The sequence below is a fragment of the Callorhinchus milii genome, unplaced genomic scaffold, assembly GCF_018977255.1.
Source record: "Callorhinchus milii isolate IMCB2004 unplaced genomic scaffold, IMCB_Cmil_1.0 Scaffold11, whole genome shotgun sequence".
NCBI lineage: Eukaryota > Metazoa > Chordata > Chondrichthyes > Chimaeriformes > Callorhinchidae > Callorhinchus > Callorhinchus milii.
This window is the reverse complement of record NW_024704752.1, coordinates 2,625,510-2,861,803: the sequence shown is the minus strand read 5'-3', so window position 1 is coordinate 2,861,803 and position 236,294 is coordinate 2,625,510. Positions and strand designations below refer to the sequence as shown.

General features: G+C 44.7%; 6 protein-coding genes, 1 long non-coding RNA gene and 2 other non-coding genes across 13 annotated transcripts; 3 read left to right on the top strand and 6 right to left on the bottom strand.

The window, feature by feature from the left end:
* Positions 1 to 9,528: 9,528 nt before the first annotated feature.
* zgc:153039 (uncharacterized protein LOC767698 homolog) lies at positions 9,529 to 55,596 on the bottom strand. The gene is made up of 13 exons (XM_042338973.1): positions 55,260 to 55,596; positions 49,687 to 49,821; positions 47,079 to 47,216; positions 43,454 to 43,747; positions 42,891 to 42,998; positions 41,191 to 41,302; positions 28,967 to 29,124; positions 23,782 to 23,864; positions 15,461 to 15,585; positions 13,558 to 13,750; positions 12,197 to 12,371; positions 11,265 to 11,411; positions 9,529 to 10,432 (listed from the first exon to the last, which is right to left on the bottom strand). The coding sequence occupies exons 1-13, from the start codon at positions 55,462 to 55,464 to the stop codon at positions 9,576 to 9,578; spliced, it is 2,730 nt and encodes a 909-aa protein (XP_042194907.1). The 5' UTR covers positions 55,465 to 55,596; the 3' UTR covers positions 9,529 to 9,575.
* A 4,626-nt stretch (positions 55,597 to 60,222) lies between these two features.
* LOC103184419 lies at positions 60,223 to 62,065 on the bottom strand. Its single transcript, XR_488515.2, has 2 exons — positions 61,877 to 62,065; positions 60,223 to 60,597 (listed from the first exon to the last, which is right to left on the bottom strand). It is a non-coding gene; the product is annotated as an uncharacterized LOC103184419 (long non-coding RNA).
* A 739-nt stretch (positions 62,066 to 62,804) lies between these two features.
* Positions 62,805 to 97,584, top strand: LOC103184418 (lisH domain-containing protein ARMC9). Its single transcript, XM_042338974.1, has 26 exons — positions 62,805 to 62,902; positions 64,053 to 64,129; positions 65,114 to 65,239; positions 66,646 to 66,816; positions 69,002 to 69,157; positions 70,109 to 70,201; positions 70,934 to 70,958; positions 72,315 to 72,472; positions 73,080 to 73,178; positions 76,837 to 76,875; positions 77,709 to 77,743; positions 77,860 to 77,971; positions 78,464 to 78,556; positions 81,074 to 81,164; positions 82,780 to 82,903; positions 83,841 to 83,980; positions 84,593 to 84,669; positions 84,957 to 85,031; positions 85,781 to 85,871; positions 86,313 to 86,371; positions 86,908 to 87,012; positions 88,305 to 88,420; positions 90,796 to 90,932; positions 92,964 to 93,096; positions 93,569 to 93,744; positions 97,145 to 97,584. The coding sequence occupies exons 2-26, from the start codon at positions 64,079 to 64,081 to the stop codon at positions 97,165 to 97,167; spliced, it is 2,505 nt and encodes an 834-aa protein (XP_042194908.1). The 5' UTR covers positions 62,805 to 62,902; positions 64,053 to 64,078; the 3' UTR covers positions 97,168 to 97,584.
* A 4,184-nt stretch (positions 97,585 to 101,768) lies between these two features.
* Positions 101,769 to 109,976, top strand: b3gnt7 (UDP-GlcNAc:betaGal beta-1,3-N-acetylglucosaminyltransferase 7). Of its 2 annotated transcripts, none has more exons than XM_007902385.2 (2): positions 101,769 to 102,124; positions 108,619 to 109,976. In XM_007902385.2, the coding sequence occupies exon 2, from the start codon at positions 108,636 to 108,638 to the stop codon at positions 109,863 to 109,865; it is 1,230 nt and encodes a 409-aa protein (XP_007900576.1). In that variant the 5' UTR covers positions 101,769 to 102,124; positions 108,619 to 108,635; the 3' UTR covers positions 109,866 to 109,976. The 2 variants fall into 2 exon arrangements, with proteins under 2 accessions (XP_007900576.1, XP_007900575.1); XM_007902384.2 differs by having other exon boundaries at positions 101,769 to 102,128.
* A 13,771-nt stretch (positions 109,977 to 123,747) lies between these two features.
* Positions 123,748 to 135,812, bottom strand: ncl (nucleolin). Of its 2 annotated transcripts, none has more exons than XM_007902383.2 (15): positions 135,445 to 135,812; positions 133,481 to 133,576; positions 133,053 to 133,203; positions 130,987 to 131,103; positions 130,310 to 130,474; positions 130,078 to 130,161; positions 129,452 to 129,575; positions 128,810 to 128,946; positions 127,993 to 128,122; positions 127,383 to 127,540; positions 127,075 to 127,192; positions 126,561 to 126,700; positions 126,332 to 126,458; positions 125,801 to 126,054; positions 123,748 to 125,348 (listed from the first exon to the last, which is right to left on the bottom strand). In XM_007902383.2, exons 1-15 carry the CDS (start codon positions 135,460 to 135,462, stop codon positions 125,275 to 125,277), a joined length of 1,893 nt encoding a protein of 630 aa, XP_007900574.2. In that variant the 5' UTR covers positions 135,463 to 135,812; the 3' UTR covers positions 123,748 to 125,274. The 2 variants fall into 2 exon arrangements, with proteins under 2 accessions (XP_007900574.2, XP_042194972.1); XM_042339038.1 differs by having other exon boundaries at positions 130,987 to 131,100.
* LOC121849913 lies at positions 127,276 to 127,352 on the bottom strand. The gene has a single exon (XR_006085400.1). It is a non-coding gene; the product is annotated as a small nucleolar RNA SNORD20 (small nucleolar RNA).
* On the bottom strand, positions 129,658 to 129,724 carry LOC121849931. The gene has a single exon (XR_006085418.1). It is a non-coding gene; the product is annotated as a small nucleolar RNA SNORD82 (small nucleolar RNA).
* A 19,738-nt stretch (positions 135,813 to 155,550) lies between the features above and the next one.
* On the bottom strand, positions 155,551 to 164,778 carry LOC103184413 (erythropoietin). 3 transcript variants are annotated; one of them, XM_007902380.2, is made up of 5 exons: positions 164,568 to 164,778; positions 163,942 to 164,069; positions 161,114 to 161,194; positions 160,351 to 160,515; positions 155,551 to 156,066 (listed from the first exon to the last, which is right to left on the bottom strand). In XM_007902380.2, the coding sequence occupies exons 1-5, from the start codon at positions 164,620 to 164,622 to the stop codon at positions 155,914 to 155,916; spliced, it is 582 nt and encodes a 193-aa protein (XP_007900571.2). In that variant the 5' UTR covers positions 164,623 to 164,778; the 3' UTR covers positions 155,551 to 155,913. The 3 variants fall into 3 exon arrangements, with proteins under 3 accessions (XP_007900571.2, XP_007900573.2, XP_007900572.2); XM_007902382.2 differs by lacking the exon at positions 164,568 to 164,778 and adding an exon at positions 164,334 to 164,355; XM_007902381.2 differs by lacking the exon at positions 161,114 to 161,194.
* Positions 164,779 to 203,742: 38,964 nt separating this feature from the next.
* On the top strand, positions 203,743 to 223,266 carry chrd (chordin). The gene is made up of 23 exons (XM_042339211.1): positions 203,743 to 203,830; positions 204,848 to 204,951; positions 207,077 to 207,203; positions 207,773 to 207,922; positions 208,463 to 208,577; positions 209,103 to 209,199; positions 209,894 to 210,035; positions 210,797 to 210,937; positions 212,035 to 212,117; positions 212,712 to 212,859; positions 213,049 to 213,155; positions 214,283 to 214,399; positions 215,084 to 215,240; positions 215,724 to 215,965; positions 216,515 to 216,628; positions 217,015 to 217,221; positions 217,814 to 217,907; positions 218,591 to 218,635; positions 219,247 to 219,350; positions 219,933 to 220,035; positions 220,982 to 221,136; positions 221,679 to 221,772; positions 222,729 to 223,266. The coding sequence occupies exons 1-23, from the start codon at positions 203,743 to 203,745 to the stop codon at positions 222,791 to 222,793; spliced, it is 2,799 nt and encodes a 932-aa protein (XP_042195145.1). The 3' UTR covers positions 222,794 to 223,266.
* Positions 223,267 to 236,294: the final 13,028 nt, after the last annotated feature.

Sequence of the window (236,294 nt, the reverse complement as noted above, 5' to 3'; positions counted from 1 at the left end):
CCTTGTTTGGATGCCTTGTTTGCCTGCAAAACACACGATCACCAGACTTTACAGGAAAATCCTGTGAAGTGCTTTGAGACATTCTTTCGACAGGATAAGACGCTATATCAACTGCAAAGGATGATATATTAGAACTCTACCCAGCCTCTAGCGTACCACTGATAAATATATTGTTAAAGCCTGAAAAACATCAAACAGTGTATGTAACTTTGATACAATCTATTACTGGTATAGCACTTTATGCTTTTTCTTGATCGACTCATCCTTATATATTTCCCTGAATGTAAAGGCGATAGCTAGCGACAAATTTATTGTATTCAAAATCCCAACATAGAGTATTTCTGCAAATTCCCGAGAGATATCTTAATGGCTTCATCTTCTAATCTGAACAGCCTTGGCATATCTCAGTTCTTTTCCCATTGAGTACACAGCGGTTTGAGTGGCACTAGATTGATGGCAGAAGCATTCACAATTAATTAATTTGCAAATGGCCTTTTACAGTCACGTAGAGAGAGCAATAATACGGCATTGTTAGCGTGTTTTGATCTCTGATACGGGCGCATCGCTTTCCTCAAGAGTTGATAAAAAGTGTCAATCGCAACTTGTGTACAGAAATGCCATTTATCTCCAGAAAAATACAGTAAATTCCTGATAACTCATCACTCCGAGGGAAGAGGGGCTAAGTGGTGAGTTATCAGGAGTGGCAAGTTAAGCATATGTATAGGTAAAAATAAAAATAATAATCCTTGCATGTGATATAGCCCCGTATCACGTCTTTGAGACGTCTCAAAGTGCTTCACAGAATTTACTATAAAATGTAGTGACTGTGTATTTTGTGGGCGAAAATACGTAAACAAATCCAGCCGCGATATTGGCAGCACGATGCCTTAAGTGGTAGTGACAAGTTAATCCAGGATCAAGTTATGAGTTTGCTGTATAATCAGTCACATTCTTGTGCGTGTGACTGAGAGTGGGTGAGCTGGGCATCGGATATCTGATAAGAAATCCCGGATCAAAAGGCCAAGCTGCCTATCAATCCCAATTCTTTCACTGTCTATTGATAATCTGCTCCAGGTTTCTGTCCAACCCATTTAATGCCATGTGTCGGGTCAGAAATTCCAGGCATTCTCTCCCGAGCTCCCTTTGCAAATGAAGCAATCTCCATTCTATCCAATTCCATGTGTAACCTCCAGAATGCACTAGATTTACAAAATGAATAACAACTCACGAGAAGCCAGGGGAAATAGCTCCCAGAAACTGGTATGTGTTAATGTGGCTGAGAAAGGATCTAACACACAGATCAATTGTGTCTTTATGTGTTCAAATCCATTCACTCCCTTCAAATCCATTCACTCCCTGGCACCTCCCTCCCTCTCCGACCTCCTCAATCCCAATGCACCACTCAATGCTCATCTGGCACCGGCCTCCTGCTCGTCCCTCGCACCCTCCGCCCCACCATCAGAGGTCGCACTTTCAGCCTCTATGCCCCAAAACTCTGGAACACTCTCACTCAATCCCTCTCCCTGGCCCCCTCGATCCCCTCTTTCAAGTCCTGACTGAAAACTTTCCTCTTCGGCCGTGCTTATGGCCACCTCTCCCCTCCTCAGAGTCAGGTTCCACCACTCCACCGTGCTCTGAGATGCTAACTTGCATGGAGGGCTCTATATAAGTTGTTGTTGTTTTTGTTGTAAAGATATAACATTTCACCCACAAATTATACAGTCAACTCACAACTGTTTGTGGGGCGTTGCTGTGCACAATTGGCTGTCGCACTTCATCCACAAAATATACAGGCAATCCACTTTGCAGTATATTCTGTGAAGCGCTTTGAGACATCTCGAAGATGTGATAAAGCACTATATCAAATGCAAGGATTATTATTTATTATTATAAAGTATTCTTGTACCTCTGAATGGGCTACAACAATAACAACTTGCCCTTATATAGTGCCCCTCACGCAGGGTAGTGTTCCAGAGCGTTAAGAGGCCCTGATCTTTAAGATCAGGGAAGGAAAAACAGAGGTCCTGCTCCTGGTCCCTCTACAGCGCCCTCTACTGGCTGTGCATGTGTTTGGCAGACAGATGGACTGGCTGGTCAAGATGGGTCTGTGATGCTTCCAATGCTCACTGCCAAGACTCACACGAGCAGTCAGTCGCTCGAGCAGGGTAACCCAGGGACATGTAGAACCTCAACCCAGCAAGGAGACCAGACCAGGAGCTGAGAGGGAATCATGGCAGTGCATTAAACTTACATTTATACAGCACCTTTTTGGGGTCAGCCGGGCGGGTGTCTGACACACGCGGAAACCCCATCCCCATGCTTAAGAGTATCCAAACCAAACTGAGAATCCCAGGCACCCCACCTACACATGGAAATTCCCGAGATAGATTGTTGGAATAGAATACCCTACTTCTCCTTGGAGGCACGCATCAACAACAACTATAGCGTCCTTCATGCAGGGTAGCGTCCAGGAGCGCTTGACAGAGGTAGAGTCTGACTCTGAGCCATCCTGCTTACGTAATTCCGGAAAGTATTAGGCGCAGGTTGGCAAGAGCCAAGACTTCTGGAAGTGTCTCCTAGCGCTTGGGGAAAAAAAATTGGAAACACTAAATTTATATTTTAAAAATCTTGCAATAAATAATTCACTGTAAAAGAAAAAGTTATTGTAACATTACATCTGATAGATCTGTGACAAAAGACAGAGGCTTCAAAGGTCTTATCGAGTTTGATGTCTGCACAATTCAGTGGAGGCCTTCTGGCAATCTGTGATCCTTTCTAAAAGGTTTCATCAGCTTTTAATCAATAGTACGCACAGGTCTGTGTGTTTTCTTATCACATTAGCAGTGAAAACATTGGGTTCTTCCTTGAACTAACAAGTCTAGCAGTAATTATCGCCGTCAATGAAAACTGTTATCTAAAATCTAACCATTTCCAGTGTAAGGCAGGACCCTATCTCAGTGGGCAGAAAATACCTAATGTAATATTACAATACCACGGACATTACACTTTACAGTATATCCTGGCGAAACACTCTGAGCCATCCTCCTGCCGTGAAAGGCGCAGTATCAAATGCTTAACAATTAATATTGATGCATTAATGTAAAAATACCTACATTTTTATCATTAAAGTGAAAATAGAAGATAGGCATCAGGGACTTAGGTGACAGGAACAAGGCTGATCCAAGCCTGAGATTCTTTCTCCCCAATATCACCAAAAAGTAGGGATTTTATACAAACCCATCGGTTTTGCATCTTGACTCACCGCAATATCATCCGTTACATGGGTCATCATTGGTCTTTCAGCCCATCTGATCTCATCCACCCAGAAAACCAACACTAAAGGCTTTCCACTTACATCATCAAACTAGTTAAATGAGGCCAGTTTTGCAGTGTCAATACAGTAGTAACTCGTGCCTGTCCATTCATTAATTCCCCTGTGTTCACTTTATTCTGCTTCACACACCCCTTAACTTATATATGTTCTTGTCTTATCTGACAGTGTTAGCTGGTACCTTGCGTGAAAGCACCGAGTGGAAAGGAAGCACCTGATGAGCAAGATCATAAAATCCTCTTCTTTTGTGCAATCAGCGCAGAGAAAATGCAAGGAAAGAAATTTACAAGGAGCAGAGCAACACATAACGTAAACCCACTGAATAATAACAACGTCATTGAGACGTCTCAAAGCGCTTCACAGAATATATTGAAAAGTGGATTGACTGTATATTTTGTGGTTGAAACATGGCAGCCAATTGCACACAGGTTTATCCCACAAACAGTCGTGGATTAAGTGACCAAATTATTATTATTTTTTTGGGAGGATTACCCCCAGAAAGTGATCCGCCAATTGATTAACAACCGGGTTCCTACTTACTGCTAGGTAAACAGAGGTGTGTGGAGTAAGGGAACTTGGCTAAGGCTTTGCCCTACCTAGGAATCAAACCCAGGTCCTCTCGCTTGCGAGGTGAATGCTCTAACCACTACACTACCGGACTCCACAATCACACAGAACGCTCCAGTGCAATATTGGGGGGAGCGCTACAATTTCAGAGGTGCCGTCATTCAGGGGGGGATATTAAATCTGCCTGTTCAGGTGCACGTGTTAAAAGATCCCGTGACACTATTAAAAAAAACAGAGGAGTTTCTCCCAGTGTCCTGCCTGCCAATTCACTCGATAAATTGAGCACTCACTTCATGGCTATTTGTGGGCTCTTTGTTGTGCACAAATTGGCAGTTGTGTTTGGCCAGAAAATAAGAACCATTTGACTTGATAGCATTTACCGGTGAAGTGCTTTTCAAACATAGATAAAAGCCCACAAACATTTTGTTCATTTGCACTTGGGTTGGGTGCAAAGTGAACGCTCCAGCTGGCTTAGTATAACAGTATCCACCACTGTCAAGTGCTCTGGAACACCACCCTGTGTGAAGGACACTATAGAAATTCAAGTTGTTGTTGTTGAACATGGCTAGGTAGCCATCACTCACAACATTTGTAGCAGAAACATAAAAAACACAATTCTAATTATTCTTTGTCGGAAGAATATATTTTGCCGGATTGGCGTTTTAGCAGAGAAATACTCTTGATAAAAGTCTTTTGCTTTATGACAGTTTTTCCTCTCTCTCCAGGCAAAGACCTGGTCTATAGATATTCTGTGGCTTCTGGAAATAGGGAAGTTAAAAATTCAACGTTAATCATGCCTGTATTCAGATACTGTTCTGCCAAATCATTATTTGCATTTCCTTCTAAGTTACTGTTTAAATTCACTGGAAAAGCAATTAACCACAGATGTTTTTAGTCACATATGTTAAAATCTCTTGTATTTATGCTTTCTTCTAACCAGCGATATTAATTTAGTGTTCATAAAGGAGAATAACTGAGTTTTAATAAAAGCCTCACTATATCTAAACGTATCTAGACGTCTTCAAGACACTTCGTAGATAATTATCGTCAAGTGCAGTGAAGGTTTTTGTAGACAAATGAGGCAGCCGTTCCTGCCAGCGGATTCTGGGGTAAAATATCAAATGTCATAATAATTCTTGCGTTTGATAGTGCCTAATCACATGGTCGGCGCTTCTCCAAGCGCTTCACAGAATATGCTGTAAAGTGGATTTGACTGTGTATGTTGTGGGCGAAACACGGCAGCCAATTGTGGACAGCAGCGTCCCACAAACAGCCGGGGAGTGAGCGACCAAGTCACTCTTCCGATTTGTGCATTTGTTTGCACGGTTGACGAGGCAGAGGTTTGTCTCCATGTCACAACGTGGAACACTTTGCCAGAAGTGACAAATAAGGCAGAGACCACAACCACATCAGGAGAGGAAAAATATACAATGAGCAGGACATTGGGATGAGGGTGCTTAGCTATAATTCCTGCTATACACTACTTCTACCCAACAACTTACATTTACAGAGAGCCTTTCACGTGGGGTAGAGCGATCAACAATGCCATAGTTTGATGCCAAGCTGTGGGGATAAAGAGAAACGCGGCTGTAGGCATGGGTGAAGAGGAATGTTTTCAGCTACGATCGGAAGACAGGCAGAGGGGACAAGGTGGAGGGATTTAGTCAGGATTGAGGTATATACTAACAATAATTGAGTCATACAGCCTTACATTCATATATTAATGAATTGGCTTACACATTTTCATTTTGCTTGAAATGTAGGCATTTAAAACCCAGCGCTTTACCTCATCAAAACGTCTTGAAGCACGCCACACGGGTTAAGTTCAGATTCCTTAAAATCCATCTAAGAAAGAGGCTTTAACAGTAGCTCCTGCAGAACATCAACGGCAAACACAAAGAGTTAATGATCCAAAGAGCAAACGTGCTTTATATTCAGACCTTTGTTTTGTGTTGTTATATTCATTAAAGAAAAAAGTACCCTCTCACTCTACAATGTCTGGCTGGGTGCCGAGTTTACCAAACGAGTGAGTTATTGATGGGTACCGACCACTGTGTGACAAGTTGGAAAAGCAAAGTGAACCTGAGCCATAAATCCCTTGGACGATCGATAGCATGTAGTACGGTCACATTAACATTACTTACATATTGACTTCTGTGACAGACGGTATCAGATGAAGAGAGACAGGTACGTTTAGCGATTTATTGCAATGAGCACACAGATGGGTTCCCCCCTTAATTCGATAGGACACGGTGTAAATACACAATGAATAATACATTCTCCCTTTGACAGGAATCCTATGGTGTTCGGACAAAACGTTTGTATTGAGGGCAGCTTTATACGGATATCAATGTGCACAAGCAAATACAAAATAATTCTCTATTCTTTTTACGGTACTGGATACCTGTAGCATTTTGGATCAACTATAAAAATGTTCGCAAATTGCTCTATTAAACATAGATTTTTTTGTTAAAAAAGTACATCCCCAGAAAATTAGTTTCGAAAATAAATCCTGTTTTTGTTCTCTGTAAAAATGGGATTTGATACGATTTAATCGGATAGGAACTGATATACCCAGTGAATAATATCAGGAATATTATTCAGTGAATAATACTATCTCCTCCAGACAAGAATCCTGGTCACAATGGGCAGAATGACCTTCTTCTGCACTGAAAAATTCCAGGGCTTTTGATGGTTTTGTGACAAGAAAATAATCCTTACATTTAATATAGTGCTTTTCATGTCAGGATGTCTCAAAGTGCTTCACAGGGCATACTATAAAATGCAGTAATACTCTGTAAACACACCATTTCAGAGATCATTGAAGTGCATAAATTGCTCACAAAATATACAGTTTAATCCCCCTTGGTGGGGTTAAACCCCGTTCATTTCAAATAGAAGCAAGATATTTAAGGAAGTACATCCTTGACCAGAAATGTCTGCAAACGCATTGCACAGAAATGATCTTGATACCTTACAACATGCCTGTCTTATTTCTGTTTAAAAACACAAGATGCTGTGAAACGGCCAGTGAGCTGAGCACAGGGTGTCTGGCCGGTCACTGATCGGGCGATTGCCGTCACCAAAGCAGGAACTCTGGCTTTTCTCAGACAAATCCAATGCCCTGGGCTGTTAACCTCGTTCCAGTTATACAAATAAATACTTCCTGGTTTCCATCTTTAAGCTGCCCTTCGCATCCCTGAACCCTCACCCTCGGTGTGACTGAAAGCCTTGCCTTGGTGTTCATTTCCTCCTGTTACACTGGCTGTTGCCAATAGGAAAATCTTTATGGAGAATCCTCCCCCCCTCCCCACACACACACACAATTGAAGAGCTTCAATTTAAGCACTGATGAAGTTTGATCAGCCTGGAGTGCCTGTGAGACATTCACAGCCGTGCAATTTCACTCTCTATGGAAATCTCCGGCTTTTTCAGATACATCAGGGATTTCCGCTGTGCCGAGCAATATAAAGGCAAATAATTTCTTTCTGAAACCTCGAGTTTTAATACACAGCCATCGTCCCTTTCTTTATATAGTACATTAGAAAAAAAGGCTAAAACAATAATCGGGCATAAATGTTTTCTTTGCAAATTACGCCGACAGTATTATTTGCAGATACATTTTGCCACAGAAAAAACAAATCCATATCAAAGTAAAATCAGCAGCTAAGACAATGCAGTATATTCCTAACAAACATATATGTTCCTATTATTCAAATAATAATAATCCCTTTGTCTCGTGAGCTCGTAAGCAGTTCTACTTAAGCAATGCTCATTACATCAGTGTAAACTGGTTCCCCATCTCACCCGCTATTACTCTAGAACCAAAGCCAGTGTTTGCCAACATACAGCAGTGCAGCAAAACCATTCTCAAGCCATGCTGTCCACACAAATATCTTTCACTGAAACGTGCGAGGGCAACATAGAAACCAAGTTGCTCAGACATATAGGCCGGACGGGGAAGGTTGCAGGTTTAATCCCTGTTCTGTGCTGAATTAGATGCAAGCAGAAAGTGTTGATTCTTTCAAGAATAAATTAGATAGATTTCTGTTAAGCAATAATATCTCGGGACACAGTGTATAGTTTGGAGGACGATATGTGTCCTAAAAAATTGCTCCTAGTCTTAGCCTGCAAGGTCATAACGAAAAGGTCATTTGGTCAAAATATAAGATGGTGGTGTGGACTCAGGAAAAATTCTTCAATTCAGTCTTGGTTACATGCAGTCAGTTCACTTTACAATATATTTGGTGAAGCGCTTTGAGGTGTCTAAATGATGTTATAAGGCGCTGTATCAAATGCAAGGATTATTGTTAGTTTGGAGGCTGGTTACCTACACGTTAGTCCATGAAAGGCGCTATACATAAATGTACGTTGTTCGTTGCTGGTTTCCTTTTGATACCCGCGGAAAAACTGCCTCCAAACTAAGACCAGGTTGAAGAATTCCTCCTCAATTAAATTCTTAAGACAAAATTGTTCTCGAGGGGAAAGAGGAAGTGGAATTTCGGTTTATGGGTGTGTGGGGGGGGGGGTGGCGGTTGCTGTGATAACAGCAAATCTCGCTGTGTTGTTGGTGCATGAACCCGAATGTAAGGATCAGAATTCTAAATCCGCACCATTTGTCAACCACCAGATGTGTTCATCGTTTTCACAGAAGAGATGCATTTTTAACACTGTGATTAGTACTAAGTGTCAGGCACCTTAAAGAGTTGTAAAATTCCGTTAGATGAACTCTTTCGAGCAATTATTTCAGCCTCTGGTTCGAAGAAGTCAGCCCTGAACCAGATCTGGAACCAGATCATGATTCTCCCAGAACGCAGGCTCTGTTATGTTACTGCTTCTTCTAAAGATGTGAGGGGCAAACATGGATCACAACATTTGTGCGAGTACATACACACATACACACACGCACACTCGCACACGCACGGAAATATTTAAGTAACTGAAGAAAATGTTTCTGCTGAATTTATTTTAATCTTATTTAGGTAAGGCACTGTTTCTCACCCTCACTCTCCAACACACAAATTCTCACACGCAACCACTCACTCACTCTTACACGCACACCGCTCCTAAGTTGCTTATTTTCCAAAGAAACCCACAATTATAGTTAGTTCGAAAAACTGGTATTGTTGACGGGTGAATGGGCTGGCAGGTGGAGAGGCAAGAAGTAACACAATTCCCTATCTTCTGGCAGAGGAGGGAGGGAGGGAGGGAGGCAGTAAGGAAAAAGAGAGCAATAAGCTGGCATAAACTGAATATTGTCAAAAGAGGCGAAAAAAATCGGGAGAATTTGCTCCCGCACAGAGAGACCGGAATGTTTAACCTCAAGTGGCTGTTGAAATGCAAGATCATCACACCTTCAAAAGGGTAATTCAATACATTTGTTGGGGGAGAGATCTGGGGAATGGGATTAGATTGGAGAGTTCCAGTGGGGGAGCGAACACCAGTACAGACACAATGGTCCTTTTTTTCTGCCCTGTAAACATCTTATTACTCTGCGAGCAATGTCCCCTGGCAACAGTATAGAATGAATCCCGACGTGCGATAAGACTCGGCACGTGACCATGGGAGGGGGTGGTGGGGAGGTGGTTGGGAGGGGGTGAGGGGGGGATTTGGGAGTGGGGAGAGGGGTTGGTGATGAGGGAGAGATAGTGATGGGGAGGGGGAGTGGGGGTTTGAGCTACAGATCGGTGCTGGTGACGGCACTGACACCGTGTATTAAGAGGGTCGGCCCCAGGTTTTGGGTCATGATGTCCAGCTGCTCCAAGTATCTGAGATAGAGCGAGGTGTCTGCGGGCGGGCGGGGCAGGTACAGGAACCTGACGGCCGGGTCTGGCCCTTGTTCTAGAATCATCTGGTTCACGGCAACCAGATACTCGTCGGAGATCTTCATGGAGTTGGACGGGAAGGTGTTGGCGTAGGTGCTCGTGCCGCTCTCTTCGCTGCCGTCGTCCTTGGGCATCTGCTTGTGCCAGTGGAGCGCGGCCACAGGGTCCCAATAGACGGTGCGGATGGAGGCCTTGATGCGCAGTTGTCCCAGGAGCTGCTGGAGCTTCTTCTCGTGCTCCCCAGTGCTGTGGCCGGACTCCACGCACAGGAAGATCCGCAGTTTTGCCCCTCGCCAGGAGCGCACCATGTTCAGGATGCAGGCCATCTGCAGCAGGAAGAGGCTACACGTGTCTACGTACTTGGCGCTGTCCGGACGGAGTGGGTTCAGAGCCCAAACGTCGATGGACACCTGCCCGCTCTTACGGGACAGAAGCTCCCTCCTGTCCAGCTGGGAGAAGTGTCGCGCCAGACACACGTTCTTCAGCATCTTGATGGCGTCGGAGATGATGGCCACGTACTCCTTGGCCGTCAGCGCCTTGGGGGAGCGGGCGGCCCTGATGGGAGGGAAGAGCGGCTGCAGGCTGGACTCGTCCTCCGCTAGGCCAGACAAGCCACCGCCGTAGGAGAACCCCGGCAACTGTTGGAAAGAATCCTCGGGCACCGAGTCGTCATAGAAACCAAGGACCAGAGTGTTGGGCTTCATTCCCCCTGAGAACAGGGAGAAATAACAAAACAATGGCTTGTACTGCATTTGATTTTGTGGCTATAAACGTCAAAGCTTCACAGGCCATGACTGTCAAGTAGTTAGACTCGATTGTAACAGCAAATTTGGTCCCAATGAAACATTGAGGAGACCCGTAGCGTAGTGGTTAGAGCTCTCGCCTCGCAAGCAAGAGGATCCGGGTTTGAATCGGGAGCGAGTCAAAATCTGAGGCGGATTTCTTTACTCCGCACGCCACTGTTTACCTAGCAGTAAGGCAGGAACCCGGGTGTTAGTCGATTGGCGGATCACTTTCCAGGAGTAACGGTGATGATGCCTCCCAACAAAACAAGCTCACTCAATCCACGACTGTTTGTGGGACGCTGCTGTGCGCAACTGACTGCACGTTTCGCACCCAAAAATAGCCAGTCCATCCACTTTACCATATATCCTCTGAAGCACTTTGAGATGACTCAACTACGTGATAAGGCGCTACATCAAATGCAAGGATTATTATTATTATGAAGTGAACGACTTGTCGACCAGGAGACAGAAACTCCCTTCTCGTTTTGAATCATGCTTTTTAACGTCCACCCCAAGATGGAGATGGTACCTCGTAAGGATACAGGGCTGTGAGCTCACGTGGGAGGTTTGAACCCCTAACCTTGTGACCCAGACGTAAGAGTGCTACTCTACTGACTGGGCCAAGATAACACTCGGGTAAAATCTAAAACAATCAAAGCTACCGTGTACAGGATATTTTGAAGCATTGATTCCCTAAACACAGGCCAACTTTTTGTTTCGTATGTAATTTGGACCTTTTTTTTTCAGTCTATTTACCGAGCCCGGAGATGAACAATAGGTGCTGTACTCCGTGCCGCACTGAGTCGGACAGAGTGAGGCTGACGAACGATTTTACGTTCAATGCGTCGACCAAGCTTAGCCAGGAGTCGTACTGGGCCTGAAGAGGGTCAGAAGGCATTTCGTCTATAGAAACACAGAAAAAGAGAGAGAGAGAGAGATGGCACATATTTCAGTCAGTCAGTCAGTCGGTGATTTCCAAGTTACACAGGAACCAGGACCTATCCTTACACACGTTACAGCACTTATTAAACACACAATCATAGCGAATATTCTAAATTACAGCGCTCTCATTTTACTCATTTTAGTGTAATCAGGAGGCAGTTTTTCACCCAAACGGTAGTGGGAATCTGTAACTCTCTCCCCCAAAAGGCTGTGGGTTATGGCTGGATCCATTCACATCTTCAAGACTGAGATGGAAAGATATTTGTTAGGACAGGGTATTAAGGGATTACAGGGGGCAAGGGCGGGTAATTGGACTTGAGGTACAGATCAGCCATGGTCTTATAGAATGGCAGAACAGGCTTGAGGGGCTGAATGGCCTCCTCCTGTTTCTACGTTTACACAGTAGTTTCTCTGTCACACGTTTTAGGAACACGAGAATATGGGCAGATCAAGCAAGTTCCACTTGTTGCCATGGGATCTCTATTTTAACCTGTTATCCGAAGGACCGCACTTCCAGTAATGCAACACCCCAAACCACCCCCCACACCCACCCACCCACCCCAGCGCAACATTGGAGCGTCAGCTTAGACAATGTGATCCAAGTGCCGACGCGGGGCTTGAACCCACAATCTTCTTTGGAGAGAACACCAGATCAGATTTGATTTCTCCATTTTCCACACTGTATCAGTTCTACTGAATTGCACAAGAGCAAAACGAAGAGAGGAAAAGATGAGGTGTTATTTTACCGAGGTGCCCGATCTCCACGTGGCCCAACACGTATAGACCGCTCTTCTTCACGTCATTCACAAACCCAATGAGCTGGGTGCTGGTTCGGGGGTTAGCCACCATCAGCAGGATCTGGGGCCGCCAGAACTTCACGTGATCTTTCCTCACATCCAACATCAGGAGGTATTTCCTCACCTGGGAAAAACATCAGACCTTTACACACTTACGCACTGATGCAGCAGACTAATATATTAATAATATATATGTAAAATAATCCTTGCATTTGATGTGGCGCCTTATCACGTCTTCGAGAAGTCTCAAAGTACTTCACGGAATATACTGTAAAGTGAATTGACTATATGTTTCGCGGGAGAAAGACAGCAGCAGATTGCGCACAGCAGCGTCCCACAAACAGTTGTGGATTGAGTTACTAAATTATTGTTATTTATTTTGAAGGAATTATTACCCCTGGAAAAGCGATCCGCCAATCGACTAATAACCGGGCTCCTACTTACTGCTGAGTAAACAGAGGCGTGTGGAGTAAGTAAACTTGCCCAAGGTTTCGCCACTGCCCGGGAATCAAACCTGGGTCCTCTCGCTGCGAGACGAGTGCTCTAACCACTGAGCTATAGGACTCCACAATGAGACCACATCCGTTTGCGAAGGGCAATTTCAGTGGCAGAAACCAGGAAGCATTACTGGACCAAGCAAGACCTTGAAGCCAAGATCACAAGATTGGCTCAGGTGAAGAAAGACCTTGGGTCTATTTTGATCTCACCACCGATCACCTATCCTCCCATCAAGCATCCCTGTCTTACCACCCTTCCTAAAAAAATCATTCCAGTCATTTTGTCCAGAAAGGGCATGTGAGGCCATTCAAGCTTGACGCTGTGATGGGGCTACAATACAATAGAAGATGTGGGTCTTCTGGGCGGATGAGATCAGATGGCCTGAAGAGGCTTCTACATACTCGAACCTCTCTAGTGCCATCTAACGATTATGACGGAAAAAATTGATTTCACTATAAAATTAATGCTAACTCATTGCCAAAGAGCAAGAAATTTGGATTGTGTGACTCCAGTGCAAGAGAGCGCTCTGGAATGCTACCCTGCACGAGGTGGGGGGAGGGGGGGTAAGAGGAGCCTGTACACTATAAGATGAATAGCATCACTATCTAGAGACACAACAACAAGATTCCATTTATAGAGCGCCTTTCACGTCAGGAGGATGTCCCAAAGGGGAAATGGTCAGGGTGAGGGGAGGGAAGGGAGGGAGCGAGGAGGGGGTAGAGAGTCGAGAGGGGAGCCGAAGGCTCGGGGTCTGACCTCGAGCCGAGGTGGCTAGAATGCACAGCTGACGTGTTGGCAAGACCTCTCAGTACCTGGTGGAAGATGATAGCCTGGCTGATGTAACCCCAGCTGCTGGAGGGCGAGACGTAGTGAAGCACCACCAGGAGGATGAGCATGAAGGCGATGCTGGCTGAGGCGTAGATCGGGTTGATAAGGAACATCATGATCCCACAGCCAATGATGCCCAGCACACAGGTGTACCAGGTGAAGTAACGAAAGGTTGGCCTGAGAACAGAAAGGACACAGACTGATCCCAAGGGTCTAATCACCCACGGAGCAAGTCACGGGTCTTCACTGCAACTTCAGATACTCTTCAAGGTCGTAATCCTCGCCAGAACAACAACACAAACAACTTGCTCTTATATAGCACCCTCTATACAGGGTAGCGCCCCAGAGTGCTTGAACCTCACAGCGCGCAGCAGTGTTGTATATTTTTACTTCAAACATGGGGGAGCAGTGATCAGAATTCACCTTGTATTGTGTGTGACACCGTGTACAAATCCCTCTAGCCTCTTGGTGCACATACACACTCACACGCACAGTTTCTACTCTTAAATACTTCGAAAATTAAATGAATCACACAGGTAATATCTTAATAAATAAATCAATAGAACTTCACCAACAAACGAAAGCAGCAGCGACAACAAATTTACATTTGCAGATTCCCCTTTCGTATCGGGATTCCGAAAAAAAATATTTAGGTTCATGACATGAAATGCACCAAGAAAATTAATAATCTCATTCCAGAGACACTGCTGAAAACATCTCTAATTTAAAAAACATGAATGTGATACTTTCTTTCCTTCTTACTTTCAAAACTTTTTTGGTGACATTAATCATTTGAAATCGGGATTACATTATTCTCCAGGACAATATTCTACTGAGTGCAGAGTAGAATTCAATTTCGCTTGATGCAATTATCTTTACAATCCACTTGGTTGTAATCAAAGCATCCAGCCGAGAAAATTGCTGTTAAAAAGTAAAGCTGGTGAGAGAGAGAGAAAAAAAAGTGTTTTTGTTTCAATGTTTTATAAAGAATCTTTTGAATGACCGGTTCTTAAGGAAATTAGCCGGTTCTTTAGTGCAGCTAAACTGTGTGCAGAAAGTAAAAACACATGCAAATGGCAGATGGCGGAATATTCTTGTGAATATTCCCATTACCTGGGTCAAAAACAATTATTTAGAAAGCCACTTAAAGTGGCCGGCTTGTTTTTATGGCATGTGAATGGTGCTGAGCTAAGGTAGAACAGCCCTGGCTCTCCATCAAAGTGCCACCAAAGTGTGACATTCCCCAATGTTCTGCGTTACATCCGTATGAGAAGTGTAAAACCACTATTCGGGTTTGATTTATGTTAATGTTTAGCATTTGGTGTGCAGTTTTGCGCAGCTATTTAACCGCCGAAGAGGGTTGAAAAGGGTGCATTTAATTTGTTATTCGAGCATCATGGCCATTAAAACAGTGATAACACTTAGGGCTCTTTAACAAAGGCAAATCGGGTCGGTTGGGTCTCCAAGTAGTTTATTTTCTACTTGTTGAGGCATCATCTCAACCTGGAGTCCCGTAGCATAGTGTTTAGCGTAGCGCTCGCCTCATGAGCGAGAGCATCCCACGCTCAATTCCCTGGTGGGCCGCAACCTTAGGCAGGTTTCCTCTGCCTGTTTCCACATGCCTCTGTTAACCCAGCAGTAAGTGGAACCTGGTTGTTTTCCCGCTTTCCAAGGATAATAATCCCTCAAAAAAACATTAGTGACTCAATCCATGACTGTTTGTGGGACACTGGTGTGTGCAATTGGCTATTGCATTTCACCCAAAAGACATATAGTAGATTCTGTGAAGCGCTTTGAGACGTCTCGAAGACGTAATAAGGGGCTATGTTAAACACAAGGATTATTATTATTATTAGACTTGTTCTAATGGACAGATTATGCGCGTACCTGAAGTTTGGTGCGGAAGCCCATTCCAGCGCTAGGCAGGCGAGATCAACCGCTGCGTAGACCAGGAGGAAGAAGATGGTCACGATGCCGGCAATGGTGTTCAGTTTGCCCGAAAACAGCACAAGCTGAAAATACAAAGAGGAAATCCTATTCCAACAGTCAGTGAGTCAAGGACGCCCATTGAAACAACATGTAACAAACCATCCAAGGAAGTGTCAGAGACAAACGGTAGGTGCATTATTTCTCTGTTCACTGATTATCACAGGACTCATTTGCCTCCCGGGTCACTCACAGACACGGGAGATGTTTTGAATGGCCCAGGTTTCCCCTCGGAGCCGAATGCAGATCAACAGTGCAATGAAACAAACAGTGCATATTAAACTAAGTTACAGGTTTGTCTTGCCTGAAGCCATTAAGAGTTAATTCCAGTGCAGGCACATCACCGTAAATCAACTTTGTATTCTACTAATACATCTCTCTCTACCAATGCCATGTCAAGAGCTGTTGATTTTTACGCTCCTGTCACTGAATAACACAAGAATCTGCCTGCTGGAACTACAATTATTGAACGAGTTGACTCTCAACACAGAATACACGGGAGATTTTCCATTGACTCCAGGAAAATACACGTCACGTTCCCATCAGTGAGGGATCAAATTGTCCACATGTCAAGGACTTGATAGCGAGTCCTTTGGTTACACAAAACCAAAATATCTTTAGAAGATTTCACTGCAGGAACTATTCAGTGAAAACCATATCCAGTAAAGAGCATTAAACAACATGCAAATGGAGTTTGTTCCTTACAATGACAGTGGCTGCAATCCCCATCTCATGCCTCCGTCTCAAGAACCTCCTCTGCAACCGTGCCTTTGGTCACCCTCCTACCCCTACCCTCCCCGCCCTCCAACCCTCCTGATCCTAGCCACCAGCTCGGGTGACTTTCCAGCGCTTTGGGACGTCTTCCTGACATGAAAGGAGCTGTACAACCGCGATGTGTTGTTGTTGTTGTTGTTGACGTGTGCTTTGACACGCTTTCGCACAGCACCTCTCACGTCGGGAGGGAGGACGTCTCAAAGCGCTTCACAGTGCTGGCTGGACACTCGGCCTGGGGGGATGGGAGCCGAGCAGGGTGGGGAGGAGAAAGACAGCTAAAAGCGGGGACAACGAGGTATGTTTTGAGACGTGCCCCCACACACAGAAACACACACACACAGTCATACACACACACTGTTGACGATGATGTATTGGAGGAAAAAGCCCTTCAGCTGTTCAGCAAAGGGTGCAGCAGCTGAGGGAATGAAGGGCCCCTAACTCCTTGTGAGGCGGGTGACAGCAAAGGGGCAATGGAGGTTTGAAGAAACCTGCTGGGCTCAAATCTCGCTGCTAAGCGGGGAAGGAGAGGTGAGAGTGGAGGCCCCAACAAATTGGAACAAGAGGCCAGCGTGACTCAATCAGCAGGTTTGGTTTTCTTTTCCTCACATCTCACCAGATGGCTTCCACTTTTATTTATTGTCAGCTATTTAGGCCCACGGGGCTGGCTGATGGAGAGCTGGCTGTGCACAGTGAGGGACCTAGGGAAGGCAGATTGCTGCCAGGAGCCGTGTTATCGGGCTGGGGAGATGGAGGAGGAAAGGATTGGTGTCACAGGATCTCGCTCGTTCACCACGACTAGCTGATACCTAAAAAAGTGATTTCCCTAAGAAATAATAATGGTCCTTGCGGTTGATAAGGTAGCGTCTTATCAGGTCATTGAGGCGTCTCAAAGCGTTTCACTGAGTGAGGTGGAGTGACTGTGTACTTTTTGGGCGAATCGTGGCAGTCAGTTGCACAGAGCGGTGTCTCACAAACAGTCGTGGATTGACCATCTTTTTGGGGGGGTGGGGGGGGGGTGGATTATAGACCCCGGAAAGCGATCCAATTGACTGACAATCAGGTTCCTATTTACTACTAGGTAAACAGAGGCATGTGGAGAAAGGAAACTTGCCTAAGGTTTCACCCGCACGGGAATTGTATCAGGCTCCTCTCGCTCACGAGGCGCGTGCGCTAACTACTCCGCTATGGGACTCCTCGATAATAATGTGAAATGAAAAATAACGGACTCTTAATCACCTACATGTTGGTTAAAACTGTAGAGGAAGGCAATTTGAATAGCAATAATCCTTCAAAAAAATAATAATGTGATCACTCAATCCACGACTGTTTGTGGGACGCTGCTGTGCGCAATTGGCTGCCGCGTTTCACCCACAAAACACAAATCACTCCACTTTACAGTATTTTTTCTGTGAAGAGCTTTGATACATCTCGACAACATGATACGGCCCTATATCACATGCAAGGATTATTATTATTACTAACTTCAGGAGCATGGATGATCCCTTTGCAGCTTTCAAATCGCATGATGTTTATCCATCAGAAGTCACGGGCAGGAGGAAGGTGGTGGGAATGTGAATTATAATTGCAGCAAAAACTTTAAGACGATGAATCAGTCATTGCGATGTGCTTCGCAAGATACTCAGGAGAGGGTGGACAGAATCCTTACTACATAAAAGTGATTTACGAGAGGTTTATGAAGTTTAAATTCAACTTCTCTTTTCAAGTGCGTCCCAGCCCCAGGTTCTTGGTAATGTGGAACTACACAGCGTTTAGCCTTGCTCCCCTCCCCCTCCCAACCAACCCCGCATATGGAATAATCATGAAAGCAAGTTCATTGCTGAGTTTAAAATTGGAAAATGTAATTCCTCCAAAAAGAAATAATAATAAATTGGTCACGTCTGTTTGTGGGACGCTGCTGTGCTCAACTGGCTGCCGCATTTCGCCCACAAAATATACAGTCAATTCACTTTACAGTATATTCTGTGAAGTGCTTTGAGGCGTCTTGAAGACGCTATATCAAAAAAGAATAATTCTTGCATTTGATATAGTGCCTACCACATCTTTGAGATGTCTCAGAGCGCTTCACGGAATATACTGTAAAGTGAATTGACTGTGTATATTTTGTGGGCGAAACGCGGCAGCCAATTGCGCACAGATTATTGGAAGGATTTGCAAGGATTGTTATTATTGTCGTCTCTGCAGTGAAGAATTACGGGAAAGCATGGGATCCCTGAATATTAAAAAGGAATTCTTTGGCAATTCCACCGTCCCACCACCCCTTCCCTCCCCCACCGCCACCAGTTCTTTTTCGTTCACAACCAACGTTAAATCGAGGTCTCATCTGGCTATTTCTGTCTCCCGGTGTCCTGCCCAACAAACCCCTAAATAATACTGGTCACTCATTTGCTATTTGTAGGACATTACTGTGCGCAAAAACACACAGTCATTTCACTTTACAGTAAATCTGGTAAAGCCCTTTGCGACTATTTAAAGATTTTATTACTATAATAAAATTACCCCCCATATATATAAATATATGAGTTCTTTCTCTCTTATTGTTTCTTGCTGTCTAGCAATGAAGCAAATGCTAGCGGCTTGTCACTTGGGCCGGGGAGAATAAGTCCAGCCAGGATGGAGTTAACTCAGGAACCTGCAGTGGACATGTCAAAACGGAGACAAATTAATACCACCAGATGCATTCATCACAGCGGAGTATAATGAAATTACCCCTCAGTAGCTTTTGGGATTATTATCTTTAGTGGTCCAGACTGAATCATTTATTCTCCTCCGACCTCCCCCCTTCCCCCACCCCCACCTCCCGCATGTCAGCCTCCGCATTGATCATTCAATATATCTGCGAGCAGGCAGAAGGGACAAATACGTGACACAAGGCTTTTAAATCTCAGGTGGCTAAGGACTAGTTATTAGGGTTCTGGAAATGATTGCCAATTCGTTTCAGCAAAGAGCAATTCCTTATAGTGCTTTTTTGTTCCATCTGTTCAAGCAAGAGGGAATGTCAGTTCATTTTAATCTTCCCACCCCCACCCGCTCCTCTCCCCTCCCACACCTGGCAGGATCGCATTAGCTCTTTCTGATTTTAAAAACTGTCAATGTGTGAATACAACTGATGTAACAATTTATACAAATTCAGATCTCATCTCACCCCTCCTCTTCGACCGTGTCTACAGTCACCCCCCTCCCCCCACCCCCTCTCTCTCTCTCTCTCTCTCCCCCTGGCTCGGCATCAGGCTCCGTCGTGGTTAAGCGCTCCGAGACACTACCCCGCACGATGGGGTAGCGTAAATGCTTTTTGTCGTTAATAGTACTTTACATTTTACGTAGCGTCTCATTTCTCAAAATGTCGCAAAGCGCTTCACAGGATTTTTACTGCAAAGTGTAGTGACTGCGGGCGAATGTGACAGCCAATAATTCACACAAAATGTCCACAAACAACCAAAGGAGTGAATGACCCAATTTTATCTGGAGGATTTTTGGCCACAACCACGAGACAACCCCCCCCCTCCCCACCTTTCGAATAGCACAAACCACGGGGTCAGACCTTTTAACATCTACTTGAACAAGCAGAACCTTGGTCTCAAGTCTCAACCTAAAGGACAGGACCTCTGACAATTCAGTGCTCCCCCAACATCACCCTGGAACGTCAGCCTTGACAATGTTCACCGCATTCTGATCATTCAAGGCACGTCTCAAGACCCTCCTCTTCAACCGCTCCTTCGGCCACCTTCCTAACTTCCCTGCCCTCTACCCCTCTCTGATCCCAACCCCTCTGCTCAGGCCCAAATCCTTAACTGTCCAGCGCCTTGGGACATCCTCCCGATGTGAAAGACGCTATACAAATGTGATTTTGTATGGTATTGTAATCAGGAAGTACTTTTTCACACAAAGGGGAGTGGGAATCTGGAACTCTCTCCCCCAAAAGGCTGTGGGTGCTGAAGCAATTGAAATTTTCAAAACTGAGGTAGATAGATGTTTGTTCAGTGAAGGTATCAAGGGATATGGAGCAAAGACAGGTAAATGGAGTTGACCTACAGATCAGCCATGATCTAATAGAATGGAAAAACAGGCTTGTGGAGATGAATGGCCTACTCCTGTTCCAAGTTCCTATGATCCAGAGACTGGAGTGCTACCCACTGAGCCTAGCTGATGCTGAGACAGTTTGATGCGATAGGTGCTACACACACACAAAAATATATATATATAAAAGAAGTGAATTCTTTCTGAAAAAGAGCGATCTGTAAAACTGGATCACTCTGCTATCTAAACCCACTGTGAGGCGTTTTAGAGAACAAAAGCTAGAAGGACACAGCAACTGTCTATCCAATGTCCATTACCTCTTTAGATTTCTGGAACAAATCTAGCTTTTTCAGCCTCAAATGATTGTTACGGTTGGGTCTATGGTTGAATGCAGGAGAAACACCCTCTTCTGACAGCCCAACAGGCAATACCCAACAAGTATTGGCTTCAGTGAAGCCTTTCAGATACAGTAGAACCAGAGCACATGACCTGCGATTGAATAATAATGCTTGCATTTAATACAGCACCTTATCTTCGAGATATCTCAAAGGGCTGCCAGGATGGACCTTGGACTTCTTTCACCTAGCAAATTCGTATGTTCTTACACTCCCAAGCAATGCTCCTGGGATCTTTCACACAGAAATGGGGAGCTATCTTCTCCTCTCCTAACTCCACTTCTCCCTCTTCCGATTCTCTTAGGCTCCAGCTGCACACGTGAATTATCCAGTGAGCCATCGCGACAAATTAAGGTGACATCCCATTTTGTTTCAGGTCCAACAAGTGAGGAGGCCAGAGAGAGCGTGAAATGTACCAATTTTATGTTATACGGATATTTCGAGGTGGTTTGCAGTATGAAGAACAGTCACTACGATTTGCCATTTATTCAGGATAACCATCACTGGGATAAAATAGGTTTGAGGGAGTCCTATTGTGAACCCTCTCCAAACACTTCCAATGTCCTTTAGAAAGTTGTTAGTCAATTGTTAGTCGGTTGTTATTTGATTGGCGGATCACTTTCTGGGGGGTAATAATCCTTTATAAAAATAATAATTTGGTCACTTAATCACCGACTGTGTGTGGGACACTGCTGTGTGCAATTGGCTGCCGCATTTCGCCCACAAAATATACAGTCAATTCACTTTACAGTATATATTTTGAAGTGCTTTGATGTGAAATGGCGCTGTATCAAATGCAAATGCAAGGAAAGGCAAGGATTAAAGTACAGGGTCCAACCTGAACATTACCAAGTCAGTACACTTAAGCGCCTTGGAACATTCCCCCGACATGGAAAGCACCACATAAATGTCAATTTGTGTTGTATTACAACAAATGTGGCCTCACTAATTTATCTAATTTATACTGGACAAACCCAGTATAAAATACTAGGCTTATCTGGCAGCTACCCAACGAGATTGCTGGGTGACTGCCAGACAGACCTCGCGTATTGTTTTATTGACCGTGACTCCTCAAGGACAGAAAACCCTCAGTGGATGATCCAAATCACAATCAAGTCCTTCCCCATCTCTGCCTGGGCTAATGGGCAATGCTTGGCACCCAAGTTTACTTACCATTGCTGCATTTGTCAACACTAAACTCCAACTGCCACTCATTGGCCCATCTACTGAACTGGTTGGGCTCTTGTGTTCTGCTTCCAGTTAAATGTACATTGCCCCGTATATTATAATAATCATAATAATAATCATTGCACTTGATACAGCACCTTATCACGGTGTTGAGACGTCTCAAAGTGCTTCACAAAATATACTGTAAAGTGAATTGACTGTATATTTTGTGGGCGAAAAGTGGCAGCCAATTTTGCACAGGAGTGTCCCACAAACAGTGGTGGATTGAGTGACCAAATTATTCTTATTCATTTATTTGAAGGGATTATTACCCCCGGAAAAGAGATCTGCCGATCGACCTGTCGTGTGTGTTATCATCCTGTCGTGCCCATGTCGTTTCTTTAGTAAAATTCAAAAATGTATTTCTTCATCGGTACTCTATTAAATTTTTCACTCGGATAAATCTTGCCGAACTCACGACTAATTCGATCCTCAAGTTTTGTGCTTAAATCATTCCGCAAGGTAGCATTTTGTCCTTTTCTCACAGATTGTATCACTGACCTCGAACACCAGGAGCACTGACCTAGTTCATCACCACCAGAACTAATCACCTTATAAAAGTGTTATTTATCACCTTCCATGTGGTTTTATTGATTTCTGACAATATTAAAGCTCCATCAACATTAAAGACCCCTTTCGCTAAAATATTTTCTTGCTCGCGGAATTGATTTAAACTGTTTATCTATGCCAATTCTTGAGTAAAGGAAGTTAAAAAAAAATAATGAACGGCAGTTCATAAATTCTTTTAACAGGGAATTGGAATAGATGCTTGAAGACGATGAGGAGAAAGTGAGCGAGCGTGCGAGCGGGAGAATAGGTTTAGACGAGTTGACTCATGTGGGGGAAAAACAGCAGAACAGGCTCAATGGGTTGAAAACTCCCATTTCCATGCTATGTTACTTGACAAATAATAATAATCCTTGCATTTAATATAGCGGCTTATCATGTCGTCGAGATACCTCAAAATGCTTCATGAAATATACCGTACATTGGATTGGCTGTGCGCAATTGGCTGCCGCGTTCACCCACAAATATACAGTCAATTCACTTTACAATATATTCTGTGAAGCGCTTTGGGACGTCTAGAAGGATGCAAGGATTATTATTATTATTATTTTGTTGGCGAAATGCGGCAGCCAACTGTTCACAGCAGTGTCCCGGGTTTAATTCTCAAGCGGAGTGAAACTTTGGGCAAGTTTCTTTACTCCACACGCCTCTGTCTACCTAGAAGGAAATAGGAACCCAGACGATTGGCGGATTGCTTTCTGGGAGTAATAATCCTTTTTAAAAAATAATTAGGTCACTTAATCCACGACTGCTTGTGGGACATTGCTGTGAACAATTGCTAGTGTGATTCACCCACAAATACACAGTCACTTCACTTTACGGTTTATTCTGTGAAACGCTTTGAAACATCTCAACGATGTTATAAGGCACTATATTGAATGCAAAGATTATTTATTATTATTATTCTGTGTGAATGAAACACAAACATGTTTCTTTGTACCTGTCGCTTTTATGAACTCACAGGTGTACATGAGTTAGTGGGACTTGATATAGTATAATCTTGGGGTAGTGCGTGTGTATGTGTATGGGGGGGAGTGGGTGGGGGGGGGTATAAGAGATCCAGGTGGCATAAAGTTAAAGGAGGGGTGGAAGAACAGAGGACCAGTCTCACCAGGGAACAGGTCAGTTGGGTTTAATCAATGCAGCAAACCCACTAGAGAGAGATTCTTCCTTGCACTAGAGTTTGCGAAGGGGGCTCGAGCTACAAGGAGACGGTGAAGGTACCTGCACGAAGAAGGAGGAGATCAGCACGGCAGCCCAGGGATTCCCGTGGCAGGAAGTCTTCTTAGCGGGAAGAAGGAGCTTTCCTAAATTGAGGAGAAACAAAGAGGGAACAACACCTGGTGAGGCCTTTATCCAAATCAGCAACGATCTGACATTCAGAGGCTTTCCTCACATTCCTTTAATAATAATAATAATCCTTGCATTTGACATCGCGCTTTATCACGTCTTTAAGACGTCTCAAAGCGCTTCAGGGAATAGACGATAAAGTGAATTGACTGTATATTTCGTGGGCCTTCTCCCCACCCCCCAATCTCCCCAACTCATGAAATGAAATGTTGCAACTAGTAACAAGTGGCAGGAGTTTTAAGGTAATTATTAGTCCAACGTTGAAAGCAGCACAGAGTCAAGTATGTGTGAGCTGCATAGAAATTACATTTTCTGTGAAGCACTCTTGGGTGTTGGTTGCTCTTCAGGCTACAAGCAGCTGAAACAAGAGGAAATTGAAAATGTACCTATTTCACTGATACATTAGACCTGCTAAATAGTAAACGCCAAAGATTGTCACGAAAGTAGCGAAATTGAGCCTTTCTTCAATAAATGCCCGAAAATAAGAGCCTTGAAGTTTGTTAGGGACACAGCCGTTTACTTTAAGTAAGGGTGGATTCAACGCTGAAGTTTTCACAAAGGTGATTGGTGTCTGGGATGAGAGGACAGAGTTGTGACAGGAGACTGTGTTCAATGGAGCTGAGAGGGTTGAGAAATGATCAAATGGATGTGTTCATAAGTTTAAATAAATCTATGTAGGTTCTTGCGTTTGATATATTTCATTTCACGTGGGGAGATTGTCTCAAAGGCTTTCACAGGAGTTACTGCAAATGGTAATCTGCATACAGCAATGTTCCATAAACATCGAGATGAGCAATCAATTTTATTTAGGGGATTGTTGGCCGGGACACTGGGAAAAATTCACCTTCTCTTTTCGAATAGCGCACAATAGTTGAAACGACTCAAACCCTTTCACAGAATATACTGTGAAGTGAATTGACTGTGTATTTTGTAGTTGAAACGCGGCAGCCAATTGTGCACAGAAGTGTCCCACAAACAGTCGTGGATTGAGTAACCAAATTATTATTTTTTTTGAAGGGATTATTACTCTTGGAAAGTGATCCTCCAATCGACTAACAACCAGGTTCCTACTTGCTGCTCGGTAAACAGAGACGTGTGAAGTGAGGAAACTTGCCGAAAGTTTCACCCTGCCTGGGAATCCGGGTCCTCTCGATTACGAGGAGAGCACTCTAACCAATTCGCTGCACGACTCCAATGAGCCAGACTAACCACTAAATAAGAAAGTTTTTACTTTGGTTCCCAAGGATCTGCGAGTTTTCTTTAATTCGATTCTCTGTATTCATTGAGTTATAGAGATGTCAGCACAGAGGGAAAACTGTCTAGCAACAAGGCAATGTAAACGCAAGCCGACTGGAAGCACAGAGGGGGGAGGTTAGCAAGATTTCTTTGCCACACGAAGCGGTGTTAGGAGGTGAAACACGTTATGCCGAGTGGCTCTTGAAACCGCGTCAATTATATCATTTGAAAGGGAAATTGAATAGACACTTGGAAGAATCGCAAAGATAAAAGGCACAGAGAAGCAGCAGAAAAATGGGATTAACAGTGGATAGCTCCAGTGGGGGGGGGATCAGCAAGACACAAGGACAATGGGCCGAATGGCTTCCTTCTGTGCTGACGTTTCTACAATGCAATAAGTATAAAGAACATTGTATTATCCATGAAATACAACCTCTCTCCCTGACAAGACACCTCTGCCCCCCACTCACCCCCCAACCCCCATTGAGTCACCAGCAATGACACGGATATCTTTAAAACCTACTTCTTTGTCCCACTTTTTCAGTCATCCTTTCCCTCCCCTTCCCCCACCCCACCCACCATTGACTCCCAACCCCGAGCTCGGGTTCCAAGCCACGACTGCTCAGCGCCTTGGGACGTCCTCCAAACATTGAAAGGCTGCTTGTGTAAATATGCAGTCAATTCACTTTGCAGTATATTCTGCAAAGCGCTTTGAGACGACTTCACGGTGTGCTAAGGCGCTACATCAAATGCAAGGATCATTATTATTATTCTAAGAAAAAAATAATCTCCCAGCTCGCAAGCACGCGCAAGGTCCTCATTTGCACCATCTTTCATTACATTCTTCCTCCCTTTCAAACCGTCACAAAGCAGTTTATTAACCTTTTATCTAATCCTTCACCGTCCGGCTGGGAGGAAGGTTGGAGGTTTGATCCCAAACTCCCTGCCTTTCTTAGCAACATAATCGGAAAAGGATAATTGAGATGATTTGAAAAGTACAGCAATTACCCACGCCTTGGGTATTGCAATTCAAAGCTGACCTCATTCACCTCAGGCAACTCGGAAGCTCCGAGCCAATTCAGAAAATACCATTTCAACTGAGGAGCTTATTTTTCAGCTTCAATGGAGAAATGGTTACAAAACCGTGAACAATTCTCCATGAACAGGATAAATGGCAGTCAGGGTGCACTGTAATTTGCTCCACGCTCCCATCCTGGCGTTAATTGCAAGCAAATCAGACATTTTCCTCCCACCACCACACCCAAATTTTTTTTATCAAAACTCGAGATGATAATCCACAGAAGTTTCAAGCTGTCGTGTGGAGCGAGAGAAACAAAAAGCTCTTTTTTTTATATATATATATATATATATATACACACACATATAAAAAAGAGGGAGTGAAACACTTTGAAATTCCGGATTGCTATACACTTTCACAGGATCAGGTGGAGGCCATTCAGCCCCTCGAGCCTCTTCTGGCACTCTATTGGATCATGGCTGATCTGTACCTCATCTCCAAATACCCGCCTTTGCCTCGTATCCCTTAATACCCTGACCTCACAAATATCTATCCATCTCAGTCTTGAAAATTTGAGTGGATCCAACATCCACAGCCTTTTTGGGGGAGAGAGTTGCAGATTCCCACAACCGTTTGGGTGAAAATTTGCTTGAAAAAAATGCTTCCTTATTTCATTCCTAAATAACCTGGCTCTAATTTTCAGATAAAAAATTAGTGAGACAGAAGTTTCTCAGTAACAGAACATAATGAGAGCAAGCAAGAGAAGTCCACAAAATATCAGTTAATTCACTTTACAATATATCCTGTGAAGCACTTTAAGACGTCTTGAAGACATGATAAGGCACTATACCAAATGCAAGGATTATTATTAATTATTATTATTATTATTTGGGGAGAGAGTCCACTTAGCTCTAGGTTTTTACTCTGAGGCAGAATTTCAGAGCATTCAGTATTTAGCAAATCGTTCTAATTCAGTGTAGAATCCCACAAAGTTGGAATCTATCTGGGTCTCAAAATCCCCATCTCAAGGGTCCTGGTCAACAATCCCCCATACCAGACAAAAAAAAACTGTCACTCATTTCATTGCTGCCTGTGGGGCATTGGAGTTCTGTATTATAGTGGTTAGCAAGTGAGGGGACCCGAGTTCGATTCCCGATCAGGACAAATCCTTAGGCAAGTTTCCTTACTCCACACGCCGCTGTTTATCTAACAGTAAATAGGAACACGGTTGTTAAGTCGATTGGTGGATCGCTTTCGTGGGACTATAATCCCCCACGCCCCCACCCCAAAAGGTTGTCATTCAATCCAGGGGTGGAAGAGAAAGCAGCTTAAATATCCATGGAGAAACCTGAACAAAAATAAAAAGGAAATATCGTCAGGAGTTGGCTCAGGGATAGTATTTCACCAGAGAGTGTCTGGCCAGGGAATGGCAGCTCGCCAAAGACATTAAGTCTGCTGATGCAGCAGTTTTCTCTCTCTCTCAGGAACCTATAGATGTTTGCGACTATGTAAAATATCTCGTCTTCAGAGGGCACTGAGGGAGTGACGTATTGGTTTCCCGTAACAGCATCATAAGTCACTAAGTACAATTTTTTTTATTCAACATCAACTATCTTCTTTCTATCCTTCCTCATGTTCTTTATTTCTTTCCGTGACATGGTTTCTCCCCCCATCCTCACCCACACACACGACACATGGACACACACACACTGCTCCCACCAATCTGCCATCACTCTGTGTTCTCGTCTGTGCTGTGGCTCTGAGCACAAACCTCACTCAGGCTCCTATCACTTTGTATTGAGTCTTCAGTGCCTCTCTTTCTTTCTTTCTCTCTCTCTCTCTCTTTCTCTCCACACACTCACACTCGCAATAAACAATGGACGAACAGGCTGGTGAAGACACAATGCATCTCTGTTTCCAGCTCTTCAGCAAGAAACAAGTGAAGCCGTGCAGTCAATGAGATTTCATTATGAATCACAACACTAGCACCACAACTCCCCAAACAGGAAGTGAAACAGGTCATAATAATAACCTGGGCCAATAGAAAATTGCGGAAATATTTAACAAAAATTCCAGAGAAATTTGATGAATTTTGCAGAAGATTACAGGGAATTGACGATTGCTATTGAGAGGTACATTTTACTGCCAAGCTACATTTTTCTACACCTACACAGAATGACATACACATATACAGACAGACAGAGGAGAGAGAGACACGCACAGATAATTCATACAGAGGCACTCAAACACACATGCAGAGGAGAGACTCACAAACACACACAGAAGAGAGAGAGAGACACAGACGATCTCAACGCCAGGGCCTCGGAGTGAAGCGAAGCCCATTTCCCGCTCATGTTGCACTGCTAAATTGACGTGCGTTATAACAGGAAGCATAGTATTATGTCCCATCGACTAGTGGTTAGTGCGCTCGCTTTGGAAACAAGAGGACCCGGGTTCGATTCCCGAGCAGGGCAAAACCTTGTGCAAGTTTATACTCCTCTGTTTATCTAAGAGTAAGTAGGAACCCGGCTATTAGTTGATTGGCGGATCGGTTTCTGAGGGTAATAATCCCACCAAAACAAAAAAATGTGGTCACTCAATCCACGACTGTTTGCTCTACGCAACTGGCTGCCATGTTTTGTCCACAGTCAATCCACTTTGCAATATATTCTGTGAAGCGCTTTGAGGTGTCTCACCTACATGATAAGGCGCTACATCAAATGTAAGGATTATTGGTATTATTGTACAAACACTCTCGGATCTAAAAACGAGAGCAAAGGGAAAGATGTTAGGAGAAAAACTTACCAAATATATCGTCCTTGGCGAGCGCATAGAGGATGCGGGAAGCTCCAATCAGATTGCTCATGGCAGCTGACAAGGTTGAAGAGTAAATCCCAATGGTGACGAACGGACCCCAGATATTAATGTCTTTCAGGAAACCATAATTATATTGAAGCAGTTTTCTTTAGGGAATTAAATGAAAAGAAGTTGAGTAAGCCTTCCATTCGCTGTAGCACTGGAATCCTACCTCAACCCCTCCACCTTGCCACACACCCCCCTCCCCCACCCACTCTCCTTGCCGGTCTTCAGATCGCACCTGAAGACATTTCTCTTCGACCGTGCCTACAGCCACATCCCCTCTCTTCCCCCTGCTCAGCATCAAGCTGCAGCACTGTTAATAGTAAACCTGTGGAACAGGCTCCCTTGGGAGATGGTTAAAGCAGGAAACGTTGATTCTTTCGAACAGAGATTAGATAGTTTTCTTTGAGGAAATAACATTATGGGATATAGTACATGGGAGTTTGGGACATATGTGCAGACGACCGCAGGGAAAGTGGAAGGTGAACTAGATGGACCTTAGTCTTTTTTTCGTCTAACATTTCTTATGTTTTTATGTTTTGTGTCTCTGTGTGAAGGGCGCTATATAAATGCAAGTTCTTGTTGTGATAATGTTGAAACCTCTCGCGTGATGTATTCTGCGCACAGCCAACTCACATCAGGAGACTCTCATCTCTTGTCAAACAGTCTCACGGAACCTTTAACATCCGCTCGACCAGGGCAGACAGGACCTTGGTTTAACCAAACAAATGGGAGTCTTCAGTCATCACATCCCTAAGCTTTGGAACTCCTTGTCTCTATCTCTCCGTCTCACCTCTCTATCCATTTCTCTTTAAGTTCCACCTGAAAACCTACCTCTCAAGACTGTGTTTATGATCACCTTCCCCCCTCCCCCTTGCTTGGCATCCAAGCTTACCAGTGTGAACCAGTTGTAAATTCTCATCCAAAGCCCAATGGAGTGGTCACCATTTGGATGCCTATAATGAGGTACGAGACGTTACAAGGCAGTGGTTTGGGTCTATAAACTCAGACTCAAACTCAATAGTGCGTCTGGTTCATCAGATCGCCGCTGATGTCACTTCCTGCACGTGCTACACGCAGGAAGCTGGCCAGTCAATGGCAGAAGATGGACAGCACATCCACTGTTATCCCACAGAGCGTTAAAAGCAGGTCAAGCGCTCCGGGACGCTACCCGCGTGAAGGGCGCTATATAAATGCAAGTTGTTGTTATTGTCACCTTTAGCAATCTTTCCTGATCTATAGAACAAAACCAAATTGCGACCTCGATGCTAAGACGCAACTTTCTGACTGCCAATCAGTTCCAGCACTGAGGTCAGGTGCAACCTGACTTACGTTAATATTAATATTCACAAACAAACATTAGAAGTCATAATGTGAGGACTGACGTATGCTTGAGAGTAAATGTACTTATGCCGCATATTTATCGCAGCCAAATTCACGGCAATTCACCAACATGGACGTACCATAAATAGGGTCTCGGAGAGCGTGAATCTTGTTGGGTTCACACTCCCGACAATTCCCTCTCCCATCTTGCCACCCAACCCCCCGCCCCACAAGCTTTGTTCAAAAAGGATTGTTATTATTATTAAGCCTCCGAGTACTTTATGTCGTCAAACAAATTACACCTCAGCAATGAAACTCTCAGTCATCACTAAATCAGACTCCCAAAGCTCACCCGAATTAGAGCCTAAGAACACAAGCATTTGCTGACGAAAGAAGACCAAGGTCCAATCAGGTCGCTGTCCACCATCCCGACAGACGCTTAACATGTCGTGTTGCAAACAATACAACAACATAAGAATTTTCTGGAAGCTTTAGTTTAACACATTATATACATGTGCAACATATTTCCCCATTTTGCTCTCACCGCACGTTTTGCTGTCCTCAAAATGACCAATAATAATAATCCTCTTTTGATACGGATGTCCAAGTAAACATAATGTGCTAAAGTGATGTTCCTTAGCCTTTGATGTTCTGTACTCATTCAAAGAAAAACACGCTGAGCTGAACTGAACTGAGAATCCCAGCTCCATGAAATAACCATTGCTGCCAATTTGCTAGTAAATACAGCTCAATTCAGTCACATGCAAACTCCATCGTAGGTAGATATCAATTTTAAGAAGAATACATCAACAGGACAAAAACCATCGGGGGAGCTTAAAATAAACCAACGGTGGAATTACATCCTCCAGCTCCTTGGTGTTGAAATGCTACAGGTCAGCGTTTTTCAGCACAACTAATAAAACTAATGGTGCACATCTCACACACGCAGACACACGCACATGTGCGCACACGCGCCACAAAGGTAGGCGTGTGTCATTCAAATTCCATTATCCTATTTGTGCCTTTAAAACTTCAGCGTACTGAGGCACCCACATGGCTTGCATACTTATTAAGAAAGGTTTTGTTTTATGTTCTCCCGTCCAGACTGTGATGATTCACAATTACTGTACAGATTTGTACTGCACGCATTCGGTAAATTGGTTTTTCCAACTGGTCGAGTGCCTTGGGCCAGCTCGTAATAAAAAATGATTAACAATGCCTCAATCTCCCACGGTTTGATTAGATAAAATATATTCCGCACATCAATTTGTAGTTTTATTTATTACACAAAGGATCAGAGACATTTCCCAGGTACAATCCTCTCCTGCAGAAAATTAACGTTCGCTGCCAGTGTCACCGAGAACGCAATGAATCCAGCTTCAACTGGCGCATTGCTCAATGCTGCTGAACACTCCCAAGAGCAACCTGTGGGCTGTGGTGAAAAAATGCTCGAAGTGTAGGTGAGCAGCGTTCAACTGTGTTGGAACTCGACTGGTTCTCATTAAATGGAAGATGAGGTGGGGGAAATGAAAAAGCAGAAAGATATCAATTTAACGCTGCAAAAGTTAACAGATTAACACCAAAGTTGGGAGTTTCGTACAATAATAATAATCCTCGCATTTGATACAGCGTCTTATCACATTTTCGAGACGTTTCAAAGCGCTTCACAGAATAAACTGTAAAGTGAATTGACTGTATACTTTGTGGGAGAAATATAATAATATAATAATAATGGATAATGATCTTTGCATTTGATATAGCACTTTTCACACCTTCTAGACGTCTCAAAGTGCTTCATGGAATATACTGTAAAGATGCAACTTTTAAGCAATAAAGCGGTCCCCCAGCATTGTACAACTATAGTATTTGAGTTCAAAGTTCCAACCTGAGACTTGAAACCAGAACTAAGGCGAGATTGCTAGTAACTGCGCCAGGCTGACCCCTAATGTTGATTGGAATTGGAAAGGGATGGGAGGGAAGAAACAAACCAGGGCACGAAACTACAAGTTAGAAGCAACTCTTAGAAGTAAGAGAATTAGAAAAGTTGGAAAAATTTATGGAATTAAATGGCACAATGTGAGCGGAATCTGAACTCCGCCGAAAACTGGAACATTTCCAAATAGGCGTCCAACACAATTCTTTCGAAATGAACCTTACAGGTGTCAAGGAATATGGGGCAAAGACTGGGAATTGAAGTTGAGGTACAGATCAGCTGTGATCTAATAGAATGGAGGAACAGGCTGAAGGGGCTGAATGGCCACCTCCTGTTCCTATGTGCGCTAGCTGCAAAAATACTCTGCACTACATTGGAGAGATTTCACCCTCTAAAAGCAGAGCATGTTTACCCAAATCTCAGTCCTTGTAAACCACCGTGAGCATTTTAACGACAGAAATCAGAGCGGGTGATGCGGACGGATCAATACGGATGCTTTTAACACCAATTTATTTTAAAAGCAAGAAAGCAAACTGTGTGAATGTCTGTCAATGGTCTTTTTAATTAACTGAGCATCAACTTTTTCACTCTTGTTACTCGCCATGTGGCTCTGCATAAAGCCCTTCAGGTGAGACCAACCTGGGGCGAGTTTTAGTGGAGACACTGTCGGTTTTTTTCTCATCCCAGTAAATTTCATGTCAATTTCGGGGAAGTTGCATAGAGGTGGAAAATCCACTGTCTGGCCCATCGCCTCTGAGTATAATGTGGATGTCATAGAAAGAAAGATAGGAAAGTAGAAAGACAGCCAGAAAGGTAGACACAGAAAGAGAGAGAGAGAGAGAGAGAGAGAGAGGGGAAAGACAGAGAGAGCGAGAGACCAACAGACAGAAAAGCACTTGAGGTTATTGAGGTTAGAAGCTCTTGTGGGAGGGGGGAAATGAGTAGTGCAGAGCTGAGCAGACTTTATGAAGGCAAACATATCTCAGCACTGAATCTAATGGAGCTGGTGGAGTTTCTGCAGGACAAATGGGGTTCCCCTGAGGTGATTCTGAATGTGCCGCAGTTAAAATCACACAGATATGGTTCAAAACACCTCGTGTCAGTCATTCGCTTGAACCCAAAGTGGAAACCTGAGCTGATTCCCGGCATTTACCCCGTTAAACAAAAGAAGATATCTTCAGCATAGAGCGACACTGACATTTACAGAAGTGTACCTATCTCCAAATTACCAGCCACATTATGCAGCAAGCCCAGTGGTTAAGAGCCGGGGCTGACACCACCTTTAATATCCGAGATTAATTGCATTCAGGAGTCAGAGTTTATGTCACCGGCGCGGGGGAAGAGATTAAAGTGGCTCATCAGTCACTAATGAAATGCAAAGCTGTAGCAATCTTCGTGCTTCCACCAACGCACAGTCCGGCTCGGCAGACCCAACGCGAAGCCCACCCAAGCCTAGGCGAGCCCACCCTAGCCTAGCCTAGCGTGCTGCCGGCCAAGAGTTTCCGGGACATCCCAAGGTGAGGCATGATCTCATTTCAGTTCCGCAACCCAAAATCAATACCCATTTGTCTGAAACGATGCTGATAGATTCCTTCTCGTCCAATTTGTTTTGACCATAAAATTGAGGGCAGGGGTTTTAGTGTGCAAAGCACGGAATCTCAGTGGCTCAAGCATGTTATTCAAAAACCCTTGAAACATAGGGGACGAATGTGGGGAGGGAGGGGGGGCAAGAGAGAGAGAGCGAGAGAGAGAGAGAGAGGGAGACACTGCATTGCATACATAATTTCTCCGGGGAACTGGAAAGCAGGCACTTGCTCAATTGAAATCAATTGCTAACTAGTTTAATTTGCAGTGCAGTCTTGCTCTGTGCACAGTAGCTTAGCTTGTTAGTGCATTATGTGGCCAAAGAATAGCCGGTCCACCAGGGAGCCCATCGTATCTGCAGTTCATCAACTGCTGGGTTTGTAGTCAGCAGCAGCATAACAATGAAGAGCCCATTGCTTTACACGCCATTGCGGGGAGCAACTTTTATCGGTTTTATTCCCCGTCGTAAAAGCACGACGACGACGAATGACATTTACACGGTGCCTTTCACGTCGGGAGAACGCCACAAGACGCTGGATGGTCAGAGATTTGGACCCGAGCTCGGGGTTGGGTTTAGGAAGGGTGGGGGGCAGAGAGGGTGGAGGGCAAAAAGGGTGGAGGGCAGAAGGGTGACTGACGGGCGGCCGAAGAGGAGGGTCTCAAGATGGGCTTTGAAGGAGGCAAAGGAGGGAGCGAGGAGAAGGGACTGTGGGATGGAATTCCGGAGGGTGCAGGCGGAAAGGCTGAAAGTTTGACCGCCAATTGTGGGTTGGGACTGTCGGGGGAACGTAGAGCAGGTCGGAGCCCGCTGAGCAGAGAAGTCTGTATGGTGTCAGCGGGTCACAGAGCAGCGAGAGAAAACCAGTGGGAAGAATTTGAGGTACACGGACCGCAAAGGAAACATTCTGGCTCGGACGCATTCCTCCGCCTTCGTGCGTTAAACCCGATTCCCATTTCAGAACGGATAATCGGAGCATCAGTCAGAGCAGAATTCCACTAAGTCATAGTCTCTAAGAACCTCCACAAAGTCCTGTTACCATCTTATCTCTCCCCCCCCCCACCGCCACCTCCCAACTGAAACATGGGGAAGAATGATAATGATTGTATTTAGAGGTATACTACTTAATTGTATCCAGTGCGGGGGGTTACAGGACTTTGTGGATACCCTGTACTTTTATCAATTCAATCCCATCACTGCCCACTCAATAACTAATACACGCATAAAGATCTGAAGATTTCCAATAATTAAAACAAGGGGAAGAGAATGATGTAATGGAATAAATAATGGATTGACAGGAGTGGGGGGGGGGAAGGATTGTTCCTTCCAGCCCATGACTATCTCACACTCCCTACTGATATTTCTTCTCTCTCAAAGCCACTCACTAATTTTTCTGGGGTCACTCAGGTGTCCTTGACAATTACGGAAACCCATCACCGTGCTCAAGAGCATCCGAACTAAACTGAGATTTCCATGCATCCCACCTACACAAAGAAATTCCAGTGACCGATTCTTGCAATGGAATGCGCACTCTCTCCCTGGAGGGACACATCCTGTTTATTAGGTGCAGGTTGGCAAGAGCCAAGGCTTGGGAACCGCAGATTGTGAGTTGGGGTAACTGCGGGAGAAATTCCCTTCTCTTTTCCAATCTCATCTGTTCAGAGCTCGTTGTAGCTTCTTATCCGAGAACATCACCTCTCACAATGCAGCACACACCCAGCATTGCACTGGAGGGTCAGCCTGGATCATGAGCCCAAAGTGGGGGCTTGAGCCCACAAACAACAACTTGGATTTATATAGCACCCTCCACGCTGGACGGAGTCTCAGAGAGCTTCACAACGGATCCCGGGGCCAAGCCAGGGGGATGGGGAAGAAGGTGACCAAAGGCGCGGTCGAAAAGGCCTTTAGCTGATACCTGAAAATAGGAAGAGAGAGAGAGAGAGAGCGAGGTGAAGGGAGTGAGAAAGGGAGTTCCAGAGCCTTGGGGCGTAGTGGCTGAAGGCATGGCCGCCAAGGGTGGAGTGGAGGATTCGGGGGACAAGGAGGAGGCCAGACCCGGTGGAGCAAAGGCAATGTTGTGAGGAGAGAGGAAGTCAGAGAGGTAGGGGGGTGCAGGGGCGTGCAGGGATTTGAAGACAAGAGTGAGGATCTTGAAGTCGATCCTCTCTGGCAGCCAGTGCAGTCTGGCAAGGACTGGGGTAATCGGGGATCGGAGTTTGTTACGGGTAAGAATGCGGGCGGCAGAGTTCTGGATGACCTGGATTTTATGAACAACCTTCTGACTCAGAGGCGAGGAGTGCTACCAACTGAGCCGAAGTTATTAAACTTATGTTACTAACCGTTAACACAGCCAAGCCATTCTACTGGTGACAAGATTACTTACCCACTGGGTTTATTGATAGCACAGGTCAAACCAATTAAAACTTATAATTGCTGGTGATTCATGGAAAGAACGTGCTTCTAAATATCCATTAGTTAGCAATTGGCAAATGCAACATCAAACATTCTCACTTCTATTATATGGAGGACAGGAAGCTAAACAAACCCATTTTTAAAGCAGGCTTTACAGCAACCAAATGTTAACGTCAATACCTGCTCAATAAGGGTACCTGCAATTCCTTCTGTTCCCAGGACGCATAATACAACAACAAGTTTACATTTGTATAGCCCCTTTCACGTCGCGAGGACGTCCCAAGGCGCTGGACAGAGTACAGCATTTCAGACCCGAGCTGGGGTTGGGGGGGGAAGTGAGGGGAGGGGAAGGAGGGTGGCCGGTGGCATGGTCGAAGAGGAGCGTCTTGAGGCGGGACTTGAAGGAGGCTAAGGAGGGGCGTGGAGGAGTGACTGGGGGATAGAATTCCAGAGGTTGGGGGCAGAGTGGCTGAAGGCTCTCTCACCAATGGTGGGGTGGGTGGGTGGGTCAGAGGACGTGGAGCAGGTCAGAGCCGACTGAGCGGAGGGAACGGGTGGATTGGTAGGGGTTTAAGAGGTCACAGAGATAGGGTGGGGCGAGGCCATGGAGGGCTTTGTAGGTGAGGACCAGGATCTTGAACTGGATCCTCTGAAGGATAGGGAGCCAATGGAGTCGGGCGAGAGTGGGGGAGATGGGGTCACAGAGTTTGGTGCGGGAGAGGACTGCAGAGTTCTGGTTTATCTGCAGTTGTGGAGGGAGGAGTTGGGAAGGCCGACAAGCAGGGCATTTGCATAGTCGAGCCTCGAGGTGATGATGGCATGAACAAGAGTTTCAGTGGCCTGAGGGGTGAAGTAGTGGCGGAGTCGGTTTGAGATTGCGGACAGTCGTGGTGAGGGAAGAGGGAGAGTATCAACCTATGGAAATGATTAACTAGAATTGGATTGAGTTTCCATATAAAGTATTTGCTGTTTTTTTTTGGGGGGGAAGGAGAGAGAGGCAAGAAAGACTGTCTTAAATGAAATCTTGAAGTAGATAAACGATAATGACAACAATATAGGCCCTTCACATTGGGGAACATCTTGCACAAACCGGGGTTAATTGGGTCCCAGTTCCCAGGATGGGCAGCAGTTAATACTAATAATAATCCTTGCAATTGAAATAGCACCTTATCACGTCTTCGAGAAGTCTTCAAAACGCTTCACTGAATATACCGTAAAGTGAATGGACTGTATGTTTTGCGGGCAAAACGCGGCAGCCAATTGCCCACAGCATTGTCCCCCAAACAGTTGTGGATTGAATGACCAAATTATTATTATTTTATTTATTTATTTATTTATTTTTGAAGGGACTATTACCCCCGGAAAAGCCACTGTTATGATCCACCAATCGACCAGAACAGGGTTCCTACATACTGCCAGGTAAAGAGAGGGGTGTGCGGTAAGGAAACACACCCAACCTTTCGCCCTGACACGCCCAGGAATCGAACCCAGGTCCTCTTGCTTGCGAGGCGAGTGCTCTAACCACTGAGTTACTCTAAGTTTAAAAAATATAGATTCCTATATTGCTGGGAAAATTACGCAGCTCTATAAAAGGGAGGGGAGGGGGAAAAATGTTTCTTATATAAAAAGAAACTAACAAAAAAATCCTACTTGGAATTTTCCCAACTAAACAAAGGTTCGACAGCAGCCAAAGGCTACCATCAACCAGCCATCAGGTGAAAGGGAACATACATTCATCTGCTGTGCCATCTGCTGGTTAGTCCACCTATTACACAAAATGTTTTTTTTTGTTCAACCAGTGCTTAAGAGTATCAGAACCAAACCGAGAATTCCATGGAAATTCCCGCAAAGTGGAGTGCATCAAAACCGCAGGTTGTGATTCCGAGCTACCAGGCTGTTCATCGGAGAATCCGAGAGGAGAGATGCGATATAATACATCATAATAATAACAATGTTCCTGGCATTTGATATAAAGCCTTATCACGTCAGACGGACGTCTCAAAGTACTTCACAGGATTCACTGTGAAATGGAGTGACTGAGTATTTGTAGGCAAACATGGCAGCAAAATCAGTGCAATTTGTTGTTGCTGTGTAAAGGAAAGAGTTTAATTCCCAGTACTTCTCTCTTACACCCAGATAATAATGATAATGTGTGTTCTGTGAAGCGCTTTGGGACGTCCTCCCGACATGAAAAGCGCTATATCAAATGCAAGGATTATTATTATTATTATAATCCCTGCTTTTGATATAGCATCTGGTCACGATGTTAAGACGCCTCAAAGTTGTTAAATGCAGAGCTTAGTTTTGAAAGAGTATTTAAAAGTTCCTTTCAGAAATGTCAGGCTGTTCGTTAAATAAGATCCTGTAAAACGTGATGCGAGTTTTTAATGTGTCGAAGCTTTTACAAAGCGCTAAAAGAAATATTACTCAGTTAAAATGAAGGATATATTTTATTTAAAATATGTTTTAGCAGGTTAATGGAAATTCATAATGGGAATCATAAAGCTCTATTATTTTTTTCCCTGAAAGCATGCTGTCTAATGCTGTAAGATGAGGCTAATTGATTTCCTCCGCTTCTGAATTTATTAGAGAACAGATGAAGGTGACCCGTACAGTCTTATAAGACATTGAGACGGTTATGTAAAATGTAGGGCGCATTCATCAATTTGGGACCTGCTATCTGCTACAGGAGGAGTCTAATTGCTCTGGAAAGTGCTGTATAAAAGCTTGGGAAGGTTAAATGCTTTCCTTTTAAAGCAGCCGTAATGATGTGACTGCATTGTAAGAAGATGACTGATGTGCGGAAAGAATAACGTCTTGGCTTTGTGTCGGACAAAAGCTTGCGACGGAGGACACACGCGAGCACAAAAAAAATGGGTTTTTGTACTCGCGGATTTGAAAGGGATTCAATTTCCTTCAGACAGTGTTTGACAATTAGCTCAGATAGGCTTTACAATTAGCAACAGGCTTTGTGAAAAACTCCTGGACCGTCACATGCATTTAATTGCATATTGGAGGCGAGTGCTCTGATCTGATCCCGGGTGGCTCAGGAGGTTGGGTACCAAGAGGCGTGTTCGACAGGCGCTGGGTTCAAATCTCACTCAGCCTTGAGCTCAACCCTGATTTAAAAATCGACACCCAGAAACGTGGACGGTAATAATAATAATAATAATCCTTGCATTTGACACAGCGCCTTATCACGTCTTCGAGACATCTCAAAGCGTTTTGCAGGATGTACTGTGAATGTATTTTATGAGTGAAACGCGGCAGCCAATTGCGTACAGCAGTGTCCCACAAACAGTCAGGTTCACCTCATGTAAACCATATTGGGAAACAGAGCTTTCTTCCTTCTTTTTGCGCTGATTTAACAAGAAGGGAAAAAAGGGGAAGCGATACATTGTTAAATTATGACATGTCTTGTTATTATAATAATGATAATCCTTGCATTTGATATAGTGTATCACGTCGTCAAAACATCTTTACAGTGCTTCCAAGAATTTACTGTGATTTATGGTGACTGTAAATTCGCAGACGAACACCGCAACCAATTCGCACGCAGCAATATCCTACAAACAGCGAATGGCCGATTTTATCTGGGGCATTATTGGGTTAATAAAAACAACCTTCTCTTTTCAAATAGCGCTGCAGGATCTTTAACATCTGCCTGAAGAGGGAGACGGGTCCTCGGTTTAACGTGTCATCTGATGGACAGCACTCCCTGACAATGTAGTGCTCGCCCAGTTTGGAGTGTCAGCCTAGATTATGAGCTCAAAGTCCTGTTATCTTGCCATAAATAGCTGTTTGTATTATTCCACGTGGCAAATAGTTTTGGTAAAGTTGTTCCACGCCTAGGATGGCACAGATCACATTGGTTGTTTTTGCATCACCTTGACTGGATGCCTTAACCTGCATCTTAAATCTCAAGCCCCCATTGCACCGATATAACATGCCCATTTCCCACTTCAATCCCATCAGCAAGACGACCAACTTACCAGAACTGACTACAGTTATGTTCCCCTTCCTTATTCCTCACTAGATGCGAAACTAGATCGGATTGCAGAAGTGGAGCGGGCGATACAGCAGATAAGTCCCATTACCACTTCTTCCTCCCTACTACCACCGGGCTCACAGATCCCGTTTTAACAACAATAATCCTTGCACTTGATATAGCGTCTCACCACAGTTGACGAGACGACTCAAAGCGCTTCACAGGATTTTATTGTAAAGTGGAGTGACTGCGAATTCCATGAGCAAACGCGACAGCCAATTCGCACACAGCGACGTCCCACAAAGAGCGACAAAGTGAATGACCACGTGGAAAATTCTTAAATCCTGTCTTAATTTGGAAACTTTTTTTTAAAAAAAGAAATGCAGAAAACAGGATTCCAAATTATACACGAATTGAAGAGTTTTCCACAATTCTTTCACCTCGTTACATTTTAAGATCAAAAAAAGTTCTTGCAGGTTAAGAGTGGGTGGAATTTGGGAGCTCTTACTCACAGGAGAAGTGGTGGGGGGGAAAGAAATGGAAATCAAATGAGCCAAATGGACCGTGCTTCAGTGATAATCACATGAAGCTTCTGCTAATTCGTTGCTGATTTGGAATAATGAAAATAATATTATTTGATATATTGTAAAGTGAATTTTTGTGGGTAAACATAGAAACAGGAGTAGGCCATTCAGCCCCTCGAGCCTGTTCCGCTATTCTATAAGATCATGGCTGATCAATACTTCAACCCCAATTACCTGCCCTTGCCCCGTATCCCTTGATACCTTGACCTAACAAATAGCTATTCACCTCAGTCTTGAAGATGTGAATGGATTCAGCATCCACAGCCTTTGGGGTGGTGGGGAGGGGGGGGGAGAGAGAGAGAGAGAGAGAGTTCCAGATCTTGAAGGGTATGAAATAAAGACACTCACTGATCACAAGTGCAGCTGACCATCAGGCATAAGATGTTGTAGATAATGTAGGTAAATATTACAGCAGTGATGGTGCCTCTGGGAATTGAGTAACTTGGATTCTTTAAATCACCTGAAAGGGGTAATAAAATAAAACAACACAAAATTTGCAAGCTTAACATATTTTCCCCCTCGCAAAGTAAACCGCTGTGCATGTTTCTTTCATGAAGGAGTCCTGCGGCGTGTGTATTGGTTAGAACACTCGCCTCGCAAGCGAGAGAACCCGGATTTGATTCCCAGGAAGGGCGAAGTTAGGCAAGTTTCCTTACCCCACACGCAGTAAGCAGCAACCCGGTTGTTAGTCGATTGCCAGATCACTTTTCCGGGGGTAATAATAAAAAAGTAAAAAAATAAATTTGGTCACTCAATCCACGACTGTTTATGGGACGCTGCTGTGCGCGATCGGCTGCTACGTTTCGCCTGCAAAACACACAGTCAATTCACTGTACAGTATATACTGTGAAGTGCTTTGAGACATCTCGAATACGTGATAAGGCGCTGTATCAAATGCAAGGATTATTATTATGAAGTCTAGTGCTCATGGCCGTCTCCTAACCCTCGCTCAGTTTCGTACGAAAAGCCAACAGAGAAAATTTTGCTCTGGATTTAGCACCGCAATAAACATTCACCGAGCCCTCTAAATTATCACCCAACAAATCTCACTAATACTCTTTTATAGGAGTAGCAAAGGCATTAGAATATCCCTTTGCGACCATCGCCGCAAATTAACAGTGTGGATGGTGAGACAGTATAAAAGTATCTAAAGACAGAAATGTCTTAATAATAATAATCCTTACATCTGATACAGCGCCTTATCACATCGGTGAGTACATCTGAAATCATTTCACAGAATATATTGTAAAGTGGATTGACTCTGTATTTCGTAGGTGAAACGCGACAGCTAATTGCGCACAGCAATGTCCCACAACCAGTCATGAACTGAATGACCAAATTTTTGCGGGGTTTGGGAGGGATTATCATCCCCGGAAAGCGATTCACTAATCGACTAACAACTGTGTTCCTCCTCACTGCTAGATAAACAAGAGGCGTGTGGAGTAAGGAAACTTGCCTAAAGTTTCGTCCCACCCGGGAAATTTTTGATTCAACGCAGATCAAAGCAACAATACAATTTGACATTTACACGAGCCCCAGTTATAATGCATACGAACAAGAATCACTCACAATCCATGCATTTGATATAGCGCCTCTCACATCAGGACATCTTCTCAAAGCGATTCCCAGGACTTATTACTGTGAAGTGTAGTGACTGTGTATTTTGAGATAATAATAATCCTTGCAATTGATATCAACAATAACAATGCTCATCCGGACCTTGATGTCTGACAGACAAGCTGATATCACACCTTATCGTGGATCGAGACGTCTCAAAAAGCTTTGTGGCAGCGAGGTGAATTTACACTCATATAGGAGAGCATCTCAAAGTGCTTTGCACAGTTGACTAAGCACTTGAGCTCGTTTGTGGGCGGGTGCGTTGGGCGAGAAAGAGAAAGGGCAGGGTGTGTGTAAGGGTGGGGGAGGGCAGGGAGTGTGTGGGGGGGTGGGGTGGGTGTAGGGTTGGAAAGCATCAAAGCAGAACCGTAATCGTCAGTTACTTCAGTCTTGCGAATGCTGCGCTCTGAACCCCGGTTAAACAAACTCACCCGACATATTCGACCCCGCCATGATACCCGTGCAGCCGTTAAACATCACCGCAAACACAGCAGCAAAGCTCATCATGTTACCGGTGGTGTAGTCCGCTGTGTATTTCGCTGCACAGAGAGAGACAGAGAGCGAGAGAGAAAAACAGTGATCAAAACATCCACATAGTGAATAGGGCAGCGGCGGAAAGACAACAACAATTAAAAAAAAGTGAAATGTTCCTTCTGGAATTATATTGTAAATGTTACAGCAGCAGCACCACCAAATGACATTTACACAGCGCCTTTCACATCGGGAGGGCGGGGAAGGTGGGGGTAGGAAGGTGACCGAAGGTGCGTTCAAAGAGGAAGGTCTTGAGATGCGCCTTAAAGGAGTTAAGGGAAGGGACTGCGGGATGGAGTTTCAGAGGGTGGGGGCAAAGAGGCTGAAGGTCTGACCACTGATGGTGTCAATGAGAGTTTGGGCTGCATTGGTGGTGAGGTAGAAACCGAGATGGCAGATGTCATGGAGGTGGAGGAAAGCGGAATTGGCCGGGTGGGAGGGGGGGATGGGGAGGCACACTTACGATTCAGATTTTCCTTCAGGGTGGACAGCTTAAATCCAGTGAAGTAGCCGTGTATTGTGCCGTTTTGCCCTGGGATGGTCATGTTGATGGGTTTCGGTGACACGGCAAAGAAACTGATGAATATGGTGCTGAGCACCACCATGACGATGAGGAAGATGACAAACGTGGCCTTGGCGTAGATACTGGCTCCGACCAGGCAGACCAGCAGGCAGATGAGGAGAACCCCGCTGCCATAAAGAAGCTCGTACCAGTAGCCCTGAGGAAGTACGTTCTCTGAGCTGCCTTGGATTTCGTCTGTAAGGAGATGGATGGCAGCCATTTCAGCCTCAGGTTAGGAGCCATTATAAGGGGAGGAAAAAATTTAACATTCAATACTTAATTATGAATAGATCAATAGATCATAATCTTAATTATGAACAGATTATGAACAGAGAGACGATTACTGGATTACCTGGCTCCCATTGTGTATAATAATAATAGTAGTAATAATCTTTGAGACGTCTCAAAGCCCTTCACAGATGTACCGAAAGTGAATTGACTGTATATGTTGTGGGCCGCAGCCAATTGCGCAGCGTTCCACACAGTCGTGGATTGAAGTGACTATTTTATAAGCGAACAGTGGCCATCACGCCAAATACCTATTAGTTCAATTGCTATCTTAAAAAACTTGTTTCATCGCAAATTATACAGTCATTGTAATACTACACCCTGCCAGCCCTTCTCTACCAATCTGTGTGCATCTCTCTCTCTTATCCATCCTTCATATTCTCTCTCTCTTTCTCTCTCTCATTCTCTTTCCCCTGCAATCACATCTCATTTCCGTGCGATTTCCTTCAGAACATCTTACTTGGGAGGATTTTATTTTGACCCAAGCCAACGCAATAGCTCTGGTTGTGATCCTGGTTCAGTTGGCAATAAACAAGGCAATGGGTGTTGAGTACATTTATTTCCGAGACTGTCCCCACCCCAAGCTGTAGGAGGTTAAACGTGAGCTTCATCGCTATTTTGTGGAAACTTAAGAGACCAATTTCTGTGGTCAGGCCTCCTAGTGTCATGTGACACAATGTGAGCTCACGCTCACAATCCACAACTTCCTAATCTTAGCCAAACCACCTGTTGGGAAAGTCACATCATCTCTGCACAGAATTGAGGAAGCATTATGAAGGGGTGAGTCACATCGCACTTGTCGTGATCTCCTCTATTTTGGTCAGCCGGGTGTCTGACACATGGGGAAACCCATCAAAATGCTTAAGAGTCTTCAAACCAGACTGAGAAGTCCAGGCATCCCACCAACACATGGAAATCCCATAGGTAGATTGTTGGAATGGAATGCGTGCTCTCTCCCCGGAGGGATGCATCTTGATTACCTAATTCTAGAAAGTATTAGGCACAGGTTGGCAAGAGCTAAGGCTTGGGATCCCAGAATGTGCATTGGGGTAACTGCTGGAGTCTAACCAGCTAAAACCACATAGCTTGCCATTGATATTGCTGTCTGACAAGCCTGTCCTCGAACCATCCTACCCGTTAAGGCTTTGGCTTACAGGGTTAACAGGAGCTGAGTGGGATGACTCCCTGCCCTCAGGCCTGCCCTTCCAGGTTCTGCCGATGAGCCATGCTGGGCTGCATGTCATCAGGAATACTGCGGAGCTCCTCCTGGAACTGGGAGTCGTGCAACAGAGACAACAGCTCAGATGGGCAAATGCAGCCTGAAACCAGCCACTCGCTGGCCTAAAGGTAATGGAAAAAGCAATTGTCTTTATTGTGAAAAATCTCTCTCATTCATCCACAAAATGCACAGTCGCTACCGAATCCTGTGAATCTCTCCTCCAGACTTGAAATGCTCTGTATCAAATGCAAGGTTTATTAAAAATAATAAAAATCCTTCCATTTGATACAGTGCCTTATCTCAAAGCGCTTCACAGGATTACACTGCAAAGTGCATTGACTGTGTATTTTGTGGGCGAAATGCGGCAGCCAGTTTTGCTCCCAGCAATGTCAATAGATATTAATCTTAGACAATATTAATGATTATTATGGAATATAACAGCACAGAAACAGGTCATTCTGTCTATCAATCCTTTTTTACTTTTCCTTCAATGAGTAACACCTAGTTTTAAATCTCCTGTTCTCTTGCACCAAAACCTCAAATAATTATTTTCTCAAGCTTCTATCCACCCAAATCCTTTTGAAATGGATTGTCAGACTCTGTTTTGTTTCTAGCAGTTCCAGATTCCAACCACCCTCTGTGTAGCAATAATAATAATTAATAATAATCCTTGCACTTGATATAGCGCCCTATCACGTCTTTGAGATGTCTCAAAAGCTCTTCACAGAATATACTGTAAAGAGAATTAATTGTATATTTTGTGGGCGAAACGCAACAGCCAATTGCGCACAGCAGAGTCCTACAAACAATCGGAATTGAGTGACCAATTTTTTTAATTTTTATCTTTTTAAGATGTTTTTTTTCCAACTTCTCTTAAAAGACACTGTGGCCTTGTCCAAGATTGAATGAATAAGGCATCAGATTTTAGGACTTGGGACTTGACAAGCTCTTGGCTTTACTGACAAAGTGACAGATTTAATACAGTAGTTCAAAACCCTGTACCTTCGTGACAGTTATATTTTCAGGCCAGCACAAAGAGGGAATTGCGATATCACTGCCTGTTTTTGATCGCGTTGAAAATGGAGAAGGAAGAGAGAGAGAGAGAGCACCAAATGAGCCCCACCCAAACATGCATAAGTGTGTCAATGACTCAACTTAACCATCAAGGTCACCTCGCAAGGCAAGTCCTCTCAAATCCTGAAAACAAGACAGTCACAGTGGCAGGCAGTCAGAGGGTCAGACTAGCTGCTTAAATAAGCTCCGATCATCACAAGTTAACCCGCGCCCCCTCCACCCCCTCACACACACTTTTAAAGCCTCCTCCCCTTTAAGATTTACCTCTTTGACTGCACTTTCAGTAATCTTTGGCCACTTCCCCTCCCCCCTGCCCAGCCAGCTATGTAAAACGCTCTGAGACAAGAGACACCCTCCTGACATGAAAGGCGCTATATAAATGCCAGTTGTATTGTATCTCGTATCATTGCTGCTGTGCAAATGTGCCTTCCAAGTAATTTCCACTGTACTGCACTGTACAATCAGATCCATTTTTTGTCTGGAGTAAATTGGATCCTTGATTCCTGCCACAGCTGGAAGCATACATTTCAAATGACCATGCACCTGGAGATCACCTCACTCCATTTCTAAACAACTTAATTTTCTTCCCCTCATTTCTTTAAATACAATTTATTTAAAGATGGCCATCCAAATCCATTTTCCTGGTCACACAGTTTATAGAGTGTGGCCACATTGTCACGTAGTGGTTGGGAGCCATAGCATTGGGCATTACATCCAAAGACACCAGTCGAACTCAAACAGCAACAAGTTATACTAATAATGATAATAATCCTTGCCTTTGATATAGCGCTTTATCACATCTTTGAGGCGTCTCAATACACTTCACAGAATATACTGTAAAGTGAATTGACTACATTTTTGGGGGCAAAATGATGACTTATCCCAAAGATTAATCTGAAAGCACACTCATTACTGGCACTCACCAGTACTCATTACTCCACTCACCTGGAAGTACTCCAAAAGTGTCCACGATAGACTCCACCAGTCCCAAAATATAGAGTGCGCTCCCACAGACATTAGCAAAAAAAAACATGACCCCGATGCTGCCTCCAAATTCTGGTCCCAATGCTCGGCTGATCATATCTGAGCACAATAATCTGTCAAGGAAAAACTTCAAAGAAAGTCCTTTCTTTTTATCATTATTATTATTATTATCATTGAAAACGGCAAAGCTCTTAAAACTCAATTGGATGGCATCCGTTGTCTCTGTCTGCAGGCAAGTAAGCTCAACTCTGAATTTCTTGTGAGCAACATAAAAACGAAATCACTTCAATAAACATATTATCCCAGTATAAAACAGGCGCTTTACCCGTCAGGCTTCGGTCAATTTCACACCCCATTTGCTTTACTATCTAACTCTATCACACATCACCGACCGCTGACAATGCAAGTTAATTGATCAAAACAGAATAACTGCAGCAATGGAACATTAACACTTTTACATTGCGCATTTGGGAAGTTATTCTGATAGTTTCACCTTGATGCATCCATGGAGCATATTTTCTCTCAGGAGTAGCTCACTCGGAAGAAGACACGATTTGCAATGCAGGTTCGACACTATCGAATTCAAGATCCTCACCCTCACCTACAAGGCCATTCACGGCCTTGCTCCCTCCTACCTCTCCGACCTACTATCCCCCTACCTACCCGCCCATACCCTCCGTTCCTCTGGCTCCGGTCTGCTCCACATCCCCCGCCCCAACCGCCCTACTATCGGTGGCCGGGCCTTCAGCCTCTCAGCCCCCAGGCTCTGGAACTCTATCCCCCAGTGCCTTCGCCGCTTCCTCCCTTTCCTCCTTCAAGGCTGGTCTCAAGACCTTTCTCTTTGACCGAACCTTCAGCTCCCCTCTCCACTCTCTACCCACTCCTCGCTCCCTCCCTTCCCTCCCCTCACCCTGACCATTTCCCCCTTGCTCGGGTCCTGACCCAACTGTACAGCGCCTTGGGACGTCCTCCCGACATGAAAGGCGCTCAATAAATGGAATCTTGTTGTTGTTGTTGTTGTTGTATCCAAAAATGTAAACCACTGGAAATGAAAAATATGAAAAAAAAAAAAAAATGCCTGACAAAAACGCATGTTCCCCCAATATCTCATTATTATAATGCAGTTACACAGCAAAATACACAGTGTTTTGGCTCGTTCTGAATTTGGCTATTAAGAACAGTACAAAAGTTCCCAGACTATTCAACCTTGTAGGCAGCACTGCTGGTTCTTAATAATAGTCATAACAACTGCCCAAGTCCCGTCCAAGAGTTTTTATTCTATGCAAGTTTGACAGAAATCATTCTTTGCGTAAGTCATATTAAATGTATGGTCCCAACTGGTAAGATTAACTGTAGTAATAATCCTTATATTTGGTATGCTTTTCATGTTGGGAGGAGGTCACAAAGCACTTTACTGTAGAGTGTTGGGGGTCAGCCTGGCTCAGCTGGAAGCACTCAAAGCTCTGAGCCAGATGACTGTGGGTTCAAGTCTGGCAATGGGACTTTCAGCTCACAGTTGAGGCTACTGCTCCAACATAGCACCAGGCAAGCCCTGAATGGCGAACAAATTGGCTGCAGCGTTCGTCTGCCAAATACAGTCTCAACAACAACAATAACTTGGATTTATATAGCGCCCTCCATGCCGGACGGCGTCTCAGAGCGCTTTACAGTAACGGATTCTGGGACCGAGTCGGGGGAGGGGGAGGAAGGTGACCAAAGGCACGGTCAAAGAGAAAGCTCTTCAGCATAGACCTGAAAATGGGAAGGGAGGCAGCGAGACGAAGGGAGTGAGGAAGGAAGTTCCAGAGCCTCGGGGCATAGTGGCTGAAGGCACAGCCGCCGAGGGTGGAGCGGAGGACTTGGGGGACGAGGAGGAGACCAGACCCAGAGGAACTAAGCCAATGGGTACTGTTTTGAGGAGAGAGGTCAGAGAGGTTGGGGGGTGCAGATGAATGGAGGGACTTGAATACAAGGGTGAGGATTTTGAAGTGCAGTCTGGCAAAGACTGGGGTAATCGGGGAGCGGAGTTTCGTGCGGGTGAGAATGCGGGCACAGAGTTTTGAATGATTTGGATTTTATGGATGGTATTGGATGGGAGACTGGCGAGGAGGGCATTAGAGTATTCTCTACACTTCACTGAAAAATCCCGCTGAGCGCTATGAGATGTCTTGACGATGGGATAAGGCATGATATCAATTTAAATTATTATTCAAAAAAAATGTGGTCGCTCAATCCACGACTGCTTGTGGGGACGCTGCTGTGTGCAATTGGCTGCCGCGTTTCGCCCACAAAATATGCAGTCAATTCACTTTACAGTACATTCTGTGAAGCGCTTTGAGATGTCTCAGAGATGTGATAAGGCGATGTATCAAATGCAAGGATTATTATTATAAGTGACGGTGCCTCCCACCCTCCCACCAGCTCGACGTAGTTCTCCACCGCTGTCAAGTGCTTTGGGACACTACCTATTGTGAGGTGCACTATATAAGTGCATGCTGTTGTCGTTGAATGCTACTCCGTTTTGTGTCCGCTTTGGGGAGGAATGTGTTTTACTTTTATAAAAAGATACAGTATGCTCCACCGGCATCCAGGGCTCCATTGGTGGAGATGGCGCACACAGAGAGAACAGTCATGTTCACGATGAGATAAGCCACAATGAACATGAGAATCGCCTGGTACAGACCCGCCTGACCCACCACAAAACCTGCAAAAAATAAAGTTATAGTCACATAAAATAACCATGAGTTCACTGAGTGTTCAGTTAGGTATATTGGGGAATGGGGGAGTGGAGGGGGAGGTTGGGGAAGAGATCTTCGCCTCACCCCCCCCCCCCCACCCCCGCCTTGCCTCCTTCAAGGCCCGTCTCAGAACCCTCCTCTTCGATCGCAGTTTTTGCCCATCCTCCTACCCTCCCTCCCCTCCAACCTCTTCTAAATCCCAACCCCCAGCTCAGGTGCGGATCCTTGACAATCCAGCGCCTTGGGATGTCCTCCCAGTGTGAAAGGCGCTTTACAAATGTTAATCCTTGCATCTGATATATTATCACCTCTTCAAGACGTCTCAAAGCGCTTCAAAGAATACACTGTAAAGTGAATTGACTGTATATTTTGGGGGCTAAACAAGTAATTTGTTGTTGTTGTTCTCAGACATATTACTGCTTAGCCCAATGTGAAGCCTCATTGATTCTCAGTTCTCTAACCCAACATGCTCAATAATTTAGAGTTCCGGAATCCAGAATTATGGAGGCAGGTCTGCATTGGGATCTCCGTTTACAAGGCCTCTATAAGTACTTGCCCAAAATGAAGGAACATACATGAATGCAAGTTATTGTTGTTTGGCTCCAGAGCACTGGGTTTTCCTTTAGCACTCGTTCCGACGTCAACAACTAGTTAATAATCCTTGCATTTGATATAGCGCCTTATCACGTCTTCAAGATATCTCCAAGCGCTTCACAGAATATACTGTAAAGTGAATTGACTGTATATTTTGTGGGCAAAACACGGCAGCCAATGGCACACAGAAGCGTCCCACAAACAGTCGTGGATTGAAGTGACCAATCTATTATTTTTTTGAAGGAATTATTATCCCCAGAAAAGCGATCCGCCAATCAACTAACAACTGGGTTCTAACTTACTGAGAGGTAAACAGCGGCGTGTGCTCTAGTTGCTATCGGAGACAAGCTTAACTGGTTATGTGGAAGCAGGTGTTTGTGCTGCAACACATTCTTGATGCTTAATATTCAATTTGAGCTAAAGTAATTGATAGATAGTGTTGTTGTTCTTGTCGTTGACGTACAAATAACCTCGTCAGTGAATATTTTGTGTTGGCTCATAAGAACATGAATTGTTAAATGAAAGAAGACCAAAGTCCATCCAGGTCGCCTTCCACCATCCTGGAAGTCACATTCACATGACACGTCCCAAACCACACACTGTGTCCTGAGATTTTATTTTCTAACAATTTATCATTTCCTAAAAGAAATCTATCTAATTATGTGAAACTATTATTCCCATCTCGTAGCAATTTAGGTGTCGGCCTGGCTCAGCTGGTGCCACTCTTACCTCTGGGTCAAAAGATTGTGGGTTCAAGCTACAAGTCGGGACTCTGAGCTCAAACTTCCAGCCGACACTCCACTCGGTGTTGGGGGAAGCGCTGTATTTTCTTTTGGGCGAAAAGTTAAACTGAAGTCTTGTCTGCCTGTTCAGGTGGACGTTAAAGATCCCATCGCACTGTTCAACTAGAGGAAATGTCTCCTCACATCCTGGCCAACAAAACGCGAGACAAAATTTGTTCTTTATTGTCATTTGACGAGAGCGTTTGATGAGCTGAGAAAGACAGTCTCAAGAGTTCCTGTTGGCGATATATTTGGTACTGATTTGGTTCGTAAAGGGTTAAGAGCATTCAGTGTTGTGAAAACTGTCATTTGAACAGTACTGTTCTGTATATAGTCCTGCAGTTCCTTCCTTACCTGATGGAAGGAAAATTCGAGTGAAGCCATAAACGAAACAGAGAATGCTCGAGCCAAATAAAGAGGCACATTCACTGAGGGTAAACTGACCCGATTGTGAGCTTTCTCATTATGCGCGTGTGGGCGGGGGATTTTGGTATCTGCTGAGCACTGCACTGTAAATTGCAATCAGTCAATAACTACAGAAGCTATTTTAGTTTGTAAGGCACGTGTCTGCTTTGTAATATCCACCACCAGCCCATCCACCTGCCAAAGAGATGGCCACAGAAAATCACGTGTGTAGCTGCATTCGAAAAAAAATGCTGCTTTAAACCAAATTTCCGCATGCTTCGGCAGCGAGAGGGTGGAAAGTTTGATTCCCGGGCGATACCTTGGGCAAGTTTTCTTACTCCACACGCACACCTCTCTTTACCTAGCAGTAAGTAGGAACCTGCTTGTTAGATGGTTGGTGGATAGCTTTCTGGGGGTAATAATCCCTTAAAAAAGTAATAATTTGGTCACTCAATCCACGACTGTTTGGCGGCACTTCAATGCGCATTTGGCTGCCGCTTTTTTGCCCACAAAACACACAGTCACTCCGCTTTACAGGGTATCCTGTGAAGCGCTTTGAGACATCTCGACGATGTAATAAGGCTTTATATCAAATGCAAGTATTATTATTTATCATTATTATAATGCCTGTTCCGATTGGACCAGTTAACATTAAAAAGCCCTGTTAAAAATAATAATCCTTGCATTTGATATTGCGCCTTATTACGTCATTGTTGAGACATCTCAAAGCGCTTCACAGCATATACTGTAAAATGAATTGACTGTACATTTTGAGGATGAAACGCAGCAGCCAATTGCTCACAGCAGTGCCCCACAAACAGTCGTGGATTGAGTGACCAAATTATTATTATTTTTTGTTGAAGGGACAACAACAAAATTACATTTATAAAGCGCCTTTCATGTTAGGAAGACATCCCAAGGCGCTGGGACTAAGGGGTTATTATAAGGGTTTATTATACTAAGGGACTATTATTCCCTGAAAAACAATCTATCGATTGACTAACAACGGGCTTCCTAGTTACTGGTCGGTAAACAGAGGCGGGTGGAGTAAGGAAACTTGCCTAATGTGTTGCCCCGCCCGCTGTTGTTGCAACAGTGTTTGGAAGGAAAGCAAGGGATTTCCCTGTGTCCCTTGACGGTACAGCATTCCTTCCAGCTCTCAACTCACTGATAGATAACTTGGTTATTCATTTGACTGCATTCATGGGACATTCTCCCCCACATCCGTGCCATGACCCGCTCAAATCCCTGACTGTCCGACGCCTTGGGACATCCTCCCGACGTGAAAGGCGCCACACAATGTTTTGGCGTGGCGAAGCACTGCATCAGATGGCTGAATCATTTTATGATCTATTCAGATCGCCTCAAGCCTCAAAGTGCAATGATAACAATCCATGCATTTGATATAGCGCCTTATCATGTCGTTGAGACGTCTCAAAGTGCTTCAAGAATATAAGAATAAGGTGCATTGACTGTATTTTGTGGGTGAAACGCGGCAACCAACTTGACCACAGGAGTGTCCTGAAATGAGTGACCACATTGTTTTTTATTATCCTCAGAACGCGATCCACCAATTGACCAACAACCTACTTAGTACAACAGTAACAAAATTACATTTGTAACGCTAGGTGAACAGAGTGATACAATACAGTGAGGAACCCAAATTTCCACTGGACGTACACAGTCACTGTGTTTGGCTTCGCAGTGACTGTGTACAAAGAGGCTGTTACATTTGCTTACAAATATGCAGTCACTGCGCTTGTATATTCGCCCACAGAATATACAATCAATTTACTTTACAGTGTATTCTGTGAAGCGCTTGAGACGTCTTGAAGGTGTGATTAGGCGCTGTATCAAATGCAAGGATTATTATTGTTACTATTGACAGTTCTTACCTGTAAATAATTTTCAAATGTATCAACGTTATAGCAGGCGCACAAAATACACTTTACAATATATACATCCTCTGTATGTATCCATAGTCCCTCCGCCTCACCCCCTCCCTTGCCTCCTTCAAGACCCATCTCAAGACCCTCCTCTTCGACCGTGCTTTCGACCACCCTCCTTCCCCCCCTTCCCTCCACCCTCCCCGATCCCAACCCTCGAAACTTTGACCATCCAGCGCCGTGGGATGTCCTCCCGACATGAAAGGTGCGATACAAATGTAAAATTGTTGTTCTTCTTCTTCGACCGTGCCTTTGGTCTCCTTCCCACCTCTCTGCCTTCCCTCACCTCTACACCACCCCCCCTCCCACATGCTTGGACCCCGACACCTGACTGTCCAGCGCTTTGGGACGTCCTCCCGACGTGAAAGGCGCTCTATAAATGTAATTTTGTTGTTGTTGTTGAAGCGCTTTGAGACGTCTCGAAGACGTGATAAGGCGCTATATCAAATGCAAGGATTATTAATATTATTATTATTATTGCCCCAGACTGGCACACTATTTCAAGGACACATGTTAAAAGGCCTTTTTTTTTAAAAAAATGAAAAATCTGATTTTGTTTTAGATGGGATTTGGGGATTCAAAGTGAAGCCGATTGTATTTTATTTTGGTGGGTAACTTCAAAAAAATTAGGTCAGAGGAGAGAGAGTGTGTGTGTGTTTGAGAGAGAGTGTTAGAGTGTCAGAGAGAGAGTGTCAGAGAAAGTGTGTGTGTCAGAGAGTGTTAGTGTTAGAGAGAGTGTTAGAGAGAGTGTGTGTGTGGTTGAGAGAGAGTGTTAGAGAGTATCAGAGAGTGTGTCAGTGAAAGTGTGTGTGTCAGAGTGTTAGAGAGTGTGTGTGTTAGAGTGTTGGAGAGTGTGTGTGTCAGAGAAAGTGTTAGAGAGAGAAAGTGTGTGTGTCAGAGTGTTAGAGAAAGTGTGTGTGTCAGAGTGTTAGAGAAAGTGTGTGTGTCAGAGTGTTGGAGAGTGTGTGTGTCAGAGAAAGTGTTAGAGAGAGAAAGTGTGTGTGTCAGAGTGTTAGAGAAAGTGTGTGTGTCAGAGTGTTAGAGAGAGTGTGTGTGTCAGAGAAAGTGTTAGAGAGAGTGTGTGTGTTAGAGAGAGGGGGGGAGGGGAAGAGGAAGGGAGGATGAAAGTCAAAATAAAGTTTCCGACTTTACAATGCAAAAATGTTTTTTTTGAGAGACAGAGAGAGTAAGAGAGACAGAGAGTAATAGAGAGACAGAGAGATACAGAGAGTAAGACACAGAGAGACAGAAGAGAAACAGAGAGAGGGAGAGAAAGAGAAACAGAGAAAGAGAAAGACAGAGAGTAAGAGAGAAACAGAGAGAGAGAGAGAGAGAGAGAGGGGAGTAAGAGGAAGATACAGAGAGTAAGAGAGAAACAGAGAGAAAGAGAGAAACACTGAGAGAGAGAGAGAGAGAGAAAGTAAGAAAGACAGAGAGTAAGAGAGAGAGAAAGACAGAGAGAGTGTGAGAGAGAGAGAGAGAGAGAAAGTAAGAAAGACAGAGAGAAAAAGAGAGAGAAAGACAGAGAGAGTGAGAGAGAGAGGGAAAGACAGAGAGAGTGTGAGAGAGAGAGAGAGAGAGAGAGAGAAAGAAACACAGAGAGAGAGTAAGAAAAAATAAGAGAGAGAGAAAGACAGACAGAGAGAGAGAGAGAGAGAGAGGGAAGGGGTCACTCACCAATCCGCAGGAAGACCACTACACTGAACATGGAGAGCAGAGTCGGGATGACAACTCCAAAGAAAGTGGAGAGTTTCTTGGGCTGCGATGGGGGGTCTGTGCCCCGGGCCCGGGCGGGGTGTCCGGGGCTGCCCTCGGGCTCGGGCTGCCCGGGGTCGGGGCCTGTGAACAGTCTGTAGTTCAGTAAAGGTGTCCTCTCTGCCATTGTCCCACTCTCTGTGGGGTCCACCGGTCACCGAACCCTCCGCACTCCCCGTCCGCGGCACTGAGCTCCGACCAACCCTCATGTGACCCGTCACATGCTCAGGCCATCAGCTGCCACCACAGCCCTGAACCCTCCCCCTCCTGTCTGTCACTCCCTCCCTCCCTCCTGTCACTCCCTCCCGTCTGTCTGTCACTCCCTCCCTCCTGTCACTCCCTCCCTCCTGTCTGTCACTCCCTCCTGTCACTCCCTCCCGTCTGTCTGTCACTCCCTCCCTCCTGTCACTCCCTCCCTCCTGTCTGTCACTCCCTCCTGTCACTCCCTCCCTCCTGTCTGTCACTCCCTCCCTCCTGTCTGTCACTCCCTCCTGTCACTCCCTCCCGTCTGTCTGTCACTCCCTCCCTCCTGTCACTCCCTCCCTCCTGTCTGTCACTCCCTCCTGTCTGTCACTCCCTCCCTCCTGTCTGTCACTCCCTCCCTCCCTCCCTTCTGTCACTCCCTCCATCCCTCCTGTCTGTCACTCCCTCCTGTCACTCCCTCCCTCTCTCCTGTCACTCCCTCCCTCCCTCCTGTCACTCCCTCCCGTCTGTCTGTCACTCCCTCCCTCCTGTCACTCCCTCCCTCCTGTCTGTCACTCCCTCCTGTCTGTCCCTCCCTCCCTCCTGTCTGTCCCTCCCTCCCTCCCTCCTGTCTGTCACTCCCTCCCTCCTGTCTGTCACTCCCTCCTGTCACTCCCTCCCTCCTGTCTGTCACTCCCTCCTGTCACTCCCTCCCTCCTGTCTGTCACTCCCTCCCTCCTGTCTGTCACTCCCTCCCTCCTGTCACTCCCTCCCTCCTGTCTGTCACTCCCTCCCTCCTGTCTGTCACTCCCTCCCTCCCTTCTGTCACTCCCTCCATCCCTCCTGTCTGTCACTCCCTCCTGTCACTCCCTCCCTCTCTCCTGTCACTCCCTCCCTCTCTCCTGACACTCCCTCCCTCTCTCCTGTCTGTCACTCCCTCCCTCCTGTCACTCCCTCCCTCCCTTCTGTCACTCCCTCCATCCCTCCTGTCTGTCACTCCCTCCCTCCCTCCTGTCACTCCCTCCTGTCACTCACTCCCTCCCTCCTGTCACTCCCTCTCTCCTGTCACTCCCTCCCTCCTGTCACTCCCTCCTGTCATTCCCTCCCTCTCTTCCTCCTGTCACTCCCTCCCTTCCCTCCCTCCTGTCACTCCCTCCACTCCCTCTCTCCCTCCTATCCCTCCCTCCCTCCTGTCACTCCCATCAGCGCAAGTTAGCAGTTCCACAGCCTCCTGTCTGGCTTCTTATTGAACCCTACAAAGTCTCCATACTGTTTAAACGCCCCCACTTTCCAACACAACCCCCCACCGCCCACATACCCCTCCGCCCCTTCCTGGGTCCCTTCCTCTCCAAGCAGGGAACATGTCATGTATTTATCCGAAATGAGGTTTGATTGAACAAAGCAGCGAAGATCAAGGAGATGGAAGTCTTTATTGTTCGTCCCCTCGCTTCCCCCTCCGCTCCACCATGGATCGGCGGCCACATTTTCAGCCACTGCGCCCCAAAGCTATGGAACGCTCCCCCTCACTCCCTCTGCCTTGCCCTCCCACTCAACCACCCCCCCCCCCCCCCCCCCCACCTGCACTCCTTCCCATCCTTTAGGTCACGACTGAAGACGTTCCTCGTTGTCCGTGCTTACAGTCACCTCCTCCCTCCGGTTTGGCATCAGGCTCCGCCACTGTTAAGCGCTCCGAGACACTGTCCCGCACGAAGAGCGCGGTGTAAATTCAAGTTGTTGTATTCTTTCAGTGAAAAAACCTTTCAACTCACAGGCTTTGGAACACGTACCTAAACTTGGGTTTTTTTGACATCCATGACAACATTTTGTTCCGTTTTACACAACCACAGAAGGGAGTTTCTCTCAACCCGTGTCTGGGCCAATAATTCCCCCAATTAATTTGGTCATTCACATCATGGCTGTTTGTGGGATTTGCTGTGTCCCAATTGGCTGTCATGTTCACATGCAAAATATACAGTCACTACACTTTAAAATAAAATCCTATGAAGCTCTTGGAGACATATTCCTGGTGTGAAAGGTGCCTTACCAAATGTAAGGATTATTTTTTATTTTAACAAGAGAACATTTGCAAATCAGAAATTGCTGCACCAGAAAGAGCCGAAGGACTTTCATCAGAACCTCTCATGATTTTGTGAAATCTGGTTTTATAATTATAATCCTTGCATTTGGTATAATAATAATAATAATCCTTGCATTTGATATAGCGCTTTTCACGTCGGGAGGACGTCCCAAAGCGCTTCACAGAACACACTGTAAAGTGAATTGACTGTATATTTGTGGGCGAACGCGGCAGCCAATTGCGCACAGCAATGTCCCACAAACAGTCGTAGATTGAAAATGACCAATTTATTATTGTTTTGGGTTTTGAAGGGATTATTATTAGGCTCTGTGTGGAGTAAGGAAACTTGCCCAAGGTTTCGCCCTCTGCCTGGAAGTAGAGGGAGGAGTAGAGGGGCCAGCCAGGGGAATTAGGACGAATGACATCTTGCATGGAGTACACAGGAGTATAGCGCCTTATCATGTCTTCAAGACATCTCAAAGCGCTTTACAGAATATACTGTAAAGTAAAATGCCTGTATATTTTGTGGGGCAAAATGCGGCAGCCAATTGCGCACAGCAGTATCCCATAAATAGTCGAGGATTGAGTAACCAAATTCTTATTTTTTTTTTAAGGGATTATTACCACGCGATTGACTAACAACCGGGTTCCTACTTGCATGACTCCATTAGGTAAACCCAGGTGTGTGGAGTAAGGAAACTTGCCAAAAGCTTTACCCCACCTGGGATCGAATCTGGGTTCTTTCACTTGGAGGCGAGCGCTCGAACCACTACGCTACAGGACTCCATGAGGTGCGTCCATTTTTGCCCCAGTGACAACTTTGACTCGGCCTTTGACTCTTGTTCCTTTTGCAAAATAGGTTTAGCAATGATCACAATAATCCCTCGAGATTAACAAATGTAAGGAAGCACATTTTTCTGCTGTTTCTATACAAACATGACTGGCAGCAAACATGGAGCTTATAAAAATAAACATCTCTCACAAGTTGCTCGGGTAACAATGACTCCCACGACATAAAGAGTTTCGGGATCAACTCATTTGCTCATATTATTTCCAAAGACTACCTCCTAATTGTTATAATTTTGCAATGCTGAATTGCATGGTAGCTGAGCTATAATTTTACAAAATGTGGATGAGGCTAGGTGACAGAGCCCATCACTGTAAAAGATACACATTTCCGTTTGTGAAGTATGTAATTACCTCGTGGTGATGGAAGACATTTATGCCTGCACAGTGTTGCAAACACTTGCTACATATTTCAGTTCAGACATCAGCACTTCTTTTTATGACATGATGTTTTTAACAACAACAACAACAACAACAACAAGATTCCATTTATAAAGCGCCTTTCACGTCAGGACGACGTCCCAAGGCACTGCACAGTTGGGTCATGACCCGAGCAGGGGGGAAATGGTCCGGGTGAGGGGAGGGAAGGGAGGGAGCGAGGAGGGGGAAGAGAGTCGAGGGGGGAGCTGAAGGCACGGTCAAAGAGAAAGGTTTTGAGATCGGCCTTGAAGGAGGAAAGGGAGGAGGCGGCGAAGGCACTGGGGGATGGAGTTCCAGAGCCTCGGGGCTGAGAGGCTGAAGGCCCGACCACCGATGGTAGGGCGGTTGGGGCGGGGGACGTGGAGCAGACCAGAGCCAGAGGAACGGAGGAACACTCATGGCAAATGGTTCACAAGTCATCAGAGTTAATGATAAAATGATAATTCTTCTGGTAAACAGCCGCATCTTGAAAATCTAGCGCTTAGATTTTCTTGAGCTGCTTTTGAATTCAGCAGTGCACCAGTTGGAATTTGTCAACTTCCTCTGCGGACAGTCACTGTATATCTGACCTAGTTTCTCACGTGAACGATATGTATCCATGTTGCACAAGCCATTTTGTGATAAACCCTGCATTTGATATTAGTGGCTCATCACATCGAAATACAGTACCTAACAATACTGAAATTATTGTTAAAGTGTTGTGACTTGCCATCGAACGCAGCAGCCAATTGGCACACAATGTCACACAAACAACCAAGCCTTGTGAAAAAATCATCATTTGCACCCAATTACTTACATATTCTTTTCTGAACCTGTCTTTTGCTGTTGCCCTATCTGTAACATTTTGTAGCCTGTGAATGCCTCCTTTCTTCCCTTGCAGTGCGCATGTAGAAAGCCTCATTTAAATAGTTCACTTGAATGTAATTTCCAATCATTATGAAACCATTCCGTTATTCTAAATTTGGCTAAAAAATCCCCAGAAATACCCTGCAGTGTCATATCTATAACATTTATTATAGAATCATAGAATATTACAGCACAGAAGAAGGCCATTCGGCCCGTCATGCCTGTGCTAGCTCTTTGCCGGCTACCCAATCAGTCCCACTCCCATGTTCTTTCCCCATATCCTTGCAAATTTTTCCTTTTCAATAGTGCCACATGTCATGATAACATCTGTAACATCCTACCCCCATAATCCCACACTGTTCAGCGATCCACGTTATTGTTATTCTACGTGAAAGGCGCTGTAATAAATGCAAATTGTTTTATCTCGTCAAACAATTCAATTATCCACTTTCAAATCTGATGCTAAACAAAGTGGTTCCTTGACAGCAGTGTTGATGGAAACTGACAAGTAAGTGCCTTTGGAGAATTTAATCAGAGCGTTCATGTGATCTGATTGCTGGTAGTGCATGATTAAAACATTGTTTATAAAAACGTGTTTCCTGAATATATCGACTTTAAGGCAATATTTACAAACAATGATTATAATGTTTTTGGAACTATATTACAAAATGTAATGAGAATTGAAATCATTGTAATGAGAAATGAAATAGTGTTGCCATTGATACTGTTAATATAGCTTTTTTTTAAGCAAATTGTATTGAAAGTGGTTCCTGAGTTACTTCATAGTCCCGTCAGCAGTACTCGTTCGTCCAGACAGGATGATTCAAATCAGTTTTAAAACAGCTGTTTTTTTTTCACATATCCAGTCAGTAGGATCACGAATATGATCTGTGAACAGAGCGTACAAGTGAAATTTAGAGAATGTGGAGAAATTTAAATATGCATCAGTAAGTTATCAAAGTTGCAGTACAAAGTAAGTATTAACATCAACATGTTTCATTAGTACGTGGCCAGAATTTAAACTGCTTGTTTCCCAACTCAAAGCAGGCTTCTGTCCGCAGTTGCCCGCCACACTCACGATGATTGTAGCCATTATATCAGCCGTGTGAATTTCAGATTTAAAAAAAATTTTGGAATCGTAGAATCTTAACAGCGGAGAAGGAGGCCATTCAGCCCACTGCCCTCTGAGACGCTGGCCTGCGTTGGAGGGCGCGATATAAGTGCAAGCTGTTGTTGTTAAGCAATGGTGATGGGTTCCTCCCCGCTGATCAAACTAAATACTCAAGAACCCAGTGGGAGTCAGTGGTGGGAGAAAGCAGTGGGTCCTCCACAGGCTAAAATGGAGGAGACAATTCAGTGTTCTCTCCTGGTACAACAACAACAAGATTCCATTCATAGAGCGCCTTTCACGTCGGGAGGACGTCCCAAGGCGCTGTACAGTTGGGTCAGGACCCGAGGAGGGGGGAAATGGTCAGGGTGAGGGGAGGGAAGGGAGGGAGCGAGGAGGGGGTAGAGAGTCGAGAGGGGAGCTGAAGGCACGGTCAAAGGGAAAGGTCTTGAGACCGGTGTTGAAGGAGGAAAGGGAGGAGGCGGCGAAGCCACTGGGGGATAGAGTTCCAGAGCCTCGGGGCTGAGAGGCTGAAGGCCCGACCACCGATGGTAGGGCGGTTGGGGCGGGGGATGTGGAGCAGACCAGAGCCAGAGGAACGGAGGGTATGGGCGGGTAGGTAGGGGGATAGTAGGTCGGAGAGGTAGGAGGGAGCGAGGCCGTGAATGGCCTTGTAGGTGAGGATGAGGATCTTGAATTCGATCCTCTGGGGGATGGGGAGCCAGTGGAGGCGAGCGAGGGTGGGAGTGATGTGGTCGCGGTGTCTGGTGCGGGACAGTACACGAGCTGCAGAGTCCTGAATGACCTGCAGTGTGGAGGGAGGTGGCGGGAAGGCCGGCGAGGAGAGAGTTCCCATAGTCCAGCCTTGAGGTGACAAAGACGTGGACCAGGGTTTTAGCAGCGTGAGGGATGAGGTAATGCCGTAGTCTGGCGATGTTCCGGCGGTGATGGAAGGCGTTGCCAGTTGTGGCGCGGATATGAGGGAGAAAGGACAGCTCAGGGTACAGTTGAAAGACCTCCTTTGTGAAGTCTCTGTTGGAAGCAAGAGAACTAACTTACCGACTGGAAGACATCACTGCATTTATACCCTGAGAACGTGGTCAGACTCAGAAATATAGAACGAGGCCGGAACATGGGTTAAAAACCGACACAGTGCCATATTATTATGCACGGACTTTCCAAAATGTATTGGTGAATTATTTTCTGCCACATACAGACGGCCTCGAACACTGGGGCAAAGGGAGAAGCTCTGGGGGGGGGGGAGGGGGCAAAGGGAGAAGCTCTGGGGTGGGGGGAAGGGAGAAGCTCTGGGGGGGGGCAACGGGAGAAGCTCTGGGGGGGGGAGGGGGCAAAGGGAGAAGCTCTGGGGTGGGGGAAGGGAGAAGCTCTGGGGGGGGGGCAACGGGAGAAGCTCTGGGGGGGGGAGGGGGCAAAGGGAGAAGCTCTGGGGTGGGGGGAAGGGAGAAGCTCGGGGGGGGGGGAAGGGAGAAGCTCGGGGGGGGGAAGGGAGAAGCTCGGGGGGGGGCAAAGGGACGAGAGAGGAGGAAGTGGGGTAGTGGGGGGTGATGAGAGGGGGAAAGGGGGTAATGCGAGGGGGAAAGGGTCAGAGAAGGGGAAAGGGAGGGGAAAAGGGGGGTAATGCGAGGGGGAAAGGGAGGGGGATGTTGGGGGGAGGGGGGGGGGCTGTGTTGGGAAGTTTAAGGAATGATTCTCTAAAACCCGGTCGGTTAAAGAACCGCCGCAAACTGAACCCCGGGATCTGGGGGCGGGGGGGGGGGGGTGGGGTGGGGGGCGGCGGCTCAACTCCCCACATGGTGGGCGATGAAACAAGCGGCGCCGCCCCCGGTGTGTAAGCCGCTGAGGTGCCTCCGGCTCCCTCCCGCCGCCAGCGCCGGGCCCGTTGCCCCTGGTGACCGCCGCCCCTGCCTCCGCGCGACACTTTGCGACGGTCTCGGCCTCACCAGCCTCCGCGGTTTACGGCAGGTCGCTCTCCGCCGCGCGGGCCGTTGCCAAGGAGTCGCGGCCCCGTGTCCCTGGTAACGGAGCCCGAGCAGCTCATCACCCGTCAAACTGCACTGACTACAGGTCAGTGTGTGATAAACTACACTGACTACAGGTCAGTGTGTGATAGACTACTAACTACAGGTCAGTGTGTGATAAACTGCACTAACTACAGGTCAGTGTGTGATAGACTGTACTGACTACAGGTCAGTGTGTGATAGACTACTGACTACAGGTCAGTGTGTGATAAACTGCACTGACTACAGGTCAGTGTGTGATAGACTACTGACTACAGGTCAGTGTGTGATAAACTGCACTGACTACAGGTCAGTGTGTGATAAACTGTACTGACTACAGGTCAGTGTGTGATAGACTACTGACTACAGGTCAGTGTGTGATAGACTACTGACTACAGGTCAGTGTGTGATAAACTACTGACTACAGGTCAGTGTGTGATAGACTACTGACTACAGGTCAGTGTGTGATAGACTACTGACTACAGGTCAGTGTGTGATAAACTACTGACTACAGGTCAGTGTGTGATAGACTACTGACTACAGGTCAGTGTGTGATAGACTACTGACTACAGGTCAGTGTGTGATAAACTGCACTGACTACAGGTCAGTGTGTGATAAACTACTGACTACAGGTCAGTGTGTGATAAACTACTGACTACAGGTCAGTGTGTGATAGACTACTGACTGCAGGTCAGTGTGGGATAAACTGTACTGACTACAGGTCAGTGTGTGATAGACTGCACTGACTGCAGGTCAGTGTGTGATAGACTGCACTGACTGCAGGTATCCGTGTGATATACTGCAGTAAGCTTTGCATAAATCTGATCTGTATAAATTATATAGTCACTTAAGTTGTACATCTACCCAAGTCCTGTTGAATTTCCAATTATTAATATGGTTCACGTAGCTCATACTTTGCATATGTCATATTAAATGTATGGTGCCAACTGATACTGCTATATCAAATGCAAGGATTATTATTATTATTATTACTTGTGTGAGGTTTACTGTATAACGGATGGAAAGAGGCGCTTGTTTTGGGAGCCCAGAAAATCTGCTCATATTCATGCTGTCACCTCCTTTAGAAACACGGGACGTTTAAGTGTTTGTGTGATGGGCAAAATGAGTGAATACGTTTCAAGATTGTTTTAAGAATTTTACAGACCTTGAGGATCGTTCTCCTCTAGTATATTTACTTTTTTTTTATGTTTTCATAGGCTGGTTATGAAACGGATATAACACCATGGGGGACAATCTTACTTATGAAGTTGAGCTAAATGATTTGGTAAAAGAGGTAGGTGTTTCATCTGCTTGATAGAAGATGGCATTGACTTTGATTGTACTGGAGGGATGAGATTTGATTGACTTAATGGTCTTTTTCATCCTTAATTCAATGTTCTGTAAAAAGGAGCATCAACTCTTCCAGTGGCTGACTGGGTAAAAGCACTATTGGTGTTCTAAGCAAAACCGAGCCAGATGGTTGCAGTTTTCACTCCTGTATCAAGTGCAAATACAATCGAAAGTTTATTATTATAATAATAATGATAATAATAATCATTTGCAGTACATTTGATATAGCGCCTTATCACATCTTCAAGACGTCTCAAAGCGCTTCACAGGATATACTGTAAAGTGAATTGACTGTATATTTTGTGGGCAAAACAGATTATAACCCGGTGGTTTGGTTGCATAAATGCAGACATTGTGCTATAATAAGGAGCACCAAAAGAAAGGATGCCACGCTTGGAGCTTCCAGGTCATCAGCTCAGGTCACCTGTGACATAACTTCCTGCACAAATTGGCAGCATCATCGGTGCTTTCCTGCCAATGGGCACCATGTGTAAAAGGCTGGTCAATCAAAAACAGAAATATACAAACATTATAAACTGTACTGAAGTGCTTTTTGATTACAGAGCTCCTAGACGCTATCCTGCATGAAAAGGGCTACATAAATGCACATTATCATTGTTGTTGTTGTATAATGGGAGTCAGCTTGTATATTCGATAACTACCAGCCTTGTATCCTCTAGTATTTAGAAAAGGGGTTCAGTGATGACAGTTTCTGTCCTGTAATACACTATAGAATTGCAATTTAAACTGCAATAAATATTGCAGCGCCTTGGGACATCCTTCTGAGGTGAAAAGCGCTATACAAGTGTAATTTATAGGGTGGTGGTGTTGTTAAGAATGAACTGGAATCTTGTAATTATTAATGTAGTATTTCAGAAAATATCCTATTCAATTATATATATACCGTACTAAAAAAAAATTCTTTCAGTATTTAATATTTGCTGACTTGGAAGAAACTGCAAACCATTTTGAGAAGGAATGCAAGAACAAAGGCAAGACAATCCCCAAATCTCCTGGGAGCAATGTTCAGGAATCAAAGATTTTGATTGTTCAGGTATGCTTTAAATATGTGCAAGCTTCACTATCGAAGTAAAATGTCCTACAGTAAGAAGCATCTGCTTTTGACGCACAGTGAAAGAGCCGGACAGTTTTCCGTTGAACTATATTTCCTGGTCCATATCATGAGATTAAAACTACACTGTGGGAAATGACATGTCATAAATCAGATTTCTAAAGGTTGAAGGAGAGCTAAACATTTTTAGATGGGGAGGGAACAACAACTGATAACAATTTTGTTCAAGGGCAATATCTATGCCAGTGCTTTGGGACATCCTGCTGATGTAAAAAGAATTTTACAAATGTGATTTGTGTTGTTGCACCTGATAAACCTTCTACCAGTAGTCAGTGGACATCATTCAGGAGCAGGAAACGTGGCTGATCCCCCACTCCCTCCCCTCTCTCTAACTCGGGTAATTGAGACCAATTACCAATTACATCCAAAATTACTGCCATGGCTCAGATCAGCTAAACTGTGCTTAAATGCTTTCCAAAATAATAAGAGTTGATATGCAATAGCAAACTGTTAACTCTCGTAGAGCTGCTTAGAATCGATACGCTCATGACTCGGAGACCAATGGTTGTTTAACAGAATTTATTAAGTTTCCGAATATACTTGAAAATATACTGATCAGTACGATGTTAGCTTAAAGGTTATACAGTTAGGAATTCCAAGTTCACCCACACCCAATTTAAAGCAGGAATGCACTTAAGAGTCGATACGGTTAACAAATATGTTCACAGACGACAATCATAATCATGATTACCCCGACTGGCTCGCAATACTAATTTATTAGGAAATCATAGCTTCCCAATCACGAATACTATCTAAGAAAAGTAACTAATAATAAAATCATATAAGATTAACACAATGGGTACAAGAAGGAAGGTGTGTCACGTGTGGATGGGTGAGTGTGAGTATCAGTATGCTACCGCTAACTAGCAGCCGCTTCGGCAGCGTCACGATAGGATATTCCAGCAACGAGTCTTGTACTAGTCTGCAGTGTGCACTCTGTCGGCCCCCAGCTCTTGTAGGCAGGATCTCTCTCTCTCTCCCTCAGATACTTGGGTCACTCAGCTACCCCTCTTGGAATGTGCACTCTGCCCTTCTCTGGTCGATCGTCTTGTCGGACGTTCTCAGTCTCTCTCCTCCTGCGCTCCCGAGTCACCCAGTGATCAGCTGGACAGACTGCCTCTTTGATCAAGTCTTCGGCTACCCTCCCTGCCCTCCACCCTCCCCGATCCCAACCCCCAGCTCGGGTCCAAATCCCTGACTGTCCAGCGCCTTGGATGTCCTCCCAACATGAAAAGTGATGTGTAAATGTAATTTCGTATTGTAATGATATCTATATTTTTAAAAAGTAGGTATTTCGCTATTGGACTTTCGTTTTATTTACTCAACAGGACAATATCCTCACAGCATTTGAAGATGGCAGTAGAAAGGTATTCTTTGAGCTCTGGGAAGAGCACATCCCTCAACAAATTCGGGACAGTCAACCACTGACTCAGAAACTGGAGTTTTATCTTCAGATTCATTTCACTATCTTCCCACTGAAGAACTCTGTTGGAAATCCTGTAAGTTTCTGTTTCTCCCAGCACTCTGGGATGCCTTTCTGACATGAAGGGCACTATATAAGTGTAATACAAATGTATACCAGTGGTTCCTTTACACAGTTAATCATTGACAATTTCAGTGCCTCTATCGTTCCTACATCTGTATTTTTTTTAAAGTTGATGCATGTAACCAACACATATTCTCCTGTAAACTTTTGTCAGTTGCTTTTTGTCCTTTTTTTTTCTGCTGCTTAATATTTCTGTCTGTGATTCATTTTATTTCCCAAATGTTTGACTCTACCCCAGGTTCATCACATTTACCCTTCCTGCATACAGGCATATGAGAGTAGAGTAGGCCAATTCTGCCTCTCTAGTAATTCCCTCCATCGTGTCTGTGCCAGCTCTGAAAGAGCTGTCCAAATCAAACCCACTCCCCCGCCCTCTCTCCATAGCCCTGCAAATTTGTCCTCCCCAAATATCTATCTACTTCTCTCTTGAAAGTTGTCATCGCATCGGCTTCCACCACTCATTCAGGCAGTACATTCCAGATCCGAGCAACTCTGTGTGAAAAGATTTCTCCTCGCCTTCAATCTGATTCTTTTGGCAACTATTTGAAATCTGTGTCGTCAGGCTACTGACCCACCCTGCACGCAGTCTCACGTACTTGACACGCCTAATAATAATCACTCCAAAAAACAAAACAATAATAAATTGGTCATTTTCAATCCACGACTGTTTGTGGGACATTGCTGTACGCAATTAGCTGCCGCGTTCGCCCACAAATATACAGTCAATTCACTTTACAGCATATTCTGTGAAGCGCTTTGTGACGTCTAGAAGATGTGAAAAACGCTATATCAAATGCAAGGATTATTATTATTATTATACGCATAATCCCAGTTTTTGCATCAAAGCTATTTGTCACCACAAGGTGGAGCTGTTTGACTAATGGACATTTTGTGAAACATTCTCTTATCATTGTAAAGTATGTAACTCCTAATATTATTTGTATCAAAAAAATTGCTAAAATTTACACACGACTCTAATGGCGTCCTTTCTTTTGCCAAAATGATAAGAGCACGCTCTCTTTTCTCTGCTCTCCTGCCCCTAGCCTCCAAGACAGAAGGAAACATAAATTATGGAGGTACTGTAGTGGATGTTCTTATAGGTTTGCATTAACTTAACTAAGACTGTCTATCTGGCGATAGATCTGTTTTTTATTTACTCGTCAGTATCCTCTGTTTATGGTATCATTACTGGTCTAGGAACACTGGCTCCTCGGGAGTTCAAAACCCCTGTTTAGCGGCCGGGGCTGCTAACATTCTCGATCAGTAATTTAATCCAAACAATGGGCCGAGTTTGTGAGACCTGCAGAAGGCTTTGTGAATAGGGGGCCACAGAAAACGTTGTGAAACTCGATTTGGGATCCCCATCTCAGTTTCCACCAACGTAAAGTTGGCATTTGAGCAGGGTTGCAGAGGGTGAGCTGCACCTCATCATAAGGACATAAGAATTCGCTGGGCGAAAGAACCCCAAGGTCCATCCAGTTCTCCTTCCACCATCCTGGCAGTCGCATGACATGTTGGGTCCCAAACTATATATTGTATCCTGAGATGTTATTTTCTAACGGAACTCTATCTAATTTGTTCTTGAAAGAATCAACACTTTCTGCTTCCACCATCTCCCATAGGGAGCCTGTTCCAAATGTTTACTGCTGGCTCACTGGAGCAGTGTTTCTGCAGATTTATTCTGAATTTACTCCCTTCAATCACAGGCCATGTCCTGTAGTTCCACTGTTCAGTAAAAGATAAAATAGCTTATCATCCAAGATTTGCTAGTTACTTTTGGCAAATCGTGCAAATCAGAATCCTCGTCATCTTGATTTTGGACAGCAGTCCTGGCCACTATACTGGGGTGTTTGAACACCTGAGGAGCCAGTGTTTCTGTACCATAAACAGAGAGTATATCTGCTTGATATTTGCATCACAGTGTTCTATATCCTCATGTATGTGAACCTTCTCAATGCACATATGACTATCATCCTATCCCCCTCCCAAGGGATGCCATATTGGAGGTCACCTCTGTTCATACTGTAAATACATCTAATCTTGATAAATGCATTTGTTGTTGTGGACAGTTCTGTGTACCTTCAGACAACTGACTTCACTCACTGTGACCTCTTGATGTGTTATTTCCACTTTAATAGGACAAAGCTGACACAGATGAAAGAATATTTCACTTTAAAAAGTACCTGGAAACGAGAGGAGCCACATTGAGCCAGACACCCGAGTTTCTGCCTTTTTATGCCTTGCCGTTTGTCCCCAATCCTACTGTGCACCCTTCTTTTAAGGAACTTTTTCAGGTATTCGCCACATACTGCCTGTTTACCAGCAAATTCTGTTGCACTAATGGATAATTTAGGTGAAACTGCCGCTAAAATTTCTTGTTGCTATATTTGGCGAGATGGGGTCCAGGTTTATGGAGAGAAAAATCCTGGTGTGTGTGTGTGTGTGTGTGTGAGAGGCTTGCTTTTAACTTGGGAGAAATCAATCCCTAACTAGGGGCAGCACAATCGTTTGCAATTTTCTTCCGCAATGAAAAGGACTTACAGTAGAACCTTGTTATAACGCGCGTCGCTATAATGCAATGCTTGTGGACACCCAACATTTACCTGCTTAAAAAATCCAAATCCCAATGTCACACGGACCAGAAATCCCATTGTTATAGCGCCTTATCATGTCGTTGAGACGTCTCAAAGCGCTTCACAGAATATACTGTAAAGTGAATTGACTGTATATTTTGTGGGCGAAACACGGCGGCCAATTTTGCACAGCAGCGTCCCACAAACAAGTCGTGGATTGTGTGACCAAATTAGTATTATTTTCGAAGGAATTATCTCCCCCGGAAAAGTGATCCACCAATTGACTAGCAACTGGGTTCCTACTTACTGCTGGGTAAACAGAGGTGTGGAGTAAGGAAAAATCCCCTGCCGGAAATCCAATCCAGATCCTCTCGCTTGCGAGACGAGGGCTCTTTCCACTCAGCTACAGGAATCTATGCAATTTTGGATATGCAGAAGCAATTAAGATTAGGAGGCGAAAATAATGGAAAACAACAATTATCTTATTCTGGACACATGATGGATATCTGAGCTGGTGTTTCCATTCGCTCTGAATGGAGCATTTTCGGTAAATGCTGGGAAAAGTGAAATAGAGACATTACATCTCTTGATAAAGACGTAGCAAAATCAGTTGGTTGAGTGGAAGAGCTTTTTCGTTCTGTCTTAAGGTCTGAATTTTTCTTCTGTATGTAGGATTCCTGGACTCCTGAATTGAAGATGAGACTGAAGAAATTCTTGTCTATGAATCTAAGAGCAAAGAACATCCCAAGGCTCCTTTCTTTATATGTATCCTTAACTTACAAAGACTTTCCAATTTACCCTTTAATGAGATCAAAGTGCTAGGATAATAGTTCAACTGCCTGGGAAACTCGACCTAGGTGCAACAGAAAACGTTATTATTAGGTTTATACATGTGTTTTGATATTCTCTCTTTGTCTTTTCTTACTCCTGAAAGCTGTAACTTACGTTGCCCTCCCCGCTCCAAGTGGCCATGTTAAATTCTGGAGCCTTGACAATGAATGAGTATGGCTGTTTGATACTGAGAGCCATTGGAACAGTCTTGTTCTCATGGGACCTAAATGCACACAGGGCACTGGGATTCAAGGTTAATCTGTTCCGATGATTTTAAAATGGATCCAGTGTAAAGCTAATCTCAAACAGCTACTCTGTCTCATGGTCATGGTCTATGTTACCGAGGATATCGTCAAAACATCCCCATAGACAGTTGTCAACATAAAAGATTGTGGCTAAAGGGAAAAACATGGCTCATAACTTACATCAGAAGACAGCAGCTTCTATATCGTCTGAATGCTGCAAAGCCTTACACATTATAATAGAGAAACCAAGTACAAAAAAGTAAGCTGTGGAATGTTGACTGAAAGTGTGGGCGAAGATTGATTTTATTTTTAAAAAGTGAGCTTTGAGAGCAAAGAGAGAGAAAGGCAGATATTTGCAGTCTGTAATTTGTAAGTTAATGTCTAACTTCAAAAATAATGCTCTTTGACACAGCCTTCACAGAAAGACATCGTACAGGGTAACCGAGGTAATGGTTCCATTTTCATATTGTGTGGCCATTGCTTCAATTATTTTCCATGAGAAAGTTAAACCGGCAACTTCCAAATGTTGCTAAAGACACCAAAGAGCAAATTGTTATTGCCTTTGAATGGTTGTTCACGGAGAATATTTGAATCGTTTCCCCAGATTTTAAAGGCAAATGGTGGTTTTGCTTCTCACACTGCATTAGGAAACTTAACAGACAAGGAGGGTATTCACTCCCAGCATCCATGAATCAGGAAATCATTGCTGAATTCTTTTCTGGCAGTTTGGGAAGCTTAAGTTGACTGCATCTGTTTACGCCTCTTGTGCAGGATTTAACTCATTATCCGATCATTTGTGGCACATGAGACTGACGGAATGAAAGACCATTCTCTCTCAGCTGTCAGGGTCCTCAGTGAAGTAAACATGGGCATTCTCAAATGAATCTTAGGGGCATGAGTCCAGAACAGTGAAAAAACATTGCACTATATTGGCAGTATTGCTCAGAGATGAAGATGAAAGAATTGTTACATTGGTGCAGGTTCTAAGGTCACACCTCTTCGACCGTGCTTATGGTCACCTCCCTCCGGCTCGGCATCGTGCTCCTCCAAGCCCTCTGGGTCACTGCGTGAGGGGTGCTATATAAATGCAAGTTGTTGTTGTCACAGGAGGGGGAATCTTCACGCTGGGTAGCGTCCCGGAGCGCTTGGAAACCTTCACTTCGGTGGGGGGGGATAATGGAAAGTTGAAAAAATTGCACTTATCTGGTTATCTCTTCAGTCAACAGAACATAATAATTTGTAGGCGAAAGAAGACCAAGGTCCATCTAGTTTTCTAGCAGAAATCGATTGAATTTGTTCTTGAAACAAATGACATTTTTTGTCTCGCTAGGGAGCCTGTTCCACACGTTTACCACTCGCTCACTGAAATGGTGTTTCCGCAGCTTTTATGAATTTACCCCCCTTTAATCGCGGGCCGTGTCCTCTGGTTCTATTGTTAGGTACAAGATAAAACAGCTTATCATGGTCTACATTATCTATTCCCTTCAGAATCTTAAAGACAGTAATCATATTGCCCTCAACCTTCTCTTCTCCAGTATGAACATGCCCAGTTTATCCAATTGCTCCTCGTAGTCCAGTCCCTCCATCCCCTCAATCATCTTGATTGCCCTCCTCGGTGTCCTTTTAATCGCTACAATATCCTTTTTATATTGCGGTGACCAGAACTGCACACAGTAATCCAAGTGCGTTAGTATTAGTCACGCGTGTTCAACTCAGAAGATGAAACTTTAAAATTGTGAATAATAAAAATACAATTGGTGGGCGCTTAAATTGAACTTTGTTTTTGTTTCCCGCTTCCCCAGAATTGCAGCACCAACTCCAGCAACAGTTAGTGGAAGCTGAAAGAAGAGCAGCAGCTTACATGAAAAAATATAATAAAATGCAGGAGGATTATCACAACCTGATTGGAGTCACTGCAGAGCTGGTGGACTCACTGGAGGCTACTGTTAATGGGAAAATGGTGAGATGCTTTTTTAACCTCTCCAGTCATGTTTTGAATCACTCGTGCTGAGGAAGTCCTGTATCGGAATTGGTTTGGTTGCAAGGTGAGTAGTTATTATTTAGTATCTAAAACAGTTATTAGGCGTTTGCAGGATTTCTGACCCTTTGTTTGATTTTTTGCGCCTGAGAAATGCCAGGAAAACAAATCGGTGGCTTCCAGGTTTGCGAATGCTGCATTAAAGGCCTAGATTAACCTGAGTGCACATCTGGAATAAGGAGCAGTCCAGTTTGCTTTAGTAAGACTTTGACTCAAGCTTCAGTACTGATAGGATCTGTTCAAGGAAAGGATGTGCACATCAAATCCCCAGACCCCGTCGCCCCTCACACACTGATTGATCCTAGTTTCAATCCTCTTACTACTGTAACTGGTTATATTGTGCGGGCGAGCACTGTATCTGCCCTCTTAACAGCAACAACTTGCATTTAAATAGTGGCCTTCACGTGTCCAGGAGCGCTACCTGCAGATTAGACAAGAGGATGAGGAAGTTGAAGATGGTGACAATCTACGGAATAGAAATGGGTCAAGTTTATCACGAACTGAACTTTATGAACTAACTGTTTACTAGATCACGCCCGAGTACCTTCAGAGTGTCTGCATACGTCTCTTCAGCAACAAAATGGGACAAAGCCTGCCTCAGACTATTGACTTCACAAGGCCAGGAACTGTGAGTGGAAATCGTTTTGTTCTTTGTTATTTGAGTCGTTAGTTTCTGCTCTGAAAGTTGGGGTGAGGTTTCACCCTCTTCCCTCACGCATTGGGCCATTATGTGTGATCTTAGAGCAAACTACTTGAATCAAGAAGCATAGAAAGTGAACCCGATCCAGTGGAGAGGGCCCTGCATCATTGAGGCCAACTGCAACGCCTTCTCCAACTGAGATCAACTCACTTGGAACAGCGAACACTCATTCGATTACAAAATGCACAGGCGCAACACTTTACAGTAAATCTCATGAGGAGCTTTTGAGACAAATGCCTTTTGGAAGTGAAAGACGCAATATCAAATGCCAGGATTATAGGATTAGAATTAACAGACGTAGAATTGGATTTGAGCTCTCCCTGGCTTGTATGACAGTAAAACAAATCACACGTCACACAAGCAAATTGTTCTCATAGATTCTTTAGACCTGTAGGCAATCAGCCCTTAACCTGTGCATGCCAGAGAAGCTGACAATGGGCTAACTGTAATTATGTGCCACACCTGCATATTCCCTCTGCATAATGGATATTACAACATCTTTGATGGACAAATGTATTAACTTTGTTTATAGCAAACCATAAATCAACAGTATTATCAGAATATTACGCTCTCTTTACCAGCAAATTCTTGCCAAATGAACAGGAATGTTCATTTGAACTTTTCCACTCCCAAATTTTGTCCTGTTTAAAGCACACCAAGTATGTTTCCTCCTCATTCTCATCGACATTCACTCTTCATCAGTTTTAGATCTCTGATCATAGATTCTCCTGCACACAGCTTCACTCCAATAGAGAAAGGCTGAGAAGCAAGATCAATAGAAAATTGTGGAACTATCTGCCAACCTATATTTTTTCACTTTATTGATAAAAACTAAACATAGCACGTTTTGGGGTGGGTGGGGTGAACATCAGCATAGGCTCAAAGGACCTGGAGATCCGCTAAAAAATAGCATTACTTGCCAGTGTCCTGACTGCGGGCCTATAGGAGGTCACCACCTCCTGCTTCTCAGGGCAGGCCATCACACACAGACCCAGAGAGAGAGAGACACACTCGCAGACGGACACACATATACACTCAAAGACACACACTCAGAGAGAGGCACATACATTCAGAGACACACACTCCGGGACACACACTCACTCAGTCCTCGCCCGCTCAGTCACTCGCCCGCTCAGTCACACATACAGCGGAGAGAGACACATAGACCATCTCAACACTGCGGCCTCAGAGTGGAGCGAAGCCCATTTCCCGCTCGCCCCACACTGCGCATACGCATCCGAAGCAGCTGTGTCCACAGTAATAATAATAATTCTTGCATTTGATATAGCACCTGATCACATCTTTGAGATGTCTCAAAGCACTTCACAGAATGCCCGCCAATCTACCAACATTACATTACTAGCATTACAGAAGCAGCAAAGTCCTGCCCACAATAGCTCAGTGACTCAGAGTGGAAGGATATTATTGACTAATATTCATGTCCCATTTTGGCACAATTTCTCGTCTGTTTATTTCAATAGACATGCTGAGAAATTTAGTGTGATCTGCAGCGTGTATCAGTCGCGTACCACCTTTGTTAGAATGCTACCTGAACTGGACTTCACTGTGATCTATCATTTCATTTCTCTTGAAGGAAATTCTTGAAATATTTAACAGAACAAAATAACAGGGTTTAGAATCACCTGGAATACTTTTCTGCTATAACGGATCATGTAACCATCTCTGCATCATAATCTCTGAATCAACTGACCGCAGCTTTCTCTATCAGTACTGTAATTGTACTGTAATTAGCACTGTAAAAGTACCCGCATGAAGCCCACCACCTGCTCCCCGCCCCTTTACTCTCAGACCTCGTCAACCTCTCCCTGTCAATTGGCACCGTTCCCACCCCCCCTAAAAACAGCTGCCATCACCCCTATCCTAAACAAAAACGTTCCCTGGACCCATCCCTGCTCACTAACTACTGCTCCATCTCCAATCTCCTTTTCCTTTCCAAGGTCCTTGAAAGAGTTGTTGCTTCCCAGCTTCACTCCCTCCGGTCCCGCCACTCCCTTTACGAACCCCTCCAATCGCATTTCCATGCTGCCCACAGCACGGAAGCAGCCCTGGTCAAGGCGACAAATGACATTCTGTCCCCCCCACCCTCTGGAACTCCATCCCACATTCCCTTCACCTCGCTCCCTCTCTTGCCTCCTTCAAGGCACGCCTCAAGACCCTCCTCTTCGACCATGTCTTCGGCCACGCTCCTACCCTCACCCTCTCCGCCCTGCCCTCCACCCTCCTGGATCCCCCCACCACTGTGGTCCTAATCCCTGACTGTTCAGCGCCTTGGGACGTCCTCCCAAAGTGAAAGGCGCTTTACAAATGTAATTTTGTATTGTGTTGTGTATTATATATTCAGTTCTTTACAATACAAGATCACATTTGTATAGCGTCTTTCACATCAGGAGGATGGCCCAAAGCGCTTTATATCAACGTTGAAATTGTCATGTTTTTCCAGTAGTTTGATGGTGATAATTATTGCATTACAATGTTACAATGTAATTGGAGTTGATTACCTTCCAAGCCAATTGTAGCTGGTGTGCCCACAAATAACATACAATTAATTTATCTGTAGTATGATTTATTTGGAGGATGTAGTGTATAATGTAGCAGAGAACAATCCTCATATTCGCTTACAAATACACAGTTACTAGCCTTTGCAGAAACTTTGTGAAGACATCCTCAACATTATGGTATATAGAATATATCAATGCTTTTCACTCCTCTCAGATACTTAAGAGGGGATCCGGATATGTTTTGAAATCCTAAATAGTGAAAGATTATTCACTCAACTTCATAAATCAGGAGCAAGAGGCATAAACAGGGGATATTACTGGAACCACTGAGGATTTTTTTTCATGTGATACTTAATAATAATAATTCTTGCATTTGATATAGCACCTTATCACGTCTTCGAGACATCTCAAAGCGCTTCACAGAATATACTGTAAAGTTTAGTGACTGTGATTGTGGGCAAAACGAATGGGCTAATTGCCCACAAACAGTTGTGGGACACATAAAACCATTTGTGGGTTCCTACTTACTGCTAGGTAAACAGGTGCCTAAGTTTTCGCCCTGCCCAAAAGTGGAATGCTGTTGAAGCTCAGCCCGCAATGTTATTTGAAGAACAATAGAAAAAGCTGCCTTAGATATTTCAGCAGAGGAGAGCCAAAGGTATGCTGGTGCTTGCTGCTCTATTGGAACTAAACACTTTAAACCCAATACCCTTCATGTTGTTTCTCTTGAAACACTCAAATAGAATGAGCAGGAAATTGGGATTGCGAAATGGCCTCCCTCTGTGCTGTTATTTCTGTTTCTTGACTTTGTATTTAGACTTTAATCCTTTTCTCTCAGCAGACTCTCGCTTTCTCCACAAAGCCATTCACTTTAACAGGACTTGTTCTCATTAGAGCAAGGAGCTAAGGCTATTATATATATATATACATTTTCCCATAAACAAGTGTTTTAATTTCTTTGCCTGCTGTTTTGTCAATCAAGTTTTTTTTTATTTATCTTTTTCCCAAGCTTGCTAACTCTGACGTAAATGTTTTCTATTTTATTGTCTGATTCTTTGTCCGAAAAGGATATTTTCTGTAAGAGCCCTTATCACAGTGAAGGAGTTGTAAGTGTCTGAAATTCTTACTCACCTTTAGAATGCCTATTTCTTTGTCCTACACTGTACCTTTCATAATTGTCTGTCCATGCTCTACTTGCCTTGCGATATCACTTATCCACATTACCTGAATGTTGCATTTTTTGTTTTGCCCACAATGTCCTTTCCAAAATTAAATGTTAAAAACGTTACACCAAATACACGAGTTCCACCCATCATTTTGTCGGTAAATTATAAATTTATTATTATAAACCTGAAATCAATTATCATCTTATAGAACTTTTAACAGTTTGCTTTGCATCGCGTTTGGAAACCGAGATGGTGATTCACTATCCGTACATTTCATTGGCCGCAAAATTTATCAGAAGAAATTCATCAGTCGAACCAAAAGGCATTTCTGACAAGTTGCCTCACACCAAATCAATCCCGTGCTAGTTTTCAACCACATCTGACAACATTTTACGTTGCAAATATGTTTCAGCATTTTAGCTGAGGTGGTTTTATTTTGTGCTGTGCAACAAGTGGCTTTGATGTTTAGAATTTATTTTCCTGAGCTTCTTGCAAATGTAGTGTTTGAGGAGGTGTGACTCAGCATGCTGCTCTGGTTATGCCACACTAAGCTTGCCATGATATGCATCGCATGTGAGCTTTCTTTGCCAGCAGCCTCAGCTCTTTTAATGAAAATGAAACCGTATCTGTACTCCATAAATATGCTGCCATATGGGGGATCTGCTGACCTAAGCTGTCGGAATGCATTCTTAAATGCTGTTGCATGTTTTATTTGACCAATTTATAATTAAAGCAATCTGTCTAAAAAAAATATTAAATCTCTTTTAAACTAGGCTTCTTCTATGCTGAGAGCATCCATCGTGCCCGTGTGAGTAAATGTTCAAGTGCTTTGGGACGCTACCCTGTAAATGCAAGTCGCTGTTTCGAATCAAGGCTTTTTTTAAAATTGGCTTCTGAATGGACTCTTTTATTCATCTGTTGCAGGAAATCCAAAGATGTGCCTTTATTGCCATCTCTTGATTATGAAAGGTTGAAAAACGACTTGGTTTACGGGAACGATCGCCTGAAGGCACTACTCTTGCAAGCCCTGCGTTGGGTATGTATGAAATGGTTATTTTAACTCTATAATAATAATCCTTGCATTTGATGCAGCGCCTTATCACATCTCAAAAGAGCTTCACAGGTTATACTGTAAAGTGAATTGCCTGAATATTTTGTGGGTCAAACTCTACTTTCGTCTTTTTTCTTGTGTTGGCTAAATGGCATTTGAAGAAATTGCAATCTAATTTCCAAGATTCCTTTCCAAGAAAGGATTTGTAACTAGCAAATCCTGGCAGATAACCAGACTTGTCATCTGGAATTCCATCAGGATGCTAACCTCCTCCTGCCTGGCCGAGATCCAGCTTCACAGAATTCAACTAAATCCAATCAGATCTAGAGAACTGGCCAGAGACGCACTACAAATCCACACGATCTATTGTTCACAAATCCTTTGAGAATCTTGCGAATTATCTTCCATTGTGGCACTGGTACAAGTCTCTAGTCTACTCATGAATGTAACATATTTTTGCCAATTCCCTTACAATAGCGGCTGACGCAGTCTCAAGCTGGAGAGCAGAGGGATACAGTGCTTCAGGCTTACATCAGCAATGACTTGCTGGAATGTCACAGAAGCAGTCAGGTTCGTAACTTGTGTTAACAATAAAATCTTTACGGACGTGATCTTGTCTCGTTCGATTCCTATTCTCTCACCGTCTCCATTTTACGGTTTCTTCTCCAGCCCCCGCACTGTCACGTCTGGCATCCCCCAGGGCTCTGTCCTCTGTCTTCAGCGCTTTGGGACGTCCTCCCTACGTGAAAGGCGCTCTATACATGTAATTTTGTTGTTTTGTGGTTGTTGGTCCTCTCTTTAATATCTACATGCTTCCCCTTGGTGACATCATCCGCAAATGGGGTCAACTTCCTCATGTATGCGGATGACACCCAACTCTATCTTTCTGCCTCCACCCTCAACTCCAAGATCACTGCTGTCCTGACAGACCGCCTGTCGGACATCAAGTCCTGGATGAGGGCAAATTTCCTACAGTTGAATGTGAACAAGACTGAGGCCCTCCTCATTGGCTCGCGCCAGCGCCTCAGCACCTCAGGCTCTGGCAGCATCAATCTCCATGGTTGCACACTACAACTCACCAGCCAGTCAGTAACCTTGGTGTCTTGTTCGACCCTCAACTGTCTTTTCTCCCACACATTCATGCCATGACCCGCTCTGCTTTCCTCACCTCCGTAACATTGCCCGACTCCGCCACTACCTCACCCCTCAGGCCACTGAAACTCTTGTTCATGCTTCATCACCTCCAGGCTCGACTATGTAAACGTCCTGCTTGTCGGCCTTCCCAACTTCTCCCTCCACAACTGCAGATAATCCAGAACTCTGCAGCCCGTGTCCTCTCCCGCACCAAACTCCGTGACCCCATCTCCCCCACTCTCGCCCGACTCCACTAGCTCCCTATCCTTCAGAGGAGCCAGTTCAAGATCCTGGTCCTCACCCACATGGCCTTGCACCACCCTACCTCTGCGACCTCCTAATCCCCTACCAACCCGCCCGCTCCCTCCGCTCAGCCGGCTCTGGCCTGCTCCACGTCCACGTCCCCCAACCCTCCCGCCCCACCATTGGCGGGAAAGCCTTCAGCCACTCTGCCCCAACCTCTGGAATTCTATCCGCCACGCTCCTCCTTAGCCTCCTTCAAGTCCCGCCTCAAGACCCTCCTCTTCGACCATGCCATCGGCCACCCTCCTTCCCCTCCCCTCACTTCACCCCCCAACCCCAGCTTGGGTCTGAAATGCTGTACAGTGTCCAGTGCCTTGGGACATCCTCCTGACGTGAAAGGCGCTATACAAATGTAATTGTGTCGTTGCTGTTGAAACATTAACTCATTTTCATCTCCATAGATGCTGCCTATGGGTGTTCCCAGTGACTTCTGTTTTTATTGTTTTTATTGTGATTTGTGTTTCTGTTTGCAATCTATCCGTGTGTTCAAAGAACTTCAGCATCTAGCTTCTACTCTTCTATGGCAGTTTAGGCAGGTTGCTAGGTTGCTATCTCACAATGGGAAAGAGAAATTGCTTTACTGTGCCCTCCCCAAAACTCAATCTGCCCCAGTGGGAATCTTGTAGCATGGTGCAAAGCAGGGGTCGAAGATAATCATAATAATAATCCTTGCATTTCATATAGAGCCTTATCACGTCTTCGAGACTTTTCAAATCGCTTCACAGAATATACGGGAAAGTAAATTGACTATTTTGTGGGTTAAACGCATTAACATCATTAAACAGCACCAAATTTATTTTAAGCTAGTATCTGCTCCAGCCACTATGCCACCCAATGCAGAGGAGCTGTGTGCACCTTTCTTGGACAGGATTCAGATTGAGCCCCGGTGTTGGTACGATCATCTCCTCATGGCTAAGTCTAAAGGTCAAACATGAAATTATTTAAGGAGGAAAATTAACCCAGTGCAGACAGTCTATAATAATAATCCTTGCATTTGATATTGTGCCTTATCAAGTCTTTGACACATCTCAAAGCCTTTCACAGAATATACTGTAAAGTGAATTGATTGTATATTTTGTGGGAGAAACGCAGCAGCAAATTGCTCACAGCAGTGTCCCACAAACAGTCGTTGATTGAAATGACCAATCTATTGTAATTTTTTTTTAACAAATTGATAAAATTATTACCCCCCAGAAAAGTTATCTGCCAATCGACTAACAGCTGGGTTCTCACTCACTGCTAGTAAACAGCTACAGGACTCCAAATTGCCTAGAATTTCGGACAAATTATCATAGAATTGACAATGGGTCATTTGGATCCAGCCCTTCTTTCATGTGAGTGATATTGCTATGAGTTTTTTAATGACTCGCTCAGGAAGTGGGCAAGTTTTCATCAGACCATTGGTGGATATTTTTCGAGGGTAAAGCCATGTTTTTGAGGTGTTATACTGCAAATGTTAAGTAACTCTGTGTGGGTACAAGAAGGCGGGCAGTCAATGGTACACTATACCAGTATAAGAGTGGTGAGGGAACCCTTTCACTTATACAATCAACGCAATGTATAAGTTAAGCTATTTTGTGTCAAAGCTGTTCTAGCAATACAAAGTGGTTCACTTTCTTTTTACCAAAGCCTTTTTTTTTCTTGTTGCAGAGAAGTTTATTTAATTTGTTTAATTCGAAGAGTGAGGTTGTCCGGCAGTACACTGCACGACTGGTCAATGCCTTTGCATCACTCTCAGACGGTGAGTTCTTTGTGGCCTGTTTCGGATCACTTTTGGATGTAAAATTCTCCTTCTCTTTGAATTGAAACTTGTTGAGTTATTGAGTTATGAGGGGGTGAGACAGAAGGATTGAGGCAGGAAGTTCAAGAGATTAAGGGCATAGTGGCTGAAGGCACGGTAACCAATGATGACATAGCATGGTCTGGGATGCACAGCAAGCCTGTGTTAGCTGAGCAAAAGGCAACAATAACTTGCACTTTTTTAGCGCCTTCCACGTAGGGAAGAGTCTCAGAGTGCTCAAAGGCAGAGGAGTAGGGAGGTACTTGGGCATGAAGGGATTTGTTTGTAAGTGTGAGGATCTTAATATCAATAAGTTCGGATTCAGGGAACCTAGAAAGAATTAGACTGATGGGTGTGGGGAGTTTGGTATAGTTGAGGATACAGGCAGTGGAGTTTAACTGGACCCTGTGGATCTGGAGAGGCTGGCCAGGAGAGTGTTTGGTGCAAGATGGAGTCAGTGGCAAGAAACATGGCGGAGGTGGAAGAAAGCAGTCATGGTCGGGGGCTGTGGGGTAGGAAGGTCAGCTGACCAGACACCGATATTACGCACTGCTTTGGTCACGAGAGCTTGACAGGTTGTGCATCCGGGATGATAATTGACAGATTAACTTCAATACAGGTAAATACAAGTTACTGCAAAATAGTAAGTAAAAGTAGGAAAAATGTGCATTTGTAGGGATGGGTATTGGTTGATAACGTGAGGCAAGAGTAAATAAAGCAACTCAGATGTTAGGTATTGTGAACTCAATTAAGTTCATATCCGCTGAAGGTTTGCTCAAACTACAGAGCTCTGATAAGTCAGGGTGCTCCAGGAGTACGCGTTCACCACTGGTCTCTGATGCCCATTGGCCTATGAGAGTGCAGAGAAGAGCGCTTTCCTAACACTGCAAATGGAGTCAGCAGTTTGAATACTCTTCAGCTGTAATAATAATAATCTTTGCATTTGTTATAGCACCTTATCACATCTCAAGACATCTCAAAACACTTCACAGAATATACTGTAAAGTGAGTGACTTTATTTTGTGGACGAAAGACGGCAGCGAATTATGCACAGACAGTTGTGGATTGGGTGACCAATTTACCATTATTATTATTTTTTTGAAGGAATTATTACATCCAGAAAAGTGATTCGCCAATCGACTAACAACCAGGTTCCTACTTACTTCTAGGCAAACAGAGGCATGTGGAGTAAGGAAACTTGCCCAATGTTTTACCCCTGGCGGGAATCAAACCCAGGTCCTCTCACTTGCAAGGCGAGTGCTCTAACCACTAAGCTACAGGAATAGGTTATCAGGAAAAAGTGGTTGAGGCCAGGACGCTGGGACTCATTTAAGAAACAGCTTGATGCTGTAATGGGAAGAAACCAAAGTGGGTATTCTAGAAAGATAAGCTAAATAATATTAATTCTTATACTTGATACAGAGCCTTATCGTGTTGTTGAGGCATCTCAGAGCGATCCAAGGAATATATTATAAAGAACCTGCATCTGAATTCCTCTTATGATCTTGTGGGACCTGATGGGGGTTTATTGATTTCATCTGCTGATTGTTTTGTCTGCTCTACTCACACATACCAGGGAGGCTGTATTTGTCACAAAACACAGTGGTATTGAGGGTACTTGAAGAAACACTGAAGGCTGAGGAGAAGGATTCTATTACAAGAGAAAACGTACTCGGAGCTCTGCAGAAGCTCAGCCTCAGGTGATGTGTGTACTTTGCTTTGCGGTTTCAGCGTTTGGTGTACATACACCAGAATAAACCACGGAGTTCATAGCAGAAAGGGCAGAACTATTGATCCTAGATGTTTGATAGTGCCTTTTGACATTTGTAGTTTGCAGGTGCAGAATGAAAGTGGCAATTTATAGGCAACACAGCTTAGGGTTTAACCACGCACCTTAATTGCTAGGTGTAGGATTGCTCCTATTATTTCTCACATACCAAGCCCTTCATCTCAGCTGCCAAACTGGTTTGTCTTTGACCGAGCCTTCAGCTCCCCTCTCGACTCTCTTCCCCCTCCTCGCTCCCTCCCTTCCCTCCCCTCACCCTGACCATTTCCCCCCTCCTCGCTCCCTCCCTTCCCTCCCCTCACCCTGACCATTTCCCCCCTGCTCGGGTCATGACCCAACTGTGCAGCGCCTTTGGACGTCCTCCTGACGTGAAAGGCGCTTTATAAATGGAATCTTGTTGTTGTTGTTGTTGTTGTCTGTCAAAAGGCCATACGGCAGAAACCTACACCCACCCCCAGTAGACAATGTCTACTGGGGGTGGGTGTCACCTACTGTGGTTTTAGTGGTGGTTCACAACCTCAAAAGAAAGGGATGTAGAATGAAACAAAACCTGTCTCGCCGTCTTACACACCCAATTCTAATTTCAACAATTCTAGAGTTATTATTCTTAAACCACGAGACCTTGTAATTTTGGTTTGGATTTCGTAGATGACCGTATCTCGCAAGCCTTTTTTTCTATCTTAAACAGAGCAAGAGCACAGAATTTTTATGAGCGCAGTTGTTTGTGTCAATGCTTTATTTGGTACCGCCACCATCAAGCGCTCCGGAAACCTACCCTGCGTGAGGGGTGCTGTATATATGCAAGGTGTTGTTGTTAGTTAGCTGAGAAAATCCCTACTCTTTACTTTCAGGCGTGTGCTGCAGTCAACCATGATCAAAGATGGCATCATGTTCTGGCTGGTGAACGTACTGGAGGACTCGGATTCCTTGTCGGACTACACCTTGGAATACTCTATTGCACTTTTCATGAATCTCTGTCTTAGGACTCGAGGTGCATATGTGAATCATGCTATCACTGGCCACACATCGAGCTTCATTTCTGGGTGTTTAGGATTTATTTTTCTTCCCTCCCCCACCCACCACCCCCTTCATTCTGCCCCGACCCTTGACTTCCAGCAGGGTTAACTGAATAGTGATCAATTGTTGGATCTTTGCTGATTCTCTCCCCCACCGTCCCACCCCCTCCTTTTTACGTTCAGGGTCACTAAATCCAATGGCAACGCTCCAGCTTATATCAGCAAACTCCACTTTGCGGATAGATCCTGGGACTTTATAGGTTTGTGAGACAGTAACTTTATCAACTGAGCCAGTGGGCTGCATTTATTCTCTCTTTGTTGTCAACCAAATGATTCATGTTGCGCTACTAGAAATGGGATTTTGGTTGCCACGTTCACCTATAAAATACAAAGTTACTACACAAAATACACAGGCAGCCTTTGGTGATGTACATTAAACCTGTGAAACAAAAGGGTTTCATCACTGAAGATTTTGTCAGAGACCTGATCTCATGTCTAGTCAGTGAGTAATTGGATTAATACGAGTAAAATCTTCTATATTGCCTCCCCACTCCAGTCTGAAGCAAATCTATTTTTCCACCTTCCAGGCAAACAGAAGTGTGCAGAGTATGCCAGCAGAGTGTTGAAAGTGTTGTCTGATCTTTTGGGTCACGAAAACCATGAGGTAATATCTGAAAGTAAATGATACATGGGTGTAAACACAAAACGTTTGCTGGACGCTTAGGTGACAGAGTGTGCAGTGCCCATCATGTTTCCCTAAAGTCGACTGCATATCTCTTGATTGAGTAATGACAAAGTATAAAAAGAGTTGTGAGAAAAAGTTTAGATGAGTAGAAAAAAAGTAGAACTGGGACCAAATGGAGTTACTTAGAGGATGAAAAGGATAACAATTGAATGAGCCATGCAATTCATTGATTTGAAAGTGGCAAACACTGTAGTTGTTTATTTCAGATAAGGCCATATGTAAATGGAGCTTTGTACAGCATTCTTGCTGTCCCTTCAATACGCGATGAGGCAAAAGCAATGGTAAGTAATAGAGATTTGTGTTCAAATCCGTTCACTCCCTGGCACCTCCCTACCTCTTTGACCTCCTCACTCCCCAATCCACCACCCGGCACCTCCTCTTGACTGGCACCAGCCTCCTGCTCGTCCCTCGCAGCCTCCACCCCACCATCGGAAGTCGCGCTTTCAGCCACTACCCCCCCAAATCTCTGGAACAGTCTCCCTCAATCCCTCTGCCTTGCCCCCTCTCTCCCCTCTTTCAAGTTCCCCCTGAAAACTTTCCCCTTCGACCGTTTTTACCACCACCCCCCCCCCCACCCGCCCCACCCCGGGTCAGAGTCAGACTCCACCACTGTTAAGCGCTCTGAGACTCTACCCTGTGTGGAGGGCGTAATATAAGTGCAAGTTGTTGTTATTGAGATCAGAATCTTTACTTGTGGCTGCTTCTTTGTTGTTGGCTTTCATTTGACCCACTACTTGTGGAGTCCCGTAGTGTATTCGTTAGCGCGCTCAGTTTGGAAGCGAGAGGACCCGGGTTCAATTCCTAGGTAAGCGAAACCTTAGGCAAGTTTTCTTTCCTCCACACACCTCTGTTTACCTAGCAATAAGTAGGAACCCGGTTGTTCGTCGATCTTTCCGGGGGTAATAATCCCTTCAAAGAAATAATGTTAACTTGGTCACTCAATCCATGACTGTTTGTGGAACACTGGTGTGCGCTTTGAGACATCAATATGATATCATGCAAAGATTATTATTATTTTCCAAACTTCTAGGGCATGGAAGAAATTCTCTGGTGCTTTATCAAAGAAGGGAGTTCTGAGATGAACAGACAGATTGAGTTTATTATAAAACAGCTCAACTCTGGTTAGTACACGACAACATTTTGTATTCAGACAGTGCCTTTCAGACAAAATAACACCTCAAAGAGGTTCACACAATGAGAATAATTTGAAATGAAGTGAATGTTGTAATGAAGGCAAAATGAGCTGCTGTAGAGACAGAAGAAAGAGGAAGATAATACCAGATTATTAATGTTTGCTCACCTATGTTGCAGATTAGCTGCTGTGATTGCTTAAATTCCTGCACTTCAAAGTAACTTGTCTTGCATGCTTTGAGCCATTTTGATGTAGCAAAGAATAGAATAACCAGTATAATGTTTGATTTAATTACAACAGACTAAACTAATCCTCAAAGTTTCTGCTCGCTGTTGCCAAAATGTATTGGTCACTTTTTTGGTTGATAAACTATTGTTGCTCTCTATTACTCAGTGTTTTTTTTAATGATAACCTTTATATAAACTTGTAGCAGAGGAGATGCCTGATGATGTGGACACTGACGAGGAGGAGGAGGAAGAGGATGATGAAGTAAGTCCAAAGTTGTTCAGTGCTTATTGTGCTTGTGTACTCAAATTTCCATAGTTAATTTTTTTTCAATTTAAAAAAATAATAATTTGGTCACTTCATCCACAACGGTTTGTGGGACCCTGCTGTGCGCAATTGGCTGCCACGTTTTGCCCACGATATACACAGTCAATATATTTTACAGTATTTTATGTGAAGCGCTTTGAGGCATCTTGAAGACATGATAAGGCGCTATATCAAATGCAAGGACTTATTATGATTATTATTAATTGTGTTCATCATTCTCGTACCACCCAAGAGAGTCAATTTGGTTTGTCCCACGTCAGTTGTTGAAAATGAGTGTTCCTTTAGACACTTGATTATAATTAGATTTCCTATTTCTAAATCCTATTGGCCCTGAGGCCTTACTTTTGCTATAAATGACTGAAACTGTTGAAGGCTGTTTGGTAACTGAAGAAACCTAGAGAAATTTAGAGAATCCAATTGATACAAAACTGTTTAATTTTAATAATGATTTAAATCTCCCCACCCCGATACAGGATGAGCATGAAGCGATGGAGGCCGACTTAGACAAGGCTGAGGTATTAAAACCTCAACCTGCTGAGTTATCAGGAGAAAAACTACTGACGACTGAGTACCTGGGGGTGAGTGTTCATTTTCAGACATTGAAAGCTTTTTAATGTCCACAAAATATACACTTTGCAGTGAAGCGCTTTGAGACATCTAGAAGACGTGATAAGGCACTCTATCAAATGCAAGGATTATTTTTATTTAAGTTTGAATGTTAGAAATACTGAAGAGCTGCCTCCTCCAGAAACCGTTACTATGAACTGTGTTTATGCATTGATTAGTAGAAGAAGAAAAAAATGGCAGAAGAAAAGAGAATAATTTGGTGGCAAACCATTGGTTTCTTTTTGTTACATTTTTGACACAAGAATGACTCGCTGCTTGTTCAATCACTATCGAATAGCCCCAAATAATAACAATCCTTGCATTTTATATAGCGCCTTATCACATCCTTGCGACGTCTCAAAGCGCTTCACAGCAACCAATTGCGCACAGCAGTGTTCCACAAACAAATGGTTTACTCTGTCCACTGGTTGTAAACATTTTGAAATGCAAACATATTCTGATCTGTTTTTGTCTTGCAAAACGCCCTTTGAGGAAGCAGCTCATATTGATCAAAATTCGCTATCTCTTAAAAATTGCGTTTACAATTTGATTTGGAATCGCATTGCATCTATGAACTGAGACAACGGTACTCTTGATAAGAATAATTATGAATTTTAGTAATAATCAAAGATAATAATCCTTCAAAAAAACAATAATAATTTGGTCACTCAATCCACGACTGTTTGTGGGACGCTGCTGTGCACAATTGGCTGCCACGTTTCACCTACAAATGTACAGTCAATACACTTTACAGTATATTCTGTGAAGCGCTTTGAGACATCTAGGAGATGTGAAAAGCGCTATCTCAAATGCAAAGATTATTATTATTATCTTGAGATATTGTCAATTGTGCCAATTTTTTTGGTGTAATGTACATAATGAATAGTAAGGGTCTAAACCATTGGTTGAATGGACCTTCATCGATCAGTGGAGAAGGCACTTAGGGATTTGTATTGGGAATTGTGAAACCAAATGTTCATTTGTGTCCAGACAAACATCCTTAATCTTGCAGGTGAGAGGGTGGTCCAACCTGAAGGCTGGAGCGCGAGAAACGTCCATAGGCCGCATAGACAATATTTTTGTGTTTCCCTTCCAGAAACATAACATACCATTTACAGGTTATGGAGGGAGCAGGTGGGTCAGATGACATGGAGGGAGGGTGGCGGGATGGAATGAAACTGTCCTGTGGGTTGCCAGCTGGACCATCCTCATGTACAGTATGGACTTTCAAACCTTTGACAATAGCTTTTGTGGCATCCGACAGATCATGACCAACACAGTGAAGGCCAGGAGAAAGCCAATGCCATCCTTACACCAAAGCTTCGATGAACCTCTACAGCGGCCAGTTACACCCAGTACACACAGAACAACATGCACATCGTGAGTATCAGGAGCAGCACCGAACTTGGCAAAGCCAGTGGACCAAATGTTGTTAATCTTTATGATTCGGATAATATACTGGCGGTCGGTTATACTGCCGCTCTAAACCTGCCATTTTATTGTACTTTAATATACACTTTATCGTAACTTGTTTTCAAGAACATAAGAATTTGCTGGCAAATAAAGCCCAAAGCCTGCCATCTTCCTGGTGGCTGCATGCACATATGTCCCGAACTACATAGATAGTTGTCAAAGGAACCAGAGGGGAGATGAGGAGAATTTTTTTCACCCAACGAGTTTTAGGATCTGGAATGCACTGCCTGAAAGGGTGATGAAAGCAGATTTGATAACAACTTTCAGGAGAGAAGTGGTTAGATATTTGGGGAGGATAAATTTGTAAGGCTATGGGGAGCGAGTGTTAATAATTCGACAGGCAGTGGTAAGAGTATATAGTTTATTGCACAAGATAAAACATAAGGTTTAACAGTCTGTAATCAAATTATACTACATATAATAACACAATAACAATACAACACATATATGTGAGCAAAACATTTACCACACAGCACGCACACAGAGGTTGCTCAGTACTCAAGAAAATAACACACCTCAAAATACACAGCAGAGATCAGCCCCTGGAAATCCCTCAGGGACAATTGATTCTGTAACACAAAACTTCGGAAGACGGACAATCCCCAGTACTGTCTTTTAACCGGGACCGGTACGGAGTTCAGCCTCTGTAATCACCTCTCAGATATAGCTGATGCTCACAGTATCTTGCAGCCCTTAGTACTGACGAGATAGGGACAACACACACAAAAACAATCCCCAGTACTGGCTTTTAAGCACTGACGATACAGGGACGACGACACATATCCAGACTAAACAGACCTGGGATCACACTTTGACGTACACTGGAGAGATCACAGAACAATCACACAGAATCACAGAGAATGGCTCCTGGAAACCCAACAGAAACAATCAGCTCTTAGCCCAGCACCTCACTCATATTGTCTAACCGGACTTCTGTGTTTCAAACAGACCAACCACTACTTATGCTATTACTTCTATGCCTAGCAGACAGAACCGAAAACATATTACTCACTACTTTTTTCACTTTTCATGGTCACTTTCGTACTGGAGGTAAATTCCCTCACCCCTGTACATATACATAGATACAGTAGAATCGATATCGATTCCACTGGGAAGTGCCCTGACACAACTCCCAACTATTTCAAAGTTACATCTTTTATGTGTTTCTAACTCCACCTACCCTGGTCACAGAGTAGCCCCCACCCTTCGCAGGTTGCTTTGCACAGAGAGAGAGATATGGACAACTTCTGGACAGCCTTCCTCAGCCTCTCAGCGTTGAGATAGGCAGGTGTCTGAGTTTGCAGCCTTTTCTTTCCGTGGTCCATTGTTCTTACATCTATGCTCAAGGACCCGATTGCTCATTATCTCAGAGGAGTGAACATCTTCCCAGGAAAATATGAAATGTAATCAGAAGCTAACATCCAGCATCCAGCATTTGCATTTGCGCATCCAGCAAAGCTACTTTTAACCATTTAACTTCAAACCCTCTGGAACATTCGGTTGCTGTTTGAAATATACCAATGTATCCCGAGGTGATAGTCAATATATTTCAACAAGACCGGGGGTGTGGGATTAATTTGGACAGATTTATCAAAGACCCAGCCTAGGCACGATGGGCTGAATGGCCTCCTTCTGTGCTGTATAATTCTATGATTCTATGTAATCACATATATAACCGTATTATTCTTTGGGAATGGCAAATCGCTTATTTAATCTAATGTAAAAGATTTATTGTAATTCTGTGCTCTAAGTATATATATATATTTACATACCATGCATTGTATTTTGTGTACTATAATGCCTATTTCACAGGGATTTTAGGATTACGCAACTTTTTTATGTTTGAGCCACCAGGTCCGAGGATTGCTAGAGAAGGCAGCTTTCCTGTTGAATATTATTCCTGTGCTAGGCCACAGTACTGATTGTCATTGCTTCCACACTCTCCCTGCCTTCTCAGCCTTCTCGGAGATTAGGGATAACAGAGACGAGTTGCAAGTTGAGAAGAAAACAGAAAGAAAGGGAAAAGCTATAAAGAAAGAAAGAAAATTAAGAGGCAGAGTAGAGGACAAAGAAGAGGACAGAAACAAAGAAAATGAAAGGAATTCAATGGAAGATAACTCCCAGCAAAAATCTGGCACCCCAACTGCTTATAGAAGGAAACTATATTTTGCATTGCACTTTTAAGTTTGCACAGTATGATTGGAAACTAATATATATGGCTGTGATTCGGTTAGCGCCTTCTGCACAGCGTTGATCCAGACTGCTTGTTACACGCTTTGTAGGTTGGGAACTGATCTGGACCATGATGAAAACAGGAGTCCCAGTGAAGAGAGCAAATTCTATTCACAGCCAAGCTCTCGGCCACCGACTCGAAGCGGGAGCCGGCCAACTACATCAGGCTTTTTTTCTTCTCCTGCTAGTAAGTTGTCTAAATAAAATTATATTTTGTTTAAAAATCTCAAGAAAACAGGAATGCGGTGAGGTGGAATCTTGACACTCAACACTAAGTGGTTGTGTTGTTCAATTGTATTTACCAGATCTTGCATGTGTCTGGTTTGCAATGTTTTGATTTCCTGATTGTTGACTAGTAAAACTGGTCAGGGTATTCATGAAGGCTTTAACAATAATAATAATCCTTGCATTTGATATATTGCCTTATCACGTCGTTGAGATGTCTGAAAGCTCTTCATAGAATATACTATAAAGTGCATTGACTGTATTTTGTGGGTGAAACGCGGCAGCCAATTGCGCATAGCAGTGTCCCACAAACTTGTGGGTCGAGTGACCAAATTATTATTAGTTTTTTTTAACAATATGTTGCACAGTGTTATTGCATGGTAACATAGATTTACACACATTGTGATAAAGAACCTTAGTGATTGTACGCTGTGACATTGAACTGAAATGGAACTCAGTTTGACTCCTTTGCTTTCTTTCAGTAACATCTCCACTAACATCAAAATTCTGATTTTGTTTAAACAAGATAAATATCTAAAACTGATTAGTAGATTTATATCTTTAAAGCGAGGAATTACTGAGGGAGTGTTGCAAAAATACTCTACAATGGACCTAATCATTGTTGACTGAATATTATGCAAAACAGTTGTTATCAGCATGAAAGTGAAATTCCTGCATCCCAATGGATGTGGTTCACTGATTGATCAAGTCATTCCCATATAAAGCAGTAGCCTTACTGTGTGAAGTTTAGCTTTGTGCAGTTTGGGGATAGAACAGTTCCATTTAGTTTCAAAGTAACATGTTTCCACCACAGGGGTAGTTGCTTTGTTATTTCTGCATCGCCTCAGCCACATGCGCATTCTTCATGTGTGATCCAAGAAGGTAGATGTTGGTCGGCTATTCAGCCGTGGAGATATTAAAGCCAAGTCCACTCGCTAAGTGCACACTACGTTTCCAGCAACGGTCACTAAGTTGCAATTGGGAGTAGAAACCCTGGTCACTTTTCCCCTCCGAGCTACCTGCAATGCCCAAGTGAGACTGGCTAACTCGCAACAGGGCAGAGATGGAGGCTGGACCTATTGGGCCTCTATGGTTTTGTCCACGCACTTAGCTGGCTTGCATTTTTGTATTTGATGCGTTTTTTTAAAAAAAAGTTTGCAATGGATGAAATTTCAAGCTTCGAAATAAAACTCCCAGCTAATTACTCGTTGATATTATACAAAATAAGTTCTACAACCGAAGCTCATTTCAATAGAAAACTGAGTCACTTGATAGGTATACTTATTCCTATGCATTCAACAACAACTTGCATTTATATAGTGCCCTATGGCGTCTCCAAGTGCTTTTTTTAAAAAATCATGTTCAAAGTAATTGGTGCATAAATCTAGCTCCTTGTACCTATTTTACAATTCAGTTGGCATTGTTGATCACTTAACTTCAGATGCTAGATAAATTGTGGTTTCTCCTTGTGTCTTACTAAAGTTGAAGAGAAACTTCACTCAATAGAACACCCAGGAATCACAAGAGAATTCCTATTCCAGAATTAGGTTTTGTATAGTGTACGTCGCCTTATTAAGAATATAACTCCAGGAGAGAGTGGGAAAAGACCTTTCACCTACCTATCCAGTCTATTCCTCTCACACATCAATGTGCACTGCCAAGAAACTCTACCCAAGCCTATGCAATCTCTATGAGTGAAGATCAGACAAGATCTTCAAGAAGATGTAGCTTTTCCAATCCCCCCACCCCACCACTAAGATATTTTAGCAAAATCTATTCATTGCTATTGTGTATCCTGGAGTATTTGGTCATTCATTATCTGTAATCATTTACTGCTCTTCTTTGAACCCACTCCAATGCATCGATATCCTCTTGAAGGCAGTGTGGACAAAATTGCCAAGAGTATTTTCTGGGACTAAAAGTCTGCATTCGGATTTGCAATGTAATCGTTGGTTGTTCTTTTTGAAATGCTCTGACGGATTTCTTTCTGCAGCTCTCGATAAAAGTACCTCCCTGTTGGGCTCCCCACTTCTTGGGATTGATCAGCAGCTTCCAACACCCACCGATTTGTTTGCAAACAGTTCGCCCGAAAGGTGTTTTGAACAAACAAACAGGCAACCTGTCAGGTAAACAGACAGGGCGAATATTATAAACACAAAAACAACACTTGTATAGCATCTTAGAGTGTTTATCAATGGCAGAGCTAGATGCCGAATCGGAGAGAGGTGTGGTTATTACTGGTTGAAGAGAAGATCTTCAGGTGTGATCTGAAGATGGACAAGGAGGGTGTCAAGGCGGAGGGCTTGAGACAAGAGTGTTCGAGAGTTTCAGGGCGTAGCGGTTGAAAGCATGGCCATTGATGTTGGAGCGGAGGGGATGAGGAACATGCAGGAGGCCCACCTTTTATTGTATGCAGAGGTTTTTGTGTATTTTTTTATCTCCTCTCCGAAGTAACTATTCTCCCATTGTATTCGGTTCTTTCATTCAGATGTTTAGGGGTACTGTTTACATGTTGTTCCACATCACAAATGTGTTGGTTTGTGAGTGAACAGTGGCTAGATATCTAATGCCATCCACTGTTTTCTGCTATATATACAGGCGACATGATTACATGACGGCGTTCAGCAGCAGACCCAGGATCCCTAGGACTCCAGAATTAATCACAAGTCCTCGAAAGATCAAGTCGTCAACCATCGCACCTCAGTTCTCTCAGTCTGGCCCCCAGCAGACCACTCGCCCCAACTCAGCTGGGTCCTCCAACAGGAGCAGACACAGTGAGTAACACAAGCCAGGAATATTAGCTTTCAAATACACACTCTCTACAGTAAATTCTGGCAAGGGCTTTGAGAAGTTCTTCTGGTGCTACATAATCTGTAAGGATTATTTTAGGGGATTCACTCCAACAGTTATAGAACTGGAACATCTTCCCCCAAGTCTCTTGTCTCATTATCAACATCTATTCCCATTGTTCGGATTGATTTTCATACATTCTGAATTCTGTGCTTTCTTAGCAATGACGTCCATTCTCTCTGTGAATTATTGACCTTCCTCCACTGTTTATTTCTGCTCTTTTCTACTGCATTGCAGTGACAGCCTAGACCAGGGTGGTCCAACCTTTGGGAGCTGTATCTGTGTGTGTGTGTGTCTGTATTTTTTTCTCTCTCTCTATCTGTATCTGTCTCACTAATGTTACTGGTTTGAAAGTGATTGATAGGATTCTGCTGCTAATGTTGCGCCGCTGTTTTTCCCGCCGAGACAGACCAAGCCTGGGCAGCTGCATTGGCAGGCCAAATTAAATCATCCCCTGGGCCGGATGCGGCTTGTGGGCCACCAGTTGGACCACCCTATCAGCTCAAAGTCTCATAGTTGACTTGAACATACAACCTGCAGAATCAGGAGTGAGAGACGTTGCTACCGACTGAGCCAGGCTATGACTGCCCTTACAGGACAGGGCACATTTTTCAGTGACATTTCCTGCTGGTTTAGCAGAGTGGAATACTACAATACCTGCCAAAAACCTCAGTATTGTTATAAAGTTTGTTGTTGTGCAAAGTTAACCTCCTTCCCCATTCTTTTATCATAATAATTGCAAAAAACAAACACTGAAACGATGAGACATTCAGAACTCTTGGTCTAACCTGTTGGCTTCAGATTATTTTATCCTCTTCAGTGGAAGTGCCTGAGATTTTTAAATGATAATAATCCTTGCATTTGTGAAGTGCTTTGAGGCGTTGTTTTGTCCGAAAGGCACTGCTTGAAGCAAGATGTTGTGTACTAATCAGAGTTAAGATGTTTTATAATAAACTCAATCTGTCTGTTCATCTCAGAACTCCGTTCTTTGATAAAGCACCAGAGAATTTCTGCCCTAGAAGTTTGGAAAAGTAATAATAATAATCTTTGCATTATAGCGCCTTATCATGTTGTTGAGATACCTCAAAGCGCACAGCAGTGTACCACAAACAGTCGTGGATTGAGTGCTACTAACTGCTAGGTAAACAGGCATGTGGAGCAAGGAAAATTTCCTAATGTTTCGCCCTGCCAGGGAATCAAAACAGAATACTCTTGCTTGCGAGGCGAGTGCTCTCACCACTAAGCTACAGGACTACTACAACAACAACAAAATTACATTTGTAAAGCGCCTTTCACATCGGGAGGACGTCCCAAGGCACTGGACAGACAGAATTATGGACCCAAGCTGGAATTGGGGTGGGGGAGGGTGGAGGGCAGGACCCTCGAAAGCACGGTCGACGAGGAGGGTCTTGAGATGGGTCTTGAAGGTGGCGAGGGAGGGGGTAAAACGGAGGGACTGCAGGTTGGAGTTCCAGAGGGTGGTTGCAGAGTGGCGGGAGGCCCACCCACCAATAGTGGGGCAAGCAAGGGGGAGGGACATGAAGCAGGCCGGAGCCCACTGAGTGGAGGGAGCGAACAGGATGATAGGGGGTTAGGAGATCGGAGAGAGCTTTGAAGATGAGGATCCTCTGTGTGATGGAAAGCCAGTGAGTTGGGCAAGGATGGGGGTGATAGGGTCATGGAGCCTAGTGCAGGAGAGGACATCGGCTGCAGAGTTGTGGTTAATCTGCAGCCTGTGGAGTGAGCAGTTGGGGAGGCCGACAAGCAGTGAGTTTCCATAGTCGAGCCTCGATGTAATGAAGGCATGCAGGAGGATTTGAGCGGCCAGCACTATTTGCTGTTACGTAAACACCTGATTACCCAAGCTTGATTTAACTTGTCACTGCCACTTAAGTCTTTATGTATTTATTTTGCCGATAAAATTATATATTCAGTTCACTTTACACTACATTCCGTCAAGCACTTTGAGATGTCTCGAAGATGTGATAAGATGCTATATCAAATGCAAGGATTATACAGAAGGCTAACTCACCGCTCAGGATAAAGCGTTACTGAGCCCTTTTCCCCTTGGAGTGATGAATTATTAAAAAATTACTGCGTTTGTCAGAATGCCTGGCAAATCCGAGTCCTGCCTGGAATCACTGCACAAAATGCACTCGCATCTTCTTGTGATGATGGAGGAGAGTTTACTGAGGTTTACGGAGGGTCAGACTCCACCACTGTCAAGCTCCGGGACGCTACCCCACGTGAAGGGTGCCATATAAATGCAAGTTGTTGTTTTGTGGTGTCTTATACACTTAGGTGTTCACCAAAGAATTTATAGCTGGGAGAAGTGAGCTATATTCCATTCATGACTAATGTTATTTCCTCCCCCCGCTTTCCCCCTGCAATTTCCTCCTCTCCTGCTCTGAAAGCACTAGATTGTGCTTGACTGGTCCGATAATCCACCTGACTTCCAGTATCTCGCCACAAAAATTCTGTTCTTCTTTGATGTTAATCCCCTGCTTGACTGGCTCTGGCCTCCTGTATGTCCGTCTCTCCATTCCACCATCGGTGGCAGCCCTTTCAGCCACTGCGCTCCGAAACTCTGGAACACTTTACCTCTGTCTCTCCACCTTGCCCCTTCCTTACCCATCTTCAGATTGCGCCTGAAAACCTTCCTATTCGACCGTCCCTAAGATCAGCCCCCACACCCTCCATCTCAGCTTTGTGCACGATATCAAATGCAAGGATTATTATTATTCTGTGAAGCGTCTTGAGACGTCTCAAAGTCGTAAAATTTGAAGACAATAGTCTTAATAATAAATAATAATCCTTGCATTTCACTTAGCGTCTTATCACATCGTCAAAGCGTCTCAAGGGGCTTCACAGAATGTACTGTAACATTTCGGTCCAAAAAATATAATCACTTTTACACTATATTCTGTGGAGTGCTTTGAGATGTCTCGAAAACCCAAAAAGCTGCTATATCAAATGCAAGGATTATTATGATGAGTATCTAAAGAGGAACAAATGCAGCATTTGTCTTTTTGGTTTCGATATTCGTATGTCTTTTTTCAGAAGAAAAAGCTTGTTCCAAAAAGTTTGCTGACATAAACCTACAGAGGGGGCTTGAAGCACAGGAAGCTATAGTTTCAATCAAATTTACAGGGCGAAAGATGTTAAAGCAAAGATAACATGTTAGTTAGTATACATTCCTCACTCTCTTCCTTCACCCAGTTTCCTCCTACACAAGCACTTTCTTTCTCTGACCAAAATCCATAGTGATCGAATGGACTTTGGACAATTCTGTGTCTAATTTCAACTTATTTGTACTCCTTGTAGGCAACCAGTCATATAGGAAGTGACAACAGACCTTTCCTCAGGAATCACCTGTTGCAACATTGAAACATTATTAGTGTCCTGTCATGCATATCTCAGAAGATTGGACATGAGACAATAAAAGGATTATCCATTCATACATAGCAAGTCCTTCTCGTTTTACAGGAACTATGACAGATTTTCCGCCCGCAATGTAAATAAGAATAATTTATACCTTTTGTTCTTTGTTGCACTGTGATGTTTTTAAACGTCAATATTCTGCTTTTTTTTGTAGGTGATATTTCTTCATAGCTGAGTTTTACTCCTCACTACTGTGTGTGAATGGTAGTAAAACGTGAAGCGGGTTTCATTTTGTTTTCTCTCTGGCGGCTGAGATCATGTATTTACTGTATGTTTGTGCAAATCATTGATGTTAACGCAAATAAAACCTGACCTGTGATTTATTTTCTTCGTAAAATATTCCTCAAAGTACACTGTTAGCCATTTGAATGGATCCGAGCTCCTGGGGCTCCACAGAGTGATTTCTTCTGACCCATCTGCAAAGTCCAGGATCGAGCAGTGAGGTGGATTTGTGGTAAACACGAGAAGAGGTTGCAGGGAGGGAGGGCTCCGGCCTACACTGTGCTATCGTTAAGCACCCTGGAGCGGAGGTGGCTTCACAGCTGGTACGTCTATTTGCCAAGGTTCCTTGCACAAGGACCCGGATTGAGCAGCTGGTGCTGAGTAAACCTGGTACCATTTGATTCAATAGCTTCACAAGATCACAGAGTGCATTGGATGTGTGTGTATATATATATATAAAAAATCCCATCCTTTCAGAATTTCCATCCTCCCGCATTCCCATTGCAGCTTTTTATGGAGTCTAAAAGCCCTTGTTCATGAACTGAATTCCTTGCGTTATTTGCAAATTTACAGGCGTTCTCTGTATCTACCGTATCAAATCCCTTTAGCATTTTACACACCACATGGAGCTCGTTGCCTAAAGTTGTGTTTGAAGCAGAAGTATAACTACATTTAAAAGGAAGTGAGATAGACATATGAGAGAGAGGAGTGGGTTGGGTTGGAATTAGAAGCGTATGGGAGGGATGGGTGGAGGTTTGCATGTACCATAAACTCTGGGTGACGAGTTGGGCCAAAAGACGTGTTTCCCTGCTGTTCGATTTATGTTGATGGGCGTTGGATCACTATTTGGTAAAGGAATCAACTGAGTGATGTAAACAGTGGAGTCGTGTTGGATTATTTTATAAACAATTATCTTGGAGAGCAGATGAAGCACAAAGGTCTCGTCTGGCCCTGTGCAATCCTATCACCTAAAATAATTTTTGGAATTGATATAGTGCCTTATCATGTTGTCGATACATCTTTTGTGTGAAGTGTAGTGACTGTGTATTTGTAGGCAGATGTGGCATCCCAATAAATTGGCACACACCAATGTGGCCATGAATTGAACAACTAAGAGGAGGGATTTCTCACTCCCGGTTTCCTGGCCAACAGTCCCCCAGGCAAGAGAATTACAAAAACCTCCCTCTTTTCGAACAGTGCGATGGAATTTTTAAAATCCACCAGCAAAGGCAAACAGGACTTTGATTTAATAAATGTCTCATCCGAAGGACGGCACCTCCAATTCAGAAAGAAGATTCATCTTTGGCCCAGCACTGGAACAATATAAGGAAACTGGTTGCTGGTGGCCATATTAATTCAAACATTGTCTGCAGCTTCCTGCTGCCCTATCCCAACACAGCTGTTGTCATTAAATTTCAGACCAGTGAAACAATTTGACACGCTAGCTATTGAGTGGTAACACTGATCTAAAGCGATAACATCTCGTGACCGGTAAATGAGAAAGTGGAATGCATTGTTGCAGAAGACCACAACTTGGTGGGTAGAGGACTTGGGAAGCAAAAGTTACGAAGGGAAACCGAGATAGGACAGAGAAATAAGATAAGAACAATTATAGAGCTTATAGCGCACAGCAGTATCCCGCAAACAGTCGTGGATTGAGTGACCAATTTTTTTAAAAGGGATCATTATCCATGGAATAGCACTCCGGAAACCCAGAACTGAAGGATATCAAAGGCTGTACCACAAAAGATCCCATCTGTTCCTTTGAACTGGGGAGAATGATTTTTTAAAAAATCTCTTGTTGGCTCTGAGAATATTGTAAAGGAAGTAAGCGAGAGGACCTGGGTTCAATTACCGGACCTTAGGCAAATTGGCTTACTCTACAAGCCTCTCTTTACCAAGCAGTAAGTAAGAATCCGGTTCTTAGTCAATTGGTGGATCGCTTTCTGGGGGTAATAATCCCTCCCAAAAAAATCTGGTTGCTCATTCCACGATGGCTTGTGGGACACTGCTATGTGCAACTGTCTGTGCATTTCACCCACAACATACACAATTCACGTTTACAAGCGCTGTGAAGCACTTTGAGACGTCTCAACGACATGATCATTCAACGACATGATCGTTATATCAAATGCAAGGATAATTATTACTTTTATTATTTCCGTTCTCAACGTAACACGGGTTAGTAACATTTGAGGACATGAATTGCTAATTGCAAACATTCAGTGGCTCCTCTGTTCAGCACGTGCAGCAGGCAGTACAAACAGGAACTTGGAGCAGTGAGATAAACAGCAGGATACAGACTGTTCTATAAAGGACAAGTGGAATGTTAAGGGAAAGGTCGATCAGAAACAAAGTGGATGGAAACAAATTTTCCCGACCCCCCCCTCACATGTGACAATTTTTTTGTTGTTGTTCTCAGCCGGGTGTCTGACACACGTGGAAACCCATCGCCATGCTTAAGAGTATCCAAACCAAACAGAGAATTCCATGTTTACGTGTACTACCACCAATGCAGTTTACTGCATTCGCTGCTCACGATGTGAGCAAATCCGCAAACCAACACAATCACCAATTGCATTCATTTATTCATTTATTTACTGATTTACTTTTTTACTTATTTATTGATGTCTTTCGTGTCGGGAGTACGTCTCGAGGACACTTCCAACTTGATCGGAGAGTAAGCCTGATGGATTTTGTGCTCTTCAACCTTCAAGTGATCTTGAGATGAGTTGCAGTTAAACAAGTTTAGCAACATCATTTCAACATGTAACCTTCCAGTCCAGTACTGCTTTTACTCAGTGCTCGGATCCAAATCCCTGACTGTCCAGCGCCTTGGGATGGTCCCAACATGAAATGCATTGTTTAAATGAAATTTTTTGTTGTTTTTGTTGCTATCTGACAGAGGATGGCATTGCTAAATACACAATATTAATCCTTGCTTTTGCTGTCCAAAACATCTCGGAGTACTTCCCATTTAATTAATTGCTGTCAAATGGAATGCCTGTATGTTATCTGAAGGCGGGCAAACCTAGCAGCTAATCTTTCCCTACGCCGAGTTCCTGCCAACAGCCACTACCAAATGTTTTGGCGGATTGCCAGCCAGGATGCCGGGAGAAACTCCTCGCTCTTTTCCAGTAGTGCAACGGGATCTTTAACATCCACCTGAACAGGAAACAACATGGGAAGAAAAAAATCGGGCATTCTTTTTGTCCAGTCTCCATCTAATTATTCAGAACACTTCAAGGGTTTGCTTTATTGGTTTTATTGCTTTGTAAAATGGTTAAGGAGAAAGGTTAAGGATTGCAACATAGCTATCAAAGCACTCTGGGGCTCTCAGTCTTCTAGCACTGCCATCTACGGAATGCAATTTGATATGGTTGAATAATGTAGTAGATTGTGAAGACTGACTGATATCCTGGAATATTTAATGAAGGGACCAGGAAACAATTTTCAATTGTTTTCTTGGATGCTTTTCTGTTTTGGAGAATCGATGTGCATTCAAAGATTGAACTGCTTTACTGGAAGTGTCAGACTTAAATGGCCTTTTCTCATTTTCAAACACAGGAAGTTTATTTCTCTCTCTCCCCCAGGGGAGGTCTTGGGAATTAGTCAATCTAAGGCAAAATTCCTTGGCCTTAAGAGTAAGTAGCCTTTTAAAATTCAGTCACACGCAGAATCTCACAGGTTCGAAATTTAAGGTGAGAGCGGCATGCATCGGTTCTTAGCAAAAACGCAACCTGAAAGCTAGAATATAGGTGCAAACTGATCAAGCTTAAGGAACATAAGGCTTTGTTTGGCACTGCTCTGGTGAGAATGGAGAGGATTCCACTTCATGGCTGTTTGCCGGACATCACCGTGACACAAGATTGGCCATTTTTTTTCACCTGCCAAATTGTGCACATTCACTACAGTCCACGGTAAATCCTGTGAAGAACTTTGAGAACGTCCTCCCGACGTGAAAGGCGCTGTATCAAAATGCCAAGGCTTATTGTTGTTATTATAAATAGTCTCTTTCCTAATTTGGAGACACTAATTCCAATTATCCTATCCTCCTGCCCCCCCACTCTCTCCCCTATTCCCCAATCATAAATCCTGCTGGGAGAAGGTAACATGGCAACACATCAGTGATGAACCTCTGGGATTTCTCTAGTCATAGTGACACTATCTGAGCCCCAAACATAACAAAGAACTTCTTCTCTTCGAAACTCCGCCTGGTTATCTGGTTTAGAAAATGTACTTCAATCGTAATGGATTACACAAAACAAATGCAACTTCTAGGAAATATAAGGGAGTGTGCGCAGAGGATGGGGTGGGGAGATAGTGTGAGTGGGTGTCTATCTGCAAGAGAACAATCAATATAGAGTATTCCCCTGAGGTGAAGGAGAGAGACACAAGGATTGCTCCTGGAGCCAGTAATTGGAGCTTCATTGACTTTGAGCCACACACACAGAGAGAGAGAGAGAGAGAGAGAGAACACACTATCACCACACACCACACACTGAGGACCTGCTTCTGCTCTGGACACTACAGCACTTTGCAAACTGCAATACTCCTGGTTCAGATCTTTTGCCTTCTCTTCACTCCGTGTGGTTTGCAAAAAAAGTTAAAAGGAAATCCTGGATTCCTCTTGTTTTATACGTAAGTAAGTGAATCACTTTTTCTCTTCCCCCTTAAGGACGTGGACAGAAATATCCACATCATCCGCACTGTATATGTATATAACGACAGAGAGATTATCTGTTTTGTGTGCAATGGATGTATCTGTGAGATCCAGAGTCACGATGCTGGTGATCTTTTTATTCCCCCAACAAAGTATTCTTTCTTTGAACGAAATGAAATCGAAGCTCCTCCAAATGTAACGTTACTCGTTCGTTTCAACCCAGAACTGTTGCCTGTGCAGAGGAGGTTTGCAGAGTTTTCTTTCTCTCAATCCGGTGAGATAAGGAAAGAAATCCAACCCCCCCCCCTCACCCCCAAAAAATGTGTAATAAAGCCACTTATTTAAGAGGTCTGAAAATAAAAAGACTTTCCATTTTAAGTCGACCCCAGTGTTTAGGCAGTGACTGATTCAACGTTCTCTCTGTAGCTCTGGGGCAAAGCAGAGAAGTTTTGCATCACTGGTCAGTAGAGAAGTTTCTGTCCCTAACTTTGTGTGCTTGTGTTGGCTTGAGGCGTTCAAAACTTGTCCCCTTGTGTGTCCCCTTGTGCAAGTTACCCCCCCCCACCCCCCCTCCAAAGGGTGGTGGTGGTGGTGGTGGTGGGAGGGGGGCATTTTAAGCACAATTTATATCCTAGAAAAATGCTGTTGCTCAAAATTTTCCAAACTCCACATTACAGGCAACAATGAAAGAACCCCCGCACATGTGAGATTTCAAATAATTTGGTATTTTGCCCCCAAAATACGCAGTCAATCCCCTTTACGGTATATTCCGTGAAGCGCTTTGAGATGTCTCAGTGAGATGGTGAGGCGCTGTATCAAATGCGAGGATTATTATTAATATATGATGTCTCAAAGGGCTTCACAGCATTTATTGTCTGCAAGATAAAGGCCTTTTTATCCCCAATAAAGTATTCTTTCTTTGCATGAAAATAAATCGAAACTACGGCAAATGCAACGTAGCTTCTTGTACGTTGAAGGTGTGTTGTGTGGGCGAAACCCAGGAACTGATTTGCGCAAAGCAATGCCCCATCGAGAGAATAACTAATATTAATCTGGGTAGATTGTCGGCCAGGACACCAGGAGAGAGAAACCCCCCCCCTTCTCTTTTTGAGGAGGGGGAAAACAATGCTCTGAGATGCTACCCCGCGTGAAGGGCACTAAATAAATGCAACTTGTTGTTGTTGTTCAGTAGCGCTGTGAGATCTTTAACCATCTGAATAGACATATAATGGTCCCACCTGAATGCAAATGGTTTTCCCACATCCTGTAAGTTTCTAATGTTCCTCCCTTGCTCTACCCCTGACTCCCTTTGCTCGGCGTCTATATTTGTGAAGCTCTCTGTTACGTTACTCTTACCTCTTTGCTACGGTGTGAATTACACATTCCTTTCAGCGCGCTCTAAGTCACAATCCTTCACTTCTCTTTCTGTCGGGGATACAAACCCGGTCAGAGAGATCTCAAGAACTATCCACAACACATTTATTTATCTTAAACCATTCTTATTGATTTGACAAGTAGAACCAGAGGGGAGACGAGGAATTGCTTACCCAGAGAATTGCTGCGGTGTCTGAAAGGCTGGTGGAAGCAGATTTGATGGTAGTTTTCAAAAGGGAATTGGATAGGTATTTGAAAATGAAGAATTTGCAGGGCTGTGGGGTAAGAGCGGGGGAGTGGGACTAGTTGGGTAGCACTTCAAAGAGATGGCACAGGTATGATGGGCTGAATGGCCTGCTTCTGCGCTGTAAGGTTCTATAATTACCCTAAGTAACCTACAAACAGAATTTCTGAAATTTGGAAAAATAAAAATACTTTAGCGCACAGACAATCTAATACTTTAATAACTGCCGAGCTTGTAAGAACTTTAACACAACATGAACCTCTTTTTAACAGAGCTTGCTTGGGAGGCACTAACTGTCAATCAGTTATCCCCAACTCAATATCTCCCCAGGTGCCCCAAACCTCTCCCACGTTCTCTATCCTTGATTCCTAACTTGTTCTTTTTTCCTCGGACTGCCCCCGTGTCATTCTGATTGGGACTTCTGTCCTTGTTTCATTTGTTTATCTCGCTATTTATCCCTTGTCAATGTTTCTTAATTGACAGGTTAGTCACAATTCCTGCAATTGTCAACGCAAATTCCTCAGTGAAAAACACCCATTCACAAATTCCTCAGTGAAAAACACCCTCCCAGCCATTATCTGCTTCATATCTGAGCAGCAACTCAGGCAGATTTAGCGCAGTGACTCCTAGTGGCTCCCCACTGGATGGAGGGCACAGAGCAGGAAGCAACCAGCAGAAAAGTTACCCTGAGAGGGATGTGTGGCTTTCCACACTTTACACACCGGTTTGCTCACATGGTCCAGCTTGCAGCAGCCTAGTTTTGCACAGCAATGTCCCACAAACAGCCATAGAGTGAGCGACCAATTTTATTTGGGGGATTGTTGGCCAGGACACTGGGAGAGAGAAACTCCCTTCTCATTTCGAATAGCTCCGCGGGATCTTTAATGTGCAGATGAGACCTTGGTTTTGACATCGCATCTGAAGGATGGCACCTCCGACAATGCAGCCCCCCCAGCGCTGCACTGGAGTGTCAGTTCAGACAATGTGATTCCAAATCCCGATGTGAGGCTTGAACCCACAATGTTCTGATTCAGAGGTGAGAGCGCTACCACAAAGCAAGGCTGGTAGTAGCGCTCTCACATCTATTTTGACATTGCCTCATACAATGTCAGAATGAAGGCAAAACAGCTCAAGACTGTTTACAGCAATTTCTATGCCTTGCAGTGGCTAATTTTAGACAAATACGCCAACCGAGTTTCAGTCTACACGTACTGATTGCCCCCAGACAGTGGTCATTGTTCGTTGCCTTTAAATAGACCTGTGTGTTGGAATTATGCTGGGTTCATTTATGCTGCGCAAGCAACATAAACTAACAGGGCGAAACCTTAGGCAAATTTCCTTACTCCACACACCTAATAGTTATCCTTCAAGAAAAAAAATAAAATAACAATTTGGTGACTCAATCCATGACTGTTTGTGGGACGCTGCTGTGTACAATTAGCTTCCACGTTTCGCCCACAAAATATGCAATCAATTCACTTTACAGTGTATTGAGTGAAGCGCTTTGAGAGCCTAGAAGACATGAAAATATTAAATGCAAAGATTATTATTATAACCATAATCACTGCTCACCTGAACAGGCAAACGGACCTTGGTTTAACATCTTTACCCCCTCCCTAATCCACCCACCCATCAGCACTGCATTGGAGTTTCAGACCAGACTACTGTGGACGAGTTTAAAATCCCACCGTGTTCTCTTGAATCCTCAACCTCGTGTTGCAAGCGAGTAGACCTGGGTTCAATTCCCTGGCCGTGCGAAACATTGTGCAAGTTTCTTTACTCTACACACCTCGGTTTACCTAGCAGTAAGTAGGAACCCGGTTGTTAGTTGATTGGCGGATCGCTTTCCCTTCAAATTTTGTTTAAAAATGTATTAAAAATTTGATCACTTAATCCACGATTGTTTGCGGGACACTGCTGTGTGCGAATGGATGCTGCGTTTCGCCCACAAAATATACCAGTCAAATCACTTTACAATATATTCTGTGAAGCGCTTTGAGACTTCACGAAGATGCGATAAGACGCTATATCAACAACAACTTCCACTTGCAGAGTTGGGCAATGTTGTGGAGGTGGGGAAAGGCAGAGCGGGTCATGGCATGGATATGGAGGAGAAACAACATTTGAGGGTTGAATAAGGCTACCAGGATCCTGACTGGCTTCGTGAATGGATTGTGCAACCATGGTGCTAATGCTGCCAGTGTCTGAGGTGCAGAGATGCTGGCGTGAACCAATCAGGAGGGCCTCGGTCTGGCTGACATACAGCTGTAGAAAGTTGTCTCTCATCCAAGACTTGATGTCAGACAGAGAATCTGTCACAAAATCAGTTGTCCTGGAATCGAAGATGGAGCCTGAGAGATAAAGTTGGGTGTCATCCGCGTACATGTGGAAGTTGACCCCATGTCTGCGAATGATGTCACCAAGAGGGAGCATGTAGAGGGTGAAGAAAAGGGAGGACCGAGGACAGCGCCCTGAGGATAAACAACTTTAACTTTTTAAGATGCACTGTTGCGGAAGTTCAAACTAACCCAACAGGATTCCATTATATTTAGATTCCAGTGACGTGAGTGCCTCGGAACACTGCAGCTTTCTCAAGGGTAAATTAACATCATAATCCCTGCATTTGATATAGCGCTTTCCACGTCTTCTAGATGTCTCAAAGCACTTCACAGAATATACTGTGAAGTGAATTGACTGTATATTGTGTGGACATTAAAAAGCTTTCAATGTCTGGTAGCCAGAGGACACAGATTTAACATAAGAACACAAAAAATGCTTGACGAAAAAAGACCAAGGTCCATCTAGTTTGCCTTCCATGGTTGTATGCACATATGTCCCGAACTATATGGGTAGTTGTCAAAAGAACCAGAGGAGAGATGAGGAGAACTTTTTTCACACAAAGAATTGTTCAGATCTAGAATGCATTGCCTGAAAGGGTGCTGAAAGCAGATTCAATAACAACTTTCAGGAGAGAAGTGGATAGATGTTTGGGGCTATGGGGAGAGCGGGGGGCTGGGATTAATTTGGACAGCTCTATCAAAGAGCCGGCATGGGCATGATGGGCTGAATGGCCTCCTTCTGTGGCTGTATAATTCTGTGATTCTATGTAGTCACATAGATAACCAGGGGCATATTATTCTTTGGGGATGGCAAATCGTTTATTTGATCTAATCTAAAAGATTCTATGCTCTAAATATATAGATTTTTACATGCATTTTGTGTACTGTGCAACAACAACTTACACTTATATAACACAGGATAGGGTTTCGGGGCGCATAATAGTGGCGGAGCCTGACTCCGAGCTGGTGGTGGGGCGTGTGTTGGGGTGGGGGAGGTGGCCATAAGCACAGTTGAAAAGGAAGGTTTGTAGGTAGGACTTGAAAAAGGAGAGGGGATTGAGGGAAAGTGCTCCAGAGTGCGAGGGACGAGCAAGAGACTGGTGCCAGTAGAGCAGAGGCGCCAGGTGGTGGATTGGGGAGTGAGGAGATTGGAGAGGTCGGGAGGTGCCAGGGAGTGAATGGATTTGAACACGAGAGTGAGGATCTTGAAGTCAATCTGTTCGGTGATGAGGAGCCAGTGGAGCCTGGGCCAGAACTGGTGAGATGTGGGTATGGAGTTTGGTCCGGGTCAGTATGTGGGCGGCAGAGTTCTGAACGAGTTGGATTTTTTGATTGGTGGAGCTGGGAAGACTGGTGAGGAGAGTTTTTGAGTAATCCAAGCGGGAGGTGACAAACACATGCACGAGGGTTTCGGCTGCATTTGGGGTAAGGTACGGTCGGAGGCGGGCAATGTGTCGGAGGTGGAAGAAGGTGGCCCTGGTCAGGGACTGGATGTGGAGGAGGAAGAACAACTGGGGGTTGAATCGGATGTCTAGGTTGCGCACTGGTTCGGTGAGTCTGAGGGAGAACCCAGAGGTTGAGGAGTTCAGATCCGCAGGAGTGAAAACATGGACGGGAGCCAAGGAGTATGGCTTCCGTCTTGTCCTCATTGAGCTGCAGGAAGTTTGCACTCATCCAGGCCCTGATGTCTGCCAGACAAGCTGATAGAACATCGGCGGACGTGGAGTCAATGCTGGAGGAGGCAAAGTAGATTTGTGTGTCACCCGCATACATGTGGAAGTTTATCCTGTGTCTGCAGATGACATCGCCAAGCAGGAGCATGTAGATAAGGAAAAAGAAAGAGCCAAGGATGGAGCACTGGGGTACCCTGCAGGTGATCGGGCATGGGGCGGGAGGAGAAGCCAGTTGCTGAGATGAAGTGGAGGCGGTTGGTTAAGTAGGACTCGAATCATGCGAGTGCGGTCCCACTGAGGTAGATGAGGGAGGAGAGGCGGTGGAGGAGGATGCGTGGTCGACTGTGTCGAAGACGGCAGAGAGATCTATGAGGAAGGAGGCTGAGGGTTGCAAATATTATTGTTGTAACTTTTGTTATTCAGGGGCAAGAGAGAGAGACAGAGAGAGAGAGAGAGAGAGAGAGAATGTAGCTCAAAGGCAAGCGAGAGACCTGGGTTTGATTCCTGGCAGGACAAAACCTTGGGCAAGTTTCCTTACTCCACACGGCTGATAATAATCCCTCAAGAAAAATACCCAATAATAAATTGGTCATTTCTGTTTGTGCACGACTGTTTGTGGGACGCTGCTGTGCACAATTGGCTGCCGCGTTTCACCCGTAAGATATACAGTCAATTCACTTTACGGTGTATTCTGTGAAGCGCTTTGAGACGTCTCGAAATGCACTATATCAAATGCAAGGATTATTATTAGTATTATTATTATTAGAATGCTAGCATCTGAGCCAGGGCTGATCCGGAAGGGTCCATTCGGGCTAAATTCTTCCCATTTTTCCTGCTTGTAGGAACCGTTCAGGAGAAGATGAACATCTGGAGGAGTAGACGACTGCTCAAATTGTACTGTGCCATCTGCTGTGCGATTGTGCTGAGCCTGACAGTGTTCCATAGAAGTTACAATGTCAGCCCGGAGCCCACCGGTGCGCCAGTGCGGTTGGACAGAGCGCCGCGAGTGCAGAATCGAGGGATCTCCCAGTTCAGAGACTATGCTTTGAAGCAGGTGGTTGGCAGGAGGTCTAAAAGCCTTGGGGTAATGGTGTCAGGGAGGGATAGAGGAGGGAAAGGAGTGGCTAAACAATGGGATGTGCTGACAAACAACTGCCACCCCAACCACAACATCACTCGGGCCAACTGGTTCAATGACTTGGACGCCAAGTTCAAAGAGTACGTGTTGTACCGGCACTGCCGATATTTCCCGATGATCCTCAACCACCCGAAGAAATGCGTTGGAGATGTCTATCTCCTGATCGTGGTCAAGTCCATCATCACCCAATACCACAGGCGGGAGGTCATCAGGCAAACCTGGGGCAAGGAGATGGAGATAGACGGTAAGCGGATCAAGACCCTGTTCCTTCTCGGGACCTCGTCCAACGTCAATGAGCGATCACACTACCAGAAGCTTCTGGAATACGAGGACCGTCTGTACGGGGACATACTGCAGTGGGACTTCACTGACTCCTTCTTCAACCTGACCTTGAAGGAGGTCAACTTCCTCAAGTGGTTCTCCACCTACTGCCACAGGGTCCAGCACATCTTCAAGGGCGACGATGATGTGTTCGTCAGCACGGAGAACATTCTAGAATACCTTAAGGGGCCTGGCATTCCTAACCTCTTTGTGGGGGACACGCTGCACAAAGCCAGGCCGATCAGGAAGAAAGACAACAAGTACTACGTGCCCCTCGCCTTGTACAACAAGACCTTTTACCCGTCGTATGTGGGCGGGGCAGGCTTCGTGACCAACCAAGCCCTGGCCAGGAAACTGTACCAAGCGTCTGAGACTCTGGAACTGTACCCCATTGACGATGTGTTTCTGGGCATGTGCCTGGAGGTGCTGGGGGTGTCGCCCATTAGTCACAGCGGCTTCAAGACCTTCGGCATCGTGAGGAACAAGAACAGCAAGATGAACTCAGACCCTTGCCTCTACAAACACATGCTGGTTGTGCACAAACTGCTGACGGCTGAACTCTTAGAAATGTGGGCGGCCATTCACAGCAACCTCACCTGTTCCCTTAAATTGCCCCGCACTTTCATATAATAATAATACGTGCATTTGATATAACAACAGCAGCAGCTTGCATTTAGATCTTGCCCCCTCACATAAGGCAGCGTCCTGGAGCGCTTGACAGTGGCAGAGCACGAAGTCGAGTCGGGGGGATGGGGAGATGACCGTAGGCACAGTCGAATAATGAGTGCGACCTGAAGATGGAGAAGGAAGGGGCAAGGTGGAGGGTTAGAGGAAGAGCGTTCCCGGAGTTTCGGGGCGCAAGGAGCTGATAGCGCGATCCCCAATGGTGGAATGGAAGGCACGAGGGTCATGTCGGAGGCCCGGAGCCAGTTAAAGCGCTTCACAGAATATCCCATAAAGTGGAGTGACTATTTTGTGGGCAAAAAGATGGCAGCCAACTGCACACAGCAGTGATCCACAAACATTTGTGTGGCCTGATTGACCAAATTATATTACTTAATTTAATTTGCGTTTGGGAGTTGATATTCTGGAACACTGCCCTGTTTGAGGGACGCTTTATAAATGCAAGTTGCTGTTATTGTTAACATGATTTTGAGTTGGGTGCAATGCAAAACGCAACAACCCATGCTTGTTCTCATTTGGTAGAAGGGTGTGGGAATATATTAACACTGTATTTAATTTATACTGTTGTCAATCGCGAAATAAACTAGCGCTGTGTGATATGTTGATTATCACCTGCAAGAATTACTGGTGATAATTTTCATATCACTGATAAATGATAAATTATGACAACCAAAGATTGTTTCCCCTTCACTCCCTCCCTCTCTCCCTCCCCTTCCTCCCTACACCCTCTCCCTCCCTCCCATACCCATCCTCCCTCTCCTCCATGGTTGTGTCTAAACCCGCTGCCATTGAGCCATGCAGTCCCCGGTGCCCAGAGGCTAATTGACTGATCTCAACTGAAGTTAAGGAAGATAGAGTTAGCCTCCCCTCCAGGCCTTCCTATATCCCACCCCTCGCTCACAACACGGGCAAGGTCACCAGAGTACTTGTGGAATCTTAGCTCCCTGTCACATCACATTGCGCTCACTGGAGAGGAGGGGAGGAAATGACAGGGAAGTCTTACTTTTACAGAAAGCTCTTGCGAAATCTGCCACTCCTCAAATTGGTTTTGCTGGCATTGTCTCAATGGCACATCCTGCCAGTCTTACCGTGAAGTGCCTATTCTATTCAAAAAGTGCCCTAGAACTTCCCTACCTCCCTACCGACCTGCTCTCACACACCACTCCTCCACTCCGCTCAGCTGGCTCTGGACTGCTACACATCTCATAACATAAATAATAATCCTTGCATTTGATAGAGTGCTTTTCACGTCTTCTAGACGTCTCAAAGCGCTTCACGGAATATACTTTAAAGTGAATTGACTGTATATTTGTGGGCGAAACTTGGCAGTCGATTGCGCACAGCAGTGTCCCACGAACAACCAAGTTATTATTGTTTTTTTTCTTGAGGCATTATTATTAGGCATGTGGAGTAAGGAAACTTGCCCAAGGTTTCATCACTTGCCCACCATCGGTGGACGTGCCTTCAGCCACTTCGCCCTGAAACTATGGAACTCTCTCCTCAATCCCTCCGCCTCATCCCTTCTTTGCCCGTATTCAGATGACACCTGGAGATCCTCTTTTAACGGATAGCTCCACCCGCTTTGGCTTCAAACTATGTCACTGTTAAGCACTCTTAAGATGCAACCCCATGTGAAGGGACCTATATAAATGCAACATGTTATTGTTGTTATTAAACATAGTGTAAACAGCAAAGGGCCACCAACTGAGCCAAACTGAACACATTGGAAGCCAATTCTATGTCACTCATTTGAGGCCTAAAATTTTTAATAGAAGCAAAAGTGCTTTAAGATGTCTTGAAGACTTGATAAGGTACTATGTCAAATGCAGGGATTATTATTAGAAGTATCTCCTGACTTCAGTTCTAGCTGCTTTACTTCTAATGTTAAGGCAATGTCTGCATTTCCCTCACCCCCCCAGTTGGAAGTTCATAACGTTAGCCTTTAGACTGTTGCCTTAATGCCTCAAAATTAAAGATTGTGCAGAACTGTGGAAAACTCTGCCTTAGTCCATCTTCTAAATCAAGACCAAATGTCAGAATTTTTCTAAAACAAATTCTGCCTGATCTTAAAATTTAAAGACAATGTCTTAATAATAAATAATAATCCTTGCATTTGATATAATGCCTTATCACATCGTCGAGACGTCTCAAGGCACTTCACATAATGTACTGTAACGTTTCGTCCCACAAAATATACAGTCAATTTACTTTTACAGTATAATCTGTGGAGCACTTTGAGAAGTCTTGAAGACATGAAAAGGCGCTATATCAAATGCAAGGATTATTATTATTAAAGTGGAACGACTGTGTATTTTGTGAGTGAAACATTTGACACTGAACCTTCAAGATACCTGCTCCAAAAATATTCCATGTGTGAATTCATGAATGATGAGCTAACCTTGTTTAAAATCTCTTAAGATGCACATTTATATATTGTATATATAGTATATGACATTTTTGGTGAATGTAATTACGCTGGCAGTAGAGTTCACCCTTGCGGCACGAAACGTTTGAAAATAATATTTCTCTTTTGGGGTTTGAAGTTTTAAAAGTTGCCCTGTGGCATGTGAACGTTAGCAATTATGTTTTTTTGTAAATTAAAAACAATTGAAATTTATTGTCATGAATTGAACGCTTTTACTTGTTTCTCACGTTTGTTATTTACTTCTGGAAGAGCTTCAGGGATCTCCTCTGAAAAGAATGAAAGAGATCAGTGTCCAATTGGATAAAACTTGCAATGGCATCCAAGGGAAGCAACTGAACACACATACACTAGTTTGTGGCTTCCTGCCAATTTGGTAAATGGGACATCGTCCCTCGAGATGTGGATGCAGTTAATAGTGACTAATAATAATATAATCCTTGCATTTGATCAATCACTCACTCCATGGCTGTTTGTGGGATACTGCTGTGCGCAAAATGGATGCTGCTTTTCGCCCACATAATACACAAAATGACCTGTGAAGGGCTTTGAGTTAATAATAATAATCATAATAATAATAAACCTTGCATTTTGATTAGTGCCTTATCACATCTTCTAGACGTCTCAAACTGCTTCACAGAATATACTGTAAAGTGAAATTACTGTATATTTCGTGGGCGAAACGTGGCAATCAATTGCGCACAGCAGCGTCCCACAAACAGTTGTGGATTCAGTGACTGGTTTATCATATTTTTTGAAGGAATTATTATACAAAAAAGCAATCCACCAATCAACCAATAGCTGGGATGTCTCAACGACGTGATAAGCTGATATAAAATGCAAGAATTATTATTTTGTTTGATTACAGTTTGTTTGATACAACACCTACAAAATCTAGACGTTTCAAAGTGCCTTATAGGTCATTGCACTCAAGTATAGTGATTGGTTGTAATTTGTCAATTTGCTCAGCTGTCCTATTAACAGAGCGGCTGTGTTGTGCCTTGGAACAGAAAACAGAAATAAATCAATACAAAGAATTCAAGCCTGACCACAAGGGCTCATTGTTTGGGGCCAGTTGGTGTTTGCGTTCCGTTTGCAGTCTTTAATTGAAACCTTATGCATACATCACCTCCTGCATTCGGAAGAGACCAGCTCTGTATTTATCCAGGCAGTTTACTGCAGGGAAAGTATATTTTGTGCAGATACACATTATTGACAAAGGGCTTAATGAAACAACACTGCCACATCACAGACCTGAATGCAACCATTCCAGCTAACTCCCCCATGTTCCAAAAATTACCCAAATAACGAATATATATCATTACATGATTTACAGGAGAATAAACATTTTCTTCAAACTTTTGTTCAAGCGCTACCTCGTGTGAAAGGCACTATTTAAATGCAAGTTGTTGTTTGATTGATGTAGAGGGTTTTTGGATGGATAAAAGCACCAATTCATGCCCGCTGTAGTTTTTTTATCCACTGGCATCCAAAATCTATCAGCGAGAGGTTGGATATCACCTTCCTCATGTTAGCTGATATTGTCCCACAATGAGTGAATCTATTGTGCGACAATGACTTTTGATTTCTTTTGCTTGTTGGATGGAGGAGGGAGTGGGGGGATGGAGGAGCGGTAACCCAGTGAGACACTGTACGTTTGTACCCACTCTGAGAGTAAGAGGTATCCTTCACAATGGGGGGGGGGGGGGGAGATGCTAACGTTTAAGGAGAGGAGAGAAGGGAAAGACACATTTTATTACAATAAAATAATTCTTGCATTTGATACGGTGCAAATGTCTCTCCCATGTGCTTCACAGAGTTTTTCTGTAGAGTGTAGTGACTGTGTTTGTTGGTGAAGAATGCAGCAGCCAATTTGTACACAAAAACATGTGCTAAACACCCATGAAGCAACTGATTTTTTTAAATCAGTTTTGTCAGGCAGAACATCGCATTTTCAATAACGCAGTCAGTATCTTTAACATCTACCTGAACAGGGACAGAGGCAAACTGGGACCTCGGTTTAACGTCTCATTCAACCGACAGCACCTCAGATAATTTCTCCCCATTTGCATCATCAAAACCACTCATTTTAATGCTTCTTTTCCCAACATTTTCAGTTCTGGGTGAAAACAGCACCTTCTAGTCTCTTATCTTAATTCACAAGCAAGCAGCACTGGAATGGGAGATAACACAATGATGTTACCAGTTCCCCTCCCATTTTTGAAATGCAATGAACTCAGCTTTTGTTTGTTATGTGTCAGGGAAATGAGCCTTTGATCAGACCCAGTGAATAGAGTCAACATTACAATGCAAGGTCTGCTCTCTCGCAATGGACATTCTCTCTGACTCTCCCAGAGAATGGGGATGAGAGGTTCAAAGTGGACTCTCGTAGCGTAGTGGTTAGTGAGCTTGCCTCGCAAGCGAGCGGACCCGGGTTTGATTCCCGGGCAGGGCGAAACCTTCGTCGAGTTTTCTTACTCCACACCCCTTCTATTTCCCAAGCAGTGAAAAGGTACCTATTTGTTAGTCGATTGGCGGATCACTTTCTAAGAGTAATAATCCGCGCCCACCCCCAAAACAAAATATGGTCACTCAATCCACGGCTATTTGTGGATACTGCTGTACGCAATTGGCAATTAGTGTTGCTATTCAGGCTTAAATAGAAAAGATGGTCTAATTTGCGAGTTGAGTAAAACAATTCATGTGGAGGTAGGGTCAGAGCGCTTTCCTGGGGTAATAATCCCTCCAAAGAAATAAAATTGGTCATTTAATCCCACGTGGGATACTGCTGTGCGCAATTGCTGTGCAAACACCTGTGTGTTAGAGTAAACTATAGGTGTACTCAATTACTTTAATTAACCAACAACACAAAGGAATGTGGACATTATCTGTGGACATTGGAATGTTCTATGTACATTGGTTGATGAATGAGACAGAGAGAGAGACAGACTGGGAGACAGACTGAGAGATGTTTGTTTGGTCAGTGTATCAAGGGATATGGGGCAAAGGCAGGTAAATGACTGTATATAACAAAACACAGTCACCACACTTCACAGTATATCCTGTGAAGCGCTTTGGGACGTTTTGAGACATGATAAGGTGCTATAACAAATGCGAGGATTATTATTAATTAAAAACACAGGCAGGTGTTAGGAAATCCCATTGTGCAAAAACTGCACAAGGGTTGTTAACTTCTAAGCAAAGAAAATAAATAAAATACCTTCTTCCAAGGCAAGCTGGCTTCCAGTCTATGATTGTAATAATAATAATATTCCTTGCATTCGAAATAGCGCCTTATTAAGTCTTCGAGACGTCTCAAAGTGCTTCACAGAACATACAGTGTATATTTTTGGACGAAAAACAGCAGCCAATTGCGCACGGCAGTGTTCCACAAACAGTGTGGATTGAGTGTCCAAATTATTATTATTTTTTAAGGGATTATTACCCCTGGAAAAGCGATCCACCGATTAACTAATAACTGAGTTTCTAATTACTGCTAGGTAAACAGAGACGTGTGGAAACTTAAGGAAATTTGCGTAACACTTCACCCTGCTTGGGAATCAAACCAAAGTCCTCTCACTTACGAGGTGAGTGCTCCAACCTCTATGGTAAAGGACTCCAGGAGTTTGTGAGCAATCATTTGGATATGCAACCTGCCAGTCTGCGCAGCAGTTTCATGCAGCGTTTAGACCAGAATAGACGTCAGCTTTCATCCTGTCTTTATCACAAATATCATTAGCTGTCAGGGAAACAATGCCAGGCACTGTGACAGGTGCCTGCTTATACATATCAGTTTCACATATTTAGGCACGAAATAGGGGTAATATTGTGCAACATAATTTCCTGAATCCTGCCATTATATTTTGTTTTCCTTGACAAAAGATGGACACAACGATAACGGCTAAATGGATGCATTGTCGGTGTATTGATTGCATCCCATAATATTTAAAAGATTGACTTTAGGGGTTGCATAAAGTTCAAGGGAACTGTGCAATTTTCTACCAGATTCTACCAGACTGCCCCATCTTGCAAATAACCTTGACAAAGGAAAGTCAACAAAATTGCAAATGACCCTCGACTGCGGTTATGGCAATTGTTTCTGCACAAACAAAATGCATAAAGTTGTCACATCTTTGAGACACCTCAAAGTGCTTCACAAAATATACTGTCAAGTGAATTGACCGCGTATTTTGTGGGCGAAACGCAGCAGTCAATTGCACACAGAGTGCTCCACAAACAGTCGTGGATTGAGTGACCATGCTTTTTGGGGGTTGAAGGTTTATTACCTCCCCCAGAAATTGACTGACAACCAGGTCCCTTCCTACTGGATAAACAAGGCAACTGAACATGAAACCCTTTGTTGCACATACCTCTTTTTCAACATTTCTTTCAATGTTTAACACAATATTAATCAATGCTCAAGTGTGTTTGCTGGGTAAAAATCCAATTATCAATCTAGTGAAGGTTGTGTTCAAGTAGTGGGGACAAATGGAAATCCTTGATGAGGTATTGCAATCAGCATTTGCAATCCACACGACAGGCTCAATCCTCCGCACTCATTAAATGTCCAAGATCCCGCAGCACTATTCGGAAGGTGAAAGGAGTTTGTCTCTCCCACTATCCTGGGAACCAGACCACTGATCTTGTCACAGAGGATTGACTCAAAAGTGACATTCCATTAGAGAGCCAGTTCTGCAGCTTACCTACCTTCCCTGGGGAGGAATTCTGTCACTCAGCTCTCAAGCATGGTGATGGGTTATCGCAGGGTCAAGAGAACCAGCCGACCCCCCAAAAACTACCTTCCCAATGAAAACAATCACCGGTTTAGCTATTTGACATTCTGACTTCACCAGCTGAACAGCAGGTAAATTAGGAACTTCCAACAACAACAACAACTTGGATTTATATAGCGCCCTCCACGCCAGACGGCATCTCAGAGCGCTTCTCGGTCAGCAATATAGCTCAGCAAGTGAAGCGTTGTCACAGAAATGTGTGAAGGGGTTGATAACAGAAATGTTGAAAAGAATGATACACTTCAATATCAGACATATGAAAAATGATACAAATGACAGGTGATTGACAGTACAATTTTCCTAATTTATGTTTGTCAATTGGCAGATCTGGGGGTAATGGTTTGTGCATCAGACTGGCGCAGTGGTAGCCCTCTCGACTCTGAGTCAGAAGGCTGTGGGTTCAAGATCCACAACAGGACTTGGAATCACATAGTCTAAGCTGACACTCCAATAAATTCCTGGGGGAGTGTTGCTTTGTCCTTTGGATGAGATGTTAAACTAAGGTCCCGTTTGCCTGTTCAGGTGGATGTTAAAGATCCCGTGGCCCTATTCGAAAAGAGAAGGGAGTTTCTCTCTCCCAGTTCCTGGCCAACTATCTCTCATTGTGGCTCAGTGGTTAGAGCACTCACCTTGCAAACGAGAGACCTGGGTTTGATTCTCAGCAGGGCAAAACCTTGGGCAAGTTTCCTTACTCCACAAGCCTGATAGTAATCCCTCAAGAAAAAAAGACAATAATAAATTGGTTGCTTCAATCCACGACTGTGGGACACTGCTGTGCGCAACTGCCTGCTGTGTTTCATCCACAAATATACAGTCAATTCAACTTACAATATATTCTGTGAAGCGCTTTGAGACATCTTGAAGATGTGAAAAGCACTATATCAAATTATATAATTATTATATATAAGTAAAATTGGTGACTCAATTCTTGGTTGTTTCTGGGACATTACTGCGTGCAATTGGCTGCCGCGTTTCAACCACAAAATACATAATCAGTGTATCCTGCGAAGCACTTTCAAACAAATTAACATGATAAGACGCTATATCAAATATCCTAATAATAATCCTTGCATTTGATATAGCACTTATCACATCTTCGAGACATCTCAAAGCGCTTTACAGAATATACTGTAAAGGGAATTGACTATATATTTTGTGGGCAAAACATGGCAGCAAATTGCACACAGCAGTGTTTCACAAACAGTTGTGAATTGAGTGACCACATTTTTTTTTGAAGGATTTATTACCCCTAGAAAAGCAATCCGCCAATTGACTAACAACCGGGTTCCTACTTATTGCCAGGTAAACAGAGGCGTGTGGAGTAAGGAAACTTGCCCAAGGATTCGTCCTGCTGAGAATCGAACTCAGTTATCTCACTTGAGAGGCGAGTGCTCTAACCGCTGAGCTCTGGAACTCTATCCAGTGCCTTCGCCTGGGTCTGGAACTCTATCCCCCAGTGCCTTCGCCGCTTCCTCCCTTTCCTCCTTCAAGGCCGGTCTCAAGACCTTTCTCTTTGACTGTGCCTTCCGCTCCCCTCTCAACTCTCTACCCCCTCCTCGCTCCCTCCCTTCCCTCCCCTCACCCTGACCATTTCCCCTCTGCTCGGGTCCTGACCCAGCTGTCCAGCGCTTTGGGACGTCCTCCCGACCTGAAAGGTGCTCTATAAATGGAATCTTGTTGTTGTTGTTGTTGTACAGGACTCCACAAATGCAAGGATTATTATTTATATATACACACACACACCTTTCACATCAGGAGAATGTAGCTCAGTGATTAGAGCACTCGCTTTGCAAGCGAGAGACCTGAGTTCAATTCCAGGCATGTCAGGGCGAAACCTTGGGCAAGTTTCCTTACTCCACACAAGGCCTAATAATAATCCCTCCAAAACCAAAAACAATAATAAATTGGTCATTTTCAATCTACGACTGTTTGTGGGACATTGCTGTGCGCAATTGGCTGCCGCGTTCGCCCACAAATATACAATCAATTCACTTTACAGTGTGTTCTGTGAAGCGCTTTGGGACGTCCTCCCGACTTGAAAAGCGCTATATCAAATGCAAGGATTATTATTATTATAATGTCTCAAAGAGCTTAACAATGCTGGATACCCATCTCAGGGTAGGAGCCTTGAAGGGTGGGAAGGGGAAAATAACCAAAAGGTATGGTCAAAGGGGTACGATTTGAGATGTGCCTTGAATCAGGGGAGGGAGTCAGAGGAATTCCAGGATGGAGTTCCAGAGAATAGGAGCAGAATGGCTGAAAGCCCACCCGGTGATGGTGGGGCAGATAGGGCGGGACATGAAGCAGGTTTGTATACACACATATATATATATACACACACACACACATATACATTACATTTATATACGCTGAGCAAAGGGAGCATCTGGGTCCCTGTGATTGAAGGAGGTCACAGAGGTAGGTTGGGGTGAGACTGTGGATGTAATTTGAGTCTCCTGAGCCAGGTGGGGCTGCAGTACTCCAGAGCAGTACTTGGAAGGAGGATTGGAAAGATTGGAGGGTTTCAAGGCAGAAGCCAACAAAATAATCACTGGCTGTGCAGTATAAAGGGATTTGTGTTGAAGTTCACCTACATTCCTTCTATTCCTGAGTTAGACAATAGTGCCCCCAGGTGACCGTTTGTTAAAGAGGAAGAAAACTGGTTAAAATACATGCAAACAGTTAATTAATTACGAACCAGGACTAAATGTTGACTGCACATTAACATTTCAGCACATGCAAAAACAGCTAACAAAATGTTATTAAATCAACCAGAATATGTCATTAAATCAACCTGCGGTCCCATCTGGCTCAGGAGTTGTTTTACAAGAACGCCACAGAGGGCTGGCTTGATTCTGACCAAACATTCTCACTTTGGAGCCAGTTCAACTGTAAGAAGAGACCCATTTACCTCCCGCTTTCGAGAAATGGTCATTTTGACATCCGATAAGAGTGGATGGCTTCAACCGGCTTTGAAATTAAGGCAGTGTTTAGCGCTCCAAGACTCTTCCCTGCTTGGAGGGCAATATATAAATACAAGTTGTTTTTCATGAATTGTCAAATTCTAGACATAAGAGTGAATCTGGACCAAGTTGGATTTTGTACACCCCCCCATCCATCTCCTTACAAACCTTAAATTTAATTCGCCCACAAAATACACACTACGCTTTACAGTAAATCCTGGGAAGTACTTTGTGACTTCCTCCTGTATGAGAATGGCACTATAGGAAATGTGGGATTATTTTAATGAGGGGGGGAAGGGGGAGGAGTGTAAAATACACAATCTGTTCAAATGTCAGAATACTTAATTTAAAAGTATTTAACACTAACTTTGAAACTCAAAGTGCCTCAAAGTTTCCAAGTACTTTAACAGCACTAAGATGTGCAGAAATGACACGCAGGCACGTTTATATCCATTTTACATCATGTTTTGAATCTCATTTCTCAAGGTGGCTGAACATCAAATAACTGGAACAACCCAGAAGTGTAAAGTGCTATCCACATAGGGGTATGAGGTGTCAGTTTCTTTTAAAAGATTTTCTCTTTCAAACCCCCAATGTCAAAATTATTCCTTTCCCTTCATTTTCATCAATATGGAAATAAATATCTTTGATGGTTCCAATGGTTTAAGTGAGTTGCAACCGCTTAAGCACTGACCGGGATTGCAACCAGCCCAAGTAGAATAGATTTCTGGTCTCGGTTAAGGTTAGTGCATTTCAGTCAGAGAGCAATATAAGGATTTCGGATCAGTGTAACCTGAGCTACGAAAGAGGAAAGTGCCCAGTCCCCACTGCTGATTGCAAACCAGTGACCACTGTTAGAACGTCATGTGTGTGTGGATGACGATTCTTTCATTTGAGACATCACCTTATCAGTGTTAAGATGTCTCAAAGCATTTTGCTTCACAAGAACTACTTTAAAGGATAAATTATCTTGTTAGATAATTGGTCCCTTGGACCCAAAGGGCTTGGAAAATGCCCAACTTGAGGTGATGTCTCCGTAGGGCAAGAATAGGTATTAAACCAAAAGTGAGAATGAAAATTAAAAGTTCCTATCCTTGATCTTACATCCTTGCAATGGTCACTCATGAAATCATTTCCCTCCCACAAACTGATGTCAAACAAAGCATTGTACATTGTCACAACTGTAGCTAACTTTATACTCACTGAGCACTCTTACACATCAATCTTCGTCATTTATACAATAAAGGACTCAGAGCCCAACACGTGAATGGCAGTATCACTTACAAAATGGTCAATACATCCACAACTTGCATTGTTATAAGCACCCTTCACATGGGGATAGCGTCCCAGAGCGCAGTGAATTCTGTGAAGCACTTTTTGAGACATCCTCCCAGCCAGATCAAACGCAAGGCTTAAAGGGAGTTTCTCTTGTCCATCAATCCCCCAGATAAAATTCACTTCATGGCGACTTGTGAGACATCGCTGGGCGCAACTTGGCTGCTGGGGATTCCCATCCAGAACACACACCATACTTTCCACAAAATCCTCTGCAAGGTTAGTGCATTGGGGAGACATCTGCCTGGCTCAAAAGGTGCTCATCAAATGCAAGGATTGTTTGTAAACACCTGGAAGATTTAATCTGTAATTGACTCACATAGTGAACACTCCTGGCCAAGCTGGTTTCTTTATACACTTACATCATGTGAATTAATTTGTCATTGCAACAGACAGAAATACAACTAGGCTTGGTGGGAGCAATTACATTGACAATAAGACAATAAGCAACTAACTTTATCTGAACTATATGCACACATACACTTAAAATAATGATAGCCAAACCGTCCAACAGAATATGGATAAACTAAATACAAAGATATTTTAGATTCTTAGAAGCCACTAGCATACATTTTATCCAAGTTCGATAATTCTATTCGCAGTTCGTTTGGTAGCACTCTCATCTTGAGTAAGGTTTTGGGCTCAACCCTCAAGTCAGTACTTGAACTTCACAATCCATGACACTTCAATGCAGCACTATATTGTCCAGATGCCATCCTTCAGGTGAGGCATTAAGCCAAAGTTCCACCTATCTATTCAGGTGGAGATCTAAGGATGCTACAAAAGAGTTTCTCCCAGATAAATAATTGGTCATTCAGTCCATGGATTGTTTGTGGGACACTGGGGGGTGCAAATCGGTTTATCACTTTCACCTGCAAAGTTATTATACATTATAAGAATGTTTTGAGATATTACATATTAAATGCAATTATAATGTAAAATTACAGTCACTACTGAGAATTCTGAGTAACGTGTCCCTGAACTGGTTTCAGACCTTGTCCAGTTCCTAGTTACTCTGGATTATTCCATTTGGAATCAGACCTCTGAATACACTGTTAATAATAATAATAATAATCCTTGCATTTGATATAGCGCTTTTCACGTCGGGAGGACGTCCCAAAGCGCTTCACAGAACACACTGTAAAGTGAATTGACTGTATATTTGTGGGCGAACGCGGCAGCCAATTGCGCACAGCAATGTCCCACAAACAGTCATAGATTGAAAATGACCAATTTTATTATTATTTTTGGAGGGATTATTATTAGGAGTGTGGAGTGAGGAAACTTGCCCAAGGTTTCGCCCTCTGCCTGGAATTGAACTCAGGTCTCTCACTTGCAAAGCGAGTGCTCTAACCACTGAGCTACAGGACTCCACAATGTTAAATGTTGTTAAGGGGCAAAAAGCAACATTCAGACTTTAGATACCATCAAGTCACTGCATTTGATAGTAATTACCGTCCGGCTCCAAAAAAAGGCTAGTTCTTTGCCCCCCAAATTTCAGATTGCCATATATAATTTCAGACTAATCAAAACCTTCTAGATACTCCCAATAATATTCCATCTGCACTGCCACTGGGAAAGCAATTTCCAGTTAATTGCATCCCTAGTAATATAATGTACAACTGAATGTTTTTAATACATGAATGTTAAAAAAATCTACAATTTCTGCAAAATATGTTTGGAGTGGGGTAAGAAAGACCTTAATTCAGAACATGGTAATCGAGTAATGCTTTAAAGATGTTGTCATATGTAGAATTATAATCAACTAAATAGGAAGAATCAAGCTCAGGAGATGCAAGGCTCTTAAAATGAACAACAAAGCGAATTAGAAATTAACATCCCAATAAAGATCACCAGGACATGTTTACCTTGGTGTGTTATGACAAGCCACCTTATCATGCAGCTAGGACACATTTGCCCTCAGCACATGTGTGTGTGTGTGAGGGGGGGGGAAGAGAGGAGGAAGACAAAGAAAAAGATTGCTCAGGACTTGTATCCAAAGATGTCATAGGGGCAAATACAAGTGTTGGAGATGTGGTAGAACACTGCTGTGAACAATTGGCTGCCGCGTCTCACCTACAAAACATAAGACAATTCACTTTGCAATATATTCTGTGAAGCGCTGTGAGACATCTAGAAGACATGGGGCAAGATCAAATGCTTATACTAATATGCAACACTCACTGTCACCCCCAAACTGGACAGTTTCCATAAAGATGGATAGCATGCAACAGTTTAGCAAACATTAGTCTGAAACTGGGCAACCCTTTCAAGGGCTTTTCTCACAGCTTACAAAATACTAATGCACATTGTCAGAAGTGTAACAGGTCTGTTTATTCCACTTTTCAGAAAAATATTTGTTTTCCAACAGTGTTGCACCCTGGATATGTAAAAATCTCAGGAACTAAAAAACCTCAAGTCTGTACATAGTTGATGCTGGCTATAGCATCCCCCAGTCTACCACCCTTAAAATGTAGAAATGACAGGATATAAGATTGTGTGGCACTTGAAATAACTGCAGGTAACAAAGACAATGCTAAATCCCAATTTGTGATTACAATGTTTCCTTACAAGTGGAACATTTAAAGTCTCAGGAAGGCTGCGCTCAAACTAACATGAAAATAGCAAGGTTCCCTTTATATATATGAGGGTCATGTGGCTCACACCAAAAACAAGCCTTTTTTCTTTACATCTAAACCCCATACCTTGCTTTTGTAGATAGCAAGTGGTAAAGAAATGAAATTTATTTTCACAAAGAAAATGGGGCTGCTCACTACAGTGGAGTGAGTTATTGGGACATGCATCAACCATGTTTAGGACTGGACTCTCCCTTGCGTCACTAAATGTATTGAGTACTATGTGGCTACAACACCTGACACCTATTTACAACAGCCTCAATAGAGGCTCTCTCTGATCACAAAGAGGTGAAGAAGTCTTAGTAGCCTCTTAATCACCTGTGCACTGACCTTTTTTTAAAAAAAAGCTTGTTCAAAAGTATTGAGCAGAACACACTTCACACAAATAGCAGAGGTGAAAGGGAAGGAAATTTATGCAGATGGCTGTGTGCTATCAGGTTTAGAGCACATCTCTACAGTACATCTTTCCTAACAAACATGCACCAGATGAGTAATCAAAGCAAGAAATATTTGACATGGAAGTTAAGCAGCTGCTGGTTTTGGAGGGACAACCAGGTGAGCTCAATGTCATGGGTCACAACAGCAACACACACACACATACAAGTGCTCAGATCTTGGAGACAAAGTTACATCATGGTGTTTATAAGACAAGGCTCAATACTGCTTACGTTTATTTTATATAGAAAAGTGGGTTGTGAATGGCTAAACAGAATCCGAATCCACTACGCGTCAAGTTTGTACCACATTGCCATAACGGCATAATCCAAAAGGACAGCTTTTTGGGTGGCTCTTCAGGTTTAAAAAAACTGTAGAAATGCGATAGTACACTGTAAACCAATTCAGTGACAATATGCACTACTGAATACCCAAAACATGAAATAAGGTCTGTTTAATCTGTCAAGAGACAGGATGCCAAGCACAACATTCTAAAAGTTCATTCTGCGTTTACATTGTAACTAAAAAAAATCATATGGAACAGCACATTTACACATTGGTAAAACAGAATTTGACAAAATCCACAAAGATGTACCAACAATTTGCCTTTACTTAATTGTAAGTCCATTCAGAAACCTATGGAGTTCCCACCACACTCCATACAACTGCATGACCAACCAGACCATACAGAACTCTGGAATGTCCAACTGTGAGAATGATCAATAGAGGCTCTCTCTGAACACAAAGAGGTAAAGAAGTCTTATTAGCCTCTTAATCATCAAAATGGATCTTCTTTCCCTGAGGTGTCATTCCTCTTCCCCCTCTGAAGCCACCTCCTCCTCTTCCTGCAAATAGAAAAAAGACATTTAAGTCCACAGCTGCAAATAGGAAAATTATCAGAAATATTTTCATTTCACTATAAACAGGGCATTGAAAATAATCCTTTGTTCTAAGCAAGAATACTCTTGGGCAATTGTGGCCAACTATTCAAATCACAAAAGGTCAATCGTATCTTTTCTGGGCAGGGCGAATCGTTGGCCAAGTTGCCTTACTCCACACACCTGTAGAGTTGATTGGCAGATTGCTTTTCCGGGGGTAATAATCTCTTGAAATAATAATTTGGTCACTCAATCCATGACTGTCTGTTGGGACACTGCTGTGCGCTATTGGCTGCCACATTTCACCCATAACATATGCTTTCAATTCACTTTACAGTATATTCTGCAAAGCACTTTGAGGCGTCTTAAAGACATGGGAAGGCACTATATCAAATGCAAGGATTGTCATTATTACACACCTCCAAATCCTCCTCGGCCACCTCTACCTCCTCCCCGACCTCGGCCGCCAAAGCCACCTCGACCTCTTCCGCCGCCACCTCTTCCAAAACCTCCACCAAACCCACCACCGAATCCACCTCTGCTGCCGCGCTGATCACTGCCTTTGGGGCGGGCAAAGTCAAGTGTGATTTTGTTCCCATCTATCTCTCCATCTTCCATTGATTCTTTAGCTAGCTTGGCATCTTCTTCAGATGGGAAGTCTACAAAACCAAACCTAAAAGAAAGCAGTCAACCATATTAAACACTACCTTCATTCAGTCAGTCTATTAATACAAAATAACACGATCTGGTTATTGAAAACTAACAGGCAGTAACATGGTCATGTCCAATGGACTTTGTGACACAACGTGGCCACACACCTTTGCAGCAAAGCATGCAGAAGGCCAAACTGTGATTTAATATTCTTCTCTTGCGAATCCTTCACAGTCACTGATTCAGACATGAAGGAGCTCAATGAGAAGGCTCAGAAAGACAATTTACGAGCCACATACCCTTTCGACATTCCGGTGTCTCGATCTGTGGCAATTCTAGCACTCTCAGCTCCTTCAAAAGCTCCTTTCAAAGTGTCTTCACTGGTATCTTCAGAAAGTCCTCGGACAAACAAGGTCTTGCTGGCACCTAATTAGGAATGTATAGCATTAGAATAGTACAATCCGTTAGCACTATCTAATAATATTAACAAAATAAAAAACCCTATCAACAATGAAATGCTGCCCTTACCGTCCCCACCACCACTAGCCCCTCGCTGTGTTTGGTAGCTGAAGTCCAACCTGATGGACCTTCCATCAATCTCTGTGTTGTTGTGGGTCTCTAGAGCTTCCTTAGCATCATCAACGGAATCAAACTTAACAAATGCATATCTGGTAAAAAAAATAGCAATTGGACAAAAGGTAAAAATGATAGCAGTTCACAAATCTTTATGTGTTCTAACACTTCTAAGTAATACATTGAAGACTATGAATTTTCATTAAATGGCTGTACACTGGGAAGTAAATAACAAACACCCTCCCAAATGATAGCTGACCTAACGGACAAAGCTACCCATTGAAGAAAATTGTCATTTTATTCAGAAAGAACTGAAAATGTAGAAAAGGTACATCTTTTACAGCATTTATCTTCATATTAACCCATTAAATTTTAACCAGCACAAGCTCCCCCCACCCACGCATCCTAATCCACCATTGTCAAGCTGTCTGGGACGCTACATAAATGCAAGATGTTGTTGTATTCTTACCCTTTTGGCTTGCCATTCTTCAGTGGTATATTAATCGACGTTGCATTCTCAAATATGCTCTGAAGAGACTCTTCGTTTGCATTATACGACAAGTTATTTACCATAAGGGTATCGCAATCTAAAAATGAAAGTATAATTGGTTAGTTTGAAATGCCTATAGTGCCTACAACTCTAATGCACTCATGCGATTTCTGTTCATAGCCAGATCAGAACTTGACAGTCTAGAGGTATTCAGAATATTTCATCACATAATTTCAGATAATGAATCATCATTTCCAGCTATCAGAAATAGATACTAAGACACCCACCTTGTGCTTGTTGTCCACCCTTTTGCTTGCCCTTTACATTTAAGCTCTTGTCTCCAGTGAAGTCAACAACAATGGCACGACCTTCAACTTCCATGCCTTGCTTCTCCTCCAATGCTTTATCTGCAGCAGCTTCACTGTCAAACTCAATATATGCAATGCTATTTGAAACAAAAACATGTTCCAGATATTACCTCAAATGCATTTTGTGGCATACAAGCAATATAGTGGAGCCCAGTTATAACTTGGGTTACAAAACTCCAACCAATGCTATAATGTGGCATAAGTGCCATCAGCTCTTACTCACAATGTCTTCAGCTAGCGCAGGAAGTCAGCGATTTGAGTTATGGATCATTACCATCACTTACTATGCACTGGGAATGGGACGGATACCAACCCGACGACTCAGAAATCAACCATTTTAGCTTTTGCCTACATCAGCAAGTTTTTCTTTTCGGCATGCTAGGGAATGGCGCTGATTTTTTTTGATAACATCCAAATCCCAACTGCACAATAAGTAAACTTGCATTCTAATGAAGCACCTTAGAACAGCATTCTACACAGTTAGACTGAAACTTAGAACAAAGCTGAAATGTTAAAGCTTCCAACATACCCCCGACTTCCTGAACCGTCTCGGGCAGCAGGGATTCTTATGTCAATGGCATCCGTAAAAACTTCTTTCAGGTCATCTAGAGTCATCCTGAATGGAAGATTCTTGACAAACAATGTTCTGGAATCCCTTGCTGCAATAAAAAAATTGAAGTTTTAGCTACAAACTATACACAAATAGAATGTTTTTACAGCCATGCAATTACTATTCCCCCCCATTCAAATTGTTTGAATATTCAAACTTTGGTGCAAAAAGAATTGGAAGTTTTAGCTATAATAAACTATATATATATATAATAAACTCAATTCACAATTGTTTGTGCTCTACACAATTGGCTGCCACGTTTGGCCCACAAATTCAGTCAATTCACTTTACAGTAAGCTCTGTGAAGCTTTTGAGATATCTAGAAGATTTGAAGAACACTATATCAAATGCAAGTTTTTTTTAACATATATGTATACACACACACAGAATTAGTTTTATAGCTAATGCAGCTACTGCGCCCCCCGTACAAATCGTTTGAATTTGTACAGGAAAGGATGGAAATGGAAGTGTTTTTTTCTTGAGGGATTATTATTTATTATTAAGATATAATAATCAAGTATCTCTTAATGTTGTGAGAAAATGACTACGTCAGCCAACCATGTGACTTGTCTGAGATTGCCAACAGAGCATCATATTATGTTAGGATTATACAAACTTAAGGCATAGTATATTCTTGCATCTAGCTGACTAGTTTTATGTTGGACACTGGCTTCAAACCTAGGTGCTGGAATCAACAGAATTTTTGCTGCCTTGATACAGGAAACAGAGCACAAACCTTTTTTGTTTTCTGCATTGCTATCTTTGCTGCGGGCTTTGTCGACTTTGATCGCCAGGCCCAAAACTTTGTTTCCGTTGAATTCCAAAGCTTTTGTCAACTGTTCTTGAGTTTCAAAGTCCACATAACCAAATTTCCTGCAAGAAACCATGAAACTTGCATTCAATAAACATAAATCTCAATTTGTTCAGTGAAACCTAAATCCTGAAAGAGACTTCAGAAAATGTTAAAATATAGATATATATTGTATTGTATATATTGTGTATACACACACTATATGGGATTGCTGAATATAATTTTAGCTAAGCAAAAAATCATTAGTATTTAAAGCTTCACTGAAATGTTACCTCGCAGAATAAAGGGAACAAATTTAAGTTCAGGCATTTGAAAAAGAGCCTAAGAGATCTAAATAGATACATTCTCTGTAAGATAGGCAGGAAATATTCAACACTCTAGCCTCAGTTGACAATAGCAACAATAACTGATAGCTGGAAATGCGATAAGCATCCTGACTGCAGTACAGGATCATGCTGTGCTCCCATAAATGACTAAACCTGCTGATTTTCACTCATGGGTACGAAATTGTTGTTGTAAACATGAATAAATACCAATACTCATGCATGATGTAAGCTAGACTCATACCTGCTGGATCCAATTCGAACATCGGTGACTGAAAGCTTCTTTTTTACAAAGAAGTCATTTAATGCCTGCTTCAGTTCTTCAAAACTCTTCTCAGAGTTCAGGTTCCCAACAAATAAAGAGAAACCTGGTTTGAAAGCAAAGAACAATGTAAAAATGAAACCATGTACTTTTGTACTGCAAGTCAAGACTCACAGAAGTTACTCTGAGCACATCAGGAACAAGAATCATCAAGAACTCAGTATTAAGTCCCTTGTAATGATCATCATCTGTGTCAGTAACATTAAAAACATTATGTAGATTAATTGGCCTGCCATATTAATACTGTGAATGCAGGAACAGATTTAGCACAGCAAAAGGAAATACAAATTAAGCAATCCGACTAACATGCTCCCAAATCTTTTTTAAAAAAAAAGAAACATCTAAAGATTTGTGTGGTGGCACAGGCTCAATAGCCTTGGATTCCTAATTTACTATGTCCTTACTCACTGTCCAAGTATCTCCCGATTTAATACGCGTAGTACTGCAAAGCAGGTTTGCATCACTTTGCTATTGGCACAAACAGTTTTCAAATGGAAACTAGTAATAAGCAAGTGGATAGGACAAGCACCAAATACTCTTACACCCACCATCAGCTTCAGTCTTCTGCTTCTTAACTGGAGGCTCTGCTTTCTGCTGCTCCTTCTTTCTCTTTCCAGCTTTCTTTGGTACTTCTGTTAACATCAAAGAAATGTATCAATCAAAGTTTAGTTTACAGCAATACACTTTATACAGAAAAGCAGATATTGGAGATGTAGAGTCAATGAAATGCCACTTGTACCTCAACAGTGTTCTTATGTTTTAAAGTAGACTTAAATTTACCTGCTACTTCCTCGTCATCATCATCATCGTCGTCATCGTCGTCGTCATCCTCCTCGTCGTCATCATCCTCCTCCTCGTCATCAGCTTCCTGAACCTTTACCATACCAGCCTTCTTTGCTTTAGGTGGTGGCGGTGCAACTTCCATGGCTTCTTCCTCATCGGAATCTGATAAAAATATTTGAGTAAAGACTGCACATAAGTTTCACCAATTCAACAGCAGGAAACCTGGGTAGTATTGAAGGAGTTACAAATAGAAAACTCCCCTAGCACCTAATATCCACCTCCATTTTGCAGAGAGGGAAGCAACTGGCACCTAAAACTGGTAGAACTATTGCTCAAATGGGAAGGGACGTGTGCTGAGCCAACCTGCGTCTCCCAATACTTTATGGAATTAGGTAAGCAGGATGGGTCCCCCCAGGGAGAGTGCACACTCCATTCCAACAATTTTCCTCTGGAATTTCCACGTGTAAGTGGGATGCATGGAATCCTCTGTTTGGTTTGGATTAAGCATGGTGATGGGATGTGTCAGGGACATCCGGCCGACTGGGGAAAAAATCCTTTGATAAATATCTCCAGTGATAGTACAAAGATGTTAACTGGAATCAAAGGAAAATAAAGAACTTGCATTGCCATAGCAAAGTTTTTACAAATCTTTTAAAAGCATTTTCATTATTTACCATCCTCATCGTCTTCATCATCATCTTCACTTTCATCCTCCTCAGATTCTTCCTTTGCTTTTTTAGCTACTGCAACCACCTTCTTGGGTATTGGCTTCTCTTCTTCAGACTCTTCTTCTGAAATGAAATGCAACAATTTTTAATTTTTTTGAACACATTTGAGAAAATGGGCATTGGACTCCTTGAAAAAGAGCTTAGGAATCAATTTGGAGACATTAAAGGCATTTAGCCGCTGAGCTCCGGAGTTAGCAGGATAAAAATCAGGACCCTTTTTATCCACATTGATTCAAACAAAGGAATTTTTCCACAGCAAAGTTGGAAGTTAACCCTGACAAAACACTAGCTCTTCCTTCTGCCAGTCTGATAAATGCCAACAAAGCATATGTTTTCACCTCTCTTTGCGACCCCCAGTCCCCTGATGTTCTGTCAGCCTGCCTGTCAGACTTCAGGGGCTGGATGAGCGGAACATTGACAAGATGAAAACCATACTCTTTGGCTCTCGTCAATGTCTAAAATCTCACGGTTCTCACCTCTTCAATCTACCCGACCTTCCCCTAAAACTCTCCGAACCCATACGCAATCTTGGCGTCAGGTACGACCCCCAATTATCCTTCCTCCCCCACACCCGGTCACTCACCAGCCTCGTTTTCTTCCTTTGACGCATCGCCCATCTCCGCCAATACCTCACTCCAAAAAACGCTGAAACCCTGGTCCATGCCTTTGTCACCTCTCGGCTGGACTATTTAAATGCCCTCCTTGCCGGTCTTCGCCTCCACTACCATCCATAAAATCTAGATTATTCAAAACTCTGCTGCCCGCATTCTCACCCGCACCAAACTCCACTCCCCGATTACCCCAGCCCACGCCAGACTGCACTGGCTCCCTGTCCCAGAGGGGATCGATTTCAAGATCCTCACCCTGGTCTTTAAATCCCTCCACTCCCCCGCACCCCCCTACCTCTCTGACCTCCTCTTTCCTCAAAATAGTGCCCGTTGCCTTCGTTCCACCAGGTCTGGCCTCCTCCTTGTGCCCAGAGTCCTCCGCTCCACCCTCGACGGCCGTGCCTTCAGCCACTACGCCCTGAGGCTCTGGAACTCCCTTCCCCTCACCCCCTCTCTTCCTACTTTCAGGTCTCTGCTGAAGATCTTTCTTTTCAACCACGCCTTCGGTCACCTTCCTCCCCCTGGCTCGGCCCCAAGATCCGTTACCGTGAAGCGCTCTGAGACACCGTCCGGCGTGGAGGGCGCTATATAAATCCACGTAGTAGTTGTTGATTTAATCATGTATACATGGCAGGCCATTATAGCACAATGCTTCAGATATGCAAATATCCAAGTGTAAAATGAGTCCACAAAAAGAAATTCAGGTCCGTAAATATCACTTCAGACCGACTGCCTATCTCATTTTACGGACTACAACCACCGCACGTAAAATAACACCTGATCATTGTAGGAGACCTAAAATACTACATTTGTAAAGCATCTTTCACATTGGGAGGGCGAGAATTTTGAACTCTATCCTGAGGGATGGGGAGCCAGGCAAGTGGGGGGTCACAGAGCCTGGTGCAGGAGAGGACACGAGCTGCAGAGTTCTGGATGATCTGCAGCTTGGACAGAGAAGAGCTGGGAGCCTGACTAGCAGGGTGTTGGCGTAGTAGAGCCAATCTATACAGGATAGGTTTCTGGTGGTCTGTGCAGTGGTAGCTAAAGTCACTGAAGGCTGTTGTAGTTTAAGTTAGTCTCACAACCTACTCCCCAGTTGCAAGTGACTCATGCTGAGTTTTGTAAAGAATCCATGCAACACCTCATGACCCAGGGAATAACCTACACAGGAACCTTCGTAAAAATAAAAAAAAACATACCCTATCTACAACATATACACCATCCAATGCTTTCTGCAAAGTTTTGGATTGACTATAAAGGTTACGTCTTAGCAGTAAATTCTGTGAAGTGCTTAAGATATTTGATCATGTTATATAAGATTGTGCACCTTATGAACCCTTCCACATTGAAGTTCAAAAAACAAAGGTTACATTACAAATATTGAGCTTTCTGAAGCTTTTTTACCTGATTCATCATCATCATCTTCATCATCTTCCTCCTCCTCACTTTCTTGTTTCACCACTTTGCCGTTCTTTTTGTTGGCTGACTGTGGTGTCTTAGCAACTGCTTTTGCAACTGGCTTTTTAGCTTTTTTAAAAGGGACCTTTGGTGCCACCTAAACAGGTAATCCGTGATTAATAGGTTATCCGACAAAACAGTAATGTACAGCATCAGACAGCCCACACAAACTGAGCAAATGTAGCTTATCCATCCCCAAGCCACCTGTTTATATCAAAAACAGTTTGAGCAGTTACTTCAGTAATACAAAATATACACATGACCTTTCCTCCTCACACAAAAAGTGTAAAATACACTCTGAAAGCCAAAATTAATTCCATCCTATGCATTAAAACAATTATGACTAAATAGGCTGTAACCACAGCTGCTCCCACCTCTTCAGTTGCTTCCTCTGAACTGGACTCCTCTTCCAAATCCTCAGGAGGTGGAGGAGCGACAGCCTTTTTAGGTTTTCCTTGCTTTTTAGCTGCCTGGCGAGAATAAGCAGACAACTGTCCTTACTTCTGTAGACTGTGTATGTGCATATCCTTACAAAATTTGTTAAGGCAGGATTCTACAAAATCGAAGCTAAATTCAAAGTGAAAACCATGAGAGATGCAACTAAAAAAAACACGTTTCGTTCTTAAACATATCTTTAATCTCTGCACTGGATTCTTGATGCAGTGTTTTTTTGAAAAAAAGGCCGCAACACCAGATCGCAGCCTCCGAACGGGTGCAGACCACGTGTGAAGTGGCCCCACTCCCAGCCCAGGCCAACACGCTGCTAAACAAACGCTGGTGGTGGAGCACGTGTGCGTGTGCGGTGTGTGTGTGTGTGTGGGGCGGGAGCGAAACAATTCAGCGTCGGCCACGTCGATACGTTATAGAAATCTTTATAAAGAAAAGTTTTGCATCGATCGAGTGAAAAACTTAAAACAATTCCCCGACACACACACACACACACAAAAAAAAAACCCCGAAAGGCGACGCTCGCTCCACATAGAAAAAACGTGGTGGTGCGGCTGCAACTCGAACAACCGACCGACAGGGTTGAACTTTATTCTCCCTCCTCCACCCCTCTCCCTCACTCCACTCTCCCCCACCCCCCTCACTCCATCTAACGTAAATGTTTCCAACGCGCACGAAAATAAAACACGAGGAAGAAAGCCCAAGGCTCGACAATGGAAGACAGTAAAACGGGAAATAACAGCAACGGACTGGAGGTGAGAATAGGGGGGGGGGGAGATATAAACTTAAGCAAAGGTGAGTGGGGGGGGGAGGAGGGGATGAGTCGAAGGCCACGCTGGTCCCTTCCTCCCACACACACACACACAGTCAGGAACATAGGCTCTTTCTCCCTCGTCTTTCTCCTTTACCCCGGGGATCAGTGACGAGAAAAAGGGGCGCTCACATCCCCTCGCGAGACTGGGGGAGGGGGGGGGGGGAGTGTGAGGGAGAGAGAGGGGGGGTAACAAAGTGAGGAGAGGCGAGAGAGGACAGTAAAAAAAGGGGACAAGAGAGTGAGAAGGGGTGAACCGAGTGAAGGGGGCGGGGGGGGGGGGAGAAAATGAGAGGGGAGAGAGAAGGGGCAAAAGTGGGTATGGGGGAGGGGGTGAGGGCGTGTGTGTGCGGGGGGCGGGGGTGTGTGTGAAGGAAATGTCGGGCGCAGCAGCAGCTTCTGCCACGAAGAAGAAGAAGAAAAAAAGACCGTTGAAAGCACGAGGCGCTCCGCTCGCGCGCGCGCGCGGGAGGGCCTCTTCCCTCGGCCATGTTTACGGCGCCGATAAGTTGAGGGGAGGAGAGCGCCGAGATTTTTTTCTCTCTCTCTCCGCCTCTCTCCCCCTCACGAACGGGCGCGAAGGAAATAAAGAGAAGAGAATAAAGAGAGAGAGAGAAAGAGAGAGAGGGGGAAAAACGTCGGGACGGATTTAGAAAGGGGGAAAATGCGGCGGGTTCTCGATGGCCAGAGGACAACACACTACAGACACACACACACACACACACACACCACGCGGAGCCTCGGGCCTCAACTCAGGCTTCCGAGGCCTCCGACGGCGCCCGAGGTCGGCGGTGGTGGTGGGCGGGTGAGAGAAACGGGAAGGAAACACACACAAGAGAGCAGAGAGAAGAGGGAGAGACGGGGAGAAAGAGAGAGAGAAAAGAAAATGGATTCTAGACGGAAAAAAAGAAAATGGATTCCAGAACACCACCACACACACACACACACACACACAAAAGGGCAAGGAAATAAAGAGAGAAAAAAGATTTTTTTTTACCGCCCGCCGCTCGGGGAGGAAAAGGAAAAAGGAGCGCGCGAGAGGGTGAGAGAAAAAAAATGTTTAAAAAGAGTCGCACTTACCTTCGCTAACTTCACCATCTTGTTTTTTTTTCTCTCTCTTTCTGTGTTCTTCACAACTCTTAACGCCTTCTTCGAAATTATTAACGTTATCGCTCTCCCCCTCTCTCTATATATATATATAATATATATAACCTATTTATTAGAGAGGACGAACGAAACACACGCGCGCGGGGTCGGTTGATGCGCGTTGGGTTTTAAAACGTTAGGGGTTTTTTTTTCTACAATTTTTTTTGTGGGGAAGGGCAAAAAAAATAGGAATTTTAAAAGAAAGTAAACGAGAAGCCGCGGCCCACGTGCACACCAGTGAGCTGCGCAGCAAAGAGACGGACGGACAGCTCGTGCGCGGCCTGCCTGGCTGCTCGGCTTCCAACACCTCCCGGCACGTGACGCCCTCGGCCAATCGCGGCCCCGTTTACAAAAAAAACTACCAATCCGATCCAATCGCACGCCGCCTTGCAAATCGCCTTTTTTTTTCCCCACCCTCCTCCCTACGCTCCCTCCCTCCCCCCCACCACCAACCTCCTCCCCCCCCCCCCGGTGTCCGCCGCTCCAATCACGTCCCGCCTTCCATTCGCCGGTTTACCCGTCCCTCCAATCGCATCCCGCCTTGCATTAGCGGCTCGCCGTCCCTCCAATCGTACGCCACGCAAAAATCCGAGCGCCCCGCCTTCTCCCCGTGTCGTCCAATCGAAAACTGCGTTGAATCCGTCATTGCCGCGCTCCTCGCGCCCCCCCCCCCATCACCGACAGCCCAATGAACGACCGCGTTGCATTCGCCCCGTCGACGACCAACGATCCTATTGGATGAGCGGCGGCGTGAAGCCCCACCTCCCACCCCCGCGCCCCCCCACGGAGGCGGGCGGTTGAAGGAGGTCGGATGGCTGCACGCGCTCTTTTAAAATGGTGGCCGTGAGCCCCTTGGAAGAAAGAGAGAAAAAGAAAAAAAAAACCCCACAGAGGACGAAAGAAGCGTGTGGTGAGGGCTGCGTTGTGGAGAGGGAGAGAGAGAGGGCTTGTGGTGGATCTGCTGAACGCAAGTTGTTTGTGACAGGGCCCCGCCCGGGGCGCCCACCCGAGAGCCCCCCCCCCCTCCAGCACGTGGTTCAAAATGGTGGCAGCAATAGTCACAGCAGCAGCAACAATAACTCGCTTTAATGGCGTTCCCAAGCACTGGAAGAGCAGGGCGCTGAGCCCATCTCTGTAACCGCTGTTTGCTCTGGCACCGCGTACCATTCCGCCACCCTTTATTTATTGTCGTTATGCAATAAGCAACAGCGGTACCTACCGCTCTCGCCTCGGAGGCAGAAGGTTAGGGTAATAATCCTTGCATTTGATACAACCCCCCTTATCGCTCCTTGGACACCTCAAAGCGCTTCACAGAATATACTGTGAGGTGAATCGACTGCACGTGTGTGGGTGAAGCGCCCCACTTGGAATCACAGTCTTAAACACAGTCACAACATCGCCCGGCTCCGCCACTATCTCACACCGCAGGCCATTCATTACATCGAGGCTTGGCTATACAAACTCCTTACTTGTCAGCCTCCCCAACACCTCCCTCCATAGGCTGCAGGTCATCCAGAACGCTGCAGTCTGTGTCCTCCTGCACCAGCCTCCGTGATCCTATCTCCCCATCCTCGCCCGACTCCACTGTGTTCCCATCACACACAGGATACAATTCAAGATCCTGGTTCTCACCTTGAAAGCCCTCCATGGTCTTGCTCCCCCCTATCTCTGCAACCTCCTAACCCCCTACCATCCTGCCCTCTCCCTCCGCTCAGTGGGTTCCAGCCTGCTTCACGGTTCCCGCCTCACCATTGATGGGTGGGCCTTCTGCCACTCTGCCACATCCTCTGGAATTCCATCCCACAGTCCCTCCACCTCACCCCCTTGTATCCTTCAAGACCCTCCTCTTCGACCGTGCTTTCGTTCACCCTGCGTCCGCCCTAATCCCCAGGTCAGGTCCGAAACGCTGACTGCCCAGCGCCTTGGGACGTCTGTATTGAAAGGCGTTATACAAATGTAACTTTGTTGTTGTAAATTGATTCCAATACAGTGCTGGGGCTGGGGTGCATTGTCGGAGGTTCCATCCTTTGAAGTCGGTGAGGATGGGGGTGATGTACTGTAAAGTGATTCGGCTGTATATTTTGTGGGCAAAACACGGCTGCCAATTGTGCACAGCAGTGTCCCACAAACAGTTGTGGATTGAAGTGACCAATTTTATTATTATTATCAATAATAAATTATTAATAATCTTTTGCTCAGACGAACGCTCGGTCACAAGCCGGCTGGGCATCTGCAACCACTTTGAAAGGGCTTCACTCGCCAGAGTAAACGGCCAGAAAGGTGAGGTCCTATACTTTGGTAACTGGTGTGACCACACGGGTCTCCCATTTGTGGTCAGCCTGGACTACATCAAAGTCCTCAGGATCTAGTTTGGGGCCATGGGAGCGTGGCGCAAAAGCTGGGAGGTGTGTCGAGATGGTGGGGAAGAAACTGGGGATGTGGCATCAGCGCTCGCTGTCCATCACCGGGAAAAACCTGGTTATCAGGTGTGAGGCACTCTCAGTGCTGCTGTACGTGATGGAAATCTGGCACGTACCACCGTCCATCTCCGCAAAGCTCATCCGAGAAATCTTACGCTTTGGGGAACGCCCGCAATGCTCAACACTCCAATCAAGGGAGGCCTTTGTGTGTGACCGACATCAGGACACGCTCACCGTGTAGAAACGTGTAAGAACGGAATGTAACAGAAGATGTGCTTTGTTTTTTTGTTGTACCAAATTTTCCAAAAAAAAAGGTACACTGGCATCGGTGGTGACCTAGCAAGCCAGAAGTGACTGCACTGTGGAACAATCTGGTAAGGTGGGGAGAATCTGATTTTATAGACTCAAACCATTGTGTAACTGCTGTGTAACTGTCTGCCACTACATGGTGTCTTTCACATACATTATACGTCTTACAATACAGTATGGTACAATTTACATTTAAAAGGCAATTTTCACATCGGGAGGATGTCCCAAAGTGTTTTCCACAGCACAAGGGGCGGGGGTTAACAAATTGGTCTGAAATAAATCTTACAGTACTTTATAAAATAAGAAGAAATGGAAATTAAATGAATGTTATATCGGCAAACGCAGCAGCAAATCTGCACCGGCAATGTCCCACGGGGTTTTTGAGCAGGCCTTTCAATGGTAAGTGACTCATAACTATACTAGGCTGAAATAAGTTCAGGGGTTTGCCCATTTTTTTCTTTGCTATCTTGTAATGATTCACATGTGATTAAATGGTTATTTCACAGACATGATCAAGAAAGGGTAGCGTTTGGCAGCATATGTTTGTTGCCTTAATGTAATCACACACCACTTACTTTCCTACTAGATCATAGGTGGGAAGTAATTTCAATTAATGTACAGTCTACTACTATCATATAGTTTAATGAGTGATGCATTGTGTCCTTGGCACATCAGATAATTCCAAAAATACGCCTTGTAATGAACGTTTGATGCATTTCTTCATACTGCAAAAGTGACTCATTGTGGCTTTGCTGACTTCTTACAAATCCGAAGATGGACGGATTGGAATCATGGTTTGAATTCTGAGATTTTCTTTGCTGATGGTTAAACCTCATTGAAAATCTTAATCTTTATAGTCATTTACTGTGTCCACGTTATTACTGCCAAATGTAGTGGCTGTTTCTGCAGGCAAACATGGCAGCTAAATTGCACTGCCAAAGTTCCACAAAGTCCCTTGAGATGAATGGCCAATTAATTTGGAGGAATGTTGGAATGCTATTTTGCAATTGTGTTTGGATAAATGGTGGATTATATATTTTTTGGCCAGCCGGGTGTCTTGACACATGCGGATGCCTATCATCATGCTTAAGAGTATCCAAACCAAACTGACAATTTCATGCATACCACCTTCACATGGAAATTCCAGATTGTTGGAATCAACAGAGTGTGCGTTGAGATACTTCTTGAGTCTGACCAGCTGAAACTACATAGCTTGCCATTGATATTGGTGGGTTATAGAGAAGGTTACAGTGGTTGTAACAATATATTGTAGTTGTTGTAATACAGCATCCTTACATGTAAAATGTTTTCCTAAATTCTGTGCGATAATGTTATTATTTGATCAGATGGGAAAGTTGTTTGGAGTTTCACTTCACTTCTGTTGCTATAGTGGTCTCGAATCTGTCCAGCATCACCATGTTTAAGAGTATCCAAACCAAGGAGAGATTTCCACGCATCCCACCTACACATGGAAATTCCAGAGATGGAATGTTGGAATGGAATGTGCACTCTCTCCCTGGAAGGATGCATCCTGCTTACCTAATATCGGAAAGTACTAAGCGCAGGTTAGCAAGAGCCAAGGCTTGGAGATCCCAGAGTGTGCGTTGATGCAACTGCTGGAGTCTAACCAACTAAAACTGCATAGTTTGCCATTGATGCTGTGTCAAGCTTTCCCGTTGCTTGTCCAGCTGGGACCACCCTACCCGTTAGGGCTTCGGCTTGCAGGGTCAACAGGATCACTCCTGTGGAATGACTCCCTGCTTCCAGTGACTGGTCTGCTCTTCCAGTTCTATTGATGTGCTGTCTTCAACAGTGCCCTGGAATGCCGCCTGGCTCAGGAACCGGACCACCGAGATTGCCACAGAGGGCTGGCTTGATTCCGACATTCCATTGCCAGGCATGTCACCTTGGAGCCAGTTGAGCTCCAAGGAGACCTCTCCGCATCCCGAGGTAGTAACTGAACAGCAAATTCACTGGAAGCAAGAAACAACACCAGTCTGCTTGTACCTGACAGTGAAGCTATAGTTTGGCAAAGCACAACTACAACAACTCACATTTATATAGAGTTGCGTCTTGGAAGCTTTTAGTACCAATGGAGGAGGCGCTGGACAGTCAGTATCATTGACATTGGCGAGAGAGCCTTCAGCCACTCCACCCCCAACCTCTGGAATTCCATACCCTGGTCACTCCGCCTTGCCCTCTCCTAAGCCTCCTTCAAGTCCTGCCTCAAGACCCTCCTCTTCGACCATGCCATCGGCCACCCCGCTTCCCCTTCCACCCCTTCCCCCCCCCCCCCCCCGACCCCAGCTTGGGTCTGAAATGCTGTACTCTGTCCAGTGCCTTGGAACGTCCTCCCGATCTGAAAAGCGCTATATAAATGTAATGTTGTTTTGGACCCGAGCTCAGTCTCTTCTGAGCCCTTTGCCCTTCATCCTCCCTCAGTTGGAAGGATGGAGGGCAAGAGGGAAAGGTGGGTGATCAAAGGCATGGTCGGAGAGGAGGGTCTTGAGAAGGGTCTTGTAGGAGGCAAGGGAGGGGGCGAGGTGGAGGTACTGCGGGATTGAGTTCCAAAGGGTGGAGGAAGAGTGGCTGAAGGCCTACCAGCCAATGGTGGAGCAGACGAGGTGGGGGATGTGAAGCAGGCTGGAGCCCGCTGAGCGGAGGGTGCAGGCAGGTTGGTAGGGGGTTAGGGGGTCACAGAGGTAGGGGGGAGCAAGATCATGGAGGGCTTTGAAGGTGAGGACCAGGATCTTGAACTGTAACCTTTGTGTGATGGGAAGCCAGTGGAGTTGGGTGAGGATGGGGGTGATAGGGTCACGGATCCTAGTGCGGACAGGACACTGGTTGCAGAGTTCTGGATGATCTGCAGCCTATGGAGGATGGAGTTGGTGAGGCTGACAAGGCAGGAGTTTGCATAGTCAAGCCTGGATGTTATGAATGCATGTATGAGGTTTTCGGCGGCCTGTGGTGTGAGGCAATGGTGGAGTGGGGCGATATTGTGGATGTGGGGAAAGACAGATGGGTCATGGCATGGATGTGGGGTAGAAAGGATAGTTGAGGGTCAAACAAGATGCCAAGGTTCAGAACTGGCTCAGTAAGGTGGAGTGTGCATCCATGGATGGTGATGCTGTCAGCACCTGAGGTGTGGAGGTGCTGACAGGAGCCAATCAAGAGGGCCTCGGTCTTGTTGTCCTCATATCTGCGGATAATATCATCATGAGGGAGCAAATAGATTTTGAAGATGAGGGGACCAAGGACAGAACCCTGAGGAACGCCGCATGAGACCGTGTGGATGCTAGAGGAGAATTTTGCGGAGATGAAGTCGAGATGGTGTGAAAGGTAGAATCTGAACCATTCAAGGACAGAACCATGGTGAGAGGTGAGGCAGTGAAGGAGGATAGAGGGCTCAACGGTATTGAAGGCAGCAAAGAGGTCAAGGAGGACGAGGAGGCAGAGGGAGCCCTGGTCACAGGTGGACAGAATTTCATTTGTCACTTTGACCAAAGCTGGTTTTGTGCTGTGGGCGGCACGGAAGCCCGATTGGAGGGATTTGTGAAGGGAGTGGCGGGATAGGAAGGAGCGAAGCAACAACTCGTAGGAGGTTGGAGATGGGGTGGTAGTTTGCGAGCAGGGAAGTCCAGGGAAGATTTTTTTAAGGATAGGAGTGATGATAGTCATTTTTAAAGGGGTGAGAATGGTACCAGTAGACAGGGAGAAGTTTATGATATCTGTGAGTAGAGGGCCAAGTAGGTGGAGCTGGGAGGTAAGCAGACGGGTAGAGATGGGGTCGAGGGAGCAGGTTGTTAGTTTCATGCTGGTTATAGTGGTGGTGAGAGAGGAGTAGGAGACAGGTTTGAAGGTGTGGAGGGAGGGATGGGTAGGGGCCGGGGTGTGAGGGGGACATGGGGAGGGGGTAGTCGACAGAAGCACAGGCAGCTGGCCAGATCCCCACGACTTTGGTTTTCAGGAAGTCCACCATCGCCTCCCCGTTGGCATTGGAGGAGAGGATGGGCGAGGCGTGAGAGGGTGGGCGGAGGAGCTGGTTGGAGAGGGAGAAGAGGAGCTTGAGTTTGTTCTTGGCCTCCAAGATTGGATCTTGTAGACTGGAGTTATTGAACATTGTAGTTACATCTCTGCTCACATGTGACGCAAACATTCTATGATTATTCAAGTTTTTTTGTCTGCAGTTACCCATCATATGTTTAATTATATAACTCTGAAACATTCATACATCATAATATGTCTAATTGTCCAATGCTTTCCACCCAGTGAGAGAGGTGAAGAGCTCCTCTACCTGAGTAACTCCATGATTCACGGAGACAAAGAAAATAGATAGGGGGAACATTTGCACTTCAGCATCTCCAACATTCTTGCCAACCTGCTCCTAATACTCAGGAATTAGGTAAACAGGGTTTACCAGTGAGAGAGTGCAATTCCATTCCAGACACGGAAATTTCCATGTGTTAGATGGCATGCATAGGACTCTGTCTGATACTCTTTAGCACTGTGGGACTCAGCTGTGTGCAAATGGTTGCCGCTTTTGCCCACAAAATACATACCCAATTCACTTTACAGCATATTCTGTGAAGCGCTTTGAGACATCTCAACGATGTGATTAAGCGTTATATCAAATGCAAGGATTATTATTATTATGATAGGTTTCCAATTGTGTCAAACACAGGTAAAATGGTCACCTGTTCATAGAAACAGTTTTACTGTCAACTTTCTCTAGTTTACTCTGTTGATATCCATTTTCAGGAGAATAGATATGGTAAATAGGTCCATATAAATGGACTACTTAATTGTGGTAAGGTATTTGAGAAACATAAGTAGTCCTAGTTTAGAATGGTGTTGGAACGCGGTCATGCGTATATTTTAGACCGCTGTTTGTAATAGTATACCCGAGGGAGAAGGGGTTAGAGGAGATGGGAGAGGAGATTAGGAGGTGGAAGCTCGTTTGGAATATAAACACCAGCATGGACTAGTTGGCCTGAATGGCTTGTTTTTATGATGACATTTTCTATGTAGATTTGTTTGGAATTATGAAGTTTGTAACCTTAAAGAGATGACCACTGTAGAGTTCTTTAGATAATCATAGAACTTTTTAGCACAGAAAAAGAGCATTCAGTGCCTGTTCATAAGTATGATGTTCTTATTTATCCATCTCCTTTCTGTGTCTTTCTTGGGGTGATCTCAACCTGTCCAGTTGGCATTGCTTTAAATGGAACATTTTATTCAAAAAAGATCAACTTGCTGTTCTATTTTTATCAAGATAAATTGTATAAATGACAGGCTTAAAATTCTTGTAGGTGGGAATCTGCAGGATGCAGCATAAGTAAAGGGAAGGAAGTAAAGACAAGTGAGGTACCACTTGTCAGACCTGTAAGACCGGAAAAGACAATTGAAATAGATGTAGTCAATCCCAAACTTTAAAAATAAATCCTACACTACATCTCTTACCTTTCTACCAATTTCTTCACCAGATAACGATTAATTCCCTCTTGAATTTTCTGAGACAGTATGATTCCCTGAGCAGCCCGTTTCACGTATTCATTACTTGTGGCATAAAGTAATTAAATCTGAACAGTCTGTGCACCTTACCTTTTCTGAGCTCGAGTTTGTTTCTTGCTTTTGCAACCGCGTCAAATAATAATAATAATAATCCTTGCATTTGATATAGCGCTTTTCACGTCTTCTAGACGTCTCAAAGCGCTTCACAGAACAGACTGTAAAGTGAATTGACTGTATATCTGTGGGCGAACGCGGCAGCCAATTGTGCACAGCAATGTCCCACAAACAGTCGTAGATTGAAAATGACCAATTTATTATTGTTTTGTTTTGAGGGATTATTATTAGGCTCTGTGTGGAGTAAGGAAACTTGCCCAAGGTTTCGCCCTCTGCTTGGAATTGAACTCAAGTCTCTCGCTTGCAAGACGAGTGCTCTAACCACTGAGCTACAGGGCTCCATAAAGATATCATTAGGCTTGAATTCATCTGTAAGATGAAATTTTAATGCAAAAAGATTTGTCAGTTCAAAGCTGCTGGTACTGGGAATGGTGTAGTAATTAGAGGAGGGAGTAAACCTAGTAGGAATCCGGGAGAGGTCAAAGCGATGACTAATGCCATTAGGAATAAGCGACCCAAGTAAGGTACAGTAAGTCCGGAAAGTATGCCAACTGTCTCTCATATCAAGTGCTTGATTGCATTACACTATCTGGATGGCTTCCATGTCCTGGGAGAACATCCTTGTTGCCTCAAACTGGTTAATCAACCTGTTAATTTTATTCCCTCATTTTGTTTTGTTGAAACAAAGGAGCGGATCAAGAATCGCACAAGATCGTGGAGTCCTGTAGCTCAGTGGTTAGAGTAAGTGAGAGGACCTGGGTACGATTCAAGGGCAGGGCAAACTTGGGCAAGTTTCCTTAATCCACACACCACTGTTTACCTAGCAGCAGCAACAACTTGTACTTATATAGCACCCTCCACCGAGGGTCGAGTCTCAGCGCACTTAACAGTCTGAAACTGTTGTTGTAAAATGTGGCCACAATGATAATGGCTCATGCACAAACACATACACAGGATGCAATGTGTGAAACTTAAAACACTCTCACAAAGCAATATTATCATTTGCATATACAGTCCAGTAAATTTCAATCTCCCATTAGCCACCAGAGAGCAGTATGGGTTCACTGCAACACTTTAGAACAAGGGTTTCCAATCACTCGATTGCCGCTAGGTGGCGCTCTCACACATCAACATAGAAATTAGGAGCAGGAGTAGGCCATCAGCCCCTCGAGCCTGCACCGCTACTCAATGAGATCATGGCTGATCTTCTAACCTAACTCCATCTGCCCGCCTTATCCCAATATCCCTTAATTCCTGTATCCTTTAGAAATCTATCAATCTCAGACTTGAATATGTTCAAGGACTGAGCATCTACAGCCTTCTGGGATAGAGAATTCCATAAATTCACTACCCTCTGAGTGAAGAAGTGTTTCCTCAACTCTGTTCGAAAAGGCTGACCCTTAATCTTAAGACTGTGACCCCTAGTTTTAGATTCTCCTACCAGGGGAAACCGTCGCAGACTGTCTACACTGTCAAGCCCAATAAGAATCTTATATGTTTCTAATAAGATCAACCCTAATTCTTCTATATTCTAGAGAATATAGGCCTAGTTTACTCAGCCTATCCTTATAGGTCAACCCATTATGCCAGGAACCAACATAGTGAATCTACGCTGCACCCCCTCTAAGGCGAGTATGTCCTTTCTTAAATAAGGAGACCGAAACTGCACACAATATTCCAGGTGTGGCCTCACCAGGGCCCTATACAGTTGCAGCAAGACTTCCCTACTCTTGTATTCTAACCCTTTGCAATAATCGCCAACATGCCATTAGCCTTCCTAGTTGCTTGTTGTACCTGCATACTAACTTTTTGTGACTTGTTTACAAGGACACCCAAATCCCTCTGAACACTCGCCTCTCCCCCTCTAGAAAATAATCTGCTTTTCTGTTCTTACTACCTTGGTGAATAACTTCACACTTCCCCACATTATATTCCATCTGCCACCTTCTTACCCACTCACCTCGCCTATCTATATCCTTTTGCAATCTTTTTGTGTCATCCTCAGAGCTTACTCTCCCACCTAGCTTAGCATCAGCTGCGAATTTAGATATTTTAAGTTCTATGTCATCGTCCAGATTGTAAATAGTTGAGGCCCAAGCACTGATCCTTGTGGCACACCACTAGTTACATCTTGCCAATCTGAGAAGGACCCATTTATCTCTACTCTCTGTTTTCTTCCCGTTAGCCACTCTTCGATTCATGCTAATAAATTGCCTCGTACTAATTCTTCACTAATGTTAATTTCCCTAAGTTGCTCACTGGCATTAGCTTCTTGGTTCCCCTCTATTTTTGGTAAGTTTTCAGTATCTTCTAACGTGAAGTCAGAAGCAAAGTATTTGTTTAATGACTCTGCATATCTTTATCCCTCATTATAATTCCTCCTGTCTCTGCTTGCAATGGACCCACATTCACTTTTGATAGTCTCTTCCTCTTTATGCATTTGTAAAAACTCTTGCAGTCTGTCTTTATGTTCTTGGCTAGTTTATCCTCATAATCCATTTTCTCCCTCCTAATCAGTTTCTTAGTTTTTCTTTGTTGGTCTCTGAAGCCCTCCCAATCCTGGGGTTTACTGCTCTTTTTTGGCAGTGTTATGGGTCTCTTCTTTTAATTCTATACTTTCCCTAACTGCTCTAGTTAGCCATGGCTGAACCACTTTTCCCGGGGTATTTTTATTCCTCAAAGGAATATGTGATCGCTGGGAATTACATACTATATCTTTAAAGGTTTGCCATTGCTGGTCTACTGTCATATCCTTTAATTCCTCAGTCTATTTTAGCTAAATCCTCTCTCAAACCTGCAAAGTTGGCTCTGTTTAAATTTAAGACCCTTGCTTCGGACTTAACTACATCACTCTCTAACTTAATGCTAAATTCCATCATGTTATGTCACTCTGCCCTAGAGGAGCCTTTACATCCAGATTGCTGATTAGCCCTATTTCATTACATAAAACAAGATCTAGGCTGTTCCTTGGTTGATTTCCCATCATACTGATCTCTAATGCATTCTATAAACTCCTCCTCTAACTTCCTTTTGCCGATTTGGTTTTCCCAAACTATATGAAGATTAAAATCACTCCCTATTTCCTTTGCTACATGCTCCTCTAATTTCCTGGTTAATACTCTGCAAAATACTGTGACTGCTGTTCAACAACAACAACAACAACAACAAGATTCCATTTATAAAGCGCCTTTCACGTCAGGAGGACGTCCCAAGGCGCTGCACAGTTGGGTCATGACCCGAGCAGGGGGGAAATGGTCAGGGTGAGGGGAGGAGGGAGCGAGGAGGGGAATGGTCAGGGTGAGGGGAGGGAAGGGGGGGAGCGAGGAGGGGGAAGAGAGTCGAGAGGGGAGCTGAAGGCTCGGTCAAAGAGAAAGGTTTTGAGACCGGCCTTGAAGGAGGAAAGGGAGGAAGCGGCGAAGGCACTGGGGGATGGAGTTCCAGAGCCTGGGGGCTGAGAGGCTGAAGGCCCGACCACCGATGGTAGGGCGGTTGGGGCGGGGGATGTGGAGCAGACCGGAGCCAGAGGAACGGAGAGTACGGGCAGGTAGGTAGGGGGATAGTAGGTTGGAGAGGTAGGAGGGAGCAAGGCCGTGAATGGCCTTGTAGGTGAGGATGAGGATCTTGAAATCAATCCTCTGGGGGATGGGGAGCCAAGTGGAGGCGAGCGAGGGTGGGAGTGATGTGGTCGCGGTGTCTGGTGCGGGACAGTACACGAGCTGCAGAGTTCTGAATGACCTGCAGTGTGGAGGGAGGTGGCGGGAAGGCCGGCGAGGAGAGAGTTCCCATAGTCCAGCCTTGAGGTGACAAAGGCGTGAACCAGGGTTTCAGCCGCGTGAGGGGTGAGGTAATGCCGTAGTCTGGCGATGTTCCGGAGGTGATGGAAGGCGGTGCCAGCTGTGGTGCGGATGTGAGGGAGAAAGGACAGCTCAGGGTTGAACAAAACGCCGAGGTTCCTGACTGGCTTTGAGAGGTGGAGAGTGCAGCCTTGGATGCTGATGGTGTCAGCGCCTGAGGTGCGGAGGCGCTGACGTGAGCCAATCAGGAGGGCCTCGGTTTTTCGCACGTTGAGCTGAAGAAAGTTGTCTCTCGTCCAGGACTCGATGTCAGACAGGCAGCTGTCAGGACATCGGTGGTCGTGGAGTTGAGAGTAGAGGAGGAAAGGTAGAGTTGGGTGTCATCCGCATACATGTGGAAGTTAACCCCATGTCTGCGGATGATGTCACCAAGGGGGAGCATATAGAGGGTGAAGAGGAGGGGACCGAGGACAGAGCCCTGAGGGACACCACATGAGACAGTGCGGGGGGTGGAGCAGAAGCCATAAGCCATGTTCGGGGGTCTATGGTGTTTTCTGCCCCTTGTTATTTCATAATTCCACCTGATTTTCTGATTTAAAATCCTTTCTCTCTACTGTTTTTATCCCATCCTTTATTAGCAAGGCTACCCCCACCTCATTTTCCACATTGCTTATCTTACCTATATGCCGACTAGCCCGGAATATTTAGTTCCCACGCTTGATCTCCCTGTAACCACATCTCAGTAATGACTACTAGATCATACCCGTTTGTTTCTATTTGTGCCATTAATTCATCTATCTTATTCCGAATGCTTCGTGCATTCAGATATAGTGCCTTTAATTTTGACTTCTTGCTATTTCTGCTAATGCCCTATTTTCTTTTCTGAGCTTCTTGTCCCTCCTTGATGCACTCTGTTTACCTCCCTCTCTAATCTGCTCTACCACCGTTCTTAGTTTTGCTGGTTTACTTCTAACTGTAACCTTCCCTCCCTCCCCCTTAGTAGTTTAAAGCTCTGCCTACCTCGGTATTTATTCTTTTTGCCAGGATATTAGTCCCAGCCCGGTTTAGGTGGAGCCCAACTCTATGGAATAACTCCTGATTTCCCCAATACTGGTGCCAGTGGTCCATAAAATGAAACCCCTGCCCTCCGCATCACTCTTTCAGCCACGCACTTAATTCTTTAATTTGTTTGTGCCTGTACCAATTTGCACATGGCTGAGGCCGCAATCAGATATTATTACCTTGGAAGTTCTATTTTATAATTTAATTCCCAATTCCTTGAACTCACTCCTTAAGTCGTCCCTACTAGTCGTTGGTACCTATGTGGATTACCACAATTGGATCCTCCCACTCCTGCCTTAAATTCTTCTCCAGCCCTGAGGAGATCTCCTTCACCCTGGACCCAGGAAGCAACTGTGTCCTGGTTGCGGCTGCAGAGAAGTGTGTCTGTCCTCCTGACTGTCTCATTCCCAATTACAACTAAATTCCGTCTATCTCCCCCCACTTGTGTGGTCTGCCGTATAGAGGTGTTGCCGATCCTCCTCCTCACAGACCTCCTTGTCTACACAGGTTGCAAGTACCTCGTATCCATTGGACAAGGTTAAAGCCTGGGGCTTCTCCGGGGTCCTCTTACCTGCCTGACTGTCAATCACACTATCCTGTCCCTGACTAGTAACGTAATCTATACGTTCCCTGAGCCTCGGGGGAGTGATTGTCTCCTGGATGAAACTATCCAGGAAGCTCTCACCTTCCCTAATGCTGCGCAATGTCTGTACCTCAGATACTAGCTCAGCTGCTCTGAGCTGGAGCTTCCTCAGTTGCAGACACTTAACGCAGATGTAGTCGCCCGGGCTCAGGCTGCCCTCCATCAACTCCCACATCCTGCAGTCATCGCATAACACCTGCCCTGCCATTCTCTCCTCTCTTTCTGGATTTTAGGCTTTTTTAAAAAAGAACTTTTTTAAAAGATTTTTTTATAAAAGTGTTTTTTTTAGTATTTTGTCAGTGTTTGTGTTCGTGTTTTGTTCGTATTTTGTTAATATTTTTGTTCGTATTTTGTGAGTGTTTGTGTTAGTGTTTTTGTTTGTTCTATGTTTTCCCTGGTTCAGTTGGTTAAGTATGACGTTACGTTGATGTCACTTGTCGTTTTTCTCCGGCTCCGTCCCAGGTCCGCTCCGCCCCGGTCTGTCCCGGCTCCGCCCTCCAAATCAAAAAGACCAGAGGAAGGAGCGATAGAATTGTACAGTCATTGAATCCAATTGAAAATGAAGTCAGATCCACAAAGTATTTCAAGCATCTCAAATAAAAATATAAACTTGGTAATGTTTAAAACTGCGGTAAATATCTCTCTCCTAATTAAAGTATTTTTCTGAGTTTTTTTAAAAAAGCCAGGCGGCTCCACAGCATTGCTGATGACAGCCCAGCCCAGCCTGGCTTCTCAACAGGCCTGGAAAGGCAGACCAGTCACTGGGGGCAGAGAATCCTCCCAATGAGCTCCTGTTAACCGCAAGCCAAAGCCCTGATGGGTAGGGTGGTCCTAGCTGGACGAGCAGTGGGAACGTTTGCTGGACAACAATATCAATGCAGCTTTCGTCCTCCCAACCTGAAAGGCGCTATACAAATGTAATTTTGTTGTTGTTGTAGCTAGTTAGCTCCAGCAATTACCCCAACGCACAGTCTGGGGTGTCCAAGCCTTGGCTCTTGCCAATCTGCGCCTAATACTTGCCAGAATTAGGTAAGCAGAATGTGTCCCTCCAGGGAGACAGAGAAAGTGTGCATTCCTCCAACAATCTATCTCTGGGATTTCCATGTATTGGTGTGATGCATGGAATTCTCCGCTTGGTTTGGAGACTCTTAAGCAACGGTGATGCGTTTCCGCATGTGTCAGGCACATGGCTGACCAAAACTTTTTTTTTCTGAGTTTCCTTTCTCAATCCCATGTAAAAGTTTGTATATCTCTATAAGGTCCATCTGAGGCATCTCCTTTCAAGACTGACATGCCCAGTCTTAACAATATTATTTATAATAACAATATTAATTATTTAACTTCATATCAGGAGAAAGTCTCAAAATGCTTCACAGGATATTACCGTAAAGGTTAGTGACTGTGTTTTCGATAGGGTGAGAGCAGCAGTCAATTTGTGCACAATAATATCCCAGAAACAGCCAAAAAAAGACTTAATTTTATCTGGAGGATTGTTTGCTAGGATCTCAGGAGAAATTCCAGTCTCTTTTCAAGTAGTGCCATGGGAGGCTGAACGTCCACTGTACAAGTAGACAGGGCCTCAGCTTAACATCTCATCCAAAGGATGGCACTTCTGACAACCTACTTTTCAATATATTTATCAATTGTAATAAAAGTGCAATAATATTTAAAATTGTTGACTGTTGAACACTGAGCTATATGGCTCAGCTCCCCGCTGCTTGAAAAATGACACTGTGACTTTCATTCTACGTCTATAATAATAATTCTTGCATTTGATACAGCACCTTATCACGTCTTTGAGATATTTCAAAGCGCTTCACAGGATATATTGTAAACTGTAATGACTTTAAGGAAGATGTTAGGGCATTGGAGAGGGTTACAAAGGAGGTTTACCAGGATGGTACCAGAAATGAAGGACCTAGTTATGAGGAGAGGTTAGCGAAACTAGGATTATTCTCCCTAGAGCAAAGAAGATTAAGAGGGGATTTAATAGAGATCATGAGAGGATTTGATAGGTTGAACTGGGAAAACTGTTTCCACTGTGCTGTGGGTCCGTAACCCAAGGACACTGATTTAAGATAGCTGTTAAAAGAAACGGGACGTTAGGAAAAACATTTTCACCCAGTATGTTCGGATCTGGAATACATTACCTGAAAGGATAGTGGAAGCCGATTCAATAACAACTCTTAAGAGAGAAGTAGATGGGTATTTGGGGAAGACAGGATTGCAGGGCTATGGAGAGAAAGCGGGCCAGTGGGATTGAGTTGGATTGCTCTTTTAGGATCCGGCGCAGACGCAATGGGCTGAATGGCCTCTTTCTGTGCTATGATTCTATGCTTCTGTGATTATATATTTTGTGGGCGAAATGCGGACAGCAGTGTCCCACAAACAGTGGTTGATTAAGTGACCAAATTCTTTTTTTTGAAGGGATTATTATCCCGGAAATCAATCCACCAATCAACTAACAGTTGGTTTCCTACTTACTGCTAGGTAAACAGAGGCGTGTGGAGTAAGGAAAGTTGCCTAAGGTTTCATCCTGCCCGGCAATCGAACCCAGGTCCTCTCGCTTGTGAGGTGACTGCTCTAACCGCTACACTACATCTGATAGTGTAGGAAAATAGTGCTTTCTTATAACAAGAGTATAAATTAATAATAAAATATTCACAGAATTTCACCTACTTGAATATTCACAGAATCAATATTTAATATTTAAACAAAGATGCATTTGGGGGTTTTAAATATTTTATGTATTTTGATATTTTAAAAAGTGCTTTAAATCTATGTGGCAGAAACATCACTAGATGGCACTGTTACTTTTTGTTAATCAGTTAGGTAGGTGTGTCTCATGTGGTTAAGTCCATCGCCATGTGTAGGAGTATCAAAACCAGACTGAGAGTTGCGCGAGTGCTATCTCCACATGAAAATGGCTCTATGTTTGGAATTAATGCACACTCTCTCTTTCTCGAGGGAGACACCCTACTAACCTAAATTCAGAGGCACAGGTTGACACGAGCAAAGGCTTTGGGACCCCTTGGCGTTCTTTAAGTTAACTGCTGGAATTTTATCAACTAAAACTGCATAGCTTGCCTTTCCTGTTCCTTGTCCATCTATGACCACCCTACCCATTAGGGCTGTGGCTGTTAACAGGCTGAGTGGGAAGAATCTCTGCTCCCAGTGAATTCCTTTCCCCACTGTTACCAAATGAAACACTTTTACTTAAACTGTAAAGCTGCTGTGCCAAGCTGATGATTGATTGATAATGAATATTTCTATCTGGAAAGTGAGAGGAAGTGTTTGGAGAGATGCTTTGAAAACAGTTACGTTTCTGGATTAGGTACTTTGCACACGAAATACACACTTTACAGTATATCGTGATGTGCTTTGAGACGTCTCAACACTGTGATATGGCGCTGTAGCAAATGCAATGATTATTATCATCCTCAGGGTATACATTTCTTTGAGCTCACGTTTCCAGTATGGCACTCCAGTGTAGGCCTGCATTGTCGGTGGTGCCGGCCTTCGGATGAGACGTTAAAAATGAGGTGAAGAAAGGATCTCATGTCACTATTAAAAAAGGGAAGGGTGTTTATCTCTCCCGGTGTCTTGGCCAACTATCCCTCAAATAAAATTGGTTGTTTACTTCATGGATGTTTGTGGGGCATTACTGTTTGCAAATTGAGGGTCACATTGACCTACAAATAACCACAGTGAATTGGATAATAAAAAATCGGGTGAATCAAAGACAATCTTTTGACATGAGCAGTGTTCTGGAATCCCTGTACATTCACCTGAGTCAAAAGGCAGACACAACCTAAATTAATGACTCACTAAACAGTTACCTGACAAATAGTAAGTGCATCGGAGAACTTAGGAACATAATAACCGTACAGGGATCTTTGAAGTCAGTTTTTACAGATTTTCATCATAAATACCTATGTCCTATTGAAAGTGAATCAAAGCAGATTTTTTCTGAAAGCCCCTGAAATTCTTTTGACTTTTTTCTGCTATTTTTGGCTTCAAGGATCCACAAGTCCATCACAGTCCCACCAATTGTAGTGTAAATCATGCCTCACTCCAGTACAACCTCGGAGCCCTGTGGCTCTGCATGTATAGCTGGTGTTTTGGGATGTATTGTTGGCGTCAAGAGTCTGTTGACCAATCTTGGCATCTTGAATATAACCTTCTCCAGGGGTCGTATGAGGTCATTTATACTTCTTCCTGACTTAGACGTGACCCCCTGCAGGACTGGGAGTGCAAAAGAACAGTCTCTTTCTCAGGAGTTACGAAAATCACAATGCTTTGGTTGCAAAAATAACAAAATTCACAACAACAACTTTCTTCTGGCAACTTAATAGGCCTATTACCATAAACACAGATGGGAACTTCAATTCTTTGTCCTGATTGGAATAACTTTTTTCACTTCAACTGACTTTATCCTCCACCCCCACATCAGCAGATTTAATGAACGTCAAAACATAAATATTTGATCCCCTAGCCCTGATCACAAGAGTGGTATAGATAAGGAAGGACCTTTGTCTCATGCACCTATTATAGCATTAAGCTATTTCTTAAGTAAGTCCAGCATCCTAGCCTCAATCAGTCTCACTGGTACCTGTTCCAGCCGTCAGTTACCCTGGGCATAAAGAAATACTTCCTGGTTTCTGGCTAGAAATTGCCCTTAACAAACCTGCTCTGCTCTTGAGACCTCAGGACCTGCAGCCTTAGAAAATGATCACATCACAGAAGGGTTAATATAACTGAAGGACACAGCGCTTGCAACAGATCAGCATTAACATTAGCATTCCAGGATGAACACCAGAAGGTTTATTTTAGTTAATCTCAAACTTTTCACCTCCACACTCTATAAGATAATGTTGGGGACTTTGAGCTCGTAGTCTAGGCTAAACTCCAACGCAATGCTGGGGGGAGAGCTGCACTGTTGGAGGAACCATCCTTCAGGTAAGATGTTATAAACCGAGGTTCTGTCTGCCTATTCAGGTGGACAGTAAAGCTGGCCAACAATTTCTAGCAGATATGATTATTCACTCACTTCACGGCTGTTTGTGGGACATTGCTGTGTGCAAATAGGGCGTGCTGAAGTGCATTGAAATATTTCAACATCAAAGGTACTATATGAAGTGCAAGGATTATTATTTTGATTAATTGCATTCGATGTGGTGCTTTATAACATCAAAACATCTAAAAACACTTATTGTGTCAAATGTAAAAAGACTTGCATTTGATATAGAGCCTTTCACATGATTGAGATGCCTCAAAAGTGCTTCATAAGATTTACTGCAAGGTGCAGTTACTGTGTATTCATAGGCAGATGTAGTACAATTTGAGCCAAGCAGTGTCCGACAAACAGCCATGAAATGAATGGCAAATTTTATTATTTGGGGACTGTTGGCCAGGACAGAAGATAAGAGTCTGTACTTCACACTGAGAGTAACGGCGGCCCATTTACCATTTAAAAATGTCATTACCACAGTCTCAAAATAGACCAGTTTTTTTAAAAAAAATCAACATCCTTTACAAAAAGAAAGACAAAAACAAATGCAAAAAAACATAATGTATTAACTGTTATCCAGACTTGGAGTTAACTCTTCTGCGCTCACCAGGAGCGCTCGAGAAAGAAGCATTGCATTTTCAACGCGTTCGATGAACTAGTGATTGCACTATAGTCCGAGGCAACAACAAAACTTGTATTTATATAGCGCCCTTCACGTGGGGAAGCGTTCCGAAGCGCTTTGTAGCACCCTTAAATTGCACTGTCGCCATCAATAGCCACACTTTAAGCAACTGACCATTAACGATACTTCACACAATATATTGCGGGTCCCTTTTTTAAACTTCCTCACCCCCACACTGCTTACTGCAAAATACAACCCTACGTTTCTGATACAGTTGAAGTAAGTCAGCTTATGTTGTTTGGGTCACACCTCAACGAATGACACTTACACAGCGTCTTTCACGTTGGAAGGATGTCCCGAAGCACTGGACAGTCAAGGATGTGCACCCGAACTGGAGGTTATGGGATTAGGAGGGGTAGAAGTCACGGAGGGTGGGGGTAGGAGGGTGACTGAAGGCGCTGTCACAGAAGAAGTTCTTGAGACGGGCCTTGAGAGAGACAAGGGAGGGAGCGAGATGAAGGTACTGTGGGATGGAGTTCGAAAGGATTGGGGCAGAGAGAGGTTGAACCCAACCGCCGATGGTGGGGCGGGCAGGCGGGGGGACCAGAATCCGACACAAATCATTAAAACAGCAAAAAATACTGTTACGTTATCACATAAAAATACGTATAAAAACTAGTGGAAGACTGCCAACTGGATCCATTTCCAGTATTTGGTAACATTTCTCTCCATAACATTTTGACTTCATTGTCCGGTACCACGTCCCTGCAGTTGAAAACGTAGTCACAGAAGTCGTCACTTGGTAATGCGTTCGAGGTTCAGGACTTGGATTTTATTCCGCATTTGCACATGATAGTTAAGGGTTTGGACACTGAGCTCCATCCACAGAGTTCACCCGCAGGCAGGGTGAACTTTGGTCACCTTTTCCGTTGTGTGCAATTTTCTTCCGCTAGTTCCCGATAAAACATGTAGACTTTCCCTTGCAGCAAACGTGTGTATGTGCGGAACAGATCCCGCACGCTTCTCCCCGTGATCGGCCTCGCTCGCTCGTACAATTGGTGCGATGTGTCCTGTGAGAGACAGCAGACGGACGTTTTTAGATCCTCGGAAATTTATCAGCTCAAATGCGTGCTTTATGGTAGTTTTCTGACAATTGCCATGTTGCACATTCTCACAGCGTTTGGACTTACATAAACGCCCTTCACACCACAATGAACGTTTTAACACGTTTCAAGGGGATTGCAAGAGGTGGGGAACTGAGTAGGGAGGGAAAAGACAATGTGAAGATGCTGATCAGACTCAAATCAAAAATGAAAGATACTGTAAAGTGGATTGACTATATTTTTGTGGGCCCAACGAGGCATCCAATTGTTCACAACACTGTCCCACAAACCATCATGGATTGAGTGACCAAATCATTATTATTATTAATACATTCTTCTTTCACCATTATTCAAATCTCATCCATCCCTCCATACTCCAATATTCCCCCGTTCCACATCACACAGCGCAGAAGTAATCCTATCCATGTTTGTGTTTGCCCATTAATGTCCGCACCTATTTATGCTTTAAAGCACTGAATTACTTAACATTATAAATATTAAACACTCTTTTCCATCTTGTAGTGGATAAGGAAACCACTGGGGCATTGAATGGAGACAGGCAGATTATCTGGACTCTCTTGGTCTATTAAATTAAATACAGATTTTCCATAGTAAAGTAAATGCTTATTCAGCAAAATCGTGGGATCTATATATTAAAAAANGGCACAGTGATATTTAGTGCACTCCCCACTCCAAAATAACACAGGGATTTTTTTGGAGGGTGTGGGGGGAGTCAAAACATAATGGGTTTTCTGAAGATATGTATCTCGATGTATTATACAGCTCTACAACCCCTATTAGCTGTGTTGACTGACGTTGCTGTTAGATAAATTTGGGGCAGACTTTGGCACAAGCCTCTCCTCTATCCTTGCGCATGCTGCCAAGTGATATAAACATGTGTACAGCCACAATGTACACACATTTCCAATTACGCCCTTTGTGCCTGGGATAATAAAGACAAGCTGATTTAAATATTCTAATCAATACCTTATGTCAGAACTTATTGCGGTTGTTGATGCAACTTATGGTTGCAATGAGCCTCTTCCCCCGCTACCCCCCCCCACCCCCGGTCCAATTGTTTGCTGACGTGGACTGTTCGGGCTCCACATGCGTGGCCATTCACATCAATTGCAGAAGAGTGACCAGTGATGGTGGAACCGAATCTTGACGGTAGCAAAAACAGGGGTCAGACATATTGAGAAGAGCAGGACACACAACTGACAGAAACAAATTGAGTGGAACCTGATTGCGTATTGCGCTTAGGGTTAAGATTCCATTCCAGACACACGGAGGGCCCCACATTGTAGGTGGCACATGTGTGGAACTTACTGTCTGGTTTGGATATTATTACATTCTTTTTGGTCAGCCGCGTGTGTTGCAATAAACCTCCTCCCCCGCTCCCCCCCCCACCACCACCAACTCCCCACCCTGTCCAATTGTCTGCTGACATGGACTGTTCAGCCCATTACTGTGCTTAAGAGTATTCAAACCAAGATGAGATTTCCATGCATCCCATCTTCGCATGGGAATTCCAGAGAGAGATTGTTGCAATGGAATGCACACTCTCTCCCTGGAGGAAAGCATCCTGCTTACCTAATTCCGGAGAGTATTAGGCGCAGGTTGGCAAGAGCGTGTGTTGGGGTAACTGCTGGAGTCTAACCAGCTAAAACCACAGCTTGCCATTGATATCGCTGTCTGGCAAGCTTTCCCGCTGCTTGTCCAGCTAAGACCACCCTACCCGTTAGGACTTTGGCTTGCATGGTTAACAGGAGTTGAGTTGGATACTATTACAGCACAGTTATAGGTTTCCACATATGTCAGACACTCGGCAGACCGAAAAATAAAACATGTAGGGATAGAAATTCCACCTTAGTCCAGGATTTAACTCTATTTTCTTAGCATTTCAAAGTGTCCAGGAAATTCTTAAATTTTGGAGCTGGTTTCCTGCAAGTTTTTTTTTAAGACTGAGTTCAACAATTTGTCAAAGAAAAACAGAGTAAATCCAGGTGGAATTTTCCCCTCAAGGAGCATTAATAACAACTTGCATTTATACAACACCTTTCACGAAGGGTGACACCTCAACCACAAAAAGTTGCACTTACATAGCGCCTTTGATGTCAGGAGGACATCCCAAGGCACTGGACAATGAGGGGTTCGCTTCTGAGCTGCAGGTTGGGATCAGAGAGGGGTGGACGGCCGGGAGGAGATGGTGAAGGAGCAAAGATGACCAAAAGCAAGGTCAAAAAGGTCTTGAGGTAGGCTTTGAAGGAGCTAAGGAAGGGAGCGAGGCGTAGGTGCTCCGGGATGGAGGTACTGAGGAGTTACAGAGGACAGGGGCAAAAGGGAGAATGGATGGAGGTGGGGGAGGTGACCAGAGTCACGGTTGAGGAGGTAAGTTTTCAGGAGACATTTAAAGATGGAGGAAACGAGGTGGAGAGATTCAGGAAGGGGGTTCCAGAGAGTAAAGGCAAAGTAGCTGAAGGCTTGACTGCCAAATGAGCAGATTCCAGGGGCTTATTGTTTTTCAGAGCGCTCGATTAGTGGAGTAGAGGGAGTAAAAGGAGAAGAGGACAGAAGTAGTCAGAAATACGATTATAATTCTAGGTTTTTATATATCGTTCAACATCATGGAGGCCATCTTCAGTTTGTCCAAGATATTGAGGTGACAGGTTGAGTATTGGATCTGATGAGTAGCAGAGAAATCTAATCGAGGCTTACAAAACCTAAAAATGAACTTTTGTTTTTTGATAGGGCAAATAGAGAAAGACTCCAGTATTTCCATGGATTATTTCAGTCAGTCCAAAAAAGAACATGAATCGAGGATTAAAGCCAGAAAGCTGTTGGAATAGAAAACATTTTACCGCAAGTTGCTGTTGAAGCCAAGTTCATAACAGTGTTGAAAAGGAATTGTATAAACACTTGAGGCAAAATGGTATTTAATGATTATGGCGAAATGAGCAATGGAATGAGGTTTGGTGGATAGCTCTTGTGATTGGTGAGGAGGGGGAGGAAGGGACGGGGGGAGGTGGGGTCGAAGGGGGGAAGGTGGGAGGGGAAGCAGCACAGACACAAAGGTCCAAATGGCCCCCTTCTGTGCTGTAAACATTGTGTGACTATGATTTTAAGGAGTTTGAATAGTAGAAATCAGATTGAACAGCTGCAGTCAGTATGCAAATAACTGCAGTAACAGTTAACAAAGATACGAGTTACAAAAGTTCAAAGAGGTTAAGGTAAACACAACAGCTTTGCCCACGTAACAAACAAACTTCACTTCCCATTCACTTCATACGCACCAGAACCAGGAACGATTTGAAAGAAACAATACTGTTCATCCTGATTAATAAAATCCCAATGCTTTATTTATATCACCGGAAGTAGATTTCAACCTGGCTCCTCTGTCGATAGCACTCTCGCCTTGGAGTCAGAAAGGTTGTGGGTTCAAGCCCTACGTCGAGGGGGGAGGAGGGGGAAAGTGCTGCGGTATCAGAGGTGTTGTCCTTTGGGTGAGATGTTAACTCAAGGACTCGTCTGCCTGTTCGGCTGGGAGTTTTTCCCAGTGTTCCTGGCTGACAATTCGGCAGGTAAAATTGGTCATTCACTTCATGGCTGTTTGTGGGACGTTGCTGTGCGCACATTGTCTGCCGTGTTTGCGTTCAAAATATAGCGTCGATAAAATTTTACAGCACTATCCTGTGAAGCACTTTGAGATGTCCTTCCAACATGAAAGGTGCCATATCAAATGCGAGGGTTATTATTTAGTGTTATTAGAATGAGATTTAACGTAACTGAATAGAACACCATAAAAAAATGACACAAGTTAGTCATAAACAGAGTATGGTGGGAAGATACTGGGTAATAGTAACAACTTGCACTTATATAGCACCTCTCAGCCAAGGGAGTCCTGTGGCTCAGTGGTTAGAGCACTCGCTTTGCAAGTGAGAGACCTGAGTTCAATTCCAGGCAGAGGGCGAAACCTTGGGCAAGTTTCCTTACTCCACACAGAGCCTAATAATAATCCCTCCCAAACCAAAAACAATAATAAATTGGTCATTTTCAATCTACGACTGTTTGTGGGACATTGCTGTGCGCAATTGGCTGCCGCGTTCGCCCACAAATATACAGTCAATTCACTTTACAGTGTGTTCTGTGAAGCGCTTTGGGACGTCCTCCCGACGTGAAAAGCGCTATATCAAATGCAAGGATTATTATTTTATTATTTAAGGGTAATATCCCAGAGCACTTAATACTCACCGGCACATTCAGCAATTGCAGTATGTGAATGAAAGTTCGAATATTCCTGTATATTTTGTCTAAGAGAGCTACTGTGGAATTATTCATGGTGAGCAGTTTTGCTGTCTGGATTGCATTCGAAAGCATGATCAAGCCTTCCTTAATCTCCGCGGCCTTTATAGATCTCTGCAAAGAAAAAGAAAACATTTTTTAAAAAAAGTTGCATTTCACTTTCAGTTTACTTGGGTTTCACTGCCCGCTCTCCCCCTCCACTCAGCAGGTTCCCTCCTGCTCCACGTTCCCCATCCGGCCCACCCCAACATTGGCTGTCGCGCCATCAGCCTCTCTGCCCCCATCCTTTGGAACTCCATCCCTTTGCCTCGCTCCCACCCTTGCCTCCTTCAAGGCACACCTCAAGACGCTCCTCTTCCACCGTATCTTCGGCCACACTCCTACCCTTTTACCCTTTTCGTTTTGAACTGCAGCAACCCAAAGGAAATCTACTCAGGATATGGTTTCTTATCACAGCGGCTCATCACATCACACTTCCTGTCCTTGGAAGGAGTCCCCATTTACGTGACGTATTAAGGAACCCACTAAGATGTACCGTAAATTAGACCCTATCTACCAACTCATCATGTTGTTAGACATATGCTTATGCCGCAGACAAATTGTCATTTCAAGAGCCTGATTATTAGAAGTCAGTTTCTGTTCATGATGTTAGTCCATTTCAGATGTTATTACAGGGCAGAAACTGCCATCACTTAAGGAGCTGGTTACTTACACTTTTGGATCTCCAGGCTCTCAGGTTAAGGCCAGTGCTCGGAAGAAGAATTGCATCAGGAAATTGACACAGCCCATAGCACTGCATCAGAAAAATAAAACACTTCAACTTCAATTGGAATATAAAAGAAAAGGGTTTTGACTAAAGAGCCAATTCCTTCCTTTCCCATTGTTAAATAAAGATTCCTTTGGGTGAAGTTATTCTGAGAAGGTCATATTTCTGCCAAATTAATTGCGTTTAATTTTACTGTTAACATGGCTGTTGCTTGAAATCAGAACAACAACTTGTATTTACACAGCAGCCCTCACGCAGAGTAGCGTTCCAGAGCATTTGACAGTGGCAGAGCAGGACACTGAGCCAGGGGGAGGTGACCGTAAGCACGGTCGAAGAGAAGGTCTTCAGGCACGACCTGAAGATGGGGAAGGAAGGGGCAAGGCGGAGGCATAGAGGACAGAGTTTTGGGGCGCAAGAGTGGCATAAGTGGCTGAAAGTGATGGTGGAACAGAATTAATGCTATGCAAAGGCTCGCAAGTTCAACAGCCAATGTTCATGCGCCTAGAATGTCTTGGCTCTAAAGCAGTTCTCTGAATCTCTGGTATAGGCTGTACTAGTCTGTAAAATAATCTGGAACAGTACTGCCACCCAGGCATTGGATGGGACTTGGTTTATTGGCAGCAATGTGTGGAAATCAGCTGACAACATCTGGATCCTATTCAGTCGTTAAAGATTTCAGTGCATTGAAAAGTGAAAACTAAAAGGGTGAAGATAACATTTAAATATAGATAGGCTTTGATGTCCTCATCCCTCAAAGCTACATTCCATACAGTCACAACATTGTGCACCTTCTCCTCTGACTCCCTCTCCCCTGAGCATTAACCTGGCTTGGATGTGAGCACTCTCACTCTGGGTCAGAAGGTTGTGGGCTCAAACCCCTCCTTGGAACCCTGCATTGTCGGAGGTGCACTCATATGGACTTGAGGTTGTGTTTGGATGTTAAAGATCCCGACACTGGAAAAGAGAAAGGTGTTTCTCTTGTCATTCTGGCCGCAATCTGCCAGGTAAAACTAGTCTCTTGCTTGCTGTGAACAAATTAGCTGCTGTGTTTCGACAAAACAATCTCTACTACATTTGACAGCAATTTACCTCTAATGTGCTTGTTTAACATTCAATTAACTGCAAGGATTTATTATGGATGGACTTTTTGTCTTTGCAACCATTATAATTTCTACATTAAGTTTTTGCAAAGGTACGCTAAATTAGATAAATAATAGTAATAATTCCTGCATTTGGTTTTGAGCCGTAACACGTCGGAGGGATGTCTCAAAGCTCTTCATGGGAAACAAACCTCTTTGCTATTGTAAAGGGGAGAAGGAATTCGCAGATGCATACCAGATGGACATCTGCCTGAGCTTTGAGTTGGGCAAGGTGAATAGGACAAGGAGACGATACAAAGGGAAGAGAAAAAAAGTGGTGAAAGCCATATAATAATAATTAATAAACCTCTTTGTTCTTCAAAAACACTATAGATCATAAACATATCTCTAGAAAGATATAAGTGCGGTGGAAATGATTGCAGCCTTAACCAGCTAATAAATATGAAGACCTGTAGCATATTGGTTAGAGCGCTCGCCTCACAAGCGAGAGGACCCTGGATTCAATTCCCGAGCGGGTCAGGGCGAAATCTTAGGCAAGTTTCCTCACTCCATACGCCTCTGTCTACCAAGCAGTAAATAGGAACCCGGTCAATAGTCGATTGGCGGATCTTTTTCTGGAGGTAATAATCCCTAAAAAAAAATTTGGTCACTTAATCCACTGTTTGTGGGACACTGCAGTGCGGAACTGACTGCCGCGTTTCGCCCACAATTATACAGTTAATTCACTTTACGGTATATTCTATGAAGTGCTTTGAGACATCTCAATGACGTGATAAGGTGCTATAGCAAATTCAAGGATTATTATGAGTATTAAAGTGGAGCCAGAGTAGCAAGCGAGCCAAATGTGACTGAGTACAGTACCTGCCCTCGGTTTGGGTTCATATTGGAAGAGAAGACATGTACCTTATATACAGTTTCATCTGCAGACGTGTCAGCCTCTGCATATTTCCCCTTTACAAGTTTCGTGTTTCAACCACCGACCCATTACCCACATCCTATGCATTCTGCAGCCTGCAGATAATTCATTTCACAGCTTACAGTGATTTTAGGGAAAGTCAGACAAGCTGTCCCTTCCACTCTCCCAGTTCCCTTCCCGAGCCTAAAACTGCATCTGGCCCCAAAAATCACAAAATCACACACCCTCAGCAATTATCTGGCTGTAAAGTTCAGAAATTCACTGCCAACTGGATGTATCTGTCACTGGTCAATATCAAAGCCTTTCTCCCTTGGGTACATCAACACATCTTGCTTTCCAGCACCTCAAAGAACATTTATTGATATATTCCGACAGTGGCTCGATGCAAATCGCTAAGAAAAACTGGTCATTCAATCCACGACTGTTTGTGGTACGTCGCTGTGCGCAATTGGGTGCTGTGTTCCGACCGCAAAAATCAACCATCGGTGCACTTTGAAACATATCCCGTGAAGCGCTTTGAGACGTCTCGAAGGCGCGATAAGGGGTTATACCAAATGCAAAGATTATTATCAATACTTATTCAGCGGAGATTCCCTTTTTTTTCCCCCGAACAGTCCTTTCACAGCAAGTCAATCTTGCCCTGGCTGTGGATGCACACAAGACTCCTTCTTGCAAAGCAAAAGGCTTGGTTCAGTGGGGATGCAACGTGAAGGGGCAGCTGTGGCAATACAACACAAACACAAACTCAAGTCTCTTACCACTGAGTTCTGCAACCCTTTCGCCTCCCTGATGTATCTGTCCAGGACTCGACTGTCGCACAGAGGGCGTGAGGGCAGCATCCTGGCCAGTTTGGTTTGCACAAGAAACGCTACCAAGAGCAAAAGTCCTGCAGAGAGTCACACAGAGAGAGAGAGAGAGAGACAGTCAAGAGAGTCAGACACACACACACACACACACACACACACAGAGAGAACCAGGCAGTACATTTCCCCAATAAAACACTCTTTAACTTTACAACTCTCTGCTCCCCCCCCCCCCCAGCAACTCTGAAGAGTTCCCCCCTAACCCCCTCACCCACACTCTCTCCCCCCCACACTCTGCCCCCCTCTCCCCTCCCTACACACCACACACACAAAGTCAACTCAACCACCTTCCCCTCATTACGCAACCTCTATGATTCCAGGTGGGGATTTAACAAAAATAGGATAAAGTCCACTGACTTGGACAATTCACAACATGAACCAAGTGCATGTTGTGTTAATCCCCTCCACCCCCTCCACCCCCACCTCTCCCCATCTGTCTCCCCCCCCCCCACCCACCCACACACACCCCCACACACACAGCAAACAACGCGAACTGATGGGATTCCTTTCAGGAAACTTACTCGAATCCATCCCCAGTTTGGCTCTATCCTTCTCTTGTCCGTTTGCACCCGACATGGCTCGAGTTTCGTTCCATTTAAACCGTGTGAGACACAGACAGAGACGAGCATTGCACGTTTGAGCTCACACCCTCCCTCCTCCTGGTCGTCTTTCCAGTTGGGAGAAAAGTGACATTAAAATTTTTTTTTTTTTTTTTTTAACCCCCACCACCACCACCACCCACCCCCACACACAGACACAACACCCTCCCACCCCCCCACCCCCCCAAAAAAAAAAGAAATGCAATTCTTATTCCCTTTAAAAAAAAAGAGAGAAGTTGCCAACTATCCTCTGATGAAATTATTCCTCCTGTCTCCTGGTGTGTGGGGATATCTGAATGCTAAGCTGATAATTTATTTGCACCCACCCTCCAAAAAAAAAATACCCAGTGAGCTCTCACTCAGATAGATTTTCGCGACGTCAGGAAAGCACAGATGAAAGACCCTGAGATTTACAAATACAACATCCGAACGCTTTTGGGAACGAGTTAATGTTTTACAGACTTTTTGCAGCAGTTTCCCTGGACGAGTGGATCATTCCTGTGGAGAGAGAGAGAGAGAGAGAGTCCCTGATGTGCCACACACAAGCCACCCAGGGATTAATAGCACCCTGGGGTGCCAGCAATCAATGGCTTAGCTTCGCAATGGACAAGGAAGGCATTTAAGCTCATTCTGATGCCAAAGGGGTTGGATGCAAAGGGTGAGGAAAGGAAGCTTTATTGCCTTCTGTCCAACACCACTGCTCCACAAAGCCTCACTCTGCCTGTGATCAATCATTTACTCCTTTTTTTTTTCAATTTCCTTCCCCCCACCGCCCTGCACCGACGCCACAGTTGAAGGCGGTTCCGTTGGTTGCAAGTTATTAGGAATACTCTTAATAACAGTCGATACGTTAATGCAACGTTGGGCAATGCAATGGCAACGCGAACACCTGCGCAAGGAGAATCCGGGGGGGGGAGTGAGCTTGAGGGAAGGAGCTGAGATGATCATCCTTGCATTTGGTGCAGAGCCTTATCACGTCGTCGAGACGTCTCAAAGCACCTCATGTGATCTACCGTACTGCATAGCGGATCCGCTGCGTATTTTATGATAATAATAATATTAATAATAATCCTTGCATTTGATATAGTGCCTAGTCACGTCATCGGAATGGCTCAAAGCGCTTCACAGGATATACTGTACTTTGAAGTGGGTTGACTGTGGATTTTATGGATGAAACACAGCAGCCGATTGCACACAGCAATATCTCACAAACAGCCGTCGAGTGAGTGACAAATTTGAGACGCAGAACTCAACTGTTGTCAGTATAACAAAAGTTACTATACTTTCTATTTACATTGCATTTGCTCACAGCCAATTGAGAGAAACCACCTTGTGTGATTTTGGTTATGTTGATTTACACCTTTCCTTTATTGATAACAATGGTAAAGCAGTAATAATCTTTGCATTTGTTACAGCTCCCTTAATGTCGGAAGGCTGTCTCAAAGCGCTTCATGGAATTTACCGAAAAGTGTAGTGACTGTGTATTTTGTACGTGATCCAATTTGCAATGTCCCACAAACAGCCATGAAGTGAATGACCAATTTATTTGGGGGTTTGTTGGCCAGGACACTGGGAGAAACTGTGTTCTCTTTTTGTATAATGCCATGGAATCTTTAACATCAAACTGAACGGCAGAAGGATGTCATCTCGAACAACACAGCACAACTCAGCACAGCATGGGAGTCCCAGCCTTGACTTGTGAGTTCAAAGTCCCAATGTCGAGCTTGAACCCACATCCTTCTGACTCATAGAATCATAGAATTATACAGCACAGAAGGAGGCCATTCGGCCCGTTGTGTCTGTCCCGGCTCTTTGAAAAGAGCTATCCAAATCAATCCCACTCCCCCGCGCTCTCCCCTTAGCCCGCAAACTTGTCCTCCCCAAATAATTATCTACTTCTCTCTTAAAAGTTGTTATCGAATCGGCTTCCACCGCCCTTTCAAACTCGAAGGTGAGAGTGCTACCAACTGAGCCACGCTGACATCTTTTGTGCAGAGTACAGCCCACACACATCCAGTGGTGAATAAAAACCTTCTTGTCTAACTATGTTGAACTAGGGTAATGTTCTATTGGAGAATCTGGTACTGTGGCTCACCTGTAACTAACAGCCTCCAATCTCAGACATGATTTTACTGACCCCATTGCTTGTGTTTTTATATCTGAGAGAGTTTATGCCCAAAGCCTCAAATGCCCTCTTGAGACATAGTTTAAAAAGGAATCTTTACATTTGATATAGCTCTTTATCACCTCATCAATATGTCTGAAAACTCTTTACTGGATTTTATTGTAAAGTGCAGAGGACAGCAGCCAATTATCACACATTAATGTCCGACAAACAGCCAAGTAGAGAATGATTGGTTTTAGGTGGAGGATTTTTTGCCAGGACGCATTCCCTTTGATTTGTGCCATGGAATCTTCACCTTTGCCCTTTGTCTACAAAATACACAGTCACTACATTTGACAGTAAATCCTGTGAGGAACTTTGGGACTTCCTCCTGACTTGAAATGCAGCATATCACATCCAAGGAATAGTATTATTATTATTATCTTTAATATCCATTGAATAGGCAAATAGGCATGGCCTCAGTTTAACATCCCATCCAAAGGAAGGCACCTCAGACAATGCTATTCTATAATGTTAAATATATTTCTCCTATTTGATAGAGCTAACATCATCACGCTCTAATTCATGGGCCAGTCTTTCGATATTAATTGGAAAAAANCTTATGAAGATTCTAAGTCCACTTTCACCCAGAAGAGGCATATCAGCACTCTGCTCTCACATGATTTCACACATCATTAAATATACTTTTATTTTAAGATAAAAGCACTGACATTCTTCAATTATTTACCTTTAACATCCACAAGATGTTTCAGAGCGCTTCACAGAATATATATTGTAAAGTGGACTGACTGTGTATTTTGTGAGTGAAATGTGGCAGCCAGTTGTGTGCAGCAGCATCCCACAAACAGCCATGGAGTGAGTGTCCAAATTTATTTGGGGGATTGTTGGCCAGGACGCTGGGAGAAAGAAACTCCTTTCTTTTTATGAATAGCGCCACAGGATCTTTAACGTTTACTGGGACCTCGGTTTAATGTCTCATCCAAAGGACGGCACCTTTGACAACTCAGCACTCCCCCAGCACTGCATTGGAGTGTGATTCCAAGTCCTTTAGGGGCTTGATTTGACAAGTTCTATAAAGTAGTCTTATTCTAAAGTAATTGAACCTATGGCAACAATTTGGATTTGGAGTGGGGCCTGAAACCAGGCTGGAGATTCCAACTGCAATCAAAGCACTCGAGCTAAAACGTTCTTGTTATCCAGTAAACATCTGGTACCCTCAAGGAGGGATTCCTGCGCTGTGATTTGTCTGCTCAACGGAGCAGGACTCGGGGTATGAGCCAGGCTAGCTGTGTAGGATTGTTGTGGTCGGATGATTTGTTGCAAAGCTTTGCTGCACAGAAGAAGCTACTATAGGGAATCAATGAAGATTGCTTCTCTCCTATGGATGGTGCCAGCCTGGTTCTGTTGATTAAAAGCTCTTGCCTCGGGGTCAGAAGGGTTTGAGCCCTACGTCAGCACTTCGAGATTACATCTGACACTCTAATACGTGCTGGTGGTGAGGGTGTGAGGAGCACTGCATTGCTTGAGGTGCCGTCCTTCGGATGAGCTGTTGCAGAGGTCGGTTCTACCTGTACAGGTGGACATTAAAGATCCACTGGCCTCTATTCAAAAACAGAAGGGAGTTTGACCCGTTAACCTGGCTGACAATCTCTCAGTTAAAATTGAGTGTTTGCTTCATGGCTGTTTAGTGCATTATTGCTGTGCACATTGGCTGCTGTGTTTGCCTACAGAATAAACAGTCAGTGCCCTTTACAGTAAATCCTGTGAATACTATGTACGCATCTCAATGATAAGGCGCTATAACAAATGCGAGGGTTACTATTATTTATTATTAAGATATTTACAAGAAATTGTGGGATTCACAGTAAAGTTAAGTGACTGTGTATTTGTAGTGAATGAGGCAGCCAATACTAAACTCAACATCATACTCACAGTATTTGGTATTTCGCTTTAAGGTGGAGTTTTGCTACATTTAGTTTCCAGATGGCTTTGGAATTTCGACAAGATGATATTGCCTGTCATTTTAATGTCAGTTTGTGAGCTGTCTTGGTTGTGTAACAGACCTATAGATGTCAGCCTGGCTCTCACGTCTGGGTCAAGAGATGGTGATTTTAAGCCATATGTCGGGACTTGAGCTCACAGTGTATGCACTGTAGCATAGTCAGAGATAATAATAATAATCCTTCCTTGCATTTGATATAGCGCCTTATTATGTCTTTGGGGTCTCCAAGTGCTTCACAGAATATACTGTAAAGCGAATTGGCTGTGTATTTTGTGGTTAAGCATCAGATGAGATGTTAAACCCAGGGTTCTGTCTACCTGTTGGCATTGAAAACCTTGTGAAACTATTGGAAAGGAGAAAGAGGTTCTCCCTCCCATGCACTGGCCAAGATGTATAGGTTATTCATCTTTCAGCTGTTTGTGGAACTTGCTGCCATGCTCGCTTGCAAAAGTCAGTTAGTCACTACACTTGACAGTAATAATCCTTGCATTTGATCTAGCGCCTATTCGTGTTGAAATATCTCAAAGCTTTTCACTGTAGTTACTTAGTTATGTTTGTAGGTAAACACAGCATCCAATTAATGCAGTGCAAAGTCCCACAAATTGCCGTGAAGTGAGTGACCAATTTTATCTGAGGATTGTTGGCCAATACACCGACCGGGAGAGAAAGAAACTCTCTTCTCTATTACGATTAGTTTTGCTAGTGAGCCCAAAGCCCCCAACATATGAGTTGAACCCACAACGATCTGAAGCAGAGCGCTCCCAGCTAAGCCAGACTGGACAGACACTGATTAACTACGGAAAATACAGCAAAAAGCACCCCAGAGACGATCTGTTAAATGCAACTTTTCCCCCCATCTTGCTTGTCCATCAGGCCAGCAGATGGCGCAGGGTGTGTATGTTAAAAACCCTCAACTTTGACTGTGAAACAGTAGGTGGCATCAGCAGCCGCTTGCTTTGCCTCCAGGGTCTCCCTCCAGGGTCTGAGTCACATCGAATGGTAGCTAGGTGCAGCCTTTTTGGCTGATGATAAACTGAGCAAAGCGCGGGGTGGAGGAGGTGGGGGTTTGCATTTGAAAGGTTGGTTAGGAGCAGAGGTAAGAAAGTGCCGTTACTGTGCGTTGGAAATGGAACCAGGCTTGGTTTGTACAGAGGTCAACATCTGGTTACGCGTTAAAGGCAAAATATTTCTGTTGTTTTTTTTTCTTTTCTTTTACAGTCAGCCCGTTTCACAGCATTGGATTGATTAAGATCCTGGCCCCTCGCCAAGCCAACTCAGCCAAGGCTTAAATTCACAGCAGAGTAGTCCGCACTTCACATACTGTAAGGAAGTGATAGGAGTTCAGAAACCGCATGGTGGGAACTTAGCAAACGAGCAAACTCCTGGGCAAAAAGAATTTATTCCCCACTTTCAAATCCAGCCTAAAGACCTTCCTTTTTGATCATTGCTTACAGTCATCTCCCCGCCTTCCCTCTCCACCCGGCTTGTTATAATAATAATAATCCTTGCATTTGATATAGCGCTTTTCACGTCAGGAGGACGTCCCAAAGCGCTTCACAGAACACACTGTAAAGTGAATTGACTGTATATTTGTGGGCGAACGCGGCAGCCAATTGCGCACAGCAATGTCCCACAAACAGTCATAGATTGAAAATGACCAATTTATTATTGTTTTTGGTTTTGGAGGGATTATTATTAGGCTCTGTGTGGAGTAAGGAAACTTGCCCAAGGTTTCGCCCTCTGCCTGGAATTGAACTCAGGTCTCTCACTTGCAAAGCGAGTGCTCTAACCACTGAGCTACAGGACTCCGTTGTCTTGTTGTCAGAGTCCGACACTGTGAAGCTCTACCCCGCCTTAAGGTCGCTATATAAATGCAAGTTGTTGCTGCTCTCATGCAAGACAAACATTCTAGCAACTGGGAGAATTTAGTACCAAATTCAAAATGCAATAAGTAGACTGTACAGTACTGAATTCTGTTGCTCGCTCTTTTATTAACATTGGGGGGTGGGGGTGTGGTGGTTTGTGGTGTGGGTTCGTTGTCGGAAGCACCGTCCTTCAGATGAAACCGTTAAACCGATGTCTCCCTATTCCCTGTTGAGGTGGAGGTTAAAGATACTGTGACACTAATTGGGAAGAGAAGAGAAGCGAAGGAGGACTGTCCAACAATCCCACCAGATAAAATTACTTTCTCACTCTGTGTGTGCAAATTATCTGCCACACTTTGTCCAAAAATGCAATCACTGCAATTGACAGTAATTGACTGTAAAGCACTTTGAGACGTTTCCATGTATTAACTCCATATATATATATATATATATATATAGACACTTACTATCTCAAATGTAATACCATATCTTCTATTGTAGGAAAAATGATACAAACTTCATGTCCTGAGGTTCTTGTAGCAATTCCAAATCAAAGTAGAATACATTTTGGGAAAGTTATTGAAGACTTGACATTTTTGGCTAGAGTTTTGCACGCTGTAAAAACACAAGCATTACATGCTGTTCATGTGAGTAGCCTGCCAGGCGATAGCAGGAATGAGACCGTTTTGTTTCAGAGCTGTTTCATATTAGAAGCCTTGCCAGACAGATCTTTCAGGTAAAGTGACATGTGAAAGAACATAAAAGATGCCCATCGATTTGCGGAATTTCTCTTTGAACGACGAGACCCTTTTCGCTCACTTTGATGCAAATGAAAGTTAGAATTAAACGTGCAGCACTTAAAATCTTTAACCTTCATCCCTGTGTGCTGTTTGACCTCAAATAGAATCACAGAGCATTGCAGGCCAGAAACAGCCCATTCAGCCCAGTCTAATCCCACTCTCTTGCTTGTTCCTCACACTCTTAATCTACCTCTACCTCTTTTTTCAAGCATTTATCCAAATAATAATAATAATAATAATCCTTGCATTTGATATAGTGCTTTTCACATGTAAAAAATCTACAAAATACACTCAATTCACTTTACGGTATACTGTATTCTGTGAAACGTTTTGAGACGTCTCAAAGGTGCGATACGGCATTATATCAAATGCAAGAATTTTTTGCTATTATTATTAATTTTGGTTAAAAAAAACTTGCGATGGACTGTGCCTCGCCAATGATTTTGTGGCAGACAATTGCATATTCTGAACTGTGTGTAAAATAATTTGTTTTCTAAGCTTCCTTTCGATTCCGTTTTGTGCTTATTTGAAATCTGGCATCTGATTATGATGCCATCTCACTGTGTATTATGGTAGTTTTACTGGATTAGATGATCAGGTGGATCACAGCTAGCTCTACTTATTGCTCCTACTTTCTAATTGTTTAATGACGTGTGCCGTAAACCCTAATGATGATTTTAAATGCATGAGGAGACTATCCCGTCCATGTGTGATATTTTATCCTGGTTCTAATTTTAACTGAATGTCTATTTGATGTGATCATGCTTACATATGGCTGGCAAATGTCTCCCATCCAGATACATTTTTCAAACTCACTCAAATCAGCTTTTTCCTTCAACATTCCTGTTCCGATATTAATTCATTTGCCCACAAAATACGCAATCAATCCACTTTACAATATATTCTGCGAAGCACTTTGAGACATCTCAATGACTGCGATAAGGCTCTATATCAAATGCAGGGATTATTACTTTTTCATTATCATCTCACATTCTGTAACATCCTCCAGAAAGCCGGGTTTGTTTGCGAGGCGGGAGTACTAACCACTACACTGTGGGACTCTGTTACAGTGCAGCACTTTATCACGCCTCAAAGTGCTTCAAAGTATTTTACTGTGGAATGCAGTCACTGTGTAATTTGTAGTGAGTCAATACTATGCACAGCAGCATCCCACAAACAGCCACGGAGTAAGTGACTAATATTATTAATTGCTGTGCGCAATTGGCTGCCGCGTTCGCCCACAAATATACAGTCAATTCACTTTGTAATGTGTTCTGTGAAGTGCTTTGGGACATCCTCCCGACGTGAAAAGCGCTATATCAAATGCAAGGATTATTATTATTATTATCTGGAGAGATTGTCGGCCAGGACATAGGGAGAGAGAATCTCCCTTCAGTTTTCAAATAGTGTCGTGGGATCTTTAACATCCACCTGATCAGGAACCTCAGTTTAACGTCCCATTCAAAAGGATGGTGCCTCTTTTCATGTGGTACAAAAAACACAGCAATTAAGATAGTACTAGGAATATGTTTAACCAATTGTACAGGTGGGATGAAGCTTATAGTTCAAAGCCACCGCACATATGCTTTCGGTTAGGAATGAAATTTTGGAGCAAATTTTTTTTTGCTAGACTCTAGTATTGTTTAGAAATTGTTCCAAGATGTCTGGAATCATTTCCTTCCAGTATTCCCTTTGCCTTTTTACTGGGCTTCATTCTTTCTGACTGATTCAGTTATCTGTATTTTTAGGACTTCACAATTTTCTGGACAATGTCCTCGAGGATTGGCATTCTATGTATGACTCCATCTCTCCAGTGTTTTGCCCAAGTGGCTATGCTTTGTGGATGAGATTAGATAGAGGGAGTGTTGCTAACTGTCTCTGACCCCGATCTTGTCCTTAATTGACTCTTGGGTTTAAGCCCTACATCAGGACTTGGAATCATACAGTCTAATCTGATGCTCCAGTGCAGGGCTGGGGGGGCGGGAGGGTGGGTGAGGTGCCGCCCTTCGGATGAGACTTACACCGAGTCCCGTCTGCCTGTTCAGGTGGATGTTAATGATAGAGTTTCTCAAATAAAATCGGTCACTCAATCCATGACTGGTTGTGGGACACTGTGTGCAAACTGGCTGCCGAGTTACGCCCACAAAATACAGTCACTACACTTTACAGCATAATGTGAAGCGCTTTGAGCAGACTCGATGATGTGATGAGGCGCTATATCAAATGCAAGGATTATTAATATTACTTATTTATTGTCATTTTATATACATCCTCTTTGTGATTGGGAGCGAGATCCTTGGGTTTCTTTTTTTCTACCTTTCCGTTACCCTCTGCCCCCCCCACCTCACACCGCACTCCTCTCTCTCGCGCTCTCTCCCCCAGCCCAGGGCTATTGAGGTTATGAGCATGCTTTCACCCCAGCTGTGCTCAGCTTAACTAAACACAGCAGGAACCTTTCCTAGCAACACAGTAACACTACTTGGGGGGTTTACCCATTGAGATTCTTAAGGGTAGCTGCTACTCGTGTGGTCTGTGTGCTATAGCAGGAGGCAAAGGAAATTTCAATTGAAATCTTAATCAGATTGATATTGAACTGCAAATCAGTCGATTTGGACAATGGTGATTACATTGTCTAATTTGTACACTTGAGAATTGTAACCGGACAACCTTGAAGACCATTAGGTTTTTGCATAATAATCCTTACATTTGATTCAGCGTTTTTTACTCATAAAGGGATGACGTCTCAAAGTGCTTTGCAGGATTTACAGCAAAGCTTGGTGACTGTGTATTTTGTAGGCAAACATGGCAGCTGATTCGCACTCAGCATTTTCCCGCAAATGAAATAAATTTTATCTGGGAGATTGTTGTTCATGACATTGGGAGAGAGAAACTCCCTTCTCTTTTCGAATAGTACCTTTATAGTTCTCGAATAGGATCTTTAACGTCCACATGAACTGACACAGATGGGACCTCTGTTTAATGTCTTATTCAAAGTATAGCACCACCGACAGCCTGGACTGTGAGAGTTCAAAGTACTGACGTGGGGGCTTGAGCCCACAACATCCTGACACAGATGTGAGAGCGCTACTAACTTAGCCAGCCTGACACCAGGCTACCGGACGTTGAGTGTGACATCTTGAAAAAATACCTCTAATAATAATAATAACGTCTTCAAGACGTCTCAAAGCGCTTCACAGAATATACTGTAAAGTGAATTGGCTGTATATTTTGTGGGTGAAACGTATCGAGTGACCGATTTATTATTATTATTATTCTTTTTGAAGGGAATATTAGTCCCGCAAAAGCGACCACTGACTGGCTTCTTACTTACTGCGAGGTAAACAGAGGAAACTTGGCCAACATTTCACCCTGCCCAGGAATTGAACCCGGGTCCTCTTGCTTGCGAGGCGAATGAGCTAACTACTCCACGAGTTCCAGCCTAGATTGATAGATATATCTTGCACAACATCCCTCCTACAAAGCCATAGCAAGTCCCTCTTATAACTAACTATACATCGCCAGGTGTTTCATTATTCCTTCTTCCCGGATGCCCATCAATTTTTCCGCTGCTAAACAGTGTAAGTCAGACTCATTGGCCCACGGTTCCGTGACTTATTTTTTTGGCCCCTTTTGGCCACAAACCCTGTTCTCCAATCCCCACATGCTATTTAAGTGGGTCCAAGTCGCCAAAATACACATTGTCTTTGCTTGCTCCAGGAACAATGCGTTGAGCCACTGGTGATAAATAATAACTTTTACACCTTTTTGGGTCTCTCTCAATAAAAAGTGTTAAACTTTGTATCACATGTTACATATTTGACATCCTTTACTTATGCCTCTACACTAGTCGTGGTTCAGAATCTATCCGGGAATCCATCTGTCACAAGTTTGTCTGGTTGCTGTCGGGGACAAAGCGAGGAGAACACTTCCCCATGGCAACCGACTTGCTGAAATCTGACCAAAAAAATGTCTGAGTATTTTATTCCCCTTCTAGTCTTGAGCTGGCTTCTGAGTTACGTTTCTGTTTTCACAAAAGGAAAGGACCTTACAGATGTAGATCAGGTTTATACAAGCTGTATTTTTTATATGCTCCCTTCAGTCCTTCAATCCCCTCATCAACTAGAATGATGCATTGGCCCTTTGAGCTCACTGTCTCTTGGCTGAGATTTTACTGCAAATCCGGGAGGGGAGGGGAGGGGAGGAGTGAGCATTTCTCACTCCTTGTCAGAGGTGCCAAGGTTCCAAAAGAGATGATCATCCCACCTAGTTGTTCTTCAGGTGCATGTTAAAATTATCGAGGGACTTTCAGAGAAGGGAGTTTCTCCTGGAGTCTTATCAGTGTCTTGGGATGTCCTCCTAACGTGAAAGGCATAAATGCAATCTGTTGTTGTTGTTTTCAAGCAAACGCCCGGAGATGATTTTTTTGTTTGTATGTTTGTTCATTCGTTCTTTCTTTTGTTGAATCGTTCATTCACCACCTGTTTGTCTGTGGGATTTTGCCGAGTGCCCAATGGTTATGTTTTGCAAAGCGCTCACTTTCTGGGTTGCTGTTGATCTCTTATTAGGCTGAGAGCTTTACCGTGAATTGTACAACGGGGTGCGTTACTTTGCTGGAATGAAACAAAAATGTGCGGTGGCCTTTGTTGCTGGGAGAACCCGTGTCATCAGGAAGCACGTATCTGTCTTCCTCATCGTTGTACTTGGTGAATCCCAGGCATGAGGGAGGAAGAGAAGAAGGAGGAGGAGGAGGAGGAGGAGGAAGAAGAGGAGAGGGATGTTTTGCTTGTGGAAGAAATTCACTGCCCCTCTTGCAAGAGGGTCTACAACATCCCTGTTTTCCTCCCGTGTTCTCACAGCGTGTGCAAGAGCTGCCTACTCCGAGCGATGGAGTCAGACCGGGTGAAAGGCTGCCCGGGGCCATCAGCGAAATCGGCCTCCCTTTGTGACGTGCGGTGTCCTGTGTGCAAACTGGCCGTGGAGCTGCCCAGCACAGACAGCACACGCGCCCTGGATTACCTGAGGGTTAATGTGGTCCTGCAAGAGCTGGTGGACGGGAGCACGGAGCGAGCTCGGCACATGCAGCGTGGCCAAAACCGGAAGTTCCTCCATGGGGAAAAGTCTGCGGGTTTCAGGAGCGGGAATTGCCGTCCGCCCTCACCATCCAACGAATTGCTGGTGACTTTAGAAGACGCTTTGGACGACGGGAAGGTAAGAAAACTCTTGAGTGTTCAATGTCTGAGACGGTCCAATCGATGGGCTTTTGCATCATAAGTTGAGTGTAGCTGCCCCGATGTCTAACTGGTGAACACATCACCACCACTGAGCGATACTACTAATAGAATAATAATAATCCTTGCATTTGATACAGTGCCTTATCACGTCGTCGAGACGTCTCAAAGCGCTTCACAGGATACACTGTAAAGTGGAGTGACTGTGTTTTTTGTGGGAGAAAATTATTATTATTATTATTTGGTTTTTGGAGGGATTATTACCCCGGAAAGCAATCCACCAATCGACTAACAACCGGGTTCCTACTTACTGCGAGGTGAACAGGGGCGTGTGGAGTAAAGGAAACTTGCCTAAGGTTTTGTCCTGCCCGGGAATTGAACCCAGCTAATTGTCAAATGCAAGTATTATCATTCTTAATAATTATTATAATTATACACTTCACTAACACCCGTTCAGGTGGAAGTTATAGATCCCAAGACATGATTCGAAAAAGGAAGGGAAGTCTCTCCTAATGTTCTGGCTGACAAACACCACCCCAGATAAAATTGGTTGCTCATGACGATGGCTGTTTGTGGGACTTCGCTGTGTGCAAATTGGCAGCCGCGTTTACATGCAATTTGCAATAATAATAATAATAATCCTTGCATTTGATATAGCGCTTTCACGTCGGGAGGACGTCCCAAAGCGCTTCACAGAACACACTGTAAAGTGAATTGACTGTATATTTGTGGGCGAACGCGGCAGCCAATTGCGCACAGCAATGTCCCACAAACAGTCGTAGATTGAAAATGACCAATTTATTATTGTTTTGTTTTGGAGGGATTATTATTAGGCTCTGTGTGGAGTGAGGAAACTTGCCCAAGGTTTCGCCCTCTGCCTGGAATTGAACTCAGGTCTCTCACTTGCAAAGCGAGTGCTCTAACCACTGAGCTACAGGACTCCACTATCAAGTCGCTTTACCTCTGCGACCTCTTAATCCCCTACCAACCTGCTCACTCCCTCCGCTCAGCGGACTCCAGCCTGCTTCGCGTCCCCCGCCTCGCCCACCCCACCATTGGCAGGTGGGCCTTCAGCCAGGCTCACCGCCTCAGACCTTTCCTTGCCTCCTTCAAGACCGTCTCAAAGGGGTCTTCGACCATGCCTTTGAATACTCACTCGCCTTCTCCCTCCACCATCCCCAAACCCGACACCCAGCTCGGGTCTGTACTCTGATTGTCCAGCGCCTTGGGATAACCTCCCGACGTGAAAGGCGCTTTACAAATGTAATTTTGGTGTTGTTGCTGTTTATATCAATTACTGGAACTGCCAAGCACTTTGAGACATGTTTAATGTTTTGTCTAATGTGATAGCAAAAATATAAAATGCAGTTATTATAGTATTATATGGGGTTTTGTAGCTTAGTGGTTAGAGCACTCGCCTTGCAAGCGAAAGTACCCAAGTTCAGTTCCGAGTCAGGGCGAAACCTTGCACAAGTTTCCTTACTCCACATGCCTCTGTTTACCGAGCAGTAAGTAGGAACACGGTTGTTAGTTGTTTCATGAATAACTTTCCAGGAGCAATAAGCCCTCCCCCGTAAAACAATTTGGTCAATCAATCCATGACTGTTTGTGGGACACTGCTGTGCACAATTGGCTGCCGTGTTTTGCCCACAAAATCCAGTTAACTACAGTATATTCCGTGAAGTGCTTTTAGACGTCCCAATGGCATGATAAGGTTCTATATCCAATGCAAGGATTATCATTATAGTATTAAAACCATATTCTCTCAGATACCCTGCGCAATCGAGACAAGAGGGTGTGACGGCAGGTTTAGGACAAACACAGGAAGCATTTCTCTACACAGGAAAATCAGCATCTGGGATGGACCCTGGTTCCCATTAAAATTCCTGCCCTTTGCGTGTAACAATTTTTTGTGTGAAGACTGGGAAGCCAAAACCTCTGGATCCCAAGGCAGGATTCTGCCAACTTTCCCTGCTATAATTCAGTAATATATAGTCTCCATTTCATAAGAATAAACCTGGAATTGATAGCTCTCACTAAATACATCACTACCTGACTTGCCAGTTCTCGATAGCAATCGATAAACATTGATACTCATAGTGGAGTCGTCTTTTTTTCCAGACTTTCCACAGTTTTTCCATAGATTAGTTGTGTCAAACGGCCAGATCATCAACTGTATCATTCTACGAGATCCCGTTGATGAACACCCGTTCATTTTTTGTTGTGTTTTCGGGAGCAAAAATGGCCCGAGTTTGGGTCGACTTCTCAGGTTTTCCTGTAAAGTGCAGTGACTGTAGGTTAACGTAGCATTTACTGTGGAGGATATTTGTAGGCGAACACGGCAATCAATTTGTGCACAGCAGTGTCATTTAAACAACCATGGACTGAGTCACCAGTTATATCTGGGGGATTGTTGGCCAGGACACTGAGAGAGAGAGAGAGAGAGAGAGAGAGAAATTCCCTTCTCTTTTCAAATAGCGCCGCGGAAACTTTAACATCCTCCTGAACAGGCATTGATGGGATCTCGCTTTGGAATGCACCTCTGACAATGCAGCGCAGGACTGCAATGAAGAGTCAAGCTAGACTGAGTTCAAAGTCCTGATGTGGGGCTTGAACCCACGAGCTTCTAACTCAGTGTTGAGAGAGCTACCAACTGAGCCAGGCTGATAATCTTGTGCGGTAATTTGAGCGGAACTCCCTCCTAGTGTGAAACCGCACTGCCTTTGCATTTTGTGACTGTGATAAATATATTATTGGGGTTCGGTTTATCAACACCACTTTAGGATCTTGGCCCCGGTAAGACAGCTTCCTTGGGGGCTTCCCTTTTCCCGCTTTGAATATTCCTGTGGCCCCGAAGCCTTTGGTTGGTCAAAATTCCCGAACACAATGAAATGCCATCCAACAATTTGAAACAACACGGCTTTGGTTGAAGAGAGCCTTGGGTTCATTTACAGTAGAAAGTCGCATAAAACTGTATCTAAGCAACTTTTGTGCCTTTGCACTGCTGAGTAATCAAGGAAAATGTGGCTCGCAGGCTGGGCGGCTGGACACAATGCATACCGTTAGCTCCACTTTGGCCACAAGCGGAGTTAATAATCTGGAAAGTCTGTCTGTTTGGTTTGGCAGTGACGAAGGGAAGCTGAAAATGGTTCAAAATGTGTTAGCTCTTTTTTTTTGGAAACTACTTTGGATATTTCTTGTGAGACAAGTCTAATGAAACGAAGAGATTAAATGACAGTAAAGTCTGAATCCCATTTTCTGGGCATTTATGTTAATGTGTAGAATATTTAAAAACTTGAAAACCCTAGGCCTTTTCTCCAAGTAATGACGGGAGTTGCTATTTTAAATAAAGATAATGTGGTCGCTCAATCCACTGTTTGTGGACAATGCCGAGAGCAATTGGCTGCCGCAATTTGCCCACAAAGTATATACGGTCAATTCACTTTACAGTATGTAAAGTGAAGCGCTTTGAGACGTATCAAAGACATGATAAGATTCTTTAACAAACGCAAGGATTATTATATCATTTTATATTGCCGCATGTGCCCTTATCACCCAATTCATCATAATAATAATAATACTTGCATTTGATATAGAGCCATTGGCAGCCAATTTTGCATACAGTAATGTCTCCCAAATAGCCATGAACGAGTCATTTTAATTAGGGAAGGTTGTTGTGGGGGGTGGGGGTATTGTTGGCCTGGACAGAAGAGAGAAAGTCCCTTCATTTTTCGAATAGCGTCGCGTGATCTTGAGCGTCTGCCTGAACAGGACGCAGACCGAAGCTCGCTTTAACATCTCCTCCGAAGGACGGCACCTCTGATGCTGCAGGGCTCCCCCAACACTGCACTGCGGCGTCAGCCTGGACTGTGAGATCGAAGTCCTGATGTGGGGAACTGAACTCTCCGCTCGGAGTATATCATGTTTGGACTCGTGGCCTCTCCCAGTTCTGGGCATGATGTACTGGAAGGAGTCCCTGTTGGCGTGAGTCGATTTCTTCTTAAGGAATTTCCCGTTAAGAAATACCGCAAAATACTGCAAAACATGTCGAAATTCTGCGAAGCCTCGTTGATTCCCCGGGAACACACGTTAACGGCGCTTGTTTGCACAGCAGCGTAGAGTTTGATTTGTAATCGATGCACCGGGATGCTGACAAGTCACTTCTCTTGATCACAAATCTTTCCCCGTTGCTGCCAACGTGAATGAGGTCTGTCTCCCCTTTCTTGCCCATCTTCTCCCGAAGGTTTGGCATTGGGGCAAAAAAAAACCTCGCGGAACTGGCACTGAATGAAACAGCCGCAAAATAGTGTCTTTTGCATCTGATTTGTTTCCAGGGCTCGTTCCCAACACAGGTGTTTTCAATGAGCTGAGATGCCGCTCGCAGACAAACCGTAACATGAGACATTAACTGGCTCCAGGAATTCAAAACCGCTGTATTTTACAGCACCATGGTGTACTAGCTTTTTTTTTAAAAAAACAAAAAAATTATAAATTCCCTCAAACTATTTGGGATAAAAATAGTCACCGGTGCATGGCATTGCGGAGTCCCTCAGAGTGGTGGTTAGCACGCTTACTCGGCAAGCGAGAGGACCCGGGTTCGATTGCCAGGTAGCGAGAAACACAAAGTTTTCTTTCTCCACAAGCCTCTGTTTACCAAGCAGTGAGTAGGGACCCGGCTGTTAGTGGATTGGCGGATGCCTTTCCGGGATAATACTGCCTCCTAACTTTTGCACAGCAGTGTTTGTGGGTGCCCTATTTCGTTCATAAAATACACAGTCAATCCACAATATATTCTGTGAAGCGCTCTGAGGCAGCTTAGCAATGTGATAAGGCTCTATATCAAATGCAAGGATTATTCTTATTATGATAATGATTCTCACATTCACTGTAGCATATGGTGCCTTTCACGGCAGGAGGACAAAGTCTCAAAGTGTAGTGACTGTGTGTTTCGTAGTCAAGAACAGCAGCCAACCTGCTCATAGCAATGTAGCACAAACAGCCAATGCATTGAATGACCAATATTATCCGGGGAACTGTCAGCCAAGTGAGAAGGGAGAAACTCTCATCTGTTTCCAAATAGGGCCACAGGATCTTTAACGTCCGCCTAAATTGGGTAGAATTACCTGGAACGTTAGAGCACGGAAACAGGCTACGAGGCCCATATAATCTGTGCCGATGTTGACACCCCTCACCCAGCCTCTGGTCCCTTCTCCCTCATGAGTTCAGAACATTGACACTTTTTTTGCTTCAGCCATGGTTCCCAACAGTGAGTTCCACATCACCTCGCCACCCTCTTTGTGAAGATGTTCCTCCTTAAACACCACCCCCCATTAGGATCTGTTGTCGGTGACCTTATATCGACATCCCCTTCTCTCGGATGCACCAACAAGTGTAAACAGCCTATTTAAAGTCCAACCTTATCATGAAATTAAGCACCTCACTTAATAAGAAAGAGAAGCTCTAACCTGTCCAGTCTTTCCCGATGGCTGTATCCAATTATCCCTGGTTACATCCCAGTAAATCCACTCTGCACTCTTGCCAACGCTACAATATTTTCCCTGCAGTATCCTGTGTCTTGGCACCCCATCCGCTGGCCATAAATAAGCTTGAAGAGCACAAAGAGAATCTTTAAAACCTTTATTGAGCGACCGAGGCTCCAAAATTCCACTTGGTCTCAGCCTGACAGACCGTGAAATTAAAATGAAAGACGGCGCAGAATTTCTGGAAAATTCTTAAATCGTATCTTAAAGCGCAAGCCATTTTGCTTAAAAAAAAACGACTTCTGAGCCAAGGCTGAAATTGAAAATTTTCCACAGTTCTGAGCGGAATTGAATTTTTAAGATAAGATGGTTTTCCAGATGGGAACAACAACAACAAGGTGTATTTACGTAGCACTATTCAAGAGTGTAGACATCTTGGAGTGCTTAACATTGCTGGAGTTTGACGCTGAGCCGGAGAGAGAGGAGAGGTGACCGAAGGCACGGTCAAAGAGGAAAGTCTTCAGATGTGATCTGGAGACAGGCAAGGAGAGGGCGAGGCAGAGGGATTGAAGCTGAGAGACGAGGTGAGATTATACTAGTACGGGGCAAGGGCAGTTCAGTGGATCTCAAGCGATTGCTTTGCAAGGAAACAGCACAGATACCTACAGCTGAATGGCCTGTACAATTCTATACTCCTTTGGCATTTCAGATCTCAGATACCCCCAAATGGCAATTGCAAATGTCTCAGGAAGTGAAATGGAAATAAGGTTGGGTTTAAAGCTTCAATACGGATTACAATATAGGAGATTGCTCTATACGAGAGTGAATAAAGCGCTCATTTAGAGTGAACAAAGCGCTCTGAGAAAACAACAACAACAAAATTATATTTATAGAGCGCCTTTCACGTCGGGAAGATGTCCCAAAGTCCTCCCATTATGAAAAGCGTTTTCTCAAATGCAAGGATATTTTAGTATAAACCTTTTAAGCATGATACCCTTTTAAAAATGTCCATTTTCTCTCTCTGACCCTCTCTCGCTGTCTCTCTTTTTCTCTCTTTAAAAATTACGAGCTTCACAATTTAACGTTCGGGCATTGTTTCATTTAAGAACAGCTGTTCAGTCTGGGCCAGGTCCAAAACGCTGGATCTGAAGATAAAAGATCTCACTTGCAGTATTAATTGTATTTACAATATAATAAAAAGGGAAACACATTTTGTTGCTTATAATCCTACGCTTTATAGTTGAGCTATTTTCTTTTCTTTGGTCAGACACACAGCCGTCCCTTAGAAAATCTCCAAACCAAACCCACAAATGTATGGTTTCTGTCTGTCTGGTACGGACCGAGAGAGAGAGAGAGAGAGGGAGAGAGAGAGACATACCCCATGCAGCTAATCTCGGAGCATTTAATAATAATCCTTTTGCGTTTGATATTGAACCTTATCACATTGTTGAAACATCGCGAAGGGCTTCGCAGAATATACTGTGAAGTGGATTCCTTTGTGGTCAAAACGCGGCGGGCAGTTTGTGCTCGACAATGTCCCACAAACAGCGATCAATTTAATTTGGGGGAGTTGTTTTCCAAGACACCAGTGAGAGAGAAACTCCCTTTGCTTTTACAATGGTGTCTAATCATTGCTCAAGATGTCTTAATCCCACATGGGATGGTAACGTTGCACACTGGGCTGTCAGGGGACGCATTATGTTTTTATATATAGAATCTCAAAGAGTTTAGCAGCACAGAATCACTACCGTTTGTGAGTGAAAGGAAAGGGGAGGAGAGGGAGGAGAAAGGGGGCATTTTCTTTTTCATGCAGTTAAGTGTATCTGTGTGTTTGGCTGGCGTGCGTTTATAATGAGAATATCACATTGTCCTCAAAGTTTCTGCGCTCTCAGAGGCGAGAGGAATTCCCACCGGTACAAAGTCCCCCGACAAGCTGCCCCCCTCTCCCCCCCCCCCCCCCACCACCACCACCCGGTGTAATTTGTTGTCAAAGTGATTCCCTGGTGATGTTATATCTTTGGGTTTTTTTAAAGTTTACCCACGAAAATAATTCAATCACTACACATTCCCCCCCAACCCACCCCTCCCCACCCCTTGTTCAAGGTCCGTCTCTTTGACCGTAGGTTCAGTCCTTATCCCACTCGGTTCCCAACGCCAGCTCGAGTGTCTGGCGAGCGCTTTGGGACCTTTCGCAAGATCTTTCTTTTCGACCGCATCTTCGGTCATCTTCCCTCCTACACCTCCCCACCCCACACCCTCCCCCACCGCGCCCGCCACCCCTCTCTGATCCCAACCCGCAGCTCGGGTGCAAACTCCTCATTGTCCAGTGCTTTGGGAAGTGAAAGGCACTGTATAAATGCAATTTGTTGTTGTTGTCCTCCTGGCGTGAAAGGCGCTGCGAGGATTGTCGTATTGATATTTGGTTTCCGATTTGATAAAGCGTCGTTCACGTCAGCTTTCAGCCGTGCAGCAAACACGGCGATGCCCTTTCACTATCCAGCTTCGTGAATCTTCCTCATAAAGAGGAAACAATCCGTAAGAGGAACCCTGGTGATCTTTACTGGCTTCTTGTCATCCAGTGGCTGTCGCTTTGCTCATATGTTAAAGTTTGTATGTTTTACACTGTGGAAGGCGGGTCGTTAAACATCTCGCTGGCAATGTACTAGCGCAGTTGGGGACAGTGCGCGAATGGCTGGTTTATTGTCCTGTCTATTGTCTGTCTCACCCAGGTTGCCAGCCAGCGGCCAGTGGAATCCCAGCTCCTGCCAGGCCAGGCTACAGCTCTGGGTAAGAGATTCCACTCCCACAAAGCTGACACCTCATCTGAGAAGGTGTTGGAGGTCAGAGAAAAAGCTCCTAGAGGGTCGAGGGAGGGGAGCAATCAACGACTTTGGAGTGATGGACGTCATATTGGTGCGTCGAGGTCCAGATCATTCTGAACTCCACTGAATCATCGCCCTGCACCCTACTGTCAATGACAGACAGGCAGACAGTCAGATAGACAGACATGCACAGACACACAAAAAGACGGACAAATAAGCAATACTCTCTGCCCACGCCACTGCTGTTAATTTCCCCCTTCTCCCTATTATTGCTGGCAACGATATTTCAGCTAAAGGCAAACAGGTGTGGTTGTGAGGAAGGGCTTTTTTATGAAGTGCAAAACGTGTCTGTAAAACCCTCCTCACTAGGCTGTTAATTACAGTTTCCCAGTGCAGCTCTTAGCTTCGCTTCAGAGCGGAGAGATTGCCAGTGATTTCCTGTTCCCCAAGCCTTTAAGACTGCAGGACCGCCGAAGCACCCCGTTCCCCCCCCCCACCCCTCCACACCCTTCTCCAGTTACCTGCCAGCACACATGTTAACGCTCCCTCACCAGCAATAAAATTCGGAATGATCTGTGAACGTGCATTGCCTCATGGTGTGTCAGCTTGGCTCAGTGCTGGCGCTCTCTTGCCTCTGAGACAGAAGGTTGTGGGTTCAAGATCCACACCGGATGATACTCCAGTGCAGTGCTGGTGGGGGGAGGGGGTGTGTTTCTTTGTCGGAGGTGCCGTCCTTCAGGTGAGACATTAACCCGAAGTCCCATTAGCCTGTCCAGATAAAAGTTAAATGTCCCGCGGTGCTATTCGAAAAGAGAAGGGAGTTTCTCTCTCTCTCTCTCCCTGGTCAACAATCCCTCCAAATAAAATTGGTCGCTCATTCTATGGCTGTTTGTGTGCAAATTGCCTGCCGTGTTTGCCTACAAATTATGCAGTTACTCCCATCTCACCGAATGTCCTGTGTGAAGCGATTTGAGATGCCCTTCCGATGTGATAAGGCACTACATCAAATGCAAGGAATATTATTATTATTGTTAATGAAGAGCAGATCCTTATTAGTAGCGGACGGTGGTTTTTCAAAAAAAAGTAATTCGATAATTGCCCGTTTCTTGTTAAGAAATAGCGAAAATGATACCCGATTTACGTTCGTTCAGCATCTCTGCCCCCATCCTTTAGAACTCCATCCCACATTCCCTTCGCCTCGCTCTCTCCCTCACCTCCTTCAAGGCACGTCTCAAGAACCTCTTCTTCGACCAAGCCTTTGGCCACCCTCCTACCCTTCCTGCCTTCACCCTCCCTTACCACAACCGCCCCCACCCCCCCACTCAGGTCCAAATCCCTGACTGTCCTATCGATGTGAAAGTGGCTACACAAATGTCATTTTGTATTGTATTGTCTTGTGTGAGTTGTGAAGAGATTATACGAGGGATTTGCCTTTTCCTGACGAATTCTCTGTTGCTACCTCTGGTTACCTCACAGTGTCAGGAGGTGGAGAGCAGGACTGGGACCTGGACATCTCTGATCAGCAACTAGAGGAGAACTTGGAGAGGTCACTCTACGGTACGTTCCTCTGACGTGTGAGAGCTGAGGTCGCTGTGTGCCACAGGTCAGCCTGGCTCAGTCGGTCACGCTCTCAGTCTACATTGATGTTCCAGCGCACTGCTGGGGGGCGTGCACCGCTTTGTTAGAGGCGCCATCCTTCAGATCAGATGTTAAACTGCGTTCCCCATCTGTATCTGTTTAGGAGGAATGTTAAAGATCCCACGGCACTGTTCAAAAAGAGAGCAGTTTCTCCTTCTGGCCAACAATCCCCCAATAAAATTGGTCGCACGTTTCATGACTGTTTGCGGGACGTTTCTGTGTGTAAACAAAATACAGTCGCTACACTTTACATTGAATCCTGTGAAGCATTTTGAGACGTTCTTCTGATGTGAAAGGCTCTGTATCAAATGCAAGGACTGTAATTAATTGCAATTATATAAATGTTACAGTGAAACCACGATCTTGTGAAACAGGGTGTGGGGGCCAAGTCAAGCTTTCACCCAAATCAATCGTATACATTATCAAAGTTATGGGTTACACAATGTGACACCAGTAACAAGGTTTGAGTTGAATTTACTGCCACTTTCCATTCAGTAACACGGTAGGACCCGGCTTCATAAAGGCATTGGATTGCCATCTGCTGGTGGAGTTCACTATAGCAGAGGCACCTTTCACGTCAGGAGGACATCTCAAAGTGCTTCACAAGATTCCCTGCAAAGTGTAGTGACTGCATTTTTGTAGCCCAATGCAGCAGCCAAAGTGTGCACAGCAACGTCCCACAAACAGCCATGGAGTGAGCAACCAATTTTATTTGGGAGATTGTCGGCCAGGACACTGGGAGAGAGAAAGAAACTCCCTTCTCTTTCTGAATAGTGCCATGGCATCTGTGACATCCACCTAAGCAGGCAAACAGGGTTTCAGTTTCACGTCAGGAGGACATCCCAAGGCCCTGGAGCAATACATTTCAAGTATAATAATACCCTGTAGCAATATATTCCAATAATATGGCAACAGCCAAAGTTGTAGCCAAGATGGAACGAACACAGCTCATGATGATGTGGAAATAGTAGAGAAAATTCAAACAAGGCATTGGCTTGGAAACCCTCTCAATGGGAAGGGACGGTGTGATGTTTCAGCTTGTTCCCGCTGTTGCCTGCAGGGGGCGCTGATGACACAACAACCAACTGAATCAGATGGTGATGATAACAATAATAATCCTTGCATTTAATACAGCGCCTCATCACGTGATTGAGACGTCTCAAAGCGCTTCACAGACTACACTGTAATGTGTAGCGACTGTGTGTTTTGTGACTCTGACATCGGTTTTACACTGGTAACAAATACGGAGGGAATCCTGGACCACACGGTGGTTTGGGGAGCGGGGAAAAATGCAGAGCTCTAGAGCCGCTGGCCGCAGGCTGTTATCAGGCCGCGCTCACTAAGCGAGCAGTGGAAGGTCGTGAGGAATTTCTGGATGAGTTGAGACTGAGTGGTCAGCGCGCTCGCCTTGCAAGCGAGAGGACCCGGGTTCGATTCCCGGGCGGGGAAAATTCTCAGGAAAGTTTCCTTACTCCGCACACCTCTGTTTATCCAGCAGCAATAATTCACTCCACTTAACTGTGAAGCGCTTTGAGACGTCTCAACGACATGATAAGTCTCTGTTATCAAATGCAAGGATTATTGTTATTATTATTATTATTGTATTGTATTGTATTGTCGTGCACGGAAATTAACCCCGCGTGCGCCTGGCTCACGTTTCAGGGCTCTCCTTCAAGCTGGACCCCAGCACAGCCGCCCGCTGCCTGAGACTTGGCTCCTCTGGGCTGACGGTGGCTTACGATGGCCCCCATGCCGCGGGGGAGGGATTTGGTCACCGTGCGGACCGGCGTGCCTCGGCTGGTCGGGCGACGATAGCAGGTGAAGAGGGCGACAGCGGCAGCTGCAGGGGTGAGGGCCACGTGAGCGGGTGGTCTTCTAACAGCCCAATGGTGTTGGGGGATGTGAGCATCGACGAGGGATTGTACTACTGGGAGGTCGATGTGTGCAACAGCAACTTCTACAAGATAGGTATGTCAGCCAGCCCCCCCCCCCCCAACACCCAGCCAGCCCCCCGCCAGCCCCCCCCCCCCCCCGCCAGTGCCCCCCCACGCCAGCCCCCCCCCCCCCCCCCAGCCAGCCCCCCCCAGCCAGCCCCCCACCAGCCAGCCCCCCCCAGCCCCCACCAGCCAGCCCCCCACCCCAGCCAGCCCCCCTCCCCACCAGTGCCCCTCCCCCGCCAGTGCCCCCCCCCGCCAGCCCCCTCAGCCAGCTCCCCCCAGCCAGCCCCACCCCCAGCCAGCCCCACCCCCAGCCAGCCCCACCCCAGCCAGCCCCCAACAGCCCCCCCCCCCCCAGCCAGCCCCCCCCCAGCCAGCCCCCCACAGCCAGCCCCGCCAGCCCCCCCCCAGCCAGCTACCCCCAACCAGCCCCCCCCAGCCAGCACCCCCCAGCCAGCCAGTCTATCCTCCTGTGGGGGTGGGGGGGAGCTAAGCAGGGTCTCTTTAGAGCTGAATTGGTCCCAAGGTGACCTGTTTGGCAACGGAATGTCAGAATCCGGCCCGCGCTCTGTGACAGTGTCTAGTCCAGTGCCTTTGGCTGACAGATATTTTCTTCTCTCTCCCAACTTTGCGGAGATTTCCCAGTCTCGACGTTAAGCGCGTTACAAACTCCAATCGCCTGGAGAAATCCACAGTCGTGTGTGCCAACCTGGCTCAGCATTATTAGAGGTCACTCTCTTACCTCTGAGTCAGAAGCTTTGAGACGTCTGATATAAGGCGCTATATCAGATGCAAGGATTCTTATTATTATTAAGCTTGAGAAATCAAGCCCCCCCCCCCACCCCCCGCTCGCCCCTGACCCCCCCATGTGGGGATGTTGAACTCACATAGTCTGGGCTGATATTCCAGTCACAGTGTTGGAGAGATGGCACTGCGTTGTTGGAGGTACTGTCCTTCAGATGAGATGTCAATGTGTGTGTGTGAGAGTGCGTGAGTGCGTGTGTGAGTGTGTGTGTACGTGTGAGTAAGTGTGAGTGTGTGAGTAAGTGTGAGTGTATGAGTGTGTGTGTGTGTATGACTGCATGTATGTGTGTGGAACACAGGAATATAGGAATTAGGAGCAGGAGTAGGCCATTCAGCCCCTCGAGCCTGCCCCGCCATTCAATAAGATCATGGTTGATCTTCTAACCTAACTCCATCTGTCCGATTTATCCCCATATCCCTTAAGCTCTCTATCCTTTAGAAATCTATCAATCTCAGACTTGAATATGTTCAAGGACTGAGCATCTACAGCCTTCTGGGGTAGAGAATTCCATAAATTCACTACCCTCTGAGTGAAGAAGTGTTTCCTCAACTCTGTTCGAAAAGGCTGACCCTTAATCTTAAGACTGTGATTCTCCTACCAGGGGAAACAGTCTCAGACTGTCTACACTGTCAAGCCCCATAAGAATCTTATATGTTTCTACAAGATCATCCCTAATTCTTCGACATTCTAGAGAACATAAGCCTAGTTTACTCAACCTATCCTTTAGGTCAACCCCTCATGCCAGGAACCAACCTAGTGAATCTACGCTGCACCCCCTCTAAGGCGAGTATGTCCTTTTTTTAAATAAGGAGAGCAAAACTGCACACAATATTCCAGGTGTGGCCTCACCAGGGCCCTATACAGTTGCAGCAAGACTTCCCTACTCTTGTATTCTAACCCTTTGCAATAATCGCCAACATGCCATTAGCCTTCCTAGTTGCTTGTTGTACCTGCATACTAACTTTTTGTGACTTGTTTACAAGGACACCCAAATCCCTCTGAACACTCGCCTCTCCCCCTCTAGAAAATAATCTGCTTTTCTGTTCTTACTACCTTGGTGAATAACTTCACACTTCCCCACATTATATTCCATCTGCCACCTTCTTACCCACTCACCTCGCCTATCTATATCCTTTTGCAATCTTTTTGTGTCATCCTCAGAGCTTACTCTCCCACCTAGCTTAGCATCAGCTGCGAATTTAGATATTTTAAGTTCTATGTCATCGTCCAGATTGTAAATAGTTGAGGCCCAAGCACTGATCCTTGTGGCACACCACTAGTTACATCTTGCCAATCTGAGAAGGACCCATTTATCTCTACTCTCTGTTTTCTTCCCGTTAGCCACTCTTCGCTTCATGCTAATAAATTGCCTCGTATTAATTCTTCACTAATGTTAATTTCCCTAAGTTGCTCACTGGCATTAGCTTCTTGGTTCCCCTCTATTTTTGGTAAGTTTTCAGTATCTTCTAACGTGAAGTCAGAAGCAAAGTATTTGTTTAATGACTCTGCATATCTTTATCCCTCATTATAATTCCTCCTGTCTCTGCTTGCAATGGACCCACATTCACTTTTGATAGTCTCTTCCTCTTTATGCATTTGTAAAAACTCTTGCAGTCTGTCTTTATGTTCTTGGCTAGTTTATCCTCATAATCCATTTTCTCCCTCCTAATCAGTTTCTTAGTTTTTCTTTGTTGGTCTCTGAAGCCCTCCCAATCCTGGGGTTTACTGTTCTTTTTTGGCAGTGTTATGGGTCTCTTCTTTTAATTTTATACTTTCCCTAACTGCTCTAGTTAGCCATGGTTGAACCACTTTTCCCGGGGTATTTTTATTCCTCAAAGGAATATGTGATCGCTGGGAATTATGTACTATTTCTTTAAAGGTTTGCCATTGCTGGTCTACTGTCATATCCTTTAATTCCCCAGTCTATTTAGCTAAATCCTCTCTCATACCTGCAAAGTTGGCTCTATTTAACTTTAAGACCCTTGCTTCAGACTTAACTACATCACTCTCTAACTTAATGCAAGATCTATGATCGCCTGTTCCCTGGTTGGTTCCTCAACCAACTGATCTAGAAAACTAGCTCTAATGTATTCTATAAACTACTCCTCTAACTTACCTTTGCCAATTTGGTTTTCCCAATCTATATGTAGATTGAAATCACCCACTATTAGTGTATTTGCTTTGCTACATGCTCCGCTAATTTCCTAGTTAATACTCTGCGAAATACTGTGTGACTGCTGTTCAGGGATCTATAAACTACTCCCACTAGTATTTTCTGCCCCTTGTTGTTTCGTAATTCCACCCATACTGACTCTACATCCTGATTTTCTGATTCAAAATCCTTCATCTCTACTTTTTTATCCCATCCTTTATTAGCAAGGCTAACCCCACCTTGTTTTCCACATTGCCTATCTTTCCTATATGCTGAATAGCCCGGAATATTTAGCTCCCACGCTTGATTTCCCTGTAACCACGTCTCAGTAATGGCTACTAGATCATACCCGTTTGTCTCTGTTTGTGACATTAATTTGTCTATATTATTATGAATGCTTTAATCTGACTTCTTGCCATTTCCTCTACTCACTAATGCCCTATTTTCTTTTCTGAGCTTCTTGTCCCTCCTTGACGCACTCTGTTTATCTCACTTTCTAATCTGCTCTACCACCTTCATCCTTCTTAGTTTTGCTGGTTTACTTCTAACTGTAGTTTAGCCTTCCTTTGTGTGTGTGTGAGTGTGTGTATGTATGTGAGTGCATGAGTGCGTGTGAGCGTGTGTATGCATGTGAGTGTGTGTATGCGTATGAATACGTGTATGTGTGTGAGCGGGTGTATGTGTGTGTATCTGTGTGTGAGTGCATGTATGTATGTATGTATGTGTGTGTGTCTGTGTGTGCATGTGCGTGCATGTGTGTGCGCGTTTGTACGTGTATGTGTGTGTGAGTGCGTGTGTGTGTGTGAGTGCGTGTATGTACGTATTTGTGAGTGCATGTATGTACGTGTGTGTGAGTGCGTGTACGTACGTGTGTGTGAGTGCGTGTATGTATGTGTGTGTGAGTGCATGTATGTATGTGTGTGTGTGATCCCCATTATTTTCATGGCAGATAATGATCCATGGCCACATTCAGTTCCGAGATCTTCTGTAACATGGACAGAGCGAGGAGGAAGTTACTGGTGTCAGACTTTGTTACACTCCACTCACCTGCAACAGGAAAAACACATTCATTGTCAGAGAGAGAAACAAACATGGATGGGGTGGTTGTGGGGGTGGTGGGGGTGGAGGGGGGAACGGGGGGTGCGGGGAAGGAGTAGCACCCTTTCCAATGACCTGCTCCAATGGAATTGTTTTGTAACTCTCTGTGTGTGCAGGGCTGTGCGTGGCTGGGATTGGGGCCGAGGTGGCCCACATTCCGGCCTGGAGCCTGGCCCGCAACGGAGCCGCCTACTCCGTCCGTTACGACGGGGAATCGGAGCGTCTGGATAACGTCCCGCCGGGCGTCAAGAAGATCGGCGTGTGTCTCAACTACACGGGAGGCGCCCTGACCTTCAGCAACGTGCTGGCCCAAGAGCACGTCTACACCATTCCCACCCGCTTCCGCCAGCCCGTCTGCCCGGCGTTCGCGGTGGGGCAGGGGACGCTGGCTGTGCACTGTGGCTTGCCTCCCCCAGAGTATCTGTTCACAATGAAGCTGTCCGGGTACAAGAGACGGAGTGAGGAACGAGGAGCGGCCTGGAGCAGGGACGTCCGTTTCCCCTCCATCCTCCCCTTCCTGCAGCGGTTTGAGGACCTGGCATTGACCCCCATGGCCTGCGGAGTCTCTTCCGCCATCAGCTCCTGCTGGTCTGGGTCCGGGGGCTTGGTGGGGGGAAGCCCGGAATGTGGGGGCGAGGGAGGGGCAGGGGGAGGGGGAGGGAGGAGGTAGAAGGCGTCTTGCCCTGTGTTCGACGCACTTTCGTGGCCAGGAATGAATGAAACGGCAAATTGTTTGATGGTCTGTGGCATTTTGTCCAGTGCTTTTTAAGACTGAATATACACCTCTCACGTACAATAATGTCGGGAGGACGTCCCAAGGTGCTGAAATATACACCACACACACGCTCACACACAAAGTCCACCCACCACTCCCCCCACACACACACACACACACTCCCTCCCCACACACACACTCCCACACAAATTCCACCACCCCACACACACACACACACCCTCCCCCCACACGCACTCCCACACACATAACCTCAGACAGACCATTTCATACACACACGACCTCACATATTCACACACACTAGTGTACACGCACGCACCCCCATGCACAAACACAGACACAAACACACACACAACATCCGAACATACTCGCATACATATACGTCCACACACGCTTTTGCACACACACACACACACACATGTGCAGACACACAAACACAGATTCCTGAAGAGTAGTTGGAATTGAGCAGTGACCTGACTGGCTGTGTCGCTGGTTACAGACGTTTGTGGGGTGGGGGGGTGGAGGGAAGCTGGGCTTGGGGGTACCGGGGAGCTGGGCTGGGGTGGGGGAGGGCTAGTCTGGGTGGGACAGGCGAAGTGGAGCTAAACTGAGTTGATTTCCGGATTGAGGTTCGGGCAGGGTGGGGCTGAGGAAGGAGGGTGGGTGAGGCAGGAAGAGAAACCCTTTGAAGGTTGCCACTGGGATTGAGATCAAAGAGGGGAGGCAGAGGACAGAAGCATCTGGAAAGGGTTTGACGCTCTGCTTTTCTTTTGTGTGTCGTAACAAACACAGCTACAGCCTGTTTCAGTCTGCGTGTGGAGCACAGGCAGCGGCTTTAACCCTCTGCTCTCAACAACATCAAATGGCATTTATATAGCGCCCTTCACGTTGGGCGGACATCCCAAAGTGCTGGACTTGCTCCTGAGCTGGGGGTTGGGATCAAGAGGTGGGGGGAGGGCAGAGATCTCAAAGGTTGGACTGGTGGATCGTTTTCTGGGGTAATAATCTCTCAGGCCCCCCACCACCCAAAATGTGGTCACTCAATCCACAACTGTTTGTGGGACACTCCTGTGTGCAATTGGCTGCTGCGTTTCACCCACAAAATTTACAGTCAGTTCATTTTACAGTCTATTCTGTGAAGCGCTTTGGGATGTCTCAATGCCGTAATAAGATTCTATATCAAATTGTTAAAATAAATAACCCTTGCATTTGATATAGCGATTTTCACACCTTCTAGACGTCTCACAGTGCTTCACAGAATGGACCTCAAAATGAATTGACTGTATATTTGTGGGCGAAAAGTGGCAGCCAATTGCCCACAGCTGTGACCTACAAAGTCGTTGATTGAAGTGACCAAATTATTATTGGGTTTTTTTGAGGGATTATTATCCCCAGAAAAGCAATCTGCCAATTGACTAATATCCGGGTTCCTACTTACTGCTAGGTAAACAGAGACGTACGGAGTAAGGAAACTTGCCCAATATTTCGCCCTGCGGGAATAGAACTCAGGTCTCTCGCTTGTGAGGCGAGTGCTCTAACCACTGAGCTACAAGACTCCACATTATTATCTCCATATTACTATTATTATAAGTCTTTCTTTACAGAGAGGGTAATTTATGGCTGGAACGGGGAAAGGTGGTTGAGGCCAATACACTGGACTGCTCTTGCGTTAACTAAACAAATGTAGACACGTCTGCATAGATTACTCTGCACACTGTGAAATATTGCTTTAATTCCTTTGCTGCTCTGGGTATTTAAGGGCCAATTGCTTCTCTCTTTGCAGCTCAGATTCCATTCTCAGCTTTCAATGAGGTTTTTTTTGTGTCAAAGTTACTTATTGAACCCCAGTGTGTTTATTTCACCTGAACTCCTGTGATTGATTGATTGCTTACACAGAGAAAGCAGCGTTAACCTAAAGCACCTTTAAACCACCCTTCAAGTATTTTGTTCCAACCTATAACTTCTCTTGGACGCCGTCAGCGAGAGTGATCATAAGTTTTTAATCCAGAACAGCCTTAAGACGACTCTTACACTTTATATTGATCTTAAGATGGTTTGAGTAAAGACTTCAAAGTCAATAGTTATGTTACTTCAAAGTTCAGAAAGTGTTAATAATCCTTGCATTTGATTGAGCGCCTTATCATGTCATTGAGAGTCTCAAAGTGCTTAATTGCATTCAGTACAAGCATCTAACTGTATTTAGATGTTGAGAGGATCGGTGCGAGTGTGTGAGTGCCATCACTTTCATGGCAGATAATGCTCCATCACCATGTTAGGTTGCGACGTCTTCCGTAACATGGATGGGGTCAGTGAGGAGGAAGTTACTGATATCAAATGGACATTATTACCCTCCACTCAACGGCAACAGAGAATAAAAAGTCACTGTAGGGAAAAAAAACAGTGAGAGGGGGGAGCCAGTGGTAGGGGGGTGGTAACAGGACTTTGTGAACACCCTGCACTCGAGCCATCAAAGGCACCCCTAGCACACTCTACTTTGTGGACTAATTGCCTCCCAACCCAATGACATGGGAAAGGGTGCAGAGCAAATACTCTGATCCCCAAAGGTAATCATTACAGAATGTCTGTTTGTCTGTCGGTCCAGCCCCAACCTCACTCTTGACCACCTCTCCATAGGCAGCCTCTCAGCCATCATGTCATGTGGAGATATTGATCAGGCCAATCTGCACCTAATCCTGTTCCCAACCAGATATTTATCCAGATCCTTTTTCTTGGCAGGGATGGAAACCTTTTTGGAGGGGACCTGGCTCAAGGCAAATTTTCTGTGTCACTTCCATTTGAAGTCCCGAGTTTAATGGCAAGGATTATTCCCAGACTTAATTCTGCTGGAATTAACAACCTTAAGTGGATCAGGGGTTGGGATGTTTGTAAATTGGACGGATGCTTCTGAAGTGTAGATTTATGGTCTGTATGTTCAGGTGTACACTGTTCAACACTGACACCCTCCCCTCTACCCCTTCCCTACCCCCCTCATCCCCTGCTCCCCCAGGCCCCAACCCCCCACCCCCACCCCAGTCCATGATCCATCCAAACACTGCGATTGATGTAATGTTGCTTTATAATAATAACAATCTTTGCATTTGATACAGCGTCTTATCATGTCGTTGAGACGTCTCAAAGTGCTTCACAGAATGTACTGTCAAATAGATTGACTGTGGACTTGTGGGCAAATCTCGGCAGCCCTTCCTTTCTTTCTCTTTTGTTCATTCGTTCCAGCTCTGCGAACGCTTTCGTTAAATGTGCTTTGCGTTTACGGTTCGCTTTAATGCTGTGTAACCCATCCCCAGCGTCTTTTAGTGTTGGTTTATTGGAACAACATTTGCGTCTCTGCCCTTTGACTCCTGTGGCTTGGCAGGTAACCATGAGCTCAATTGTCTAAACCTCTTCTCTGTGTGTTGTACGTGTTCAGATTCCACCTTCACTCCTCCTCCCCTCCCCCCGTGGAATTTAATAAAGCAAAGCATTGACTATCATATTCGCTGGAACACACTGCTTTGTGATGAGACATATGTTGTGAATCTGGCTGATTGTGCTGCATTTGCGTTGCCAGTTTGTCGCTCACTGTGCTGTACGTTATATATTATTCCATCCGGGAATGTGCTAATGACAACTTGCACTTGTATGCCTGCGCATACAAGGGCTGAAATAACTTCAGGTGTATGGAGGCTCTGGGTAGAAGAGCAAGAAGACTGGAGGAGATCTTCGGATGAGATGTTAAACCGAGGTCCTGTCTGTGCCTGTTCAGCTGGATGTTCAGCTCGGCACTACTTGAGAGAAGGGGGTTTCTCTCTCCGTGCGAAACCATCCCCCAAATAAAACTGGTCGGTCACTTCATTGCTGTTTGTGGGATTGGCTAAATTGCCAAGTTTGCCTCCAAAATACACTGTGATTGTACTTTACACTAAATTCTTGTGAAGTGCTTTGAGATACTAATAATTATTATTTTTATTATTATTCGTTGCAATCCACATTGCTATGTTAATTAATATCCTTGCATTTGTTATTGCACCTTATCACATCGGTGAGACGCCTCAAAGCGCTTCACAGAATATACTGCAAAGTGAATTGTGCGCGAAACGTGATAGCCAATTGTGCACAGCAATTCATTAATTAATAGTTCTTGCCAAACAAGCTTTAACCTTTATTCATTGATGATACGTTTCAGACAGAACCCCCAAAGTCTTTGTTTGCTACACTCCACTGTATTATGCACAGGAATTGTCCTGCTGTCTGTATATTTGCCCAGTGGTACACACACATGTTGCTGACTTTCCTCTCTGTTTCCTTGGCTGTCTCCTGGCCTCTGGGTGGTTCTGCATTGATGTTCCTCGATTTCCTTGTAATACAGGCATCAAGTGACTGCCCTCTGCTGGGACTAATCAACAAAGACTCACATCCCTCACAATAAACAGTTCAATGCTTTGGGGTGGGAGGGGGGGAAGTTTCATTGAAAAATTAATAATAATAATAATTCTTGCATTGGAGTCCTGTAGCGTAATGGTTAGCACACTTGCCTTGCAAGCGAGAGGAACTGGGTTTGATTCCTGGGTGGGGTGAAACCTTATACAAATGTAATGTTGTCGTCGTTGTGATTAGGGAAGTTTCCTTACTCCACATGCCTCTGTGTACCTAGTAGTAAGTAGGAACCCGGTTGTTAGTCAATTGGCGGATCGCTTTCTGAGAGGTCAAGCGCTACGGGATGCTGCCCTACATGAAGGACGCTATATAAATGCAAATTATTGTTGTAATAATCTCTCCTAAAACCCCCCACAAAAGTTTGGTTACTCGATCTACTGACTGTTTGTGGGATACGCTGTGCTGTACATTATATAGGCTGCCACGTGTTGCCACAAAACACACAGTCAATCCACTTCATAGTGTGTTCTGTGAAACGGTTTGAGACGTCTCAACGACATGATAAGGCGCTATATCAAATGCAAAGATTATTGTTTAGTGCCTTATCACATCGTTGAAATGTCTCAAAGAGCTTCACAGAGTAAAGTATGGTGAGTGGGCATTTGTAGGTCAAAGCAGGGGCAATAACGCCAACAAATTGTGTTCATGTAGAGACCGCTATACGCAGTTGTGTCTCGGAGCACTTGAAGCAGCACAATATGTGGTAAGAGCAGTGTTCACTGCTAGGTTTTTATACTGGATGGTAGCCTTGGGTTGACACTTGCTTGATTGCCTGTAATATATAATTGCAACGGGATCAAGTAATGAGTTAAACCAAAAATGCTTTAAGAATCTCAGAGACCCTCGGCTGAATCTCTGAATTTCTCGTTCCTATTATTAGTTGGAAAGAAAGAAGTTGCATTTCAACAGCAGCCAGTCACGCCAAAATGTGTGTCAATTGTGCTGACTTCTGGCTGGTTTGCCTGCAAAGCACACAGTCACTACTGTATTTCCGTGAAATGCACTCAGAACGTTTTGGTGACGTGATAAGGCACTGTATCTAATAATAATAATAATCCTTATTTAAATGCAAAGATTACTATTATAAACCAGGAACCTTTTAAACAATAAGCTCCCCCACCACCAACCCCACCTCTGCACACACACAAACAGCCATGAAGTGAATGATCAAATTATAATAACGGAAATAATAATAAAATAATAATAATCCTTGCATTTGGTGCAGCGCCTTATCACGTCGGAAGGACATCTCCAATACAGGAATTACTGTGAAATTACTTGTAGGCAAATACACAGCACAATTCCACACAGCAATGTCCCATGGAGTGAGAGACCAATTTTATTTGTGGGGGATTGTTGGCCAGGACATCGGGAGATAGAAACTCACTTCTCTTTTCAAATAATCTTTAAAATCAACCTGAACAGGGTTTTAATTAATTAATCTCTCTCTCTCTCTCTCTCTCTCCTTTCTTCACTTTACAGCTGTGTATTAAAAATCAACACTAAATGGCTCCTAATTACAAATGATAAACACCTTGTTAACATGGGTGATGGGGAACTGGAAGTGTCAGTACTGGGACTTTACCCTGTGTTGAGGCTTCTGTAGAAAATCTCATGCATTTCGGAAGGACGTGTGATAGAGGCAATGTGTGACCTGCAATTCACAAGTCTCGCCCAACACCAAGTGGGTTCCGCATTTGCAAATTAATAATAAACAGCCGTTAGCTGAACCTATTTGCTTTCCAGCACATTTTTCCATTCAATTTACAAGTTCAAGACATCAAGCATTTTAGCTTAACAATGACAGCCGTGATTGACATTGACGCCCACCTCGTCACAGGGAGTTTCTTCCCTCAATGTCATGAGGTTTGACATTCATTTCCTTCCTGCTTTATTTATTTTGTGTGAGTTTTTATGTAGAATTAGCCTGTGTTTTATTGAATAAAATAAAATTGAATAAAATAAATGGGACGCCGCTGTGCGCAATTGGCTACTGAGTTTCGCCCACAAAATACACAGTCAATCCACTTTATAATATATTCTGTGAAGCAGTTTGAGACTTATTATTATAAATTCAAAAGGTTACCAGGTCTAATTTCAATAAGACCAATAATAATCCTTTGACCAGGGCCTTTTATGTCAGGGGGATGTCTCAAAGCACCTCATAGGATTTACTGTAAATTGTGTTGTCCTGTAGCTTAGTGGTTAGAGAGGACCAGGGTTTGATTCCCTGGGCAGGGCGAAACCTTAGGCAAATTTCCTTATTCCGAATGCCTCTGTTTACATGGCAGTAAGTAGGAACCCGGTTGTTAATCAATTAGTGGATCGCTTTTACGGGGATAATAATCCCTTCAAATAAAAAGAAAAACTAAAAATAATAATTTGGTCACTCAATCCACAACTGTTTGTGGGACACTGCTGTGCGCAGCTGGCTACCGTGTTTCACCCACAAAATATATATAGTCAATTCACTTTACAGTATATTCTGTGAAGTGCTCTGAGACGTCTCGAAGACGTGGTAAGGCGCTATATCAAATGCAAGGATTATTATTATTAATCAATGACTGTTATATGTGGATGGATGTAGCAGCCAATCTTGCACACAGCAACGTCAACAACATCAACTTGCATTTATACAGCGCTCTTCACTCAGGTAGAAGGGAGCCGTAAACAGCCATCCCACAAACAGCCATGAAGTGACTGGACAATTGTATTTCAGGGGAATTTGTTGGCCAGGACTATGGGAGAATGCACCCAGCAGCTCAGCTAATTCCAGAGAGTATTATGCACAAGTTGGTGAGAGCCAAGGCTTGGGGATCTCAGAGGCAAAAACACGCAGAGCTTGTCATAGTCAGGGATTTGGACCTGATCTAGGGATTGGGATCAGGGAGGGTGGAGGGCAGGGAGGGTGGGAGGGTGGCCAAAGGCACAGTTGAAGAGGAGGGTTTTGAGATGCGCCTTGAAGGACGCAAGGGAGGGAGCGAGATGAACTTCAACCCACAACCTTCTGACCCAGACCCCAGAGTGTTGCTGCTCACTGAGCCAGGCTGACACCCCGTCATGATTTGCCACATAGAAATTAATGGCAAAATCATTGCAAATTTGTTAGATCTGAGATGTCTAGAAGACATGAAAAAAGCACTATATCAGATGCAAGGATTATTATTATTAGAAGAGTTTTGGATGTTTAACTGCTGGCCAGAGACGTTGTGTGTGGGGGGTGGGGGGGGGGGGGGGGAGAGAGGGAAAGGGGGTCATTGGACCTCAGTTCCATGTTATTGCTTGATTCAACTCCCACCCGCAGTGTGTGTGATGGCCATGAGCTTTTAACACCAGTGCTAGTTTCTGATTGACACCCAATTCAAGCGCTGTTTGTTTGCCTGTCCGTGGTGGATGTTATTAATACACACACTGTATGTTAAGCCTCAGTGCAATCTCACTGACAGACATGGTTTGTATATTGAAAAGCAGTTTCGTGTCAAGAACTCCTGCAGAGACCAATCCCTCTTCACAGGATAGTGGAAATCTGGAACTCTCTCCCTCAAGAGGCTATGCATAATAATAATAATCCTTGCACTTGATATAGCACCTTATCAAGTCTTCGAGACGTCTCAAAGCGCTTCACAGAATATACTGTGAAGTGAATCGACTGAATATTTTTGTAGGGAAACGCGGGAGCCAATTGTGCACAGCAATGTCCCACGAACAGTTGTTATTATTATTATTATTTTATTTATTCGTTTATTTATTTATCTGTTGAAGGGATTTTTACCCCCAGGAAAAAGTGATCCGTCAATCGACTAACAACCGGGTTCCTACTTACTGCTCGGTAAACAGAGATGTGGGGAGTAAGGAAACGTGCCCAACATTTTGCTCTGCTCAGATTCTATGCTGAATCCATTCAAAGCTTCAAGACTGTGGTGGATAGATGTTTGTTAGATAACGCTATCAAGAGATATGGGGCAAAGGCAGGTATTTGAAGTTGAGGTACAGATCAGCCATGATCTAATCGAATGGCAGAACAGGCTCGAGGGGCTGAGTAGCCTTCTCCTGTTTCTATGTTCCAAACCAGTAATTTCTAACTTGCAATTTACAAAATGTCTTTAAAGAGGATAGAAAAAAATCACTCCCAAGTGTTTATCAACAGGTTCTTACCAATAGCATTGAGATTGAATTTCAAAGCGCCCTCGCTCGGGTTAATATATATTTATATACAGGTATTTATGTTTCCCGGGACTGGGTTGATAGCAAATAAGAGAAACTACATCTTTAAAGATGAAAGCAGGGATTTGCACATTCATTTGTTACAGGTCACTGTCAGCTCGATAGACAAATATTATAGTGTTCCTGCCTCTGGCAGTGTAAATATTACTGAACCCTTCCAAGCATCGTCATTTACATCAGGTAATATCTCCACTCATCCTCTTCTCCCGCTTGGATAGACATAATAATAATCTTATTTGATATAGTGCCTTATTACATCATTGAGCTTTACAGAATATATCGTAAAGTGGAGGCACTGTGTATTTTGTGGGTGAAACTCAGCAGCCAATTGCGCACAACAACAGCGAAGTTTGATATTACAGCCTCATCCCTTATAGTTGACAACTTTGTCGATTTCAACACAGATTCAGTTCCTAGTCTACAGTGCTCGGTTTCCTTCCACTTAATCGCTACACAGTGAACCCACCAAATTGGTTAATAATAATCCCAGAACATATGGAAATGCTTTTTTTTTGGGGGGGGGGGTTGAGGGGGTGGAGAGTGAAGCCTTAAGCATAAGTTAATTCGCCCACAAAATGTACAGTCAATTCACTTTACAGTATATTCTGCGCTTTGAGACATCTCAAAGACATGATCAGGCACTACATCAAATGCAAGGATTATTATTATTAAATAAACGTTGATTTGCAACTGCAAATAAAAGAGTCTCGCCAACATTACTTAAGAGGGAATAAAAATGTCGGGAGGTGAACTGAGACGAATGAAATTGAATCAAATGAAATGTTGTATTAAGAAAATCATAAATGTGCGACACCCCCAAATGACCGGTCCTATAAAGATTTGATGTTGTTGTTGAGTCGAGACACAAATCTACAAATCTACAAATGATCTATAAATGCCCTTTTTTTTAAAAAAAGCCTGCATTAGGGCAGACCCTGGACGAGTTTCTGGTTGGGAGTAAATAACATGCAAATAAATGGAATAAATTGCAATTTGCAGTTGAGGTTTTGTGCTGAGGTTAAGGTGTTGTGTGTGTTGTGTGTGTGTGTGTGTGTGTTTTGATGGGGTGTTGATCACAAGATTGATTGGATCTTAAGGTAACACAGTTCAACGTGTTAAATATGTACCCACACACCCCACACACACACACACTGAGCCTTCACTTGTCACACCTTATTTGTCAGTCGATGGGGAGGAAAAGGAGTCGTGCTGAGTGCTGAGTGCTGAGTGTGCTAAAAGCATCTTTCCTTGAGACTGTTTGAATATTCCTGAGACCAGCCATCAGGGGCAAACAGGCAGGACAGGCAGGGCAAGGCAGGGCAGGGGCTCACAAGAGATGATGATGGTCAGACACTTTTTTTCCCCTGCCCTGGAAAACAGGCTATAAAAACCCCCTCACTCAGGAGAGAGAGAGGAGAGAGAGAGGGGATCCCAGTTGTGTTGAACCAGTGAGATTGTGGTCACAGCCCATCACAGGCAAAGCCATAACAGGCAGAGGAGCTGCTGTCAGAGAGAGAGGAGAGAAGGAGAGAGAGAAAAGTGTTCAGGGTTTTACTGGGATCAGTTGCTGTGACTTGGGTGTTGGAAGGGAGATCTCTGTCTCTCTCTCTCTCTCTGTCTGTGTGTGTGTGTGTGTGTGTGTGTCTCTCTCTCTCCTGCAGTTTGTGAGCCACTTGCCCAACCCATCGCTGGACACAATGGAAAAAACAACCCATTTACTCTCTGTTCTTCCTTTCCTCCTGACTTGCCAATTGATGCATTCAGCAGCCAGCGTCCTCCCTAAACTTTCCTTCCTGCCCATCCGACCAGAAGATGACCAAACTCCAGCCAAAGGAATCACAGGTACAATCTCTCTCTCTCTCATTCTCTCTCTTTCTCTATAGGATGTTCACAAAGTCCTGTTACCCTCATACCCCCTTTTTTTCTTAATTCCAAAAATCAACAGTTTGCATTGATATGATGTCAATACAATATGATAATCCTGGCGTTTGGTACAGCGCCTTATCGCGTCTTCGGCACGTCTTCAAAGCGCTTCACAGGATGCGCTGCAGAGTGAATTGACTGTGTGTTTTGGGGGCGAAACGCGGTGCTTCGCCCTTCGCACCGGGCGGCGTCTCGGAGGGTTTAACAACAGGAACGTGTGGCAAAACGATGATGAAGTGCTTAATTCTACCCAGTACAAGTGTGTAACTGTGGTTAGTTAGTGTGTGTGTGCGCGCGTGTGTGTGTGAGTCTGTGTGTGCACGTGTGTGTGTGTGAGTGCGTGTGTGTGCGTGAGTGCGCGTGTGTGCGTGTGAGCCCCATTATTTTCAAGGCAGATAAATGGCGACAATCTTCTGTTACATGGATGGAGTCAGTGAGGAGGAAGTTACTGGTATCAGACATTGTTGCACTCGACTCATCTGCAATAGAGAATAAAAATTCATTGCAAGAAGAAAAATAACACAGGGGTGGGGTGGGGGGTGGTGAGGAAAACCCTATGTATATTGGAGGATTAGGAGTTAGAGAACAAGGAGTGAGTGAGAGAGAGAGAGAGAGAGGGACTTTTTGACTCTTTTTTTNCGTTTAATTGCGAGAAATTAACTGCAAATTCAACTGCATGTATTTTGTGGGCCAAACACGGCAGGCAATTGCGCACAGAGGTGACCCACAAACCGTCGTGGAGTGAGTGACCAAATTATCATTATTATTATTTTTTCCGAGACACTGCCCTGCTTGAAGGACGCTGTATAAATGCAAGTTGTTGTTGTTATTCTGGCATGATGATGAGGATGCTGATGAAGAAGGAAAACAAACATGTGTTTTTTTTGTAACGTTCCTTCTTTCTTTTTCTTGTGCTCCCCATTCGCCGCTCCTAAGGCTGCTCCTTTGGTGGGAAACTGTATGACCTCGGGGATACCTGGCACCCGAATTTGGGGGAGCCTTTCGGCATAATGCACTGTGTCGTGTGCCATTGTGAAGCTGTGAGTATCACCTCCCATTCATTCTTTTATTAACCATCGCTAATACAGTAAACCTCACATATTTCCCATCAGTTGGGACCGTACATTTCATCTGACTTCTGAAAAGTATGAGTTTTGTGTCAATGATCTTAATCTCTGACTGTTCAGCGCCTTGGGACGTCTTCCCGACGTGAAAGGCGCTTTATAAATGTAATCTTGCATTGTGTGATCGACATTTGGCTCATATTTTTGATTGATCGGTGTCACTGGTGAATTCAGTGTCACCGGTGCAGGAGAGCCCAGCTGTAAATGGTGTTACATTTATAATATACAGTCACTACACTTCACAGTAACTTTGTGAAGCGCCTTTTAGCACCCTGTTTCACATCTGGAAGCGTAACCTTCACAGTATCTCGCCTAGTCACCACACATCTCAGTAAAATCCTGAGAATAACTTTTAGACATCAAAGGCAAGGATTATAATTTTTATTATTAATAATAATCTCTGCTATCGTCACACGCTCTCTCAGTTGCCTGTTAATGCTGTGACAAGGAGTTGTGAGGTTGTGAATACGATAGGATGGCACAATCTGAGTCAATGTGTGCCTGTTGGAACTCACCATTTACCAGTCTAAAGCTTTTGTAAAGCTTCCTTTTTCAAGACTTCGTCTGGGAAAATAAGGGTTAAACTGATTTGCTCACCTCGGAGGGTAATGAAATTGAAATAACAAACCCCAATTTTCCACCACGTTGAACACAGGCAATCTCTCCCCCCTACTCCCACCCCTGTCTACAGAAATAACAATTACAGAACCTGTTGTTTTCCAATTAGTGAGAGATTACGACTTGCTTTGCAAAGGAATAAACATTTGAGTTTTTAGGAAGCTCACAGCTATTGAATTGCCAATTGCTTGGTTAATTAGGTGCTGTCTAATCACATCTCTCTCTCTCTCCTCCCTTCCCAGATGAATGTGTATTTGATAAGACATCTAGTTATTTGCTTAGCAAAAGAGGCGTTAGTTTGTAAGGGGTGGGTGGTGGGGGGGGNAGAAGAGACAGCACACTTCAGGACATTGAGAATCTCGGATATAAATTAATCAACAAGACGTGAAAATGTCTTAACGTCGAAATATTAGGATCAAGTGTGAGACATTCTGTAATCCTTAGGTTAAATACCACACGGAATACATTATGAGGCTCACAGACAAACCCATTGATTTGCTTTTGACTGGGGGGTGAAATTTTAAGTGATTGTATGAATCCATGTGATTTTATCGATACAATCCTGTGATTGTATGAATCCAACTGAACAAACAGAAGCCATCGTGATTCTGAACATGTTTTAATTTGCCTAAAAAATACACAGTACACTGTTGTTAGACCATTGGCAGATCGCTTTCCAGGGTGTTAATCCCCCCCCAAAATTTAATTGGGTCATTCAATCGACATCTGTTTATGGGACGCTGCTGTGCGCAATTGGCTGCTGCATTTTGCCCACAAGATACACAGTCAATCCACTTTACAGTATATTCTGTGAAGCGCTTTGGGATGTGTTAACATAAGGCACCATATCAAATGGTACAGAATCCAGAAATTCAGTAAACTCCTGATAACTCGTCACTCCAAGGGGAAAAGGACTCAGTGACGAGTTATCAGGAGCAGTGAGTTAGACTTTTATATAAACAAATAGATATATATACGCAGCCGGGATATTGACAGCGTGATGACTTAAGTGGTAGTGACAAGTTAAGCCAGGGTCAAGTTCTCAGTAGTTTACTGGACTTGTAAATGTTTATTGAAATGCTATTAATGCTGTTTTTTTGCAAAGTTAAGATGTGGGTTGATTGGAATTTCATCCCACAGTCCCTCCGCCTCGCCCCTTCCCTTGCTTCCTTCTACGTCCATCTCAAGACCCTCCTCTTCGACCGTGCCTTCGGTCACTGTCCTACCTCTACCCTCCCCGTCTTCCACTCCTCCTGATCCCAACCCCCAGCTCGGGCCCAAATCCCTTACTGTCCAGGAAGTCCTCCCGACATGAAAGGCACTGGGTAAATGTAATGTGTTGTTGTAGATTAAACTATTTCAATGCATTAAGAATATTCTCACTTTATCTCTCTCTCTCGCTCTCTCAACCTCGTTATCACAGCAACGCAATCGCCGAGGGAAAGTGCACGGCAAAGTGAGCTGTAGGAACATTAAACATGACTGCCCGGAACCTCTCTGTAGTGACCCTGTCTTACGCCCTGGTCATTGTTGTAAAAGCTGCCTGAGAGGTGAGGACAATTCACTGTGTTAAAACCTCTACATTTTTTTCTCCCCCCAAAATTCCCAATTTTAAAAGTCATTTTGACCCGATGCCATTTGACTTGGATAACTTCGCAAACAGAGTCCCGTAGCTCAGTGGTTACTGCGCAAGCGAGAGGCCTCGGGTTCGATTCCCAGACTGGACGAAACCCTAGGCAAGTTTCCTTACTCCTCACGCCTCTGTTTACCTAGCAGGAAGCAGGAACCCGGGGAAAGATCGCTTTCCGGGGATAATAATCCCTCCAAAAGTTTTTTAAAAAATTGGTCACTCAATCCATGACTGTTCGTGGGACACTGCTGTATACAGTCGTCTGCCACGTTTTACCCACAAAATCCACTTAACTGTATCTGAAGCGTTTTGAGACGTCTCAATGACGTGATAAGGCGCTGTATCAAATGCAAGGATTATTATTATTATTATTAGACAAAAGGAAATCTCCACCCGTGTGTGAGACTGGCAGTTTGGTTGAAACGCTGTGGTTTCCGCGCGCGCTGGGCACCTGCTAATCTCACGCTGGTTCTTCGCTCTGTCCGGCAGACACCGAGCCCCACTCGGAGAACAAACCTGAGCACCTGCTGGACGGCTTCGAGTATTTCCCTCTCGAGAAAGAAGACGACCTACAAAAGAGTTACAACGACCGCTCCTACGTCAGTTCCGAAGACACCACAATGGACGACAGCAGAACAGGTCTTTCTTCAACACCTGTTTAGCAGATATTTGGCCGATTCCCGTCCCTGGAAACATGGTGACGTGATCAGTCACCGCGATTTCATCAGAGCAATCCTCGCGCTGAACAGGGTGTTTGCAAAGTCCTGTTACCCCCATGTTTTTTTCCTCCCTACAGTGAGGAACGACTGAAACATGCGTAAGAATGATGCTAATTGTATTTAGAAGGACTTCATTGTATTGAGTACAATTGTTTAACTGTGTTTAGACATCCGGAGGGCCTGTGTATATGTGTGTGTGTATGTGTGAGTGAGAGTGTGTGTGAGAGAGTGTTTTCATGGCAGATAATGATCCATCGCCATGTTTGGTTGCGAGATCTTCCTTTACATGGATGGAGTGAGGAGAAAGTTACAGACATTGTTGCACTCCACTCACCTGCAACAGAATATAAACATTCATTGTAGGAAGAAAACTGGGAGGGTAACAGGACTTTGTGAACACCCTGTAGTTGTGCTTGCTGGAGTCTGATTAACCCTCTGCCTGTTACTGTTCTCCCTGCAGATTTTGTCGCCTTACTGACCGGGACATCCCAGGACTCCTCAGTGTCCAGCGGAGTGGCCAAAGCCAGATTCACTCTGGTCAGATCCAACCTCGTGTTCGCCATCCACTACGAGAGGTATCAGCCAAGAGCCTTCGCCAGGGGGAGTGGGGGAGAGAGGGGTGGGTTTGGTGGGGGAGGGGTTACAAAGGAGAAATGGAAATGCGGGGAGGAAGCTCTACTCTCTACCACTGGCGTCTCCCACCTTGATAATAATAAGAATCCTTGAGACGCCTCAAAGCGCTTCACAGAATATATTTTAAAGTGGAGTGTCTGTGTATTTTGTGGGCAATGAGAGGGGGCCTTCCTCTCCCAACGCAATGGGGCGGGGGGAGGGAGGAGTGGGTGTTCAGAAAATAATTTCTGAATCTAATAAAGTGTCGGTGGGGGTGGGCGGGTGGGGGGTGGCTGTATCAGAAATTTCCCAAGTACAGGATGGATCGAATGGTCTTCTTGTGTTCTGTAGTTTTATAGGAATGCTAATTTAACAAGAAAAGTCTGATCGCTCCTCTCTCTCTCTCCCTCTCCCTCCCTCTCTCTCTCCTTCTCTCCCTCTTTCTCGCCCCCCCCTCTCTCTCCACCCCCCCCCGCCAACTCTCTCAGACTCAGCCGCCCCATCAGAGTGAGTTTCAGGGACAGCACTGGTACGGTTTTGTTTGAACATCCCGTCCACAAGACCACATCACCTCAAAGCAACCTGGTGAGAGACCGCCCTTTCCTCTTGCTTACCGAAGCGATGCTGGGTCTCCAAGGCCTCGAATTCTCCACGATCGTAGCCTCGAGATCACGACCTTGCCGCCTAAATTCATCATTAATTTGGAAGCCGCTTTTCCACACTTGTTTAAAAAGAGTTCGACCTGAGACCAAGTTTAACAATTTTCCATAAATTCAACAACAAAATTGCATTTACACAGCGTCTCTCACGTCGGGAAGAAAGACGTCCCAAGGCTCTGACACTAAGGGCTTGCACCCGAGCTGCGGGTTGGAATCTAGAGGGGTGGGTGGGGTGGGGGGGGTGGGAGGTTGGCCAAAAGGATGATCAAAGAGGACGGTCTTGAGAGGGGCTTTGAAGGAGGCAAGGGAGGGGGTGAGACGGAGGGATAGAATTCCAGGCGATGGGGCAGAAAGGCTTAAGGACGAGGGGCCCACCGAGCGGAGGGAACGGACAGGTTCGTTTGGTGTTAGTAGGTCAAACTCTGCCACTGTTGAGTACTCCGGAACACTGTATACCTTGTTGCTGTAAACTCACAATCCTTTGAGGAATGGGGAGCCAGTGGAGGTGTGCGAGGATATGGGATGATGGGTTCAACAGAGTTTGATCCTCTTAGATTTTAAGACACTTGTCCTAAGGGGTGAGAGTGGGGGATGTAACCTGCTCTGTGAACACTTTGCAGATCTGTGGCATGTGGCGGAACGTACACAAACCTTACATCCAGCTTCTCAAATCGAACCAGCTCCATGTGGCTCTGATGACACAACCCCAGACAGACGCAATCATTCGAGGGAAGATTGTCAAACACAGGGCTCTCTTTGCTGGTGAGATTATAATAATAATAATAATAATAATAATCCTTGCATTTGATATAGCGCTTTTCACGTCGGGAGGACGTCCCAAAGAGCTTCACAGAACACACTGTAAAGTGAATTGACTATATTTGTGGGTGAACGCGGCAGCCAATTGCGCACAGCAATGTCTCACAAACAGTCGTAGATTGAAAATGACCAATTTATTATTGGTTTTGGAGGATTATTATTAGGTTCTGTGTGGAGTAAGGAAACTTGCCCAAGGTTTCCCCCTTTGCCTGGAATTGAACTCAGGTCTCTCGCTTGCAAAGCGAGTGCTCTAACCACTGAGCTACAGGACCCCGTATTGTAGCACCATAGCAATAATAATGATAATAATCCTTGCATTTGATATGGTGCTTGATCACATCTTTGAGACATGTCAAAGCGCTTCATAGAATATATTGTAAAGTGTATTTTGCGGACGGAACGTGGCAGTCAATTGCGCAGAACAGTGTCCCATAAACAAATTAAGTGACCACATTTTTTTTGGAGGGATTGTTACCCCCTAGAAAGCGATCTGCCAATCGACTAACAAGCGTGTTTCTGCGTTCCGCTAGGTAAACAGAGACGTGTGGGATAAGGAAACTTGCCTAAGGTTTTGCCCCGCCTGGGAATCAAACCCAGGACCGGAAAAAAACTTTTTAACAGCTGCATATTTGGGTGAAAAAATCTGAGCAGAACCTCATGTGTTCAACTGTTTCTACCCCGCCTCCCCCCACCCCACCCCGCAGAAACTTTCAGCTCTGTTCTGACCTCGACCGACCCCAGGCAGTCTGGACTGGGGGGGATTGCAATGCTGACCCTCAGCGATGTGGAAAACAACCTGCATTTCATTGTCATGTTCGAGGGGTTGGCGGAGAGGAGAGACAAAGGTAAGCAGCCATTCCCTGAGCCTCTCCCTGAGCAATTCCAATGTAATTACCGGTAACGATTCTTACAATGAAATTATTAACAATTAAATTACTGTTAATTGTTCTAATGGAATTATTAATGAAATTACCGTTAATGACTGCAATTTTGTTTTTGGGGGGGTCAGCCGGGTGTCTGACTCGTACGGAAACCCGTCACCGTCGCTTAAGAGTCTCCAAACCAAACGTGGAAATCCCAGAGGTAGATTGTTGGAGTGGAATGCGCTCTCTCTCCCTGGAGGGACGCAACCTGATTACCGTGAAATTATTAATGATGAAATTACCGATAATTGTTACAATGGAATTGTTAATGAAATTACCGGGACTAATTGTTACAGTGAAAACACAGGGGACAATTTATAGTAGAATGTCGTATGTGTGTATAAACGTACTTAGGCAGTTTTGTTTTACAAATGGCAATTTACAGCAACAGCTTCCGCTGCAACTCGGGACATTCTTGTGCTAAAACATTGGAGGATACAGTGTGATATGGTTGGGAGGCAGTAATAATCCTTGCATTTGATATCGCGCCTTATCATGTCTTCGAGACGCCTCAAAGCTCTTGAACACAGAATGTACTGTAAAGTGAATTGATTGTATATTTCGTGGGCAGTGGAATAATAATGTGAAGCGAAGCTGCTTCTGTTGGAGTGAGTTCCAAAGAGAGTTAGCAGCTGAGCTCTTTGGCGCCAAATGGGCAAGTTGGGGGGTGGGGGGTGTGAAGAACAAGGGTTCTGCCAGAGGTGGAGGAACAGGGGGAAAGAGCTGGAGCAGATTGTCGAGGTAGAGTGGGTGGGGGGCAAAGACATGAAGAGATATGAAGGTCAAGGATTATTGAGGTTCTTTTAATCAAATCATTGGGAATCTGGGAGCCAGCGTTTCTCACGGCTACATAACAATACTTGTTGCCTGTTGTGTTCTGCCAGTTCAGTACAATTCCATTGTTGTGGCTTTGGTCATAGAGATAGACACTGATCCCACGCCTGTGTCTTATCTGCTGTCTGGCCTTGTGGTGTAAGGGATCATCACAGTTTTTCTTCTGATGTCTCCCTCCCTTTCAGGTCAGGTCCAGTTCCCGGTGCGAGTGCAGCTGCTGTACAGAAACCGTCCTCTCAGGGAGGTCAGAGCCAACGTGACGGCCCATGTAAGCACCTAACAACAAATACAAACCACATTTACACGGCGCCTTTCACGTCGGGAGGACGTCCCAAGGCACTGGACAGTCAGGGATTTGCACCAGTACTGGGTGGTGGGATCAGGAGGGGTGAAGGGCAGGGAGGGTGGGGGTAGAAGGGTGCTAAACCGAATGCAAGGGTTTAAGGGTGATTATTAATGATCCTTACATTTGATATTGCGCCTCATCACATTGTTCAGACGGCTCAAAACGCTTGACAGAATATATCATTAAATGAATTGACTGTATATTTTGTGGGCGAAACTCGAGGGTCAATTGTGCACAGCCAATTCCCACAAACAGTCGTAGTTTGAGTGACCACATGCTTTGGGGGGGTGGTGGGTGGGGGGAGGGATTATTACCCCTGGGAAGCAATCCCCCAATCAAACAACCGGGTTCCTACTTACTCCAGGTAAACAGAGGCGTGTAGAGTAAGGAAACTTTTGCCACGCCTGGGAATTGAACCCGAATCTTCTCGCTTGCGAGGCGAGTGCTATAATCACCAAGGATAATGTAATGACCACTGTAATTATCTAACGCTGGTGATATGTGTCGTTTGAGCAGGACCCTGATTTTGCTGAAGTGCTGACCAACCTGAACAGCAGAGAGATGCTCTTCCTGTCTCGGGGCCAGTTACAGATTGCCCTGGAGACGGAGGGCAGGAGCCCACACCGCATTTCAGGCTTCATAACCGGCAGGAAGACCTGTGACAGTGAGTGGAGGAAACAATCATTTGGTTTTAATGCCTTTAACTGAGAAGTGATCATATTATTAATAATAATAATAGTAAGGGGATGGGGAGGGTGAGATGTGGGAGATCGAGCGGGGATGGCTGGGTGGAATTTTGGGGCCTCTGAATCTCAGCTAAAGCTTTGTCACTATTTTCTCTCCATTTCCCCAGCCATCCAGAGTGTCCTGGCAGGAGGAAACGCTCTCGCACAGACCAAAACCGGGGCCGTGGGTTCAGCCAAGTTTACTCTGCACGACAATGGCACCCTGGAATATCAGGTATGCATTATACTGGACGCCTCTTCCACCACCAACAACAACAACGACTTGCATTTATATAGCGCAGGTCACACAGGGCAGCGTCTCGGAGCTCTTGACTGTTACCTCTTCACTGCGAAGGAGTCCTGGATAAAGCAAGAGTTTGTATTTTTTGTTCGCGTGAAATTACATTTCACGTTAAAAAAAATTATAATAATTTGGTTACTCAATCCACGACTGTTAGTGGGACAATTGAATTGCAATTTATGCCCACAAAGTACAGTCAATCACCACCCCTGCCCCTAACCCCGCAAAAAAAATTGGTCCTTCACTTCCTGGCTGTTTGCGTCCTGCTGTTTCCTGGCTGTTTTGAGTTCTGGCCCAGGCTCCACTGGATGGATTGACTTCAAGATCCTCACTCTCATGTTCAAATTCATTCACTCCCTGGCACCTCCCGACCTCTCCAACCTCCTCATTCCCCAATCCACCACCTGAGGCCTCCTCTCGACTGGCACCGGCCTCCTGCTTGTCCCTCGCACCTTCCGCCCCACCGTCGGATGTCGCGCTTTCAGCCACTATGCCCCGAAACACTGGAACACTCTCGCTTAATCCCTCCACCCTGCCCCCTCTCTTTCAAGTCCTGCCTGAAAACTTTCCTCTTCGACCGTGCTTACAGCCACCTCCTCCCGGCTCGGAATCAGGCTCTGACACTGTTAAGCGCTCTGAGACGCTACCCTGTGTGGAGGGCACCATATAAGTGCAAGTTGTTGTTGCTGTTGCGGGACGGTACTGTGCGAAAATCGGTTGTTGCGTTCACCCACAAAATACACAGTCACTCCACTTACCTTGTGAAGCATTTTGACTCGTCCTGCTGACGTGATCGGCACTATATCGAGCAATAATAATAATAATGTTCCTTGAGTTTGATATCACGTCATTGAAACGTCTCAAAGCGCTTCACAGAATATATTGTAAAGTGCAGTGACGGTGCATTTTGTGGGCGAAACTCAGCAGCCAATTGCGCAGAGCAACGTCTCACAAACGGTCGTCGATTGAGTGAGGGATTTTTTTACCACCAGAAAGCCATCCGACAGTCGAGTGCAAGGATGGTTATTTATTGGATGTAATAATAAGGGTTTGTGTGACAGGTCCAGGTTGCTGGCACTGCCAGTGAGATCATGGGAGTCACCATTGAAACCAAACCTCGTCGAAGGAACAGACGCAACATCTTGTATGACTTGACTCCTGACTACAGGAATGGTTTTGTAAGTACCAGCATCTGCAGGGGTTGCAAAGGGCCGAGGCAAGGCGAATAGGGGTTAAAAAAAATGGCTCATTGTATTGGGGAATCAATGACTAGTGGTCAGAGCTTCTGATTGTTAGCAGGAGAATCGGAGGAGATGTCTTCTTTGGCCAACCGGGTGTCTGGCACGTGCGGACACCCATCACCGCATGCTCAATGCGAACGCTTTCTCTCTCTCTCTCTCTCTCTCTCTCCCTGGAAGGACGCATCTTGCTTACCTAATTCTGGAGAGCGTTAGGCGCAGGATGGTGAGAGCCAAGGCTTGGGGGAGCCCAGAGTGTGAGTTGGGAGTAACTGCTGAAGTCTAACCTCGTAGCGTGCCACAGAGAACGCAATCTGACAAACTTTCCTGCTTAGGCTAAAATATTTTTTTCTCTCTCTCTTGTTGAGTTGTTTGGGGGCTGAATTCATGTCTGTGAGTGTCATGTTGAGGCTGGATCGCGAGACTCATTTGATAGGAAACTGGATAAGAACTTGAAAAGAAAGAAAACATTATGGGATACGGGGAACGAACTGGAAAGTGGGATTAATAAATACGGTGGTTTAACAAGACCGAGGAAGAAGCAGCAGTATCTGAAAGCAAAGGGGAGGTCAGAGACCTGTGGAGCGGGCTGTAAATCCTTGCTCTTTCTCTCTGTGACCTTAGGCGATTGGAGCTTGCGATTATTTCAGCGCCAGAGATATTCACATGCTGCTGCAGAACGAGTTGTTTATCAACGTGGCAACAAAGGACTATGAAGATGGGGAGCTGAGAGGGCAGATCAGCTCTTTACTGTACAGTGGCCTTCAGGCTCGATATTACGGTAAACCACTCAGAGCGTTCTCCACAATCCATGCTTTGATGAGATGTTAAACCCCCCCACCACCACCCCACCGTTTGCCTGTTCAGGTGGACGGACGTTAAAGACCCCCCCGGTGCTGTTGAATAAGAGAAGGTTGTTCCGCCCGAGGTCCTGACCGACAATTCCCCTAATAAAGTTATAGTTTGCCCACAAAAATACACCGTCAATTCACTTTACAGTATATCCCGTGAAGCACTTTGAGACGTCTCAAAGACGTGATAAGGCGCTGTATCAAACGCGAGGATTATTAGTAGTAGTAGTATTCACTTCCGGGCTGTTTGTGGGACGTCGCCGTGTGTATTCGTTTAAAAAGACCACACACAGCACTTCGTAGTAAATTCCGTGAAGCGCTTTGAGACATCACCACCCCTCCCTTCCTCAACATGCGAGTTGCTGTATAAAATGCGTGGACTTTATTTATTACAATAACTACTTTGTTCGCAGAGCTGCCGATCCCACTCGCCGGGCAGTTTGTGTTGCCACCGGTGAGGACTGGCTCAGCGGGACATGCCTGGGTGTCCCTGGATGAACATTGCCATCTGCACTACGAGATTGTGGTGGCCGGGCTCAGCAAGGGAGAGGACATCACCATCAACGCGCATCTCCACGGCTTCGCAGAGATCGGCGAGATGGGCGATAATAGCCAGGAACACAAACGTCTCCTGAAAGGCTTCTATGGATCAGAGGTAGAGTAGCATTTGACTAATACTCAGACTGTATGAGAGTACAGAGTAATACTGTCCTGAGGAAATGTTTGGAGACATCCTCTGGACACGAAAGCTGCTTATAATTCAATGCAATGATTATTATTATTGTGTTGGAATGGTATAAATAATTCTGTAGAGGTTATTTCTAAATGATTTGTGTTGATGTTACGATATGATATCATTGTTATCATTATCAATAATATCAAACAGACTCTTTTACAGGTTGCCATCTTGCTCTGGCGGCTTTTGTCAGACAAAGTATCACCTCCCATCGGACCATTTTAACCACCTGCAACTTTCGAAGCTTCTTCAGTTTTGTAAATTTTGCTGGTAACATTTCTCCAATGCTGAGAATCTGTCAACAGTATAATTTTCCTCTATTGTGTTCATAGACGTCTACATTTCCTAGATGTGGGAAGCTCTCTGGGACGCTACCCGACATGAGGTGCACTATATAAATGCACAATATTGATTATGTTTGCAATGGGACTAAGCCGTACACGTTTCCCATTGCTCTGCCATTTTTAGGCTCAAGGAATATTGAAGGATCTCAGCCCAGAACTGCTTAGACATCTGAACAGAGGAACCGCGTTTATTCAAGTTAGCACCAAGGTCAACCCCAAAGGAGAGATCAGAGGGCCGGTAAGTGTCAGCTGTCACAGGCGGTGCGAAACCTTAGGCGAGTTTCCTTACGCCACACGCCTCTGTTTACCAAGCAGTAAGTAGGGGAACCCTGCTGTTAGTCAAATGGCGGACTGCTTTCCGGAGGTAATAATCCCCCCTACCCACCCCCCACCAAAAGAAATTTGATCCTTCGACCCATGACTGTTTGTGGGACATTGTTGTGCGAAATTGGCTGCCACATTTCATCCACAAAATACACAGTCAATCCATTTTACAATACATTCGGCGCTTTGGGATGTCTCAACGACGTGATAAGCCGCTGTATCAAAGCTCAGGATTATTATTAATATTATGATAATATTTTAGGGTTTCAAGTGGGGGATAAAAAGTTGTTCTTCCACCAGGTGCTGATTCGCAACCAGTGCAAGTCGAAGGGATTCGATCTTCCCGAAGATCCTGAGTACGAGGAAACTTTTTTCCAGGAGATGAGATACGATCCCGAGGAGCTGAAGAAGGATCCGAACTCCTGCTTCTTCGAGGGGCAGCAGCGGGCACACGAGTCCCGTTGGTCCCCAGACTACGACCGCAAGTGTTCAGTCTGCTCATGCCAGGTACCCCGGCTTCACAATGAGGAGGGGTTTCAACAGAGTAGATTGGGAGAAACTCTTTCCACTGGATCGGTAACCAGGGCACAGAGATTCAAGATAATTAGATAAGATAAGAAGTGTCCTGGTGGTGGGGATAGAGATTGATCAGTGGTGGGGGCTAGAGGCAATGGACTTAAGCACTGGTAAAAAAAATGTTGTCACTCAAACCACAACTGTTTGTGGGACACCGCTGTGCGCAATTGGCTGCCGCATTTCGCCCACAAAATATACAGTCAATTCACTTTTGCGGTATATGTTGTAAAGCTCTTTGAGACGTCTCAACGACGTGATAAGGCGCTGTGTCAAATGCAAGGATTGTTATTCTGAAGACCTTGCGTCTCTAATCGTTCATCCAGCAGATCGACTTCGATGGAAGAGGTAGTCCCAGCGAAGACCATTCCTATTGGCCGAATGGCCTCCTCCTGCGCCTTGAAGCACGTTGAGGTGCTCTGAGGTGCTGGCCAGCAAGGAAGGCGCTGTATAGATGCGACTTGTTGCTGCTGTTGGTGTGATTTCAGTGACCGTGAATTGATCGTTTCATTTCTCTGGGTTTCAGAAACGGACAGTTATCTGCGACCCTATCATCTGCCTCGCTCTCAACTGCTCCCACACCGTGCAGCCTGCAGACAGGTGCTGCCCAGTCTGCAAAGGTCGGTTTTATTTCTGTTTGCTAAATCAATGCTAAATAGCGTGAGCCACAGGAAAAGAACACAGTCGGGCAAATCCTGCGGGTCTAACCCGACTTACTGATGCTCGGTTTGGTGATATAGTGAGCATCGTTTTGACTGATGACATTAACCCTCAGTGAGTGCTTAAGAATGAGAAAACGTGTGTCAAACAAACTTCGGACAAATCATTTTTTGTTGAGAAAATGACTGAAACGATTGCTCTTTAAAGAACTGCTTGCCTTCTGTGCTGTAAATTTCTACACTTATGTGGAGGGAAAGTCTGTCATCTGTTCTCCATCATCTGGAGTTCTGTAGCGTAGAAGATGGTGCGCTCTCCTTGCAAGCGAGAGGACCTGGGTTCAATTTCCAGACGGGGCAAAACTTCAGGCAAGTTTCCTTGCTACCACGTGCCTCCGTTTACCTGGCAGTAGGTAGGTTGTTAGTCCATTGGCAGTTTGCTTTCCGGGGGTAATAATCCCTCCAAAAAAATTAATTTTGGTCATTCAATCAACAACTGTTTGTGGAACACTGCTGTGCACAATTGGCCCCCGTGTTTCGCTCACAAAATACACAGGCAATCCATTTTACTGTGAAGCGCTTTGAGAGGTCTCAACGACGTGATAAGTTGCTGTAGCAAATGCAAATATTATTATTATTTTTACCAGATAAAACAATGGAGGAACAGAAGCCTGCGGGGGACCCGGTTGAAGGTGAGGTTATTAATAAACTCGACCTTTGTTTTGCCAGAAAAAAAAGAGGAACGAACCCATTACTTCAGAGAGGCATTTGGTGATGTTCTGTTACCTCTAATTCTTTAATGGTGCCGAGGCTTTCCGTACGATTATCTGGTTCAGTAAATGCTGATGTCTGATAGGAACTCGGAGTGTATGAGGGATGTGGGTGTTGGTCAGCCGGGTGTCTGACACATGCGGAAACCCATCACCATGCTTAAGAGTATCCAAACTGAGGTTTCCAGGCATCCCACCCACACATGGAAATCCCAGAGGTAGATTGTTGGAATGGAATGCGCTCTCTGCCTGGAGGAACGCATCCTGCTGCCTAATTCTGGAAAATATTAGGCTCAGGTTGGCAAGTGCCAAGGCTTGGGGAGCCCAGAGTGTGTGTTGGGGTATGGGGGGTGTCGGATGGTGGGGGAGGGAGAGGGGAAGGGGCGTCTGTCTCGGTCACATTCCCTTTTGCCATTTAAGATGTTTCTAAAATCCGATTGCGCTCCGATGGGCTCACGTCACATCATCTCGGAACAAGCACAGAGAGACCTGTGGTCCGCTTCCCTTCTGACCTCGTGTCTGTGAACTTCTAGGCTGCTATTTTGATGGGGACAGGAAGTGGCATCCAGCTGGCACCACGTGGCACCCGTACATCCCCCCCTTCGGGTATGTGAAGTGCGCGGTGTGTACCTGCAAGGTAAGTACAGCCACGGACAATTCCATTAGTCCATCGCCTTCCACCTCAGGAGGACCTCTGTAAACCCTGACTGGGGGTCCAAGCTTCCTGAAAAGCGGGTGTGGGGGAGTGAAGGGGGGGTGGAATTGCAAAGTGAAGGGGGAATTGTGAGGGGATGGGGGTGAGAAAAGGTGGCTGAAAGCATAGACAAAAGGATAGATCTTGAGGCAGGTTTTGACGGTGGTGAGGGAGGGGGCCAGGCAGAGGGATTGCGGGATAGAGTCCCAGCGAGTATGGGGAATTGAATAATTAACCACCAGAAGAAGAACAACAAGAGCAAGTTACATTTACACAGCGCTTTTCACGTCAGGAGGACGTCCCAAGGCGCTGGGCGGTCAGGGACCTGAGCAGGGAGTTGGTATCAGGAGGGGTGGAGGGTAAGGGAAGGAGGGTGACCCCTATATCGAATGCAAAGATTATTATTATTAGATGAAGGTGTCGAGATCCACTAAATGGGTGTACGAAATGTGCTTACATTTTTGTAGTCAAACGACACTTAAAAATAAAATGTGAACGGTAACATTGCTCTTCTCTGTTCACAAGGGAGCAACCGGGGAGGTTCACTGTGAGAAGGTTCAATGCCCTCGTCTCTCCTGCAGCCACCCCATCAGACGTAACGCATCCAACTGCTGTAAAGAATGCCCAGGTGAGTCCGTTCTATGTTCTGGATGTGTTCTGGATATCAGTGGGGTGTCAGCCTGAGTCAGACTATGCGTTCAAAGCTTACAACTGACATGGCTCTACAGCAAATACTGCTGAGAGGGCCCCATAATCCTTGCATTTGATACAGCGCCTTATCACATCTTCGAGACGTCTCAAAGCACTTCACAGGATATACTGTAAAGTGAATTGACTGTATATTTTGTGGACGAAATGTTCTGGAACCCTCACCTACAAACTACATTAAAACTCGCAAAAGTCTTGTCTTGTTTTTATAAATCATCTAATTTATAAAATCGCCTCATTCACCTGAGTCCCATTCAGTTTCCCATCAAAACTGTTTGTGGGACGCTGCTGTGCGCAATTGGCTGCCGAATTTCTCCCATAAAATACACAGTCACTACACTTTACAGTATATTTCGTGAAGCGTTTTGAGACGTCTCGTGATGAGGTTCTGAATCAAATACAAGGATTATTATTATTGAAACCATTTAGATTCCTTCGCACTACTCGTATTAATCACTTCCTAACTCATAAACACTGCTCCTTTCATTACACCCGCACTTAATGGCTGCACTGAATCGCAGGAAAAATACCCATCGACCCATCACTGCATCTGCATTTTGCCGGATGCATTGAATTTACTCACGCGCCTGTAACTCAGATTTTGCGTAAGTCACCTTAAACGTTATGGTCCTGAGCGATACGACTCACGCGAGTTTTACTGCGCCACCGTCACCTTACAGCGGAAAAGTCCCGTTGAGCGCTTTTGATGCTCGAAAATGGTGCTGGACCAAATGCAAGGATGAATAAATCAATTCAATGTCGGCCGACCTGGCAAAGTCATAAGCCACGTGCGATGGAGACGGCAATGGAGCTGGATGTGGTGAGCTTCGCCGAACGGGTGTCTGAAATGTGCTTTCTCGCTGCAGCTACAGGGATTCCCCCATTTGACCACACAGAAATGATGCAGGCTGACGGCCCCAGGCCCTGCAAAATTGGACGCAATACATACACGAACAATATTAAATGGCATCCCGAGGTCCCTCCCTTTGGAGAGATGAAATGCATTACCTGCTGGTGTGATGTAGGTATTCTACTCAACATTGCTGCTCGTCTTGGGCCTCATTAGTCACTTGAAGTCTTTAGTGCTTTGATGTGAGGCGCCTGGCGTTAACAACACAGGCGTGATTCTGACTTGCTGCTTGTTCCCCCCACACCACCCCCCCACCACCCCGTGCCTACCCCCCCCCCCCCCCCCCCCCACCCCACACATCAGAGGCAGAACCTCCACCTGTGAAGTCCCGTAGTGAAGTGGTTAGTGCGCTCGCCTCGCAAACGAGAGGATCCGGGTTCGATTCCCGGGCAGGTCAAAAAACTTTGGTGTTAACATTTCGGGTCGCATGACAATTAACGAAATATGTGGACATGATTTGCAAATTAAGACAATTTTAAGACGCTTCCACAATTCTGCACATTTTTATGACAATGTGAGTGGGTGGGGGTGGGAGGAGGGGGCACGCGGGCTAAGACTAGGCGGAATTTGGATAATTAGAGTTGTTCAGATGTATCGGAGAGTAACCAAACCCCATTGACTGTGTGTGTGTGTTTTTTTTTGTTCTTATTCAGGAAGGGTCAACAAAATGTCAGCGAGAGAAGTGCCCAGTTCTGACCTGCACTAACATCGTCAAACCAGCCAACCAGTGCTGCCCACAGTGCGGAGGTAAGCTTCATACCCACGGAACAGGCATAGACCTGTGCTTATTCATGCCATAGATAGTGGAGTCCCCTAGCGCAGTGGTTAAAGAGCTCGCTTCACAAGCGAGAGGACCCAGGTTCGATTCTCGGGCAGGGCAAAACCTTCGGAGAGTTTCCTTACTCCACACGGCATAAATAGGAACCCGGTTGTTAGTCGCTTAGCAGATTGCTTTCTGGGGGTAATAATCCCTCCTCCCCAAAAATTGGTCACTCAATCCACGACTGTTTGTGGGACGTTACTGTGCGCAATTGGCTGCCACGTTTCACCCACAAAATATACAGTCAATTCACTTTACAGTACATTCTGTGAAGCACTTTGAGACATCTCGAAGATGTGATAAGGCGTTATATCAAATGCAAGGATTATTATTACTATTATTATTATAACCAGAGGTGCATTACGTCAACTGTGTACTGTGCTGTGACGCTCACGTTACTATTTAATCCCAACGGAATAATGTCAGAGGGGAGTTAATAATAATAATAATAATAATTCTTGCATTTGATATAGCGCTTTTCACGTTGGGAGGACGTCCCAAAGCGCTTCACAGAACACACTGTAAAGTGAATTGACTGTATATTTGTGGGCGAACGCGGCAGCCAATTGCGCACAGCAATGTCCCACAAACAGTCGTAGATTGAAAATGACCAATTTTTTTTTATTATTGTTTTTGATTTTGGAGGGATTATTATTAGGCTCTGTGTGGAGTAAGGAAACTTGCCCAAGGTTTCGCCCACTGCCTGGAATTGAACTCAGATCTCTCGCTTGCAAAGTGAGTGCTCTAACCACTGAGCTACAGGACTCCACAGGAGTTCCTGGTGGAAGGCGACTTAAGCTGCTATGGATCAAATCAATGAGCTTCTTGCGGTGATCTAAGGCTGCTCTCTCACTGTGCGATATCTTTTGTGCCTGTGATGAAGGTGGTGAGCGATTGAAGGAAGAGAAGGTGAGCAGGAGCTGGGGCACCAAGCCTTACTATGTCTGAATGTGCTGCTGGAGGCACGTCGTGGAGTCGGAGTCTCCTTCAGCTCGCCACGCCGGGGATCAGAGAACAGGAGATGCCTTTGGAAGAAAGATAGCCAAATCATTGCCTTGCACACAGAACCATCTGGCAGCGAACCCACTCAGGTTAAGGGCGACAGAATGCTTTGGGGCAAGGCAATGATTTGTGTTCCTGAGAACCAGACTCCATGAAGTCCAAACCTTGGCAGACAGACCGACCGACCGACCCGCCGACCGACCGACCGACCGCTCTACATAACCAAACCGATCCTCTGTCAAAATGAAGGGTGGCTTTGAAGAGCTTTTCACAGGCAAAAACATTTGGACCACTGGAATGGGCTGGGTCTCCACGAATAATTCTCCCGTCCGTATTCAAGTGCGACCGAGGGTTTGGCAAATGGATTTCCTCCGCGACTTCAGACAGTTTTCAGAGACCTCGAACCTCCCTGACCCATTGTTAATTGCTTTAAGGAGTGCGAGCTCCATCGTTAAGCGGTGGGACATGCAAAGCCCCATTGAGTGAGAGTAGGAGAGAGCGTTCTGAGCTGGGAATCTGGAGCACCTCTGACTGACTCCCGACACCAAGCCTTTCGTCTTCAACCTTTGCCGATAAGAGTTACTGCAGCAGATTCCGAATCCAGAAACTCCTTTCTTTTTTTGTGTGTTAAAAATAGCGCCAACGTGACGTGATGTGGTCTTTGCTACACTTGACCTCTCTTTGCTCTCGCCCGCCAACTCTTCAAACTCGCTGCTCGTCTTTGTCGAGGAGGGGGAAGGGGAGGGGAAGAGGATGACTGATGGGTTGGCTTGTTACCGTGCCAGGTGGGTGGGGGCAGGGGAGGGGGAATTTGGTGTATGTGCCACCAACAAACCCTTCTCCCCCCCCACACCCCCCCTCCCCTCTCCCCTCCCTTCTCTCTTCCCTTTTCCCCTTTGCATCCTTCACAAAAGTCTCACTCACATTCTACGTAGTGGGGTGGGGGAGTGGGGGGGGCAGGAGTGGGGGGGAGGGCAGGAGTGGGGGGGAGGGCAGGAGTGGGGGGGGAGCAGGAGTGGGGGGGGAGGCAGGAGTGGGGGGGGAGCAGGAGTGGGGGGGGCGCAGGAGTGGAGGGGGGGCGCAGGAGTGGGGGGGCGCAGGAGTGGGGGGGGGCAGGAGTGGGGGGGCGCAGGAGTGGGGGAGGCAGGAGGGGGTGGGGGCAGGAGGGGATGGGGGAGCAGTGCCTTTGTTGAAGGATTCAGTCTTGCTGTGAACTAAATGAAGATAGAATAGCGTCATTGTACCTAATGACCACCCAGAAGTTGGTCCCCCCCTCCTTAACCCCTCAGCAGAGTGTTGATGATGGAGCACAGAGTATCTCCAGTGTCAAGTGATGTATAAATTGTAAGTGATCTCCTGGTGTACCCGCAGGTCGTTACCATTTAACCCAACGTCAGGGATCCTGACGGTCAGATCCCAACCCGAATCCCAACGGAATAATGTTGGAATGAACGCCACCTCCGGTTTTTGTCGCCGGCAAGCCCAGCAAGTCACGTTATGTTTCCCCAGTCAGAAAAGCAACAGAGCAACTCATCCCAGCCGATTAATCGCACTCCGCTACTTCTTTCACTAACCCCAAAGTACAGGGTATTCACAAAGTCCTGTTACCCCCATGTATTTTTTTTGGCTACAGTGCACTGACCAACAACTCAACTGTGGACGAATGATTGTATTTAGAAAGTACTTAATTATATTCAGTACAAGCGTTTAATTGTATTTTAGACGTCCAGAGGATCAGTGTGTGAGTGTGTGTATGTGAGAGTGTGAGTGCATGTGAGAGTGAGTGTGAGTGCGTGTGAGTGCATGTGAGAGGGTGTGAGTGCGTGTGTGTGTGAGCGCCATCGTTTTCTTGGTCTATAATGATCATCGACATGTTCTGTGCCACATGTTTCATAACGTGGATGGAGTCGGTGAGGAGGAAAGTGACTGGTGTCAGACATTGTTGCACTCAACTCGTCTGCAACAGAAAATAATTCATTGTAAGAAAAAAATGTCACAGTGGGGTAACAGGACTTTGCGAACACACTAAACTCACTTGAAGTGTGTTGTCAGGACAGCCTGAAGGATTATATTTTGCTATTTAACATTTGGTGAAACTCAGCTGCTCTTTTTGTCAATCCGCAGGTTACGTAAATATTTTTTTAATTATGCTCCGACCCGAGCAGTGTATTTATTAAACGCTAATAAAGTAGTCACGACATTGTAATGAACTGGACTCAATGCTACAATTTATTTGTTATTGCTCTGAAAATCCCTACTCACGAGGTTTTGCCGTGCTTGCCTGCAAATCACAGTCACTTCAGTTTACAGTAAAATCCTGTATTGCATTGAGACGTCCTCCTGACGTGAAAGGTGTTTATTATTGTTATTATTTAATATTATTACTATTATTAGATAGTATAGAGCTCCGAGACGCTGCCCTGTGTGAAGGGCGCTATATAAATGCAAATAGTTTTATTATGATTAATAGTAACTGGTAAACTCTTAAATTCAGTCTTTATTTGAAAGCTGTTTTTCCTGCATTTTTTTAAATAAAGAACTTGGATTCGGGTTAGAATTAGAGTCCGACAAGGAATGGGGGAGGGAAGGAATGGGGAGGGGGAGACAGAAGGCTGGGGGGGGAGCGAAGGCGGGTGGGGGAGGGTAGAGAGAAGAATGGGGGGGAGGAGGAGGAGGGGAGAAACTCAAACAGATGAGATGCAATTTGAGCTCAGTTTTGTCAATCAGCCCCCACTGGGTCCCCGACCTCATAAAGGGAGACGGTTAAGGGCACAGCAGGGAGGCACGAATACGAAGCCAATAAAAGCAGCACTTTCCCCTTTTGACGAGCAAAAATCAATGGGAGAATTCCCGGGGAGTACAAGGCCACAGGAAAAGCAATTATTTTCCTGGACATTTACTGTAAAGTGTAATTAACATTACGAGCTCCTACAATAGGCGTCCGAGTGCCCACGTTTGTGTGTTCGGGACAATGGGACCCAGCTGTGCAAATCCACTTGTTTTTCTCAGGCACACAGCTAATCATTGAAACCCACCATTGAGGGCTTGTGACAATAAACAGAACCGGGCGCTTTCCCTCGCATTGCTGTGTGCTTGTTATACGCAGAGCCACACAGATGTCAGGTACCAACAACTACAACAACAACAGCAGTTGAGCTTAACCTATTAGCGTGCTGCTATGCTCAAAACAGTGCCTTTCAGGTCAGGGGGGCGTCTCGATCGAAGCGCTCCGCAGTATTTACTGTGAAGCGCGGTGGCGTGCGTGTAATTGTGCCCGAATGCGGCAGCCAATTTACGCTCAGCAGCATCCCACGGACAGCTGAGACGTGAACGTGAACCAATATTTGAAGGGCGAGGATGCTTTTCTACGCTTAAAGCACGTTTTATTGGAACATTTCCTGACCGTGTGTGTCGATTTCTTTAAGGAAAATGTTATGCTCTCAGCTGTTCTGTTTCTTTTCTCTTTGCCCCCTTCCCTAACTCCCCCACCTGCCCCCTCTCCGCTGGGCACCCCTCAGTGGGTTCTGTAGGACAGACACTTGAGTCGTTTGGGTGAAAGTCAAAAGAAATTCCCTAAGAGAGAAACGAGTCTCTCTATCCCAATGTCCTACCCCCAGGTAAAATGGCTCCTTCCCTTCACGGCTGTTTCGTAGGGCGTTGCTGCGCTCAAATTATAATAATAATTGGCTGCTGCGTTCACCTAGAAAATACACAAGTCACTTCACTTCTCAAGAAATATAGGTCCTGCTGTGGCGATCAGGAGATTTGTGATTTAAAGTGGGTTTTCGTCTCCCAAGTGTCCACGTGCAAACTTAATCAATCTCGCCACCAGGTGTCAGCTTTAAACAGAATGGGGTGAACGCAGTGGGTTAGAACCACAATCCTTTCAGTTGGTGCAACACCTTATCGCATCGTCAAAGCAGGATTTACTGCTTTACTAGGAGGAAACCAAGTGATGATTCCGTTTCATGTCCTGGCACCTCTGTACCTCTGCGACCTGCGTACCCCACTCCCCCGCCCGACCCACGACTCGCTCGACTGGCTCCGGCCTCCTGCATGTCCCTCGTTCCCTCCGTTCCACCGTCGGTGGCCGCGCTTTCAGCCACTACGCGCCAAAACTCTGGAACACTCTTCCTCTATCCCTCCACCTCACCCCTTCCTTCCCCATCTTCAGGTCGCAACTGAAGACCTTCCTATTCGACCGTGCCTACAGTCACCTCCCTCCTCCCCCCAGCTCGGCATCGAGCTCTCTGGGACTCTACCTTGCGTGAGGGACGCTATATAACTGCAAGTTTTTGATGTTGTCGATGACCTTATTTGACAGAAAACCCCCTTTCCAAAATTGATCCTTCAAAGTTTTTGTGGAGAGAGAAAAGAAACGACATCTCGGTGTAACAGTGATCCACTGGGTCCCATTCCCATCCCTGACCTTTCAGGAAAGAAGCAACTTTGCGCCAGGTTTCGTTTGCACGTGTTTGTCTAAAGTATGGCTGTGTGCGAGTCAGCGCCTCGCCTGCTTCCCTCTGGGGTGAATGGTTTGGGTTCAGTTCTCAACTCAAGCTCTGAGCTTCTGCTCTACTGTCAGAGGACATCTGGTTATTCAGATGCGAGGTTGAAGCTGAGAGACTATCTCTCTGTTCTTTGACCAGATGCTGAAAATCCTGTGACCCTATTGGTAAAGCGTATGCAGTTTCTCCCAGTGGGTGTCATTTCTGTGTCCTTATTTCTCCGTTGCTCTGGACTTAATAAAGAGTTAAGCTAACCAAAGCGGAGTGGATCAGCTCCCTCTGATCAACTCTACCTCTCTGCCTCCACCCTTAACTCTAGGACCATCGCTGTGCTGACAGAATCTCTGTCGAAAATCAAGTCCTGGATGAGAGCTAATTTTCTTCAGTCGAACGTCAACAAGACTGAGACTCTCCTGATTGGCTCCCGTCAGCGCCTCCGCACCTCAGGTGCTGACAGCATCACCATCCATGGTTGCACACTCCGTCTTGCTAAGTCAGTCCAAAATCTTGGGGTCTTGTTTGACCCTCAACTATCCTTTCTACCCCACATCTGTGCCATGATCCGCTCTGCCTTCCCCACCTCCACAATTTTGCCCTTCCGCCACTGTCTCACATCACAGGCTCCGAAACACTCATACATGCCTTCATCGAGGCTCGACTATGCAAACTCACTGCTTGTCGGCCTCCCCAACTCCTCCCTCCATAGATTGCAGATCATCCAGAACTCTGCAGCCCGTGTCCTCTCCCGCACTAGGCTTTGTGATCCTATCACCTACCTCCATCCTCGCCCGTCTACACTGGCTTCCCATCACACAGAGGGGACAATTCAATATCCTGGTCCTTACTTTCAAAGCCCTCCATGGTCTTGTCCCTTCCTACCTCTGTGACCTCCTAACTCCCTACCATCCTATTCACTCCCTCCGCTCAGTGGGCTCCAGCCTGCTTCACATCCCCTGCCTCACTCACCCCTCCATTGGCGGGCGGGCCTTCTGCCACTCTGCCCCCACTTTATAAATGTTGTTGTTATTGTCATGCTGAGATTGAATGATGGTGATGTGGGGGGGAACAGAATAATCAAAGAGTAGCCAACAGAACACAACAGCCAGAGGTTGTGAGTGGGGCACCACTGTGATCAAATTGGCTGCTGTGTTTTCCTACAAAATCCACAGTCACAGCTAACGCCTGTGAAGGACGTTGAGACGTCCTCCTGACATGGAAGGTTCTGTATCAACAGCAAGGATTATTATCATGACTGTATTTGGGTTCAAGTATGCTCTCTCTCTCTCTCTCTCTCTCAGTAAACCTGTCTGAAACACCACTTGGCTCCTCTGACAGAGCTAAATTAATGCTGATTTAGGCAGTCAGGCAATCCAAGCTGAACTAAATAAAGCCTCAAATACATTTCTGGCAAATTGAAATATCAAAGAACAGTGAGACTTTGTGTCTTGCTTGAACGCAACAGGTGGTGGAGTGACGGAGTTGGGGGTGGGGGTGAGCGGTAGGGGGCCGAGACATTTCATGGTAAGATAGTAAAAGCGGGGATTTTAGAAAGACGAGATCAAATGGACCGAGAGCTCTTTCTCCCTGAGATCTCGTGAACAGGGCACTGCAGAGCGCAGCTGGTTCGTATGGTCAAACCAGGAACAGGAGGAGGCCATTCAGCCCATCGAGCCTGTTTATTAGATCTCGGCAGATCTTTATTCGTTACAAATGCTCCGCCCTCTCTCTCTGTAAACCTTGTTGGTTTTGAGCTGCTCTGATTTGACACAAAGAGGCTATAATAATAGTAATAATGATCCTTGCATTTGATAAAGCGCCTTATAATATCATCAAGACGTCTCAAGCTGCTTCACAGGATAAACTGTAAAGTGAATTGACTGTATATTTTGTGGGCAAAACGTGGCAGCCAATTGCACACAGCAGTGTCCTACAAACAGTGTCCCACAAACAGTCGTGGATTGTGTGACCAAATTATTATTATTATTTATTATTATATTTTTAAGAGGGATTATTAGCCCCGGAAACCAATCCACCAATCAACTAACAATGGGCTTCCAACTTATTGCTCGGTAAACAGAGAAGTGTGGAGTAAGGTTAACTTGCCTAAGGTCCAGCAATCGAACCCACGTCCCCTCACTTGCAAGACGAATACATTAACCACTACGCTACTGGATTCCACAAAGGGTTACCTCATGTTTCCACAGGACAGTGAAAAGCTGTTTTCCCTTAAATTTACAATGAATAACAGAAACGTGTGAGGGTTTGCAAATCTCAGTGTATCGCCAGCGTTTGTTAGAGCCCAGAGAGCCCTGTGTCGGAATCGGAATAGGATTTCCCTCGATTACAGGCTGTTAACATCAAACAATTGTCAGTCACAATTTACTGTCCAGAGATTTGATCTGGCAGCAATTTACAAGAGGCCCAATAAACCCGTAAAATACGGTGGATTTGTACCCTTCATTAACAAAATACACAGTCACTCCACTTTACAGTGTATCCCGTGAAGGGCTTTGAGAATTCTCAACGACATGATAAGGCGATGTATCAAACGCAAGGATTATTATAATAATTATTAATAATAACACTACGCCTGGATGCAATTCTATTTTCCAACTCCATAGCAGTTCCACATCAGTCTCCAGTGCCATTTGGTCATACAGAGTAACACACTCAAGGCTGGACCAGCATTAATCAGCATTAATTTTGTGTTTAGTATCTGATCTACATTGACGTATTTCCCCATTATGGGAAGTTACTTCCTCGGGCCTGAATGGCTTAATTCCAGTGCGTGTGTGACAGAATATTCGACGGCGTGAAAAGGCGCTGTTATCAAATATAAATATGATTATAATTGCAAAAGGTTTAAAAAGGGTTGATTTGGTCACTCAATCACAATTGTTTGTGGGACACCGCTGTGCGCAATTGGCTGTGAAGAGTTTTGAGACATTTCAATGACGTGATATCAAATTGATGCAAAGATTATTATTGGTCGTGATACCTATTCTCTGGGTAGTGGGTTTGGAGGGGGGGGTGCAATGTGCATTCATTGAGTAGTGGGTGTGAGGAGTGCTGGATCTTAGCTTGACAAACAAAGCAGTTAAAAATCAGGTGAGGAATGCAAATGCTTCATTGCTGGAGCTAACAGGATCATTGAAGGCCGCAGCCTATTTAAGAGAGAGTTAGCCTCATACTTGAAGTATAAAGGAAGACCCCGTGGTTAATTTTTTTTCTTTAGTTGACAATGGTTACGTTTTGATTTTACGTGTGAACAAAATGCTGTCTGGAGTTCCTAAAAGTGATTTCACTGATCGATTTGAAACCTCAGAACGTTGGGTGTGTTGATGATATGTGTAATGTGTCACAGATACTACGTGGATTTAACGTTCTCTCATTTTCTCTTGTGCTTCTGTGACAAGAGTTTTATCCCACATTCCACATTGTGTATCTAGTGATGTTTCACCATTGGGATAAAATTCAATGAAAATCCACCCCTGCCTAGCCCTAGTCAGTGCTGAATTGGAATAAATCTGAGTTCAGTTTGAAAGATAATAATAATAATCCTTGCACTGGATTTAACTGTAGAGTGGAATGACTGTGTAACAGTGAGGGAATTACTGTCCCTGGTTCAGCCACGGACTGGGGGAGGGAGAGGAGAGGGACCTTGGGTTTTAGCAAAGCATCAAACAGTCCCAGTGCTAATCCTGCAGTTTTCTTTGTAGAATTCTGTTATGTCTCTGCCCTCTGGCAACTGAATATGAAATTTCTTAAATAAACAAAATACAAGCGGGATGTATCGAACTAGTAGATAGATGGCCTGCAGAGACTTTCTGCTGTGTGGAGCTGAGGTACAGTCACACTGACAGCTGTATTCGCTTTCTATGCACACAAACTGGTTGCCTGCCAGCTCCTAAGGCTTCTAAGCAGCAAAGAGAACTGGAAAGATATTTTGATGTTGTACATGAGTCATTCATCCCTCAGGGTTGGAATTTCCTGACAAATGCCCCACGAACTTACAGGCAAATTGAAGAGGAAGAATTTTCCTTTTGTCGTTCGCTACCCTGTCGCCGCATTTGCTTAAGAGTCCCCAGACCGAATCGGTCGCTCATTTCACGGCTGTTTGCAGGACCTTGTTGAGCACAAAATTGGCTTAGTTTTACGACAATAGGAACATAGGAACAGGAGTAGGCCATTCAGCCTCTTGAACCTGTTCCGCAATTCTATTAGATCAGGGCTGATGCAATCACTAGCCCTGTAGGATCTTTAACACCCATCTGAACAAGCACAGGTGGGACCTTGGATTAACATAAGGACAATACATACAACAATAATAACTCGTGCTTTTGATCCAGAGTCTAATTATGTTGTCGTGACACCTTAAAGCACTTCACAGGATTTCATGTAATGTGAAGTGACTGTGTTGTTTGTAGGCGACGCAAGGAAAGGGGACACAGAGGTGCGAGTTCTTAAAAGGGGAGTGAACGGGCACTTGAGAAGAAAGGGGTTCAGGGGGTTGGAGAAAAGATAGGGAAAATTGGATCAAAAGAGAAAAGGGATGACACCGGAATAGATAATTTCAGTGGAGGAGCCAACACCAGCACAGACACAACAATAATAATTCTTGCATTCGATATAATGCTTTATCGAATCATTGAGACGTCTCAAAGCACTTCACAGTTGTATGATAAGGTGGATTGACTGTGTGGGTGAAACGTAGCAGCCAATTGCGCACAGTGGTGTCTCACAAACAGTCGTGGAGTGAGTGACTTTTTTTTAGAAAAAAAGATGTGATTATTACCCCCAGAAAGCAATCCAATTATGGATGGTGACCGACTGTCTCCCTGGTGTTGTGAAAACACATCATTAGGTGAAATTCCTCTTGTTTTCACCGTTTTCCCTTCTGGTATCACTGTACTTTGTACTTTCCACTTTGATAGAACGCTTGGAACCGGGATAATTGCTGCCCATGATCGTTACTGTCTTCCCACAGATTCCGAGATTCTGGAAAACTCTCCAGACCTTTCCATGCCCACAGCGAGAGGTGTCCCTCTGAGCTCAGCCAAAGGACCCGGAACAAAGATTTAAAAGTGCAAAGAGACCCTGGCCTAGACAACCACAGAAGGTGCCATGTTCAAAGGAGGAGTTGATAAACACTTGGGAAGCAATGATGTTAAGGGGGATGGTGAAGAGGTAAGAGAAAAGGGATTGAAAGATCTGCTGTAGCCTGATAAACCGGCAGAGCAGCCTTAATCGGCTGAATGGCCTCTTTTTTTCCCCCGTGTTCCACAACAGTGAACATGTCCACGTTTCTTTTCAACAAGGAAAAATCCCCCAATGCTCCTGACTTGACCTACTGCTGGCTTTGCGCACAAGAATCGACTGAGACACTTTCATGGTTGTTTGTGGGTGACTTCAGATAAACAGTCACTACACTGACACAAAGTGTCTTCTGATTGTATCTCTCACTCGATGCTTGAATTCCCTCTATAATATACAGTCAATTCACTTTACAGTATATCCTGTGAAGTGCTTTGAGACGTCTAGAAGACGTGATAAGGCGCTGTATCAAGTGTAAGGATTATTATTATCTCTGTCTCTCTCTGCATACTTGATCCCTCTCTCTATCTTTCTTTCTTCTTCTCGCGCTCTCTCTCTCTCTCTACAATTTTTCTCTCTCTCTATATTTGATCTCTATCTCCACTCAGCTTGAAGGGCTCTACCACACTTTGTTTTCCAATCCAACCCAATTGATACAGCTAATCAGCCTGTGCCCCTCTCCTCCCTCCCTCCCCTCCCTCTGCCAGAATCTTGCTTTGAACCTTCTCCTTTGTGATCCTGCTTCCTTGACGGCTCCGTCTCACACATTTTGATGGCTCCCCGGGGTCATTTGGCCTTTTGCTCACATTTCCCTTCCCCACTTTCCCCTTCCAACCTCCCAGCCGAGGCTTTAAAGTTAAAATCCCGACGTTGGGAGCGTGGAGGGGGGCTCAAATGCTTACCTGCCCTTGCCAGGCAAGAGCACAACATACCGAGCCAGCCGACATAAGCACATAAGAATTTGTTGGCAAAAGAAGGCCAAGGTCCATCTAATTAGCCTTCCACCATCCTGGCAGTCGCTTGACATGTCACGTCCCAACTATATACTGTATCCCCAGATATTATTTTCTAGCAGAAATCTAATTAATTTGTTCTTGAAAGAAAGGAAGAAATGACATTTTCTGCTTCCACCGTCTGTCTCCCTAGGGAACCTGTTCCATAAGTTTACTACACGCTCACTGAAATAGTGTTTCGCCAATTTGTTTTGAATTAACCACCCTTCAAACCTTTGCCCGGGGCAGCGTCCTGGAGCGCTTGAGACACAGGCCGAGAGGTTGTTCTGTATTTGGAGGGGACATACTGATGGAATGTTGGATATCTGAGTTGGGTTAGAAGGAATGTTAAGCATCTGAGCTTCAGTGGGAGGCTGGCATCTCGTCTGATTATTCCCTGTCAGTCTCCAGTCCTGAGGTAATTGTTTGACCAGCACTGATCATTAAAAGTCAGTGTTTTACTGAATACCTCAAGAGCAATACTAGACAGAGAGACCCTCTGGTCTGTAATTACCCTACACTCTGCATACTTGTACACAGTAACGATGGTTTTCCATCACAGCAGGTGATGACTCGGGAATTGGCACAAATATTCTCTGTCTAAATTTGCGCTGCTTCTTAATGAAGTTTTTTAACGAGGAATGCGAATTGCACAAACTGGGGACTGGACGTACGTACGTTGCGCTCCGAGACCATCTGCTTCCGGGGAGTGGAGGTGGGGGGGTGGGGAGGTGGAGGGGCAGTTTGCACGAGTGTTCGCCCGACCATTGGCAGTCGGGCCTTCAACTTTTCTGCTCCAATCCTCTGGAACTCTATCCCAGAGCCCCTCCATCTTGCCCCCTCCCTTATCTCCTTCAAGGCCCATATCAAGTCCTTCCTCTTTGACTGTGCCTTCGGTCACACCCTACCCCCATCCTCCAACCTCTTGATTCCAACACCCAGCTCGGGTGCAAAAACCCTTAACTGCCCAGTACCTTGGGACGTCCTTCCGACATGAATGGCACTATATAAATGTAATTTTGCTGTTGTTGTTGTCTGATGGGAATTCTAACCAGATTGAAGAATTGAGGATTCGTTATTGAGGAATTTCCCTAATAGGAAAATCACAACATAGACCCGGTCTCTTCCCTCTGGGAGCAAAATCGGGTTGGTGCGTTTCCCTACAAATGCACAATCACTACATGTGACAGCAATGATGTGGGACTTGCTTTAAAATCAACTCCAAGTGTTATTGTTACTGTTATTACTTAATGATAATTACAATGACCTGTGTACCTCTAGATGGGCATTCAATTTTACACGCAGAGAGGGCGTTAATTCCTATTGCATGTATTTTGCAATCTATGGTCCAGGGGTCATGTGTAAGATCAGCAACTTTCTTATGAATTAATCTGAGTCAAGAGTACATTCCGTTCTTAATTATCGATGACTACGAACACATTATCAGCACCTTTAGTAATTTCCAGTATCGCCCTGGGAGCGAAATGCAAGGATCGAGCTTTCCTGAAATTGTTTTTAGTGATCGGTGACTCAGAAACTACGAAGAATTATCACTGATGGTCGGTTTGCAAAATAATTCTGTACGTTAATTGTATCCAAGCAGTTTTGCTTACTCATTTGCCTTCACGGTGACTTTTTGTGGCTTTATGTATTGCCAGAAATAAATCGTTCAGGATAAGGTACAGTTTGTTATATTGTAGTTTAATGGGTATCATTAGTCCATGCCAGGTGCCACATATTGAGATATTGACCGTATGATTTCCTTATGATTGCTGTAAGCTATTCCTCAGATAAACTTATTGCTGCACAATAAATAACCTGTCAGTGCTTCACACGTCGTCAGACTGGAACTCAGTGTTCACTATGTTCCCAAACTGGGCGGAAAGATAGAAGCGTCTGATAACACATAGAATCTCAGAATACTATACAGCACAGAAGGAGGTCATGATGGATCTCTGGAAACTTCTCTGTCCCAGTCACCTAACTTTTCCCCACACTTCGCAAGGGCAGACCAGTCACTGGAGCAGGGAATCCTCCCACTCAGCTACTGTTAACCCTGCAGCCAAAGCTCTAATAAGTAGGGTTGTCCTATCATAGAATTACACAGCACAAAAGGAGGCCATTCAGCCCATCGTGTCTGTACCAGCTCTTTGAAAAGAGCTATCCAAATCAGTACAGTTGGAAAGCTTGCCAGACCAGTGCCATCAATGGAAAGCTATGTGGTTTTAGCTGATTAGACTCCAGCAGTTACCCCAAAGCACACTCTGGGGTCCCCAAGCCTTGGCTCTTGCCAACCCGCACCTAATGTTTTCCGGGATTAGGTCAGCAGGATACGTCCCTCCAGGGAGAGAGAGCCTATTCCTTTCCAACAATCTATCTCTGGGATTTACAAGTGTGGATGGGACGTATGGACTTCTCAGTTTGGTTTGGGTTCTCTTAAGTACACGCTAATGGGTTTCTGTCTGACTCAGAGAAGAGAGAGCTGCCGACTGATCCAAGCTGACTGTCTCATCCAAAAATCAGCAGCCTCCGACAATGTGGTGCTCCCTCAGCACTGCGATGGAACGTTGCCTTGGACTATGAACTCGGGTCCTGTGCTGTGAAGAGGGACATGTACCCATGTTAGAATTGGTTTATTCTTCCTATCTATCGGTGCATTCAGAAAATTCCTCTGCCTCATTCTAAATGTTGAATGGGTGTTATGTGGAGTCCAGCTTTGTTCAGTTTATTACAGTTTTGAGTTCTTCCCCGGTCAATCACCTAAATGAGTGTTAAATTCTTGGGAAGAAGATTGAAATCAATAAATCAGATGATGGGTTGAACTGGAAGCTGGTTCTCGGTTTGAAGCGATTG

What these genes read in the sequence shown, in the direction of transcription:
- zgc:153039 (XM_042338973.1), bottom strand. Translation starts at nt 55,464, where the DNA reads ATGGCAGAGAGGACACCTTTACTGAACTACAGACTGTTCACAGGCCCC. An exon ending in AGGCTATCATCTTCCACCAG is followed by an intron (nt 12,372 to 13,557) that starts GTACTGAGAGGT and finishes TGTTTTTCCCAG; the next exon opens with GTGAGGAAATACCTCCTGAT. An exon ending in ATTGTTCATCTCCGGGCTCG is followed by an intron (nt 10,433 to 11,264) that starts GTAAATAGACTG and finishes CCCTGTTCTCAG; the next exon opens with GGGGAATGAAGCCCAACACT.
- LOC103184413 (XM_007902380.2), bottom strand. Translation starts at nt 164,622, where the DNA reads ATGTCGGGTGCAAACGGACAAGAGAAGGATAGAGCCAAACTGGGGATG. An exon ending in CAAACTGGGGATGGATTCGA is followed by an intron (nt 164,070 to 164,567) that starts GTAAGTTTCCTG and finishes GACTCTCTGCAG; the next exon opens with GACTTTTGCTCTTGGTAGCG. An exon ending in GAGCCTGGAGATCCAAAAGT is followed by an intron (nt 160,516 to 161,113) that starts GTAAGTAACCAG and finishes TTTTCTTTGCAG; the next exon opens with AGATCTATAAAGGCCGCGGA.
- b3gnt7 (XM_007902385.2), top strand. Translation starts at nt 108,636, where the DNA reads ATGAACATCTGGAGGAGTAGACGACTGCTCAAATTGTACTGTGCCATC.
- ncl (XM_007902383.2), bottom strand. An exon ending in TGATGAAGACGATGAGGATG is followed by an intron (nt 130,475 to 130,986) that starts GTAAATAATGAA and finishes TATTTTTATCAG; the next exon opens with ATTCCGATGAGGAAGAAGCC. An exon ending in GTTCGAATTGGATCCAGCAG is followed by an intron (nt 128,947 to 129,451) that starts GTATGAGTCTAG and finishes GGTTTCTTGCAG; the next exon opens with GAAATTTGGTTATGTGGACT.
- LOC103184418 (XM_042338974.1), top strand. Translation starts at nt 64,079, where the DNA reads ATGGGGGACAATCTTACTTATGAAGTTGAGCTAAATGATTTGGTAAAA. An exon ending in TCTCTGTCTTAGGACTCGAG is followed by an intron (nt 83,981 to 84,592) that starts GTGCATATGTGA and finishes TCCACCTTCCAG; the next exon opens with GCAAACAGAAGTGTGCAGAG. An exon ending in TATAAAACAGCTCAACTCTG is followed by an intron (nt 85,872 to 86,312) that starts GTTAGTACACGA and finishes ATAAACTTGTAG; the next exon opens with CAGAGGAGATGCCTGATGAT.
- chrd (XM_042339211.1), top strand. Translation starts at nt 203,743, where the DNA reads ATGCATTCAGCAGCCAGCGTCCTCCCTAAACTTTCCTTCCTGCCCATC. An exon ending in CCTTCAGGCTCGATATTACG is followed by an intron (nt 215,241 to 215,723) that starts GTAAACCACTCA and finishes CTTTGTTCGCAG; the next exon opens with AGCTGCCGATCCCACTCGCC. An exon ending in GCGCGGTGTGTACCTGCAAG is followed by an intron (nt 219,351 to 219,932) that starts GTAAGTACAGCC and finishes TCTGTTCACAAG; the next exon opens with GGAGCAACCGGGGAGGTTCA.